Here is a 246,978-nt window from a genome sequence, read left to right as displayed (position 1 = left end):
AAGACGCACTTTTTCTTCCCCAAAACTGGGGGGAAAAAGTTGGTGTGTCTTATATGGCGAATACACACCTATCGTGGCAGTCCCTGCAGCCATCAACGGCCGGGACCCGCGGCTAATACAGGACATCACCGATCGCGATGATGCCCTGTATTAACCCTTCAGACGCGGCGATCAAAGCTGACCGCCGCGTCTGAAGCGAAAGTGACACTAACCCTGCTGCTCAGTCGGGCTGTTCGGGACCGCCGCGGTGAAATCACGGCATCCCGAACAGCTTACAGGACACCGGGAGGGCCCTTACCTGCCTCCTCGGTGTCTGCTCCGTGCTGGGATCCCCTGCATGGCAGGCGCTCTCCTTCGACGTCATCACGTCGTCGCGCACGCCGTCCCGTCATCCAATAGGAGCGGCGTGCGTAGCGACATGATGACGGCAATGTGATGACGGAGAGCGTGGATCCCGGTGAAGAAGACGTTCGGAGCGTCGGGGACACCACGGGGACGCAGTGACAGCGATGGAGCTACATACAGGGAAGCGGTGATGGGTCCGGAGCGGCGGGGACACGTTAGTATTACCTCCTATAGTATAGTGTGAATTCGGGTAGAAAAACAGACATGGTGCACATCTACAATCTTGTATGATGATCTGATTGCTTCTCAGCATAATATCAAAAACTAACAGGTCGTTAGTATACATTTTTGATCAAAAAGTACAAGCCCACTCGTCACGTCAAGGCCACCTATCCAGAGTGGGTCCCTAACGTCCCTAGCATAAAATGGCGCAGCACCGGGCGGCGACCACCACCGCCGCAACGCCAATGCCCACAGAGGGGAACGATCCACCGGCAGAGCGGCCCCAATGCCACTCAAACCAGTCTATGGGCCGCACCCCCGCAGACAAGGCACCACGGCAGCAACGGACACCGCACAGCACCACACCAGTGTGAACAGGGATGTAATAGCTCACTTACCATGCTCTCCCAGTCAGACTGGGAGGCAGCTAGGAAAGAAATGGCCCATGTGCAGCTAACTACTGCTTATATAGGGTTGGGTGGAGGGGGTGGGGAAGAGTGCAGCACATGTTAAAACAAAGAAAAAGGAGGGGATAGAAATCACAGTGTGAATTCGGGTAGAAAAACAGACATGGTGCACATCTACAATCTTGTATAATGATCTGATTGCTTCTCAGCATAATATCAAAAACTAACAGGCAAAAGGGTATTGAAATTTTTTTTTAACAAAATGTACATAACATAAATTATAAAACATAATAACATACTAACCATAGAACAGTAAACATAAACCTGTTCCCCACATTAGGTTGGCAGTATAGTTCCCCTACATTAGGTGCAGTATAGTTCCCCACATTAGGTTGGCAGTATAGTTCCCCACATTAGGTACAGTACAGTTCCCCACATTAGGTGCAGTATAGTTCCCCACATTAGGTTGGCAGTATAGTTCCCCACATTAGGTACAGTACAGTTCCCCACATTAGGTGCAGTATAGTTCCCCACATTAGGTGCAGTATAGTTCCCCACATTAGGTGCAGTATAGTTCCCCACATTAGGTGCAGTACATTTCCCCCACATTAGGTTGGTAGTATAGTTCCCCACATTAGGTTGGCAGTATAGTTCCCCACATTAGGTGCAGTATAGTTTTCCCACATTAGGTGCAGTATAGTTCCCCCACATTAGGTGCAGTACAGTTCCACACATTAGGTGCAGTACAGTTCCCCCACATTAGGTACAGTACAGTTCCCCCACATTATGTGCAGTATAGTTCCCCACATTAGGTGCAGTACAGTTCCCCCACATTAGGTTGGTAGTATAGTTCCCCACATTAGGTTGGCAGTATAGTTCCCCACATTAGGTGCAGTATAGTTTTCCCACATTAGGTGCAGTATAGTTCCCCACATTAGGTGCAGTACAGTTCCACACATTAGGTGCAGTACAGTTCCCCACATTAGGTGCAGTACAGTTCCCCCACATTAGGTGCAGTATAGTTCCCCCACATTAGGTGCAGTATAGTTCCCCCACATTAGGTGCAGTATAGTTCCCCACATTAGGTGCAGTATAGTTCCCCACATTATGTGCAGTATAGTTCCCACATTAGGTGCCGTATAGTTCCCCCACATTAGGTGCAGTATAGTTCCCCCACATTAGGTGCAGTTCCCTACAAAAGCAAAATAGACATGGAGGCCACCAGCATCTGGGGGTGCTACCTTCCTACTGGCAGGAAGAGGGGGTTAATTTGAGGGTACTACCTTCTTACTGGGGGGGGGGGGGTAATCTGGGGGTACTACCATCCTACTGGGGGGAGGGGGTTAATCTGGGGGTACTACCTGCCTATTCGGGGCCCCAGATTAACCCCCCCCCGGTAGGCCGGTAGTACCCAAGATTAACCCCCTCCCCCCAGCAGGCAGGTAGTACCCCCAGATTAACCCTCTCCCCTCAGAGCAGGCAGGTAGTATCCCCAGAGTAATCCCCTCCCTCCAGCAGGCATGTAGTACCCCCAGATTAACCCAGGAGGGGGGTTCATCTGGGTGTGCTACTGTCCTACTGGGGAGGGGGGTAAATCTGGGGGAACTACATGCCTGCTGGAGGGAGAGGGTTAATCTAGGGGTACTACCTGCCTATTGGGGGGGGGGCAAGTTAACCCCCTCCCCCCAGTAGGCAGGTAGTACCCCCAGATTAACCCCCCCAGTAGGATGGTAGTACCCCCAGTTTACCCCCCCTTGTAGGAAGGTAGTACCCCCCCCAGATTAACCCCCTCTCCACCCCTGTAGGAATGCAGTACCCCCAGATTAACCCTATCCCCCGACCCTGTTAGAAGGTAGTACCTCCCTGATTAACCCCCTCACCCCCCCTGTAGGAATGCAGTACCCCCCAGATTAACCCTCTCCCCCCACCCTGTTAGAAGGTTTTACCCCCCTGATTAACCCCCTCCCCCCTGTAGGAAGATAGTACGGTGCCCCAGATTAACCCCCTCCCCCCAGACCCAGTAGGCAGGTTGAAATAACATTCACTCACTCAGCGCGGTAATCCTGCGAGCTGTGTACGGTCACGTGACACGTCACGTCACGCTCTGGGGCCGGCGTCCTTGAATTCAGCGTGACATCCTGATGGTCATGTGATGGCAGTGACGCGCGGAAATACAAATCCCGGACCAACTGAAGGTGAGCCAGAGCAGGGCGGGGCACAAAAAGGAGCAGGAGGCAGCGCTGTGCGGTGCGCCTGACGGACAGGCGCACCGCACAGCGCAGGTGAAGGGGGGGGGTTGGATTGGTGAAGGACGGTCGGGCACAGATGGGGGGTGCTGCGGAGCATCTTGGTGTCACCCCATTAGGTTGGTGTCACCCGGTGCGGGCCGCACCCCCCGCACCCGGGTCGCAACGCCACTGCCCGCAACGCCGCCGAAGATCCACTCACCTGTCGCCACCGTCTCTGCCGCCGGGATCCGGGTCTTCAGGGATGAGGTAAGTACCGGGGCCGGGCCCCAGCACTCCCCCGTCCCCCGCCGCATCCTCCGCCCCCCACCCCCTGCGATTGGTCGGTTAGCTAACCGAAGAGTCGCAGGGGATAGGAGGAGGTGGCAGGCTGTGACAACCGGGATATTGCAAACTTACCTAGCGGTCGGGTCCCAGAGGCCCGATCATCCCGGTATCGCCGCAGGGGTGATTTCCCTCGCGATTTGCGGCGATCGCCGACATAGGGGGCAGACGTGGCCCCCCTCGGTGTTTGCCCTGGATGCCTGCTGAAGCATTTCAGCAGGCATCCGCTTCCGATCTCTACCCGGCGCGCGGCAGGGGCCGGAAAACGCCAGGACATATGGATACGTCCTGGGTCCTTAAGGCCCAGGGTGTGAGGGCGTATCCATGCGCCCTGGGTCCTGAAGAGGTTAAAGGGGTATTCCAGGATTTTTTTTTATTTGACTATGCTACAGGGGCTGTAAAGTTAATGTAATTCATAATATAGTGTCTGTACCTGTGTGTGACGGTTTTCTCACAATTCTTCTGTGATTTTTACCTCACTCACTATTTATTTTTACCAGCATACAAAATGACTGCTGTCTCAGATTTTTCCCAGCTTGCAATGCGGTCGATACCTGACTCGCTAGTCAGCTGATGACAGGGAACCTGTCTGCTTCAATGGGTGGAGAGAGCAATCTGCAAGTAATGCAACAGCTGGAGACCCCCTGATTGAAAACCACAGGTCTGCAGCTCATTTATGTTTCAATGGGTGGGGTAGCTCATGTGTGGGAAGGAGGAAAAGGGAATCATGGGATTTGTAGGCAAACAAGAAAACTGAAAACAGGAAATACAAGTTCACAAAAAGCTAGCCACGGTGTTATGGTAATCTCACAGCATAGCCATTTAGCCCCAAGACAAGCAGATCCTTCCTAGGCATGTCCATTTCTGTCTGCCAGGTACATACTAAAATCACCTTATGCTGGATAACCCCTTTAACTTCATGCTTCCTCAAGGAGATAGTCAGTGTTTAAAGTTTTTTACAATTTCTGTGTTCTTGTTTTTCCATCTGCTTTTTCAGAATTGACCATAGGTTCTTAGATTTGGCCAGTTTTCCTGGCCATGGACCCAAAATTTTTATGTTCTGTTTAGTGAGCCACTTGGTTATCACTTTTGCATTGTAAAATGGTGCTCCATTATGCTGGAATAAGAATTGTTTTTCACCAAATTGTTCTGGGATTGTTTGGATTGTTTGGTTTCTCATTCTTATGAGAAACCAGTGATCAACATAGAAGATCAGTGTGTGCAGTGTTATAGGTCCCTATGGGACCTATAACACTGCAAAAAAAAAGTGAAAAAAAAAAGTGAATAAAGATCATTTAACTCCTCCCCTATTACTATTAAAAGTTTGAATCACCCCCCTTTTCCAATAAAAAAAAAAAAACACAGTGTAAATAAAAATAAAAATAAACATATATGGTATCACCACGTGCGGAAATGTCCGGATTATAAAAATATATAATTAATTAAACCGCTCGGTCAATGGCGTGCGCGCAAAAAAATTCCAAAGTCCAAAATAGTGCATTTTTGGTCACTTTTTATATAATTTAAAAATGAATAAAAAGCGATCAATAAGTCCTATCAATACAAAAATTGTACCGTTAAAAACTTCAGATCACGGCGCAAAAAATGAGCCCTCATACCGCCCCATACACGGAAAAATAAAAAAGTTATAGGGGTCAGAAGATGAAAATTTTAAACGTATAAATTTTCCTGCATGTAGTTATGATTTTTTCCAGAAGTCCGACAAAATCAAACCTATATAAGTAGGGTATCATTTTAATCGTATGGACCTACAGAATACATATCAGGTGTCATTTTTACCGAAAAATTTAGTACGTAGAAACGGAAGCCCCCAAAATTTACAAAACAGCGTTTTTTTTTTCAATTTTGTCGCACAATGATTTTTTTTCCCGCTTCACCGTAGATGTTTGGGCAAAATGACTGACGTCATTACAAATTAGAATTGGTGGCGCAAAAAATAAGCCATCATATGGATTTTTAGGTGCAAATTTGAAAGAGTTATGATTTTTTAAAGGCAAGGAGCAAAAAACGAAAATGCAAAAACGGAAAAAACCCCGGTCCTTAAGGGGTTAAGGAACACAGGACTTTTAGATTTTTTGTGCATTGGTCTCAATTTATTATTGCATAATACATCACAATACTAGTTTTATCCTATAAAGTCTAATCAGAGTGCTAAGATGGGTGCTGGGGGATTCATTCGGTCACTGGCTACCATGGCAAGCCATTGGCGCCCTGCAATTATGTTGCATGTGGACTGAACGATGGGAGCCCTCATTCGTCTGTATCACCCTCTAAATGCTGGGGTCACTAATGATTATGGCATCTAAGGGCTAGATGGCTGAGGGTAGTGTTATCTCAGATCCTGTATTTAGCAGCAGCAGTGTGTCAGTTGTAATGTACAGCTGATACCTCCTGCATATAGAGTGGGCTTAACCCCTGAGCCTGTGCCACACAACCCTCAAGTCATCCAATGTATATATGTGGAGGATGGTATCAAAACTAGACATGTTCTGTATAGATAGGGAACTAAGTGATTATTTGACAATTCACATGGCATCATTTGTTCAATACTTTTATATCAGTGCATGTACGACAGAATTAGGAGTAGGACCAAAACATTGAAAAAGAAAAAATCTCTCTGTTATAGTTATTTTTTGTAAATGTCTACAAATACTGATGAAAAATATGGCCTAACTACTATGCAGCCTTAGCGCATGTGCACATGTGCATATTTTGAGACCTGTGGGCAATGCTGCGCCTTGTCTCTCTATGACAAGCTTCAGCGTGCCTCCTATTGAAGTCAATGGAACAGGGATTTTCAAAGCCCATAATGTGTGGTTTTGGTACAAAAATCAGTGCGGTTGCCATGCTGAAAACCACATTGTTCTTAAATGTGTGAACATGCTCTTTTTTTATAGTGTTAATTACAGTCATCTTTTGTGCCTTTTTGATGGACTAAATGCTGTGGCCAGATGTTAGAAGTCTATAGTAAAATATGTAGCAGTGCAGCTTGCTTTAGGTATATTGATTTTTATTCAGAAATTTCAGTGAAACATTAGTATACAAAAACAAAAACTGATAAACACCATCAGAAACCACATAAACACTGCTCTAATTACATTTTATAGCCATCATTTGTCAATTAAATCCTAAACTGTATCTAGAATCATGAATGTGTTTTATTGTATTTAGTTTGTGAAAAAATGAAGAGCTACCACTAGAGGGCATCAATGTGACAAGTACAAACATTGCAAAAGTATTTGTAAACAGAAAGTTGTTTTTCTTTTTCTCTAAATGAAATATGAAAACATTACACAACAAAACAAAATATTGTGGTGGGTGGATTTTTTGGGTAGAGCCGTCTAAACTGTTTACTACAAAATGCAGACTGTTGTAGGGAGGAGGTTACGTAACTATTAAACAGAGGACCCTTTGAATGTACATCTCGTAGACCCTGAGCCTACCTGACCACAACAACCCTCTTATGACATCCCAAAGAATTCCTGACTAAACCTAGTTGTGATGCCAAAGCAGTTTACCTGAGTAATATACATTTGTGATGTCACAGTATATTACATGTCTAAATCTTATTCACAACCACTTACCTTACTTTAACACACTTGTGATGGAGGTCTACAATCATTTACCTGACTGAAACTCCTTTATGATGTGAGAGCAGATAACATGACTTTCTGAATGAACTGTAAAGGATTATAGGTCTAGTCTCATAAAACAAGGCTCTCAGAGGCTACTTTTAGGTAGTTTTACTCTATTCTGCTCTTTGGAACTCTCAGTGTAACAGAATTTGTGTGTGCTGACCTGCACAAAGCCTCACTTATTGTATGTTTGCTCTATTGCAGATGATATTATCATACCTAATGTGACAAACTGAGCAGGGACCTCTCAATCTCCCCTTCCATCAAGAATGACTTCTCCTTCTAGATGACAATCCCCAGCATACTACAGGCAGAACTAGAGAAAATCCCATCCCAGTACCCAAACAACCAGGCAACACCAGTCTTCAGGTATGAAAACAGATGGTCTGCTGAGGGATGTCCTCCCAGACCTGGACTAAAGCATCTGCCAACTCCGGGACAGTCTGTGGTGCAACGTGACGTTGGTGGATGGAGCGACACATGATGTCCCAGATGTGCTCAATTGGATTTAGGTCTGGGGAATGGGTGGGCCAGTCCATAGCATCAATGCCTTCCTCTTGTAGAAACTGCTGACACACTCCAGCCACATGAGGTCTGCATTGTCTTGCATTAGGAGGAACCCAGGGCCAATTGCACCAGCATATGGTCTCACAAGGGTCTGAGGATCTCATCTCGGTACTAATGGCAGTCAGGCTACCACTGGCAAGCACATGGAGGGCTGTTCGGCCCCCCAAAGAAATGCCACCCAACACCATTACTGACCCACCGCCAAACTGGTCATGCTGGAGGATGTTGCAGGCAGCAGAAAGTTCTCCACAGTGTCTCCAGACTCTCATCAAGACTTTCATCTGAGAAGAGCACAGGGCACCAGTGGTGAATTTGCCAATCTTGGTGTTCTCTGGCAAATGCCAAACGTCCTGCACTGTGTTAGGCTGTAAGCACAACCCCCACTTGTGGATGTCGGGCCCTCATACCACTCTCATGGAGTCTGTTTCTGACAGTTTGAGTGGACACATGCACATTTGTGGCCTGCTGGAGGTCATTTGCAGGGCTCTGGCAGTGCTCCTCCTGCTCTTCCTTGCACAAAGGCAGATGTAGCGGTCCTACTGCTGGGTTGTTGCCCTCTTACGGCCTCCTCCATGTCTCCTGATTTACTGGTCTGTCTCCTGGTAGCGCCTCCATGCTTTGGACACTACGCTGACAGACACAGCAAACCTTCTTGCCAAAGCTCGCATTGATGTGCCATCCTGGATGAGCTTCACTACCTGTGTGTGTTGTAGACTCTGTCTCATGCTACCACTAGAGTGAAAGCCCCGCCAGCATTCAAAAGTGACCAAAACATCAGCTAGGAAGCATAGTAACTGAGAAGTGGTCTGTGGTCACCACCTGCAGAACCACGCCTTTATTGGGGGTGTCTTGTTAATTGCCAATAATTTCTCCCTGTTGTCTGTTCCATTTGCACAACAGCAAGTGGACAGTGTGATTTCCCAGACATGTGATTGACTTGGAGTTACATTGTGCTGTTTTTTTTTGAGCAGTATATATTGGTAAGGGGTCTCCCTGTTCAGGACTGATTCTAGTAGATTAAATTAAAATGGCATTCCCCCTCACTGGAAATTATAGGGCAGGACCTGATGAAGAGCGGTGCTATCCCTTCAAAACATGTCTGGATTTACAGACAAAAAAAAAAGATTTCTTTATTATTTTCTTGTCCTGCACTTGTTTACTTATCCACTGGGTTAACACCACCGCAGCATCTTTTTTTTCCCTTCTGCACAAGGACCGCCTATTCTTTGCATTTGGATAAATGTTTTGATTTTTGGATAAATATAGCACATCCGTAGATTTTATACTGTCACCGTTTTCATTTATCTGCACCAATACTTCCACCCATGGTGCTTCTGTAGACTTTCATATGGTATTTGGTATTCATAGGGTTGCCATTCCACTTCAGGATACTTTTCAAATTTTTTCACATATTTTAATATATTGCAATAAAAACTCTTTGTGATCTAGGCTGGATCCTGTAAATAATTGTCATTTTCTGCCCTTTGCTCTTTTTAACCCCTTAAGGACGCAGCTCATTTTCACCTTAAGGACGCAGCCCATTTTTGCAATTCTGACCACTGTCACTTTATCTTTTATTTTACCTTTCATTCTGATTCCGAAAGTGTTTTTTCGTGACATATTCTACTTTAACATAGTGGTAAATTTTCGTTGTTACCTGCATCCTTTCTTGGAGAAAAATCCCCAAATTTCATGAAAATTTGGAATATTTTGCATTTTTCTAACTTTGAAACTCTCTGCTTGTAAGGAAAATGGATATTCCAATTAAATTATATATTGATTCACATATACAATATGTCTACTTTATGTTTGCATCATAAAGTTGACATGTTTTTACTTTTGGAAGAAATTAGAGGGCTTCAAAGTTCAGCCAATTTTCCAATTTTTCACGAAAATGTCAAAATTGGAGTTTTTCAGGAACCAGTTCAGTTTTGAAGTGAATTTGAGAGTCTTTATGTTAGAAATTCCCCCAAATCACCCCATTATAAAAACTGCACCCCTCAAAGTATTCAAAAATTTGTAACCCCATTTCTCTCGAGTATGGAAATACCTCATATGTGGATGTAAAGTGCTCCGTGGGTGCACTAGAGGGCTCAAAAGGGAAGGAGCGACAATGAGATTTTGGAGAGCGAATTTTGCTGAAATGGTTTTTGGGGGGCATGTGGCATTTAGGAAGCCCTTACGGTGCCAGAACAGCAAAAAATAACAAAAAAATAACACATGGCATACTATTTTGGAAACTACACCCCTCAAAGAACGTAACAAGGGGTACAGTGAGCCTTAACACCCCACAGGTATTTGACAACTTTTTGTTAAAGTCGGATGTGTAAATAAAAATAAAAATTTTCCCAAATTTCACATTTTTACAAAGAGTAATAGGAGAAAATGCCCCCCAAAATTTGTAACCCCATTTCTTCTGAGTATGGAAATACCCTATGTGTGGAAGTCAAGTGCTCTGCTGTCAAACTACACTGCTCAGAAGAGAAGGAGCCACATTGGCTTTTGGAAACCAAATTTTGATGAAATGGTTTTTGGGGGGCATTTAGGAAGTCCCTATGGTGCCAGAACAGCAAAAAAATAAATACATAAATAAAGAAAAAAAACACATGGCACAATATTTTGGAAACTACACCCCTCAAGGAACATAACAAGGGGTACAGTGTGCCTTCACACCCCACAGATGTTTGACGACTTTTCGTTAAAGTTGGATGTGTAAATAAAAGAAAATGCATTTTCACGAAAATGCTGGTTTTTCCACATATTTTACATTTTTACAAGGGGTTATAGGAGAAAATTACCCCCAAAATTTGGAACCCTGTTTCTTCTCAGTATGGCAATACCTCATGTGTGGACGTCAAGTGCTCTGCTGGCGCACTACAATGCTCTGAAGAGAGGGAGCGCCATTGGGCTTTTGGAGAGAGAATTTGTTTGGAATGGAAGTCGGGGGCCATGTGCGTTTACAAAGCCCCCCCATGGTGCCAGAATGGTAGAACCCTCCACATGTGACCCCATTTTGGAAACTACACCCCTCACAGAAATTAATAAGGGGTGCAGTGAGCATTCACACCCCACTGGCTTTTGACAGATCTTTGGAACAGTGGGCTGTGCAAATGAAAAATAAAATTTTTCATTTTCACAGAACACTGTACCAAAAATCTGTCAGACACCTGTGGGGCGTAAATGCTCACTGTGCCCCTTATTACATTACATGAGGGGTGCAGTTTCCAAAATGGGGTCACATGTGGGGGGTTCCATTGTTCTGGCACAATGGGAGCTTTGTAAACACACGTGGCCTTCAATATCAGACACATTTTCTCTCCAAAAGCCCAATGGCTTCTCTTCTGAGCATTGTAGTGTGCAAGCAGAGCACTTTACATCATAGTAACATAGTAACATAGTTCATAAGGTTGAAAAAAGACCAGAGTCCATTAGGTTCAACCTTTAACCCTAATGAGTCCCTACTGAGTTGATCCAGAGGAAGGCAAAAAAAAAAAAAAAAAAAAAAAAAAAAACGTGCTCAAGGTAAAAATTCCTTCCCGACTCCAGATATTCAGAATAAATCCCTGGATCAACGTTCTGTCGCTATAAATCTAGTATACATAACCAGCAATGTTATTATTCTCCAAAAATGAATCCAGACCCTTTTTGAACTCTTTTACAGAGTTCACCATGACCACCTCCTCAGGCAGAGAATTCCACAGTCTCACTGCTCTTACAGTAAAGAACCCCCGTCTGTCCTGGTGTAGAAACCTTTTTTCCTCTAAACGTAGAGGATGTCCCCTTGTTATAGATACAGTCCTGGGTATAAATAGATTATGGGAGAGATCTCTGTACGGTCCCCTGATATATTTATACATAGTTATTAGGTTGCCCCTAAGCCTTCTTTTTTCTAAGCTAAATAACCCTAATTCTGATAATCTTTCTTGGTACTACAGTCCTTCCATTCCCTGTATTACTCTGGTTGCCCATTTTCGAACCCTCTCCAGCTTCACTATATCTTTCTGGTACACTGGTGCCCAGTACTGTACACAGTATTCTATTTGTGGTCTGACTAGTGATTTGTACAGTGGTAGAATTATTTCCTTGTCGTGGGCATCTATACCCCTATTGCTGCACCCCATGATTTTATTTGCCTTGGCAGCAGCTGCCCGACACTGGTCACTACAACTAAATTTACTGTTAACTAAGACTCCCAAGTCCTTTTCCACGTCAGTCGTCCCAAGTGTGCTGCCATTTAATACATAATCCCAGCCCGGATTTTTCTTCTCCATGTGCATTACCTTACATTTATCAGTGTTGAACCTCATCTGCCGCTTCTCAGCCCATACCCCTAAACTATACAGATCCATTTGTAACAGTGCACTGTCCTCTATAGTGTTCACCGCTTTACAGTGTTTAGTATCATCTGTAAAGATTGCTACTTTACTATTCAACCCCTCTACAAGGTCATTAATAAATATATTAAATAGGACAGGACCCAAGACTGACCCCTGTGATACCCCACTAGTAACAGTCACCCAATTAGAATAAATACCATTAATAACCATCCTTTGTTTCCTATCACAGAGCCAGTTACTTACCTACTTACACACATTCTCCCCCAGCCCAGTTCTTCTCATTTTATGCACCAACCTTTTATGTGGAACCCCATCCACAAATGGGGTATGTTCTTACTCAGAAGAAATGGGGTTACAAATTTTCCCTTGTGAAAATGAAAATTTTTGGGTAACACCAGCATTTTAGGGGAAAAAAATGAAATTAATTTCCCCATCCAACTTTAATAAAAATTCTGCAAAAACCTGTGGGGTGTTAAGGCTCACTATACCCCTAGTTATGTTCTGTGAGGGGTGTAGTTTCCAAAATGGAGTCACACGTGGGTATAAATTTTTTAGCTTTTATGTCAGAACCGCTGTAAAATCAGCCACCCCTGTGCAAATCACCAAATTAGGCCTCAAATGTACATAGTGCGCTCTCACTCCTGAGCCTTGTTGTGCGTCCGCAGAGCATTTTACACCCACATATGAGAAATTGCGTTACAAATTTTTTTTTTTTTTTTTTACTTTTACCTCTTGTGAAAAGGAAAAGTATGGGGCAACACCAGCATGCTAGTGTAAAAATGTTTATTTTTTTTACACTAACAGGTTGGTGGAGACCCCAACTTTTCCTTTTAATATGGGGTAAAAAGAGAAAGAACCCCCCAAAATTTGTACAGAAATTGCTCCCAAGTTTAGAAATACCCTATTTGTGGCCCTAAACTGTTTCCATGAAATACGACAGGGCTCCGAAATGAGAGAGCGCCAATGCGCATTTGAGGCCTAAATTGGGAATTTGCATAGGGGTGGACTCGGATGCAAGCGTTACAATTGGCTCTACTATCAAAAATATTCTACGCCAGTGATTCCCAAACAGGGTGCCTCCAGCTGTTGCTAAACTCCCAGCATGCCTGGACAGTCAATGGCTGTACAGAAATGCTGGGTGTTGTTGTTTTGTAACAGCTGGAGTCTCCATTTTGGAAACACTGCTGTACGATATGTTTTTCATTTTTATTGGGGGGGGGGGGGAGACAGTCAGTGTAAGGGGGTGTTTATGTAGTGTTTTACCCTTTATTTTGTGTTAGTGTAGTGTTTTTAGGGTACATTCACACTGGCGGAGGTTCACGGAGTTTGAGCTGCACCGGAAAATTTGCCACAGCTCAAGCGGGAAACCTACTGTAAACCCGCCCGTGTGAATGTACCCTGTACATTCACATGGAGGGGCAATCCTCCTGCTGTTACAAAACTACAACTCCAAGCATGCACTGACAGACCATGCATGCTGGGAGTTGTACTTTTGCAACAGCTGGAGGCACAGTGGTTGGAAAACCTTCAATTAGGTTACATAGTTAGTATGGTTGAAAAAAGACATACGTCCATCAAGTCCAACCAGGGAATTGAAGTGAAGGGTGTAAGGGGATAAGGGGAAGGGATGTAGTTTTATAATTCTGCATAAGCATTAATGTTATTTTGTTCCAGGAATGTATTTGTTCCTGCTGTGACCAGTTCCTGAGGTAGACCGTTCCATAAATTCACAGTCCTCACGGTAAAGAAGGCGTGTCGCCCCTTTAGACTAAACCTTTTCTTCTCCAGACGGAGGGAGTGCCCCCTCGTCCTTTTGGGGGGGGGGGGGGTTAACCTGGAACAGTTTTTCTCCATATTTTTTGTATGGGCCATTTATATACTTATATACGTTCATCATATCCCCCCTTAAACGTCTCTTCTCAAGACTAAACAATTGTAACTCCTTTAATCGCTCCTCATAGCTAAGATGTTCCATGCCCCATAGTAGTTTAGTCGCGCGTCTCTGCACCCTTTCCAGCTCCACAGTGTCCCTTTTATGAACAGGGGACCAAAACTGAACAGCATATTCCGGGTGAGGCTGTACCAATGCTTTATAAAGGGGAGTATTATGTCCCTGTCCCTTGAGTCCATGCCTCTTTTGATACATGACAATATCCTGCTGGCTTTGGAAGCAGCAGCCTGACATTGCATGCTATTCTGTAGTCTGTGATCTACAAGTACACACAGATCCTTCTCTACCCGTGACTCTGCCAGTTTCTGTTACCCTACTCAGTACTTTCCAACCAGTGTGCCTCCAGCTGTTGTAAAACCACAACTCCCAGCATGTACTGATCACCTGATACGATGTAGTTATTCAACAGCTGGAGGTACGCAACTACAACTCCCAGCATAACGAGACAGCCGTTTGCTGTTCGAGCATGCTGGGAGTTGTAGTTTTGCAAGATTTAGAGGGCCACCGTTTAGAGACCACCGCACAGTGATGTCCATACTGTGGCCCTCCAGATGTTGCAAAACTACAAATCCGAGCATGCCCAGACAGCAAACTGCTGTGTGGGCATGCTGGGAGTTGTAGTTTTGCAAGATCTGGAGGGCCACAGTTTAGAGACCACTGCACAGTGATCTCCAAACTGTACCCCTCTAAATCTTACAAAACTGCAAATCCCAGCATGCCCAAACAGCTAACAGCTGTCTGGGCATGCTGGGAGTTGTAGTTTTGCAATATCTGGAGGGCTACAGTTTAGAGACCACTGCATAGTGGTCTCCAAACTGTCCCCCTGCAGATGTTGCTAGGCAACTACTCACCTCCTGCCGCACGCTGTGCTAGCTGGAGGATCACTGCCTGCCGCCAATCGCTGCTTGGTAAGGGATCTCCGCCGCCGCCACTAACGTCTCGGTTCCCCTGCTCTGCCCGGACTACCGTGGGTGGGCAGAGAGGGGGTAACTGAACTTTAAACCCCCCACCCCCGATCTGCTATTGGTTGGTCGCTTCTGACCGACCAATAGCAGTGAGGAGGGGTGGCACCCCTGCCACCTCATCCCTTCAGGATGATCGGGGGTATCTTGGACACCCCCTATCCCCCTTTTTTTCCAAGTCACCAGAGACCTGAATGACCCGGAATCGCCGCAGATAGCCGGTCTCAGGACCCCCCTCGGCCATGTGCCGGGATGCCTGCTGAATGATATTTCAGCAGGCATCTCGGTCCGGTCCCCGACCGGCTAGCGGTGGGAACCGAAATTCCCACGGGCATACATGTACGCCCTGCATCCTTAAGGACTTAGGATCAGCGGCGTAGCGTGGGTTGTCAGCACCCGGGGCTAGGCAAGTAATTTGCGCCCCCTAACCCGTGGATTTTAGCACTCAAGTCTCTTCCACTAGATTAGTTAAAGAAACCCTTACCCCCTAAGCACATGTATTGTTTGTTGAAAATACTGATAAATAAATTAATGGTTGCTAGACCCACTGGCTTACATCAACTTATGTTGAGCTGGAGCAGTTACATATGGATCGAAATCTGTCTCGTCACTGTTGAACCAACCAAACTTCAATCCATCTGGTCAGCTCAACATGCCAGTCTTGACCTGCAGACCGGGAACATCCTAAAGAAACTTCAGTTTTGGAGATGCTCTGCTAGCACTACACAGCCAGCCCACTGAGCCCAGTACTACTCCAGTCAGTCCTGACTCCTGTCACTCGTGACTCCTACCTTTTTTTTCACTGGCTGTCCCGGACCCGATCACAGCAGTCAGCAGGCTAGGTTTTCTCCTCCAGGTCCTCCTAGGTTTTCCTCCTGCAGCGTCTGTCACCACTGGCTCCCTCTCTCCTCTCTGGCCTTTGTTACCTGCCTGCCGCCGCTGCCAGCTTCTTCTTGCTGCTGCCTGGGCTGGTCTGGTGTGCTTCTCTCCCACTCTCAGCGCTGCGCTGGGCGACCGCTGCACTGTCCCTCCCCCAGATAGTCCCTCGCTCTCTCTTCGCACCCACCGCTCACGCCTGGCACCCCCTCCACAGTGGGCGGCGACCCGGCGGCTCGGATCGGATTCGCACAGCCAGCACTGCAGAGAGAGTGAGTGAGCCAGGCAGGGGCAGAGAGCTGCGAGTGCGAGCGCGCCCCCCCCAGATGTTGCGCCCGGTGCGGCCGGCCCCCCCTGCACTCCCCACGCTACACCACTGCTTAGGATGTAGGGTGTATGCATACGCCCTGCGTCCTAAAGAGGTTAAAGCAGTCTGTCATTTGTTTAGATAATGTTTTGTGGATATGTTTATGTATCCCACATGTTACTCTCTTACTCATCAGATACCGTTACATCCCTCAGCTGCTGCAGCTGAGTTTCATGCACTGTACTTCTTACAGGTCTTTTATTTGTTTAACTATTTGTAAATTTCATTTACAGATGACACAAATCCGTAATGAGGATTAGATGCATCAGTGGCAGAGGTGTGATGGTTGCATGATGGTTGCAGGCTTAGCCTCAATACAAATTATGGGCATTATGGGCCAGTGTATTTTCAGTTTTATCATTAAGACATTTTGTGCAGCTGCTTTAAAGGGGTATTCTGCTGCTAGAAATCTTATCCCCTATACAAAGGATAGGGGATAAGATGTCTGATACCGGGGTCCTGCTACCGGGCCCCCATGATTTCCCACAGCACCTGGCGAGCTAAACAAAAGCCGGGCTCCTGTGGCAGTGGTTGTGACATCACGGTCACGCCCCCTCGTGAGGTGACACATGCTCCCTCCATTCATATCTATGGGTGGGGGCATGTCAGCTGACACGCCGCCTCCCATAGACATGAATGGAGGGGGCGTGGTGTCCCGGCACGAGGGGGCATGTTTGTAACATCACGATCATGGCCTCCGGCTCCGAGCGTTCTAAACAAAATGTTCAGAATGCTGGAGCACTGGAGTATCCTGTTACGCCGAGCGCTCTGGGTCCCTGCTCCTCCCCGGAGCGCTCACGGCGTCTCTCTCCCTGCAGCGCCCCGGTCGGCCCCGCTGACCGGGAGCGCTGCACTGACATGGCCGTCGGGGATGCGATTCGCACAGTGGGACGCGCCCGCTCGCGAATCGCATCCCAAGTCACTTACCCGTCCCGGTCCCCTGCTGTCATGTGCTGGCGCGCGTGGCTCCGCTCTCTAGGGCGCGCGCGCGCCAGCTCTCTGAGACTTAAAGGGCCAGTGCACCAATGATTGGTGCCTGGCCCAATTAGCTTAATTGGCTTCCACCTGCTCCCTGGCTATATCTGCTCACTGCCCCTGCACTCCCTTGCCGGATCTTGTTGCCTTGTGCCAGTGAAAGCGTTTAGTGTTGCCTTGTGCCAGTGAAAGCGTTTAGTGTTGTCCAAAGCCTGTGTTACCTGAACTCCTGCTATCCATCTTGACTACGAACCTTGCCGCCTGCCCCGACCTTCTGCTACGTCTGACCTTGCCTCTGCCTAGTCCTTCTGTCCCACGCCTTCTCAGCAGTCAGCGAGGTTGAGCCGTTGCTAGTGGATACGACCTGGTTGCTACTGCCGCAGCAAGACCATCCCGCTTTGCGGCGGGCTCTGGTGAACACCAGTAGCCTCTTAGAACCGGTCCACCAGCACGGTCCACGCCAATCCCTCGCTGACACAGAGGATCCACTACCTGTAAGCCGAATCGTGACAGTAGATCCGGCCATGGATCCCGCTGAGGTGCTGCTGCCAAGTCTCGCTGACCTTACCACGGTGGTCGCTCAGCAATCGCAGCAGATTGCCCAACAAGGACAGCAGCTGTCGCAGTTGACCGCCACGTTACAGCAACTTCTGCCTCTGCTACAGCAGCAACCATCTCCTCCGCAGCTCCTGCACCTCCTCCGCAGCGAGTGGCCGCTCCTAGCCTCCGCTTGTCCCTGCCGGACAAATTTGATGGGGACTCTAGACTCTGCCGTGGATTTCTGTCTCAATGTTCCCTGCATATGGAGATGTTGTCGGACTTGTTTCCTACAGAACGGTCTAAGGTGGCGTTCGTAGTGAGCCTTCTTTCAGGAAAGGCCTTGTCTTGGGCCACACCGCTCTGGGACCGCAATGATCCTGCCACAGCCACAGTCCAGTCCTTCTTCGCTGAAGTCCGTAGTGTCTTCGAGGAACCAGCCCGAGCTTCTTCTGCCGAGACTGCCCTGCTGAACCTGGTCCAGGGTAATTCTTCAGTGGGCGAGTACGCCATCCAATTTCGTACTCTTGCTTCCGAATTATCATGGAATAAAGAGGCTCTCTGCGCGACCTTTAAAAAAGGCCTATCCAGTAGCATCAAGGATGTGCTGGCCGCACGAGAGATTCCTGCCAACCTGCAAGAACTTATCCATTTGGCCACCCGCATTGACATGCGTTTATCTGAGAGACATCATTTACAGATGACACAAATCCGTAATGAGGATTAGATGCATCAGTGGCAGAGGTGTGATGGTTGCATGATGGTTGCAGGATTAGCCTCAATACAAATTATGGGCATTATGGGCCAGTGTATTTTCAGTTTTATCATTAAGACATTTTGTGCAGCTGCTTTAAAGGGGTATTCTGCTGCTAGAAATCTTATCCCCTATACAAAGGATAGGGGATAAGATGTCTGATACCGGGGTCCTGCTACCGGGCCCCCATGATTTCCCACAGCACCTGGCAAGCTAAACAAAAGCCGGGCTCCTGTGGCAGTGGTCGTGACATCACGGTCACGCCCCCTCGTGAGGTGACACCATGCTCCCTCCATTCATATCTATGGGTGGGGGCATGTCAGCTGACACGCCGCCTCCCATAGACATGAATGGAGGGGGCGTGGTGTCCCGGCACGAGGGGGCATGTTTGTAACGTCACGATCATGGCCTCCGGCTCCGAGCGTTCTAAACAAAATGTTCAGAATGCTGGAGCACTGGAGTATCCTGTTACGCCGAGCGCTCCGGGTCCCTGCTCCTCCCCGGAGCGCTCACGGCATCTCTCTCCCTGCAGCGCCCCGGTCGGCCCCGCTGACCGGGAGCGCTGCACTGACATGGCCGTCGGGGATGCGATTCGCACAGTGGGACGCGCCCGCTCGCGAATCGCATCCCAAGTCACTTACCCGTCCCGGTCCCCTGCTGTCATGTGCTGGCGCGCGTGGCTCCGCTCTCTAGGGCGCGCGCGCGCCAGCTCTCTGAGACTTAAAGGGCCAGTGCACCAATGATTGGTGCCTGGCCCAATTAGCTTAATTGGCTTCCACCTGCTCCCTGGCTATATCTGCTCACTGCCCCTGCACTCCCTTGCCGGATCTTGTTGCCTTGTGCCAGTGAAAGCGTTTAGTGTTGCCTTGTGCCAGTGAAAGCGTTTAGTGTTGTCCAAAGCCTGTGTTATCTGAACTCCTGCTATCCATCTTGACTACGAACCTTGCCGCCTGCCCCGACCTTCTGCTACGTCTGACCTTGCCTCTGCCTAGTCCTTCTGTCCCACGCCTTCTCAGCAGTCAGCGAGGTTGAGCCGTTGCTAGTGGATACGACCTGGTTGCTACTGCCGCAGCAAGACCATCCCGCTTTGCGGCGGGCTCTGGTGAACACCAGTAGCCTCTTAGAACCGGTCCACCAGCACGGTCCACGCCAATCCCTCGCTGACACAGAGGATCCACTACCTGTAAGCCGAATCGTGACAGTAGATCCGGCCATGGATCCCGCTGAGGTGCTGCTGCCAAGTCTCGCTGACCTTACCACGGTGGTCGCTCAGCAATCGCAGCAGATTGCCCAACAAGGACAGCAGCTGTCGCAGTTGACCGCCACGTTACAGCAACTTCTGCCTCTGCTACAGCAGCAACCATCTCCTCCGCAGCTCCTGCACCTCCTCCGCAGCGAGTGGCCGCTCCTAGCCTCCGCTTGTCCCTGCCGGACAAATTTGATGGGGACTCTAGACTCTGCCGTGGATTTCTGTCTCAATGTTCCCTGCATATGGAGATGTTGTCGGACTTGTTTCCTACAGAACGGTCTAAGGTGGCGTTCGTAGTGAGCCTTCTTTCAGGAAAGGCCTTGTCTTGGGCCACACCGCTCTGGGACCGCAATGATCCTGCCACAGCCACAGTCCAGTCCTTCTTCGCTGAAGTCCGTAGTGTCTTCGAGGAACCAGCCCGAGCTTCTTCTGCCGAGACTGCCCTGCTGAACCTGGTCCAGGGTAATTCTTCAGTGGGCGAGTACGCCATCCAATTTCGTACTCTTGCTTCCGAATTATCATGGAATAACGAGGCTCTCTGCGCGACCTTTAAAAAAGGCCTATCCAGTAGCATCAAGGATGTGCTGGCCGCACGAGAGATTCCTGCCAACCTGCAAGAACTTATCCATTTGGCCACCCGCATTGACATGCGTTTTTCTGAGAGACATCAGGAGCTCCGCCAGGAAAAAGACTTAGATCTCTGGGCACCTCTCCCACAGCATCCTTTGCAGTCTACGCCTGGGCCTCCCGCCGAGGAGGCCATGCAAGTGGATCGGTCTCGCCTGACCCAGGAAGAGAGGAATCGCCGTAGGGAAGAAAATCTTTGTCTGTACTGTGCCAGTACCGAGCATTTCTTGGTGGATTGCCCTATTCGTCCTCCACGTCTGGGAAACGCACGCACGCACCCAGCTCACGTGGGTGTGGCGTCTCTTGGTTCAAAGTCTGCTTCTCCACGTCTCACGGTGCCCGTGCGGATTTCTCCTTCAGCCAACTCCTCCCTCTCAGCCGTGGCCTGCTTGGACTCTGGTGCCTCTGGGAATTTCATTTTGGAGTCTTTGGTGAATAAATTCTGCATCCCGGTGACCCGTCTCGTCAAGCCGCTCTACATTTCCGCGGTCAACGGAGTCAGATTGGATTGCACCGTGCGTTACCGCACAGAACCCCTCTTGATGTGTATTGGACCCCATCACGAAGTGATTGAGTTCTTCGTCCTTCCCAACTGTACCTCTGAGGTCCTCCTCGGTCTGCCATGGCTCCGGCTTCATTCTCCCACCCTTGACTGGACCACCGGGGAGATCAAGAACTGGGACTCTGCTTGCCATAGGAAGTGCCTCTCCCCCCCTCCCAGTCCCGTCAGGCAAGCCTCAGTGCCTCCTCATGGCCCCCGTCCTGGTGACACACTGCCCCGTGCCAGGCTTCGCCCTCTGCCCTCCCTCCCCATTCCCACTCCTGCTGTACTGCCTGCCTTTGAGGAAACCCTCCATTCTCTCCCGGTGTCCTCGTCCCAGGTAAAGCAGTTGTCGGACAAAAAAAGGGGGAGACCTAAGGGGGGGGGTACTGTTACGCCGAGCGCTCCGGGTCCCAGCTCCTCCCCGGAGCGCTCACGGCGTCTCTCTCCCTGCAGCGCCCCGGTCGGCCCCGCTGACCGGGAGCGCTGCACTGACATGGCCGTCGGGGATGCGATTCGCACAGCGGGACGCGCCCGCTCGCGAATCGCATCCCAAGTCACTTACCCGTCCCGGTCCCCTGCTGTCATGTGCTGGCGCACGCGGCTCCGCTCTCTAGGGCGCGCGCGCGCCAGCTCTCTGAGACTTAAAGGGCCAGTGCACCAATGATTAGTGCCTGGCCCAATTAGCTTAATTGGCTTCCACCTGCTCCCTGGCTATATCTGCTCACTGCCCCTGCACTCCCTTGCCGGATCTTGTTGCCTTGTGCCAGTGAAAGCGTTTAGTGTTGCCTTGTGCCAGTGAAAGCGTTTAGTGTTGTCCAAAGCCTGTGTTACCTGAACTCCTGCTATCCATCTTGACTACGAACTTTGCCGCCTGCCCCGATCTTCTGCTACGTCTGACCTTGCCTCTGCCTAGTCCTTCTGTCCCACGCCTTCTCAGCAGTCAGCGAGGTTGAGCCGTTGCTAGTGGATACGACCTGGTTGCTATTGCCGCAGCAAGACCATCCCGCTTTGCGGCGGGCTCTGGTGAACACCAGTAGCCTCTTAGAACCGGTCCACCAGCACGGTCCACGCCAATCCCTCGCTGACACAGAGGATCCACTACCTGTAAGCCGAATCGTGACATATCCCTTTAATACTGATGCCAATGCAGACATATGGCTTTGGGAAACTGGCCCTTAGGCCACATTCTATTATGAATAGCAGAAATCATGTCCATGTGGAATTCTGCCAGAATATTCTGCATGGACATTCTGCTGCAGCAGAGTCCTATTGATTTAAAAACCATTCTGATGTACTGTGCACACGGCAAAACCTTCACACGAGATGTTTCTGCTGCAGAAATTCCAATTACAACGTCCAAAGAAAGAATAGGCTTGTCTATTCTTTCTGCGGATTCAGACAGGATATTTGTGAGTGGTCCTAATGCCCAATGGATCATTAAAATGTGCAGAATGTCCGCTGTGTTTTCTGGGCAGACATTCCGCACATTTTTGGCCATGCGAACCTGGCCTAAGAATTATGGAGCCTCTGCACACTTGTTAACCTTTATTGACTTTTAGGAGCCTGCTCCTACTCTGCAACCGTGAGTGGCCCTATTGCGGACGACCTTTGCTATACTTACCTTATAGTGCTAGTGTGGAATATCGCAATTATCCACATCCCAGTTCACTTTATGTTTTGTTGTATGTGGTAACTCCCCGTTTACCCTGAGGATACTGTGTGACTCATGCTCCCCTGCGTTGTTCTCCCCTGATGACTTCGGGTCTGTAGCTTTACAAACCGTGCTGACAAAAACGCATTGGGAGGGAGGGAGCAATTGTACATAAGTTTGAGTACTATTTCTATTGTTTTGTAAAGGTAATGTGCCCTGTTGATTTCAGGGATATACTTGATATTGTATTGCCATCTCCTTGGATGAAATTAGGCAGAGATACATTAGTATAGGAGCATTTTAATTGGTGTTGGGTATACACATTTAAAATGTTTTTAGGCCCTTTAAGTTTTTCTTTTTGTTGAACTTTTTTTTTTCTTTTACCCTTCTTCAGATCTGTGTCTCCATCCAATCTCTGATCTCTAAATACAGTTCATTCCCTCTTCTGATATGCAGTGTCAGCTGTGAAACCTTACATAGACAGGTGTGTAGCCTCCCACATCATGTCTGGTCAACTTCATTTACCACAGGTGACTACAATAAAGAAATTGATCAAGAGAAGATCAAGAGAAATTGGAATCACTAGTGCTACATTTCAAGTGTCATAGCAAAGGGTCCTTTTTAATAAATGTGTAAAATAATCTAAAAATATGTTTTAATATTATGGGGTACTAAGTGCAGAATTATAGGAGATTTTTATTTATTTTAGCACAAGTCCAAAACATAACAGAATGTATATAAACTGCACCACAGAATAAAGATAATGCATTAAAAAGTCCTGGAAATAGATAAATAAAGGAAGCCATTCATTTAAATAAAATTCAAAACCAACTCCTCTGGTTACTTTGTACTATTCATCTTTACATTTTAATCTTTTCTACTGTCAGTCTGGGTTATGTTATTTTATGTTACATAATCATAAAATCCCTTTTTAAACTGCACATGTTCATCTATTACCCATCTATCGGAACAACATGATTTTCTTGTGCTGACAATAGCTCATTACAGTCCGTGTGATTAATTCCATATGCAAACTGAGACTCAATTTTTATGGATGAATATGAGGCACTAAATTAATTTAACCCCTTAAGGACCAGGCCATTTTACACCTTAGGACCAGAGCTTTTTTTTGAACATCTGACCACTGTCACTTTAAGCATTAATAACTCTGGAATGCTTTTAGTTATCATTCTGATTCCGAGATTGTTTTTTCGTGACATATTCTACTCTAACATGGTGGAAAATTTTGTGGTAACTTGCATCCTTTCTTGGTGAAAAATCCCAAAATTTGATGAAAAAATTAAATTAAATTTAGCATTTTTCTAACTTTGAAGCTCTCTGCTTGTAAGGAAAATGGATATTCCAAATACATTTTTTTTGATTCACATATACAATATGTCTACTTTATGTTTGCATCATAAAGTTGACATGTTTTTACTTTTGGAAGACATCAGAGAGCTTCAAAGTTCAGCAGCAATTTTCCAATTTTTCACAAAATTTTCAAACTCACTATTTTTCAGGGACCAGTTCAGGTTTGAAGTAAATTTGAAGGGTCTTCATATTAGAAATACCCCATAAAATACCCCATTATAAAAACTTCACCCCCCCAAAGTATTCAAAATGACATTCAGTCAGCGTTTTAACCCTTTAACCCTTTAGGTGTTTCACAGGAATAGCAGCAAAGTGAAGGAAAAAATTCACAATCTTCATTTTTTACACTTGCATGTTCTTGTAGACCCAATTTTTGAATTTTTACAAAAGATAAAAGGAGAAAATTTATACTTCTTTTTGTAGCCCAATTTCTCTCGAGTAAGCACATACCTCATATGTCTATGTAAAGTGTTCGGCGGCACAGTAGAGGGCTCAGAAGCGAAGGAGCGACAAGGGGATTTTGGAGAGTACGTTTTTCTGAAATGGTTTTTGGGGGGCATGTTGCAATTAAGAAGCCCCTATGGTGCCAGAACAGCAAAAAACCCTCACATGGCATACCATTTTGGAAACTAGACCCCTTGAGGAACGTAACAAGGAATAAAGTGAGCCTTAATACCCCACAGGGGTTTCACGACTTTTGCATATGTAAAAAAAAATAAAAAATGTTCACTAAAATGTGTGTTTCCCCCCAAATTTCACATTTTTGCAAGGGTTAATAGCAGAAAATACCCCCCAAAATTTGTAACCCCATTTCTTCTGAGTATGGAAATACCCCATGTGTGGACGTCAAGTGCCCTGCGGTCGAAATACAATGCCCAGAAGAGGAGGAGCACCATTGAGCTTTTGAAGAGTGAATTTGTTTGGAATGGTAGTAAGGGGCCAATGGGCGTTTACAAAGCCCCCCCGTGGAGCCAGAACAGTAAACCCTCCCACATGTGACCCCATTTTGGAAACTACACCCCTCACAGAATTTAATAAGGGGTGCAGTGAGTATTTACACCCCACTGGCATTTGACAGATCTTTGGAACAGTGGGCTGAGCAAATGAAAAATTACATTTTTCATTTTCACGGACCACTGTTCCAAACATCTGTCAGACACCTGTGGGGTGTAAATGCATTACGTGAGGGGTGTAGTTTCCAAAATGGGGTCACATGTTGGGGGGTCCATTGTTCTGGCACTATGGGGGCTTTGTAAACACACGTGGCCTTCAATTCCGGACACATTTTCTCTTCAAAATCCCAATGGCGCTCCCTCTCTTCTGAGCATTGTAGTTCGCCCGCCGAGCACTTTACATCCACATTTGGGGTATTTTCTTACTCAGAAGAAATGGGGTTACAAATTTTGGGGGACTTTTTTCCTATTTTCCCTTGTGAAAATGAAAAATGTAGGGTTACACCAGCATTTTAGTGAAAAAAAATATTTTTTTTCATTTTCCCATCCAACTTTAATGAAAATTTGTCAAACACCTGTGGGGCGTTAAGGCTCATTATACCCCTTGTTACATTCCGTGAGGGGTGCAGTTTCCAAAATGGGGTCGCATGTCGGTATTGATTTTTTTGCGTTTATGTCAGAACCGCTGTAAAATTAGCCACCCCTGTGCAAATCACCAATTTAGGCTTCAAATGTACATGGTGCGCTCTCACTCTTGAGCCTTGTTATGCGCCTGCAGATCATTTTACGCCCACATCTGGGGTATTTCCATACTCAGGAGAAATTGCGTTACAAATTTTGGGGGTCTTTTCTCCCTTTTACCTCTTGTTAAAATAAAAAGTAAAGGGCAACACTAGCATGTTAGTGCAAAAAAATTTTTTTTTTACACTAACAGGCTGGTGTAGACCCCAATGTTTCCTTTTTATAAGGGGTAAAAGGAGAAAAAGCCCCCCAAAATTTGTAGTGTAATTTCTCCTGAGTACGGAGATACCCCATATGTGGCCCTAAACTGTTTCCTTGAAATACGACAGGGCTCCGAAGTGAGAGAGCGTCATGCGCATTTGAGGACTAAATTAGGGATTGCATAGGGGTGGACATAGGGGTATTCTACGCCAGTGATTCCCAAACAGGGTGCCTCCAGCTGTTGCTAAACTCCCAGCATGCCTGGACAGTAAGTGGCTGTCCAGAAATGCTGGGAGTTGTTGTTTTGCAACAGCTGGAGGCTCCATTTTGGGAACACTGCCGTACAATACGTTTTTAGTTTTTATTGGGGGGGGGGGGGGGCAGTGTAAGAGGGTGTATATGTAGTGTTTTACCCTTTATTATGTGTTAGTGTAGTGTAGTGTAGTGTTTTTAGAGTACATTCACACTGGCGGAGGTTTGAGCTGCGGCGAAAAATTTGACGCAGCTCATACTTGAAGCAGGAAACTTACTGTAAGCCTGCACCTGTGTGAATGTACCCTGTACGTTCACATGGGGGGGAAACCTCCAGCTGTTTCAAAACTACAACTCTCAGCATGTACTGACAGACCATGCAGGCTGGGAGTTGTACTTTTGCAACAGCTGGAGGCACACTGGTTGGAAAACCTTCAGTTAGGTTCTGTTATCTAACTCAATATTTTCCAACCAGTGTGCCTCCAGCTGTGGCAAAACTACAACTCCCAGCATGTACTGATTACCGAAGGGCATGCTGGGAGATGTAGTTATGCAACAGCTGGAGGGATCGCAACTACAACTCCCAGCATGCTGGTATTTGCAGTTTTGTAACATCTGGAGAGCTACAGTATAGAGACCACTGCAAACTGTGGCCCTCCAGATGCTGCAAAACTACAAATCCCAGCTTGCCCAGACAGCAAACAGTTGTGTGGGCATGCTAGAAGTTGTAGTTTTGCAAGATCTGGAGGGCTATAGTTCAGAGACTACCATATAGTGATCTCAAACTGTAGCCCTCCAGCTGTTGCAAAACTACAACTCCCAGCATGCCCAAACAGCTGTCTGGGCATGCTGGGAGTTGTAGTTTTGCAACATCTGGAGAGCTACAGTATAGAGACCACTATATAGTGGTCTCGGACTGCAGCCCTCCAGATGTTACTAGGCAACTTACCGGCTTCCGTCGGATCCAGGGAGCCTGCTGCACGACATCGCCGCCCGCCGATCTCCGACGCCGATCATCGCCCGCAGCCTCCGCAGATCGGTAAGTGTACCGCCCGCCTATTGTGGGTGGGCAGAACGGGAAAAACAAAAATTAACCCCCCCCCGCCCCCGATCTGCTATTTGTGGTCACATCTAGACCACCAATAGCATGGATAGGAGGGGTGGCACCCCTGCCACCTCACTCCTATCTCTTCAGGGGGATTGTGGGTGTTTTAGACACCCGCGATCCCCCTTACATTCTGGGTCACCGGGTCACCATAGACCCGTAATTACCCAGAATCGCGCAAATCGCAAGTGTGAATTCACTTGCGATTTGTGCCGATCGCTGACATAGGGGGGGTCTGATGACCCCCCCCCTGGGCATTTGCGCGGGGTGCCAGCTGATAGATATCAGCAGTCACCCCGGTGCCCCGCCCGGCGCACGGCGGGATGCGAAATTCCCATGGACATATGAGTACGTGCCTGGTCCTTAAGACCCAGGGCGCAGGGACGTACTCATACGTGCCTGGTCCTTAAGAGGTTAAACATGACAATAACATTATATAAACAGTGCAATAGCAGTTGTATTTATTTTTATGTGTGGTTTTAAAATGTGAATAATTTCTATATCCATTACACGTTATCTTTATGTTTATTTACTTTATTTACCTTACAACTTATATATCAAAGTGGCCAAATACGTTAGTTGCCATTTTTGCACCCATATTAATGATTAGATGCCATTTGGGAATTGTTCTCATAGAAGCAAAGTAGAAAGTGTACCACTCTATTTTGCCAACATCTTAAATGCTAACCATACAGATTCTGTATCTGAGTATAGTGTTCCAAGTAATAGGGTTTATATCCTCCACATCTACTGGACTCAGTACTACTAGGAGTATTGTACGAGGGCCCTCTCGTACAATGTAATTTTCAACCAGCATCACCAAAATAATTAAGGGTTAGGACCACATGGACATGCTCTGTCCCAATTGATGGTAATGTAGTCCACACAGAATTCCGCCAAAAGAATGTACACGTTAATTCTTTCGGTAAAGCCCATTCTGCTGCAGAATATCTGCAATGTGCATGGTACAGCAAAAACCCATTAAAAACAATGAGATTCTGCTGCATCAGATTTTCCAAGTGGAATTCTGCTTGGAAATTTCATAGTGTGACTAAGTCTTTAGCACCTTTCTAAGCAGATAAAACTGCCTGCGAAGTATAGGAGGTAAGTAAAAAAGGTCAGGATACTATGGGTTAACAGGCACACAACTAAGAAAACAGAAACATAGGGAATGCACAAACAGTTGTCAAATCAGAGTCTAACAGGCCGGGTTAGGGCACAAAGTACCAATATGGAAGACAGGACAATGGTTAGGTCACTATGGCCAAGAATCAAAAGTACACAGAGAAAATAAAGCTAGAAGTATAATAAGAGGAAGTGCAGACACGAACAAACATGAGCAAAAAATGACAGGTTGGCTGGGAATTTATATGAACCTTAAAGGGGTGTGGACGCAGAGAAAAAATAGGCTCTAATTCCAACCCCCTGATAGGACCATATAGCTTTTGTTTAATACCCCTTCAGCAAAATATTAAAAAAATAACTTGTCCCTGGACAACTCTTTATTATTTTTTTTTTTACCATAATTTAGAACTTTCTTTAATAAACATAAGATTCTTTGATAAGTCCTCAAACCAGTCCCTGGGCCACGCCTCCCCACAGACAAAGTGTCGGGGCAGCAATGGGTGCCACACAGCACCTCACCAGTGTGAAGAGATGTAAAAAGCTCACTCACCATGTGCTCCCAGCCAGAGATTGGGAGGTTGCCAGAAAAGAATAGGGCCCTAATGCAGCTTTTTTTGGAATTCCTATGGAATGAAATCCTATTGAAGTCAATGGGGCTTTTTTCCCTCTGCTAAATGAGCATTTTGTGCAAATTTCGTGTGGAATTTGTGCCGTGTGAAATTTAACTTTTGCAATGAATAATGGCACTTTTTTTTTTTATAATAAACACTGTGAATTGATGCAGAATTCATACGGAATGCATGGAAATTCTGCATGTATCAGCAGAAATTTCTCAAAGAACCCGCAAAGATTGAAAGATACAAATTAATGTGAAATCTGTGCAGAATTTTTGCCATGTAAACATCGCCTTAAAAGTAGATAGACAATGTCATAGAGCAGCAGAAAATGTAAACAGAATGCTTGGATGTATAGACAGAGAGAGAGTAGAGAGAGAATTGCTCATGGGTGTATAGGTAGATGTATTAGCAGTAATGAGGGAAGTGCTCATAGGTGTATAGGAAGAGGTATTAGCAGTAGAGAGGGAAGTGCTCATGGGTGTATAGGGAGAGGTATTAGCAGTAAAGAGGGAAGTGCTCATGGGTGTATAGGGAGAGGTATTAGCAGTAGAGAGGGAAGTGCTCATGCCACTGTACAGAGCACTGGTGAGACCTCACTTGAAGTATTGTAGGCAGTACTGGAGACCATATCTCCAGAAGGATATAGATATTTTGGAGAAAGTTCAGAGAAGATCTACTAAACTAGTACATGTAGGATGAAACTTACCTGGAAAGGTTAAAGGACCTTAACATGTATAGCTTGGAAGAAAGAATAGACAGTGGGGATATACTAGAAACTTTTATATACATAAAGGAAATCAGCATGGTAAAGGAGAAGTGATTTACAACAAAAACTACTACAAGAGGACATCATTTTATATTAGAGGGGAAAGGTTTATGCAGTAATATCAGGAAGTATTACTTTAGTGAGAGAGTAGTAGATGCTTGAAATAGCCTTCCTGTAGAAGTGTTAGATACAAGAAAATACAGCACCAAATAAAAATATCCCAGTACTTATGCCTCATTTTTAAAGTATAAGGTGCTGAGGGTCTAGCTAGTGTTCATACAGTATAGCTCTGCACAAGACATTGTATACAATATGAAGGACTAGAGCAATTGCTACTGATAAGAATATATGCTTTATTAATCAATCTATGAAAAACATACATGTGAAAAATAATATTTTTAGTAGTGCAAAAATAAGATAGATATTTAGACTAATGAATTTAAAAAAGAAGATGGGACAGGTCACACTAATGATATTCTATCACCAGACAGTAAGGGATAGAAGATAAAGTGAGCAGCAATAAAGTCTTGCTTATATAATATGCCTATAGGGGGGATCCGGGCTTAAGCCTCCACTAATAAACAGCCTCTAAAGCTGACTAAAGGTACAACACTCCCTATATAATTAGCATAACGTATACCATATGCTGCAATACTTATCCATAGTAAGGCCCTGTCACCACTGCCCCAACGTACGTTTCGTCTGCTTGATGGACTTTCTCAAGGGATGCTCCTGTAGAAGTGGTAGTTGCAAATACAGTGAAGAAGTTTAAGTATGTATGGGATAGGCATAAGGCTATCCTTCATATAAGATAGGGCCAGGGACTATTCCTAGTATTCGGAATGTTGGGCAGACTAGATTGGCCAACGCTTTCTATGTTTTGATGAATGAGAAAACTTAGGGCCTAAACTTCTCATTTCTGCTGGATCCACCTTGTTGATGATAAACTTCCCCAGAAGGCTGCATGTGAAATCACTCTACAGGTTATTTTAATTTATTGATGTACAGAATTAGAAAAGCATGGCTGCGTTTTTCACAAACAGTACCCAGTCTGTCCACAGGGTTTGAGTAATGTTGCAGCTCAGTCACATTCACTCCATTGGAGCTGAGATGCAATACCCATGAGCAGACATAGCTCTGCTTTCAAAATGTTATATATTAATACTTTAGCCTATAATCTGACACACATAGTGTACCTCTGTTATAAAGCCTCAGAGCAAACTGTCCTGCTTTTCCTTAGTGCATAGAGCCCTGCTTGTCCACCCTCACTTCCTGTATTTGGACTCTTCATAGACACACAAAAACAATAACTTTAGGGACAAAAATATACAAATTTTTTAACTATATATATATATATATATATATATATATATATATATATATACACACAATACGTTTTCCTGAGAAGCCTTAGATGACTGTGCATGTTGTAGATGTGCGACCATGTCTGTTTTTTTTTCTCTATTTGAATTCATATCCTAAAAATATGCCATCCCTTCCTGTGTTGGGAAAACTTCTTCTAAATTCATTATAACGATACATATATTAAATAATGTTTTAAAACAAAAGCCTCTTCCCTTATTTAAATTTTAATCAAACCACTTTTCCATTTTACAAATAAAGAAAATGTAAAAAACACAAAACAAAACAAAACAAAAAAAAAAACATTTCTGCATAAAGAATAATACAAAAATACCAAGTCTCAGAATTGATCATTTTTCGCCACACTGCCAGAAACAAAACAAAAGGCATGCTAAAAAAACGCATAATGTGAAAAGACCCATACTCAGCTGGCAGATGTGCCTAGATTAGGCATATTATAGGATCTTATAACTAGCATCTATATGGTGTCAGTCTAGGATTACAAAAATGGAACTTATAAATTGACCCATACTTACCACTGTTGTTCCAAGCTGTAATCTTCTGATGGATCTTTACAGTATACAATCTAAAACCAAGATAGCTGTATACTGTAAACCCCCATCCTCTCCAAAAGTTGACTAGCGCTGCACAGCGCTTGTAAACTCTTCCCTTGCTGGGCCAGCTCATATGGTTCAGCCCAGTAAGATGTCACAGTAAACCATCTTTTTGCTGTTTTACTGTGACAAAAGAGTTAGGTTGCACTGCACAGTTTGCCGCATGTCGAACACTTTCCCAAAGTTCTGACGCGCCCAGTGAGCTGAGCTTTCGCAAAGTTCACTCATCTCTAGTTGGCAGTAAAGTATTTCTCTTCCACTCACCTTTAAAATAACCGATTATTAGATATTTGATCTGCTCATACAGGCTCCGACAAGCTCTGCCAGCTCTCTAGGCCAAACTTCTCCTGGCAGTCAAATGTCCTACACCTTATCAGCAGTAAATTTGGAAGGACTATTGTGTCTTAAGGGATTGTCTAGAGCCTTCTTGTTCTTCCAGTAATAATGACTATAAACCTTCTTCTATGAATGAAAATGTGAAATAAATTCTCTGAAAGTCTTAAATCATCTGCACCTATTAATCTATTACTATTATCTATACATATAAAACAACTGCTCAAAATATTTTGGTGGTTCAGTTTTCATATTCTTTTGCTTTTGTACAGATTGGAAATACTGTATACCTCTAGCCTTAAACATCTAACATTTAAACATCACTTTGAGATAACACACTGGTGTCTTTTAAAAGTTTTAGAAAAATACTTATGGAGTTGTCACATGACAGGTTATTGTGATGCGAGCAGTGGACTCTTGCTCTCTCCCATTCATCACCAAAGGCTCCTGGTCAATGCAGCCATGTGCTTCCTCTGCTCCACTTCCTGGTCTGGCCTGTAGGGTACATGTTAGTGTATTACCTGCTTTTTAAAGGGCCAGTACGCAGTCCTAATCTGTCCTCTGTCTAGAATTATCATATTTAATGCTGTTTACTTGTGCCTGGGAATATTGTAGTTTATCCCTAGCAAAGATATTTTATAAATTCTGATCGCAAATCCTTGTTTAACCCATGCCTGACCTTTCAAGTCCATCTCTGCATGACCCTTTGTAAGATATTGACTCACCTATGCTTGACCTGGACTATTCAACCTTTGCCACCTGCCAAAGCCTGTCTGCTTGTTCCTGACTATGCTTTCTTGTCACCTGCCTATGACCTATGCTTAGAGCCAAAATTACCTTTGCTTAAGCTTATAGTGCTTCACATTGGTGTCTTCTGGTCCATGGGCAAGCCACTATACACACTCTTAAGAATCACTGTTGGAAAGTAAGTGTGGTGGCCACCAGGTGTTAGTAGACATACCTTGTTCACTTTGTGACGCCAGGGCACCGTTTATCCGTTCCACGATCCGAAGGTGGTCTTCCTGGGCCAGACACGATGAGTCAATAAACACAACGACATCAGGTTATGGTTAACTGCTTTTACAGAGCTTGTGAAGTTGGTATAACGCAAACAGCTGGCCTTAGTGTGAGAGTGCAGGGTGCCCCTTGCCAGCCTTGTTGCCGTTCTGAGACTTGTGGTGCTTCTCACTGGACAGAATTATAGAATTTGTGATTCTGGTAGCTAGGGTCCTTCCAAGGCACTGTAGACTCTTCTACAGGGGCATGTAATCCTCCTGCGAGTGACACTTGTAGAATGACAAGTAGTAAACTTGAGACTGAAGTAGGCCTCTGCTTAGGACACACGACTCAGAAGACCTGAGCTTAGCTGTTGCTGTGGAGAACACTGTTGCGGTGGACTAACTGTTTACTGACAAACTCCTCCCCTGTACCTCACTGTAGACCCCCCGCAATCTAACATCTCATCCCTTTTCTTTGGATAGGGGATAAAATGTTTTCATCAGAGTACCCCTTTAAATTTAAATAAGGATAATAGGTTTAACGAGATGTTTTTAAGAGTGAATACACATACACACACATGATCTGTTGCTGATTTGAAGTTGCAAGTGCAAATCCGTTGTGTGTGAATACACCTTTAGGGTAGGGCCACATGTAGCGTATATGCTGCATATTTCACACTTCAGGAAATCCGCTGGACAGCGGGAAATATGCAGCATATTTTGCTACAGGCAGAGACACACAGGGCTTCTCTGCTGCAGCCTTGTGGGTGCATTGAGGTTTGGACCTCACTGTCTCACTGCACACAAACCTCACTGCGCACAAACCTCGCTGCGCACAAACCTCGCTGCGCACAAACCTCGCTGCGCTCAAACCTCGCTGCGCACAAACCTCACTGCGCACAAACCTCACTGCGCACAAACCTCACTGCTCACAAACCTCACTGCGCACAAACCTCACTGCGCACAAACCTCACTGCGCACAAACCTCACTGCGCACAAACCTCACTGCGCACAAACCTCACTGCGCACAAACCTCACTGCGCACAAACCTCGCTGCGCACAAACCTCGCTGCGCACAAACCTCGCTGCGCACAAACCTCGCTGCGCACAAACCTCGCTGCGCACAAACCTCGCTGCGCACAAACCTCACTGCGCACAAACCTCGCTGCGCACAAACCTCGCTGCGCACAAACCTCGCTGCGCACAAACCTCGCTGCGCACAAACCTCGCTGCGCACAAACCTCGCTGCTCACAAACCTCACTGTACACAAACCTCACTGTACACAAACCTCACTGCTCACAAACCTAACTGTACACAAACCTCACTGCGCACAAACCTCACTGCGCACAACCTCACTGCGCACATAGGGCTGCGTTCTGCCTGTAGCAAAATAAGCATCGTATTTCCTGGTGCATGGCAGATTTCCTGCAGCATGATATACACAGCGTATACACTACGTATGACCCTACCCCTATTTAAATAGTTAACAAGGTTGAAAAAAGTCCAGCACTTTGTTATGATATGATTTTACATTATGGGCTCTCATTTTGTGCAAGAAGCTTCAACACAGCTCAGTTGAAGTAAATGTGGCTATCTTGCAGTTTACCTTCTCTCACAGCAGGAACACGTGACATTCTTTCTGCAGAAGCTGCATTGCTGACAGACGGCACATTTTTGAGTGGTCCTAGGTCCCACTGTCTGCGGAGTGTCCATCTGGAAACTTTGTAGGCGGATATTCTGCCCAGTGGACATAGCCTGACCCTGTAACTATGACAGTATCTGCTAGAATCTGTCACATACACAACTGTATATTAGTGTTGCTCGCGAATATTCGCAATTCGAATATTATTCGCGAATATCGCATATTCGCGAATTCGCGAATTTCGCGAATATAGCGCTATATATTCGTAATTACGAATATTCGTTTTTTTTTTTTTTTTTCTTCACAGTACACATCACAGTGATCACCCCTCTCTGCTTCCAGCTTGTGTGGTGTAAAGAAGGCTGTAATACTACCGTGTGAGACTGGTGTGCGAAAATTCGTATATGCGAAAATTCGCATATGCTAATTTTTGCATATGCGAATTTTCGCGTATGCTAATTTTGTATATGCTAATATTCACATATGTTAATTTTCGCATACGCGACTTTTCGCATATGCGAAAATAAAACGAGAATATAACGAATATGCGAATATTCGCGAATATATGACGAATATTCGTCCATATATTCGCAAATATTCGCGAATTCGAATATGGCCTATGCCGCTCAACACTACTGTATATCTAGTGGCTGTCTGGAACTTTTTTCCATTGTAACAAAGAAATAATATGAGTACAAGTGACTCTATACTATCTGCTGACCACGGCTATATGTTTCTTTTAGCTATCATTTTCTAGATCTTGGACATCTGTGTACAGTAGATACAGTTTTTGGAATGAAGACTGGAGGAGTCAGTGTTTCCCAGTGATCACCATGCAGTAAATGAATGACTCCTTTTCTCTGAGAGATAATTAAAAAATGTCATTCCCCATTTCCTGTGGGGAACGTTTCATACCACTCAGCGGTTTTCTTGCACTAACAGTCTGTGTTTGTATATATGCATGGAAAGCAATGAAGTCTGGTGCGAGAATCAAAGGAGAGCCATGTGAATCCATCATACAGACCAGACAGGTAGCCACTCTAGTCATTCTACTCTAATATTTTGTCGTCCACACTCCTTTAGAGTATTTAGAGAGAACGCTGACATTTGATCCTCTCACATTTAATTTAACCCCTCATGGACGGACCCCTATTTTACCTTAATGACCATGCTCTGTTTTTTTTTTATTTGACGTGTCTCTTTAAATGGTAATAACTTTAGAATGCTTTTTCTGAGACAGCCATAACTTTTTTATTTTCCGTCTGACACCATTAAGTGAGGGCTTATTTTTTGCGGGACAAGCTGTACTTTTTATTGGTGTCATTTTTGTGATGCTATCTTTTGATCTTTTTTATTCCGCTATTTGTACCAAAATTGGCAAATTTTGATAATTTTTTATTTTTTTTTACAGTGTAAGGCGTTCACTGTGCGGGATAATTTATATCATAGCTTTATAGTACACGTCATTATGGACATGGCAATACCTAGTATGTATACGATTTATGTTTTTTTATGATACTACAGGGCTTTTATTGGGGAAGGGGCATTTATTTTCTTTTTTTTACACTTCATATTTTAATGGAAGAATCTTTTAATATTTAATTATTCACTTTTTTCAGTTTATACTATGCTGCAATACATTTGTACTGCAGCACAGTATAACCCGATGAACCGCACACTGTACAGCCTGTGCGATCCAGCCCATGGCAGGCTTCAGCTGGCCTCCTGCTACCATAGTTATTGTACCATACCATCTTATCTGGGCCATATTTACAGCTTGTGGTTGTTCCACACACATCAGAATTTTTTCGTGCAGCTCTGTCAAAATACTCAGCAAGTGCAGTTAACTTGTGGATTTTGTTGCAGATTCATTCTGGATCTCTCCCTTATAGGCCGGGTTCACACGGCCCAAAATGTGCCAAATGGCCTCCCGGGCGGACATTCCACACATTTGAATGTTCTGGAAATGCGTCCTCTCATAGAAAGTAATGGGTTTCTGAGCAGAATCTGTAGAAAGAATAGACATGTCTACTCTTTCTCCAGATGCTGGAATCAGATTTCTGTGGCAGAGTGCAACAAAATCCTGTTGAAATTAATGGGACTCTGTTGCAGAAAATCAGCAGGTAAAATTTGCAGTAGTTCTTACCCATGTGGATTCAAAGGAAGCAACTGACTTTTTGTTCTCCAGGCAATAGAATTGCTACTATTTTATTCATTGTGCTTCCCTCATCAACATTACTGCCCTAGGCATGGCCCACAGGTGCCTAATGGCAAACACAGCCCTGCATATATTCCATTTCAGCTTTTAAAGGGAATTCTGATTGGAGCCAGGTACTGAACATGTTCTTTTTTCTAAATAGTTTCTAGCTTCTGATTGTATTTAAAAAAATTGTTTTTGTGCATTACGGGGGGCAGCTGTCATGTATGTTTTGTTAGAGATCTAGAAGCTGCCCTATTTATGAATAGAAAAGGAATCAGGGCATGCTCTGTGACCTTTAAAAAGGCCAGTTTACATGGAGGGGAAGGCTTAGCTCTGAACTTCAGATATTGTGAAGATCCTGTCTTATACAGTATATACACTGGTGTAACCTTGCTAACTCAGATCACTACCAAGAAGCCTCCTCCTTATCATCACAGACAGAACAGGAAATCCCAGCTTAGCATCAGGCCTTGAGGCCTAAATTTAAACTGCAAGATTTCAGGATTATTTTAGAATATAAATAGTAAGCAGGGGCACTGCTAGGGTCCTAAAACAGGACCTAGTGGTTTTTTCAAACTCAAATATAAATTATATGAATTCAATGGCATATACCGTGGATTTTCTCCCTGTAAACTCACCTATGTAAATGTACCCTTAGGCAGGGCCGGTCGGGTACCAAAAAATAGGCCCGGGCATTTTAGAATGACATTTTAGTTGTGGGTGGGTGTTGCTAAGTGGAGGCGGAGCCATAAATGCGAGGATCCAAATGTTAATCATAGTTGGATATAATAGGATACATAGCGGGGAAAAAAACACACACACATATATATATATATATATATATATATATATATATATATATATACGTGCTATGGTCACACAATGTATTTCAGGCATACTTCATAAAAAAAAATAATAATAATGGGTCCGCAAAATTGTGGAAAGATTGTGTTCGTATTTTTATTATAAATGGGCTGAACGTAAGTGTATGGGGAAGTAGATGTCTGTGCACACAATATGTGAAAAAGGACATATTTTTTACTGCTGTGTATGGTCCCTTTCATACTGTGGTTAGTACATGGCAGTGTGACGGCCACTGTGAGAGCCGGCCAGAATAATGGGAGAAAAATTACAGCATGTGTCGTATAATAATAGTAAATGGGAGCCGCCGGGATCCGTTGTTTGGTGTTGCACCCCGTTATAAGAACGGTCATTAAAGTCATGAAAAATTTTGACGCCCATTCTCAACGGAGATCAACGGCAGTGTGAAAAGGGCCTAAATAAGTCACATTTCGGGGATGCTAAAATGTGTTCCTTTACCTTTTTTTAAAGGGCAAATCTCATGTTAAAAAACGTATCCCCACCTGAAGCAGAGACCGCCACACACCCTCCATGAAGCTCTATGGGAGAGCCGAAAATTGCCGAACGGCTCTCCCATAGAACTATATAGAGGGGGTCATGACGCGCTCCTGTGCTACAGCACAGGGGCACCAGAAAGAAGATTGCGGGGGGGCCCCAGCGCTCGGAGTCCCCGCAATCTACTGTAAAACTTATCCCCTATCCTTTGGATAGGGGATACATTCTCTAACATGAGATTTGTCCTTTAATTAACATATTGGGGGACATTTATCAAAGGATTTAGAAAGGTTGCATTGGCTGAAAGTACGCCGAAATGTCAGACCATGTTGGAGCAGGTTTAAATACAGTCTAAAGCATAGATCCTAAAGTCTGTGCGCAGAATTTATCAAGAGCCGTGCACCTTTTGATAAATTAGGCGCACAATAGACTAGCCTAACCCTCTGTAGTTTGGTCTACTGTATATTGATGCGGGACATAGACAACTTTGATAAATCTCCCCCATTGTGTGCAAAACAACTATTTTAAAATAAATTTAAAATACTGCCACAATCGTTCTGTGATTTGATGGATGCATTTTTGATAATGAAATATGCCTGAAAATACATTGTGTGAACCTAGCCTGTTAAGGTAAGTCAATTTCCATTGATAAAAACACATAGCTATAAATAAATCCTATAGTTAACAAATAACACCAGTATATAAGGAAAAAATATTATCACTATACATATTACCGCCATACTGTTACTGACCAAATCCTGTATACTGAGACTAATATTAACAATAATATCAGTATACAAGGATCAATATCATCACCATACATATTACTATCATACTGTTACTGACCAAATCCTGTATACTGAGACCAATATTACCAATAAATAATACCGGTATACAAGGCGGAACATTATCAACATACATATGACCATCATACTGTTATTGAGTTATTGACCAAATCCTGTATCCTGAGACTAATATTACCAATAATACCAGCGTAAAATGATGAATATTATCACCATAAATATTACCATCATACTGTTACTGACCAAATCCTGTATATTGAGACCAACATTACCAATAATACCAGTAGAGAAGGAGGAATATTATCACCATACATATTACTAACATACTGTTATAGTCAGTGAATTCAGTGTATAGCAGCAGTGTACTGAGCTTCACACTATTCTACAACAAAATTACACTTCTATCAAGGCTATGTCCACATGTTGAAATTTCCGTGCAGAATTCCACATTGGAATTCTGCAAGGAGATTCCACAGCAGCAGAGTTCTGTTGTATTCAGTGCCCTCTCACCCTACTTGTGTCAGTGGCAGCTCAGGCAGGCAGCGGTCAGCGGAGCTCACTGGAACGCCACGGCGGACAAAAGTGTAGCGAATGTACACAGTGACTCCTCCAGCAGAATATTGAGTACAGCTCTGAAGGATAATAGAGGATATAACTTAGGATCATTACATTATAAGTAATGTAATTTATGTACACAATGACCCCGCCAGCAGAATATTGAGTACAGCTCTTGAGTATAATACAGGATATAACTCAGGATCAGTACAGGATAAGTAATGTAATGTATGTACACAGTGACTCCTCCAGCAGAATAGTGAGTACAGCTCTAGAGTATAATAGAGGATATAACTCAGGATCAGTACAGGATAAGTAATGTAATTTATGTACACAGTGACCTCACCAGCTGGAGTACAGAGGGTCAGGGATGGACAGAGGGGTCCGGTGAAGTACAGAGGGGTCTGGTGGAGTACAGAGGGGTCTGATGAAGTACAGAGGGGTCAGGGATGGACAGAGGGGTCTGGTGAAATACAGAGGGGTCAGGGATGGACAGAGGGGTCTGGTGGAATACAGAGGCATCAGGGATGGACAGAGGGGTCTGGTGGAGTACAGGGGGATCAGAGATGGACAGAAGGGTCCAGTGGTATACAGAGGGGTCAGGGATGGACAGAGGGGTCTGGTGGAATACAGGGGGGTCAGGGATGGACAGAGGGGTCTGGTGGAATACAGAGGCATCAGGGATGGACAGAAGGGTCCAGTGGTATACAGAGGGGTCAGGGATGGACAGAGGGGTCTGGTGGAATACAGGGGGGGGGGGGGTAGGGATGGACAGAGGGGGTCTGGTGGAATACAGGGGGGGTCAGGGATGGACAGAAGTGTTTGGTGAAGTACAGAGAGGTCTGGGGAGGTACAGAGGGGTCTGGTGGAATACGAAGGGGTCAGAGATGGACAGAGGGGTTTGGTGGAGTACAGGGGGTCAGGGATGGACAGAGGCATCAAAGATGGACAGAGGGGTCCAGTGGAAAACAGGGATTTACAGGGATTTACAGAGGGGTCTGGTGGAGTACAGAGGAATACATGGCTTGGAGAGGTTAACAACATGGTTTAGAATGGACATTCTTCCTATCATATAAATAATACTGTAAAATTCTCTACTCTCTGGCTGCCCCTATTATGCTATGTAAGGGTTAAACCAGCTGAAACAAACCTTCAAGATAAGAACACAGGGGCAGACAGGGAGATCCATATCCTGGACTGACGGGTGAATTTAGCGGCAGGCTCCCTCAGCTTCATGCTCACTGACAAGGGGCCGGCCTCCTCCTTCACTATACAGTGTAGCCATAGCTCTTAAAGCGGTAGTCACAGCATTTAAAGCTGCAGTCACAGCTCTTAAAGTGGCAGTCACAGCTCTAAAAGCTGTGACTGCAAGTGGCTGATCCAGCGTATTAAAAGGGTACTCCCGTGGAAAACTTTTTCTTTTTAAATCAACTGGTGCCAGAAAGTTAAACAGATTTGTAAATCACTTCTATTAAAAAATCTTAATCCTTCCAGTACTTTTTGGGGACTGTATACTAAAGAGAAATCCAAAAAAGAAATTCATTTCCTCTGATGTCATGACCACAGTGCTCTCTGCTGACCTCTGCTGTCCATTTTAGGAACTGTCCAGAGCACCATATATTTGCTATGGGGATTTTCTCCTGCTCTGGACAAATATATGCAATATATGGTGCTCTGAACAGTTCCTAAAATGGACAGCAGAGGTCAGCAGAGAGCACTGTGGTCATGACATCAGAGGAAATGCATTTCTTTTTTGGATTTCTCTCCAGTATACAGTCCCCCAAAAGTACTGGAAGGATTAAGATTTTTAAATAGAAGTGATTTACAAATCTGTTTAACTTACTGGCACCAGTTGATTTAAAAAAAAAAAAGTTTTCCACAGGAGTACCCCTTTAAGTGCAGGCAGGGAGGAGGCCCAGCCCTCCGGGCAAATGCCCGGTTTGCCTGATGGTCAGTCTGTCCCTGCCCTCAGGGTCAGTTCACACGTGCATATTTTTGCTGCAGATCTTCTACGGATTTGCTGCTGCAGATTTTGCTGCCTATTGACTTCTGCTGAAGCAAATCTGCAGCAGATCTGCAGCAGAAAATACGCACGTGTGAACTGACCCTTAGGGTACTTTCACACGTACAGGATCTGCTGCATATTTTTGCTGCATATGTTGTGTTACCCATTACCTTCAAAATATGCAGCAAAAAAATATGCACCAGATCCTGTACTTGTGAACGTAACCTAAGGGTGAATTTTGGTGAATACTTTGTTGTAAATTTCACATTTGCAATGCAACTGTGAAATGTGCAGCAAATATACATCCAACTCTGCATGTACAGTGCAACTTCAGACCTTTATCTGCGACATAAAATTACAGCACATGAGTATCTATATTAATGCTATCTTCACACACTTTTTTTCTGACTTTTTGTAAAGAAAACTTGTGTTTTGGAATTCTGTTTTTGGGTCATTAAAATCTGCTGCAGAAAATCCAACCTAAATCCTGCAGATTTTGGTGCAAATATTCCACTGCAGATTTATCAAAAGTGTCTAAGGGTGCGTTCCCACCTGGCATATATGCTGCACAAAATTTGTGGCAGCAGCAGGAAATATGCTGTGAATTCCTTGCTCACTATACACACAGGGCTTTACGGAGGCAGCCCTATGCGTGTAGTGAGTTTTGGAGGCGGGGCCATGTGCTGGCGTGACTATGATGCGAGTCTCTGCCTCCAAAACTCACTACACGCATAGTGCTGCCGCCAGAAAGCCCTGTGTGTAAAGTGAGCAGGGAATACGCAGCGTATTTCCCGCTGCCGCTTCAAATTTTGTGCCGCGTGAAATACGCTGCGTATACGCCAGGTGAGAACGCACCATTAAAGTAAAAACTGTCTGGTGTTGCCCATAGCAAACACCTTAGCTTTTATATCTTAACAATCTCTGGTAAAGTAAAAGCTGCTCTGATTTGCTATGTTTTTAAATTTTAGTATCCTTTGGTAAACCCGCCTCTACGTGTGTATTTTTCAGCACTTCAAGATTTTGCTGTATTGTTTATGCAGCAAAAAACTCAACACTGTACATTTATTAGTTATTTTGATTTTTCCATTGAAGTCAAACTGGGACTTCAGTGTACTTCTATCAACAAAATAAGCTAAAAAATAGCAAACAAAATTTTGAAATAGTTTTAATCAGCAGCATGTGGGTGAGTTTTTTCCCCCTCAAATCTCCTCTAATAAAAAGATATATATATATATATATATATATATACAGCTACTAGGCTAGATATACAGCAACAGAAGAATGCAGCAGCACACTGCCAGCACAAGGATATAGGTGCAACATGAATATGCAGTTAAAACATGGAGAGCTATACAGCTATGGTGTAATAGATGCAAATGTGAAACTATGAAATAGTGAGGCACTTAGCTCGCAAATTTGTCTCCGCCGGCGGTCAAATAGCTTGGACCGTCCCACCGCGATAAGGTAGCCTCCTGGGACGGACCCTACACTGTGAATATGCCTCTGTGTGAACAGTTCAGTAAGCATGGCAGGATCTGGAACTGCATATTCATGTTGCACCTATATCCTTGTGCTGGCAGTGTGCTGCTGCATTCTTCTGTTGCTGTATATCTAGCCTAGTAGCGTGCACCTGTAGGCCAGGTCCATATAATAGTTTGGTATCAACTAAAGTGCTGGCTGACTTATTCTTTGTCTGTATTGCACATACGGGGGAGTGGCTACCTCCATGTTGGCCTTGCACCCCACCCACCTCTATCAGGTGTGTATATAAGGTGGCTTGGATGTTCCAGATCCTGCCATGCTTACTGAACTGTTCACACAGAGGCATATTCACAGTGTAGGGTCCGTCCCAGGAGGCTACCTTATCGCGGTGGGACGGTCCAAGCTATTTGACCGCCGGCGGAGACAAATTTGCGAGCTAAGTGCCTCACTATTTCATAGTTTCACATTTGCATCTATTACACCATAGCTGTATAGCTCTCCATGTTTTAACTGCATATTCATGTTGCACCTATATCCTTGTGCTGGCAGTGTGCTGCTGCATTCTTCTGTTGCTGTATATCTAGCCTAGTAGCGTGCACCTGTAGGCCAGGTCCATATAATAGTTTGGTATCAACTAAAGTGCTGGCTGACTTATTCTTTGTATAGCATATATATATATATATATATATATATATATATATTATGGTTAAATAGTCTTGTTTGTATAGCTTTTAGTCTGCTCGGTTTTATAGGACATCTATCGGTTTTTAGGATTATGTATGTTCCTTCTGCTTAGTCAGTGGTCCCGTTACCTGCTGCTGCCGGCGGGGCTGGGACTTGCATCGTGGGATGCGCCTGCATGCAAGCCCCAGTCCGTCACTCACCTAGTGCTTCTCCTGCCCCAGCCTCTGCCTCTCTGCTCCGGCGCGCGTGTCCCGTCCCCTAGGGCGCTTGCGCGCCGGAGCTTTAAGATTTAAAGGGCCAGTGTGCTCATTAATGTGATTCACCTGTGGCTTTTTTATATATTCCTCCACCCTCCATTCCCCTACTGGATCTATGTTGCCTTGAGCCAGAGAGAAAGCATTCCTGTTTCTGCCTTGCCGAGTATCTGATCCTTCACTTTGTGACTCGACCTTGCTTCTCTGCAGCCTGCCTATTGACCTCCTGCTACGTCCTGGCTATGCAACCATGCCACCTGCCCTGACCTTCTGCTATCCAGACTATGAGCTGACTTATCCCTCCTTTGCCTCGCATCTCCTTAGCCGCCTGTGTGTTCGAGCTGTGCCAGGAGTAGAGACCTGGGTGCTCCCTGCCGCAGCAAGTCCATCCCACTTTGCGGCAAGCTCTAGTAAAAACCAGCAGCACCTTAGACTCTGCTCCCTGGTACGGTCCAAGTCATCTGCCACACAGGTCCAGTGGATCCACATTCACCGGGGTTCCTGTCTTCTGAAACGTAAGTGTTACAGTCTGTATTCACACTGTGTTAATCTTGCTAGTTACCTGTGCTCTGTATGTTATAATTCCTGTTTGGTATCATGGAGTCTATTCAGACTCATCCGGTTCAGTCTAGTGTTTCCTGGAGTCTGTTCAGACTCATTCGGTTTTGGTCTAGAGTTTCGTGTTTTATAGGTCAACATCCTGATCACACGGTGGTGTGTGCCCGTTGGCCAGTAGTCTATTTGGCTTTATTATGCTGTCTACTCCTTATGTGGATTAGGGTGTCCAGGTTGTTTCTGTTCTGTGTCTCAGTGTGAACAGTGTTCTATGTTCCTGATCGGTTTAGTGTTTTTTCATTCAGTTCTTGCGTTCATCCCCTGCATATCCTGGATTCTGCTGTATACCTGTTCCATACCTAGTCTTGTTCACTTTATCATGTTTGCCGTTTTTCTGAATTCTGGTTTATGAACTGTTTGTTAATACACACTATTCTGCCCTGTTTGTTAGTTTATATTATGTCTGGTATATCTGGTTGTCTGGTAGTTTTCCCGTTCTGTTTCTGACCTGTGAGTGACTATGTTTAGTATTTGTTTTTTACACCACTTCACTAGCGCAGGGAGGGACCAGCTCCAAGTTGTCAATCCACCGTTTAGTGTGGATGGGCAAGTAGGCAGGTAGAGTTTTTCTAGGGTCAGTTTAGCGCTCACTCTCCCTATCCACCCCCAGCCATGACAGATTTGCAGACTGCTCCCAGACTCAGAGCAGATGAGTCATCACAGTGAGGGAGAGAGATGGAAACGCCCCCTCAGATGGAAGAACAAAAAGCAAGTGAACAACATATAAATGCTATTTGTTAGGGATATATAGGTCCTAGACACATACACATGACATGTACATGATCAGGATTAGGTACTGAGTGACATATTACTTTTTTTTTTGCACTATGACAGGTATGCTTGAATAAAACTATATTATAGGATAATGGAGTAGATAATGTCACAGGGACACCTGTTACATCTGTATATCTTTCTTTAAATACAGTTCTTCACATAGATATTGGAAATGTTGTATCTAGATCCCTTGGAATTTGCGGATATTGCTTTACTAACATAAAATCTGGTATTCAACATCATATAAATGCCTTGGTCATTGGCAGTAATGATGTTGAGTAGAGATGAGAGTTTTGAAAAAATTTGATTCGGCCGATTCGCCAAATTTTCCCAAAAAATTCAGTTTGTTCCGAATTTATTTGCAGCTAATCTGTATTGAAAATAGCTAATTATGGCATACAGAGAGCCTTAATAGGGATGTAGAACACTTTGCCTTGCTGTAACATGTATAGGGTGTGTGCTGGGTTAGTGAAATAATGCTGTTATTCAGTATGACATGCAGATTAGAGGTGTCACTATTAAAATCACTGTCACAGAGCGGCACAATGACAAAGCCTGGAGGTGGCATCAGTATGAGGAGACCATATAGTGGCTGAATGACACAGCCTGGAGTTGGCGGCAGCATGAGGAGACCATATAGTGGCTGAATGACACAGCCTGGAGTTGGCAGCAGCATGAGGAGACCATATAGTGGCTGAATGACAGCCTGGAGTTGACGGCAGCAAGAGCAAACCATATAGTGGCTGAATGACACAGCCTGAAGTTGGCGGCAGTATGAGGAGACCATATAGTGGCTGAATGACACAGCCTGGAGTAGGCGGCAGAATGAGGAGATCATAAAGTGGCTGAATAACACATCCTGGAGTTGGCAGAAGCATGAGAAGACCATAAAGAGGCTGAATGACACAGCCAGGAGTTGACGGCAGCGTGAGGAGACCATATTGTGGCTAAATGACACAGCCTGAAGTTGGCGGCAGTATGAGGAGACCACATAATGGCTGAATGACACAGCCTGGAGTTGGCGGCATCATGAAGAGACCATATAGTTGCAGAATGAGACAGCCTGGAGCTGGCATCAGCATTTGGAGAACATATAGTGGCAGTATGAGACAGCCTGGAGGTGGCATCAGAATGAGGAGAACATATGGTGGCAGTATGAGACAGCGTTGAGCTGGCCGCAGCATGAGGAGGACATATTTTGGCAGAATGAGACAGCCTGGAGGTGGCATCAGCAGCATCAGGAGTCCTGAAAGTGACCCGGTGACATAGTGTGGCGGTGGGTGGCAATACCAGTACCCGGTGACGAAGGTGGGTGAAAAAAGTAGAACTTGGCATGATATGTTTGGCATCAGGTGGGTGGCAGGATCAGAATAGTAGCTGAGGCACGTAGGCAAAAGTAAACGGTCTCTTTTGTGAAAGTGTTGAGGATATGTATTACGTAAAACTTAACTTTTAATAATATTCTATAATATATTCGATAAAATATATGTACCCACAAAGTTTTGAAATCAAACAAAAGGAAAGGTGTGCAAAAAACACCACGAGCCACCTACACCACCAAGGATTGATGTGATGCAAAGACCTCTAAAAGGTGGAAGGGGACAACGTATGGTTCATTGTAACTGGTGGGGGTAAAAACTTCCCCTGTAAGGTCCTACTCTCGAATTATTAATTCCCTTTTTGGCAAGTTTTACTCGCCCTAAAAAGAGAGGCCCCACACAGGAACCTCTCCCTATTTCCAAATGCAAACACTGCCATTTCCCAGGGTTTTTAGGTGGAAATAGGGAGAGGTTCCTGTGTGGGGCCGCCCTTTTTAAGACGAATAATACCCAAGAAAATTACACAGAGACAAAAAATAGTGAAAAAGTATATATAGTCTTTATTAGTAGTGACTGATTTTAAAAACAAAATTTAAAAGGAACGACAGTGGACAGACTACTGAGGCGTCTGGATGAGGGATAGAAACAAAACTGGGCTACAGAACATCAATAAGAAATGGGAGATAATAAAGTGACCCCCATCCGGGTGTATATACATGAAAAAGGTATAGGCTGTACAAAAATATACTAGCAATTAAATACCAACATATGTAAACATATACACTCAGAATGGCTATATAGATGTAAATCCCGTATTGCACAATGCCCAGAGACAAAAAGTTTTTTGTGACCGCACCATGGAAAAAGAAAATGAATAAAGTATGCAATTATGAGAGTGATAAGCGGGTGAAAGGATAGAGAGTCCCAGGAACCGGGATAAAAACATACACCAATGTTCAACAATCACCGGAATCCTGGAAAATATGACTCAAGTATAAATCACCCATCTCACATCACAAGAGCATACAGCGGACATCTTACCCTAATACAGAACGCCACCCCTACAACGTTGTTTCGCAACAAGCTTCCTCAGGGAGTATATGGTATGAAAGGGAGGTAGATATTTATATACATGTGTAGCCAATAAGAATACAAAACACATACAAAGCAATCAGGGCACCTGAGAGGAGAATCCAATGTGAACCAGCGTCCGAACGCCATTACAGTCATCACTGCGCATGTTCGGCGTGATGATGATGCAGTGCATCCACTGCGTCACCACGCCGAAAGCTCATAGCGCAGCTCCGTACTCACGAAAAGGTGTGGGATGTGCGGCGAAATCTCGCGCATGCGTATCACGCTGAGACAGCACGTAACGGCCATCTTGGATGTGGGAAACGGAGCTGGCAGCATTATTGCAGACATCCTTAGGAAAACATACAGCAAATAGAGGTGAGGTGTGTGCGAAAACGTGAGAGAAAGCAGTGACATGCAAAAAGTGAGAAGTGCAAAACCAAAGTGCCATGCCGTGATTGTTGTACATAAGTGCAATACATATATTACAGTGACGACCAAATATAACAATATGGAAATATGTAGGAAATATATCTATAAGAAGATATATATATAAAAATAAAAACTATATATATATAGATATAAAGATGTGTGACAAGTGCAAATATGTGTGTGAAATATGCGGATACATAGAAAAAACAAATGTGAATAAATATTAATCGATATGTGCAAACACATTAATGTGAAATACAAAGGGCTCACTATAAAAATATATATGAGGTGATAGAGGGTACATGTAGATGAATATTCACCAATAAATTAATGTGAGCCACAAAGGACTCACTGGAGAATATATAATATTCAAATGATGTGATAAGGGATACGTCTGCTGACATATTTATATGAAATATGAAAAATATACTGTGTGCATGTATCGGTGAATTTTTAGATGTTGGATAAAACCAGCCATTTCCTGGACTGCTGCAAGGATAATTTCATAAGTTCGTATCTTCCATCGGATCCGGTTAGGGTGCCCTGAAGCAAGGAAAGGGGATAAAAAGAAAAGTGGTAGGGAAAAGAAGGGAAAGGGGAAAGCAAAAAGGAGAAAAAAGGAGAAAACAGGGGAGGACAGAGACAAGCAAAAAGAAAAACGAAGAAAGATAAATAAAAACAAGGGAAAAAGAGAGAAAAAAGAGAGAAAAAGGGGGGAGGCCAAGAAAAGTAAATAAGAACAAGAGAAAGAGAAAGAAAGAGGGGGGAACCAAGAAAAAACAACAAAAAACAAAAAACAAAAAACAAAATAAGACATAATGACTACAAAAGAACAAGTTAAAATCAATTAAAACCATATTAAAGTAGAAAAATTAAAACCGGACCAGGTGGCAATACCAAGGGAATAGAAACAAAATAAATCATGTACGTAGAAAGGGCGCAAAACTATTGTGCTCATTAAGCCCATACGGGGTCACAGTTTTCAGGGTAAAAATCCACCTTGATTCCTTCTGTGCGAGAATTTGGCGCCAGTTACCACCCCTAGGGCCAACCAAGACCCTGTCTATGCCTCTTACCTTGAGGAGTTTGCTGTCACACCCATGATGTTCTTGAAAATGACGAGGTATTGTTTTCAAAGTAGATAGATCTTCAGTGTCTCTTGCAGCCTCAATCCCCAGGACATGTTCACGTACCCTTCTCCTCAGTTCTCTAGAGGTGAGACCAACATATATTAGGTGGCAGGGGCAAGTGGCGTAATAAATTACACCAGATGTGCAACAATTGATGGTGTGTGTTATAGTAAACTTCTTTTCCCCAGAGGAATTAAGAAATTCTTCAGCTTTCTCTACATTCGGGCATGCTACGCATCCCCCGCAGGGCCTACAGCCCCATTTGGAACCCTTAGAGCCAAATAGGCCAGTGCTCTGTCTGCTTTTATGGTGACTATGCACCAGTAAATCTCTCAGATTCTTGGCTCGGCGATATGTGATAGAAGGTTGATTGGATAGATATGATTTTAAGACCGGATCCATTGTCAACACCGACCAATGTTTTCTAAGTGCCCGTTGTACTTGTCTCCACCTAGTGTTGTACATAGAAATGTACCTCACCTGTGTGTCTGATTTCTGTTTCTTTCTCTGGGTCAGAAGAGTAGGTCTTAAAGTGGATTTTGCTCTGTTGTATCCCCTTTGGATGTCAGCACTTCTATAGCCACGTTCCTGGAAGCGGTCTTTAAGGTCCTTGGCTTGCTGTTCGAAGAACTCCTCATTAGAACATATTCTCCTCATTCTGAGGAATTGACCTATGGGAATATTGGAAATCAGTGACTTCGGATGGGAGGAGGATGCATGGAGCAACGAGTTAGTTGATGTTTTTTTGCGAAACACATTTGAGTGGATAAATCCACTGTCATCCACGTTCAGGGACACGTCCAGAAAATCAATGTTTTGTCTCCCATATTTATATGTCAATCTAATATTATAGATATTATCATTCAGATTAGACATAAAGATAGACAGCTCATCTGGAGTCCCATGCCACAAAAACAACACGTCATCTATGAAACGTCCCCATAAGGATATCCTCTCAATTAGGGGTACCGGGTCGATCATGAAGATCCTCCTCTCCCACAACCCCAGAAAGAGGTTGGCATATGAGGGCGCACAGGCTGCCCCCATTGCCGTTCCTTGGAGTTGTAGGTAGAGGAGGTCCCTAAATAGAAAGAAGTTATGAGTAAGTGCATACTGTAATAAGTCCAGTATCAACTTACATAGGTCTGGATCCAGGTCCGTCATCGAGAGAAAGATTCGTACCGCTTCCATGCCATCGGTGTGTCGAATGGATGTGTACAGAGATTCAATGTCACATGTGACTATTAGGGTAGACTCATCCAGCTGTATACCATCAAGTCGCTTGAGGACATCTGTCGTATCCTTAAGATGTGAGGGGAGGGATTCCACAATCGGTTTCAAGTAGTAGTCAATATACCTGCAAATCGGTTCAGTTAGAGAGTTATTACCAGACACAATCGGTCTCCCAGGGGGATTAACTAACTGTTTATGAACCTTAGGTAAGAGGTAAAGGGTCGCAATCATGGGATGGGTTGGTAACAAACTTTCCACTTGTTTCCTGCTTAAGACCCCATTCGTACAAGCCTCATCCAGGATACAAAAAAGATCCTCCTTGTATTTGGTTAGTGGATTAAAAGTTAGGCGCTTGTAGCACACACATCTTTTAATTGTCGCAATGCCTCCTTCTCATAAAGGGACCTGGGCCAGAGGACGACATTTCCCCCTTTATCAGAGGGTTTGATGACAATGTTGTCCATTCTGCCCAGGTCCCTTAATGCTTGACGTTGTTTAAACGTCAAATTGTCATGTGCTTTTGTAAAGGGGATTTTTTCAAACTCCGCTGAAACTAATTGTACAAAGATGTCTATATTAGGATACTGAGACAGTTGGGGGAATGATCTGGATGGTAATAGTAAGTTTTTTGGGAACTTACCTGTAGCTGTGTCATCCTGTTCTTCCAAAAGTGAATTAAGTGCATCAATTGCTTCGATCTCATCAGCGGTGTGAAGTTGGGCTCCCATTTGGGATGAATGAAATATCTTTTTAAACATCAGCTTTCTCGCGAACAGGACCTCCTCTACCTACAACTCCAAGGAACGGCAATGGGGGCGGCCTGTGCGCCCTCATATGCCAACCTCTTTCTGGGGTTGTGGGAGAGGAGGATCTTCATGATCGACCCGGTACCCCTAATTGAGAGGATATCCTTATGGGGACGTTTCATAGATGACGTGTTGTTTTTGTGGCTTGGGACTCCAGATGAGCTGTCTATCTTTATGTCTAATCTGAATGATAATATCTATAATATCAGATTGACATATAAATATGGGAGACAAAACATTGATTTTCTGGACGTGTCCCTGAACGTGGATGACAGTGGATTTATCCACTCAAATGTGTTTCGCAAAAAAACATCAACTAACTCGTTGCTCCATGCATCCTCCTCCCATCCGAAGTCACTGATTTCCAATATTCCCATAGGTCAATTCCTCAGAATGAGGAGAATATGTTCTAATGAGGAGTTCTTCGAACAGCAAGCCAAGGACCTTAAAGACCGCTTCCAGGAACGTGGCTATAGAAGTGCTGACATCCAAAGGGGATACAACAGAGCAAAATCCACTTTAAGACCTACTCTTCTGACCCAGAGAAAGAAACAGAAATCAGACACACAGGTGAGGTACATTTCTATGTACAACACTAGGTGGAGACAAGTACAACGGGCACTTAGAAAACATTGGTCGGTGTTGACAATGGATCCGGTCTTAAAATCATATCTATCCAATCAACCTTCTATCACATATCGCCGAGCCAAGAATCTGAGAGATTTACTGGTGCATAGTCACCATAAAAGCAGACAGAGCACTGGCCTATTTGGCTCTAAGGGTTCCAAATGGGGCTGTAGGCCCTGCGGGGGATGCGTAGCATGCCCGAATGTAGAGAAAGCTGAAGAATTTCTTAATTCCTCTGGGGAAAAGAAGTTTACTATAACACACACCATCAATTGTTGCACATCTGGTGTAATTTATTACGCCACTTGCCCCTGCCACCTAATATATGTTGGTCTCACCTCTAGAGAACTGAGGAGAAGGGTACGTGAACATGTCCTGGGGATTGAGGCTGCAAGAGACACTGAAGATCTATCTACTTTGAAAACAATACCTCGTCATTTTCGAGAACATCATGGGTGTGACAGCAAACTCCTCAAGGTAAGAGGCATAGACAGGGTCTTGGTTGGCCCTAGGGGTGGTAACTGGCGCCAAATTCTCGCACAGAAGGAATCAAGGTGGATTTTTACCCTGAAAACTGTGACCCCGTATGGGCTTAATGAGCACAATAGTTTTGCGCCCTTTCTACGTACATGATTTATTTTGTTTCTATTCCCTTGGTATTGCCACCTGGTCCGGTTTTAATTTTTCTACTTTAATATGGTTTTAATTGATTTTAACTTGTTCTTTTGTAGTCATTATGTCTTATTTTGTTTTTTTGTTTTTTGTTGTTTTTTCTTGGTTCCCCCCTCTTTCTTTCTCTTTCTCTTGTTCTTATTTACTTTTCTTGGCCTCCCCCCTTTTTCTCTCTTTTTTCTCTCTTTTTCCCTTGTTTTTATTTATCTTTCTTCATTTTTCTTTTTGCTTGTCTCTGTCCTCCCCTGTTTTCTCCTTTTTTCTCCTTTTTGCTTTCCCCTTTCCCTTCTTTTCCCTACCACTTTTCTTTTTATCCCCTTTCCTTGCTTCAGGGCACCCTAACCGGATCCGATGGAAGATACGAACTTATGAAATTATCCTTGCAGCAGTCCAGGAAATGGCTGGTTTTATCCAACATCTAAAAATTCACCGATACATGCACACAGTATATTTTTCATATTTCATATAAATATGTCAGCAGACGTATCCCTTATCACATCATTTGAATATTATATATTCTCCAGTGAGTCCTTTGTGGCTCACATTAATTTATTGGTGAATATTCATCTACATGTACCCTCTATCACCTCATATATATTTTTATAGTGAGCCCTTTGTATTTCACATTAATGTGTTTGCACATATCGATTAATATTTATTCACATTTGTTTTTTCTATGTATCCGCATATTTCACACACATATTTGCACTTGTCACACATCTTTATATCTATATATATATATATATAGTTTTTATTTTTATATATATATCTTCTTATAGATATATTTCCTACATATTTCCATATTGTTATATTTGGTCGTCACTGTAATATATGTATTGCACTTATGTACAACAATCACGGCATGGCACTTTGGTTTTGCACTTCTCACTTTTTGCATGTCACTGCTTTCTCTCACGTTTTCGCACACACCTCACCTCTATTTGCTGTATGTTTTCCTAAGGATGTCTGCAATAATGCTGCCAGCTCCGTTTCCCACATCCAAGATGGCCGTTACGTGCTGTCTCAGCGTGATACGCATGCGCGAGATTTCGCCGCACATCCCACACCTTTTCGTGAGTACGGAGCTGCGCTATGAGCTTTCGGCGTGGTGACGCAGTGGACGCACTGCATCATCATCACGCCGAATATGCGCAGTGATGACTGTAATGGCGTTCGGACGCTGGTTCACATTGGATTCTCCTCTCAGGTGCCCTGATTGCTTTGTATGTGTTTTGTATTCTTATTGGCTACACATGTATATAAATATCTACCTCCCTTTCATACCATATACTCCCTGAGGAAGCTTGTTGCGAAACAACGTTGTAGGGGTGGCGTTCTGTATTAGGGTAAGATGTCCGCTGTATGCTCTTGTGATGTGAGATGGGTGATTTATACTTGAGTCATATTTTCCAGGATTCCGGTGATTGTTGAACATTGGTGTATGTTTTTATCCCGGTTCCTGGGACTCTCTATCCTTTCACCCGCTTATCACTCTCATAATTGCATACTTTATTCATTTTCTTTTTCCATGGTGCGGTCACAAAAAACTTTTTGTCTCTGGGCATTGTGCAATACGGGATTTACATCTATATAGCCATTCTGAGTGTATATGTTTACATATGTTGGTATTTAATTGCTAGTATATTTTTGTACAGCCTATACCTTTTTCATGTATATACACCCGGATGGGGGTCACTTTATTATCTCCCATTTCTTATTGATGTTCTGTAGCCCAGTTTTGTTTCTATCCCTCCTCCAGACGCCTCAGTAGTCTGTCCACTGTCGTTCCTTTTAAATTTTGTTTTTAAAATCAGTCACTACTAATAAAGACTATATATACTTTTTCACTATTTTTTGTCTCTGTGTAATTTTCTTGGGTATTATTTATTTTTCTCTGTATGCCAGAGACAAGGTTGGACCATAGGTCAGTATTTTGTGCCCCTCTTTTTTGGATATTACCTTTTTAAGACGAGTAACACTTTCCTCGAAAAGGTGGAAGGGAAAGACATATTGTCTATTGTAGCAGGTGGGTTAAAAACTTCTCCTATAAGGACCTACTCTCGCCCTCTTAATTCCCTTATTGGCAAGTGTTACTTGCCCTAAAAATGGTGTCCTACACAGGTAACTCTCCCTATTTCAACCTAAAAACCCCGTTAAATGGCAGTGTTTGTAGGTGGAAAATGGGAGAGGTTTCTGTGTTGGGCCGCCCTTTTTAACACTTGCCAAGAAGGGAATTAATAATGCGAGAGTAGGGGCTTACAGGGGAAGTTTTTACACCCACTGGTTACAGTGGTCCATACGTTGTTCCCTTCCACCTTTTAGAGGTCTTTGCATCACATCAATACTTGATACTATGGGTGGCACATGGTGTTTTTTGCACACCTTTCCTTTTGTTTGATTTCAAAGATTTGGGTACATATATTTTATCCTAATAAAAGTTAAGTTTTAGCTAATGCATATTCTCAATACTTACTTGTGGTCTGATGCAGAGGAAAGTCTGTAACTGGGGAGCAGCACCTTAAATATGTTTTGCATTATCCCTATTTGTGAAGTGTTGGTGTGGCACCATGATCGATCTACTCTGATGCATCAGGCATTGGTGGGTAGAAATCCTGGCTGATCCATGCCTGATTCATCATCAAAAAGGTCAGTTTCAGACGAGTTCTCTTTGGGGTTACCATAGCCCCTGCCGCACTAAACACCTGCTCTGAGGGTACACTACTGGCCGTGCAGGACAGCTTTTCCAGGGAAAACTCTGCCAGTTGCGGCCACAAATCAATTTGGCTGCCCAGAAGGCCAGGGGACTTTAAGGTGTGTTGGCATGGTCATGTCAAGGTATGCCACCACCTGCTGGTTCAAGTCCTGCTCCAGGTCTACCTGCTGCTGTTCAGTTTCTTCACTATGCGGGTGAAGAAAGCTACTCATCAGCGACTGTAGACTCAGGCTGCGGCTGATGGAGCTGATACCGGCAGTGGAAGGTGAGCGCAGAGGGCCCCCCAAGTCAGACCTGCGAGAGAATGAACGATGGCGCAGATAGGAATCGGCCAACTGACTATGTAGGATGTCTCTATATAAGGTCAGTTTGTCCTCCCTCTCATTGGGTGTAAAAAAGGCACCCATTTTGTGTCGGTAGCAAGGGTCCAATAAGGTGGAGAGCCAGAAGTCATTCTGCTGCCCAATGGTGACAATTCGGCGGTCACTACGCAAGCAAGTGAGCATGCATGGTGCCATTTGTGAAAGTGACTCGGAGGGACTCCCTGCCTCCATCTCCACTGCATACTGCCACGGTGTGTCTGGGTTCTATGTCTCACCTTCCTCATAACCCTCTAGCTGCCCCTACTCCTCCTCTCCTGTCAGATGACTGGAAAAACTGCCTATTTCACAAAACCTAAACTGTGCTCCCCCTCATCCTCCTCCTCCTGTTCAGCCCCCACAGGGCTCATGTGGCCGTGAGATGTAGGTGCCATGTCTCCAATGCCCTGACCAGCCATCATTTCCAACACGTGTTGTAGTAAATGAAGCAGTGGAATGACGTTGTTCATCCCGAAATCCTGTCATCTGACTAATAAGGTGGCTTCCTCAAAGGGCCTGAGCATACGGCAGGTGTCACGTATGAGCTGCCACTGGTTGACTTTGAAGTTACACAGGGAGGTCCCCCTATCCACTTGGATCATCAAGAAATCGGTGATGGCTTTTCTCAACATATGGAGGGGGAAATTCCAACAGGTGGAAAGGTTGCAAATCGGACTATGTTGGGGGATACTGTTCTGATGCTGCAGCTCAAGAAGGGTGTGCTTTGCGGTGTACAAGTGGCTGAAGTGCATGCAAAGTTTCCTTCCCATTGTTAGGATGTCTTGCAGATGGGGGGAACACTTCAGGAACCGCTTGTCAACCAGATTGAACACATGTGCCATGCAGGGCGCATGGCTCACGCTTCCTTGTGGCAGCGCAGACAAGATGTTCTTCCCATTGTCAGTCACCATGGTCCCCATTTCCAATTTTAGTGGAGTAAGAAATGATTCGATTTCTTGAGGAATGACTTTAACAGTTTCTCCCCTGTGTAACAAGGCAAACCATGTGAAGAACAGCGGGACACTACTGTGCCCTGCACACATGGTATGCTGGAGGGGCACTGAGACTTGTCCGTGCAGTGGAGGCTGAGGACATGGTGGAGTATGAGGAGACGGAGGTGCACACTGTCACAGGACCAACGGCCTGAGAGCGTAGAGGCGGTAGCGGCTTGACCTGTCCAAGTTGCTGTTTTGGCTATGCAGGAACCACATGTACCCAGTGGGCCATAAAGGACATGTATTGTCCCTGACTGTAGTTACAGCTGTTTGTGTGATGCCACTGGGTGATGCAGCAGGCTGGACCACTACATAGGTGCCACAGTTCTCCCCGGCCGCTTTATGGTTACGCTGCATATGTTAACACAGGGCCGTGGTACCAACATTGGGACCCTGTCCACGCTTGACCTTCTGCCGACACATCTTGCATGTGGCCATGTTATCCTCCTCCGACTGCTTGATGAAAAACTGCCACACTGCAGAGTAGCTGATTTTCCCACCAACAGTCCGCACTGACTGACATCTACAGCCGCTGACTCCAGGAACCCCTGTTCCACTACCTCCCGGGAAGGTAGGCTGCTCCGAAGCAGGTCGTCTACCCCAAGAGTGGCTTGATCATCATTGAGATGTGTCTCCATGTCACTGATGTCCTCCTCAGGTTCCTCAAAAGTGTCTGCTTCAGGAGCCTGAACACTCGCAACACCACCTCCTATGCCACTCTCCTCATCACTAATTGCCCCCCTAGCGGAGGAAGCAGCAGATGTCTCCACCACTTCTTAGCTGGGCAGTAGGGGCTGACTGTCCTCTAGTAGATTATCCTTGTAATGTCTGTTTATTTGTTTTTGCATTTTTCTGTTTAGGTGTGTATTCACACACCAGTTTGTTCAAAGCAGTTTACTATTCTACCTGGATAGGGAATAGTTAATGTGCTGAATGAATGTGAAACTCGGGTGTGTTTATTTAACCTGAGTTCTCCTGCATTCTGGTGCTGGTTATTGTGCTGGCAATACTTCTACGTCTGTTTGTGCTATATTCTGCCCTGTTGGTGTTTGTATTCTGTATGGTGTATCTGGTTTTCTAGTAGTTTTCTGTTTCAGTTCTGGTCTGTGACCGACTATGTATATTATGTTTTTTTACACCATTGCACTTTAGCGCAGGAAGGGACTGGCTCCCAGTTGTCCATCCATCGTTTAGGATGGATGGGCAAGTAGGCAGGGAGAGATTTTTTTAGGGTCAGTTTAGGGCTCACTCTCCCTGTCCCCCCTGCCATCTGACTATGTCTGCTTGAGCATTTACCCTGTATTTATCTTGTCATTTTATCTGGGTTTCTAGCCATGGTTATATAGCATGCTACTTGTATTTTAGTCTGTGTTACATTAGTGAGTTTTAGAATTCATATATCCTTTCTGCTATGTGTCTGTTCACACTGTGTTTTCTCTTGTATCCGTTTATATGAAGTTCTGTGTTTTATATTTCTGTTTTCCTACTTGGTCAGCTTCTGACCACACTGTGGAGTGTGCCACACGCTAGTAGTCTATTTGGCTTTATTATTAATGGCTACTTTGTTAGTGGAGTGGGGAGTCCAGTTTTTCTGTTCTGTGTCCCAGTGTGAATGGTGCCCTATATTTATATCCTGTTTGGTTGATCTGATCTTTGTCCTTTGTACTAGTACCTGCTTGTGATAGTTTTTTAGTAACTTACCTCATCAGTTTAGTGTTTTGGCTCTCAGTTCTTCTGTTTATCCCCTTCATCTCCTGGATGTTGCTGTATACAAATATCATGCCTAGTCTTGTTCATTTTATCATGTCTGCTGTTTATCTGATACCCAGTTTATGAACTGTTTGTTGATTCACTATATTCTGCTCTGTTTGTGAGTTTATATTCTGCCCTGTTAGTATTTGAATTCTGTTTGGTATATCTGGTTTTCTAGTAGTTTTCAGTTTCTGTTCTGGCCTGTGACCGACTATGTATATTATGTGTTTTTACGCCACTACACATTAGCGCAGGAAGGGAACGACGCCCAGTTGTTGATCCATCGTTTAGGATGGATGGGCAAGTAGGCAGGGAGAGATGTTTTACGGTCCGTTTAGGGCTCACTCTCCCTGTCTCCCCGGTCGGTCCCTGACAGTCCTCACTGAATATTGGAGCTTAACCAACAGCATAAGGTACTTCTGTGGGAGAGGGAACAGCATAGGAAAGAGGCAATGGGGGGACAGGGACTTCTCCTGGGCCATGCCAACTGAGGTTTCTGCCTGAGGAACCCACTGACTATTGACTGGGGATGTCAGATATCCCTTGTAATGAAGTAAATGACCATGTTAATCAGTCAATGACGGCAGATGGGTTGCTGGTCGAGACACGACTGCTAGCTGATACCGGGAGCTCAGGCCACTCACTGCGACTCCTGCTGCCACTCGCCCCTTGTCTCCTGCGACCTCTGCCTGATGAATTTAGGCCTCTGCCACTCCTCTGTGCATATCCTGGAACTTCTCTGCCTGACATACTTAGTGCGTATTTGAGGGAAGTACAATATGCTCCACTATGCTTAAAACAGTATTTGTCTACAACACCAGCAGGTATGTACTTTTGCCTGGCCTTTCACAGTATCTAGGCCCTAAAGACTTTAGCAGGAACAAAATGGTACACCACTTAGATGTACGTATGTGGAATGCACTTATGAGGGGAGTACAATGCACTCCACTACGCTTAAAACAGTATTTGTCTGTGTGTACATTTGCCTAGCCTTTCACAGTATCTAGGCCTTTAAAGGGTAGCTCCTACCATCACTTTTTTCTTTTTTCTGTTCCTGCCTATTACCCATCTATCCCTAACCCCCTCCCTGCCTTTAATTTTTTTTTTTACATATTAAAAATGCCTTTTTGTCTGCCTGGTAGTGTGCACACTTCCGCCCGTAGTTCACCTATACAGGGTGCCTCCAGCTGTTTCCCCACTGCAATTCCCAACTTGCCCTGACATCTATTGGCTGTCAGGGCATGCTGGGAATTGTAGTGGGGAAACAACTGGAGGCATACTGTATAGGTGAACACCGTGATGGCCGCACATCCCTCTCCCGACGCGCAGCCTGCAACCCCCCTGGCCCCCGATGTGCCACTAAACCCACTACCCCCCTCCCCCTGCAAAAGCATAAGCATAAGCATTGAGAACAGTAATTTTACCTGTCGCCGGGAGCCGGGGCCGGCGTGCGAGGCCAGGGAGCCTGCGCGCGTCCTCTTCCTTCAAAGCGCTCGCTCCGCAGTGAATGAATCCCAACTCGTTGCCAGGCTTCAACGAGTCGAAATTCATTAGTGACGTCACTGCCGAATGCAATCGGCCACTAGGAGGGCGACCCCTAGTGCCCGAATTTCAAAGTGTTTTAAAATCACTTTTTTTAATTAAAGTATATTAGAGATATATTGTAGTACTTAAGTACTACAACATATCAATTTTTAGATTTCATGACAGTGCCCATTTAAGACTTAAACAGGAACAAAATGGTACACCACTTTGATGTATGCACAGGTCACACTTAATAGAGGACAATATGCTTTTAATCTTTTGCTCACACTTAATGGCTGACTACTATTAGCTTTTCAGTTGTTGTACACACCAGTACTGCAGCACACTGTTTCTGTGTACTAGACTCAAAATTGCACTTTCTCTCTCACTCCCTTCCCTGTCAGTGCTTCTAGGCTGGTTTTGGGCTTGAGGTGAATCACGGCTGAAATACACCGGCAATTGCACTTTCTTAATCTCTCTCCCTTCCTTATCAGTGCTTCTAGGCTGGATTTGGGCTTGAGGTGAATCGCTGCTGTAAAAAAGCTTTTCTGTGGAGCACACTGCTCTCTGTCCCTCTCTCTCTGCAATAGAACGCTGATGTGAGTGGCCGCAAGATGGCTGCCGATTATATAGGGCTGTGACATCACAAGGGTGCTGACTGCTGATAGGCTGCATGCTGCATGTGATTCAGGGTCATCCTGCCGACCCTTGTTCCCGCCTTCCCAGGATTCCTTGCCCCATGTCCTCACATGTGGATCCGAATTTTAGATGCCCTGGAGCCTGGACCGCATTAAATGGAGTTTAATGAAGCGATTTGCACGATCGAATCGTGGCAATATTCACATTCGTTACTAATCAAATTTTTCCTGAAATTCGTAATCAATTAGGATTCGTCAGATTCGATTTGCTCATCCCCAATGTTGAGCATAATGATCCAGATTTCTTATGAATTTTAGGAACTGGGTCACATGGAAGAGTTTAATATAGTGTTTTAATATAATTTATTGACTCATATTTGACCATTTTATGTTTCATTGCATCATGTCCCTTGATTATGAGGACTATGTTGGCAGTTTTAGGCTTACAATTGTACCAATGTTGACATATTAATGTATGACAATTTGGTTACCTATGACTCATGTTTTCCTGTAACCCAGTGTGACATGCCAGACAAAGAGATTAGATTATAATAAAAATAATATAGCACTACATTGCTAAGCCAAAGTTGCAATGTCTTCTAGTTTGTCTCCATAATGGAGACTCCAAATATTAGTACTGTTAAGCAAGCAGTGTCGAAAGGTCAAGGAACAAGCATTCCTTGTATCTACATTAGAACAGTGATTCTCACAACAAGCTTTAACAAATGGATGATGAATTTTCAGGGATAAGAGGCCTTTATAGTAACCATTTATTCATTACCTAATCAGATTATATTTAGTTGCTCTTAATAAGTGTTGCCTGATGTTTATATAGTTTCTGGTAATGCATCTCTGCATCTCATTGTCTTCGCTTTAGAGCTATGCAGGTATGATAAAGTTCTGTACTTTAAGACATAGTGTGGTACCATGGGAGGTGTAAGGAAATACCTTATCACTTCATGACGCCAGGGTCAGAGGTTGGAGACAGCTTTTCCTGGGCTAGAAACAGGAATAAAGGAACACACCGACGTCAGGTTACAGATAACTGTCTTTACTGAGCAGGGTGCAGATGGTATTACACAGACAGTAAGATGGAGAGTGAGAGGATGCAGTGTAACCCCTTGGGAGCTCTGTTGCCTTGCTGGGACTTGTGGTGCTTTCACCCAATAAATTGATACTGACTTGAGAGACTTGAAGATTGATCATGGTAGAGTTCTGTGAAGGTCTTGTAGCTTCCTCCGCCAGGGCATGAATTTCCACCGTGCGGATGATCCTTGAAGAATAACCGGATAGTAGATTTGATCTGGGCCTTCCCTTGAGCACACAACACCCCTTACACCTTTACCACACTGATGCTCAGACCAGACTCAACTCTGAACTTGGACAACTCCTCCCTCCACTACACTATATGGACTAGAATTTTGGGGTTCCCATTGGCAGGTAGAGTAACATGGGGGTACACTGTTCCTTTCACCATAACACATTTAAATAACACATATGAAAATAACATAACAGCATAGGTATAAAAATAAATGAACTCTTAACAAAGTGCTGGGATTTGATAAGCAAGTCTTTCTGTGGGCCCAACACCTGTGCTGCAAGTCTGCCCGAAGCAGTCTGAAGCTACAGGACAGCATTTGGTGCTGGGAAACCACAATAGGCATGACTTGGCATATTTATTATTAGATCACAGAAATAGAGACCTTCTGACTGATTTAAGCCATTCCCAGTAGCATGCAGACAAGCCTTAGGGTCTATTCACATGGCAGAATTTCCGCACATCCACACCAATTCCACTTCCGCATTCATTTGGATGGTTTCTGGCTTGTGCGGATTTTGTGCGGAATTGGTGTGGAATCTGTGCAGAATCTGTGCGGAATCCGCATGTGGAAATGCAAACGTGTGAATGGGAGTGCGGAATCCAATAGTAGTTATTGGGCTTTAATTTGAAGTGGAATCCGCATTCGAAATCTGTGCAGAATTCTGCATGTGGAAATTCTGCTGTGTGAATAGACCCTTATGCAGATGGGTCTTATGGGGAAGACTGGACATAGTATTGGCTGCTTAGTATTAGTATTGTACGGCACATACACTGGAGATAAAAATTAGAGAACAACACACAATTTCCTAAATGTCAAGGTCAGAGTGTAGTCCTAAGTGAATATATACTAACATGAGTAAAATAGCAGTATTTTAAGCTTATTTCATAAATTGTATTTAGTCTAAAGCACAGAATAAATATGTAAATGAGATATTTCAAAAAGTTCAGATACCTGCATGTTATTGGTGCTAATCTGGTAACTGATACTAATTTCCTTAATGATCTGACAAACCCTATTTAACTGGCAGCCTAACTTTCCAGTTTTCGCCGACTTTGCAAAAATGCTGTGCCATTCCAAAGTGACTGAATCCCTCGGCAGCAGGTTGTCCAGATGAAGGCCAAAGGGGTGACCCTATCAGCCATAGCAAGAGAAGTTGGTCATTCAAAGTTTGTGATTTCTAGAATATTGCATTTTTACAACATCACAAACTCAGTCCCCCAAGAAGGCTGGTTGCCCTTGAAAGACAAATACAAAATAGGACAGGATAATGCAGAGAATATCCATGTGTAATCATTTCAACACTGCAGTTAGAAGGTTGTGGAGTTTGGGTAGGTATGTGGCCCAACAGTCTACGTGCACCTATCATGTAAAGAAATGATCTATGATTTATGTAAATCCTAGGTACATGTACAGTTATCTAACTTTCTGATATTTTAAAATAAATAACATTTTGAAATAAAATGGATGCAATAGATTATGGGAGAAAGCACTTTGATATGAGTCACTCTCCATTTGTGGGTATCCCAAATGTGCCCCCCACACAGTAATAATTGCCTTGTGTGCTCCCAGACAGTAATAGGGCCCTCCTTTGTGTGTCCCCATCACAGGTTCTTTATCCACTAGTACTAGTTGTCCTGGAAATCTAGGTAAAGATGGAGAAGAAAAACTTAAATGATTTAAACCTTCTTCATTGTTTTCTAAGGGGTGTGGTGTTTTACCCCAATAGAATGTTGCAGACACTATATGGTGTAAACAGGAAACCTCTATGTTCTTACCTACACGTGTTTGACAGTCACTGTCACTTTAACTGATATACCAGCATAGCGTATACAGTCTCTAGAAGAGGTGCACATCTTGTTGGTTTCTCTAACACTTAGTGGGTAGTCTGTTGAAGAGCAGAACAGTTGTTATAAGGTTTCTCTCTAGACCCTAGGTCAAATCATGCCTCAAGACAGCTGATGGATTTTGTCAGAACCTACTGTGCCATTATGGGTCGCAAGTGACATCCCTTTCTAAAATAAGTTCCATCTAAGTTTGCAGGGATTCAAAAGCCAGTGTCCTATTCAATTCCAGAATCACTTCGACCCCCTCAACTTCATATTTCTGACTTATCTAAGTCACATTTGCAGATATACAGAGGGAGATTTATCAAAACCTGTGCAGAGAAAAACTTGCCTAGTTGCCCACAGACAGCAGCCAATCAGATCCCTTCTTTTTTATTTTTCACAGGCCTTCTTAAAAATGAAAGAAGAAAGCTGATTGGTTGCTATGGGCAACTGGGAACATTTTCCTCTGCACAGGCTTTTATAAATATCCCCTATAGAGAGCAGTGCCTTTTATCACAGTCCAAGGCCACAGTCCCTGAATATGATGCTTTCTCTTCCAGGTAGCACTTAAAAGGAGTAATCCACCATAAGGTGATTTTAGTATGAACCTGCCAGACAGTAATGGACATGCTTAGGAAGGATCTGTACTTGCCTTGGGGCTAAATGGCTATTTTGTAAGATTACCATAATGCTGTGGATATCTTTTGTGAACTGGCTATTTCCTGTTGGAGTTTGTTCCATTAAACTACATGTCCCATGATTTCTTATTTGTAAGTGTGAGGTCACTTTTCCCTCTCCCACACATCAGCCACCCCACCCATTGAAACACACCTGTGATCCCTTCAATGCAACAAACAATCATGGTGCCTCCAGCTGTTGCAAAAATAAAATTCTTGCAGAATGATCTCCCTCTACCAAATGAAGCAAAGACAGTGATATAATGTCGCGGGCAGCACTGCAACCTGGGAAAACCTGAGACGACAGTCATTTTACTTGCTGTTAAAAATAAACATAGGGGCAAAGATCACATACAAATTGCAAGTGGATCACATCCTGGAATGGGTGAGTGCTGTACTCTTTTATTTTTTTTATTATACTTGCAAAGTCAGACAGTTTTTGTCTGTCTCACATTTTAGCAGCACTGGCCTCACATGGTAAATTTATGGGTCCACTTTTTCTAGTCAGTCCTTTGGCCTTGTATGCTTTTTTGGATGCATTTTGTTGTCTGCCAAGGCTCAGACCTTCACCCAGTGGCCTTACTATGGGGGTTCGGGCAGCACCAGATGACATCCCTATGAGGGATGGGGTCACCACCAAGTGCTGCAACACCCTAACACTGTTAGTACATATAACACTTATGTGCTACCTGTGTCTTCTCACTAAGCCTCTCTTTCTGTGCAGGAAAATGAAGGGAAGATTAGAAAAGTGAGGAACAGGGCAGACCATAATGTTATGGGGTGTTTTCTACTGCACCATGTGACACCCTCTCTAGTGATGCCACTGCCTCCACCAAGTCTCACAGCAGGTCTTGCTGTCACTAATGCACTTGCTGCACACGCATTGCCCTGAGGTGCCTATACCTCATGGTTATATAAAAGTACCTCACTGCTACCTATGTGGCATAGCACTTTTAATTCCACAATGTTCATCCCCTAGTCAAGGTGAAAATTGGGGTACAAAGGAAAAGCAATAAAAGTCTCCTAGGCACTTGCCATAATGGCAGCCGGTCCATTAAAATATGTTTTTTTTGTTATGCCGGTTCCATGAACAGAACACAAGGTAGACAAGCACTCATTTCCTTTTCTTGTGTATAGTCCTGTCAGCAGTTCTGAAGGCCTAAAACATATTCCCATAAATATGTCTGCTTTTTATTTATCCATGAATATCTCCTTCTGATCCCATACAGATGTGATTTATTTCTACTTGTTAGTTTACTTGTTTACTATGATTAAAAAATATCATAAAAAATTATTTATCTACTGATATTCCTTTATTTTTCCTTATCAGTCATTTACATTCATTTTTGCAATTTGGTAATTATAACCAAGGGAGTCAAAAAGAATTAGAAAGATACTATTAAATACAAATGGAAAATGGATAATCTTCCTTTCATGGTTTGACAGAATAATACATTTCACTTAGGAGTTGTTGAGTACATGATTGGCAATGTATTTCACAGCCAGCAGAGTTTCTTCACAGGTAGCCTTAATCTGACTTTCGGGGAGAGCAAAGCCATATCTTCCAGTGTCACGAAGCTCAAAGGTGTAGGAGTATTTTACACCGGCATCATAAGCCCAGTCATCGGAGCCTCCAGCAGCCAAGTCTGAAATGAAAGAAATAAAAAATATTATTTAAGCCCATATGCCACGACAGGGGAGGTCACATAAAGGGGTTGTGTGGTTTAGGCCACATATGTTAGATAAAAAAATTCTAAGATAAAAGGAAGTTATTAGATAAAATACCCCATTCAGGAATGTAATAAATAACCAAAAGCGGGTATTGATGAATTTGGAATAAACAAAGTAATAACTTACAGATTGTTTTTCCACCAGGACCATAGGTATATTTGGTTCCATATAAACCAGTCAATGCAGCAACTGCTCCCTTGGCAACATTATTCTGCAATAATAAAAAGCACATGTGTTACACTGATTCATGTAAGAATTTTTTTAGGCTTCAAAACAGAAAGTGAAGTGCTGGCACTGCTATCCCTCTATATGAACTCCCTTTGATGGTCACTGTCGGCAGTCTAGCTAGCAGTGCATCTTCATGCGGTGGTGCTCATGTACTATAACAGTGTCAAGATATGTACTAATCCATTTGATAGAGAAGAAAGTACAGGCAACTCACCACGTTGTTGTAACTTCGTGTTTATTGCTGGGACATGCAGGCAAAGCGGCTCCACGCCAAACAGGGATGCCGAACACTAGTGCGTTAACCGATGACAGCTGTTTCTTTCCATTCAGGAACTTCAACAGTGTTCGGCATCCTGGTGTGGCATGGAGCCGCTTTGCCTGCATGTCCCAGCAATAAACACGAAGTTACAACAATGTGGTGAGTTGCCTGTACTTTCTTCTCTATCAAACACTTAGGCTAGGTTTACACTAGTTTTTTTGCCAGTATTTTTTGACCTCAAAAAGAAAAAAAAAAAAATGACAGAAAAACTGCCACTGCATTTTTGCATTTTTTTCTGCCATTTTTACCTTTTTTTTCTCTTTTAGCAGTTTTTCCTATTCCTGTGTCCACCCCCCCTTTTTTTTAACCCTTTAGTAAAAATAAAAAAGGAAAAAAATGGCAAAAACCAAATGCAAAACTCACATTACATTTTTAAATGGGTATTACAGGCAAAAACATTTTATCCCCTATCCAAAGGATAGAGGATAAGATGTCTGATCGCAGGAGGCCCGCCACTGAGACTCCCCCCGATCTCCCTGCAGCACCCGCATTCTATGCGGGAGCTGCGTCTCCAGTTTCGGAAACCTCCAAGTTTCCGGGACTGGGGATGTGATGTCATGCCATGCCCCCTCAATTCATGTCTATGGGAGGGGGCTTGATGGTCGTCTCGCCCCCTCCCATAGACATGAATGGAGAAGGCGGGGCATGACATAACATCCCCAGTCCCAGAAACCAGGAGGTTTCCGAAACTGGAGACACAGCTCCCGCATAGATAGGGGATAGGGGATAACATGTTTTTGCCCGGAATAGCCCTTTAATGCCATTTTTTTCTCCCACAGACTTCTATGGAAGGAAAACACCAAGGGGGAGATTTTTCAAAACCTGTCCAGAGAACAAGTTGCTGAGTTGCCCATAGCAACTAATCAGATCGCTTCTTTAATTTTTCACAGTTCTCTTTAAAAATGAAAGAAGTGATCTGATTGGTTGCTATGGGCAACTCAGCAACTTTTCCTCTGGACAGGTTTTGATAAATCTCCCCCCAAAAGTTCAGTCAAAAAAAACCACAGTCTCAACATGCTGCAGTTTTTAAAAACGGCTACTGAGCTCAAAACTGCAGAAATACGCCAGAAAGGAGGGAGAAAACACCAAAGTGAAAAGCGCCCAGCGCATATTGCATTTTGCAATTCCCTATTGACTTACAGGTAACATCTGGGCCTTTTGGCATTTTTATTACGGTTTTTGCTATCAAAAAAACAAGTGGAAACCTAGGCTTAAACTGGTACCCTGCCTAGGAGTAAAATGTCTGATAGCAGGGGTTCCCTTTCCATAGACTTGAATTGAGGGGGTGTGACGTCACAAAGGGTCATAGCCGTAACGTCACAACCCCAGCCGCCCGCTCCAAGCACTCGAAACAAAATGTTCCAAATGCTGGGGCAGAGGAGCACCCTTTTAAGAAGCCTACAAAAAAGAATCATGGTAAACATGTGTCAGTTACTGAAGAGTTAAATGTTAACCATATAGAAATACTTGTTGCTTTGCTATGAGAACAATATAGAATATTTGACTTGAGAAGACCGGTAATGATAATTTTCCAGTAACTCAAGTGGAGCGTTAATTTACACAGAGTAAAAGCAAGAGTTTACCATTGCAGCTCATTCATATTTTCCATAGGTTTGAATGGATAGTGAAGTAAAGCATATTTAAATAGCAAAAAGGAAAAACATGTCACAGTGTATGCCGATACTACTTCTGTACACTCCTAATCCCTGAGATAAAGAACATTGAGTCACTATCTTTAGTGGAACTCTATCATATTTATTGTGTCATATCTATTTAAACATTTGCTTTTCTGATATTCTATATCTAACATGATTTTGCTTCTTTCTAGTGAATATTTACGGCTTTTTTTTGCATTTTCCCCCCTTGGCATTCTTTTCAATAAAAAATTATGTTTTACTGATACAAATAGTGCTGAGCACAACATGACCGTGACATGGGTGTATGTATCAATGAAGGCTATATGTAAGAATATACACATAATATAACTTGTCTTCATGGGTTGAATCAAGTAGCTTGTGGAAATACAGATACAAGGACAGCAGTAAAGCTTGCATTTATCCTCTCATTTAACCATTTAGGGATAGACTACCCTGGGCCTATGGAACTAGGTCTAATAACATTAGATGGATCCATGATTTTATGAAAGACAGGCTGGGTTTAGTCTACCAATAAAATAATAATTCATGAAAGGAGGTCAGTGTCTAATCTTGAAATTAAGGCTATGTTCCAACAATCGGGATTTCCGCACAGATTTCCGCCTGGAAATCCGCATGAAATTCTGCATGTGTTTATCACTCATTAAAGGGGTTCTCCGGTGCTTACACATCTTTTCCCCTATCCAAAGGATAGGGGATAAGATGCCTGATCACGGGAGTCCCGCCGTTGGGGACCCCCTGGATCATGCACGCGGCACCCCATTTCTAATCAGTCCCCGGAGCGAACACGCTGATTATAGGCGACCACCGGCCCGGCGGCGTGTGACGTCACGCTCCACCCCTCAATGCAAGCCTATGGGAGGGGGCGTGACAGCTATCATGCGCCCTCCCGTAGGCTTGCATTGAGGGGTGTCACACGCCGCTGGCCCGGTGGTCGCCTGTAATCAGTCCTGGAGCGAACACGCTCCGGGGACTGATTACAAACGGGGTGCATGATCCCGGGGGTCCCCAGTGGCGGAACTCCCGTGATCAGGCATCTTATCCCCTATCCTTTGGATAGGGGAAAAGGTACGTAAGCACCGAAGAACCCCTTTAACTTCAATGGGATTCCACAGTCCCATTCACACTGCAGAATTTCCCCATCGTTCTTTCACATAAAGAAAGATCCTGTTCTAAATGTATGCTGAATTCAGATGCAGATGAGGTTTATTTTTCTCCCCAAAATGCGGAATTGATATGAATTTCGTGCAGAATTTGGGTGGAATTCATACAGATTTCACACGAAATTTAACAAAAGCAATCAAAGAAAAACTTCTATGTGTGTGCACTGAAAATTCATGTGGAATTCATGTAGAATCTGCATATATATATACAGGAAAATGGGGTATTCCGCATCGGCATCATTTGGCCAGAATTCCACATCTTTATGAAGAATTTCTGACGTGTGAATATAGCCTAAGGCCTGTGTGAACCAGAACAAATCCCTTATGACTGTCTTAGCTGTTTTATATATGACTTCAAATTTAACTAAAGATATTCTCCATGAACAAATAAAACAGCCTACTGTATATCTTTAATTCCGGGTTTCATGGGTTTTAAAATAAGGTAAAAGAATGTCCTGCTTACCAGTTCAGTGTGATCCTTGGCAAGAGAGTAGGAGTAGGAATAGGGGAAGAGCAACATCTGGGAATAGGAATGGATGGTCAGGTAGGCCTTGATAGAAGGAATGTTAGCACGGATGAAGTTAGCAACGGCTTTGCTTTCAAGCTCTGATTCAGGAGAACTGCCACAATATGTATCATCACAGGCTCTGGAAGAAGCTCCAACAGCTTAAAAAGAAAATAAATTGTACATTGTAATGACATCACTCATACAAAATCTACAATGGAATAATATCTATATATATATATATATATATATATATATATATATATATATATATATGCAAATCATAAAATGTTGCAGTATCTTGTAATACCTTTTTTATTGGACTAACAGAATTTTGTAGAGAAGCTTTCGGGATTCCTCCCTTTATCAAGTCTAAAGCAAATCTAAGCTCACAAGCAAAAGACACAGGTTACATCTCACAAATATGCAGGGGTTAAGACAATAGATGTGGAGAATTCACACTAAGATGGGCCATAAATTGTCCTGTTATGGGAACATAGACTAAATAGATAAGAATGAGAAAAAGGGGGGAGGGAGGGGGGAGCAGGGGAGAGACTGGTAATTAACCCCTGCATATTTGTGAGATGTAACCTGTGTCTTCTGCTTGTGAGCTTAGATTTGCTTTGGACTTGATAAAGGGAGGAATCCCGAAAGCTTGTCTCTACAAAATTCTGTTAGTCCAATAAAAAAGGTATTACAAGATACTGCAACATTTTTTGATTTGCATCTGCATCACTGGACTAATACGGCTACTCAAATTTACTATATATAAATATATATATATATATATATATATATTTGTATATTTGTATTTTGTTTTGATAGGACTTCTTGATAACTTTTTATTAATTGTTTTCTGATATATGATGTGATCAAAAATACACAATTCTGGACTTTCTTTTAACGTGTAGGCCATTGTAGGTCATGCGGTTTAGCTAATGTTATATTTTAATAGTTCATACACGTATGCAGCGCTACCATATATGTTTATTTATTTTGTAGATAACTTTATAATAAAATCAGAAATGTCTGACATTTCCGTGGTTCCTGGCTGCTCATAGGAACTGGGACCCACCGGATATGAAGCACGCTCAGCTGCTGAGCAGGCTTCATATAATACAAGCAGGACTAGGGCATACAGGCACGTCCGATGATGTCTTTAAAGAAGTACTGTAGTGTAGGTTTATTCCTTATTCAAAGCATAGGGGGTAAGTATCTGATCATGAGGGGTCAGACTAGTGGTAATCCGGCGATCTCCTGAACAGACCTGTGTCAACCACAGCATAAATCGGTGGCTGACATGCCCCCTCCATGCATCTCTATCGTGTATCTCCGGCTCTCCCATAGAGATACATAAAGGGGGGTGTTGACCACTGTTTTGTGCAAGGATCAACAGTCTCCTTGAGCGAAGCTGAGATTGCTCCTTGCACAAGGAGATCTGGGCACCAGGCAGAAGATCATGGGGTCCCAGCAGTAAGACCCCCGTGATTAGACACTTATCCCCTATCCTTTGAATAGGGGATAAATTGTCCTACATCACAGTACTCCTTTAAGGTATTAAAGAAAGAAAGATATACTTTAGATTTTGTTTTGTGGCCACTTTATTCATTATAGAATACCATGATATAATCGGTATGCAGTGTATTTTACATGTGAGGTGAAATAGGTGTTGTGGACAGCCTTTCCTGATACTGATATAGGGTACATTTCTCCTTCAAAAAGACTCCGTCTGTATTCTAAACCAAAGAATCATGGTTATTGTAGCAATTGGTACTGAATCTTACTCTCTACCAACAATGCATAGCATGAATATCCATTGATTTCAATAGTCTCCTTATACCATTTGACCAGTAGATGATACTAAGCAACATGATGCTCCCTGCAACTTCTGGGTATAGAGAGGGCTTTAATATAGTTTGTGTACATAATAATCGAATATTTCACTAGAGGTAGATATGCACTTACTACACCATCCAGCATTGAAGTTTCTATTGGGATCAGTTCCAATGCAGTTGCTATTTTTGTTAGCTGAGCGGGTCTTTCTCCACATACGGTTCTAATGAGAAGAATTCCAAATTTAAAGAAATAACATTCACATTACAGCTCCTCCATCTAACTCCATTCATGTATGTTTAGTTACTTACTGTGTTCCAGCTGTATACATAGCCATCAACATTCATGACTGGAAGAACGTAGAAATCCAGATTGTTGAGGAGGTTGGTGAATTGTGTGTCAGTACCATAAGAGTTAACAGCCTATGGTAAGGAAAATGGTCTGAGTTAGCCTTCTGGAATAACAATTGCCTTTGCTGTTTGATATTATTTCCTTTTTATAGTATAGTGTTATTGTCTTTTATATGCCTCAGAGGTTGCATTTTATATGTGCTTGTATGATATGCGATGTACTCTCAATTAACATTGTGTGTTTGATATCTTATATTGTGATATCGTGATGTGTGATATCTTATATATCGTGATACTTACTTCCTTCACAAACCACTGGCAGAAAGCAGGGGTGATCCATTCTCTTGCATGGAATCCACAGTCAATGAAGACTGCCCTCTTGTTTGCTCCACTTTTTCCAACCTTAAAGAAAAAAAATGCAACAAATATACCAACAAAACTGATAATCCTCAATTTGTTTCAGTTTTAATCTCAGAAAAGAAAACATAAAAAAAAATATGAAAAGGAAATATCAGTTAATAATATTATTTGACATAGACTATTTAACACTTTAGTTTCATATTAAAAAGAACCTGTCACTACCCCTGGTCTGTGTGTTTTAGTAAAAACTAGGCTAAGTTTCCACTTGGTTTTTTTTCTGGCAGTTTTTGAACCAAAGCCAGAAGTGTATTTGAAAGGAATAGGACATATAAAGGAAGGACTTATACTTCTCCTCCCTTATGGGTCCACTTTTGACCTGCAGTGGCAATATTCCAAAAACTGCCAGAAAAAAAAAATCAAGTGGAAACTTAGCCTAAGAAATAAGATTTCTGAAGCATCTTTTCTTAGAACTTGAATGTGTTCCGGTCATTTAGACAAAGTTTTGACATGTCAAAAGTTTTTATCAGTTGGGGTTTTGGTATTGAGACCTTTACCAATCATTACAATGAGAGGTGAGATGCAGGTGATTACACTTATTACAAGTCTATGGGGCTGTCTAGTGAAGCAAAAAGCACTGAGACCCACTGAGACTGACGAAAACTTTTGATATGACAGGAACACTTCAATTAATGGCATTTCTCTCTTTTTCCTAATATACGTTTATGAATTAATTGACAACTAGGTGTTACCAGTTGAAGTGTATATCACTACATATTCATCACTTTTCAGACAGTACTTATAGGCTCAAATTTACAAATCTGTCAGAGGACAGAAACGGTCTGGTTTTCCTACTGTAACCAATCACAGCTTTCATTTTACTAGAGCTTGTTAAGATATGAAAGCTGAGCTGTGATTGGTTACTGTGGGAAAACCACACAGTTTCTGTCCTCTGACATATTGGTAAATCTGGTCCATTGTGTTACACTGTGCAGGCATCCTCACCCTTGACAAGACAATGGTAACACCCAGTTCTTCAGGAAAAACTGAAGAATGGCACAACACATGGACAATATAAGAATTTAAAATCAGGTCAGGAGAGACCACAGGTTCCCTCCCAAACCATTGACGCATGTGTGCAATGAATGTCCTCTATGATCAGGGAGTAAGGATCTAGCTTAGGAGTAGAGTCTGCTTCATAGAGAGCAGCCAACACTCAGTCAGTAACTGGCACGGAAGTTACCCCTATTGACAGTCATTTAAAGGACTTAGGGGTAAAATGTAGGGGTTTCTATCAAGTACTGTACATTGGGTTATTGTATATACAGCAATTTCTTTATCTAATTGTATCACTATGAGGGGACTTTATCAAGCAATTTAGACAGCTTTTCTCATTTAAATTTGTCGCAGGCAGGTTCTGTGCGACTTTTCCTCCAACATTTCATTTAGAACATTTAATTTTTATTACCATGAAGTGATCTGATTTAGATCACTTTGTGCAGTGGTCACTAATTTATCGCTTGTGAGTTTTCTGCGAAAAGTCGCAAAATAGTCGCACAAACTATATTTAGAAGAAATCACAGGGGAAGTCCTATATGTCTCCATGCGACAATTGTATTAAGGTCCGTGCAACTTTTAATACAATTGTCGCACAGCTGCCACTGCTTTGCAACATTTAAACAGAGCAGTTTAGTGGGCATTTGGCGCACGTACGCCACTTTGCCTGCAACTTTTTTTTTATCTAAAGTGAACAAAAACCAAGTTCACTTTTGATAAATGCCCCTCTATGAGTTGTTCCCTTTATAGGACATCTCCAGCATACGGTATGTCATAAATATCTGAGATCTGTGTTGCTCTATGCCTTTTTAGTTCAACATAACCTGGTTGAGGGCAGAGGGCAGAAGTAACACAGCTACAGATATATATATATATATATATATATATATATATATATATATATATATCAGCATAAACTTATATGTATCTGTGTCATAATTCATAGGTTATTATTGTTTGCACAGATATCTCTTATAATACTGTATATGACATTTTAAGGGGTACTATTATTTTTAAATCCACTGGTGCCAGAAAGTTATCCAGATGTGTAAATATTTTTGAAATCCACTGGTGCCAGAAAGTTATACAGATTTGTAAATAATTTAAAAAAAAATATTCTTAACCCTTCCAGTACTTTTCAGCTGCTGTATGTTCCAGAAGAGTGTAGTTCCGTCCACTCTGACCACAGTGCACTCTGCTGCCACCTCTGTCCATGTCGGGAATTGTCAGGAGCAGGAGAGGTTTGCTATGGGGATTTGCTCCTACTATAGACATTTCCTGACATTGACAGAGGTGGCAGCAGAGAGCACTGTGACTGAGACTGAGATAATTACACAACCTCCTCTGGAGCATACAGCAGCCGATAAGTTTTAGAAGGTTAAAAGGGCTATCCGGGAAAAGAAAGCCAGAGCTAATTTCTTTTAAAAACAGCACCACACATATTATTCTTTCTGGCAACAGTTGATTTGAAAACATTTTTTTAATCTGGAGTACCCCTTTAAGTCCTTAGCTGGTTTGTGTCAGGAATGAGGTGAAAAAATTTTATTTGGTAAAATGTGTTGTTTATGCACAACAGTAAAACAAGCTTATTGTTAAAATCAGCAGAATCATGTCTCATGACAGCGGCTCCATGGCCAGTGAAACACATACTGTAAATAAATCTTACTAACCTTGAGCAAGTAAATGGGACGTCCTTCATATGAGTTTCCAATAGCAGAACGGGACACCAGACCTGGGTACTGAGCAGCAAGGTTTGCACCCCAAGCATTGATCTGTAGAAGAAATATCAGTTAGGTTAGTTGTAACCATACTTAGGTCTGTAATTGTAATTTGAGTGTTGGGGTAGGCATTCTTACTGTATCAAGATTATTGTACTTCTCATAGCTGTGAACAGCACGGATATTGCTATCACGTTGCTTATCCAGGGCTTCCTGGAGGTCATCAATCATAATTCTAAGGAAAAAAGAATGTCATTCATTAAAGGAGTATTCCAGGAAAAAACTTTTTTTTATATATCAACTGGCTCCAGAAAGTTAAACAGATTTGTAAATTAAGTCTATAAAAAATCTTAATCCTTCCAATAATTATCAGCTGCTGAAGTTGAGTTGTTCTTTTCTGTCTGGCAACAGTCCTCTCTGCTGACATCTCTCTTGTCTTGGGAACTGCACAGAGTAGAAGAGGTTTGCTATGGGTATTTGTTTCTACTCTGGACAGTTCCCGAGACAGGTGTCATACAGAAATGAACAACCCAACTTCAGCAGCTCATACATACTGAAAGGATTAAGATTTTTTTAATAGAAGTAATTTACAAATCTGTTTAACTTTATGTAGCAAGTTGATACACACACACATATATATAAAATGGAATAAAAAAAGATGGGTTTTCTATCTTCCGTAGACTAAGAAAAATAGTTATGCATGATTGATAAGCTGTGCACTATAGAAACCTGCTGTTATGTTTGGAAGACTCTCACTTAAAATGAAAGTTATCAAAGGTTATCAAAATTTTTCTTTCAGAAAGTTCCAATCTCTAAAGCCTTACTTACTCAAAGGGAATTTCATTTTGTTGAAGAAGAGCCTGAATATCATAGGACACATGGCTTTCAGCACGGAAGTCAACGCGTCTTCCTGGTTCTACAAGATCAACATGGTCTGGCACCCAGAAGTCAAGCTAAAATAGATATAAAGAAAATTTAAGAAATGAAGACTTGTGATAGCAAAGTTCATTTATTACATTGAATCAAACTGTATTTACAATCCAGTAGAGTAGATTGAACAATTTATGGAGGCAATGACAGTTCTGTTTAAATACTGTAGGAGGTAAAACCTTCATTCCATGAAAGAATTTACAAAGGTTCAAACTTGAGATAACTTGTAATTCTCGTGTCCTGATGCAGAATCTGTATTAGGGAAAGGTCACACAGGGCGCATTCACAGGGTATTTTTCGCTGCCGATGCACCAACAGCTGTCACTGAGGGACTGCAGAGTGAGCTCCCTGGCTGCAGCCGCATACCTCTGTGTTTCCTGTTGTAGAAATCTGCCACTACAAGTGGACACACAGAGCTAATGGCTGCAGCCAGTGAGCTCGCTCTGCAGTCCCTCAGGGACTGCTGTTGGTGCATCTGCAGTGTCAAATATATTGTGGATGCGCCACTTGTGACCCTGCCCTTAGGATGTCTCTTATGTATTAGAGGGACTTTTCTGATCTTTCAGGCAGGGGAATTTAAATACAACTGTACCCCATAGCACCCCTATGGTTACTCTCTTCTGTTCATGGGATAGATGTTTGTTCTCAGCACCTCCCATATATTAAAGGGGTACTCTGGTGGAAAACGTTTTTTTGGTCTATTGGTCTGGAAGTCCATTATTCTTTTTCAACTGAACCATTCATCCATCATACACTCGTTTGAGTGATATAGCTGAAGACTGAGTTATCTATTTTTCATATTCACTCCTTCTAGTACTTATCAGCTGCTGTATACTACAGATGAATTTCTTTTCCTTTTGAATTTCCTTTCTGTCTGACCACAATTCTCTCTGCTAACACCTCTGTCAACGTCATGAACTGTCCAGAGCAGGATAGATTAGTTATGGGGATTTGTTCCTGCTCTGGATAGTTCCTGACATTGACAGAGGTATCAGCAGAGAGCACTGTGGTCAGACAGAAAAGAAATTGAAAAAGAAAAGGGCTTCCTCTGTAGCGTACAGCATCTGATAAGTACTGGAAGGATTAAGATTTTTGTATAGAAGTAATTTACAAATCTGTTTAACTTTCTGGCACCAGTTGATTTAAAAAAAAAATTGTTTGCCACCGGAGTACCCCTTTAAATATTCTATGTTTCATATCTTTGAGGGCAGACAGTACAGGAGAGGGTGTTCCTTGCATTCTCTCCTCCCCTCCAGGTCCATGACTCCTACTCTGAGATAATTAAGAATGGTCTTTTTGACTTTATTTACTCTGCTTTCATATCTAAAATTTTTTAACCCTGTGTGGACCATCAGAAAATAAGTCAGGAAGTGTTAATCACATGGGGGTCAATGGAAACATTCAAACCCTGAATTAAAGCTACAACGTATGACTTCAATGTTTCTGGATGAATTGTTTGTAGTTTGTAACATTCAAGGGCAGTGATGCTTGAAGTTTGATTTAGAATATAGATGAAAAGAGAGTTCACCAGACATGAAGATGAAAGCGTAAAGGTTAAAACAATAGAGTTCATTTTTAACAATAACACTGAATTTTACAGTTATAAAAGCCTCCAGGTTTGTAAAAGAAAATACATACGTAGTCCATAGCAGAATACACACAAGAAGATACCAAAAAAAAAAGTCTCAGACGCCCTGTTTGTCACATTTACTTCTTGGTCAGTTAATGAGTCAAATAAAAATTGATGAGTAGGTAGGGTAAACCACCGACTAACGTTCCATTCAGGATTGGGAGTATAATTTATAGACTACACTGCTCCTTTCAAGGTTTTGTGCACATTCCTAGTATGTCTAGATAAAGCAGTCTATAAGCAAACGGTGCTAGAACTCCTGGGTTGTCCTAATTTTGGAATCCCCATACCTTTGCACTGTTAGCCAAGCTTCTGATGAGTTCTACTTGCTTGTAGTTTTGTGGAAATACCCGGAAAACTTTCTCCCTGTAAATGACAATTAGCAAACGTAAACCCCTGCATAGGTTATTATTCACACAGTCCACAATGAACATTGTACTTACCCATGAAAGCCTCTGGGCTCGGCAGATACAGCCGCAATACCCGCAAGGATGAGTATGGTCCACATGGTGATGAAGATAGGGATTGCCAACTTGGTTTCCCATATATATACGCTGTGCAGATTGTTTATCTAGTTTATGATTTGCAGAAGGAGGTTCCACGCCCATTGGTCTGTCTCATGGATGATTGATTTTAGCACTGGCCTTGTTGTATTTACCCAACAGCTTATTTTTGTGCACCTGTGTTTTAATATTTCATGGCCACTGTGTGGAAATCCATGTGCAATCCATTGGACAGAGAATGCACACTCTTTTTATTTTTATTTTTTTTTCATTTGCTTTACTGCCATTGGGAGTGGATGGGTTTCTTTTAGTTATGTTAAGCATTTCCACAGGATTGTTTGAATAAAATGTGTATATTGCTGACATAAATAAAATAATAATATTGCATTTAAATAATATATTTTGAACTAGACATTGCCCGTAAATACTATATGTACTGTTCTAGAGTAGAAGGTATTGTTATAAGTTGAGATATCATTTTCACATAATACACAGCTTTTTAAAACCTCATTGTCTGGTTCAATTTCCATTCTTCAACAAAGGCTCCAGCTATGAATGACTGTTGTGTTCCAGTAAAACAAGACACCAAGTGATCCTAATGGATATCTTAAATGCATGTTCAGAAGTTTCCAAGCTTAAAAAACTTAATGTAAGATGTCTCCTGTGATCAACTGAACTTTGTTGTATACAAAAAATCCTACTTCAACATGGGTTACAATATGATTGTTCCCTCTATGGTATGTAAATGTCAGACAATTGTCAAAATCGGATGCAGACATGTACACTCACTGGCTGCTTTATAAGGCACACCTGCTCAATTGATTGCTAATGCAAATAGCTAATCAGCCAATAACGCCAATCATGGCCACAACTCAATGCATTCAGGCATGTAGACTTGGTCAAGACAACTCGCTGAAGTTCATCACAATGGGGAAGAAAGGGGATTTAAGGTGCCAGATTGTCTGGTCTATGTATTTCAGAAACTGCCAATCTACTATTTTCTCACTGAGCCATTTCTTGGAATTAAAGAGAATGACTGCGGCAGTTGTGTGGATAAAAATGCCATATTGATGTCAGAGGAGAACGGGCAGACTGGTATGAGTTAACAGAAAAGCAACAGCAACTCAAATAACCACTTGTCTCAGCCAAGGTATGCTAAATACCATCTCTGAATATACAACACATGAAGCCTTGAAGCAGATGGTCTACAGCAGCAGAATACCACACACGGTGCCACTCCTGTCAGATAAGGAAACTGAGGTTACAGTTAACACAGGTTCACCAAAATTGGAAAATAGAAAACTGGAAAAACATTGCCTGGCCTGATGAGTCTCAATTCTAGCTACAACACTCGTGGTCAGAATTTGTCATAAACAACATGAAAGCATGCATTAATCCTGTCGTGTATCAGTGGTCTAGGCTGCTGGTAATGGAGTGAGTGACATTTTCTTGGGCCCTTAAGTACCAATCAACTCACTATACATGCAAAATATATATTTATCTTTTTTTATGCTGTATTTGTATGTGTATTTGATGCTATGAGAATTCTGGCAAGCAGCGGAAAATATGCTGTGTACGTGCTAGGAACAGACACAGGGCTTTCCCCGTTTCAGTCCTGTGTCTGCAATAAGGTTCAAAGCTGGCACCAGCATAACTGTGACATGCAGCCAGCTCCTGAACCTTATTGCAGACACAGGGCTGTGGTGGGGTAAGCCCTGTGTCTGTTCATAGCACATACACGGAAAAGAGAAGGAGAACAGCACCGGGCCCCAGCTGTTAGTGCAGGTGATCGTCCGGATAACCAGTCCAGTGTATCGACATCCACGCACCAATAGATCACAGCACAGAAGCAGCAGACTCCAATGTATAAAGCAAGCTGTAGTCTTTTATTAGTTACCAGCAGTGCAACGTTTCGGATATATGTTAGCCTTTGTAGCACATACACATCGTATTTCCTCTGCTTGGCAGATTTCTGACAGTGTCAAATACGCTGCATATTTGCCTAGTGTGACCCTACCCTAAAGGTAGGGTCACACATAGCGCATCAGCTGCATATTTGATACTGGGGATGCGCTACTGCCTGTCCCTAGAGTGTGCCTCCAGCTGTTTTCCCCTGTCTCCTGCTTGCAGCAGAAATCCGCCGCTACGAGCAGATACAGATGGAGCTGAGAGTCTCGTGCGCATGCACAGCATACAGCAGGCATTGTGGCCACTCTCAGCCTAGCTCAGGAAGCAGGGGTGCGGCCGCGATGTCTGGAGAACTGCGTATCACCTGAGACTAGCATCTCCCTCTGTGCTCACAGTGGCGGATTGATGCTGCGAACAGGGGACACGGGGAAAAAAGCTGAAGAATGACTCTAGGGACGGGCAGTGGATGCGATACGTGTGACCCTACCCTAATATTGTTTTCCATGAAAAGTTTATTTTCACAACATCCTGTGGTCTGTTATTTGTGATATACTGATCCACTCTGTTAATATTTATGTAAATTTTTGCAGTTTTATTTGTTCTTGTTTTGGGTTTAAAAATGCCAAAGATCAAGAAATCTATAGTAGTACAGGGGAGGTGCCTAATACTTAACTTTTATTAATGTTGCAATAAAAATACAACTCATATGTGTGTATAAACAACAACCAATAAAAATAAGACAACCATAACCTGGTTGCATCGGACTCAACTATACCAAGTTTATTCTTATATAGGTTAATGGCATAGTTTAGATTCAGCATAAATGGAATCAAAGAATGTATTTACACATGCTATGTTCAGCACTTCTCCTGACACATTTCTTCCACAGATGGAAAGCACAAGAAGCTTGTAGCATCATAGCGTATACTCCCCAGCTTTCATGTTGTACAGAGTCTTAAAGGGACAAATATTAGTGAGTAAAACCTATAAACTATAAAGCAGGGTAGGTGTATAGATTACTTTCCACCCAACCCCCAGAGATTCCCTCGTTGCTGTATAGATATAGTATAAATTATAAACCATATGCTGATTAACTAGGTAACTGTTGATATAGCCGCTATGAGTAAAGTATGGGGGCTTCACTTCAAACGTATACTTCATACAGTAATGAGAAGGTATGATGAAGTCTGTGAACATACAAGGAGTACAGCAGGAGAACCATCTTAAGATATGCAGTCTCTGTAGTCCGGTATGAAAATCACAAGAGCGCTAACCTTGTCGGTTATACACACACATATGAGATGTATTTTTAATTGGAACAGTAATAAAAGTTAAGTATTAAGCAGCTGCCCTGTACTACCCAAGATGTCTTGATATTTGGTATTTTTGATTGTATATAGCTGGGAGCTCTTTTGCTAAGTGAGGTCCACTGCAGGACCATAGACAATTTATATGCAGACTATATCTGGTGTTGTTTTGGGAACACTAAAGTTAGCCATTTAAGGGTGGGGGTCAATAGTTATGTCTGAGGTCAAGAGTTAGTGCTTTTTCAGTGAAAAGGCCTGTCAACCATAATCTGTATTCATGACCATGTCTGTTTTGTGAATAAAGGGATCTTCTATCGTGGGAATGTCATCTGATCCATCTGTTCTTGGATTCCTAACACAAAAACTTAACTGTAACATTGGGATGCAGAAATATCCACTTACTGTATAAAGGTACACCTGCTAAATTGCTTTTTAAGGAAAGTAGCAAAACAGCCAATCACATGACAGCAACTCATACATTTAGGCATATATATAGACTTGGTCAAAACAACTTGCTGAAGTTCAAACTGAACTGGATGGGGAAGAAAGTAAATTTAAAGGACAAGTATCATATCCCCCATCCAAAGGTTGAGGGATGAGTTTTAGATTGCTGCGGGGGGGGGGGGGGGGGGGGGGGGGGGTTGATGGGTTCTGAGCGCTGGGTGGGTATAGATTAATTTGGAATGGCCAAGGAAAGTAATAACTGACAGATTGTTTTTCCACCTGGACCAAAGGTACATTTGGTTCCATGCAGACCAGTCAGTGCAGTAACTGCTCCTGTGGCAACATTATTCTGTGCTGGTAATAAGCACATGAAATGTTTTGGGAAACACGCTAAGAAAACTATAGCAATGAATCACGGTGAACATGTGCTGAGTTAGATGTTACCCATATAGAAATATATGTTCCTTTAAAGCTGGTTAATGCAATATGGAATATTTCATTTGGGAACACCAGCAATGATTATTTTCCCATAAAGTTAGGTACACATTTCCATCAGAGTTCTATTCTGGGAGCATATTTCACAGAATCCATTAAAATAGAGGGGCATGAGTGGAGAAAAAAAACAAGACACAAGCAGTTATTTTTCTCTGCTGAAATCCTGTTAATAAACGGACACCAGGCGGAATCCAGACAGACCCCACTAAATGTAATAACGGAAGTCCCAGCACTCACCGATGCAAGCAAATGGTATTTATTGTGTATCCTAGTAACAGGACGCGTTTCGGCACTTAGCCTTCCTCTGCTGTCAACTGGTTCGCTCGCAGGCGCCAGTTATATGCACGAGGAGGCGCCCTAAAATGACGTCACTTCCACTGGCCGGCACGCCGGGAGTGACGTCACGTAGTCATAGTGATATGTCAACAAGGCATCAAATGTAAACACAAAGCGTTATGTGTACAATGTCTTGCAACAGTGTAATTCATACGTAGTAACAAAAAGAACAAGAAGAAGCAGTGCGCCTCTTCCCCTCGAGAGCCACAACGGGGAAAGAAGCATCAGGTAGTGTAACTGTTCTCTGCTGGACGGATGCGGTGCGCGCTCCCCCTGCAGAGGGGAGTTAGCGCAACTGACTGTCCGAGGACGTAATAACAAGCGCCTGTGGCGGTAGGGTACTGTGGTCCCAAAAGCCGCTCACGTCTGCCAGTGAACAGTATCGCAATGAAGACCTGTCATTTAAGGGGGAAGCGCAGCCGCGCATCCAGCCAAAAGCTGGTCACCCACTGAGTGACAGTCAGGGAGGACCCACCCGAGCCTATTTGCTCATGGGACCTGGTAGCACAAAGTAAATAGTGGTATGATCCCATATCTGAAAAAAGAAGAATTTCAACAGTATAAAGTAGGTATAATGTCAAGATAGCTAATAATAACAGCATAGCGTCCATATAGTATCCATATGTCATCCTAGAATAAAAAATCCAACAATCAACTGGTGGTCACAGGGGAAAAAAATAATAATAATTAATAACGAGGTGACATTTGAGGTACAGTCACCAAGTTATATTGTAGCAAAGCAATATGGTCCAACTAAAGACCCAGCTATATACTGAGAAGGCACACGAACATGAACATAGAAAACATACCCATCAGCCGAGGGGATAGATTAAGCCAACCCACCTCCCCGATTACCAGGATCAGACCGAGCTTGTGATAGCTAAAAGAAAAAAGATCAGAAATCAATGGGGAATTCACAGTAAGCTGGTTATTTCATATTCCCTATTGAGCCCTCTTGGCTCCAAAGTTTGCAGGGTGTGAATCCAAAAAGCTTCCCTAAATAGTAGGCGTTTCTTTATGTCACCCCCTCTTTTTGGTAAAGTGACCTGCTCGATTACCTGAAATTTTAATTGGGAGATGGAGTGACTTTTTTCTTTGAAATGGAATGGGACCGGTAACAGGTAATTACCACAGCGAATGGTTGATTTGTGTTTATTGATTCTATCCCTAATTGTCTGCATGGTTTCCCCTATGTACAGTAGTCCGCACGGGCATTTTATCGCATAGATCACGTTTTTGCTTAGACATGTGTGATATCCCTTAATTGTATATGTTCTGCCCGTGTGGGGGTGAGAAATTTTATCACCCTTTAACACGTTGCTACATTGGGAGCATTGAAGACAGGGGAAGGTACCATTGTGTCTAGATGTAAAGAATCTTTGGGTAGATATGCCTTCATCTTGTTTGGGTAGGGCCCGTACCAGGCTGTTGGATAAGTTCGGTGCTCTTTTGTTACAAATCAGTGGTGGTGAAGTGAACTCAGGGATGTTGGGATATGCCTCCTGTAGTATGTGCCAATGTTTGCGTACGATGTTGTCTATTTTAGGCGTGCACGGGTGAAACTCGCGTACAAATGGTATGCGTTGGGTAGTCGGTTGTATTCTGGTGCGTGGGGTGTCACTTCTGGCTTCTCTAAGGATATATTCGGGGTATCCTCTCTCTCTAAATTTGGACTCCATCTCGTCAAGTCTGATCTGTTGTGTGTCAGGGTCACTAACGATACGCTGTACTCTCTTGAATTGGGATTTGGGAATCGCCTTTTTGATGCTGTGCGGATGCGCACTGCTGAAGTGTAGAAGACTATTCCTGTCTGTTGTTTTCTGATACAGGTCTGTAGTGATGTTACCCGATGTGTCTCTTTGGACTAGAGTGTCCAAGAACGGGATGGATTCCTGGCTGAGTGAGAGGGTAAATTGTAACTCTTCCCATATTGAGTTGAGATAGGTCAAGAAGGACATGATGGTGTCACGTGGCCCCTCCCATATGCAAAAAATATCATCAATATATCTACGCCATATCTTGGCGTGATGTTGAAAAGCCGGATGATTGTAAATAAAGAATTCTTCAAAGAAGGCCATATAGGCATGTGCATATGGGGGGGGCCACGTTTGCGCCCATCGCCGAGCCACGTATCTGTAGATAGAATTTTTCCTTGAACATAAAGTAATTGTCATATAGTACAATTTTAAGTAATGAGATAAAAAAGTCCTTTTGAATGTCATTGTATGTACTTTTTTGTAATAACCATTCAACCGCTCTGATACCTTTTTCATGTGCTATTGAGGTATAGAGACTGACTACGTCAATTGTGACTAACCAGGTGTTGTCGGAAGTGTCCGTAATATTGTTAAGAATGGAAAGAAATTCAGATGTATCCAGCAGGAAGGATTTTGTTTGTCTAACCAAGGGTGTAAGGGTTTTCTCCAGAGTAATGGACAGGGGATTGAGAGCAGAGTCTATAGATGCCACGATGGGGCGCCCCGGAGGGTTAGTTAATGTCTTGTGAATTTTTGGTAGAATATATATCACAGGTGTGATAGGGAACTGTTTAATCAGAAAAGTCCCCAGTTTGGCATCTATAGTTCCAGCTTCCAAAAAGTGTGTGGTGAGGTCATGGATTTCTTTTTGTATTTTGGGCAAGGGGTTACTCGGAAGAAGCTTATACGTGGAGCTGTCAGAGAGCTGGCGTAGAATTTCTTTATCATAGGCTTGGGTATCCATGATAACAATGGAGCCCCCTTTATCAGCCGGTTTTATGGTAAGGTCGCCATCGCTCATCAGTTCCTGTAAAGCTTTCCTCTCTTCCCTAGATAGATTGTTCCTGGCCTCAAGTGTGTCTGACATATGTCTAGTAGTCATATTTTCAACCTCTTGCTGGACTAGTTGGATAAATGTTTCAGTAGGATGGTATGTGTGCGGGGGATTGTATCTGCTCTTATTTCTAAGGCCGAATTGTTGAAGTGTCAGTGTCTCACTCCCCTGACTTGGTGGTGTATCAGGGATGGGATTACTGGAAAAGTGTGTTTTTAGTCTCACATTGCGATACAGTCTATGTAAAGCCAGATCTAATTGTAATGTGTTAAGTTTACCTATCGGGCAGAAGGATAAGCCCCTCTGGAGTAGGTTGAGCTGTGTGGAACTGAGGGGTTTGGATGAGATGTTGATGATAATAGATTTATCCCTACCTGAGCTCGGGTCTGTACTTGGGAGCCTCGTGTGTCTGTGGTGGCGGCCAGACCCCACTAAAGTCACTGGAATCCGTCAGGACCCGTCTGACTCGATTCTTTTCTGTTGCTAACAGAGTCTGTGACGGAGCTCCCAGAGCAATGACGCAGGTATGAACCTGGCCTAGAATAATGCAAGCATTCATTTACACTGAGTGAAAGCAAGCGTGTAATATCATTTCTACTCCTATAAGCTTGAATAGATATTGAAGAAAAGCAAATTTAAGTAGTGTTCACTGATATACACTGATATATTGCTTATGTACACTCCTAATCCCTAAGATATGATAATGGAACTCTATCATATTTTTTTGTGTCATATCTGTTTAAACATTTGCTTTCCTGATATTCAATATCTAACATGATTTTGCTACTTTCTAGTGAATCGTTACTGCTTATCTTTCCTTTTTTACCCCTGGGCATTCATTCCCATTTTTCAACATTCTGTTTTACTGATACAAATAGTGCTGAGCACAACATGATGTGGACATGGTTGTCAGTGAATGCTATATGTAAAAGCGTACACATAATCACTATGGGGGAAATTTGTCATAACATGTAGAGCACTTTTTTGGTATGTAAAAGTGGCAAACAACCTTATCTAAGCAACTTTTAGTTTTCACTTTGTAGTGGTCACAAATTAATGAAGTGCGAATGTTTTCATTTAGAAATAATGAAAGCCACAAACCCCTCCAAAATTTCACAAGTCAAAGCCAGGTCAGACGTGGCTTACAAAAATGCCTTTGGGGAGCTTTAAACTGTGACTTTTTGTGCAGAGGAGAGAACAAATAATACAAAATGGTGTTTTGAAGTAATTTATTGTTTTTCACTTATGTGCTCCAAATTTATCAACCCCCCCCCCCCTTGATAGTATGATAAATGTTTAAAACTCACTTTCCAAAGACACAATGATGAATGTAAATAGCCTTTATGGGTTGAACCAAGTGCCAAGTAACTAAGGAAATACAGATGTAAGGACAGTAATAACATTTGCATTTATTCTCTCATTTAACCAACTAGGGATGGTGTATTCTGTGCCTATGGGACTGGAACTAATATCATTATATGGATCAATGGTTTCACGGGTTTAGTACACCAATGAAATAATAATTCTTGAATGTTGAGGTCTCAAGTCCTCAAACTCGATATTATAAACCAAAACATTTCTCTGGAGCATTTATTTTGATATAAGCAGAAGGTAAAAGATGGATGTCCTGCTTATCAGTTCAGTAGTGTCCTTGGTATAGGAATAGGGGGAGAGCAACATCTTGGAATAAGAATGGGCCATCAGATAAGCCTTGATAGAAGAAAGACTAGTGCGGATGAACAACACCATCAGCTTAAAAATAAATAAAAAACATAAAGATAAAAATGCACTCCACTTGGACAGCATGTCTGCACATGACATCTTATGTCATGTAGCAATGTGGGAAAGAACGTTGCTATTGGTAAATGATATTGTTCGTAAATGTCATAAAGATGTTTGTTTCTCATGAACTTTTTAGATCTTTCATCCTGGTTAGATCATATCATTCAAAGTCAGGACTAGTTCACAGACAGTACTGTGTATTACCAGGAAATAAGGTCCTTTACAACCATTAATTATTTAAAGAAAGGTTTTAAGAAAGCTATACTTCACATTTTCTTCTGTATCCGGTTTATTCATCATGGAATATCATTATATAATGGGTATATACTGTATTTGATATGGTCAAATAAGTGTTGTACACAGACTTTTCTATATTAACATCACTTTCCAGATCCTGCTGTAGATTACATTTCAACAAAAGCCATTGGATCTGATAAGCAACATGATGCTCCTCAGAACTTCTGAATACAGAGTGGGTTTTAATATTTATTAAAACTTTTGCAGAGGAAAAGCCGACCAGTTGCCCATAGCAACCAATCAGATCACTTCTTTGATTTTTAAAAAAGGGCTATGAAAAATAAAAGAAGCTATCTGATTGGTTGCTATGGGCAACTAGTCAACTTTTCCTCTGCACAATTCTAGCTATTAATAGCAGTCTACACACACCTGACCGATCAACAATTTTGGCACTTCTCTACAACATGTCAAAAGTTTGTTCATAGTGACAGTGCCCATTTACCTACAACTCATTACTTGTAGATGCTAAATATGACTTTGTTATTTCAGCCATGAAATAATTTTTACGTTACTATGTTATTAAATGTTACTATTTTATTCAGTAATAAAAGCAAACAACTTCCATATAGATAGTAAAGAAGCAGTAAATATTCTATGTCTCTCATCTTTAAGAGCAGACAGTACAGGAGAGGATGTTCCTTGTATTCTCTCCTCCCCTCCAGGTCCATGACTCCTACTCTAAGATAATTAAGAATGGTCTTTTTGAAACATTTTTTTTTACATGCTTTCATATCTAACATCTATTAACCCTGTGTGGACCATCAGAAAATAAGTCAGAAAGGGATAATCACATGGGGGTCAATGGAAACATTCAAACCCTGAATTAAAGCTACAATGTATGACTTCAGTGTTCCTTGGTAAATTGTTTGTAGTTTCGAACATTCAAGGACAGTGATGCTTGAAGTTTGATTTAGAATATAGATGAAAAGAGAGTTCACCAGACATGAAGATGAAAGCGTAAAGGTTAAAACAATAGAATTAATTCTTAAGCAATAACATTGAACTTAACAGTAATTAATTTCTCCAGGTTTGTTAAAGAGAATACATTAGAAGTACATAATCGAGTACTATTGCCAGTAAAAAACATATGCCAAATAACCTTTTTGACACCTTAAATGCATATTCAGTTGGCAAGCTAAAAAAAAAATCTAAATGTGAGATGTTTCGTGTGATAACCATCGACACAGGCAAAAAATCAGATCCAATCTTGGTCATAGTGAAGAAACATAAGAAATACCATTTGTCAAAGTACACATTGACAACAAAATATATGTGAATGATAAGAGTTGTGGCATGCTTAGACATTGGATCTTGGCATAAGAGAAAATAAAAGTACTACCCCTACTGCAATGGCTCTCATAGGCTTATATTTAGCAGGGTATAACTTTGTGAGAAATCATTGACTGCTTGACATGACTCTGAAGTGCACTCTAAGACATTTTGCCCAGTTGACGGAGTTTGATAGGGGGTGCATAATTACACAAGGAGAACCAGCAACGTTTCAGAGGACTCCTCCTTTTTTGTCCAGCCAGGCTTAACAAAGGAAGAGGAGTCCTCTAAAATGTTGCAGTTATCTATGGAATTAGAAGATCACCAGGTTCAGTCCGTGGTGAATGTAAAGAGATTCGGCTGGGATTGCAAGACTCCATGCGGAGCAGCAAGCAGATGGAAAACCCTTACATGCCGTGAACTATATTGTCTTGCTGAATGCACCTGGGTGAATAATGTTTTGTTTATCATGTTTTTGTAACTAATGAAGAGAATATAAAGTAAACTATAGTAGCAAATTCGTTGACTTCACCAGTCATTTGTATTGGATGCCCAGACAAATCACCATTAGAGAGGATGACAAGCATGAGCAGCAATGACACTTTTCTTGACCATCATTCAAATACAGTGACATTTTCTCTGCCCAGACCATTTCTATGCAGTTATCATAAGGAAATTTGGTGTCACAATGCCCATTATCTGTTCCTACATTGACAGGCAGCCACTGTCAGCTTGGTTTGCAGTGATGTCATGAACAAGAAAACTGGACTGCTATGGACTAGAACTGTGTCATATTTAGCAACAAATTCAGGTTCTCTTTAAAAACAGCTAATGGCTGTGTTTGAGTATAAAGGCCTTGGGTTGAGGGCTTCAATCCTGCATTTGGTTTGAATGGCATACTTACTGTCACATATGGGCAAGGAAGGAGTGCACACCATTCTCACCCACTCCCCTATCCCTGCCTACTTACGTACCTGCCCAAGGTGATAGGTCCGTAACTGCAGTGACAGTCCCTCCCTAGAAAAGTGAGGGGCGTAACTGTCAAAATAATAAAATACAATAATACAGACACAGGTCAAGGTACAGTAGGGAGCAGACAGACTAACAGAAGCAAAACTAACACACTCACAAAATAAGTCAATGTCCACTATCCGCGTTAAAAAACAGGAGTTGTCAAAGTACAAAATCGCTAATACCAGAGAGAAGTCGAGAAGATAAGCTAAAAGTCACAGCTGTCGGGTAAACAAGAATAACACAGGCATTGAATGAGAGCAAACTGCCAAGTTAAATAGGCAACCCGGCAGGTGCTCTTATCAAAAGGTCAGCTGACCAGCCAGACAACTAAGCGTAACCCGGCAAGAAAAACAAACAAAGAACCGGTCAGACCCTTTTAACCCTATGGGTTCTGACACTTACCCCATCGGGCTCCACCAGCGATCTCCTTCTCTTCTGCGGGCACTGATGGCATCACACAGTTGCTGTGGCTACTATCCTCTCTGACAAGGGCTGATTATCCTATCAAGGAGCTAGGATGCCAGCCAATCAGGCTCAGCACTTGCATCTCACTCTGCCTGAGATGCATTGATCTAAACAGATTTAATCTACTGGCCACAGACGCTTGTGATTGGTGATCACTACATGCCTCACTTATGTTACTATTTCTCTAGACCTGACATTGTTCTCAACTCCTGCCTAACTACCTGGTTACTCCTCTTCTTGGTATTGTTATTGACATTCCTTCCTGACTCCGTAACAATTTGGCTTGGCTTCTGACCTTTCTTTGGTACCTGACTCTGTCAATGATGTTACCCCCTCGCTCACTTATTCCTTGGCTTCAGACCTTTCTCTGGTACCTGACTCTGTTAATGATATTACCTGGCTATTGACCTTACTCCAATGTTAACCATGCTTCTGTTTCAAATTCTGTTTCTGATGTACCTTACTGTTATTGACATGCCTAGTTTACCAAGCTTGTCCTTTATCTCCCTAGAAGGCACTTGTGTAGGTTTCATCCCACTGACCTGCACCTACTTCTTTCAAGGGCCCTGCCATGGGTAATGTAGGCTTCTGACAGCCAACATCATCTAATCTTGCCAAAGGCTCTGGTAAAAACACAGGGATCTCCATAAACTCTGTGTCCAAGGGATGGGTTAGTGCACTGGTTGTGCATGGAAGGCTGGACCATTTGGGACTGAAGCAGGTATGTTCATCACAGCTGGTGTGATGATCTGGGGTGATCTGATCTGACAATCAGTCACGCATAGTAGGGACAGTAACAGCTCAGTAATATGTGCAGGACATTTTGCGACCCTGTGTTGCCTCTAATCACAAGGCTTCCAACTGGCATTTTTTAGCAGTATAATGCTCACACATAACAAATGTTTCTCAGGAATGTCTCCACCAGATTGCTACACTTGACATATACCCACCTCAGGAATATTCATGGGACCCCTTCATCCATGTGAGCGTGAGGTGGGCATGCATATCAGTGCAGAGGGGATAGAGGCAGGGTAGCTGGGTATGCCGAGTCCTGCCTCCATTGCAACTGTGTGTGTTATAATTGTAACTTAGAGAAATACTGGTCCACAATATAATAGTACTCAATTCAGAAATATAGGTAAAGTCAAAGCATTCACATAATATACCTTGCAACTGTACATTACAAGTTTCATGCATATAGGCTACATCTTTTTGAATAGTTAGGCCAATTCTGGCCTTCTGTGCTTTGCTGCTGTTAAAAAGGTAGCATGTTTATTAATAGCCACACTGATCAGCTAGTCAGTGAGAGTGCTCGGTGACGGTACCCCACCATTCCAATTTACCATGGATCCCCTTTAACCCCTTAACAACGCAGGACATAAATGTAAGTCCTGGTGAGCTGGTACTTAACGCACCAGGACGTACATTTATGTCCTATGCATAACCGCAAGCATCGGAGCTATGCTCGCGTCATGCGCGGCAGGTCCCGGCTGCTGATAGCAGCCAGGGACCCGCCCATAATGGCGGACATCTGCGATCGCGCAGATGTCCGCCATTAACCCCTCAGATGCCGTGATCAATACAGATCACGGCATCTGCAGCATCTTACTTTAAATGGATGATCGGATCACCCGCAGCGCTGCCGCGGGGATCAGATCGTCCAGCATGGCGGCCTGAGGTCCCCTCACCTTGCACCGGCCGTCTCCCGGGGTCTTCTGCCCTGGTCTGTGATCGAGCAGACCAGAGCAGAAGATGACAGATAATGCTGATCAGTGCTATGTCCTATACATAGCACTGAACAGTATTAGCAATCGAATGATTGCTATAAATTGTCCCCCATGGGACAAAATTAAAGTAAAAAAAGTAAAAAATAAAAGTAATTTTTTTTTGAAAAACCCCCTCCCCCAATTAAAACATAAATTGTCCCATTTTCCCTATTGCACCCCCAAAAAGTGTAAAAAAAATATTTTATACACATATTTGGCATCACCGAGTGTGTAAATATCCCAACTATTAAAATAAAATGTTAATGATACTGTACGGTGAACGGCGTGAACGTAAAAGAAAAAAAAAGTCCAAAATAGCTGCTTTTTTTTAATAACATTTCATTCCCAAAAAAAATTTATAAAAAAAGTATTAAAAAGTTTTATATAAGCAAATATGGTATCAATAAAACTTACAGATCACGTCGCAAAAAATGAGCCCTCATACCGCCGCTTATACGGAAAAATGAAAAAGTTATAGGACTTCAAAATAGGGGGATTTTAAATGTACTAATTTGGTTAAACAGTTTGCGATTTTTTTTAAGCGCAACAGTAATAGAAAAATATATTATCATTGGTATAATTTTAATCGTATTGACCCAAAGAATAAGGAACACATGTCATTTTTGTCGTAAATTGTACGGCGTGAAAACGAAATCTTCCAAAATTTGCTAAATTACGGTTTTCTTTTTAATTTCCCCACACAAATAGTATTTTTCTGCTGGCGCTATACATTTTATGGAAAAGTGAGTGATGGCATTACAACGGACAACTTGTCACACAAAAAAAAAAAAGCCCTCATACTAGTCTGTGGATGAAAATGTAAAAGAGTTATGATTTTTTGAAGGCGAGGAGAAAAAAACGAGTCGGGGTGGGGGTCGTGGCTCGGTGCGCTGGAGATGAGACGTGCGGCGTGAGAGCTCCAACAGGGCAACAGCTTCCACGGCACCTAGCGGACTATAGGAGGACGGAATAAGGGCAGAAACAAGAAGCTTTCCCTCCTAACATCAGCGAAACAGATCAGTAACATCGCCACTTACTTTAGAGCGCCTCCAGCCCCGATTCCAGCAACGCGGCCTGCTCTCCCACAAGCGCGGCCGCCATCTCCTTCACAGGAGGAACCTCCACTTCTGGCCTCAGAGCGCGCGGCTCCTCCGCTGCAGATTATGGCCGCGGCTCCTACACTGACAGACCTGCCGCCCTCTATGCTGCTGGCTGCTGAGCCTACAGTGAAGCCGAAAAGGGACCACCGAAGGGGACCAGATCCAGACTGCAGGTCTTCTCCGGTCATCACTGCAGACAGATACTCTGAAGCCCCAGGATGTGCGGCCTCCTCTCAGTCCTCGCCCTCCCTGTCTGTACGTGGAGATCCCGCAAAGACCAGTGGACTCCCCGAGGGGACGCTCCCCTCCCCCTCACAACTAGCCCTGCAGCACCCCCCTGCACCCCTCTCTGATAACGGGGCTATACTGATGTCTGCCCCTGCTACATACCCACAGGGTCACCACCTGGATCCAGTACTGTCCCCCAACGTGTCCCTTGGACTGCCGTCCAGTGACCCAGGCTGCACTGCTGCTACAATACCGCTGAGTACATCTCTGGTTACCACTGGAACCACTGTCCCCTCTTCAGAAAAACGACCTAGAGATCCTACTGCCTCCTCACATCTCCCAGCACTTGGTCCCCCAGATCAAGATGTGACTGATTGGTCAGTTGAAATGGACTCTGACCCTAATGCTGATTCTCATGACTCTGCAACTGATAGTGACCCTCCAGATTATTGGGGTGCTAGTCCTCCAGCTAAAAAGACACTCTTCAAGACACCGCGGAAACTGCCCCCCACAGGACCTTCCACCTCTGGCCATTCCTCATCTGATGATACCCCTACCAACTATAGACGGCCTGCCCGCCGCTATCAAATACCTGATCGCACCTGAGACTGCTCTCAACCGTGTCCGGTCACCGACCTGCCATCGCCAGAGGCAGCATCAAACACTCTGAAGCGCTTTCCTGAACTACAGGCGCTCTTGGCCTTGCTCTCTACCAAAGCCGACATGCAGAGTCTGGCCTCCAACCTTAAGACAGCATGGAGGAGAGGCCTAAAACCTGTTAAGGAAGATGTCTCCAAACTCAATGATAGAGTTCGCGACCTAGAGGAATTCCGTACATCAGTGTCCTCACAGATCCATGCTCTCAACGACCACGCCAAATCTACTACTATTCAACAAGCTGCGATGATAGACCAATTGGATGATATGGATAATAGAAATAGACGTACAACATTAGACTGAAAGGTCTGCCTGAATCCGTTTTCCCCCAGGACTTATCAGGGACGCTCCCAAAAATTTTCAACGAGATTCTTCAGAAACCTCCGGAAACTCCGCTGGAGCTAGATCGAGCTTGCAGATCCCTTAAAGCTAAGAGTCCTGACACTTCTAAGCCAAGGGACGTGGTTTGCAGAATTCATCATTACAACACCAAAGAAGACATCATGCGCAGGGCCAGGGACCTGAAACACCTGTCTTACAATGGTACCCCAATTTCTCTGTACCCTGACCTGTCCCTTCGGACCCTCCGACTCCGGGCCACCCTTAAGCCACTGCTTCTGATGCTCCATAACGCACAGATTACCTACAGATGGGATTCCCCTTTTCCCTGAGGGCGAGACACGGCCGGACCATAGCGACTCTCCTCAAACCAGAGGACTTGCCTGCTTTCTTGGCCACCTTCAAATTGCCTCCAGTACCTCTACCTGAATGGACTGCCATGTTCCTGCCGTCGACTTGGCCTAGAATGAGGCCCCCTGATTGCAATCAACAACGTAGCGATAGATCTGACCTCCTGCAGCTGACACATCGATTCACTCGCCAGGAACACAAGACTTGATCTCACTGTTATTTGTTTATTGCATGTGTTTCACTTTGCTATGCAGGCGCATCTTGCCTACTTCACCCATACCGTACTTCCTGTACTTCACTGTCTGACTCTGGTTTACTTATGTTTTCCATGTTTATACAGATACTGCTCTACTCCTCCATCATTTTTACATATGACTTCATCATCGTGCCCTTCCACACCTATCTAGTCATAAGGTGCCTAATTTTTCCTCCCATACTTAACTAATCTGTTGAGGGTAGCTTAGCCCTCGACTAATTTAAGTGCCCCTACATTGGATGACCCCTCGTTTCTTTGCCATACCCCAACATAGAAGTAACCTCAGAGGGGCTCCTACTTCTTGATTGTTATACTAGCCCTGTCTCCACCCACAACTGCCTAGTCACTCTTTTGACTGACTTGCTTCACCTTTCACTGTATCGTTCCCATCCCTGGCACGCCTTCCATGTTATCCCCCATTAGTGTACTGTCTGGGCTGGCCCCAGTCTTATTCTTGGCCTCTCTAGCCTCTCTTCTCAGACCTCTTGTACCAGTACTCTTATGGATACTTTTCTGTACTGTTTTCCCCACCCTAACTATCCTGTCACTTTCTCCTTTGTTCAGGTTGACACATCTACTGCTGCTCCTCCCTTGCGGCCTGGAGACCCTGGACCCCGGCACCTCGACTGGTAAGTAGTGTTGCTCACGAATATTCACAATGCGAATTTTATTCGCGAATATCGCATATTCGCGAATTCGCGAATATCCGCGAATATAGCACTATATATTCGTAATTACGAATATTCGTATTTTTTATTTATTTTTTTCACAGTACACATCACAGTGATCATCCCTCTCTGCTTCCAGCTTATGTGGTGTAAAGAAGGCTCTAATACTACTGTGTGAGACTGGGGCGCAAATGTTCGCATATGCGAAAATAAAACGGGGATATTACGAATATGCGAATATTCGCGAATATATGACGAATATTCGTCCATATATTCGCGAATATTCGCGAATTCGAATATGGCCTATGCTGCTCAACACTACTGGTAAGCAGATCTCCTCTCTCTACATCACACATGGCAGCTGACATCAAATTGGCTACCCTGAATGTTCAAGGTTTTAATACTGCTGAAAAGCACGCCCAATTGCTATACGCCTTCCATAGACAGAGAGTACACATCCTTTCACTACAGGAAACCCACTTTAAAACAGACCACCTACCCACCATCCCAATGAAACATTACGCGACATGGCTCCTTAGCGCCAACCCCGAGGCTAGATCCAAAGGGGTATCATTGGCTTTCCACAAATCCCTCCCTGTCACCATTGACTCATCCCTCCTTGACCCTGATGTGAAGTTTGTCTTTGCTAACTGTACCATTGCAAATCAGCCTTTCACCATAGGGTCCATTTATGCCCATAATAGAGAACAAGTGCCATTTTTAATTAGGACCCTATCGACCCTATCACGCTTTTCCAAGAGCCCCATCCTTCTTAGTGGTAACCTTAACCTTCCCCTATTTCCTCAATATGACACGTCCTCTGGCTCCTCTATATTATCATATAATAAATGACGTGCCCTCCGAAAGACCCTACATTCTATGCAATTATGCGATGTATGGAGGGTCTTCCGTCCCCAAGACAAAGACTTTACATTTTACTCTAACCCGAGACACTCATACAGTCGTTTGGACTGCCCTCATTCTTTACTCACGTTTTACTCTAACCCGAGACAATCATACAGTCGTTTGGTCTGCCCTCATTCTTTACTCACGTCTATCTCCTCCACTGAGATTGGCTCCAGGATACTATCAGACCACGCTCCGGTTTATTGCTCACTGACGCTCCCCTCACTGGCCAGACCTCAGGCTTCCTGACAAGACGCCACCATGAGAGAACTAATACAAACCCATAGTGATCTGCTCTCTCTCCTATCCTCTAAACATAAATATTACAAACAGCTAACAGGCCGACTCTTCTATGAGTGGAGCAATAAATCTGGAAGACTTCTAGCTGCTGCAGAAGAAATCTTCTCTGTTCATACCCGCTATTAAACCCCGCACAGGCCCCCCCTGTTCTTTAACCCCCGACATTCTTGAGGCTTTTTTTTCTCAATCACCTTCTGAGCATATGCCGAACCCACTGGCTCACTACATCGAGCACACAGCACTGCCCCGACTAGACCCTGTGATTACACGAGATCTAGAGAGTCCATTCACCCTCATGGAGATGGAGGCCGCGATTCTCTCCATGCACTTGGGAAAAAGTCCCGGTCCAGACAGGTACACTGCACAATTTTATAAAACACTACATCCAACCTTCGCTCTGATCTTGCTCCTGGCCTTCAACTCCATCTCGGTGAACTCGCCTCCCCCACCCTATTTCCTGCGGGCCTACATTACAGTTATTTCTAAGGATGGCAAGGACCCACTACTTTGCTCCAGCTACCGCCCTATCTCTCTATTGAATACCGATACTAAATTATATGCCAAGATGATAGCAAACAGAGTATCAGCACACATGCCTGCCCTAATCCACCCTGACCAGGCCGGTTTCATAAGGGGTAAAGAAGCGAGAGATAACACTCTTTGCACGTTCTCAGTAGCTCATTATGCAACTAAACATGACTCTCCACTCTTTCTTCTCTCCCTAGATGCCGAGAAGGCTTTTGATAGGGTGGATTGGGGCTTCATGTCTGCCTCTTTATCCCAAATTGGTCTGGGTAACACCATGGGGTCACGCATACTGGCTCTCTATACCCATCCACAAGCACAGGTTAGGATCAACGGTCGCCTGTCTGGGTCCTTTGCTATAAGTAACGGGACTCATCAGGGTTGCCCTCTCTCTCCCCTCTTGTACATACTCTGCATGGAACATCTCCTGAACGACATCCGTCAGAGTCCTGACATTATGGGACTGACTGTGGGACCAAACCATTATAAATGCTTAGCCTATGCAGACGACCTTCTACTATACCTCTCCTCCCCTCTGACCTCCCTCCCATCCCTCATGTCCAAGATCAGACTCTTCTCACAACTCAGTAATTACAAACTAAACCAGACCAAATGTAAAGCCCTGAACCTGACCTTACCCACGTCCATGCTCCAACACCTACAATCAATCTACCCCTTCAAATGGCGTACCTCCTCTCTCCAATACTTAGGTATTCAGGTGCTGACCAAACTGTCGGATACGTACAAATTAAACTTCCCCCCGATTCTAACTTCTCTGCAGAGGGATCTGGGCAGATGGGAGAGGAAAGACTTTTCCTGGTTGGGCAGAGTGAACATCATGAAGATGAATGTGCTGCCACGTCTCTTGTACCTCTTCTCCTGTATTCCCCTCCATCTGCCCCGCTCCTTCTTCAGGGAACTGTCATCTCTCCAATCGGACTTTGTATGGGCCCGGAAACACTCTAGACTGTTCTCATCCGAAGGAAGAGGGAAGGTGGTCTGGCTCTCCCGGACTTCCTCACCTACTACATAGCAAATGTCCTCACTAGAGTACTAGACTGCTGCCACCACCGCAATACTAAGCAGTGGGTGGCCCTGGAGAGCCAAGTTGTTGGCAGTGACCTGATGGCCTTCCTCTGGCGCCCTCGACCCCTGCCCAACAATGTCTTGAATCTTCCCCCGGGGTTGTATTCCATACATCGTACCTGTAGACTATATCTGCCCAAACTCACCCTATTCCCTTTTAATGGCCCTCTGACCAGTGCCTGCTTGCCTCTTGATAAAGCTGGTGGTCCAGCGAAACATGTCGAGGGGGGCAGTGTGAAAGATTTTAATATAGGCAGCCATCTGTCCAAGTATCCAGTTTAGTGTTGTTCTGCAGGCACCATTATCTGGTGTAATTTACATCCAATATTGAACCAGTTGGTCATTTCACATTTATTAGGAAAGTGGATTACAGTGGCTCCTAGTATTTTAATATAAATTGCGTGCCTACAATACAATAAAGATTGCACTCTTAACTTACGTCTTTAGGGTGTATGGGAAGAATGGGTATTTTTGGGTTCATCTTCGGATGATCTATAGGAATTTATTGGCCATCAGAAACTGTCACAAATCCTCCCTGTCCTGCAAAGCGCAGGAGACCAATTATAAAATATTGACGCGGTGGTACAGGGTTCCCTCCCTCCTGGCCACCTGTTATACAGGTGTGTCAGATCGATGCTGGCGCTGTAATCTGGATAGGGGCACCATGCTCTATATCTGGTTCACCTGCCCCCTCCTTACAGACTTTTGGGCTGGAGTATCTGATATCATCACACAAATTACTTCGATTCAACTGACTCTAACCCCGGAGATTGTCCTATTGTCTATACTTCCCCGCTCGATACCTTAGCCCACGTATAGATTGATCACCTTTCTCCAACAAGCCACAAGAGCAGTAATACCACGCCTGTGGAAATCAGTGACTCTGCCAACAATAACCTCCTGGCTACAAGAAATCTCTTACATTCAGAGAATGGAGGAGCTCACGGACACCACACATCACTACTTGGCTGCCCTGGACTACTTTCCAATCCTCACCTGCCTTCACTGCTATACACCTTGAGCTCCATACTCCCGATCACCCCAGGACCTGTCCTACATAGAAACCTCTTTGTACTTCTCTACCACACATTTTCAGCTTTGTCCTACCATTCCACTTCCATAGTCAGTTGCCGTGTCGGATCGTTGCCGGGATCCGGGTCTTTGCTGCTTGAGAGGTAAGCTGGTCTTGCCTCTGACGCAGTCTTTCTCCTTTTCTCTTCCTTCCCCCTACCCCTCCCTGCCGCTCTCCAATCCCTACTTTCTCTCTTTCTCTGTGCCCTCTTCCCCCCTTTTTTACACCTCCTCTTTCCCCTCTTTCCCCCCTCTTCCCCTTCCCATGCCCAATTCTTTTCTTTTCCCACTTCATCTTCACTGCCTGACCTGTCTTAACGTTTCCTTATCTTCCTTGCCTTTGTGTTCTCGTATTCTGGAATTGTTTATTCTGAGTTGACTGAGGTCCCCGACTCGGTCTCCTGCCTTCTTTAGGCTCATGCCAGTAGCTTGGCCATATCTGCTAGAGACTGTAGCTCTTATACACTCTTGACCCCGTCTGGTTATATTGTTAATCTGTCTTGCATATGTTCATTTCCATGACTGTTTGTATGAGACAACTTCTCCATTTATATTCTGTTATGTCTGGTTTCAAATTTTTCATTGAAAAATTCAATAAATCTTAAATTTGAAAAAAATAAAATAAAATTCGGAGTCCTTAAAGGGGTATTCCAGGCCAAAACCTTTTTTTTTATATATATCAACTGGCTCCGGAAAGTTAAACAGATTTGTAAATTACTTTGATTAAAAAATCTTAATCCTTGCAATAGTTATTAGCTACTGAAGTTGAGTTGTTTTTTTCTGTCTAACTGCTTTCTGATGACTCACGTCCCGGGAGCTGTACAGTTCATATGGGGATATTCTCCCAGCATGCACAGCTCCCGGGACGTGACATCATCATTGAGCAGTTAGACAGAAAACTTCAGAAGCTAATAACTATTGAAAGGATTAAGATTTATTAATAGAAGTAATTTACAAATCTGTTTAACTTTCCGGAGCCAGCTGATATGTAAAAAAAAAGTTTTTGCCTGGAATACCCCTTTAAGGCCCAAATGGGCTGAGTCCTTAAGGGGTTAAACCATTAAAGGGGTATTCAAGAAATGTTTTTATCTGACTGTGCTACAGTGGCTGTAATGTTAGTGTAGTTCATAATATAGTGTTTGTACCTGTGTGTGATGGTGGTCTCCAGAGATGAGTGAATTTTTTAAAAATTCGATTCGGCTATTTTCAGAAAAAATTTGGTTCGGTCCGAATTTATTTGCTTCAAATTGCTATTAAAAACGGCTGTTTCTGGGCTACAGAGAGCCTCAATCGGTGTGTAGAACACTTTGCCTTGCTGTAACACACATAGGGAGTGTGCTGTGTTAGTGAAATAATACTGTTATTCAGTGTGACATGCAGACTAGAGGCGATGCTATTAGAATCACTGTCGCAAAGTGGCACAATGACAGAGCCTGGAGATGGCATCAGAATGAGGAGACCATATAGTGGCTGCACGACACAGCGTGGATTTGGCGGCCGCATGAGGAGACCGCATAAAGCCTGAAGGACACAGCGTGAAGGTGGCGGTAGCATGAGGAGACCATATAGTGGCTGAATGACCAGGCCTGGAGGTGGCAACGGCCAGACGAGACCATAGGGCCTCACAATTGAAAAGATTAAAGATATTTTTTACATATAAATTGAAGATTTCAAATAGATGAACCTAAAAAGTTTTATTTAATGTGCCAGCAGCATAAGGAGACCACATGGCGGCACAATGACACAGCGTGGAGTTGGGGGAAGCAAGGGGAGACCATATAGTGGCTGAATGACACAGTCTGGAGGTGGCGGCAGCATGAGGAGACCATATAGTGGCTTAATGGCACAGCCTGGAGGTGGCAGCAGCATGAGTAGAACATATAGTGGCTAAATGACACAGCCTGGAGATGGCGGAAGCATGAGGAGACCATATAGTTTCTGATTGACACAGCCTTGAGGTGACGGCAGTATGAGGAGACCATATAGTGGCTGAATGACACAGCCTGGAGGTGGCAGAAGCATGAGAAGACCATTTAGTGGCTGAATGGCACAGTCTGGAGTTGGCGGCAGCAATAAGAGACCATATAGTGGCTTAATGACACAGCCTGGAGGCGGCGGAAGCATGAGGAGACCATATCGTTTCTGATTGACAGCCTGGAGTTGGCGACAGCAAGAGAAGACCATATAGTGGCTGAATGACACAGTCTGGAGCTGGCATCAGCATGAGGAGAACATATGTTGGCAGAATGAGACAGTCTGGAGCTGACATCGGCATGAGGAGAACATATAGTTGCAGAATGAGACAGCCTGGAAGTGTCATCAGCAGCATCAGGAGTCCTGAAAATGACCCGGTGACAGAGTGGGGTGGTGGGTGGCAATACCAGTACCCGGTGATGAAGGTGGGTGAATAAAGAAGAACTTGGCATCAGATGTGTGGTATCAGGCGGGTGGCTGTATCAGAATAGTAGTTGAGGAAGGTAGGCAGAAGAAAACTGTATATTTTGTAAGTGTTAGTGTGCACAAGTAAGAATTGAGTATTTGCATTATGTAAAACTTATCTTTTAATAATATTCTTAGGATAAAATGTATGTACCCCCAAATTTTTTTTATTTTTATTTAACAAATGGAAAGGTGTGCAAAAAAAAACCATGTGCCACCTACACCACGAAGTACTGATGTGATGCACATACCTCTAAAAGGTGGAAGAGAACAATATATGGTCCATTGTAACCAGTGGGGGTAAAAACTTCCCCTGTAAGGCCCTACTCTCACACTATTAATTCAATTCTTGGCAAGTGTTACTCGCCCTTAAAAGGGCAGCCCTACACAGGATCCTCTCCCTATTTCCACCTACAAACACTTATAGACCCACTTCTGGCAACCAATAGGGGTACCAGGACCCACTATAACAATGAGCCCTTGGTGACAGTGTATAAATATATTACCAACCAGAAAATCACCAATAAGGCTGAGATAGAGCTTAAAACTTAACTTTTACTTATATCATAACAACATAAGAGGTACACATAAACCAACAAAAAAATGGGGGAGGGAAAGGGGTACAGATGATACCCTAACCATATGCTCCTAATAAACTGAACACTCTTAATCTCTAAGTGTGGAAAAGGGGAGAGGAATGATATACATTAATGTAACAATAACAATGGCAAGTGGCTAACCTCCCTAGCCCTACAAACACTGCCATTTCCCAGGGTTTTTAGATGGAGATAAGGAGAGGTTCCTGTGTGGGGCTAGCATTTTTAATGCGAGTAACACTTTCCTCAAAAAGGTGGAATGGAACAACATATTGTCCATTGTAGCAGGTGGAGTTAAAAACTTCCCCTGTAAGGCCCTACTCCCGCACTATTAATTGCCTTCTTGGCTAGTGTTACTCGCTAGTGTTTTTACCCCCACAAGTTACAATGGACCATATGTTGTTTCCTTCACCCTTTTAGAGGTCTTTGCATCACATCAATACTTGGTGGTGTAGGTGGCACATGTTTTTTTTTTTTTTTTTGCGCACCTTTCCTTTTCTTAGATATATAAAAAAAAATTGGGGTCCATATATTTTATCATAAGAAAAGTTAGGTTTTAGCTAATGCATATCCTCAATAATTATTTGTGGTCTGATGCAGAGGAATTTCTGTAACTGGGGAGCAGCACCTTAAATATGTTTTGCCCTATCCGTATATGTGAAGTGTTGGTGTGGCACCATGGTCAATCTACTCTGATGCATCAGGCATTGGTGGGTGGAAATCCTGGCTGATCCATGCCTGATTCATCTTGACAAAGTTCAGTCTCTCCACATTTTTCATGGACAGATGAGTTCTCTTTGGGGTTACTATGGCCCCCGCTGCACTAAATACCCGCTCTTATGGCACACTACTGGCCGGGCAGGACAGCTTTTCCAGAGCAAACTCTGCTAGTTGCAGCCACAAATCAAGTTTGGCTGCCCAGAAGTCCAGCGGATCTTCAAGGTGTGTTGGCATGTTCATGTCAAGGTATGCCACCACCTGCTGGTTAAGGTCCTGCTCCAGGTTTACCTGTTGCTAATAAGTCACTTCACTATGCGGGTGAAAAAAGCTACTCATTAGCGACTGTAGACTCAGGCTGCTGCTGATGGAGCTGGTACTGCTCCCGCGACCTCACCCCTCCCAGCAGCCATGGCAGTGGAAGGTGAGTGCAGAGGGCCCCCCGAGTCAGACCTGCGAGAGGATGGACGATGGCGCAGATAGGCATCGGCCAACTGACTACGTAGGATGTCTCTGTAGTAGGTCAGTTTGTCCACCCTCTCAGTGGGTGTAAAAAAGGCCCCCATTTTGTGCCGGTAGCGTGGTTCCAATAAGGTGGAGAGCCAGAAGTCATCCCGCTGCTGAATGATGACAATTCGGCTGTCATTATACATCTCATCTATTGCTTCGTCATCTAGTAGTGCCAGTATATCGCTTTCTTGTACTGCAGTATCACACTTAAAACAGTATTTGTCTAGAACAGCAACAGGTGTGTACTTTTGGCTGGCCTTTCAAAGTAACTTGGCCCTTAATACTTTAACAGGGGCATATGTTTGGAGAGAAGGAAGGGGAGGTGGAATAGTTTACGGATTTATTTCCATGTAATGATTGTATCACGAAGTAGGGTGATCTGGGGGGGTAAGAGAAAATATGAGGTGTGCAGCAGAGCCGCCAGATTCCAAGGGGCAGCCAGCGCCCTTTCTAGAGAGACGGTGGCATAATAAGAAGATGCATGAATCCAGTCTATGACATATCTGAACAAACATACCAAATTATATCCCCTGATGTTAGGGAAATTCAGGCCACCTGCTAACTTGCCCAACATCAGTTTTTTTAGGGCGATACGAGGACGTTTACCTGCCCAGATAAAGGAGGTAAATGCCGAATTAAGGGAGTTAACGTCCACATGCTTTAGCAACAACGGCAAAGTCTGTAAGGGGTAAATAAAGCGCAAGAAGCTCCCCATTTTAATAAGGTGACAGCGACCCATAAATGTTATCGGAAGATTATGCCACCTGTTAAGCTCTGCACGAATTTTAACAAACAAGGGAGGATAGTTTAAAGCGTAAAGAGATTCAGGGGTCTTCCCTATTTTCACTCCCAGGTAAGTCACAGCAGTGTGGGCAACCTTAAGGCCCAGATGGGTGATAGTGGAAAGCCAGCGTGGGGGAGACCAACCAAGAGGTAGTAATTTAGTCTTCTCCACGTTGACCTTGTAACCCGAGATGGAGCCATATGTATGTAACGTGGCTAGCAGGTTGGGCAGTGAATGTGAGGGGTTGCTGAGAAAGAGGAGAACGTCATCAGCAATCATTGCAAGTTTAACTGATTCCGTCGCCACTGAGATACCCTCATAAATGGTAGAGTGCTAGAGATGCTGAGCCAAAGGCTCTATTGCTAAATCAAATAAGAGCGGTGAGAGCGGGCACCCCTGTCTTGTCCCTTTGAAAAGTGGAAAAGGAGAAGATAAGATCCCTGGCGTATGCGAACCTGAGGAGAAGAATATAGACTAGATAAGTAGGTGCCCCTATTATGCCAAATCTGTCCAGCACCAAGTCAAGCCACGCCCAGTGAACGTTATCGAATGCCTTTTCCAAAAGGGCCGGCTGAGCAGTGGGTGCGGATTGGCGCTGCACAGAGTCCAACACAGAGAGGACCTTGCGAATGTTGAGGGTGGCTGAGCGGTGACGGACGAAGCCAACCTGGTGAGGTCCCACAAGTCCCGGCAAATATTGCGCTAGGCGGTTAGCTAGAATTTTCGAGAATAGCTTGATATCTTGATCAATGAGTGATATCGGCCTATAAGAGCTAGGGTTCAAAGGGTCTCTACCCAGCTTCGGTAATACTTTAATATAGGCCATTGATGCCATATTAGGGAGCACTCCCGACTGTAGGAAACCATTAAAGACTTCCGTAAGACAGGGCGAAATCTGGTCTACCAGGGACTTGTAGAACTCCCCAGGGTACCCATCCGGGCCCGGAGCCTTACCGTTGTGAAGAGAACATATAGTGGAGCGAATCTCCTCCTCAGTGACTGCAGCATTCAAGACTGACCTCTGAGCATCGGTCAGAGACGGAATGGACAGGCGATTCAAAAAGTCTGTTCCTGCCGATAAATCAGAGGGAGAGTGAGCATACAAGGATTCGTAAAAGCTATCAAGCAGGTCATTAATACAATGAGGGTCCGTTTGCACCACCCCTGAGCCATCCCGGAGCGCATTGATCGAAGAAGATAGGGAGCGTCCCTTGGCCAAGTGGGCCAGCAACCTCCCCACTTTGTTTCCATGCTGGAAAAGGTCAGCATCAAAATGTGAGCGGTGTTAACGTTCCTTCCTGTCCAGCCATAACTCAAATGTGTCCCTAGCTGTGGTCCAAGCTATCCTATTGGCTTCCGTAGGAGAATCTAAAAAAGCAGCATATGTGGTGCGGAGAGCCGCACTAGCTTGCGCATTATTAGTCTGGGTCACGTGTCTCAGAAAGGCCACGTATGCCATGAGTTTGCCACGGATAACTACCTTAGCCGTGGTCCAATAAAGCGAGGGGTCAGTTCTGTGGGAATGATTATCCACGTCGAATTCCAGCCACCATGCCCGTAACTGTTCAATTAAGGATTCATCTTTGATCAAGAAAGACGGGAAATGCCAGATATAGTCAGAACCTCTAGGGCAGGAGGGCTGGAGCTCGAGGAGGACTGGCGCATGATCCAAAATCACTAAATCTGCAATGTCCACCCGGGTAGTCCTACGAGCCACGGAAGAGCTGAGGAGATAATCTATACGAGACCACGCCTGGTGGACACTGGAGTAATGAGTGAATTCACGAGAATCAGGATTTTTCATGCGCCAAACATCCTGTAAACCTGTCTCTTCAAGAATTGGAGGAAGGATCTCGGGATCCTATTAGTGGTGGAGGAGAGGCGGAGCTTTTCCTATCAACCAACGGGTCAAAGATAGTGTTGAGCGGCATAGGCCATATTCGAATTCGCGAATATTCGCGAATATATGGACGAATATTCGTCATATTCGCACATTCGTAATATTCTCGTTTTATTTTCGCATATGCGAATATTCGCGTGTGCTAAAATTAACATATACCAAAATTTGCATATACAAAAATTTGCATAATCGAAAATGCGCATATGCGAAAAATAGCATATGCTAATTTTCGCATATGCGAAAATTCACACACCAGTCTCACAGAGTAGTATTAGAGCTTTCTTACACCACATAAGCTGGAAACAGAGAGGGATGATCACTGTGATGTGTACTGTGTAAAAAAAAACAAAAAAAAAACGAATATTCGTAATTACGAATATATAGCGCTATATTCGCAAATATTCGCGAATTCGCGAATATGCGATATTCGCGAATAAAATTCGAATTGCGAATATTCGCGAGCAACACTAGTCAAAGACTGTATTGAGATCCCCACCCAGAATCTGGCAGCTCTCCTGAACCCCTGGAGAGATAAAGACAGGGATTGAAAGAATGTATGATTGGCATCATTCGGAGCTTAGATATTGTGTACGCTGTAATGTTCGCCCAAATGATCAAAGAGTAAATGGGACATCCTCCCCTCCCTATCAGTAGTGTGAGAGAGTAGGGTGAAAGGGAAGGATTTGTGTATCAAGGCGAGAACCCCCACCTTACCCTCCAGAGCTGGTGACCTGAACACCTGACCCACCCACTGTTGCTGCATTCTAAAGAAGTCCCCCTGCAGCAAATGGGTTTCTTGGAGAAGTTCAATGTCTGGCTTAAGGCGTTTTAAATGGCACAAGACCAAGCGCCGTTTCTGGGGAGATTTGAGCCCCTTGACATTCCATGTGATTACTGTAACCATGATCTAGGGAATAATAAACAGTACCCCAGGGAGGAAAAATTAGTGATGAGACGGGTGAAAATCAGGTCAGGACTAAAGAACTGTAGAAGCATTGGTAGGACAACATACTCGGACTGAGAAGTGTGCATAAGTGCAGTGTAGAGTCTGGGAAAGTGAATGGAGGGAAGATGGGTGGAATGGCGTCGGCCTAAGACACAAGGCGGAGCAACAACAATGCCATAAAGTACATGTAATGTAATATCAAACAAATAAAATAACCACAACCATACCCACTCGGGTGCTATAAGGAGGCAAGCCTCCCCCGAGACCTGGGAATGAAGCTCCCTTTTTTCGTACATGTAAACCATCTCAAGAATAATGCTCCCCGCCCCCGGCTAGGGACACGACACTTAGCTAGTGGGAAGACAAAATGGCGAAGCAACCAATAACATGAGCTAGAGCAAATGCTACCCTGGATAGAACAAATAAAACATACATAGTTTGAAATGATGAGGGGTCAGTAAACATTAAAGATATTAAAACAAGATGCTAAAACAAATATGATACAACCATGAGGTAATAGTGGGCTTCAGTCCGGTGACGGTGATCGGTCATAGCTGTTCCTCCGCCTATGAGAGCGTTGCCTCTTGCGATGGTCCCTTTGCGGCGATCCAGGGCGATCTTGGGAGAAATTTGGAGAGCGGCGGTCCAGAAGAGGGAACGGGAGCGCACCGCTGTGTTGTCTTGACGGCGTGGGGCGCGTTGAGAAGATTGCTCAATAGATTCCAGAGCGGCAGTGGCAGAAGCAGGGGTAGTGTAAGTGGAGATGGAGCCGTCATCCTCATAAACCTTTAATGTGGCCGGATATTGCAGCTGGAACTTGCGATGAGCTTGATATAAGGAAGTGCAAACTGTACTGATGGCGCGTCGGCGCTTGGCCATGTCCACAGAGAAATCCTCGAACAACAGGAGCTTCATGCCTTGGATCACAAGGGGTTGAGAGCGCCGCCTATAGGCCCTGAGCACATCAACGTTATCGTTGAAGTCCAGTAATTTGAAAATGAGCTGGTGTGGTCGGTCCGCCAAAGCAGGGGAAGCACCGCGCAGTCTTTCAGGAACAGGGCCTATACGATGAGCCCATTCCACTCGGACTGGGTTTGACAAGCCAACAGCCCTAGGAAAGTCCCGCTGACAAAATGATTGCAGATGTGGAGCAGTAACATCTTCCTTTACTCCCACCATGCGCAAATTGTTGCGGCGAGAGGGATTTTCAAGATCCTCCAGTTTCTCGCTCATTCTGATTAAGCCCACCTCCGCAGTGCGCAATTTTGACGCAAGAACATTATCCACCTCCTCCCTGACCAGCACACAGAGTTTCACCTCATCAAGCCTCGCCGAATGAGACGCTACATCAATTTGTAACTGCTGGAGAGAATTGCGCACTATGTCCTCTAAAATCTTCTGCATATTAGGACCTATGCGCTTAGCCACCTCTGCAGCCATATAGTCCGTAGAAGCAGCTGACAGGGAGCAGAGCTGCAGCTGAGACAAGGAGGTATCAGGCTGTGGTGCAGAGGTCTGAGAGGGCTGTGGAGAAGAGATAGGAGCAGACTTGGTGCAGGCAGTACCAGGTACCTTAACTGTCCCTGTGAGCTGAAGGGACTGAGCTGGCTGGAGATCCCTGTTTGTGCTTTCCACACTGCGGCTGTGCTCTGCACCCAATACAGGTGGGCTGTCAGAGGCAGCGATAGCCTCCGGCAGCTCATCCAGATCCTCTGGCGGTGTCACTGCAGGTGAGGGGGAGGAGGAGAGTGTTGCGGGCACCATCTTGGAGCCTGGGGGCAGCGGCACAGACGGAGTCAGCGTGAGGGGACGTGGCTGTGGTGTAGCATGCAGGAGGTTCCAATCCATCCACTGGTCGGTGCCGCAGCTCGGGCAGGTGAAGAGGGCACCGTGGATCATCTCCCAGCAGGTAAAATAGCAGAGAGGCGCCGTCTGCAGGGAGGAGGTCTGCCTCAGTCCTGCTTACATGCCCACGCCAGAACCGGAAGCCTGATTATGGCTTTTAGTGTTCTGCTCACCCTAACTGGCTTGCTACTATTAGCTTTTCAGTTGTTTTACTCACCAATGCTGCAGCACACAGTCGCTGTGTAGTACACCCAAAGTTGCACTTTCTGTATCAATCTCTCTCCCTTCCCTATCAGTGCTTCTAGGCTGGATTTGGGCTTGAGGTGAATCGCTGCTGTAAAAATGCTTTTCTGGGCAACACACTGCTCTCAGTCCCTCTTTCTCTCTCTGCAATAAAACGCTGAAGTGACTGGCCGCAAGCTGGCTGCCGATTATATAGGGCTGTGACATCACTGGGGTTGCTTGCTGCTGATAGGCTGCATGTGATTCAGGGTCATCCCGCCTACCCGCCTTCCCAGAGTAGCTTGCCCCCTGTCCCGACATATGGAGCCGTCATCTTAGATGCCCTGGAGCCTGGACCGTACTACATGGAGTTTAATTAAGTGATTTGTGCGATCAAATCGCAGCCATATTCAGATTCGTTGCAAAGCAGATTTTTTCTGAAATTCATAATGAATTCAGATAAGTCAGATTCGATTCGCTTGTCCCTAGTGGTCTTGCTATTCTTCTGTGATTTTTGGCCCCATGTCGTCTTAGGTTTTCCCAGGTTGCTGTGTGGCCCAAGACATTACATCATTAGTGAGGTGTTCAGAGAGAGTCTGTGTTTGCTTCAATGGGTGGAGCAACCTCTACATGGGAGGGAAATCATTCTGCAGAGAATTGTAGGTTTGCAACAGCTGGATGCACCATGGTTAAAAAACACTGGTCTATAAATATTTAGGAGAGAGTTCAGAATAACTTAAAGAATAAAACTTATCAGGAAAGGTTAAAGGACCTTAACATGTATGGCTTGGAAGAAAAACATGACAGAGGGGATATGATAGAAACTATTATATGCATAAAGGGAATCAGCAAAATAAAGGAGGAGAGTATATTTAAAAGAAAAAAACTACCCCAAAGTGGGCATAGTTTTTAAATTAGAAGGGCAAAGGTTTATGCAGTAACATGAGGAAATATTACTTTACTGAGAGAGTAGTGTATGCATGGAATAGCCTTCCTGCAGAAGTGGCAGCTGCAAATACAGTGAGGGAGTTTAAACGTGTATGGGATAGGCATAAGGCTATCCTTCATATAAGATAAAGGTAGTTATAAGGCTATCCTTCATATAAGATAAAGGTAGGTATAAGGCTACCCTTCATATAAGATAAAGGTAGGTATAAGGCAATCCTTCATATAAGATACAGATAGTTATAAGGCTATCCTTCAAATAAGGTGGGGACATGGACTATTTATAAGTATTCCTAATATTGGGCAGACTAGATGGGCCAAATGTTTCTTTTGCATTGAAGGGAGCACAGGTGTGTTTCAATGGTTGGGGTGGCTGATGTGTGGGAGAAAGAAATGTTACCTGACACTTACAAACATGGAATTATGGAACTTGTAGTTCGAGGAAGGAAACTTCAACAGGAAATAGCCAGTTCACAAAAAGATAGCGACAGTGCTATGGTTGACTCAGAACATAGAAAAAATGGTATGGACAGCGCTCACCTCCCCCGTACATGTGTAGTCAGTCCTCCTTCACCGTATTAAAGATAAAGTATCCAAAGTGGTCGCCCTTTTAATTTTAATCCATTAAAATCCAGGCAATACAAAATAAGGTGCAATCCAACATGTTCAAGGTAAAACCTCCCCCTCTGACACATTTCTGCCCTGCCGGGCCTTAATCATAGATGACTCAGAACATAGCTGTTTAGCTCTAAAACAAGCATGAATCCTTCCTAAGCATGTCCATTACTGTCTGGTGTCTTGCTCTCCTCATGTATTAAAGAGCAACTGTCATGAGGTTTGGGGCATATAACCTGACCACAGTGTGTGCATGGTGTGTAAAATATGTCTGCAGCCTTACTTTTATCCCTCTTATTACGGCTTTTATCAGCTCAAAAACACTTTTATATGCAGCTACTGACAGTTGAATAGGCGTGGCCAGGGGTTCGTTGTGCATCACGGCCGCCACGCCTATCCTCTGTACATTAATGCTGGGACCGCTGTGTGATTGACACACAGGTCCCAGCGCATGCGCCCCTTATCTTTCATATGTAAGCACCAACATTTCTTTACAGAGTACGAGCGCTCACTTCAACTGTCTGATGCCTCTGTGCGCCTTCTCCTCTTACTTCTCCTCTTACTTCTCCCTCCAGCATTGCCCGGGCGCACGGAGGTGTTAGACAGAACACTCGCTCTGTAAAGAAATGTCGGTCGGCGCTTACATATGAACGATAAGGGGCGCAGGCGCTGGGACCTGTGTATAAATCACACAGTGGTCCCAGCGCTTGTGTATGGGGGATAGGCGTGGCGGCTGCAGGGCATAGCGACTGTCAGTGGCTGCATATAAAAGTGTTTTGGAGCTGATAAAAGCCGTAATGAGAGGAATTAGAGATACACACCATACACACACTATGGTTAGGTTATATGCTACAAGCCTCATGACAGTTGCGCTTTAAGCAACAACCGCTTTGTGCACGGTCGACAAGTCCCCTCCATGTATCTCTATGGGAGAGCCAAAGGTACACGAGCGCTGTATCTCCGTCTCCCCTACAGAGATGTATAGGGGGGCGTGTGGTTGCTCTGTGCATGAAGAGAGCCAGGGAGCCAGGCAGAAGTTTGCGCGGGCTCCATTGGTCAGACCTCTCATGATCATACACTTATTCTCTATCCTGCAGATAGAGTATAAGAACTTCAGTACCGAAGTACCACTTTAATCATCCATTGTACTGGAAATTCCCTATATTTACTTTAAATATAATCAACTAAATTAAACTCATTGTGGAAAGAGGAAATATTTCCTCAGGAATGAATAAACTCTACTTAAAATATGATATGTGCATGATGCAAAAACATCACAGAATAACAGTGAAAAAAAAGTGAAGCCATGTAAATAAAAGTTATCACAAAGTAAACTGTCGTTTTTTTTATTATCTATTTACGATAAATAGCTGAAATATTATCTCTTTCAGTAAGTAAATTTGCTTTTCACAATGAATTTTAGCATGTACTGTAGTCTGATGCAATAATCTGTAGATTTGCCATGTGTGAACTCCCACAGCCCTACTGCTCAAGTGCTTTATATTTCTCACTTCTTACCCTAAAATAAATTTCATAAGACTTGATTAATCTCTTAAGGTCTTATTACACAGTGATCAACCAACAAATACATACAAATGTAACATCTGCTCAACGGCCAGACACACTGGCTGTGAGCGCTCTCTTGTCGTGTCCCGCTGCCGACGGGGCTGGGATTCGCATGACAGGATGCGCCTGCATGCGAATCGCAGCCCGTCACTCACCTCCCTAGTCTTCCTGTCCTCGCAGCCCTAGCGCGCGTGCCGGAGGTCTTACATTTAAAGGGCCAGTACTCATTTAATTAGTGTCTACACCTGCACCCTGTCTTTAAAGGGGTACTCCGCCCCTAGACATCTTATCCCCTATCCAAAGGATAGGGGATAAGATGTCAGATCGCCACGGTCCCGCTGCTGGGGAGCCCAGGGATCGCGGCTGCGGCACTGCGTTATCATTACTGCAAAGAGCGAGTTCACTCTGCATGTAATGACGGGCAATACAGGGGCCGGAGCATCGTTATGTCATGGCTCCGCCCCTCATGGCGTCACGGCCCACCCCCCTCAATACAAGTCTATGGGAGGGGAACTCGCTCTGTGCAGCAATAATAGCACAGTGCTGCAGCCGCGATCCCGGGGCTCCCCAGCAGCGGGACCGCGGCGATCTGACATCTTATCCCCTATCCTTTGGATAGGGGATAAGATGTCTAAGGGCGAAGTACCCCTTTAAGTACTTGCTCCTCCCTTGTATCCCTGCCGGATCTTTGTTGCCTTGTGCCCTAGTGAAAGCATACTGTGTTCCTGATATCCGTGTTTCTTATCCTTGTTCCGTTACTTGACCCTGCACCTGTGCCGCCTGCCCTAAACTACTGCTACCTTGACCTCGTCTTGCCTGTTTCCTTTTGTGCCACGCCACACCTGTGTGGACAAGTCGTGCCACGGGTAGTGACCTGGGTGCCGCCTGCCGCAGCAATGCTATCCCGCTTTGTGGGGGGCTCTGGTGAAAACCAGCTTCACCTTAGACTCCGCTCCCTGGCATGGCTAACCTCATCATCCACACAGGCCCAGAGGATCCACCCCCTGCCGTGACCCTAACAGTAAGATCCGGCCATGGATCCCGCTAGGGTGCCATTGCCAGATGTCTTGGATCTTTCCACCGTTATGGCTCAACAGTCACAACAGTTAGCCCGTCAGGCACAACAACTGAATCAACTCTCAGCCATTGTGCAACCGCTTCTTGACGCTCAGCAGCAACAACAGCAACAGCAGCAGCCACCTGTTCCTGAGCCCCCTCCTGTGTCTGCAGCTTCTCCCCGGACCAAGCTTCATTTGTCCTTTTCTTCAACTGATGACGGAGATCCCAAGCTGTGTAGAGGCTTTGTGACACAGTGTTCTATCCTTCTAGAACTCATGGTGGATCTGTTCCCGATGGAGCATGCTAAAGTGGTGTTTGTGATCAGTTTACTGTCTGGAAAAGCTTTATCCTGGGCTACGCCTCTCTGGGATCGTAGAGATCCAGTCTCCTTGAACCTGTCAGCCTTCCTTGCAGAATTCCACAATGCGTTTGAAGAACCCGCGTGAGCTGCAGAGACAGCTCTTCTGAACCCCTGCCAGGGGAACTCCTCCATTGGCGACTACGCAATTCAGTTCCCCACTCTTGCCTCAGAACTTGCTTGGAACGACGAGGCCTTGTATGGTACCTTTAAAAAAGGACTTTCCTCTAGAATCAAGGATGCTCTCGCTGCACGAGATTCTCTGACTAACCTGAGCGAAATTATCCATTTAGCCACTCGAATTGATGTACGTTTTGCCGAGAGGAAGGAAGAATTTCCTTTGGAAAAAGAACCTGCCCGAACATGCCGTTTACCTCTTCTGGCACCAGTGTTTCAATATCTATCCAACTCTACTGTCTTCTTTGCCTCCTGCCGAAGAGGCTATGGAGGTGGACCGTTTTGCTTAAAGGGGTACTCCGCCCCTAGACATCTTATCCCCTATCCAAAGGATAAGGGATAAGATGTCAGATCGCCGCGGTCCCGCTGCTGGGGAGCCCTGGGATCCCCGCTGCGGCACCGCGCTCTCATTACAGCACAGAGCGAGTTCACTCTGCAATTAATGACGGGCAGTACAGGGGCCGGAGCATCCTTACGTCACGGCTCCGCCCCTCGTGACATCACAGCCCGCCCCTTTCAATACAAGTCTATGGAAGGGGGCGTGGTCGTCACGCCTCCTCCCATAGACTTGCATTAAGGGGACAGGCCGTGATGTCACGAGGGGCGGAGCCATGACGTAACGCTGCTCCGTCCCCCATATCGCCCGTCATTATGCATAGAGCGAACTCGCTCTGTGCTGTAATGAGAGCGGGGTGCCGCATCGGGGATCCCAGGGCTCCCCAGCAGCGGGACCACGGCAATCTACCATCTTATCCCCTATCCTTTGCATAGGGGAAAAGATGTCTAGGGGCGGAGTACCCCTTTAACCAAGCAGGAAAGATCCCGTCGAATCAATGTGAATTTGTGCTTATATTGTGCCAGTCCAGAGCACTTTCTCAAAGACTGTTCTGTACGTCCTTCGCTTCCGGGAAAACTACTACAATTTTCAGGCAGCCTCAAAAGTGCCTAGATTTATGAAGAGGTATGAGCCCTTTGATAAATCCAGCATGATCCTACACTGGTGGGGGTTTACATATTAAACACCAGCAATAGTATATCCCCCCCCCCCCCCCGCGTATTCCAACATGTATTCTGCATTGAAAATGGTGTGTTGTACTGTGTGCTATACATGTCCCATTCTCTCATACCCCTATTTAGTGGGAATATGTGCCCTAGTTCACATTGAGAACTGTGTTGAAGAATTTTTGCACCATGGATTTTAAATCGATTTTAAGGAAAATATACATTTAAGGAAAATATACAAAGAAAATATGCTCTATGCATAAAAATGTATCATGTAGGACACAGATTCACCCTATAGAATGAGTCCAATCAGTGTCTAAATCTGCAGCAAAATACTCAGCAGGGGTACGTTCACATGGGCAGGTTACCCAGGAGTTTCCCACCTTGGGTTTCCAGGCTTGAGCTTCCCAGCTGCAGATTTTCCACAGTGGAATCTCCGCTGCCAAAAATCTGCAGAAGGTTACATTGGCCTCGGTGGGGTATGCTACTGATTTTCTGCTGTGGAAATTTTGCTGTGAAAAACATGCCATGCAAAACTCGCAGGGGACCTGATCATGTGAACATACCCCAATAAAGTGTAAAATAATGGCAAAAATTCTCAGACTTCCGGAAATAATCAGATTTTTACAATGAAAAAGTCCTTTGTGTAAACATACCCTAAATGGCTTCCTAGAAGAAAAAACATTCAAAAGTTTTCTGATGCCTTATTGCCATTTATCTGGCATATTTGCCATTTGAAATGCATGCACTGGATCAAAAAACAAGGCATGCAGTTTTTTTTTTGATCTGGTGAATTGAAACCAGAAGATAAATATGCAGGATGGCCCATAGATCCAGGTCTGTGGCCCATTTTAGCCTGTAGGGACATCAGATGCAAAAGTTCCTGGTTGTGGCATCCAGCGTTCCCATCCATTCTCTTTGGAGACAATGTTGGATCACTGGATATACAGTATTCACAGTACATAAGTGAGTACAACACTCACATTTTGTCTACATTTTGTGTCGCCACCATTATTTTCTAGAACTGCCTTAAGCCTCTTGGGCATGGAGTTCACCAAAATGTCACCGGTGTCCACTGGAGTCCTCTTCCACTCCTGCTTGATAACATCACAGAGCTGGTGGATGTTAGAGACCTTTTGCTCCCCACCTTCTATTTGAGGATGCCCCACAAATGCTCCTTAGGGTGAAGGTCTGGAAACATCCTTGGTCAGTCCATCATCTTAACCCTCAGCTTCTTTACCAAGGCAGTGGGCAACTTGGAGGTGTGTTTGGGATCATTATCATGTTGGAATACTGTCCTGCGGCACAGTCTAGGCATGGAGGGGATCATGCCTTGCTTCAGTATGTCACAGTCAGGGACGTAGCTAGAAACCACAGGGCCCCAATGCAAAAAATTGCCTTACAAGTGACTCCAGCAATGATGGGCCATAGTGAGGAAAATACACAATGATATCAGTGACCTGAGTGATGTCTTCTTTGCTGTCTTTTCTTTACTTCTTTATCTGGTCCACCAGGACTTCTTCCGGCTTCGTCTTCTCTGCAGAGTCTGATGTTCATTGGTTCCTTACTTTGTCAGCAGATCCACATCCTCTATGAAGACAATAATCACTATAACCATGCCACATACTGTACCCCCTGAATATAATACTGTTATATACTGTGCCCTGAATATAATACTGCCACACACAGTACTCACTGAATATAACACTGTTACATACTGTACTCACTAATTATAATACTGCCACACACTGTGCCCATAATGATACTGTCACACAGTTTGTTCATTGGCTTAATCCCACCCCTGCACTGTCCTCCCCCAGACCACTGTGTCCTCCTTCTCCTCCAGGCTCCCCTGTCCTCCTCCTCCAGACTCCTCTGTTTTACCTCCCCGAACACTAACTGCTCTCCATGCTTCTCTGCCCCCCCTGCACCCCATCCTTGGTCTCCTCAGTGCCCACCCCCACTGCACCCCATCCTTGGTCTCCTGAGCACCCCCCTGCACCCCATTCTTTGTCTCATCAGCACCCCCCCTGCATCCCATCCTTGGTATTCTCAACACTCCCCACCCCACACACGTTACATACATAATATATCCCCCCTTATCCTTAGTCCCCCCCATCCTTGGTCTCCTCAGCCCCCCCCCCCCCCCGTAGCCCATACATGGTCTCCTCAGCTCCCCCCCTGCACCTCATCCTTTATCTCCTCAGCACCCCCTGCTCCCCATCCTTGGTCTCCTCAGCTCCCCCTGCACCCCATGCTTGGTCTCCTCAGCTATCCCCCCTGCACCCCATCCTTGGTGTCTTCAGCTCGCCTCTGCACCCCATCCTTGGTCTCCTCAGCACCCCCCTGCACCCCATCCTTTGTCTCCTCAGCCCCCCCTGCACCACATTCTTGGTCTCCTCAGAGCCCCCCCCCACTCCCTTTCCTTGGTCTCCTTAGCACCCCTCTGCACCCCATTCTTGGTCTCCTCAGCGCCCCCCCTGCACCCCATCCTTTGTCCCCTCAGCGCCTCCCCTGCACCACATTCTTGGTCTCCTCAGCATCCCCCCCACTCCCTATCCTTGGTCTCCTCAGCGCCCCCCTGCACCCTATCCTTGGTCTCCTCAGCACCCCCTTTGCACCCCATCCTTGGTCTCCTCAGCGCCCCCCTGCACCCCATCCTTTGTCTCCTCAGCCCCCCCCCCTGCACCCCATCCTAGGTCTCCTCAGCACCCCCCTGCACCCCATCCTTGGTCTCCTCAGCTCCCTCTCCCCTCTGCACCCCATCCTTGGTCTCCTCAGCACCCCCCCTGCACCCCATCCTTGGTCTCCTCAGCTTCCCCCCTGCATCCCAGCCTTTGTCTCCTCAGTGCCCCCCCCTGCACCCCATACTTGTGTGGTGTCCCGGTACAGGACATGGTCCTGTCCCTGTCTAAAGTCCCCTCACCCAGAGTCCCTTCATTCCCACAGGGCTCTCCTGCAGGGCATACCCCTGGTCACCTCATATAAATTGTGTATTATTTAATGTATATACATAGGTATTATAAATGTATAGGAACTTAGTAGGTCATGTGATTATAATTATGGTTGTACTATTGTTCAAGGACCTTCCAGGGTCATGTGATGTACCCAGAGTTCACTGGGTTCAGGACTTACAGGTTTGCTGACCAATGAGCTTAGTCCAGACCCTTACTATATAACGGGCTGTAGTCTGTAAATTCTCTCTCTTAGTTCTGGAATATCAAGCAAGCACAAATATCTCAGCACAAATCTCAATTCATCTAGGCCAAAGCCTGAAAGAACCAGCAGCCACTAAACCGTGAGTTACCAAGCTCAATCTATCAAATCCTGTGTGACTACTACCAGCTAGAATATTATAATTAGTAGCATAGTGGGCTGCATCAAAGCTCATTGCTTCAAATTCCCAGCAAAACCTGTGAGGAACCTGCATTCCGGTTACCTCTTAAGAGACTGTTATGTATAGAGACTGTTGCATAAAATCTTCAAGTAAAGTTCTTCAGTTTATTTATAAAGTCTGCTGTGGACATTCCGTTATTTTCCCTGCCGTTTCTGGGATGGTTGGCGGTAGGACCATTAACATTAAGGAAACCGCACCCTGGCATCATGACATCTACACTACATACCACCAGACTCTGCACTTACATCACCGCAACACCCCAGACACCACAACTCTCCTGGTTCACCACACTTGGTCTACTCAGCTCCCCCCCCCCCATTAGTACACTCACCCTGCTGGAGAACGGTGGCTACTCCTGCCCCTGCTGCTGCACAGGGGATATGCTTCTGCCGGGGATTGGTTAGGGACGGAGAGGCAGAGGCACGGACAGATCAAGTGATTGGAGCAGACGTTGCCTGAGCGGCACACGTCTGCTCCCACCAGCCCCTGGCCTGTCCAGCCCTCTTTCAAAGGGCCTGCACCCTTCATAAAAGGTAATAAAATAAATAAATATTTAAAGAAAATGTGCTGGCAGTGAGGGGCCCGAGTACCTGACCTGCTGCAGCAGCACTTTTTGCAGTAGAGTGGCAGGGGGGCCCTACGGGCCCCCCTGGCTGTGAGGCCCGGTCGCCATTGCGACCGTTGCAACTTCTATATTTACGCCACTGGTCACAGTACATATTGGCATTCATAGTTCCCTCAATGATCTGTAGCTCCCCAGTGCCAGCAGCACTCATGCAGGCCCAGACGATGACAGCCCCACACCCATTCTTGACTGTAGACAAGATACACTTGTCTTGTACTCCTTTCCTGGTTGCTGCCATACACGCTTGATATTATCTGAACCAAATACGTTTATAATGGTCTCATCAGACTATAGGACATTGATCCAGTAATCCATGTCCTAAGTCTGCTTGTCTTCAGCAAACTGTTTGCAGGCTTTCTTGTGCACAATCATTATGTGGTGTATGGTCTGAGCACTGGCAGGCTGACCCCCACCTTTTTAACATATGCAGCAATTATGACAACACTCATACATCTATTTCCCAAAGACAACCTTGGATATGACGTTGAGTTTGTGCACTCATCATCTTTGGTCGATCATGGAGAGGCCTGTTCTGAGTGGACCCTGTCCTGTGAAACCACTATATGGTCCTGCCCACTGCTGTGGCTCAGTTTTAGGGTCTTTGTAATCTTCTTATAGCCTAGGCCATCTGTATGTAGAGAAACAATTCTTTTTTTCAGATCCTCAGAGAGTTCTTAGCCATGAGGTGCCATGTTAAATTTCTAGTGACCAGTATTAGAGAGTGTGAGAATGATAACACCCTATTTAAGACACATGCGACATTGTAACACTAACGAGTCACATTACATTTAAGAGGGAAAATGGCTCATTAGGCCCAATTTGGACATTTCCACTTAGGGGTGTATTCTCTTTTGTTGCCAAGTTTTAGACATAATAGGCTGTGTGTTGAGATTTTTTTTAGGGAACAGCAACATAAAACACTGCTATACAGGCAGTGCACTTACTACTCTAAATTGTAGCAGAGGGTCATTTCTTCAGTGTTATCCCAAGAAAAGATATAAAATATTTACTAAAATGTGAGGAATGCACTTACTTCTGTAATAAATTATATGTGCACCCAATTCTGATCTGTGGAAAAGTAGTATGTTTTCATTGAACTTTATAGCTAATCTGAAGAAGGGGTGTATACAGCAGAAATATATTATAATGTTATACAGTATGTCCACCCCTGCTACAACCAACAGATGTCAAACTAATTGTACTATGAGTACTAAGAGACATGTCCCCAGTGAATAGAAAATGGCAAGAAGCCAATAATGTAACTCTCTGTAAACAGCTCATACTTTTATCTATTGTAATACAAAAAGTTTCAGAGAAATTAAACTGTTCTCTGCCTCACTTTGCCTTGAAAAATTGTGTTAAAAAAAGATTACTGTTCTCGGTGACTACATGTTTCAGTGACCACAATATTGATCATTTATAAACTTTCTTTAATCTTCAAAGAGGAATATTTTTGTGTAATATTTTGAGCCACCTAAAAGTGTTGTCCAGAGGTTTCCACTTCCAGCTCCCTCAGAGGGCACGGAAGCAGTGCAGTCATTCACTGGGTGTAGTGGGTCACCACAGTTACCAGTGATCGGTGGCAACAAGCACATGCCCTCTGAATAGGAAGAAGAGACTGGTGGGGACAGTGGCAATCATTGGAATGGTAGGACCAGGGAGGGCTTGTGGCACAATATTAAGGTGAAAAATACTACTGGACAGTAACATATATAGGTTTCCATCAAGTGTCCAACTTCTGTGGTACACCTATTATCACTTTTTGGGTGCCTAAACTACTTGTCATCAGGGCATTCCCAATTGGCTTCTCTCTGTCCATCCTGCTTTCATGATAGATCTCTCTCTCTATACCAAAACAAGGAAAGGACTATCAATAAAGGCTGGTGGGATGGGTAGAAGCCTCAGGGGTCCACTCTGATGACATGTGGTTCAGGCAGCATAAAAGTGATGACAGACTTCCTTTAAAGGGGTACTCCACCCCTGGCATCTTATCCCCTATCCAAAGGATAGGGGATAAGATGTTAGATCGCCGTGGTCCCGCTGCTGGGGACCCCGGGGATCGCTGCTGCGTCACCCCGCCATCATTACTGCACAGAGCGAGTTCGCTCTGTGCATAATGACGGGCGATACTGGGGCTGGAGCAGCGGGACATCATGGCTCCGCCCCTCATGACATCACGGCCTGTCCCCTTAATGCAAGTCTATGTCAGGGGGTGTGACAACCGCCACGCCCACTACCCATAGACTTGTATTGACAGGGGCGGGCCGTGACGTCACGAGGGGCGGAGCCATGATGTAGCGATGTTCCGTCCCCTGTATTGCCCGTCATTACGTGCGACAGCGATCTCACTCTGCGCAGTAATGATAGCGGGGTGATGCAGCAGCGATCCCCGGGGTCCCCAGCAGCGGGACCCCGGCGATCTGACATCTTGTCCCCTATCCTTTGGACCCCTTTAACAGTGGACTAGCTTGACGAGAAATATGAAAGAAATGGAGAGTTTAAGAATACCATTGAATAAATGGATGACTGCACTTGTTTCCCATAACATCATGATAAAGATCACAAGGTTTATGTAACCACTTAAGAAAAATTAAACTTCCCTTGCAATATTTATTTTGGGTCAAGTTACAGCATTTTGCCTATTATGACTACAACAATCTAATAAAAGACTCACAGTGCGTCTTTATTACATGTAAGCAGGCCCCAGACTGGCAAACCGTGACATTTAGAACGTCATTGTTGTATTTTCTTTGTGATATTAGCAGCATGTACATGACTGGATGAATAGTGGCTACCCTAGAGCACTTTGGTTGCTTTAGTGCAGTTCAGTAAAAAAAAAAAAAAAACTGTCCGCTCAGATTTTTCTCACAGGAACAATTCAAAGCACATCATTAAAAGTGAAAGACAAAATTACAAGATTTAAGTTTACTATTATTAGTCTGGAAAATATTGTGCAAAGACTTACATAGACTTGCCGGCATCTAGTATCCAGAACTTGGGATGCTCAGCTATATCTTTAACCCTTAATTAGGTTGTTCAGTGAGAATTTTTATTTGACTTTTGTGCCCAGACTGTATAATAAAATAAAAAAAACAAAAAAGCTTCTACTCACCTCCCTCAATCCCTTATAGCCTCCAGCATCGGAGCCCGGTCTCAACTGCGGCACCACACAGAACTGCAGATGTCATGTTACATGTCTGCTTAACCAAACACTGATTGGAGTAAGACATGGCTTCGGCCATTAAATGACTGAGCAGTGATGTGATGTGGCGTATGCAGCTCCATGAAGTGGCTGAGACTGTGCGCTAACAACGGAGGCTAAAAGGGAGTGAGGGAGGTGAATAGAAGCTTTTTTTGTTTTGTTATGCAGTCTGGGCACATAGTTTAAAGGGAATCAGTCATCAAAATGACCCACACTAGGCTTGCAGTACAGGTGACACTAAAAACAATGGTGTTTATCATGGTCTGATGTGTGCCTCCATTGCTCCGTTATTTCATTTTTCAAATGATGCAAATTAAGTAGCTTTGTGTGCACTGGGATTTCCCAAGTCCCGATGTCCATTCTGAATCTCTCCTCTTCTGTGCTGATCCGTCTCCCCTCACTTCATATTGCCTGTGGCTACGGCTGCGCATGCGCAGTTATCACTGACCGGCAATATTAAGTGTGGGTAGGAGGATCAGCACAGGAGAGAAGGATAAACACAGGGGGAGAGGCCATTTACTCTATAGATCCAGAACAGATATCAAGTTAAACTTGGGGACTGGGAATGCCACGCGTGCATAATTTGAAAACCGGAATAACAGCAATGGAAGCATACATGCGAAAATGGTAAAAACCATTGGCATCAGTGTCACCCGCACTACAAGCCTTGATGCTGATGACAGTTTCCCTTTAAGGGCCCATTCACACGTATAGTATTCTGTGCAGATTTGATGTGTAGATTTCATGCACAGGATTTCAAGCTGTGTTCAGTCATTCAGTTTACATTGAAATCTGCGCAGAATACTGTACTTGTGATTAGACCATGAATAAAAGCTTTCACTTGATAATCCCTCTAAAGGTGTTTTGCCCCATATACATTTATCCCCAATTCACAGCATATGGTTTTCAATTTTTCCTAAAATCTGAATTGCATTTTTTGTCATTGCAGTGAAATACACTGTATTGCCTATTTGTGTAAAACTGATAAACAGCCTATGAAGTGTGTTTTAAAGAGAATATATTGTTTTCAAAATAGAAAAGGATCTGCTTGTTCTGATACTGACAAGAGTAACAATATTCTGTGTCAAAGCCTAATGTACGAATGTATACAAAGTACTAAAAGTGTCCAGCATCATCACAGTGGGTGTAGCAGTGGATACAACATCCTTTTGATGGCCCAGAAGTGTACAGGCTGGAGGACTCAGGAGTGGGGTCTGGCTTAAAGGGGTTCTCCAGTGCTTAGACATCTTATCCCCTATCCAAAGGATACCCCGTTTGTAATCAGTCCCCAGAGCGTGTTCGCTCCGGGTCTGATTACCGGCGACCACATGGCCGGTGGCGTGTGACGTCACGCCTCTGCCCCTGTGTGACGTCATGCTCCGCCCCTCAATGCAAGCCTATGGGAGGGTGCGTGACAGCTTTAACGCCCCCTCCCGTAGGCTTGCATTGAGGGGCGGAGCATGACGTCATACGGGGGGGAGGCGTGACGTCACACGGCGCCGGCCCTGTGGTCGCCGGTAATCAGACCCGGAGCGAACATGCTCCGGGGACTGATTACAAATGGGGTGTCGCGTGCAAGATCCCGCAATCAGGCACCTTATCCCCTAGCCTTTGGATAGGGGATAAGATGTCTCAGCACAGGAGAACCCCTTTAAGATTGGAATCTTTTTGGTCTTGTTTGGATTTATTTAGGCAGCTGAATGAATTTTGCCTCTTGTCTGCAATATAATAGGAGCAATAGGATATATATAGCAAATCATTGTACTATGATTGAGCAAATAGAACCCACTGTATTAGTTGCTTACTGTCCCAGTAAAGTCTTTTAGTAGCAGGTTGTCAAGGTTTCCAGACCTCTGCCTGCAGTCACTCAAAGAGAATCTCTGTCTATCTCCAGGGAATGAAAAGCTTTTCTTGTCACGTAAATAGAATAATGTGCTTGGTTATTGTGCAGTTTTCAGAACTATGTCTTATAAGGACCTAAGAGTCTATGTATTCCTTCAATGGCATATCTAAAAAGATCAGGGCATGAGTCCTAACCATGTATACGAATACTAAAGATATTGTAGCTATAAAACAACTTTTGGAACGCAACAGTCTTAGATACTGCTTCATCAGTACAGTGCCTGGTATATTACATTATCATGAAACCTCTGCTCATACATCCATCATTATTCAAATCATTTGCCCAGTTATAAACTCTTATGTATATAATAGTATATTTTCAAGTAATAAAGTACTGCATTTCAAATAACGACCTCACATATCTATCAGAAAGACCAGTTTAACCAATAATACCATCATTCAGTGCCCATATGAAGGTCACATACCAGTGGTCTGCAAGATATAATCCCACTGTAGACCTGATATTTATAGGTACATTCAGTCATTCTCCATTGATGTCTTCTCTGGTCAGAGTTGTTCACTTTTCCTTATCTTCTCTATTGAGCCCAGACTGCACACAATTGTTGTTTTTTTGTGCTCCCCCAGTTTTGAATGGCACACCTTTAGTGTCTCGACACAAGAACTGGTACTGCCCTTAGTAATGGAACCCATTCTTATCTTCACTTAGTAGTGGTGCCCCTTAGTGTCCCCACTGAGGAATGTTGTCATTTGTATTACTGACCTCTTAGTGTCCTGTAGTCTGTATTGCTGCCCCGATGTTCCTCCCAGTAATGCTTCCCCCTTCAATATTGCTGTCCCCTTAGTACCTGCCAATCTATAATGCTGCTTCCTTCATGTCCCAAGCCTGTAGTGCAGGGGTCTCAAACTGGTGGCCCTCCAGGTGTTGCAAAACTTCAACTCCCAGCATGCCTGGACATGCCCAGACAACCTTTTGCTGCAGCTAACGGCTGTCGGGAATGCTGGGAGTTGAAGTTTTGAAACGTCTGGAGGGCTACCAGTTTGAGACCCCTGCTGTAGTGCTTCCACTTGGTACCCCCAGTCAGTAGTTTCATGATCTTAGTGCCCATAGTAAGTAGTGGTCAACCCCTTAGTGTCCCTTCTTAGTGCCCCAATCTGTAGTGCTGCTCTTTAATGTCCACCAATCTATAGTGCTACACCCTTAGTACTCCCAGTCTTTAGTGCTTTCCCTAAATGTCCTGTTAAAAATGACAGGTTTGACCAGCTTTAAAGGGGTAAGCCGCCCCTATTCATCTTATCCCCTCTCCTGCAGCACTGCAGTCATCTGCTGCATAAAGTGAACTTTGCTTCATACCTGATGATGGGCTATACAGGGGCTGGAGTATCGTGACGTCACAGCCCTGCCCCCTGATGACGTCACAGCCCACCCCCTTAATGCAAGTCTATGGGAGGGGGTGTGGTGAACATCACACCCACTCCCACAGACTTGTATTAAGGGGTAGGGCTGTGACATCATGAGGGGGTGGGGCCATGACATCACAATACTCCGGCCCCTGTATAGCCCATCATTAGGCACGAAGCGAAGTTTGCTCCATGGAGCAGATGACACAGGGTGCTGCAAGAGAGATCGTGGGTTTCCAGCTGCAGGACCCCCGCAATCAGACATTTTCTCCCCCATCCTTTGGATAGGGGATAAGATGTCTAGGGGCGGAGTACCCCTTTAAACTGTCACTCAAAGCTCCATAGAATCATTAAGGCAGCCCTCAAAGAAGGCATTCCAGAACTCCTCTATTTAAGTAATATCTATGAATGATATGAAGTAATATCTATGAACTATGATGTAATAAGTGAAGTAATATCTATGAACTATGAAGTAATATCTATGCATGATATGGGAGTCCTGGTGATACAGTGTAATAATATTTTAATTATGCTATTTATGTACAATACAAACTGTCTCACACGTAGTGTATCCACAGTGTATTTGACGCTGTGGATGCGCTACTCACCGTCTTTAGAATATACCTCCTTCTGTTTCCCATGCGTCCTGTTTTTGTCTGCTTGTAGCAGCAATCCACCACCATGAGCACACATAGGCATTGTACTCACAGACATCTCTATCGCTCCCCCTGCTCCCTAAGCTAGGCCGAGAGCGTCCGCAATGTCTGTGAGTAAATTGTGCATGCACGCGTCGACTCGCAGATCACTCTGTGTCTGCTCGTAGCAATGGATTGCTGCTATGAGCAGACAAAAGCAGGAAGCTCAGGCACAGAAGGAGGCATACTCAAGGGATGGAAAGTAGCATATCCGCAGTGTCAAATGCACTGTGGATGCGATGTTTGTGTCCCTACCCTTAAAGTTTTTTGTTTTTGAACTAGAAAGTCAACTAGAGCAAAGCAGGGGCATCCTGTAGTATAGTATATTTATACTGCTCAGACTAATAATCCACACAGTGTGTCAATATTGAAATGTAGTGATGTTGTCACTTGTCAATAATGTATCAGATAGAGAGGAATTTATCGATAGCACTGCAAAAGAGTTTGGTGCATGCTTAAAGGGACTTTACATTTCTCTAGCAATAATCTACCCTTGCTTACAGTAGGGGTAGTGCCTGTTAATAAATTTGACATATTTTTACTGCAGTAAACATCATTTGGCACATTTGATTTTTTTTTGTGGAATACAGAATACAGTACATTATTTCCACTAAACAAATAAAACATCTCCTGGATACAATATTAATGTTTAGTACTTGCTTTCTTGGACTTGATGAGTATTCAGATGTTTAGAGGAAGGACATGATTCTTAGAATTAATTAAAAAGATGAGAACAATCATTGTGACTTCAGTTCAGTGATATCCTTTTGTCTGCTTACCAGAAAGGAATAAATAAAGCAGAAAAAAAAAACTCTACATGCCTTAGTCTCCATGTTGTAGCAGATCCCAGGAGCCCTATAAATTTATATAAAGCTAAAGGGCCATAAAATGATCTTGTGCATATGTTGCTCCGGGTTCATAACTTGTCTTTTCCAAGTATTTTTTTTATTTTTTTGGATTTGTCATTTATCTTTGCAGGGATAAAGACACATTTAAATGAGAATCCTAACAAACGACTGTGTCATTACTTTCTAAAATGAATTTCTTTGGAATTGTTTCATTTTGGAACTAAAGATGAAACACAACAAACACTGAAAAAGCATGCAAATAATTCACAATACATGGTTATCCAATTTTCAAAACCCATAAATCATTAGAGTCTTATTTTCTCCTCAACACTTTCTCAGAATATATTAAAATACTTAAAATAGTGAAAATGTTCTGCTTCAGTCTGGTTTGTTTATTACTAAATTCTGCCAATCCCAAGTGAATATTACGATTGCAGTGAGAAAATCCAGCCCACTGCAGAGCTTCATGGTTTATGACTTATAATAATTCTTGTTATTATTAATGCAGTAGGAACAATCACTTAAAAGGCCCCAGCACTCTCTGTTTAAAGTTTCATAAACTTTGTACAAATCAATAGTATGAGGGAATATAAGAAACTTTGTAGCATTTTTTTTTTTTAGAAAATGCCTTTTTCACCACTTACCATGCTCCTTTTCTCCTCCCATTCCTCCAAAGTTCACCATGTACTCTGCACATTTAGGTAGGTTTCTGGAATAGTGTCATTTTACAAGAATTTTTTTTTTTTACAGTTTTGAGACACTTGTAACTCTCAAAAGGGAGAATTGTTGATGATTTTTCAACTTTTGAACATTTATATTTCTTTTTGATTATTTTCGGACACCAATCATGTTTCAACTCCAAAAAGGGAGAGTTTTTTTAACGCTTGGAAAAAGCCATTGCATTTTCCTATACCTGTGTGTGCATTTTAACACCGACAGGCATCTGACAACAAAAAGGGATACTTTATGCACCTATGTTAGTGTTAAAAAGCATACACAATCTGCTAGTGCAGTGGTTTTAAACAAGCTGTTAATTACCATTGGTTACGCATATCTCTGTAATTCTAACCTTAAAGGGGTTATCCACCATAAGGTGATTTTAGTACGTACCTGGCAGACAGTAATGGACATGCTTACGAAGGATCTGTGCTTGTCTTGGGGCTAAATGGCTATGTTGTGAGATTACCATAACATTGTGGCTAGCTTTTGTGAACTGGTATTTCCTTTTTGAGTTTTCTTTTTTGCCTACAAATCCCATAATTCCATTTTCCTCCCTCCAACACATCAGACATCCCACCCATTAAAACATAAATGAGCTGCATCCATTCAAAAGACCTGTGTTTTTCAATCAGGGTGCCTACAGCTGTTACATTAGTTGCAGATTGATCTTTCTCCCACCAAGCGATTGCTCCACCCATTGAAGCAGACTGGCTCCCTGTCATCAGCTGACTAGTGAGTCAGGTCTCGGCCACATTGCAACCTGGGAAAAATCTGAGACAACAGTCATTTTGTATGCTGTTAAAAATAAATATTTAGGTGAAAATCACAGAAGAATTGTGAGAAACCATCACACACGGGTACAGACACTATATTAGGAACTACATTAACTTTTCAGCCCCTGTAGCATAGTCAAATAAAAAAAATCCTGGAATACCCCTTTAAAACCACTGTAAAACTGCTTGAATACATTCCTATGTGATCCAACAGTGTTATACAGTGTTTTTAGGTCTTTTGCACTGCTGGTGTGCATACACAGTGAACCTAACCTTTTAAGAAAAACTTGGTGAGCCTGGCGAGCCACACTTTCAGAAAGCTCACTCTCATTTACCGGATCACACACAATAAACTTCCAATTTGTATTTTAAAATTTATTTTTATTTAAACATTGATATTAACATACATTTTCAAAATACATTTTCTTTTCCCACAGATAACACAACATCTGAATCTTTTAGTTGTCAAAAAATAAAATAAAATAATAATAATACTACCAGACATAAAACCATATATATATATATATATATATATATATATATATATATATTCACTATAAAGAACAATAGTGCGATACATGCCATTTGCTATATTCAAAAAATTACAGTATACTAGCAGAAATGTAAGGCAACTTAAACGCTTCACTGGTTGAATAAGCCTATGAGTACCTTTAAAGGTATTTTCTTATTCTTACATAGTACTTGTTTTGGTGTAACAAAATATTTTTTACAATAGGTCTTTTATAAATATTTTGCATACTTTTTCTCGTGCCATCTGTATGTTTTCACATATTACAGGCCGTGCTGTTCCCTCCAAAATAAAACAGCCATATTGGCTATTAACTCAATTAGAAGGAAAACAGTTCATGGCACTTACCCACTGTGTCTTGGTTTAAACAAGGAAAAGGAGAGTAGACAAAAACCGGGGGTTCTAGACGAGCGCTACTGCTGGAATAAAAGGATGCGGAACGCCAATAAAGCACAGAACAGTTTATTGTGGTTTAGAACAATTGGACAACGCGTTTCGGCACCAGCATGTGCCTTCTTCAGGTCCATAAAACAAATGATTTCGGCGTCCTGCGGGCTATGTTGTGCTGTGGGTGGTCCACATGAAACGATCGTTTCACGTGGATGCACTTCATCAGACTCCCAGGAGTGGAGTCTGATGAAGCGCATCCACGTGAAATGATCGTCACTCCTCATGTCTTCTTGAATTTTCTGCACTGCTATTGTCCTTGATTGCACTTTAATGGATTTTAAGCAAGCTGAATAAAACTACTTGGTTTAACCAAGACACAGTGGGTGAGTGCCATGAACTGTTTCTCTTCTCATTTAATTTATCCAAGTATCTACTACCTCATTGAGCAACACCTATGCCATAAACTGTGTCTGCATACACCTGGCTACCTGTCTCCATTCAGAAGCCTTCCTTGGGTTACAAAGAGCACAACTATGTTGTAGTGCCATCATCCCTACCTCTTTGATTTTACATTGGCTATTAACATCTCTGTCTCCAGCCCCTTTCTCTCCTCTCCTGAACAATCTTCTATACTAATTAATTTTTCATTAATTTTTAGAAGTCAGATTGGCTGTTAATGGCTCAGTCTCCAGCTCCTTTCTCTCCTGTCCTGAATAATCTTCTAACCTAATTAATGACTAAATCAAAGTCTAAAACAACCAACTTTTTATGGAGACTTATTGGAAAAAGATTTTCACACCAAAATAAGAACAATTTAATTATTAAAAATTAAAACATTAAAATGTGTCCATAGACTTTAACATTCACTATGAGTATAGTACTGACCATGAAAAATCATCAAATTATGAGTGACATTTGACTTCTATCTGATATACGATAATCTACATTTTACACCTGCTCATCTCCTAAATAGATGTTTAATAATCTTGCACCAATGACATTCAGATCTAACACAGTGATGCAAACCTTTTAACAATACCAAGTTCTAGCACTATGTAAAAACTCACAATCTTTAAACGATGTTTGTAATGTATTTATTTAAAACGTCAGTCATTTGATAAATATATTTATTACACCATCAGTTCTAAACACATTTAACTCCACCTTTGTAAAACTAAATTCTACCATTAGAGATAGATGGACTATGACTAAGGCCAGTGAATGGCTTCATGAACGATTGCTTAAAGGGTACTCCAATAGTGATGAGCGGCAGGGGCCATATTCAAATTTGTGACATTTCGTGAATATATGGATGAATATTTGTCCTATGTTCGTGATATTTGCATATTCGCTATGTTCCTTGTCTTTTTTTCATGTGAAAATTCCTAGTGAAATTCGCATAGTGCGCACGCGCGATTATTAGGGTTAAGCGCGAATATTCAAAATGCTAATTTTTACCATGAATATCGGCATTTCGCGATTTTGCGACTATTTAGAATATAGTGATATACATTCATAATGAGGAATATTCTTTTTTGTTGTTGTAAATATGCAAATATATGGGAATATATGCGAATATGCAAATATTTGCATATTCGCGAATATCGGCACTTCCGGTCAGAGGACACTGATCCCTCCCTTCTTTTAGGTGAAAGATAGAATAGCGCATGCGCACTATGCAAATTTCATTATGAATTTTTGCATAGAAAAACAAAGAGAAAGAACATAGCGAATATGTAAATTTTGCCGAAAAAGGACGAATATTCGTCCATATATTCGCAAAATATTGCAAATTCAAATATGGCCCCTGCCGCTCGTCACTAATTATATCTTTCACCTAAAAGAAGGGAGGCATCAGTGTCCTCTGACTGGAAGTGCCAATATTGTCGAATATTTGTATATTAGCATATTCACAAATATTCGCAAAAAAACCAAAAAAAATGAATATTCGTCATTACAAATATATATCACTATATTTTAAATATTCGCAAAATCACAAAGTAAATATTCACGGTAAAAAATCGTATTTCGGATTCTAGTAAAATTTATTTTTTTCAAATCAACTGGTGCTAGAAAGTTAAACATATTTGTAAATGATTTCTATTTAAAAATCTTATTCCATCCAGTACTTACCAGCTGCTGTATGCTTTACTGGGAGTTGTATTTCTTTCTGGAGTTCTTTCTGTCTGACCACAGTGGTCTCTGCTGACACCTCTGTCTGTATCAGGGACTAAACAGAGTACAAGCAAATCCCCATAGCAAACCACTCCTGGACAGTTCCTGATACGGACAAAGGTGTCAGCAGTGAGCACTGTGGTCAGACTGAAAAGAACTATACAACTTCCTCTGGAGCATACAGCAGCTGATAAGTACTGGAAGGGTTAAGATTTTTAAATAGAAGTAATTTACAAATCTGTTTAACTTTCTGGCACCAGCTGATTTGACTATTTTTTTTTTTCCCACTGGAGTTCCCACTTATAGGTTCTGTACAACAAAGAAACATTTATCACAATCTTTATAGCTATTTATTTCCTTTTTATATACAGTAGTCTAAATACACTCCAGCAAACACATACAACAGTGTAGCAGCCTGCAGCTGTCATCACATGGACAAAGTTAGAGTTCTACAGCAACTGGAAAGCTAGATTGTGGAACACTGTACACATGTAGACTATGCTGTACAATAAATACATGCTGTGATAAACACAGGACCTTTAGAAGGTCCTTTAGAAAGTCACACATGGTTAAAGGGAAACTGACTTTACTCTAACGTCCTATGGGGAGATTTATCAAAACCTGTGCAGAGGAAGAGTGGTGTAGTTGCCCATAGCAACCAATCAGATTGCTTCTTTCATTTTCCACAGGCCTCTTTAGAGGCCTGTGGAAAATGAAAGAAGCAATCTGATTGGTTGCTATGGGCAACTGCACCACTCTTCCTCTGCACAGGCTTTGATAAATCTCCCCCCTAGTTATTTGGGAGCCTCTGGTCACGTGAGCACTATCGCTACCCCCGGAAGATGGGGGCCTGTGCTGTGCTACAATAATAGAGCGCTCATGTGAATGAGAGTGAATAAAATTTCATATTCAAATCAGGGGTGGGCATATCACAACATGATGAGGAGGCAGGGAAGCTCGGCGAATCGGCTCCTCGCCTCCATTGTGCACAGAGGGGCTTTAGTCATAGAACAACGGAAGGGGAATAACCTTGAAAGTACTTGACCGATTCATGTAAGTGACACATCCTTTCACTCCAGTTCACCCGCACTATAACCCAGTATATTGGGTCAGTTTCCCTTTTAAGAGCAAATGATCAGTTGATTTTGTAATTTTTATTAATACATTACCAAATATAATAAAAGTAAAACAACATTCGTGCCCATCCCTATTGCGTAGTCTACATCATATATGCATATATCGCCAATTCAAGGTAACATTTGCAGTAGAAATATATACAGTGCTGGAATTTAATCTTTAGATTACTTTTAGGCTAAGTGCATCTTTTTTTTAATGATGGGAATACATCAACAGAAGTGTATACTGCAAAAAACAATGCAGACATATTGAGCCTATATCTGGCATGGCATGCTCTATGGCATCATTGAAGATAAGCCTGGCCTAGGAGATCTCATTGGGGTGCAGCGTTAAAGGGGTACTCTGCCCCTAGACATCTTATCCCCTATCCAAAGGATAGGGGATAAGATGTCTGATCGCCGGGGTATCGCTCCTGGGGACCCCCGGGATCTCTGCTGCGGCACCTCGCTATCATTACTGTACAGAGCTAACTCGCTCCGTGCGTAATGACGGGCAATACAGGGGCCAGAGCATCGTGACATCCCGGCCCCGCCCCCTCGTGATGTCGCGGCCCGCCTCCTTAATGCAGGTCTATTGGAGGGGGCGTGATGGCCGTCATGCCCCCTCATATAGACTTGTATTGTGGTGGTGGGCCGTGATGTCACGAGGGGGCGGAGCGGTTACATAACGATGCTCTGGCCCCTGTATTGCCCGTGATTACGCACGGAGTGAGTTAGCTCTGTGCAGTAATGATAGCGCGGTGCCGCAGCGGAGATCCCGGAGGTCCCCAGCAGCTGGACCTCAGCGATCTGACATCTTATCCCCTATCCTTTGGATAGGGGATAAGATGCTAGGGGCGGAGTACCCCTTTAATGATCAGTACATATTTCTTTATGTAATGTTTCTAAACATCCAAGGAAGGGCCACAATATTATATAAGGTTCCCAATTGATGACAGCATTTTCTCAAGGCAGCTTTCAAAGTAATCATTAAAATAAAGGAAACAAAACAACTGTACATACCAATACCAATACACAAATAAATGTATTTCCTCTTCTGTTCAATGTGAGCAAATTATAGTCTGAACTTATGATCAGTCATCTATTGCCATGATAACTATAAAGTATTTGCATTGGGGTCTACTCCCCAAATAAAATACCTGAACTGAATGTACCTATTCACACCACTATTGAGGATCGCGGAGCATGCTGGATGTCCACCTATGAAGTTGATCTGTATGAATAATCTACAGTACATTCCCTGATTCAGTACTCCTTGCTTGTTTGATGTTTGCACTATGCTTGCTCTGGTGTTTTACCTTCCTTTATGTATTATATAATATAATAACATATATATCTGCTAAACTGTAATGGGTGATCTGATATGGGTTATTGAATGTTTCAGATGTTAGTTGTATAAATATCCTTTTGCGGTTTTGGATTTGTTGCAGAACCCTCTGTGCATGTTTCATATCTCTTAATGACATTTGAAAAAAATCCATGCACATGCTGAAGCAACAACCTATTCAGATTTATGGAACGGATTATGAACTTTCCAACACATTTTTGCAACAAATTAGCTGCCTGTAAACACATCCTTAGCATTTGGAGCACTACATATAATCTTCTATAAAGCAAATTAAAAGTAAATCATCTCTTTAAAGGGGTACTCCGGTGAAAACCTTTTTTCTTTTAAATCAACTGGTGCCAGAAAGTTAAACGTATTTGTAAATTACTTCTATTAAAAAATCTTAATCCTTCTAGTACTTATTAGCTGCTGAATGCTACAGAGGAAATTCCTTTCTTTTTGGATCACTGATGACATCACGAGCACAGTGCGCTCTGCTGACATCTCTGTCCATTTTAGCAACCATGCATACCAGATGTATGCTAAGGGCAGCATGGTGGCTCTGTGGTTAGCACTGCTGCCTTGCAGTGCTGGGGACTTGGGTTCAGATCCCACTAAGGACAACAATAAATAAAGCATTATTATTATTATAATAACGTCAGCAGACAGAACTGTGCTCGTGATGTCATCAGAGAGCATTCCAAAAAGAAAAGAATTTCCTCTGTAGTATTCAGCAGCTAATAAATACAGGAAGGATTAAGATTTTTTTAATAGAAGTAATTTACAAATATGTTTAACTTTCTGCCACCAGTTGATTTAAAAGAAAAAAGGTTTTCACCGGAGTACCCCTTTAAATATGATATATCACCTAGATAATGAGAGATTTTCTGTTTTTATTCTAATCTTCTATATTCAATTTTTTTTTAAATGTCATTTTTAGCACATTTTTATGGCTACATGGGCACAGGAACAATAGTGTGGAAGGGGGAGGGGACTCTATTAACTTCCATGGAAGAGGTTTTTAGGCATGTTTTGTGCAGAGGTCTGGGGTGGGGGAAGCTGAGCTCTGAGCATAACCTATTATGAATGGTCTGATCCTGTCAATATATCTTGCTCTTTAGATTTGTGTAGCCTTTCACTGTAATCCTACCTGTGATGATAAGAAGAAAACTGAAAGTGATATGTATAGAAGAGGAAGTGTCAGACAAATACTGAGGCTTAGTCAGGGCCGGATTATCATTCTCAGTGGGACCCTACCCTAAAACTGACATGCAAACTTTAGTCTATTAGTACAATTTCAATGATACCAAACTTGGATAATTTTAGTTTCTTTAAAAAAATAAAAAATTTTTAAAAAAAAGTAAATAAATATATTGAAAGCTTGAAAAAAAAAAAACTCTGTTCATTGCCGTGTTCTGACCCTTATAACTTTTTTTTAGTGCCATGACCTATAGTTTTTATTTTAGTTTACATTTACCTTAATACGACTATGATTAATATATTCATACGTGATTCATATGAAACCAGATGCTTCTTTGTCCAGTTTGCAATATTTTTTTTTTCTATGTAATGTTAAAACCAACTGGATACAAAAATGTAATGTTAAATTATAAAATATATACATTGTGGGCCTGAAGTCTAGCTGTGGATGATGAAAATGCATTGTACAGACATATGGATAAAATGATCTCAAATTAAGTATACAGCCAAAATAAAAATGGTTTTTAAACTTCTTCAACTTCCCTCCATTATAGGTTGAAGACATTGGGATGAAGAAATACTATCACAAAAACTCTTCAAAAATACCTATATCGACAGAGTATAAATATTGTTTGCCACAGGGCTGGATACCTCAATCATGCTTACAACTGTACGCTGTAGTGTGCAACCCTATTGGCCTCTTTTATTGTCTTAGCAAACACGTAGCTGCATTTCATTAGCCTGCTTAAGGTACTCTGGCGACACTAGCCCCCCGACATGTTTCACTTAGCCGAGCTACTACAGAGGCCTGGGCTAATGCCAAGCATTAGCCCAGACCTCTGAAGACACTCGGCTGAGTACTTTAAGCAGTTGCTAAAGGTCATGTGATTCCAAAAATTCCATGAATTCAGTAAGGAATTGTTTTCTTTATTTTTGTATACAATGTTCACTTACTATATCTCTTTATTGATAAGGTGTGTGAGATAAGTGTCTGATCACGGAGGGTTCTACCTCATCTAGGAGGCCCCGGCTCTGCTCTGCTAATGCACATTTCTTACCCAGCACGTCAGCTATGGGGGAGGCGGCGACACATGAACGCTGTGTCTCCGCCTCATTCGTTGGGTATATTTACACACAATAGATTTGTTGGAGAAAATGAACTCTATACATCTGAATAGGGATGATACTGCAGCATTTGCATAGATGTCGGCCACATGTGAATATACTTATATATACTCACAGAAAATGATGAGGAAATATGAAAATATTCCATCCGTAAACTGAGAGCTGTAAGAAATGGTAAAATCAATTATAGACACAGTCTACAGAAAGAAAGTTGTAGGTCCATTATTAAAAAATAAATAAATAAATAAATAAATAAACAAAAAAAAAAGGAAGAAGATTTTAGCTGGTAGCAAAGTTGGTCAAATTAGATATGTGTCATGTATATCTATCTATCTATTTATCTATATATCTGAACACAAATGTAATTTATTTTTAGGTAAAATTGCCTACATCTCTGTACTGTTCTTCTCCCCCATGGATCTGATCACATCCAGAGCACACACTTTCCCACAATCCCCCTTTCTTGCATATACAGTAAAGACTAACAAGCAATGTGCAGCTGAACTGAGCATGCTCCACCGTCTCAGTGGATGTCCTAAGATGGTAGTAACATATATTTGTACAATTTGCAGAAATGCTTGTACATTAGAAAGGTAGTTCATTTTACATAATGCATCAAGTTATCCAATGATTCTTTTTACACCATAGACATTGCATTACACTGTAGCACAATAAATAAATGTGTGGTTTCTGGGGAGACATATCTTCTGGCAATGAATGAAAGTTTGACGCTATTAGGTAGTTTATCTTTAGCAACCGTCTGTTTGGAATAGCTCAGCTGTTTAGATCAAAGCTGGATGGTCATAGTGTTGACAGCTATATTTAAAACTGATCTTTTAGATGCCCCTTGACATATTTTAACAATCTTTATTAAATACGGCCATATTTAAAGGTAATCTGTCACCAGTGTCACCTGCATTAACCTGTCTGTACCGACAGGTAGTGCAGGTGACACTGATGACAAGGCTACTTACCTTGTCACGATCCATGGCGGGGATCTCCAGTAATCTTCTCTGTTAGCTCTGCTCTAGGCACCCGGCTTGGGGCACGGGCGAAGCTTAGTGACATCACCGCTGTTTTTTTCCCCCACAGCGGGACCCAGCAGAGAGCAGCCACGGTGACTACACTAAGCTTCGCTCCATGCCCCTCCGCTGCTACTCTCTGCTGGGTCCCGCTGTGAGAGAACAGCAGCGGTGATGTCACTAAGCTTCGCCCATGCCCCAAGCCGGGTGCCCGTAGCTGAGCTAACAGAGAAGATTACTGGAGATTCCCTGCACATAACGGGACAAGGTGAGTACCGTTGTCATCAGTGTCACCTGCACTACCTGACGGTACCGACAGGTTAGTGCAGGTGACACTGGTGACAGATTTCCTTTATGCTATCAGCCAGTTTACTATGAAAAACATCCGTGATCTTATACAGAGAAGTCTGCTTGGTTTTCTAGAAATAGTTTCAGTCTTTTTCATGGCCTGTATGTGATATCGCTGTTCATTACTTTTCAATTAACTTCTTAACAGTTGCATAACAATTGAACTAACCCTCCCGAAAATGTTATTTTTGTTGTTGCTTATTTTAAATGCGTTTCTTTCAAGAGTAACTCTAGATGGTGGACTAGATGTGTTCACTGTGTGTTATAGTCACATAACTAAATTAAGCTTTGCGGTGCGTTCACACAAGCCTATTTTCTGCTGCACACATTGACGTCAATGGGCAGTGAAATCTGCAGTAGCAAATCTGAACAGACTCTAAGGGCTGATTCACACGAGCAGATTCTGCTGCGGATTTTAGTGCGGATTTTGCTGCAGATTTTCAGCTAGCTACCTATTTTCTACAATTTTTTTTCTGCTGCTTATTTTTGGCTGGTAAGTCAATGACAAAATAAGCAACAGAAAATAAGCAGTTGAAAATAAGCAGCAGAAAATAAAAAGCAGCAGATCAGCTGCGGTAAATCCACACATAAATCTGCTCGTGTGAACGAGTCCTTAAGGTACGTTCACATGTCCAGGATCTACTGCATATTTTTGCTGCATATTGAAGTTAATGGATAGCACAATCAGCTGCACAAGTATGCAGCAAAATGTGCAGCAGATCCTGCCTAAGGGTACGTTCAAACTTGCATATTTTCTGCTGCAGATTTGCTGTAGCAGATTTTGCTAACCATTGAAGTCAATGGGCAGTAAGATCTGCAGCAGATCTGCAGCAAAAATATGCATGTGTAAACATACCCTTAAAGGGGAATCAGTATCAGTATCACAGGCACTAACCTATTGGTATAGGTTTGTAGTACAGGCACTGGTCAAAATCATATTGTTCCTAGCTCTGTGACTCCGTTTCTGGGAAAGAAAAAAGAAAACTTGGGTCAACTGATCAACAATGCATCAACCAACAAGAGTCGTCTGTTTGTATTTTCTATCAATACCATATCAAGCTTTTTTAATTAATAATTTTTAGAGGTATAAACAGTTGCAGGGCTGGGCAAAGATTCTCCATAGGAGGTTTCCAGCATAAACAACACATTAAAAAGTAAATTTAAAGGGAATCTGTCGCCTATCCGAGGGCAGCAGAAAACTTGTAACAGAGACCCTGATTCAGGCGCTATCTTCTTTCTTTTGATGCCCCAGGATCGGGTAGTGAGTGTATGCTCTGGAGTCCACAACAATATGAGCTAACACTTTAGACTGACCCCCTGCCAATGACTGGTGGTGTTTTGTCAATACTGTGCATAGACAGAAAGCTGTCAGTCAGTGGCAGCAGCTCATAAAGATAGCTGACTTTAGTCAAGGCAGCACAGACCAACCTGGTGACAGATATCCTTTAAATAAAATAAATAAACACCATACGAAATACACAGCATTTTGTCTTTTAGGAACTTTTATAACGATATAGAAAATTTACATTAAACTATGCAAAGCCCTCAATGGATAAAAAAAAACAATGAATTTGTGACACCGACTATTTACATACTCTCAATATAAACATGGATATGAAATAATATATATTTAATTGTGTAAATTCTTACTACATAAAAATAAAATTGCTGTAATATGAAAACATTCTTTCAGAAAATGAGGTATAGTCATTAATGATCATTAGTTCATTCATTCATTCGTTCATTCAGTCAGTCATATATTTTATTTGATTTCTGCTTATTTGTGAAGTGTTGATATTGTACATACAGTCTTCTTTCCGTATACTACAATACACTAAACTATACATTCTCTTTATACAGCAGAGGTTTTGTGGCCATTGGAATATGTATTGTACTTATAGGACAACACAACTGAACACTCATTTCAAGGCTCAATGGCCAATTGTGCTGACTCTTAATCCTTGAATTGTACAATTTTCCATTCTAAGTATTTGCAATGGGTTGTTCTTCATGTTCACTCAGATGTGATGAGTTTTTGACTGAAGCGCTGTGGTGATCTGATGGACGATATGAAAGCATACTCATCTTTGTGTTGAGACTTGCGTGTGTCGTAAATTTGGGTGGTATGTTTTTAAGAAGTTGTAAGAAGTGTTTCCTGAAATTCTTTCCAAAAAACCCATACAGGAAAGGGTTCAAACAACTGTTAAAGTAGGCAATACAAATAGTGATTGGCATCCCTGTGTCTACAATGTCTTCAAATTGACAGCTTTTTATTATCTCCAGCTGAATCAAAATATCCAAAAAGGTAAAAATCTGATGCGGAAGCCAGCAGAAGAAGAACACCAGAACAATGGCCACAATCATCTTAAAGATGTCATCATTCCTAGTCCTGCCCCTATGACCATGGAAGGTGGCCTTCAATGTCTTGCCAATTAATGTGTAGCTTGTTAAGATGATCAGAAAAGGAACAAAGAATCCAAGAACATTCTTTGTTATGTTCATCCCAGTCAAAAATGTTTGAGAAGAGTTGGCTGGATAGTAGAAAGCGCACACTGTTATATTCTCCTTGAGAGGAACTACTGTACGATAAATAAAAGCAGGCAGGCTTGCCAAGCATGCGATGATCCATATAGAGATGCAAATGATCTTGCCAACCATTATTGTTCGTCGAACACGAGATACCATTGGATGGACAATGGCTATATAGCGGTCAATGCTGAGGCATGTAAGCAAAAATACAGAGGTATATAGATTTAAGGTGATCGCCGCTGCAGACAGTTTGCACAAGAAGGTGCCAAATGGCCAGTTATAGTGCATGGCGGTGTATGCTGCCCACAATGGCAATGTCATCACAAAGCACAAATCAGCAATAGCTAAATTCATTAGGAAAATGCTGGCCACCGTCTTCATCTTTATGTAACAGAAAATGACAATGACAACAAGACTGTTTCCAAAGACTCCTATGATAAATATTGTGCTGTAGATTATTGGAACTGCAATAAATATGTAGTTGTGTCTTCCTGCTTTGGAGCAAGAAAGTTCTACTTGATATGATGAAATATTCTCCATCTTGAGATGTGTATGTGTTATGGCTTGCTTCTCTTCCCTTAAACCTAAAAAATAAGGACAAATATGCAAAATGAATTTATTAACTACATTGCATTTGCAAATATTTGAATTATATGGTGCTTTAAATATATCTATCTTTATAAAGATATACATGTGTGATACAATTTCGTTATGTAGACTCTGCTCCTACTGACAATGAGCAAGGACCCCTAAACAATAGTGTCCCTAGTAATGCCGAGCACAGGCAATCTACCTAGAATACGTGGCACTAGAAATCAAGTTTTTTTTTTCCTTCTGGAGAGCCGCTTTTTATCCTTTTTTTCCCCCAATGAGCATTGCTTGGCCTGTGAACCCTACACTATCTTGGTATCCACTCACCCACACAAAACCAACACCCTGCCCTGTACTGATGAGAAGCATGAACCCCAATCCAGACATCAATGAAGAAGAGGATTTAAACCCCTCTCCTTCCCCGATGTTCCTTTGTGTGTCTTTGTCTTTTAATAAAGCTTCGGGCCTGTGATTTCTTCTCCCTGTCCTGTTTTTCCAACCCCCTTCCCGTATCCTTGTCCCCAATGCTTTGTTGTCTGATGCTGTGGTTTATGATACAGTTTTACAATGTATGTAGAAGTCTTAGTGTAGCATGCAGTATGATGTGTAGCATATGGAAACTGTGCTGTATATTGTACTGTCATGCTAGGTATGGTGAATGTATAATTTATTGTATTTTTGATTGATGATTGATTGCTAATAAAGTTATTTCAATAAAAAATACAACTGTCTACAGGTTGGTACTCTTCCATTTGAAGAAAATTCTGGTTTAGTGGATAATTTCTAGTCATGTATCAGGGTTCTGTTAGACATCAAGTATGTACTTACAGGGCAACTACCTCCAAAAGTTGGCAATAGAACAGCTCCATATTTTGTTATTTTGCAAAAAAATAAAATAAAGCATGGAAGATACATTGTATAGAAACTTAAAGGGAATGAGTCAACTGGATGTCTTCTGATTAGAGATAGATATTAAAGCAAGTTCTTTTTACTGATTTTATATGCATTATTATGGAGGCTGCCATCTTGCTTGAGATGTTTTTAACAGCATCTAGTGATATGCTTTACAGCAGGATCATGGATATAAGGGGAGATTTAGCAAAACCTGTGCTGAGGAAGAGTGGTGCAGTTGCCCATAGCAACCAATCAGATTGCTTCTTTCATTTTTAAAAAGGCCTGGGAAAAATCAGCAACTGCACCACTCTTCTCTAGACATGTTTTGATAAATCTCCCCCATAGTGAACAATGGACAGGACCATTTGGAGACAGCACTGAACATTCTCTTTGACCTTTTCAGTGGTCATTCTACAGTGATGAAGGATATTAAGTTCTGCTATAAATGGTGGTGGGTTTAGTGTAATCTATCTTTGTGTCATCTTTCACTCCTGTCTGTGGTGAGAAGAAAGGCATTACTGGGAAATGATCAGAACAGGAAGTCTCAGCTAGGTTTTAGAACTAGGTGCCAGAATGGAGACTGCAACATTTCAAGATCATTATAAAATATAGGTCATAAAATGAAAAAATTAAAAAATAAAATAAAAAATTATGAAATTATTAAAAAAATATATATATATGGCCAAAATAAAAAAGATAAATCTATAAAGCGTACCTGCTGGATTAAACAAACAAACAAAAAAAAACTATAATATGTTTTTCAGTACTCAATCCTGACAATGTACTTCTTATTTTTATGCCTCCATCACCTATATTTATTATAAAAATACCTCTTTTCATTAGCTCACAGTGTTAGAAATCCTCTCATGGGAAGGGGACGTGTCTCTCCTTGTGGTGGTGGGAGGGGATTGGTGTGTCTGCTCATGCAGCCTTGTCCATGAGTCATTTCTTGTTCATGACTCATGGACAAGCCTGATGCTGCTGCAGGACTAGTTAAAGGAGTAGTCCAGCGCAAACTTTTCCCATTTTATCCCATCCGGGCTGCAAAATATAACAAAACAAACTTTCTCTTACCTGCCAACGAGCCCCCGGAGCTCCGGTACACTCCGGTACAGGTGTTCAGTCCCCGGGCTGTATTCTTCTTACTTCCTGTTAGCCGGGCACATCACACGGAGCTTCAGCCTATCACCGGCCGCAGTGATGTCCCGCCTAGGCTGGTGATAGGCTGAAGCTCCGTGTGACGTGCTGGGCTAACAGGAAGTAAGAAGAATACAGCCCGGGGACCGAAGACCTGTACCGGAGTGTACCGGAGCTCCGGGGGCTCGTTGGCAGGTAAGAGAAAGTTTTTATTTTTTTATTTTGCAGCCCGGACGGGATAAAATGAGAAAAATGCGCTCTGGACTACTCCTTTAATGTCCCAGTAGGAATGGGGACCCCTAGTGGTGGGATTTTCAGGAGCTGTTTTCTTTGTAAAATTTTCAAAATATTTTAAACAACCATATTACAGAACATCTTTAATTTTCATCAGTAACAACATACAGTATAAAAAAGTTTTCTGACAGTGGTCATTTAATACAAACAACAGGTAATTAAATAGGTTCTTAACATTAGACTGGTGGGGGGTGGCACCACCCACCACTCTCTGATCGGCTGCTGAAATGAATACGGGCTGAGCTGAATAAACCTAGAGCTTCCACTTCACCAAGTATGGAGCTGTTTGCTCTGGGCTCTGTTCACAGTGTATTGTGGGTGCTGTTGATCTTAAAAACAGTTCATTGATAAGGGCTACCAGTGACTTGCTTTTGACCCAGCTTGACTCAATTTATGGAGCATATTTACTGGTATTGAGAACAAATGTTTGCTATTTTTTTCCAATTGCGAATAACCTCTAACGTCTTTCAAGAAATGACTCTATTATGAAAATGAATATCTCCTTATAATATTGACTGCAATATTTACACAAATGAATCTTTAATTTCATTTTCATTTAGGCAGACACTTAGATCCAACCCATATTATTGCAAAAATATAATTGTTTATTAAATCAGGAGAAATAGGATACTTTAGTTAAATGTCACCTTGCTGTGATATCAGGGCAAAGATGCAAAACCTTATACTTTATTTGTTTACCCCTAGATGAATCAAGTTGCACTTTTGTATCGCACAATATTTCTTGCTGTACAATCACCAATGCTGTTTAGTTTTATGATTATTGTACCCATCGCTATATTGCTGTGGCCTATGACACATAAAGCATTGCAGAGTTTTTCAGCCTAATCTTATTAAGGTTTGGAGACTAATTATAGATCCGGTCTCTAGTTTCCAAATCTCTCTTGTGAAAAGACTGGTATTGAAACAGCTGGCACAACATATTTTACATTTATCTGGTAAAGGTAGTTTTTGAAGACAACAGCTTCCAAAACATTTCCTATGTCTTCAGGATTTCTACAACAACAGTAAATTCTGGGTGTCCTGGATGGAGCATAATAGATGTTCTTCTTATCCATATTTTATTGACTCAAAGTAAATATTTTTTGTTGAAATAAATGGTAAGCTGCACTTTAACTTTTGCCAGTTGTGTCTAGAGGCACTTGCTGTGCGGTACTTAGGGCAGCAACAGAGAGGGGCAGCTGTTCCTTCTACATATCATCAGTCACCTAACAGTTAGATTTTGTTTTAGTGGCCCCTGAGGGTAAAAAAAAAGTCTTTTTAGGAAAGAAAAAAAAAAACTGAATATAAAACAGAATAGTTTTATGCACATGCAATCTACAGTAATTCATATAAAAATAATTATGTTCACCCACTCAGATCCCCCACAGCTTCCAAACATGATGTCTCCCAGTACCTGCTCATAACATGTAAGATACTGATCTCACCGTGGCGCAGAGGTCCATTGTTATGGCTTCCAGCCCCGCTGACAGCAGAACTGGTTAACCAATCAGACAGCATGGACACACTGGACCAATCAGGCTTGGAACTGGTGTCTCAAGTTGACAGTGCCAGACATAAACAGGCAGCTGCTGGCTGTAGCCTCCTTTGGTTGGCCTTCATAGCCTCACATGTGTTGTTTGCTGTATTGGATTCCCGTAATAATTTGCTTGTTACCTGGACTACCACTTCTGCCTAGCGATTTGGATTCATTTATATTCTCCCGGACTTTGACTCAGAGATTACTTTTAACAATCCTTCTGCAGTATGATTTGGACCTTGATGTGACATCCTGGTACTGAACCTGTTTTGCTGACCTTAAGCCATCAGTCTCCCCTATCCCATTCCCTTGCACTACGTTAGGAAGGGCTCATTGCCCAGTTGAGGGCCTCTATATATGGCAGATCATCCAAATAGACAGGGTCAAGTTGTAGGTAAAGTAACCCCTGTGCTGACATCACCACTACTTCCTGGTTATTGTTGATGGGTTGTTTTTGCATTAAATGCCCTCTCAACCAATTGCTGGCCACAGCCTTGTCTGACATCAGTCAGTGGTTGGCTAAGTGGGGCAGTTCCTGCTTGAGCGAGGCATCAACATAAACCACGAAGTAGGGGTAATAAGCAGGGACAAGGAGACATCAGACCAGGAGATGATAGGGGTAGGTAAGTTTAGATTATTTTTTATGTTTAATGCACCACCAGCGATACATAAAAAAAAAATTTAAAAAAAATTAAAAAAGATTGTGAACAGGGAGCCCTTTATTTCAGCTTTGGGAAATCAGCTTCGGGAACCTGTCATAGGGAAAGGTTTAGTCCATATTCCTTTAAACTTGTTGGATTAGAAATGTTTATACAAGGCTAGAAGATAAGAGCTATCTGGGCGGCATAAGTGATAACTGGCTGATCAGTAAGGGTCTGACTGCTGGGACCCCCACCGATTACAGGGACAGATTTATAGCTGAGCACCAAAGAGAGTAAATGGCCAAGCATGTGGACGAGGGACCTTCATTCTTGATTGGTGGGCATTCCAGTGATCTGACCTAACAATATAGGTGATAAGTACTATGTGTGGAATAAGAGCAAAACTTAGATGTTTCAATGTATATTTGACCAATCAGCTTCCATTTTTTTTGACACAATATAAATTTGCAAAGTTGTGACCTGATCTATAAATATAGTGACCAAATCAGGGTCCTTACATTTCAGAAGTAAATGGAGCTTGGATTTTTAAAACCAAAAAATAAATTCTCATTTTCTTTCTTTTCTTTTTTTTTTTTTAAAGGGGAAAATAGTAATGATTAATGGCTCATGCCCATTTAATAGCCATCTTCTCTATTTATATGTTAACATATTAGGGCCTTGTGACTGGACTTGTAGATCACACACAAATGACATTACCTCTTACAAAGCTCCTGGGCTATAATTAGAATGACATACTGTTTAAAATCCACCTATAAAACAGCTCTGCTACAACCATCAGTGTCACACATACAAGAGGACGTAATGCAGGAAATTCAATTAAGTCTGATAGTTCACCTTTATTCCAATTAAAGGCTTGAAAACAAATGGGAAGTGAGTGTTCCTTGGTTACATCCTAGCTGATCAACCCTTTACAAATGCTTTAATCTCAGACGAGAGCTGGGAACTATAAGCTTTTGTTTCATTCAGTATTCTCCTTAAGATCTGCATTTTATGAGCTATGGTTATAAACACAGAATATAATATACTAGACTATACATGACAAAATCCTATTAGGCTTTAGGCCCACAGCAAGATGAGAGCCTGTATAACATGGGTGTATAATACTGGCCTTGAAGCTGTTGTCTGGACAAAACAAGCATTTGGTTCTGGACTTAAATGTACTTTTATGCAGTATATTCAGGCTCCTTACAGGTTATACAGAACTATAATAATGTGCATAACTTACCCTACAATTTAACTTTCATTTTAAAGAGGCTGCCAGGCAAAGCAGAATTTTGCTCCAGGGCTGGAATAGGTGTAAAAGTAAAGAACAACTATAATCTCCTCCCCTGGTCCCCTGCAGCAACCGCAATGGCACTCTAGGCCCCCGCTCTTCTTCACCCCTTCCAGGTTTTGTTTTGTCCCGACTGTGCAATACTGACCAGCTCAGCTAATCAGTAACTGAGACAAGACACCACTATGGCCACTGACTGGATGAGGGGGAAGATGCTTTTTGGAAGGGACAGTGAAATCCAACAGGGGACCGGAAGCTTCAGTGCCAGCAGTTGTGGGAACTCAGAGGAAGTGAGTATAGCATGTTTATAATTTTTAGATCACCCCCAGCCTACAAATTTTTGCTTTCCAAAGCACACCAACCCCCCCCCCCCGGTCTCCCTGCTGCACCCGGCATTCATTTAGAGCATCGGGTGTAGCACCGGAGGCTCGTGACATCATGGCCATGCCCCACTCATGACGGCCATGCCCACTCTCCCATAGACTTGCATTGAGGGGGTGTGGCCGTGACATCACAAGCCTCCGCCCTGCATCGCCAGTCATCCAGCACAGAGCAAAGCTCGCTCCATGCACCAGATGTCTGGGGTGCTGCAACAGAGATCACAGGGTCCCCAGTGCCAGGACCCCTGCAATCAGATTTCTTATCCCCTATCCTTTGGATAGGGGTTATGATGTCTACGGGCGGAGTACCCCTTTAAAGTGAAGGTTAAGTTGTAGGGCTCAAAAAAGGCCAGGTTCACACTGGGGTTAGGGTCTATTTCTGATTTTTCTTTTCACTGATCTTTGGAGGGGAGAACAGCATACTATGCTACAATATACTTTCCTGTAAATTCAAATGTAAATTTAAGAGACCTAACAGGATCTATCAGGAACCATTGTAATGACTCCTGTAAAGTGCATAATGGCAATGTGAAAAGAGTTATATAGATTACCATTCCTGAACATACCAGCATTCCTTACATAATGGATCTGTAGGACTCACGGCAGTAGGCTGTAGCACTCAAGGTAGTAATGGATCCGCTAGACCTGTGTGGTAGATGATGTGGGCTGTGCCAGGGAGCGGAGTATAAGGTGTCGCTGGTTTTCACCAAAAGGACAGTCCTTTTTCAAATGTAGCACACAAGGCCTCGTCATTCCAAGCGGAGGAGGAGCTCCCTTGACAGAGGTTCAGTAGAGCAGTCTCGGCAGAGGAAGCTCGTGCGGGTTCTTCAAATAAACTGTGGAATTTTGCTTGGAAGGCAGGCAGATTAGAGGAGAGCGGATCATTACGATCCAAGAGAGGAGTTGCAAAAACAAGGCTATTCTGGACAATAAACTGAGCATAAATGCCTTTTTAGCATGTTCCATCAGGAACAGATCTGCCATGAGCTCCAAATGCAGGGAACACTGTGTCACTAAGCCTCTACACAACTTTGGATCACCTTCATACTTCGAGGGTAGGGATAAACGAAGCTTGGATCCGGATAGTGCTGCAGGAACAGGTAGAGAAACAGGAGCAGGTTGCGGCTGCTGTTGCTGTTGTTGCTGCTGGACGGCTAGAAGCTGCTGCATCATGGCAGACAATTGATTCAGTTGTTGTGCCTGGCGGGTTAACTGCTGCGACTGTTGAACCACGAAGGAAGAAAGATCTGAAACATCAGGCAGAGGCTCCCCAGCGGGATCCATGGCCAGATCTTACTGTAAGACTCACGACAGTAGGCTGTAGCACTAAGGGTAGTAGTGGATCCGCTGGACCTGTGTGGTAGATGATGTGGGTCATGCCAGGGAGTGGAGTTTAAGGTGCCGCTGGTTTTCACCAGAGTCCTCCGCAAAGCGGGATGGTCATGCTGCGGCAGGCGGCACCAAGGTCGCTACCCCTGACACAACTTGACCACACAGGTGGCACAGGAGGTATGAGGTACAGGAGGTATATGGCAGGTCGTGGTCAGGAATCAGGATAGCAGTTTGTCAGGGCTGGCGGCACAGGTGCGAGGTCAGGAACGAGGCAGGAGGTCAAAGGGCAGGGGGCACAGGGACAAGGTCAGGTCACGGAATAGAGGGGTCTGGAACACAGCAAGGCAAGACACAGAATAGCTTTCTCTCAGGCACTAGGGCAAACAAAGATCCGGCAGAGGTTTGTGGGAGGTGCTGGTACTTATAACAAAAGTGCAGATGAATGTCATAATTACAGGCACACTGGCCCTTTAAATCAGAGAGCTTTGGTGCATGCCCTAGGAGGCAGGGGTAAGCGCATCAGCACTGAGGGAGGACGGACAGGACAGCAGAGGGCAGAGGTGAGTGACAGGCTGGGATTCACATGAGGGCGCGTCCCGCGATGCAAATCCCAGCTCTGCCAGCTGGGGAGGAAAGCGCTCAGAGCCAGAATGTCTGTCCGGAGAGCTGGACGTTACAGGATCAAAGGTAAATGGAAAATGGTCACAGGGTTATCAAGCCTTATAGGATTGATAACCTACCCTAAGAATAAGACACAAATAGCTTAACTGCAGTTCATCTTTTATCACCAATGCCAAACACTAGGTTGAAGGGGCTATGGTGCTTGTGCAGCCTTTTAATGTTTACCATCCTAGCACTTACTATAATATTAGCAGCAGTGATGCACGGCAATGCAGCATTGTCCCAAGTGTTTTATGCATGGATGGAGCTGCAGCATTAAACACTAAAATGGCGTCAGAACTTACACAAGCACCATGCCCCCTTTGAACAGTTGAGCGACAGTGGCACTGGTTGACAGACCCCACTTCTGGTTTATTCTGAGGATAGGGGAGTTATAAAAAGCCATAATATACCACCCATCAAAATCTACAGGGTAATACTATACCTCTGCATGCCTCTCATTTTCTAAGAAGGCATGATAATTTTTTTTATATTGAATTCTATAACAAACAACAGATAAAATCATATAGCATGTTCCACTGGATGCCATATTACTGAGATATTGGTGACACAAAATGAATGCATAATGCAGCATATAGGGGGAGATTTATCAAAACCTGTGCAAAGGATAAGTTGACAAGTTTCCCATAGCAACCAAACAGATTGGTTGCTATTGGCATATGGGCAACTTTTTCTCTGGGCAGGTTTTGATAAATCTCCCCCATAGAGTGTATATGGCTCCAAAGTCAGTGACCTGAATATTTGCTTAGACTAGCTATGACTCTTCCCTCCTGACATCATTGGGTCCTTCTTCTATCTTACAGGTTTCTGTAGACTTCAAATGACTGATCAATATGCTTATTCTTTATTCTCTTCCAAAATGCGTATTGTATTGTGTCCTGCTTAAATTTAGGTCACATGTCCAAAGATGACAGAAAAATCATGTGTTATGTTAAAGGGGTACTCCGCCCCTAGACATCTTATCTCCTATCCAAAGGATAGGGGAGAAGATGTCTGATTGCTGCTTGACGAGAGGTCCCGCTGCTTGGGACCCCCGTGATCTCAGCTGAGGCACCCCCAGACATCCGGTGCATGGAGCGAACTTTGCTCCATGCCGGATGACTGGCGATGCAGGCCAGAGGCTCGTGACGTCATGGTTTTGTCTCGCACGTGTCATCACGGCCAAACTCCACTCGTGACATGAGGTCACGACATGAGGTCACGAGCAAAGTGCAACCGTGATGTCACGAGCCTCCAGCGCTGCACCAGACGCTCTAAACGAACGCCAGGTGCAGCAGGGTGATCCTATGAATAGGGGATAAGATATCTAGGGGCGGAGTACCCCTTTAAGTCTTAATGCTTCAATCTATATTAACTTTGTAGAAGACACACAAGGCTGGCTCTGCTGCAATTTATGATTAATGAACATGTGGAAAAGACAAAAAAAAAATTCCACTCAGCCAAATTTTTATTATGCAATGTTTCTAGAAATCATTGTATAGCTCGCTCTGTTGCTGACTTTCCTTTCTCTGTTGAGAAACAGCAGATTTCCAATAACCTTTTGTTCTAGTAAAGCCAGCAGTTCATTTCAAAACTCATCAGCAATACATTCTTTGTTCCATATGTAATACAGTGGTCCCTCAAGTTACAATGGTCCCAGGTACACTATTTTCGGTCTACAATGATCTTTCATACACCATAGTTACATGCAACCAACTCAACATACATCATATATCAGAAACAGTCCAGATCCTTGGCTTGTGAGAATAGCTGGAAGAACTGAACAATTACAGTGAAAATGTCACTGGTAAGATTCCTGAATGATTGAAGCACATGCCCTGATTCCCATAAGATAAAAATTGATAGAGCGCACTCACAAATGCACTACAATTCGGACGCTTTATTTCTTGAGGAGCAGCAGGATTATCAGCAGTTACAAGTAAGAAAAGCAAGCAACAATTGTTTCACGCTACATGCGCTTCATCATGGAGCGTGAAACAATTGTTGCTTGCTTTTCTTACTTGTAACTGCTGATAATCCTGCTGCTCCAAAAGAAATAAAGCGTCCGAGTTGTACTGCATTCGTGAGTGCCGTCTATCAATCTTTATCTTATGGGAATTCTACAAACCTTTACAAATGGACTGAGCACCACAGACGAGGTACACTGGGAGCTTCACTGGCTGTGCTGTATGTATTGGAACCTGGAGGCTGTATGTTGATTGTGAGTCAGACTCTTTGGATAAGCGGTGCAAGCATTATTCTCATTGCTATATTACATGCACTGATTTGTTGTCTAGTAGTGCCTCCCTACAGTATAGTGCAGTAGTGCACTGACCTGTGCCAGGACTAGCTGCTCCTTTGGACACCAGATAAGAATGGCTCCATTTTGTATTTCCAGTACACTGTGCTTACTTTACAAGACCCTGAAGAAGCACCTGCCCACTAGGTATAAAGGTTTTAGGGCTTGCTTTATTTATTATATTTATCTTGTCATCTTCAGTTCTATTTTATGTCAACATTTTGGGAACTTTTGAACCATTTGCTAGTTTTCCAACATACATTGGTTTTAATTTACAGTGTTTGTGCTGGAACCAGTTAATAATGTACCATGGGGGATCACAGTATAAGTGTTATTTATGTATCTTGGCCCTTAGACAAAAGGGGCCCAGCCTGAGTCGGCCTGTCCTCTTTGCTACTGGGTGGTAGAAGCATGAGCATGCTCTTCTGCCCTGGGAAGCAAAACTAGACAACATAAATGGGCATATTTTAACTTGTTGACATGAGGTTTATTGTTTATTGCTTCAGGTTTCTACCATAAACATATTCAGGATAACATATACATAAGTATAAGAGGGGCTCACTGGTATGACACAGATATTGTAGTGGAACAGATAATTTAACATGGCACAACCTTTATTATCAATCCTCATACCAGGGTAAGGGCCACGTCTTCATCTGGTGCTGCACTGTGTCAAGACACACCAAAGTGACTGCCAGATCATGCTCCTTCCTACCATGACCATGCTGCTATATGTCTCTTTGAGGCTCTCTACTACAACCTACTCTGCCTTTACACAGCTCACATAACTGCATCAATAACTTAGTATGGGAATTGCCCTAAGCCAGTGGTTCTCAACCCTTGACAGCCCATTCCCAAAAAAGTGTATCCCCATATTAGAGTCATTTTGTAATCATTATAGTATAATTCATATGCTTTACTTTCCTCTATATATTCATCTCCCTATCTCCCCAGTCCCCCGATTTACAGGTGATATCTTCTCTCATCGGAGTTTTTTACTTTTCTTTTCTTCACTATCTGGCCTAGACCACCATTAAGATTTCCCCCATACAAGACTTCTCCACAGAACCAGCCAAACAAACATTTTAGGCTCCTTTCTGCAGTACAATACCCAACAAACTCCCCATGTTTATTGTCACACACAGTAATAGTACCCTCTTTGTGTCCCCATAAAGTTGTTAGGCCCCCTCTGTGCCCCCAAATATAGCTGTATGCCCCCGGTCTGCAGGAGCAGTGGAGCAACAAAGCTGATAATAGTTACTGCCCACAGAAGCCCAATGCCCGCGCTTCCCCTTTACTATCTTCCTGCTCTGCTCCTCGGTGCAGTGACGTCAGCCTACCATTTCTTTCAAAGTGGTCTAGACGAGTAACCAGTGACTATGGCTGCCATTACTGATTTGTTTTCAAGTACCCCCTGGAGAACTGCTAAGTAGTGATATCGCAAACATAAAATTTTCAGTTCGCAAACCGCGAACACGAACGTCCGCAAAAGTTTGCAAACCGGCGAATCGGCCGAAGCGCCATTGACTTCAATGGGCAGGCGAATTTTAAAACCCACAGGGACTCTGTCTGGCCACAATAGGGATTTAAAAGTTGTTTCAAGGGGACTAACACCTGGACTGTGGCGTGTAAAACTCCCATGGAAAATTACATAGTTGGTGCAGAGTCTGCCCAATCCATAAAGGGCATAAATCACCTATTATTCCTAAATGGTTTGGAATAATGTGCTTTAGCTCCCTTTAGGCATCACATAGTTAGATTCCCCCATATTAGGCAGAACATAGTTGGAGCCTCCCTTTAGGCAGCACATAGATTCCCCCATGTTAGGCAGCACATAGTTAGAGCTCCCCTTTAGGCAGCACATAATATTCCCCCATATTAGGCAGCACATAGTTAGAGCCCCCCTTGAGGCAGCACATAGTGGGATTTGAACACAAGGCCCCAGCGCTGCAAGGCAGCAGTGCTAACCTCTGAGCCACCATGCTACCCATAGCATACATCTAATATCCACAGTTGCAAAAATGGACAGAGATGTCAGCAGAGAGTATCTGGAAAATTAGGCATGTACACATGGAAGAAAAATTGGGTATTGTCGCAGCCGCATCTGTAGCAACAGCCAGAAAAATTGCAGCACCAGAAAAAGTGCAGTAGCAGAGGCCAGAAAAATTAGGCATGTACACCTAGCTGGAAAATGTGGTATTGTGGCAGCTGTAGCAGCGGCCATAAAAATTGCAGCACCATAACAAGTGCAGCAGCAGAGGCCAGAAAAATTAGGCATGTAGTACATGTGGTATTGTCGCAGCCTCTGCTGTAGCAGCAGGCTGAAAAATTTCTGCTTGTTTTGCCAGGCAGAAAGTGCCCTAAAACATTGCGGCTTGAACCCTAGTTGGTGGCGGATAAGTCACGCAAGTCACCCGGCATTCAGAGTTCAAATACAGCAGCGTGTGGACCATTTTTAGGCCAAGGCAGCTCATCTGATCAGGCCTTGTTCAGTCAAATGTATCGCCCAGTGTCAGTCCCTTTGGGATGCATCCCTCATTCATCTTAAGAAAGGTGAGGTAATCCAGACTTTTTTGATCAAGGCGACTCCTCTTCTCAGTGACAATACCTCCTGCTGCACTGAAGGTCCTTTCTGACAGGACACTTGAAGCGGGACAGGCCAGAAGTTCGAGCGCAAATTGGGATAGCTCAGGCCACAGGTCAAGCCGGCACACCCAGTAGTCAAGGGGTTCATCGCTCCTCAGAGTGTCGATATCTGCGGTTAAGGCCAGGTAGTCTGCTACCTGTCGGTCAAGTCGTTCTCTGAGGGTGGACCCCGAAGTTCTGTGGCGATGCGTAGGACTTAAAAAGCTCCGCATGTCCTCCATCAACAGCATGTCTGTACAGCTTCCTGTCCTTGCCGGCGTGTTTGTGGGAGGAGGAGGAGGATTGCTTTCACCTCTTCCCCTGTTAGATCCCTGTTGTGCTGTGACATGACCCTTATACGCTGTGTACAGAATACTTCTTAATTTATTTTGGACCTGCTGAATCCTTTCCGCCTTGCTGTAATGCGGTAACATGTCAGGCACTTTATGTTTAAACCGGTGGGTCTAGTAGCGTGGACACCCAGTACAGGTCGTTCTCCTTCATCCTTTTTATACGAGGGTCCTTCAACAGGCACGACAGCATGAAAGACCCCATTTGCACAAAGACGGATGCCGAGCTACTCATGTCCCGTTCCTCGTCCTCAGGGATGTCAGGGAAGGTATAATCTTCTTCCCCCACCAACAACGTACAACCCCACGGGAACTACATAGGTGACAAGGAGCACCCTGGGATGCCTGCTGTGGTTGGTCTTCCTCCTCCTCTTCAAAGCCACATTCCTCCTCTGACTCCTCTTCCTCACAATCCTCTTCCAGCGTTGCCGCAGGTCCAGCAAGCAATGCTGATAAGGCTGTTTCTGGTGGTGATGGTGTACACAACTCTTCCTCTTCACGCTCATCTACTGCCTGATCCAGCACTCTTCGCAGGGCACGCTCCAGGAAGAAAACAAACGGTATGATGTCGCTGATGGTGCCTTTGGTGCGACTGATCAGGTTTGTCACCTCCTCAAAAGGACGCATGAGCCTACAGGCATTGCGCATGAGCCTCCAGTAACGTGGCAAAAAAAATTCCCAGCTCCGCAGATGATGTCCTAGCACCCCGGTCATACAAATATTCGTTGATGGCTTTTTCTTGTTGAAGAAGGCAGTCGAACATTAGGAGTGTTGATTTCCAACGTGTCGGGCTGTCGCAAATCAAGCGCCTCACTGGCATGTTGTTTCGCTGCTGGATATCTGACAAGTGCGCCATGGCCGTGTAGGAAGGCCTGAAATGGCGACACACCTTCCTGGACTGCTTCAGGACATCCTGTAAGCCTGGGTACTTGAGCACAAAGCGTTGTACAATCAGATTACACACATGTGCCATGCACGGCACATGTTTCAACTTGCCCAACCTCAATGTTGCCAACAAATTTGTTCCGTTGTCACAAACCACCTTGCCGATCTCCAGTTGGTGCGGAGTCAGCCACTGCTCCACCTGTGCGTTCAGGGCCGACAGGAGCGCTGGTGCGGTGTGACTCTCCGTTTTGAGGCAAGTCAACCCCAAGATGGATGGCATGGATGTGGAATAACACCTGGGGAGCTGGGGGGTGCCGGTGATGTGGAGCAAGACGCAGCAGTGGAAGAGGACTCGGCCGAGGATGTTATGGAAGAGGATGGAGTAGGAGGAGTAGAGGAGGTGGCAGCAGGCCTGCCTGCAAGTCGTGTTGGTGTCACCAACTCCTCTGCAGTAGTGTTGAGCGGCATAGGTCATATTCGAATTTGAGATATTTCGCGAATATATGGCCGAATATTCGTCAAATATTCGCTAAATTCGCATATGCGTAATATTCGCATTTTATTTTCGCATATGCAAAAAAATTGCATATGCGAAAAGTATCATAGCAGAAAAAGAGAATGGAGATACTTATAATATAAAAATTATATAACTTTATTGAATATACATTAAAAATTTATTAATTTAAAATCACAAATAGGGAGAAGCATCCACAAAGTGGGAAGACAAAGGCGTTGCTCACAGACAGATCCACATTAATAAGTTATATAAGGAAAAGTAACATGGTGCATAGTCACACGTGTGCATTAACAGCACATATATAGGCACAACAATGCTCTTATTATCATACAGTACAATGCACACAGTGAAGACAATAGGCAAACTATAACATCCAGTTCCTAACAGGGTCTGCTGGAGCAACGCCACCCCAACGCACGTTTCGGCGAGTCCTTCGTCCTGGGGGACGAAGGACTCGCCCTTCGTTCCTAACAGGGTTGCTCCAGCAGACCCTGTTAGGAACTGGATGTTACAGTTTGGTATGCCTATTGTCTTCACTGTGTGCATTGTACTGTATGATAGTTAGAGCATTGTTTTGCCTATATATGTGCTGTTAATGCACACATGTGTGACTATGCACCATGTTACTTTTCCTTATATAACTTATTAATGTGGATCTGTCTGTGAGCAACGCCTTTGTCTTCCCACTTTGTGGATGCTTCTCCCTATTTGTGATTTTAAATTAATTAATTTTTAATGTATATTCAATAAAGTTATATCATTTTTATATTATAAGTGTCTCCATTCTCTTTTTCTGCTATGATATTTGTGTGGGAGTACACAATAGGTTGATTGTAATAAGTATTATTCTGATATATTGATACAAACATTTTTTGTTTGCTGTTGTACTTATATGCGAAAAGTAGCATAAACTAAAATTCGCATATGCGAAAATTAACATATGCAAATGTTCACATATGCGAATTTTCGCACGCCAGTCTCACACAGTAGTATTAGAGCCTTCATTACACCACACAAGCTGGAAGCAGAGAGGGATGATCACTGTGATGTGTACTGTGAAAAAAAAAAAAGGAAAAAAAAATGAATATTCGTAATTGCGAATATATAGTGCTATATTCGCGAATATGCAATATTCACGAATAAAATTCGCATTGCGAATATTCGCGAGCAACACTACTCTGCATAGCCACGCATTCCATGCTTGGCAGCCATCACCAGGTTTACCCAATGAGCAGTGTAGGTGATATACCTGCCCTGACCATGCTTTGCAGACCAGGTATCAATGGTCAGATGGACCCTTGCCCCTACATTGCGTGCCAGACATGCCATCATTTCCTTTTGCACAATGGAGTAAAGGTTGGGGATTGCCTTTTATGCAAAAAAAATTTGTCTGTGTACCTTCCACTGCGGTGTCCCAAGTGCTACAAATTTTTTAAAGGCCTCAGACTCCACCAGCTTGCATGGTAAAAGCTGGCGGGCTAGCAGTTCCGACAAGCCAGCTGTCTAGGGGGTGACTTTGAGACATTGTCTTCTTGCGCTCAAACATCTCCTTGACAGACACCTGACTGTGGGCAGATGAGCAGGAACTGCTCAAGGCGAGAGACGGAGAGGCGGATGGTTGAGAGGGGGCAAGGAGGGCAGCAGTGGTTGACCTGGCTGAAGATGCTGGACCAGGAGGAGGATGGCGGCTTTGACTTTGTGTGCTGCTTGTACTGACGTGTTGATCCCATAGGCGTTTGTGATGTGACATCATGAGCCTTCGCAAAACAGTTGTGCCTAGGTGGGTGTTGGACTTCCCACAACTCAGTTTCTTCTGGCACAGGTTGCAAATGGCCTCGCTGTTGTCAGAGGCAGACACACAAAAAAAAAAATTCCACACTGCTGAGCTCTGCAATGACGGCATTCTGGTGGTGGCAACAGCATGCGTTGATTGGCGTCCCGTCTGGCTGACCCCGGGTGCCGATGCATGCTGTCTGACTGTGCCACTAGCTCCTTGCGACGACCTCCCCCTGCTTCTTCTCTTCTAGCGGGCACCCACGTGGCATCCACGGACACATCGTTATCATCAACACCATCAGTGCTATCTGACACCTCAAGAAAGGAAGCAGCAGCGGGTACAACATCATCATCACACCGTACGTCCATGTGTGTAATGCTGCCTGACTGAGACATATCCATGTTAACTACATCCTCTGGCAATAATGGTTGTGCATCACTCATGTCTTCAAACTGATGTGTAAATAACTCCTCTGACGGATCAAGTAAAGCTGCTGTGGTGCTAGTGTTGGTGGTGGTGGCAGGCGGACAAGTGGTAGCACGAGAGGTGCCCGAAGCTAAGCTAGAGGAGGAGAAGGACGGTGCGTCAATGTTCCGAGCGGAAGCTTTAGTAGTAGATTGGGTGTCTTGTGATAGCCAGTCAACTAAGTCCTCAGAACTTTGGGGGTTCAGGGTATGTGGCCTCTGAACACTGGCCATTCTAGGGCCAAAGGGAATCCCAGCACCACGACGGCCCCTGCGGGGTGGCCTTCCTCTGCCTGTCATTTTTTTTGTTAAATTTGCACAAGTGTCACACCTAATGTGATTTGCACTAGGGTGACCCAATTTGCCCTGCAGGCAAGAAAAATGGCAACTGTGACGTGAACTAACAGTGACGACTGATTTTATTTAACAGCCAAAAAAGGTATTTTTTTTTTATTTGCAAAGCTGTCACACCTAATGTGATTTGCACAAGGGTGACACAATATGCCCTGCAGGCAGGAAAAATGGCAACTGTGACGTGAACTAACAGTGACGGCTGATTTTCTTTAACAGCCAAAAAATGTATGTTTTTTTAATTTGCACAACTGTCACACCTAATATGATTTGCACTAGTGTGACAATGAGCAAAAAAACTTGCCAGCGGAGTTCCCCTTTTATGCAGTGGTCCCCAACCAGGGTGCCTCCAGATGTTGCAAAACACACGGACTGATATATTTCAGCCCTTTGAATACTGTAGTAGTTAGTTGCTTTAAAGAAAAAAAGCTTGCCAGCGGAGTTCCCCTTTTAAGCAGTGGTCCTCAACCAGGGTGCCTACAGCTGTTGCAAAACACACAGGCTGATATCTTTCAGCCCTTTGAATGCTGTAGTAGTTAGTTGCTTGAAGGAACTTAAGTTTGATTCTGGAGTACCCCTTTTATCCAGCGGTTCCCTCCCAACCAGGGTGCCTCCAGCTGTTGCAAGACTAACGGACTGATATCTTTCAGCCCTTTGAATACTGTAGTAGATAGTTGCTTGAAGGAACTTAAGTTTGATTCTGGAGTACCCCTTTTAACCAGCGGTTCCCTCCCAACCAGGACTGATATCTTTCAGCCCTAAAAAGGGCTTTTTTGGGTTCTGTCCTTAAAGCAGATATTACACTAGTGCTTTAGGAGTAAACTGGACCCTGAATACACCACCTAGCAGCAACCTAGCTATCGCTTTCCCTATACAGCAGGAGCAGCTTTTCTAACCCTCCACTTCCTAAGCGTGCAGCATGCTGAATGAGGCTAAAATGGCATCCGTGCAAGAGGTAGGAGGGTCTGGAAGGGAAGTACTGCTGCTGATTGGCTGTAAAGTGTCTGCTGACTCTGACTCACAGGGTCAAAGTTTACTACAATGATAAAGTATAGGGGGCGGATCGAACTTCACATATGTTTGCCTGGCGATGCAAACGCGAACATGCGAAATTCGCCGGGAACTGTTCGCCGGCGAACAATTTGCGACATCTCTACTGCTAAGTACCCCTGGGGGTACTTGTACCCCAGGTTGAGAACCACTGCTCTAAGCCATATTCAGGGTAACATATACATAAGTATAAGATGGGCTCACTGGTATGACACAGATATTGTAGTTGAACAGATGATTTCATGTGGCACAACCTTTATTATCAATCCTCATGCCAGGGTCAGGGCTGCGTCTTCATCTGGTGCTGCACTGTGTTGGCACACCAAAGGGACTACTGGCTCATGCTCCTTCCTACCATGACCATTGGAACTAGTGGACGCTATAGTTACTACAAGCTTAAAATGTGCATGTCATGTAACACTCTGCACTTCATTGATCAACTATGGCACCTAAGAGCTAATGGCTGGGACGGATTGTAGAGCATTGCAAATTACCTCCTCTTTTAATGCCATTATATTACTCAATGGTGTGGGCAGTAACCATTGCCTATGCCATACAACTACGCAAAGAGTAGAGGAGGTAGAGAAGAAACTCCACTGACAAATGAAAGATTACGTAATGTTTGTATATGCACATTGTAAAAACATGGGCCCTGATTTACTATTGTAAATCCAAACTTCTTTTGCTGGTCTAAGTGCCACAATGTGCTGCATTGCGCTACAATTTTCTGTATTGAGCCACAAATACTGCCTGTGGCAAAATTTGCAGTGCAATACGCCAAAATAAACCCACCAATCCAAAAAGGCTGTCATGGTCAGCCAGAAATGGGGCATAACCAACACAAAAAAGGGGCATGTTCTTACAACCCAACCTATATGCTGTTGAATTTACACAAAATTATTTGAATGTATGGCTGAAAATTCGCACCAAGAAAAAAACTGGAACCTGTGTCCCCATAATAAATAAGGTAGAATCATGAAAGTCTGAAATAACATTCTACACTAATGAAAATCCAATACTATTAGTAAATCAGGGCCATAGTGTTCCCTATAATTGGCTATTATCTCATGATACAGCCTTTGATAGACAGAGAAGTATGTCAGCTGATTGTTAGCTGCAGCTTGTAGCCGTCCAGAAAAGCTGGGTGAAGATCTCTGCAAGCTGGGGAGTGAGGCGATTAAAGGGGTATTCCGGATAGGTAAAATTTAATATGAATATAATAATTTTTCATGTGGACACCAGTAATGGTAAGGCCCCTTTCATATTATACATTCTTCCGTTTTTAAAGATCCGTTATATGTTCCGTTATGAAAACCCTGAAAATCGTCCATTAAACGGACGTTACAAAATACCACTTTAGTCTATGGGATTTTTACATTATCCATTTTAACCCGTTGTGGTGTTCCGGCACCGGATTGCATCCGTTGCCTTGTGGTGAGGTCCCCAAAGTCAGAGTCCCTAGGTGTAGGTGGGGTCCTCATCCTTAGCCCCTTGTCACCCCTTTTGAAATTAAAATTATTAAAATTTAATGTGTATATATTTGTATGGTAAATGTACTTGCCTAGTTAGTGTCACAGGACCTGCGGGTCACGTGATGCGTTCCAAAGACTCTATGGTTTCTGTGTATAGGACCTTTGGAGGAAGCCAGGTGTTCACCCATCAGGCTATGTAACGATGAGTGACAGCTGACCATGGACCAATCCAAAAAGGCCCCGCCCCTGCCCATATAAGGGTGCAGGATAGAGCCGGCGCACAAAACTCCAAGGGTAAAAACTGTTTTATTTACCCGGCATGCAACGCGTTTCGCTGGATGACCAGCTTCATCAGGCATGTTGAAGCTTGTCATCCAGCGAAAAGCGTTGCATGCCAGGTAAATAAAACAGTTTTTACCCTTGGAGTTTTGTGCGCCAGCTCTATCCTGTGCTGTTCCTTGGAGGGATCCGTCTGAGTGCTTCACTTGTGTTGCCAGGAGCGGCTGCCGAGCTTCGCCCGTTGAGGGTTCATTCTACGTTCACACCATAGTTGTACTTGGTCGTAGTACAACTCTCCTCGGTGAGCATTATTGCTTTTAAATTTCACACCGTACATGTTACGTTGTCACACTAGGAGCACTTTTCCTTTTGTTCATATAAGGGTGTGGCGGCTACTGCTCGCCCTCTTGTTCCTGGGCTGTTGACAGGGAAGGATCTGCGCAGCTGTATTCAGTGAGTTTAGGCCCGAGCCTTGCGGCGACGGCTGATCTTTACTAAACTGTGAGTGTAATCAATCCCTACGCACTCTGCAAGATCACGGACCATATCTAACCCCTAAATCCAGATGGATCTTCACAAATTACCCTAAATTCAGAGACTTATATAAAAAGTCAAAGACCGCAACAACTGTCAGTCACTGAGGTGTACAGAGACTGTATTAATGAGACTGTTACTGTTCATTGGATGTACCCCAAGTAAAGTTTATCCAAGTTCAAGTTCAACTACCTTGTGGACCTTCAGTCATTATATGCATGCACCTATCGTTACTGGGAAGGGCGGCGATAGGCCGGAGAATTACCTCAGCATACTAACCATCAGCCTGGTGTCACGAGTGACAGGGTTAACCTTAACCCCTGATATACTGAAGCAACACCCTGACTACACTACCCCTACCCCAGAGGCCTACCACACCGTCATAGCCCGTTATTAATAACGAACGTTATTTTGTGACGGGAGAAGGTAATGGAAGACATAGTGCATACACCCTTATTCCATTAGGGTGTATTATCACATTTCATTAAAGAATAGAAAAGGTTCTCTGATTAAGTACAGAGGATTATGTAAGTATCATTTTCCAGTCTTAATAGAATTGTTTTATTTATAACTTTATATATTTTATAGCGTTTTGCTTCTGCTTTTTGTGATAATGACATGAGCACTTTTCTTTTGTTAATGTTCTGGATAAATTGGCAATGGAGTTCTCAAATATTTTTTTAGTCTGCCAAATTACTAAGTAAATTATTTCCTGTTTGACCTTGCGGATTGTGGCAAAGTGCAGCAATCCAGAAGGCTCTTTTGGGTCATTTATTTCTCATCCAAGAAGAAGGAAGGATAAATATTTCACATCATGTTTCCTATATTCTTCCCAGTGTTTGCTTTTCTTCCTTCTTTTAACAATTTAACTTCATTATTTATATATTTTTCATTTCCATAGAGGCCCTCAACTTTTCTAGCTTATTAACTATATTCAAGGATAAAAAGGTAAATTGAACAATTTTACATGTAAAAGGAAAAATATAAAATTACAGTACATGCAAAAAGATGGTACATTAGTTATATCATTATCAATAAATAATAAGATAAACTACAAAATAGAATCTTAACAGGGATTTCTTGGAATTTCAAATTGGCTGATCAGCTGTTTGCTGTGTACTCAGATACAAAGTAAAAAGAACCTGTACAGCTCCATAAGCTGTGTAGTGGCTGTGCTAGGTTACTGCAGCTCAGCACCCATTCACTTCAATGGAAGCTAAGCTGCAGTAACCCAGCACAGCCACTAAACAACATATGGAGCTGTTTGCTCCTGGTTTTTGTCTCTTTTAATATAGGGTCAACAGATCTGGCAACAAGGTGATCAGCGGGAAACCAGTTGTCTAACCCAAACAATTATATATTTATGACCTATTGTATCATAATGATAAGTCTTCAATATAAATGTCATGGCCTTTGAAAAATTATGTTCATTGTCATCATGGTTTTTGTTAATAATAGATCCTTTACAGCTATAATGGATCCATTTTAAATGGATCTTAGCAAACCGTGACAATGCCCCTTGAATGGAGTGTACCATTCAGTCAGTATTTTGACAGAAAGAATAGTGGTGCAGACTGTGTTGTTCCTGCCATTAACCCCTTAAATGGGTACTTCGGTGGAAAATTTTTTTTTTAATTTTAAATCAACTGGTGCCAGAAAGTTAAACAGATTTGTAAATTACGTATATTAAAACATCTTTACACTTCCAGTTCTTATTATCAGCTTTATGCTACAGAGGAAATTCTTTTCTTTTTGAATTTCTTTTTTTTCTTGTCCACAGTGCTCTCTACTGACACCTGATGCCCATATCAGGAACTGTCCAGAGTAGGAGAAAATCCCCATAGCAAACCAATGCTGCTCTGGTTCAATACACAGACAGAGGTGTCAGCAGAGAGCACTGTGCTAATAAGTACTGAAAGGATTAAGATTTTTAAATAGAAGTAATTTACAAATCTGTTTAACTTTCTGGCACCAGTTCATTTAAAAAATAAAAATTTCCACCAGAGTACCCCTTTAAGGACACAGCCTATTTTGAAAATGAAGACACAGCTAATTTTGTGTTTTTGTTTTCCCTCCTCCCATTTTAAAGGGGTTCCCCGGTGCTTAGACATCTTATCCCCTATCCAAAGGATAGGGAATAAGATGCCTGATCGTGGGAGTCCCGCCGCTGGGGACCCTTGTGATCTTGCATGTGTCACCCCGTTTATAGTCAGTCCACGGAGCCTGTTCGCTCCGGGTCTGATTACCGGCGACCACAGGGCCGAAGGCGTGTGACTTCACGCCTCTGCCCCTGTGTGACGTCACGCTCTGCCCCTCAATTTCAAGCCTATGATAGGGGGCGTGATAGCTGTCACGTCCCCTCCCTTAGGCTTGCATTGAGGGGCGGAGCGTGATGTCACACGGGGGCGGAGGCGTGACGTCACACGCCGTCGGCCCTGTGGTTGCCGGTAATCAGACTGATTATAAACGGGGTGCCACGTGCAAGATCACGGGGGTCCCCAGTGGCGGGACTCCCGCGATCAGGCATCTTATCCCCTATTCTTTCTAAGCACCGGAGAACCCCTTTAAGAGTCATAACCCTTTTCATTTTCCATCAACAGACCCATATGAGGACTTATACTTTGAAACTAAGAGACTAGTTGCACTTAGTAATGACACCTTTCATTTTAACATAAAATGTTTAGCACAACCAAAAAATTTGGTTGGAAATTAATATGAAAGCTGAAATTTTTGCAACTTTTTTTTCTTCTTTTTATGCAGTGCACTTTATGGTAAAAATGAACTTTTTTTTTTATTATTATTAATCTGTAGGTCAATGCAAATAAAATAATACCAATTTATAAAAAAGTAAAACTTTTTTATTTTTTTTACAAGATCATCATCCCTATAATTGTCCCTTTTTGACCTTTATAACTTTTTTAAATTTTTTCTGTAAAATTTGTCTGTGAGGACAAATTTCTTTTGCCCATGACCTATAGTTTTTATCGGTACCATTTTTTTTCATGACATATGATGTACCCAAATTCAGTCAGTTTTGGCATTTGGTTTACCATGTGGGATCATAAATATTATATTTTAGTAGTTTGGGCAATTACACATGCGAGAAATTTCTATACCAGAAATGCTTATTGTTTTTATGTATCTTTTTTGGGGGGAGTGTTAAATGGGAAGAGAAGGCTGATTACATTTTTTTTTTTTGATAAAGGAGTACTCCGGTGTAAAAAAAAAGTACTTATCATCTTCTGTTTAATACAGAGAAAGTTATTTTCTTTTTTAATTTCTTTTTTCTGTCCACAGTGCTCTCTGCTGACATCTCTGTCCGTGTCAGGAACTGTCCAGAGCAGGAGAGATTTGCTATGGGGATTTTCTCCTACTGTGGACAGTTCCTGACATGGACAGAGATGTCAGCAGAGAGCACTGTGGACAGACAAAAAAGAAATTGAAAAAGAAAAGAACCTTCTCTGTAGTAAACAGCAGCTAATAAGTACTGGAAGTATTAAGATTTTTTAGTAGAAGTAATTTACAAATCTGTTTAACTTTCTGGCACCAGTTGATTTAAAATACTATTTTTTTTTCCCACCGGATTACCCCTTTAAGTACATAGTCCCAGTCTGGATTCCCCCTCCCCCTTATACATAAACTTACATTTATTTGTGTTAAACCTCATCTCTCACTTCCCAGCACAAGCCTCCAAACAATCCAGATCCAAGCTCTTCACTATTTTGCGACACTGTTGCCTATCCTGTCACAACTCCCAAAAAAGGGAGCATTTTTGGAACGTTTGGAAAAATCCCTATAACACCGGCCAAAATTAACTTTGGAATAGTTTGCTCAACAATCCTTAAGAATATACCTTTGAGAAAGAATTAAAGCTGTTAATGTAATATACAGATGAGATAAAATACTGTGGGTTTATGAGATCTACTAAAATAGAGCATGAGAAAGTTAGACAGGATTGAACAAAATAAGAACTATCTGGATAGAAAACATATGTAAGAATAGTGAGATGTAAAACCTTAAGTAAAACAAGACTTTGTCCTTTTGTGGCTGTCCTTAAACTAATGTCCCATGGGGCAATTTTTTTGGCACATCTTAAAAGAAGAAATAGGATTAGAGGTTAAATCCCTGAAGACTCAGTAATGGTCCTTGTGGGATTGATAACAAATGTACAGTATATTGGGAAAGACTAAGCGAATTCAGGTGCCGGGTTATGGGAATATATTGTTTTATCATTACATTTAAAGTGTATTGGTATAGGACAGTTTTATCAATGCATTTCCTCCAGTACACACTATATTTGTGAAGCTCCTGCATCATTTATTCTGAAAATATACATTAAGTGGCAAGAGCTGTAGCATTACACAAAGTGCAACGTATTTATCAACATTTATGACACTATTTAACTTGTAGAGAATGTAGAAAAAAAACTATAGGGCTGGCTGGGCATTGTCTATAGTATGTGCTTTGTTGATAATTTGTGTGCACTGCAGGAAACACTGGAACATCAATTGTACAGTGCTATAGTATAAATGACACTAAACCAATGAGTACAACTCAAAAAGGCCCCTTTGTATTATATCACAGGATAAAAAAGACCTGTATAATCCAGGCGCTGCCAGCTTGGTCATCAGATGGTGGAAATAAGCCAAAGGAATCCTTAGGTAATCTTTAGCAGGAATGTTTATTGGTACACAACAATAACAGAGAGATGATGCATTTCGAGGGGGGACACCTACTTCCTCAGATTAGGTATTATTATATTGTTCATTGTATTATAGTACAAGTTATGTTGAAGAGTACCTGTCATATCCCACAAAAACCCCAAATGCTATATGTTACTCAGTACCTAATCATCCTGATCATAGCACCTATATTTCTCTCACAAATACCTATGTGTTGCTCAATTGATTTGTCATTCTGTGCTTTGGAGTGGGCGTGTCCTTACTCTTCATGACTGCTGTACTGTGATGGGTCTCTTCAACCAAGCACTACAGGCTGCACTTTAATCCCCTCTCTCTGTTTTCATGCTGCAGTCTGATAGACAGGACAGGAGTAAGCACAGAGGAGTGCTAGTCCCTCCCCTACTTAGTGGACTATGTCTCAGCCTGTGCTTCAGCTTGGACAAAGATGATGCTGCAGCTGGACAGGATTATGTTCTGGATGGTATGGGGACCCCTATTGGTGTTTTTTATTTTTATAAGCCACAATTTCTATAAAAAGGAAATAACATTTTCTTACGAATTGTATTAGAAAGGTAAAATATAAAAAGTTTTTGGATGTGACAGTGACCATTTAAGAAGAAAAATACTATGTTAAAGTTCAGCTGCTGATCTTATAGAGAAGTACATGCAGTATATTGTATGTGTAAACCTTTCTGGAGGTTCTCAGAACTGGATATACAGAACGCGAGATGAAGTAGCACTTTTTGTCTATAATGCTTGATAATATCAGTGGCCAAGTGCTTAAGAAGCCAATAACAAGGAACTAAAGTAAATTACAGAGTAAATGCAAGAAATATAGACTTTAGGCTTAAATATATCAATTGGTCTTTGCTCTTGGCGTGGACTGAGTAAAGATAGCACCACTGAACATGAAAACACACAGGGTATTTTTGTAAAAAAAAAAGCTGTGGCCAGATATTAGCTGGGTGTCAATAGAGAAATATGAAATGCCATGCCCACCTGACATTTTTTCACACTTTTCACACTTTAGGCTGAATTTCTATTTTGAAAAAAATTCCACTGCAAAAATCTGCCAAATGGAAATTCAGCCTTAGTGGTGTTTTTAGGCTCAGTGGCAGTTTTTCAAAATTGTAGCATGTTATGGGTATGTTTTTATTTTCAACACTGTGTGGCATTTTTTTCCTTCCTTCCATAAGTAAAAAAAAAATGCTAGACAAAACGCCATGTGTGTATAGATATTGGCAAAAGCTAAAACTAAATAGTTTTTGCTGGGTTATTTTAAGTTATTTTGGCGCATAGTGTCTGCGACCTGTCTGTGCCAGTGTGCGCCAGAAAAATCTGAAAAACCTGACATTGCATTGTAAAAAGCCAAAAAAGGGACCTGGTCTGTCGCAAAGGTGGCGTGGTCGCCCCAAAAAGGGGTGTGGTTTCACAACCTGACCTATTTACTATTGAAGTCACAGAAAATCCTGTGAATAAATGGCTGAAAATTTCCACCTAGAAAAAGAAAATCACCTTAAGGACTCAAAACAAATTTCGTTTTTGCATTTTCGTTTTTTCCTCCTCATCTTCTAAAAATCATAACACGTTCAATTTTGCACCTACAGACCCATATAGGGGCTTGTTTTTTGTGTCACCAATTGTACTTAGTAATTACATTACTTATTTTATAACATAAGCTGTGGTGAAACAAAAAAAAATTTGTGGGGTGAAACGACAATAGAAACCCGCCATTTTGCAACTTTTTAGGGCTTCCGTTTCTACGCAGTGAATTTTTTGGTAAAAATGACACATTGTCTTTGTTCTGTAGCTCCATACGGTTACTGGGATACCCAATTTATGTAGGTTTTATTTATTTTACTGCTTTAAAAAATTTATAACTACATGCACCAAAATTAGTATATTTAAAATTGTCATCTTCTGACACACAACTATACCATGCAATCTTTTGATTGCATACACCGATCACTGCTATGCATAGCATAGCATTGATCAGTGTTATCAGCGCTCTGTTACTCCAGCCTGCTGAGCAGGCTTGGAGCAGTAGATCGCAGATCGGACGACCAGGAGTCAGGTGAGGACCCTCCTGTCGCCCAGTAAGCTGATCGGGACATAGTGATTCTGCCACAATAGTCCTGATCAGCTCCGCTGAGCTGCCGGGATAGTTTTGCTCTCACTTTAGACCTCGCAATCAACTTTGAATGTGGCGTCTATAGTGTTAACGTCGGGCGTCGGCCCGATCCGCCGTGCCATGCATTAAAGGGGTACTCTGCCCCTAGACATCTTATCCCCTATCCAAAGGATAGGGGATAAGATGTCAGATCGCCGCAGTCCCACTGCTGGCGACCCCCGGGATCGCCGCTGTGGCACCGCGCTATCATTACTGCACAGAGCGAGTTCGCTCTGCACGTAATGACAGGCAATACAGGGGCCGGAGCATCGTTACGTCATGGCTCCACCCCTTGTGATGTCACAACCCGCCCCTTTCAATACAAGTCTATGGGAGGGGGCGTGGCGGTTGTCAAGCCCCCTGCCATAGACTTGCATTAAGGGGACAGGCCATGATGTCACGAGGAGCGGAGCTATGATGTCACGCTGCTCCATCCCCTGTATCGCCCGTCATTACGCACAGAGCGAACTCGCTCTGTGCAGTAATGATAGCGCAGTGCCCCAGCGGTGATCTCGGGGGTCGCCAGCAGAGGGACCACGGCGATCTGACATCTTATCCCCTATCCTTTGGATAGGGGATAAGATGTCTAGGGGCAGAGTACCCCTTTAACCCTGGGTCCTGGCTGCTGATAGCAGTTGGGACCCACGGGGTTTAAAGTGTTCTCCACTCATGAGAACGGTTTAAACACAGTTAATAGGACTCAGGACATACAGGAATGCCCTGTGTCCTTAAGAACCTGTACACCCTGTGTCCTTAACTGGTTAACTGTGTCCTCAACATTTCACACTAGTATAAACCCAACACTAAAATGAGGCTCAATATGTTTAAACTGAGGAAATAGCAAGGAAAATTTCCTCACTGAAATTTCCTTGCAAAGATCCTTTTTTGCTACATGCTGAAATGAAGTTAAATTGGTGCTTATTTGACTTAGAATTTAAAGCAGAATTTGGGATTTTGCATATGGATTCTGATGGAAGAATAGACATGCCCTATCTTCCGGTGGAATTCGAATACACATCAGAAATTTCTGTGCTGAAATTACTTTGTCTAAACTGAGTTGTGGAAATCCCTTTAAATGGTTGGTAGGGAGACCCCTAGAGGTCATTTTTTCTAAATGGAAAATGAAATAGAAAGAAGCATATTTTTTAATAACGTGCTATTGGAAAATTATTCTGAAAGTGATTCCGCATACATTAATCTATAACATATCAAAAGTTTTTTTTTTTTGATGAAAGGTACCCTTTAAAATTAATAGATTCAAAGAGGGATTCAATTCAAATTCCTCACAGATTCCGCCTAAATTTCTTTAGTGGGAACTAGTCCATACAATTAAATATGGAAGTCTCTTTCTTTCCAAAAAGTTAGAGCCAGGGGCTTAACTATTGAGGTGCAGGCCCAGGAGCCTAAGGTGGCACACAAGATATCTCTTTCCTTTATGGATAGACCAGTACCATAAATATTATAATTGGGGACCCTGTTATTTTGCTCCAGGAATGCATATCTTTAAAGGGATACTTAAGTGTAATATAAATTATCCCCTAAGTTATAGATCGTGTGGGTGGGGGGGGGGGGGGTTGGGGTCCTACTGCTGGGACCCCCCGCAATCTCCTGGTATACATGGGATACATGGGGGGGGGCGTGTTAGCCACCCATCATGCTGGGGACAGACACACCCCTTCCTGTGGAATGCCGCAGCCCCCTATAGGAGATTGCGGGGGGTCCCAGCGGTCAGACTCCCCCCCACGATCTATAAATTATACCCTATCCTTTGGATAGGGGATAAGTTATATTACACTAAAGTATTCATTTAAGTTATGGTTCTGCCCTAAAACACTGGTCAGAGACTCTGGGCACCATTCACTGGTGCCATGTGGTAGCTAGAATACTGCTATGTAGGACTGTTTATGTCCTACCCATATTGTGATTTATTTGTATTCTGACTCATCACCATCTGGTTCATAGGGATCTATGTGTCTATAGTAATTCACTATGAGGGATGTTTTTTTAAGCAGGCAGCAAATTGCGCAGTAACAGCTGTGAGTGTGAAAATATCTCACAGCAGAAGATTAAAGAGGTACTCCAGTGAAAAAAAATTTTTTTTGTAAATCAACTGGTGCCAGAAAGTTAAACAGATTTGTAAATTACTTCTATAAAAAAAATCTTAAAGGGTACCGTTCATGAAAAAAACTTTTGATATATTATAGATTAATGTATGCAGAATAACTTTCTAATAGCATGTTATTAAAAAAATATGCTTCTTTCTATTTAATTTTCCACTTTGAAAAAATGACCACTAGGGCTCTCCCTACCAGTCCTTTTTTTATAGATTTCAGACTCAAGCTGGTGTCCTAAATCTCAGACTGCAGCCGGAACACAGACAAGCTCAACACTGCTCCCTGGCAGTGAGCAGTGTTGAGCTTGTCTGTGTCCCGGCTGCAGTCTAAGATTTAGGACTCCAGCATGAGTCTGAAATCTATATAAAAGGACTGGTAGGGAGACCCCTAGTGGTCATTTTTTCAAAGTGGAAAATTAAATAGAAAGAAGCATATTTTTTAATAACATGCTTTTACAAAGTTTTTCTGCATACATTAATCTATAATTTATCAAAAGTTTTTTCATGAAAGGTACCCTTTAATCTTTCCAGCATGTATCAGTTGCTATATGTTCTAGAGGAAGTTGTGTAGTTCTTTTCAGTCTGAGCACAGGGCTCTCTGCTGTCACCTCAGTCTGTGTAAGAGCCATGTATAACACTGTGAGGTCACATAGGAGTGTATCTAGATACTTCTGAGCTGTTTTAAGGCAAAATTTATGTAAATGACTGTGTGACATGTATGACCGTGGGTAAAGTGATGGTATCCAGTGGTAACCAACAGCTTAAATACAAACACACTGCACTAGTGGATGTATTTGCTTTTTAAAATTACAAAAGGTTCAAAAAATCCCCTTTGGGTGGAAGTTGTTTATACACACACAAAGGTATCGGAAGAAGCAATTACTTTTTCCAATCAGTCCAAAATTTTCCCTTTTCAGAAGTAGCAACAAGTTTTGGAAAGCAAATAAGCAGTTGCTATTTATATGCTTTCCAAAAGGTATCACATTTTGGGGAGAAGCAACAGGATTGGCATCCTATGCACAAAAGTGACACAAAACCATCAAAACTGCTGCTTTTTCAGAACATTTTGTATACCACTAAAAACTGTCGCATTTAACTTGCAATAAAACAGATTTTTCCCTAACAGAACAGATACAGATGTCTGCATGCTCCTTTAACTACAGTTTTTGTGTTTGGGGGGGGGGGGGGGGCTACTCCTGTCTTGGTTTTTCATTGATCACTGTCCCTCACAGAAATCTTCACCTACCACCTGCTATCTCTAAAATGGCTGCTAAAGCCTCCTTATTGCTGTAGGTTGGGATTACTGTTTATAAGGCATTATAGGCTACTCTGAGGTCATGTTACCTTTCCTCCTTCTCTTTTACGCAGTGTGTATGATGCTATTTCCGCAGGCACACTGAAATGAATAAATAGAATTAAAATGTTTGTGTTTTTAATATGCCAAAGCAATAAAACCTAAAAATAATATGTGAATTTTGTATTTCTGTAATTGTACTGAACCAGACAATAAGGGTAAAGTGACAAAATTACATGTTTTATCTCCAAAAAATGTTAATTGGCATACCCATATTCCATACTAAATGATGCAGAAGTACAAATGGTGCCCCCATATTCTTAAAAAGACAACACAGACAAAGGCTATAAATGCTATGAAGCTGTGAAATTGACACAACTGATCAAATAAGGGTTATTCCCATGTTTAAGAGTTTAAAGGCGTTATCCCAACATGAAAAGTTATCTGCTATCCACAGCTGGGGCCCCCACCAATACTGAGAGCAAAGGTCAAATGTCCTTTGCAATGTTCGGAAAGTGTTGGCTGTGCATGTGCGCATCTGCTCCATTTTGTGGACATTCAAGCTCCCTTTTTCAGGATTGCTGGGGGTCCTAGAAGTTGTAACCCTGCCGATTAAATAGTTATCCCCTATTCTATGGAAAGAAATAACTTTTGATCTTGAGATGACTTCTTTAACCAAGCCCATTTTTTTAAAACCTGCTAAAGAACCTGCTAAAGAAGCAACACAGGGATATAGACTCACGCCGCCATACATAGACAGAATGACAAATAAAAAAGATATATGAAAAAAAGAGCACAAACATTTAACATTCCTTAAACACCTTCTAGTGATTCAGAGTGCAAGATTCTCATGAAACCAAATACTTTGGAACATAGAAGATTTATTTTACTATTGGGGTTATGCTTTGCATACAATATGTGATTTTATAAGAAAGAAAAGGTCTTAGGATTCAGCTTTCCACCACACATGGATCTACTTTTTAAGTGTTGTTTGAAGTTTCTGGCTAGCAGGATCATGTCAAGGATTTATGAGCAGAGACTTATTTATTTGTGATGTTATTTAAACAACTATGTCTATTAGCTTTTCAAAAAATTATTTCAGCCAAAAGTGTGAGGCAGAACTGTGTACATGGGAAAAGGCCTCATTAATAATACAGCAATATTGTTGCAAAATGGTAAAGCATTTCCAAGACATTTTGATATAATTTGTGAGAATTGTGAAATTGGAAGGTGAGGTAAGAGGAAACTGTACAGAGGACCTGAACATGTTATCATAATATACACAGAGCAGCTGGTTTATAGGAGAGCTGGGAATGGAGTGCTGGGGCATATCGGATAAGTGGGGAAGGAATTATTTGATTTATAGGAGTGCTGATGAAAGAGTAGACTGGTCATATAGGAGAGCTGATTAAAGAGTAGATTGGTCATATAAGAGAGCTGATAAAAGAGTAAACTGGTCATATAGGAGAGCTGATGAAAGAGTAGACTGGCCATTTATAGGAGAGCTGATGAAGGAGTAGTCTGGCCATATAGGAGAGCTGATGAAGGAGTAGTCTGGCCATATAGGAGAGCTGATGAAGGAGTAGTCTGGTCATATAGGAGAGATGATGGAAGAGTAGACTGGTCATATAGGAGAGCTGATGAAAGAGTAGACTGGTCATATAGGGGAGCTTATGAAAGAGTAGACTGGTCATATCGGAGACCTGATGAAAGAGTAGACTGGTCATATAGGAGAGCTGATGAAAGAGTAGTCTGGTGATATAGGAGAGCTGATGAAGGAGTAGTCTGGTCATATAGGAGAGCTGATGGAAGAGTAGACTGGTCATATAGGAGAGCTTATGAAAGAGTAGACTGGTCATATAGGGAGCTGAAGAAAGAGTAGATTGGTCATATAGAAGAGCTGATGAAAGAGTAGACTGGTCATATAGGAGAGCTGATGAAAGAGTAGTCTGGCCATATAGGAGTAGTCTGGCCATATAGGAGAGCTGATGAAAGAGTAGTCTGGTCATATAGGAGAGCTGATGAAAAAGTAGACTGGTCGTATATGAGAGCAAATGAAAGAGAAGACTGGCCATACAGAAGAATTGATGAAAGAGTAGTCTGGTCATATAGAAGAACTAAGAGTAGTCTGGAAATAGAGGAGAGCTGATGAAAGAGTAGATTGGCCATATAGAAGAGTTGATGGAAGTGTAGTCTGGCCATATGGGTGAACTGATGCAAGAAGGTAGTGTATTCTGGCCATATAGAAGAGCTGATGGAAGTATAGTCTGGCCATATAAAGGAGCTGATGGAAGATGGAAAGGTAGCCTGGCCATATAGAAGAGCTGATGGAAGATTGAAGTGTAGTCTGGCCATATAGGTGAACTGATGGAAGATGGAAGTATAGTCTGGCCATATAGAAGAGCTGATGGAAGTACAGTCTGGCCATATAAATGAGCTGATGGAAGATGGAAGTGTAGTTTGGCCATATAGATGAACTGATGGAAGATGGTAGTGTAGTCTGGCCATATAGAAGAGCTGATGGAAGTGTAGTCTGGCCATATAGAAGAGCTGATGGAAGATTGAAGTGTAGTCTGGCCATATAGGTGAACTGATGGAAGATGGAAGTATAGTCTGGCCATATAGAAGAGCTGATGGAAGTATAGTCTCGCCATGTAGATGAGCTGATGGAAGATGGAAGTGTAGTCTGGCCATATAGATGAACTGATGGAAGATGGTAGTGTAGTCTGGCCATATAGAAGAGCTGATGGAAGTGTAGTCTGGCCATATAGAAGAGCTGATGGAAGTATAGTCTTGCCAATTAGATGAGCTGATTGGAAGATGGTAGTGTAGTCTGGCCACATAGAAGAGCTGATGGAAGTTCAGTCTGGCCACATAGAAGAGCTGATGGAAGTGTAGTCTGGCCATATAGGAGAGCTAGTGAAATAATTATCTGCCATGTAGGAGAGCTGGTAAAGCAGTGGTGTTGCATACAGAATAAATGGCAAGGATTTGACTGGCATTTAGGAAAGCTGATGAAAACAGTTTGGGATATAGTAGAGTTGATGAAAATATGGACTGGCATATAAGAGTTAGTAAATGAAGGGACTGGAATATAAAGCTTATAAAGGAGTACATAAGAGCACATAAGAATGCTAGTAGAGAGGGGAAAAAGCATATAGAAGAACTAAGAAGGGAAATGCCTGGTTTATAGGAGAGCTAGGAAAGGAGTGATCCACCACACAAAACTTTTGATGAAGCAATTTTCTTGGGAAGGGGTGACCTTATACAACACAGAAGGTAAAGAATTTACCTGACATATTGTACACAAGCTGTCAAGTGAGTAATTTGACAGATAATAAAACTGGGAAAGCAAAGATCTTACATTTAACATAGAATAGTTAGATGGAATAGTTATACATATAGAAATGCTAGTAATGGAAAGGTCTGACATACAGGAATGCTAGGGACAAAGTAATCTGGTATACAGGAGCACTAGGGGCAGAATGGTCTGACATTTAGGAGCAATAGAAACAGAATGGTCTGAAATGTAGGAGCAATAGGAATGGAAAAATCTAATAAAGTATCACTAGAAAATAAGTTGTCTGACATACAGTAGCACTAGGAATGGAAGAGATTGACAAAAAAGGAGTGTGAGGAATGGATTGTTATAAGGAAATGTTTGGAAAGGTGAGTATAACTTCTTTTTTAAGCCAGCCTGATCCTATATCTAAAATTTTGGGGTCTTTGATAAGATAAGATAAATTCAAATTTCTACTTTTCACATGGGAAGTGGAGCTGAAAAATAGGTGGCACCACAATTCAGGACAAAGTGCAATGATATAGTGAAAAACAAAATGGAACTCACCCAGTTTAGGTGGGGGTGGGGGTCACAGAATAAAATTTTCATACCCTCGACTAACACCCCAGAGCCCAGTTGGCATATCAATCTACATGAAACAGGTAGAAGGGGCCACCTACTCTACTGTTCCAGTATCCACCTCTGTGGAGTGCACTCAGGATGTACCTGGATCTCCCAAAGTGGTCCAGTACCATAAGTATAGGGATAAAAAATAGAAAAATTATCCAGTGCTCAGAGGAATGGACACTATAAATAATGGAAGCACCATATATGGAGGGATATATAACCCTTAATTTATTTCACTCAGGGGGATGTGAACGACTATACACTTCCCCCCCTAGAGATATATCATCCTCACAGATTGGTCTGACCAAACCAGCGCTGTAGTAATGGAAGTTCTGGAAGATGTTCCTTAAATGATTTATTTGTATAAAGTGCAATGTGTTTTCGAGGTACATATAAACAACCTCCTTCGTCAGGCATGTATACCATATAAAAGACATAAATTTTATATGACTTACTGGCTTTCTCCCTCAGCGTGTTCCCCCGCTGGCGTCAATCTGGAGACACACCCATATCCGGTCCACGCCGCATCTCATGGTCCATTGATGTCACTTCCCATTATGGGTGGAACGCATCAGTATCTTGGCTCCACACACAATACAGGAAGCGAGGGTCAAGCTGCCAGGTAGTAAAACAATTCCATTAATAAAATGACATATAATTATTAATGTATAATAGTCTCATTGGCTTTAAATAGCCTAACAACCTATAAACTTGATATATATATATATATATATATATATATATATATATATATATATATATGAGAATCATGAAAAGGGAAAATTCTATCTTGTTTCGAAATCTCATTTAGACCCTGGGGAAACAATGTGTCTAATCTAAAAATCCGAAACATTTCTATATTACACAATGTTTTCAAATTCCGGCGATGTACCTTTTCCAAAGGAGTGACCTTCATAAGGGAAAAATCATTGTTGTGATAGCTATTAAAATTGCGTGAAACACTATTTTGCAAATATCCATTGTTTATGTTAGATCTATGTTTATTAATGTGTTCGTAAACATTTTATAGTGCTACCCACATAGCGTAACCTGCAAGGGCATTCTAAATGAGATTTTGGAATTTTATGATTAGTTTTTAGATTATTTATTCAATTGATTGTAGATCTTAATTTGAATTTCCCCTTTTTATGATTCTCATTTTAGAGGTTGTTAGGCTTTTTAAAGCCAATGAGACTACGATACATTAATAGTTATGTATCATTTTATTAAAGGGATTGTTTTAACTTGTTATATATTTACTTCTTGGAAGCTTGACCCTAACTTCTTGTATTGTGTGTGGAGCCAAGATGGCGATGTGTTCCACCCGAAATGGGAAGTGACGTCACTGGAATGCAAGTCGGACCATGTGATGCGGCCCGGACCGGATGTGGGCACGTCTCCAGATTGCTGCCGGTGGGGAAACACACTGAGGGGGCCAGCCAGTAAGTACTATAAAATAGATATCTTTTATATGGTATACATACCTGACGAAAGTGGTTATCTATTTGTACCTTGAAAGCGCGCTGCACTTACAATATATATACAAATAAACCCTTTAAGGAACATCTTCCGGAACTTCCATTACTAGACCGCTGGTTTGGTCAGACCTATCTGTGAGGACGATATATCTACCTGGGGGGGGGGGAGTGTATAGTCGTTCACATCCCCCCCGAGTGAAGTAAGTTAAGGGTGCTACATCCCTCCATATGCGGTGCTTCCATTATTTATAGTGTCCAGGAATGGACACTATAAATAATGGAAGCACCGCATATGGAGGGATATAGCACCCTTAACTTACTTCACTCGGGGGGGATGTGAACGACTATACACTTCCCCCCCTGGATTCTTTTTTCAATTTTTCATCCCTATACTTTTCACATGGAGCTGAGTGTATTTTTGGTACAAACATGATTCCGCTCAACAGTGAAAAAGAAATTGCGGTGTAAGTTTAGTTACGCTCAGAACATCTCTTTCATTAATATGAGAAGTTTACAGGGTAGAGAACTCGACAGCGCAGCTAGAATTTATAAAACATCTGCTGTTATAGTTATCAAGGGGCCTGCCAAAATGGAGGGTCAAGAAGACAAAGGCAAGTACATTTTCACAACATTTAAAACATGCTATTTGTTTTGTATGAGTAATTTTTTTTTTTGGAATTATTTAGGACAAGTACTCTTTTGCCTCTGATCTCATCATCAGAAAAGGAGAGTCTTGAATTGTTGATAGCTGTCTATGCATTTAGAATTCTTCATTGTACAGACTGAACAAATGAAAACCTATTCAAGGATAGCAGAAAACAGTAACAGGCTACCTCTACTGTTAGTTTACCTCATCTCATTGGTAACTGACTACAGCTGTGTATACCTTCAGAATCCCTTCAGCTGTCTGTGATTGGTGAAAGGAGTTGGAGAAGCTGAGGAGATGTTGGAGGAACACTCTTGTCATGAATACATTAAATAAATGACCATGTGGAAAAAAAAAACCTATGCTTGTAAGATATTGATTCACTTTCAAAAGGTTTATGATCTAGCATGGACTGTTGCTGAGCTGTTGTTCCCATTATAATAAGAATTACCACATAATTATTGTTTGTCTAACAGTATAATGTCTAATAAGCGAATTGTGCCCCAAAGTTCAAGTAGATATCTGTGGTGCATGTCGCCTGGAAGATCTGGTCTACCTCCCTCAGAAATCTATTTATTAAAGAAACAAATCATGGAGTATAACACTTATATAGTAGACACAAAACTAGTATTTCACTTTCACTTATGAGTATTTCAAATATGTGACATGTTGGCTTAAGGAAGGTTTTTTAGAAGTTAAAGGGGTACTCCGCCCATAGAAATCTTATCCCCTATTCAAAGGATAGGGGATAAGATGTCAGATCGCCGGGGTCCCGCTGCTGGGGACCCCGGGGATCGCTGCTGCAGCACCCCGCTATCATTACTGCGCAGAGCGAGATCGCTCTGCACGTAATGGCGGGCAATACAGGGGCCGGAGCATTGTTAGGTCACAGCTCCGCTCCTCATGACGTCACGGCCCGCCCCGTCAATACAAGTCTATGGGAGGGGGCGTGGTGGTCGTCACGCCCCCTGCCATAGACTTGCATTAAGGGGACGGCCGTGATGTCATGAGGGGCGGAGCCATGACGTCACGCTGCTCCGGCCCCTGTATCACCCGTCATTACGCACAGAGCGAACTCGCTCTGTGCAGTAATGATGGCGGGGTGCCACAGGGGCGATCCCCGGGGTCCCCAGCAGTGGGACCGTGGCGATCTGACATCTTATCCCCTATCCTTTGGATAGGGGATAAGATGCCAGGGGCGGAGTACCCCTTTAACTTTTTTTAAATGTCTCAGTTCAGCTAAATGATGTATTTCTGGATTAAATGAACCAATACCAATTTTGTGTCAATAGTACTAGTGGGTGATATATTGGATGTTCTGTTTTTCTCCTCGGTTGCCTCTTTTTACGTTGGTCTCTAGTTTCTAGTCTCTGAATGGTGGTGAGAGAATAAGCACATGGAAGGGTTTTTCCATGCATAATTTTGTTCATGATCTATGCTCAGGATAGGTCATCAATATTAGATAGGTGGTGTGTTTACACATTGCACCCACGCCATTCAGCCATTTGCTAGAGCTGCAGCGCTGACATACACAGTGAAAAGGTGCAGGATGCAGATGGCTCTGTACATTGTGTAGTGGTCATTCTACCGTACTGCAGCTTAATTGTCATTCACTTCAACGGGAGCCAGTATTCCAGCTTGGCCACTACACAATGGGGCCATAGTTCAGCTTTCTACACAGCTGTTGGCTGTGGTGCCCCTGTGCAAGGTAAAACATTATAGGGGCTGTAATACCATCCTGAAGGTCTAACCAATAAGAAACCCGGTGATCACAAAGAGATGGATTATCCTTGTGATTGTGGTGTCCCGGTACCGCATCCTATACAGTACCTGTATATAGGTCCCCATAGCCAGAGTCCCTAGGACGTCGGGGTCTTTCTTATCTAGTCCGCCCTTTGTCACCTCTCATCTAGCAATTAGTAGATCCAGCAGTTTATTCAGGATTTATATAAGTATAATTGTACAAATGTATATAATTGGTTAATTACCTGTATGGAGCGTAGTAGGACCTGCGGGTCACGTGATCAGGTAAACTCTATGTTTTTTTGCTTAAGGACCTTTGGAGGTCCCTATGATGTATTGCACCCATCATTCTTTGTAACGGTGAGTGACAGATATTTGGACCAATAGAAACGGCCCTGCCCATATAAGGGAGCGGCGGCCATTGCTCTCTCTCTTTTCCTCGTGGGCTGTTGTGAGAGAAGAATCAGCGCTGCTGTCATCAAGGAGTTAGGCCTGAGCCTTGCGGCGACGGCTGACCATTACGAAACCATGAGTGTATCAATCCCTAAGCACTCTGCAAGATCACCGGACCTTATCTATCCCCAAAAATCCGGATGGATCTTCGCAAATTACTCTGAATTCAGAGACTTATAGCAAAAGTCAAGGTCAGTCACTGAAGTGTATAGAGACTGTATTGATGAGACTGTTACTGTTCATTGGATGTACCGCAAGCCTTTGAGTAAAGTTTATCCAAGTTCAAGTTCAGCTACCTTGTGGACCTTCAGTTATTATTTGCATGCACCTATCGTTACTGGGAAGGGCGGCAATAGGCCGGAGAATTACCTCAGCATCCTAGCCCTCAGCCTGGCCTCACGAACTATAGGGTTAACCTTAACCCCTGATATACTAAAGCAAAACCCTGACTACACTACCCCTACCCAAGAGGCCTACCACAAAGCCTTTTTGGTGTCGCACGAACAGGATTCGTGTGTGTGCCTACAACAGTCGCCACTAGTGAAAGTGTACTCCCCCCCAGAAAACAAACTTTATTCATGTGCTGTAAACCGTGTTGCTGTGTACGGGAGCTGTGCTTGTGGTGCACCATACAAGGGGGCCACGATAAAAGTAAGGGGGAAGGCGAAAATTCATCTACAACTAAGATGTGTAAACTGCACAATAAGTTCATGCTGCGATCCTTTGGTCCGGTCAGCACAGGTGGAGCCGAACTGCTGCCGGAAAAGCGCGCAAAGAAAGCCTGCGCTGTGCCACGCCCCGCCCCTGGGTGTGGCTGCCAAGTTGCTGTGTCACAGCCGAAAGGGAACTTGGAGACACTGGAGTCGTCTCTGGAGGGACCGGAAGTCAGGGCTGCACCGATAGCGTCCTTTCTGCCGGCGGCCATTTTGGGGAAGCCCACTACAAAAGACGCCACGCACAGTGACCTCTTCAGTCTGCACAGAGAGCCGGAGAGAACAGACATGGCGGAGAGCAGCGTTCCATGTGGTGAAGTTAGCAAAATGGCGCCGGAAAAGCGGAAAGTTGTGGCAGTCGCAGCCCGACTTTTCCAAGAACTTGCTGACCGTCTACAGCGGTTGTCATTAGACGAAGAGGGGGCCTGCAATCTTCCCCCACTGCCTTATGATGACGACGATTGGCCAGAGATACCTCCAGCGGAAAGCGCAGGGACACCTGGAGGTGCATCGCCAGTGAGACTGTCCCCTCACCACAGAACTTGGGGCTCGTGGGCCGAGATCCCATCGGAGGAGTCTGCAGTGAGTACCCCGCCAGAGGCGACCTATTCTTCCTCCTCCAGCCCTGAGGTCATACCTCGATCAAGCTTGCCAAGTGCACGACCGTGCTCACCAAAATTGCCGCAATGGGTGTTCAGAGATGAGCCGGAGCTGATCGAGTACATGCACAGAGTACTTCAACCATTACCTGGGAAGCCACTCCCACCAATCCCAACTGCAGAAAGGGAAAGGGCCCGTCAAGAAGCCGAGCTGGCCGAATTGATGGAAAAGCTAAAGGCCCGACACAAAGAACTCTATGCCCCCAAGTATGTGCATTTGCCCCATGAAGAGAAAGTACATTGGCAAGAAAACACCAAAGAAATGGAGACATTGTACATTCGTAAATGGGTTCACCCATGAGAAGGGGAGGAGCCATTAGAAAGAAAAAGAGCAACTGTGGCCAAGTTCGACAAGGTCAGAGGTTATGGGACACTCCTTGACTGCCACACTGGGCAGACCATCCTCGTAAACTGGCGAGCAGTGCAAAGGCCATATCTCCATAAAAAGTTCTACACCTTGCAGGTGGGTGAAATTGTAGAGTACATCCCCGTCCAGAACCTTCGTGGAGAATGGGCTGCAGCGGTCACCAGACCAACAGCACCAACACAGCTTTCCTTCAAATATTTTCCGTCAACGGATTGGGAGTCCGATCCCTTCAACTTGAGGCCGAAAGGATCCGCTCCTAAAGCCTCCCCCAGCGTACCCAAGGAGGAGGAGCCTCAACAGCCAAGTTCATCATCTTCTATGTACAGCAAAGAGTCAAGTTCATCATCTTCTATGTACAGCAAAGAGTCAAGTTCTTCATCTTCTACATATCGTCGAGAGTCAAGTCCTGCTCAAGTTCTGGAAAGTAAGGCCAAATTGCGGGCACCAAAGACCGTACCTAGACCCTCTCGGAGCAATGAGAGTTTGTCTGTTCCAGAGGTACCAACGCACGTACCTAGGCCCTCTCGGAGCAATGAGAGTTTGCCTCCTACAAGGTACCAACTTACGTACCAAGGCCCTCTTCTGACATGGAGTGTTTGCCTGCTTCCAGGGTACCAATGAAAGAGTCATGGGTCCATCCTAGTTTGGAGATGGTACTCAAGCCCTATTCTCCCACTTTGATCCCGGCTAGAAAGCCTGTGTTCCCTTCTAATGCTGCTTTCCACCACTCCATCCTCACCAATGTGGTGTGGCAAAGCTATGTCAATTCCAATCCTGCCCCTGATGTTGGCAGATAAAGATGAACCCAGAGAAGCACTAGAAGAGTGAAGAAGAACATCCTCTAAAGAGACTCTAAAGTAATGTCAGATTGTTTCTTGTGTTAACCACTTTTATTTTGCAGCAACCAAGTTCAAGAATTGTGCCTAGCAGGGCTGTGCTAAGATTGTTCCAGTTCAAAGTTCAGCAACGTAACCACTAAGCTTATGTCTGACTATTAAGTGAAGAGACTCCTAGACTTTAGGAGATTCATTAAGGACTGTACCCGGCTGAGTGGTGGTTAAGGCCGTGTTTACCTTTCCCTTCCATGAACTCTTAGTGTAGGTGGACTGCTGATCCTTACACACCACTTTGTATATTTCCCTTTAATTGGACTCCTAGTGTTGGTGGACTGCTGATCCTTACACGTCTGTTTTATGTATATACCAGCAGCTTCATGAGAACTCTTATGCTAAATGTTGCACTTATCAGGTGAATGCGCCTGAACCATGTTGGAGTGTTGATAATTGTGTAAATTGTGTAGTAGATATGTATGTGGTTCTTGTACACAGGAAGGTATCCTCGTGAAAACATAAATGATTCTTGTACCTACAAATGTATAGAATGCTAAAGGTGTTTAGTAGTTGCTAAATAGGTGACACCTCGGCTCCTCCGAGGGTTGTATTATTGCTGTCGCCAATCGCTAGCACCTGTCTTAACAAAAATAATAGGGAAGATTGCCCTTAAAATAGTACTTGCACACATAGTACCTTAACTAACTGACTTAAATGTACTACTTCAAGTTTCTCTAGTACATAAACCAAAATAAATATCTCACAAAGAAAACTTTAGGGATTGTAGCCTGTTAAAATTCAATTCCTGCCACTGTTGGATACACTCGTACTTCTCCTTCTTTGCGTGTGTGAGATGCTCTGCCTGGCCAGTAGGTGCTTTTGCGAATATAGAATTAAACATGTAATTCTTAAAGTAACCTAGGTAAGTTATGTGAAGTGCTCTAGGGGTAAGTAGCATGTAGTTGATAGACCCTAGCAGCCAAACCTACTGTGACCTAGCTTCCGGCTAGCCAGTATAACTTTCGTGTACTAACAGGTAACTCATTGTTGGCGAATAAAATGTGTGAGATAATAAAAATGTTTAGTCAGCTTGACGCTAAAGGTATATAGAGCTGTACTAATGTTTAGTTAGCCTCGTAAAATGTGTAGAGAGCTAATAAAAATGTCTCAGGAGCTAGAAACTACATGTTAGATAGCTGCCTAATTGTCTAGTAAGCTTTAAAATGTGTAGTAAGCTTAATAAAATATTTTAGAAGCTAGAAAGTAAGGGTTAGATAGCTTATAGCATTAATGTCTAGGTAGTATTAATGTCTAGATAGTACCAATGTCTAGATAGATTTCTATTGTCTAGTTCAGATACTAGTAAGAGTATCATAGAATGTAAATGTGTTCAGTGTGTACTTAGGATGTATAGCCAATTTATAAGCATCATCCTGGTCTAGTCCTAGTCCCTCTGCCTTAGGGGACAGGCGTCGAGGTCGACTTATCGGGGTTTGTGGCATCCCGATACTGCATCCTATTCGGTGCCTGTATATAGGTCCCCATAGCCAAAGTCCCTAGGACGTCGGGGTCCTTCTTATCTAGTCCGCCCCTTGTCACCTCTCATCTAGGAATTAGTAGATCTAGCAGTTTATTCAGGATTTATATAAATATAATTGTACAAATGTATATAATTGGTTAATTACCTGTACGGAGCGTAGCAGGACCTGCGGGTCACGAGATCAGGTAAACTCTATGGTTTTTTGCTTAAGGACCTTTGGAGGTCCCTATGACGCATTGCTTACCCATCATTACTTGTAACGGTGAGTGACAGATATTCGGACCAATAGAAACGGCCCTGCCCCTGCCCATATAAGGGAGCGGCGGCCATTGCTCTCTCTCTTTTCCTCGCGGGCTGTTGTGAGAGAAGGATCTGCGCTGCTGTCATCAGTGAGTTAGGCCTGAGCCTTGCGGCAACGGCTGACCATTACGAAACCGTGAGTGTATCAATCCCTAAGCCCTCTGCAAGATCACCGGACCTTATCTATCCCCTAAATCCAGACGGATCTTCACAAATTACCCTGAATTCAGAGACTTATAGCAAAAGTCAAGGTCTGCAACAACTGTCAGTCACTGAAGTGTATAGAGACTGTATTGACGAAACTGTTACTGTTCATTGGATGTACCGCAAGCCTTTGAGTAAAGTTTATCCAAGTTCAAGTTCAGCTACCTTGTGGACCTTCAGTTAGTATTTGCATACACCTATCATTACTGGGAAGGGCGGCGATAGGCCCGGAGAATTACCTCAGCATCCTAACCCTCAGCCTGGCATCATGAACTATTGGGTTAACCTTAACCCCTGATATACTAAAGCAAAACCCTGACTACACTACCCCTATTCCAGAGGCCTACCACATGATATTCTATCACTTTTTCAGAGAAAAAAAGTGCCATTAAACGGTACCTTTAGAGTGCTGTCATAAATAGTTACACATAAAAATCAATTTATAGTATCAACAACATGTCCTTGTCAGCAACATCATTAGAATGTCTTCAAAAACCAAGAAGTAGACCTATTGTAATTGGGTCTCTTCACAATAGTGTTGGGCGCAAATATTTGCATTTTCAATTTTTATTGCGAATATCACAAATTCGCGCATTTGCGAATATTGCGAATATATTCGCTATATATTCACAATTGCGAATATTCGTTTTCTGCATATGCGCATATTCGCATAGGTGAATATTCACATATTCCTTCCTTTCACTTGTGGGCCAATTAGAATGATGCAAATGCACTTGTCAGAGGTTATCAACAACATCCCTAGCAACCAATAGTAACGTTTCCCACCCCCTCACAGTTTTCTTCCTCGAATACGTGAATATGCAAATATTCGCATATGCGAATATGCGGATATAACAAATACGCGAAATTCGCGAATATAGGACTAATATTCGTCTATATATTCGTGAAATATCGCAAATTCAAATATGGCCAATGCCGCTCATCACTACTTCACAATAAAAGAAAAACAGCAAAATGGAATGCAATGGCTTTCTATAGTCAAATTTAATATTTCAATACATATTCTAGAAGTTGTTTCAATGTATATAGCAGATAACGTAGTTTACTAGTGTAAGTACTTAAACAGGTTTTCCAGGCATACAGTAGTATGATTTTCTTAGCCTATGTTTGTGTTCTTTAACTAAGTGCACTGAATTGCAAGAATGTTCCTACGATATTGTGTCTATAGCTTTTATATGTCTCCACTGTATGCTGTTACATGTCTCCATTTTTTTAGTAATACTCTTTTTCATATTTTCCCTACTTCTTATCAACAAAAATAGCAATTAGATGGACTACACACAATGTGTATTCCGTAACCAGGGGATGCATAGGTCTGCATAAATGCAGAAGACACAAAAGGATAGGATATTTTTTAAGGCTATTTGTAAGGTCTTTTTATTTTTCATTTTAGATGCCCTGGAGAAAACATTGTTGCATACAGTGCATTCTGAATGTTTTCAGACCCTTTCACTTTATATGCATTTTGTTATGCCATCAATCTGCTCTCAGTATCTCATAATGAGAATTATTGAAAAGTAAAACTAAAATATTACATTGACATAAGTATTTAGACCCTTTACTCAGTACTTATTTAAAGGGGTACTCCGGCCCTAATACATCTTATCCCCTATCCAAAGGATAGGGGATAAGATGTCTGATTGCAGGGGTTCCGCCGCTGGGGACCCCCACAATCTGTCATTCAGCACTCACCTTTGTGAGCTCTCCGCAGCGCTGGAGGCTCAGAGTGTGTATCGTGATGTCACGACTCCACCCCCGTGGTCGTCACTCTGCACACTCGGAGCCTCCAGCGCTGCGGAGCTCACAAAGGTGGGTGCTGAATGAAAGGTTGCGGGGGTCCCCAGCGGCAGGACCCCCACGATTAGACATCTTATCCCCTATCCTTTGGATAGGGGATAAGATATATTAGGGCTTGAATACCACTTTAAAGCACCTTTGGTAGTGAACATGTTAGAACCTATAGGGTTAAAAGGTGCTGACAGGTTCTTTGTTTGCTTTTGTTGCTAGATTACACTTTGCTGTCTAGCTGGTCAGCTGACCGCTTGATGAGAGCACCTGTGAGTTGCCCATTTAACCTGGCAGTTGGCTATCAGTCAGCACCTGTGAAAGAGACGTTTTGCTCCAGTAGCTAGCGTGTATTCTCTGTTTCTCCTGTATACTTGGCATCTTTGACTTTTGAATTTCATCTCGACTTCTCTCTGGTAGAAACGACTTGGTACTTTGACTTCTCCTGGCTTTGACGCGGTTAGTTGACTCTGGACTATTGTGTGAGTGTGTAGTCGTATTTTGTTAGTCTGTCTGTTATCCCACTGTCCCCGGACCTAGTCAGTGTCATTGTAGTTTATTATTTTGACTATTATGCCCCCCAGGTATACAGGAAGGGACTGTCTTCGTGGTTACGGACTTGTCGTTTAGGGCCGGTACGTAAGTAGGCAGGGATAGGGGAGCGGGCGAGATTAGTGTGCACTCCTTTCCTGCCCATACGTGACAGATTGCAGCCTCCAGTCTTCTTGGGTATGATGCCACCAGGTTTGCACACCTGAAATTTGGGATTCTCTGCCATTCCTTTTTGTAGACCCTCTCAAGCTCTGTCAGGTTGGATGGGAACTGTCTGTAGAAGAATGGATTCAAGTCAGGGCTCTGGCTGGGCCACTCAAAGACATTAACAGTTGTCATTAAGCCCCCTCTGTGTTATTTTGGCTGTGTGCTTAAGGGTATTTTCTTTTTGGAAGCTGATCCTTCAGCCTAGTCTGAGGTCCTGAACACTCTGGATCAGGTTTTGATTAGGAGCTAGCTGAGTAGCCAGCATTGCCTGGGTGGCACCCAGCTTTCCAAGTCTTCTAAAGCACCAGCAGTAACAGTGATATGCAGCTTGTCCTCCCAGCATTCTTCACTTCAGCACTGCTATGCCCTTTCTCTGTATTCACATTGATGTTTTTTCTGTCCCCCACTCTTCGCTCAGCCTGCAATAAATCTTATTTCCTCCGCATACCCCATCCCTTCTCAGGTTCTATGCTCTATTCAGTTTTCCCTCAACCCTGACATGTGTACCCCCTCCCCCCCCACAGTATAATACTACCACCATCATTGTTCACAGTAGGGATCATATAGGGCAGGTGATGAGCATCGCAAGTTTTTCTCCAGATGTGATGCTTAGAATTAAGGCAAAAAAAAATTACATTTGGTTTAATCAGACTAGAGAATCCCATTTCTCGACATCTGAGAATCCTTTAGATGTTTTTTTTTCTTTTTGCAAACATTGGGAGGCCTTTAAGTTGTCTTTTACTGATGTGAGGCTTCTTTCTGGTCACTCCCAGATTAATAAAGTGATACAGTGCTACCTTATTGAAGTTTCTTCCATCTGGACACAGGACCTTTGGAGCTCAGCCAGATTGACCATTGGTCATCTTGGTGAAACCCCTCTTTGCAAGGCCCTTCTCTCCTGATTACTTAGCTTGGTAGGGTGGCCAGCTCAAGTAAGAATCCTGGACAGTTTGGTCTAAACTTCTTCCATTTAAGAATTATGGAGACCACTGTGTTTTTGGAAAATTTCAATGGAGCAGAATTTTTGGTTGTTTAAATGGTATTATGCATCTTATCTCCTATCCGCTGCCTCCAAGATCAAGACGTGATGTCACAGCCACGCCCCTACCATAAACATGAATGGAGGGGGTTGGGTGGTGATGTTATGAGGGGGCGTGGCTGTCTTGGTCTCAGAGGCAGCATCCGTCACAGAATGCCGGGGGCTGCACGAAGATTGTGGGGGTTCCAGCGGTGGGACCCCTGCAATCAAACATTTTTATCCCCTATCCTTTGGATAAGAGATAAGATGTATAAGGCTGGAATACCCCTTTAATACAATGCTGTCTTTGAGATCTGCATGAAGTTCTTTCTACCTTTTGACTTGTTTTTTTCTCTAAAATACATTGTCAGCTGTAGGGCGTTATACAGCCATGGGGTGTTTCTTTTTAAATCATGCACAAAAATTTTAATTTATAGGTGACTCCAATCAAGGTGTAGGAACATCTCCTGAGAAATAGGAGGACCTATAGCTAAATTTAAAATGCTATTGCAAGGGGTCTGAATACTAAAAACTTAATTTTTTTCTTTAAACCCTTAAGGACCAGGCCATTTTACACCTTAAGGACCGGAGCGTTTTTTGCAATTCTGACCACTGTCACTTTAAACATTAATAACTCTGGAATGCTTTTAGTTATCATTCTGATTCCGAGATTGTTTTTTCGTGACATATTCTACTTTAACTTAGTGGTAAAATTTTATGGTAACTTGCATCCTTTCTTGGTGAAAAATCCCAAAATTTGATGAAAAAAATGAAAATTTTGCATTTTTCTAACTTTGAAGCTCTCTGCTTGTAAGGAAAATGGATATTCAAAATATATTTTTTTGGGGTTCACATATACAATATGTCTACTTTATGTTTGCATCATAAAATTTATGAGTTTTTACTTTTGGAAGACACCAGAGGGCTTCAAAGTTCAGCAGCAATTTTCCGATTTTTCACAAAATTTTCAAACTCGCTATTTTTCAGGGACCAGTTCAGGTTTGAAGTGGATTTGAAGGGTCTTCATATTAGAAATACCCAATAAAAGACCCCATTATAAAAACTACACCCCCCAAAGTATTCAAAATGACATTCAGTAAGTGTATTAACCCTTTAGGTGTTTCACAGGAATAGCAGCAAAGTGAAGGAGAAAATTCAAAATCTTCATTTTTTACACTCGCATGTTCTTGTAGACCCAATTTTTTTATTTTTGCAAGGGATAAAAAGGAGAAAATTTTTACTTGTATTTGAAACCCAATTTCTCTCGAGTAAGCACATACCTCATATGTCTATGTTAATTTTTCAGTGGGCGCAGTAGAGGACTCAGAAGGGAAGGAGCGACAAATGGTTTTTGGGGGGCATGCCGCATTTAGGAAGCCCCTATGGTGCCAGGACAGCAAAAAAAAAAAAACACATGGCATACCATTTTGGAAACAAGACCCCTCAGGGAACGTAACAAGGGGTAAAGTGAACCTTAATACCCTACAGGTGATTCATGACTTTTGCATATGTAAAAAAAATATATATATTTTTTACCGAAAATGCTTGGTTTCCCAAAAATTTTACATTTTTAAAAAGGGTAATAGCAGAAAATACCCCCCAAAATTTGAAGCCCAATTTCTCCCGATACAGAAAACACCTTGCATGGGGGTGAAAAGTGCTCTGCTGGCGCACTACAGGTCTCAGAAGAGAAGGAGTCACATTTGGCTTTTTGAAAGCGAATTTTGCTCTGGGGGCATGCCGCATTTAGGTAGCCCCTATGGTGCCAGGACAGCAAAAAAAAAACACATGGCATACCATTTTGGAAACTAGACCCCTCGGGGAACGTAACAAGGGGTAGTTTGAACCTTAATACCCTACAGGTGTTTCACGACTTTTGCATATGTAAAAAAATATATTTTTTTTTTACCTAAAATGCTTGTTTTCCCAAAAATTTTACATTTTTAAAAAGGGTAATAACAGAAAATACCCCCCAAAATTTGTTATGCAATTTCTGCCGAGTACGGCGATACCCCATATGTGACCCTAAACTGTTGCCTTGAAATACGACAGGGCTCCAAAGTGAGAGCGCCATGCGCATTTGAGGCCTATATTAGGGACTTGCATAGGGGTGGACATAGGGGTATTCTACGCCAGTGATTCCCAAACAGGGTGCCTCCAGCTGTTGTAAAACTCCCAGCATGCCTAGACAGTCAACGGCTATCTGGCAATACTGGGAGTAGTTGTTTTGCAACAGCTGGAGGCTCCGTTTTGGAAACAGTGGCGTACCAGACGTTTTTCATTTTTATTGGGGAGGGGAGGGGGGCTGTGTAGGGGTATGTGTATATGTAGTGTTTTTTACTTTTTATTTTATTTTGTGTTAGTGTAGTGTAGTGTTTTTAGGGTACAGTCGCACAGGCGGGGGTTCACAGTAGTTTCTCGCTGGCAGTTTGAGCTGCGGCAGAAATTTTGCCGCACCTCAAACTTGCAGCCGGATACTTACTGTAATCCTCCGCCCATGTGAGTGTACCCTGTACATTCACATTGGGGGGGGGGGGGAACATCCAGCTGTTGAAAAACTACAACTCCCAGCATGTACGGTCTATCAGTGCATGCTGGGAGTTGTAGTTTTGCAACAGCTGGAGGCACACTGGTTGTGAAACATCGAGTTTGGTAACAAAGCTGTTGCAAAAGCTACAACCCCCAGCATGTACGGACAGCGGAAGGGCATGCTGGGTCTTGTAGTTATGCAACAGCTGGAGGCATACTACTTTGGCTGGGGATGCTGGGGATTGTAGTTATGCAACAGCTGGAGACACACTGGTTTGCTACTTAACTCAGTGTGCCTTCAGCTGTTGCAAAACTACAACTCTCAGCAGTCACCGACAGCCAACGGGCATGCTGGGAGTTGTAGTTATGCAACCACCAGATGCACCACTACTACTCCCAGCATGCACTTTAGCTGATTGTGCAAGCTGGGAGTTGTAGTTACACAACAGCTGAAGGTACACTTTTCCATAGAAAGAATGTGCCTCCAGCTGTTGCAAAACTACAAGTCCCAGCATGCCCATAAGGGAATGCTGGGAGTTGTGGTGGTCTGCCTCCTGCTGTTGCATAACTACAGCTCCCAGCATGCCCTTTTTGCATGCTGGGAGCTGTTGCTAAGCAACAGTAGGAGGCTGTCACTCACCTCCAACGATCCTCGCCGCACAGGTCAGTCCCTCGTCATTTCCGCCGCCGCCGCTGCTCCTGGGGCCCCGATCCCAACAGGGGCGCCGGGGATCGGGGTCCCCAGCACCAGGGGTGCACTTCCCGCACCCGCTCACGTCCTCCGGAAGAGGGGCGGAGCGGGTTGCGGGAGTGACACCCGCAGCATGCGCCCTGATTGGTCGGCCGGTAATCTGGCCGACGAATCAGGGCGATCGTGACCTCACCCCTGCTGGCTCTGGCTGTTCGGGGCCGTCTCTGACGGCCCCGATCAGCCAATAATTCCACTGGGTCACTGGAGACCCGCTTGACCCGGAATCCGCCGCAGATCGCTGGACTGAATTGTCCAGCGATCTGCGGCCATCGCCGACATGGGGGGGTCATCATGACCCCCCTGGGCGATATTCCCCGATGCCTGCTGAACGATTTCAGCAGGCATCGGGCACCGGCTCCGCTCCAGATGGTTGCGGGGGGCCGGTAAAACACATGACGTTCTCATACGTCATGTGTCCTTAAGGACTCGGAAATGGAGACGTATGAGAACGTCATGTGTCCTTAAGGGGTTAAATTAATTTGAAAAAATGTCTAAAATTCTGTTTTTACTTTGTCATTGTGGATTATTGAGTATAGTATAATTTTTTTTTCACACTTGTCAGCAACATAACAAAATGTGGAAAAGTAAAAGGGTCTGTATGCATTGTATGTCTACATATATCTACATATACAGCCATTTTCCATATGCCTTATGGGGGGGGGTAGAGTGCAGAATAGACAGACACTGTATACTAGCAGTTTCTGCTTTTGGGGAAGTTAAGAAATTTATATGTTACATATGTTAAATGGTGAGATATTCTTTAAAATAGTCGTCATGTTCAACTACAATTTACAACACATTTGTTTCATTGCTCTCGGAATAAAGGCTCTGTACAATCATAAACCTAAATTGCTAAAACAACTGCTGCAAAGGTGCAATATAGCGATATATTATACCAAATAAAATTGCGTATAAGGGGCGGAAAACATGTAGACTTTTTATATATCCTCTAGATGCAGTGATATGTTCTAAGCTTTTATTGGGCATTTACCATGTATGGCCTGTATACCTTTGATTTTATAGAGGCTAAAGTGAATGTCTCATCCTTTTATTATGCTAGTCCAGATGCAGTGTATACTTCTGTGCTTCTCATTGCTTTGGGTGACTGGAGATTGTATCCGTTCACAATCTGGAACACTCTTATTTTCATCTTGTACTGACCTAATCATAATCCAAACAAATAGCATTTTGGAAGCCATGTAACATAGCCTCAGGACAAGACGGATCATTGCAATGTATTTTGGGGTTATTTGACAAGTCATATGACATACTATATTGTTGTAGATCTTGACAGTAGTTGTTTTGGTTGTATTTACATGTGGTTTTATAATCTTACAAATAAATTCCTGATACTATTACACAAAAATCAACCACTGGGCAGATTCTACGTTACAAAAAAAAAATGCATCACTGTCTATAAATTACTCTAGAATGTACCACAACAGTGCAGTACTTCATAGAGTAGTTTTTACACCAAACAGATTTCACTTGGTACAATGGCGCACATTTACTATGTCTGATATGCCAGAACATCAAACAGGCCATGTTTAGTTTGCTGTATGCACACAAAAAAAAAAAACTGGAAAATGCACTTTGCTTGAGACATGGGCTTTGTTTACTGGGAAAGAAGCATGGTACTGGTGGAAAGAGGGTATGGCCTAAAAGATCAGGTGTAGCCGGAACACCGGAAGTAGGTTTGAGCAAGATAATGGAGAGCTGCAATACAACAGGTAACTTTACTTTGTTTAGCAATGAATCATCCACATACATACAGGCACAGTTCTTTATTGAGTTACAGTTATATCGTGAACAATACACATACTCTAGGTGATAAAGAAAGGACCCTTGTTAATTGAGTGGTTTGAGCTAGTTCCTGAGTTGTTAATGTCCCTGAGGTGACAAAGATTACACCAAGTTATCTAAATCTGACATGAGATCCACTTAGGTCCCGGACTGCTAAGATGTCCTTGAAAACTGTTACCCTCTCAGGCAAGAAAGAATGCGGTGCTGATCTTCTTTTTGAAGGCCACAGAAAGAAATATGCCCCTTAGGCTGTGGGAAAGCTGGTAAAAAGGGTATTTGTATTAGTTTCTTGCAAGAACCAGAATGGATTCCAATCTACCCCACAAAGGCTCCTCATGCTTGTTCTCTTATTCTACTCTACTTCATAATATTAAACTCAAATCAGATTAATTGAAGTAACTAATCATACTTGACCATAGTATTATTCTGACAGCAGAGCCTGCACTCATACACTAACAAAACGCAAAGTGTAGTACAAAGATACTGCAGCAGAATTAAAGAATTATGCAATTATGGATAGGTAATACATGTGTTTTGTGGTAAACCCCTTAGATATGCAGTGTCCAGTACAGATCCTGCTGTCTGAAAATACACAGATTTTTGTATGGTTACAAAGCTGTAAGTGTTTTATTGCATTTATTCTATACTGTTATTGTCTACGCATTCTGTCAATGATTATATTGAACATAAGTGAGTGTGCTCTAGACTTCCCATTTTGCTGACTTCTAATGTATGCGAAAAAGGCCCATACACAAGCACTGCTAAATAAACTGTGTATGGCGGACCATGCAAGAGTGTGAGTGTGGATCCTCCCTACTTCTTGGCTAGAGGGCAGGAATCTGGTTTGGGCCAGTTAGACAGGCACTGTGGTATCAGAAGGAGTTAGGATTGTTTTATCTCCTCTCCTCCACAAAACATCCCAAACCTTTCCCAGGACCGCACAGAGATATCTACTAAACTCCAACAAGGAGCTTATTCATGTCAATGATTGACCTTAGTCAGGGCTCAAGTCCAGAAGGAACTCATGGGAACGGAGTCCCTGCACTTTTTCCACAGCAGGAACGCAGTTCCCATTAGCAGGAGTCCTGAAGGACCAACCCTTAAAGGGGTACTCTGCCCCTTGACATCTTATCCCCTATCCAAAGTATAGGGGATAAGATGTATGATCGCTGGGGTCCGGCTGCTGGGGACCCCCACGATCTCTGCTGCGGCACCCCAGACATCTGGTGCACGGAGCGAGCTTCGCTCTGTGCCAGATGACTGGTGATGCGGGGCACATGCTCGTGATGTCACAGTAATTCCCCCTCTCTATTCAATTCTATGGAATGGGGCGTGACGGCCGTCACGCCCCCACCCATAGACTTGATGAGGGGCTATGACGTCACGAGCCTCCAGCGCTGCACCCAGCGATCTAAATGAACGCTGGATGCAGCAAGGAGGATGTGGGGGTCCCCAGTGGCGGGACCCACAGGATCAGACATCTTATCCCCTATCCTTTCGATAGGGTATAAGATGTCTAGTACCCCTTTAAGTGGAAATCTTGGGTGAGTTCCCACACTTTTTTCCCCAGGACTTTACCCCTGACCTTAGTCCAATCTAAAGGGATATCAAGCACTGAATGCAAGCACTGTAACTCTCAGCTTACTGCCACAATCCACTGGCCTTAAGGTCACCTCACTATCCGGATTGTACATTGAAGATATCTCTGTGGTGCACTGAATTTCTGGCTGTTGGCCAGGCCCTAGATCCTTATGTGAATCTCGTGAATACCTGTTATAGCAATGAAGAAGAATCCGCTCCATATCAATGCCTAAGCCTTTGGAACAAGCAAACATAGTTTATTGGGAGTTCACATACTGTTGATCCTATAGAACATACTGTATATATGTAAGAAATTGGTATTTCATGCACCAATATACATTAGTCTTCATCTAGAATAAGAACATAATCTAGAACATGAAGGCATTAACATTTACAAAACAGTAGCACATTGTATTCTTCCTCTAGTATTGTAATTATGGAACAAGATCAATAATATATAATTAGCTGTCCATTAATTGTTATTAATGAATGTATATCAGACTAATAGCTTGCAGCTCCAACCTTTGTGCTTTTTATTCACAGGCTGGTGAAACTAGATTCAACCAGAATTTCTGACTGGATGAGACTGGATAGCAATAAAAATGTTATTTTGAATGTGAATGCAGTAGAATGGATGCAAAATACACAACATTATGTACAAATAGAAAACATATGTAATTCTTCTTTGTGGGGAGAACATTCCAATGAAAAATGGCATGGGATTCTCTCAGGGGTGATATCCTTTCCTAATTCCTTAAGGAGGCATATTTATTGTATTTAACATTTTCTGCAAAGAGGGATATATAGGATTTTGTAAAATGTAAAGCAATGCCGTAGGGAATAGAGATTTCCAAACCTGAATGAGAAAGGCACATTTATTCCAGATGCTATTTTATACCTCTCCCATCACCCCTCTGGTTCCCAAACACACCACAGAAATGATTATGTCATGCATGCCTTAAGATCCAGCTTTATCCTGGAATGTCCTCTGAAAACACTGTGAAAAGTAGAAAGGGTTGTATCATCAGTGGATACAGTTCACTTCAATGAAGACAACAGTTGGAAATAAGATATACAATCATTTATGGGACTACCAGGGTGGCAGCCAATATGCATGCCAGGTAGTTTGCCACAAAAAATGGGGCCAAGTGAAGGGTAGTGACCTGTGCTAAATCTATTGAATTGGCATTTAAAATTTCTAAAAGTAACTACATGTTGCATAGCCCAGAAGTAAACAAACTAAAGTAGATGGTCAAACTTTTCAACTGAACAATTCTTCCAATGGATTTAAAGGGGCATTCCAGGCAAAAATATTTTATCCCCTATCCAAAGGATAGGGGATAAGGTGTCTGATCGCAGGGGGCCCGCTGCTGACACCCCCTGCGATCTCCCTGTAGCACCCGCATTCTATGCTGGTGCTGAATCTCCAGTTTCGGAAACCTCCAGGTTTCCGGGACTGGGGACGTGACGTCACGCCCCCTCCATTCATGTCTATGGGAGGAGGTGTCATGCCCCCTCCCATAGAAATGAATGGAGGGGGCGTGGCGTGATGTCACGTCCCCAGTCCCGGAAACCTGGAGGTTTCCGAAACTGGAGATTCAGCACCCGCATAGAATGCGGGTGCTTCAGGGAGATCGCAGGGGGCCTCAGCAGCGAGCCCCCCACGATCAAACACCTTATCCCCTATCCTTTGAATAGGGGATAAAATATTTTGCCCGGAATACCCCTTTAAAGAGAAAATGAAGCTTTAGAAATTGTTTTTATTAAAAATCTCAATACCGTATATTGGTATAATTGCATCTTTTCATTTTCTTATCTTGTTATTGACAAAATGTCTCTAGATTCTCCTCAAGTGAAAAGCCAAGAATGAGCTATTTAATCTATGACTTAGCAGAGGCGCCTAGAAAAGATGTTGTTGTAGAAATTCATATAGGTCATTGAGATAATAGTATATCAAATATACTGGCATATTTCCTTGTATACTTGGAGGGAATGAGAGGGTGAAATAGAAGCTACTAGTAATATCTATTAATCATGTCAAAGTTTGTTGTTCCTCTGTTAAGAGGACTATAAAAAACAAAGTAACAAAGAACATGGTCATCTCCCTTCTGTAATGTTTTGTTAGAGAATATTTTGTAACTAAGTTGTGCACCCTGGTCTGTTGAGCAATGAAATAAATACAATACCATACCCATGAAGCTCTTGCCAGTTTGTGTGAAGTAGTACAGATCAAAAAGGGGCTAGTGATAACTTTGAATTATACAGTATATAACTTTTTACTAACTTTTGTTATTTTAACTATTAACAAAGCCACCTTGTGTAAAAGTAAACACTAAGATATTTTGCATGTTGACCACCAAGAACCACTTCATGAAAAAGATTTGTAAACATGTCTTGTCTGTCTGTCTGTCTGTCTGTCTGTCTGAAAGGGTTAAAGGGGTTGTCAATTATGTCACTGTATAACATAACAGCAGACAGTAAAAAGACAAACATAAAAGAAAGCTAAGATTCCCTCCTAGTAAGGAATACGATTTTGCCCTCCAGGGCAGAGAGGTCTGGGGTCTATTTTGCCTTGCTTTCCATGATACGTAGGCCAATATCCACCATACTTTTATTTGCTGACAATGCAGTTCCATGGGGATAGGAGTTCTGCACAGTTTCCTTCCAGAAGCAAAAAGAATGGGACCAACAAGGGCTGGGACCCCTCACTCCAAAAACTCCATAGAAGCTTCATGTCTCTATATTATGTATGCCCTTGGCACGGTGTGGGAATGGGGAGAGTTGATTTGTTTCTCACTTAGTGCAAAAGGGGTGCTAATAATGAAGGGGGGGGGGGGGTTAAATACAATACAAGGTAAGGGAAAATAGCATAACCAAACAGTGGAGGTACTATTTATGTGTGGGGAACATTATTATGTGGGGCCTAAATGACTATAACTGTGTAAAGCAAAATTTGTCTGTCAAATTCTTAAGAGGCAAGGTGAGACTGGAAGAAGTCATTATGTTGAGTCAGATGGAGAAGTTGGTAAGGTGAACGTCTGTGTAAAGAAGATGGCATCTGTGAGTCATTGGATGTAACAGTTCTATAACCACATATGGTCTGTACAACTGGTATATACCACTTTAGGGTCACTATATACTGGTCTGTGTAAAGTCTAGTAACAGTTTAGTAACAGTATGGTGGTAATGGGGGGTTATAGTATGATGGTATTATCTGGTAACAATATAGTGACAGTTGTTTTTGTAAAGTGATATTATTGGAAATATTAGTCTATTCCTAATATAAACATATAGATAGATAGATATGGGATATATAGATATGCAACAACGGATTGCAGCAGTCATGCCCAGGTGAAAATAAAGTTATTTTATTCCATCCAAAGTGTGATATTTCGGTCGCCACATGTGAAAATGGTCGTATGTGGTGACCGAAACATTGCATTTTGGATGGAATAAAATAACTTTATTTTCACCTGGACACGAGTGCTGCAATCCGTTGTTGTATATATACTGTTTCACCTTGACCCAGGCTGTGTGGACTGCGGGCACCTGCATTTGACATCATCATGGTAGTGCTGCTTCAGTACCTCTTGTGTATGATACTGATACCAAACTATTGCATGAACCCGGCATACAGGTGCATGCTGCTAGGCTAAATATACACAAACAGGAGAATACAGCAGGATCCTGCAGAACTACTACTAATGGGAACTGTATTCCTGCTGGGGAAAAAGTGCAGGAACTCCGTTCCCACATGTTCCTGCAGGACTTGAGCCCTGAGGTAGCCCGTCCATCGTATAAGGTGCTGGATGTTTCAGACCTTACAAGCCTGGTAACTAATTGCACAGAGACATAGTGTAGGGTACATCCCAATGAGGTCACCTTATCGCTGTGGGATGGTCCAAACTATTTGGCCAAATGGTGAGCGAAGCACCTGAGTTTTTCATTTTTCATTGTAGCAATATAGTATTTCATGTTTTATCTGTATCTTTGGGCTATCTGTGTGCTGCTATATTCTCTTGTTTGTGTATATAGACAGATAAATAGATATGTAGCTGCAACAATTTTTTCTGACGTGCACAGTTTTATTGGCAAAGAGCTCCATGTATGTATAGAAGCTGGGGATCTGGCAGTCTGGGTTTAGTGAATGTCAAGAGAACGTTATCTGTCTGTGGCAACAAAGAATCATTTCTAGCGGAAGATTAATTTGCAAAGCTTCTTTTATTTTCATTAATGACCCTTTAATCACTTTGATTAAAATACCCCATTGAAGGGTCACATCATATGACCTAATTTCCAAAGTGAAAAAAAAAAAAAAAACCTTAAAGCAAAAATAAATGGATTTCAATAAACTTAACCCCTATTCGCAGGATAAGAGATAAGGGTCTGATTGCAGGGGATCTGACTGCTGGGACCCCCCCCCCCCATAATCTCCCGTATGGGGCCCCGGCTCAGCCCCGACTCTTCTCCTGTGTGTGATGTTTCGCATACAGCAAGTCAGCTGATCCAAACACGCCCCTCCATTCATCTCTATGCGAGAGGCAGAGACACAGCATTTATGTGTCTCTGCCTCTCCCATTTAGGGGGCATGTTTCAACCAGCTAACGTGCTGGGTATGGAATGCGCTCTAACAGATCATAGCCGGGGCCTAGCCATGGCTCCCTATGTGGTATGGCGGGGGCGCGGATGGGCTGGGCTGGAGTAGGGGTCCGACCACTGCGGATAGGGGATACGTTTATTACCGCCAGACATCTGTTTTCATATATTGGATGATAGCCCAAAGAAACAGATAGACATCTGAACTAAAAACCTTGTCATGATAAAAACAGAGCAGATCTATAACAGAAAAATATTAATTACAACAAGCCCCATAGGTATAAGTGTTGGAAAGATGAGCCTTCTGGTTATATATACTGTACATATACCGTATATATATATATATATATATATATATATATATAAATATATATCCTACACAATTCCTTGATGACCCCGAGTTTGTGCTACAATGGAAAACTGAACACTTGAAACATTCCATGAATTTACAACGCCTTGTATTGGAAAAAAACAACAAAGACTATGTAACCATGCTAATGAGGGCAAAAGCGGAGCTGCGAACAAGGATAGCAGAGGATAAATTCAAACATTTTATGAAAACATTGGAAAATCGGCTAGCCAAACTTCAAGACGAGATTAAAGCGCAGAAGCATGACAAATATATCCGGGACAAAAAGGATTTTGATGGTGATGCCATATTTACATGGGGAAAATTGAAACAACCACAATATCAATGTCACAAGTTTAATTATAAAAAACCTAATTATAAAAAGAAACCCAAAACAGATTATTTAACAACTGAGACTGATACAAGTTCCTCTGATGAGCCGCAAGTACATGGAAACGAGAGTACCACAAAAGGTGAACAAGCTTTCCCTTTAGGAGGAGAACAAGGAGGAGCAAAAGGAAGAAACATGATGGCCACCCGGCAGAAACCGAAAAACGCAAGAGCATCACTTGGTTGAACTGAACAAATACCAGAATGTCATCAACCTCACCAATACCGCTTTGTCTGAACCATGTCTGACAGCACTATCCAAGGGTCTTAATTTTGGCTTGACTGAGGACTTCCGCTATCATCATTTTGAAATTGAACTTTACAAATCACTGCGTAAAATTAATATCCATAAATTTTTCGCTAATATTAAAACTAGCACAGCAATTGAAAAAGAGGGAGAAATCCCCTGTGATCTATCGAGATTTAATTTTCCAGCAGTCCCCGAGTTCACGCGACATGAGCAAGATTGCCTTGACATGTTGTGTGAACTGCAGGGAGGAGAACAGGAGTTACACAAAATTAAAGAGCCGTCGTATTTCTCGGGAGGTAACCCCTCCACATTCAATCCCCAACTAATACCAGGAGGGGCAGTAGACCAGTTTCATCGAGCTGTCTTGAAGGATATGAGAGCCCTAATTTTCCCCCAAAAGGAATTTAATATCACTAAAGAAGAGAAGAGGGCCCTTGATTGGTTAGCTGACCAACCCGAACTAATTGTGTCCAAAGCCGATAAAGGGGGCTGGATAGTCATCTGGGGCAAAGACCAATATGATCTAGAAGTCCAATGCCAATTAGCTGATAGTTCAGTTTACACTAAATCAGAGGATAATCCGACAGGAAGAGTCATGGGCAAACTGAGGAGTTTCCTCAGTAAATATGTCAAACTAGGTCAGATCACTGACAAGACAGCCGAAAGACTTACCCCGATAGCACCCCGAGCTTCTAATTGGTAGCTAGTTCCTAAGGTCCACAAATCATGGACCAAACCCCCAGGACGACCTATCGTCTCAGGGATTGGGTCTGCTACAGAACCCCTCTCGTCTTATCTTGAGTGGTTCCTGTCTCCCCTCCTCCCCTCGATACCCGCTTTCCTCAAAAACACAGATGAGCTGTTGATGGGCACTTCAGGGTTTTCAGTGGGAAGATACATACAGGTTGGCATCAATAGATGTCGATAGCCTATATACCCGCATCCCTCACGATGTGGGTATATTGGCTCTCAGGGCTTTCCTCCAGAGAATTTTATAGCGGAAGGCATGGAATTGATACTGACGCAGAATACCTTCCAACAGTCCATCTTGGTATATTGCACATATGCGAATATATTCTTGGCGATTTTGGAGAGCAGGTACATCTATTCTTTCAGTAACCCTTACATAAAAAACATAAAACTGTACCTGCGATGACGTGTATGTCATCTGGGACGGGACGGCCGAATTGTTCACACAATTTGTACAGTATTTGAATGATACTAATGACCAAAATATGTTTTTCACCCACCAGTTTGGGGGACAGGAACTTGATTTCCTGGATGTCCATTTGTGGGTAGAAGAACATGAAATAAAGTCCACGGGCTACAGAAAAGAGATCCCCCACAACTCCTTACTCCACTATAAAAGCTCACATCCGAAACATGTACAACACAGTATTCCCTACAGCCAGTTCCTCCGCCTGAAGAGGGTTAATACTGACAACACTTTGTACCTAAATCAGGCGGAGGAATTGAAAGTGAGAATAAAAGAGCGAGCTTACCCTAATAGCGTTATCGAAAAAGCTTTTGATGAAGTACAGATAAAAACTAAGGAAGAGATACAGATCCATAAATCCAATAAGAGGCAGAAAATCGAAAAACTATTTGCATTCAGCTTCCATAATTCCCCCCTAAATAACACCATTAATAAAATGATCAGAAACCATTGGCACATATTAGAATCTGACCCGGATATAGCCACAGTAGCCAAAAATCGCCCCATAATAACCTATAAAAGAAATATGACAATAGGAGGTTACATCAATAGGAGAAAAAACAAGGCAAAAAAAACAAAAAAGACACATGGTTGAATAACGTAGCCCCTAGAGGCAATCATGCATGCAAAAGTTGCAATATGACAAATATGTCAGTATAATATGCAAAAAGCTGAGTTTATACTAAGTGGCAAAACCATTCAAGTCAAACAATTTATAACATGCCGCAGTACACACGTAGTCTACGTGCTTGAGTGTACTTGCGGCATGTTTTATGTAGGAAAGCCTAAAAGAAATCTAAATAAAAGGATTAAGGAACACCTCCATAGTCTGAACACGGGCAAAGGGTCACAGAAGTTCATAGCCCACATGAAAGATGTCCATGGAAACAATGTTTCACATCTCAAATTTGCAGGTATCGAGAGAGTAACTGTTGCAGGACAGGGGATAGATCGGGATAAGATCCTGCTAAAAAAGGAAATTAGATGCATAAGTTACCTCAATGCGTTAAGCGCTGCAGGTCTTAATGATAGGAACTATCTTTCCCCTTACCTGCAATAAGTTTGTTGTTAGTTTGTTTTAAAGGTGTACACTCTATTAATATGGTGAACGGTTTTTGTATGTGTTTTATTCACATTGTCCGTTTTTGCTAAAAGCAAATTTACCCCGCCCAGTATTGGAACTTGGGTATTTAATCACCCCACACCTGTTCCTGACCAAGACCGGAAGAAGCATCATTTGAAACTAGCTGGTCGTCTTGGAACATCCCCGCACCGTCCACACGTTCCTCTCTTCCCCCCAGCACAGCCCGATGTCTACATACCGGTTGTAAGATGTCTACATGGTAATTAAGACAAGCAACAAGGTGGTGAGTCGCAGCATTTTCTTTCCACATTGTTTTGCATTTTAGTCACGGATCTTCACGCTTGCACCGCACCTGAGCACCAAGGGACTGTATTATTTCCTGCTCAAGAGCTGAATGCCCAGATAGGGAAACACAGTGCCTAGCTCCCTCTCTGACATTGTTCACATATATATATATATATATATATATATATATATATACTTCAGAAAAAAACGGCACTCCAGAGGCCCAATAGCAAAAGGTGGTATTTATTTACTCATCCAGTATATACAAAAATACCACTGCCACATTTGCTATTGGATCGCTGGGGTGCTGCTTTATGCTTTTTCTGGACTATGAAGTAAGTGGGGACATTTTGGTCAAGTTTCCTAACTAACAATACATTTTTCCAGGAAACCTTTTTAATGCTTCAGCTTACCAATCTATTATGTACAGTTGTATACTTCCAACTTTACTGAAATAGTTTGGAGTAAACCCCTTTCTTGTCAAACATGACTACACCCTTGCTCATCTAACATTAGTGTCTGACCATGCAAAAAGTCCACAGACACCTCCAAAATCTTGTAGAAATTCTTCCCAGAAGAGTGCAAGCTGTTGTAACTGAAGGGGGGGGGGGAAGCATCTCAAAATTAATGCCTATAGATTTAGAATAGGATTTTCTAAAAGCTCCTATAGGTGTAATGTGTAGGTGTCCCAATACTTTTGTCCAAATAAAACTCCTATTTACACGGCAGAATGTCTGCCCAGAAAATCTCCGGGTGGACATTCCACAGGCTACAGGTGTTGGCAGAACATAGCATCGTATTTCCAAATAGAACCCGCAGAAGGAATTGACAACATGTCAATTCTTTCTTAGGAGGACAGAATTTAAACTTCCACACCAGATATTTCCAGCATGAAATTGTGCATGGTGACGCATATTCTCATTAAAAACAATGGGAGTCTGCTGCAACAAAAGTTCTTTGTGGAATTTTTGGACGGATTCCACTCGGAAATTCCGCCTTGTGAATGGGGCCTAAGATACTGCCCTCCTGACACTATTTTACATGTTTATTCAACACTGTGTACTAAGAAAGCTTATTTTAAGAAAATGTACGGTGTATTTAATCGTCTTTACTGTACATGGTCAGAACTAAAAGTGTTAGGCATGCATTGTGCAAATTTCTAGTAATGTTAGTAGCCCAATATAACTTCACAGCATTATTGTTCAACTGTAAAACAAAATCCTCATGTGGTATTAACTGCTTTCACAGCCTTTAACCTACCGTATTTACAGTATGTGACTGGGATAGTATTTGTAAGCTGTAACAATACTCTTGTTCTACAGTAATGGATTTGTTTTTTCATGCTGTAAACTAGACCTACTAACAACATTAAAGTATCATTAAAATTGATTCTGTCATATGCAGGAAAAATTTGACCCTTGGCTTATCAACTGCAGGGGGTGATATTTAATAAGTACTTGATATATTGGTTATAGGATGACTAATGTGTGTATAGTCTACACGTAGAATCATATACACCAGATCACAGGATAATTGCCACTCAGAATACGCCTTTTTATTCAAGTGAAAACCAAACTAATTGTTTCACTAAATACATTATAGCGCCAGAGTTTGCTATTACAGCCCATTATCTATGTACTGCTTTATGTCTCATGGTATAGCTCTCAGGCCCTGATAACATTAAGGCAGCTTTGTGGCTTCATGTTTCTGTTATGGTTTTTCAATTCGTTTTGTCAATTTTTACATTCTTTTTAAATACAGTTAAATGAATTAGCGGTGTGACACTGATAGCTATCATATAGCTTTATTTATTTATTTATATGTTTATTTATTTATTTATGATGAGAATGTGTGCTCTTTTTTCAGTACAGTCTGGTTGGCCTTTAGACTGTGCAAGAGAACTCCCAGTGAGGTGTTATAGTTTGTGTTTTGGAGCTTATTATTGTTTGTAGTTTATTATTGTTTGTCCAGGCCAGTACCAGAAGCCAACAGAATGCCTTTGAATCCTGCTTGGTGTTTGTTTTAATTCAAGAATCTTATGGTCATGTGCCATACAATAGCTTCAGCAACAAAATAATTTAATTCCCAGCACTATTATAAAGAGCGGTTTTTAAACTTTTTATGGAGCATTAAAGTCCTAGGGGGTTATTGAGCTGGCCAAAGTTTTTTTTCTAGTAAATGTCATTTGCTCTTGTTCACAGCCAACATGGAACGTTGATACCATGTTTGGACATATTAAATAACTATACAGAATAACCCCACTTGTGTTTGCTGTATACAGTGTGAAACACAATTACTTTCAAATTCTACTGTTCTGTTCTGTTTTTCTTTTCTTTACTGTTCTGTTCTTTTTTGTAATAATACATGTGAAACCAAAAGCTAAAGTGAACCTACATGTTAAAGTGGTAACAAGTTTCTGATAAATGGATTTCAGCTGTCATAAAATAGAAAACAGCTAAAACAAAGGAAAGAGCTCCATAGTGTGATAATGTAGGTTCCTATAAAGATGAACACAAATTAGAAGAGCTCACCCTCGGTGGTTGTACTGGACCAAGTACAACAATGGAAAAGCATGTAAGTGATCAGTAGATCATGGATCCAGCAGCCTCTCCTGGGATATACAGCAAACACAAAAGGACCTCCAAGACAATCAGGATCAAGCAGGGCGTATGGAACTCTGGTGAGGTAAGAAAGGTTTATTACCCACAATGCAACGCGTTTCACGGAAAACCGCTTCATCAGCAAACACATAAATCTCCTCCATAGAGATAGCAGAGGTAGCAGTCTCACTGGGGCCATGGTGCCTAAGGTGGCCCGTAAGCACATCTGCCCTATACGAGTCTAGTATTATAACGGGCATATTTGGGCCCTGTTGCAGATTTTGCATCAGGGCCCAGAAGCTACAAGCTATGCCTCTGGCCTCATCCTACATTTTCTTAAAGTGATGTTTATTACAAAAATATAATGCACACACACCAAATTATCAATGACAACAGTAATAGATAAGAAGCCCCATCAGTAAAAAGGGATCAGTCCACAAGCAGGTGGGGTACAGAGAGTAGGTGGTGGTGGTGTTATGTAGTAGTGATACGCTGGAGGATGCATCAACAAACCAAAACTAGAAAATCAAAGAAAAACGAACCAGGAGAAAAATACATTTCCAGGTACAAATAATAAAATAAAAAAGGGTGTATTATGAGCACAGCAGCAAGGAGAGAAGAGAAAGAAGGGAAAAAAAGCCATACCTTCCCAACACTGTCCCTAACAATGACTCATTAAAGTTGGGATACTGTATGGTGGTTAGAAATCCAGGTGTCCCAAATTTTGTTGAATTCAACAGGGAATTCTCTTGTCTCTTAAGTGAACTTAAAATAGGGAAGGGCAAAGTTAAAATCCGTAAGCAACCCATACAATGCAGGCATCTTTGGGTGCTTTCAATTTAGAAGAATGGTGTTTTTGACATACAGTAATACAGCTGATACCCTATTTAATACCTCAGCACCACAGATGGCACTAGGTTCTCTACCTCCAAAAGTAAACAGACCATAAACTCCAGAACCTTAGACCAAATGTAAGAAATAATAGAGCAGGACCGGCAGAAATGCAAAGTGCCCAACTCTCCCCTTTAGAATAACACATCTTTAAGGAAACATGGCAGAAATAAGCGATGATATACAGTAGTCAAGCAGAAAACAAATAAGAAATACATCACCTCTTAACAAGTAAATTGAGAAGTGAGACAATTATGCAATACAAGCATGTTAGACAAACAGACTTTTTATTTCAATCCAGGAGACACTTTTACGGGTTGGACAGGTAAGACCACAGTACTGTTATGCACCAGCCTGAGTTTAGCGGACTGACCACAGAATTGTTTTGTAGATGTCTCTTGGCTTCAGGGTATTTTGGTGCTGTTTCTGAACCTCCAGAGAGTAGTGTGGAAAAATGTGTGCCTCCTGAGTAGTGTTGAGCGGCATAGGTCATATTCGAATTCGCGATATTTTGCAAATATATGGACGAATATTTGTCATATATTCGCTAAACTCGCATATTCGTAATATTCGCAATTTATTTTCGCATATGTGAAATTCGCATATGCAGATTTTCGCATATACAAAATTTGCCCGGCGGTCTCACACAGTAGTATTACAGCCTTCTTTAGACCACACAAGCTGGAAGCAGAGAGGGATGATCACTGTGATGTGTACTGTGAAAAAAAAAACAAAAAAACCCCTAATATTCGTAATTGCGAATATATAGTGCTATATTCGCTAATTCGCCAATATGCGATATTCGCGAATAAAATTTGCATTGCGAATATTCGTGAGCAACACTACTCCTGAGAGGGATAGGTTTTTAATACAGTCATTACCTCAGTTTCTGAGGAAAGGGATTCACAGGTCATTATTTTAAAGGACTTAAAGGTAGGCAGACAATGTCATAGAACAGAAGTGAATGCAGGGAGAATGCTAGGTCAGTGATGGCGAACTTATGGCACGTGTGCCACAGGTGGCACGCCGAGCCCCCTCTGTGGGCATGCGGCCATAGTCCGCCATGCGACCCATGCAGACTTGCGATTGCTCCTCCCCTCAGCTCTCCGAAGGTTTCCAAAGCTAGAGTTGGGGGAGCACAGTCAGAGCTGAGGACGCAGGTCTGCACGAAAGAATTAAGCCACGCCCCAAGCCACGTCCCAAGCCACACCCCCTCATCTCCCCCTCCCGGAGGATGTAGGTCTGCATGGCAGACAGAAGGCAGAGCAGGGGAGAGAGGAGGTACACGGCTCCTCATCTCCCTGCCTAATGATTTCTATGTGTGAAGGGGACATACTGCATGGGCTAGGGATAAGGGTGGGGGCATCACAGACTGGGGATTATTTCTATGCGTGAAGGGGGCATACTGCACGGGCTGGGGATAAGGGGGGGGCATCACAGACTGGGGATTATTTCTATGCGTGAAGGGGGCATACTGCACGGGCCGGGGATAAGGGGGGGGCATCACAGACTGGGGATGATTTCTATGTGTTAAGGGGGACATATTGCACAGGCTGGGGATAAGGGGGGGACATCACAGACTGGGGATGATTTCTATGTGTGAACGGGGACATACTGCACAGGCTGGGGATAAGGGGGGACATCACAGACTGGGGAGGATTTCTATGTGTGAAGGGGTACATACTGCACAGGCTAGGGATAAGGGGGGGACATAACAGACTGGGAATGATTTCTATTTGTGAAGGGGACATACTGCACAGGCTGGGGATAAGGGGGGACATCATGTACTGGGGATGATTTCTATGTGTGAGGGGGACATACTGCACGGGCTGGGGATAAGGGGGTGGGGGACATCACAGACTGGGGATGATTTCTATGTGTGAAGGCGATATACTCCACGAGCTTGGGATAGGGGGGGGGGGGGGGGACATCACAGACCGGGGATGATTTCATGGATTGGGAACTTTGCAGTAATGCCACAAAGTTACATCATCTTGTGGGTGATGCTATGAACATTTAATTCAGTAACAAAAACCTAAAAAATATTGCACAAAAATGCCCACATTTTTCCCCCAGCAACCAATCTCATCTAATTTTACCACAGCTGGTGAAGATATGAAAGCTGAGCCATGATTGGTTGTTATGGACAAAACTAGACAGTTGTCTTGGACAGACTGATACATATGGGTCAATGTGTCATCTGAGTTGACAAGACCTCACCACTAAAATGCAGACTAATCTGTGCATCGTGTATGCTGTCAAGCTAGTCAGCAAAGAAGAGGTAATGCTGAAATTCCTGATCTTGGCTTCAATATTATACAAATCGTAAAAGAACATTTAGCTGATTTCTGTTGATAAAACATTTCCTACATTGATAAACAAACATCTAATATCTTCTGTTTTCATGTGACTTATTTTGCTTATTATATATTATGGAATGTGACTTTAAGGGTCATTTATTTTATGGTGTTTATTAACACAGACAGAAATATTTCATATTAAATAAACATGGTGTTCTCTGTATCACTATGCAGGAAACATTCTCAAGCAGTCACTTCATAAAAGCTCTCTGTAATCTCTCTCCAGAGGAGAGCTGCACAAAACTGATCAAACAATGTGTTACTCAACAACTTGTAGTTTAAATTTTACATATTATCTTGTCCATCACTTAAAAATATCACTCCAAATAGATGCGGAGATGTGTATGTGAATTTAAACTTTAGTTTCCGCTTTCAGATACATTTGCAGGCAGGCATGTGAAAATCAGCATTCCACACTCTAATTTGTTATACACCCACTCGCCATTAATATAGATGCTCCGTTTGTTTTGGAAAACTTCCATCTTTCACAAACTCATCTTCAGGAAAAAAAAAGCAATCATTGGCCATACCAGGAATGAATGTGCTACTGTTTATAGAATAAACGTGAAATATCTGATGTTTATTTACTAATCAGAAGGAAGGAAAATGTTTATATACGTTGTGCATAAACAAGTAATGCAGGGTTCCCCAATCTATGACTCTGCAGCTTTTGCTAAACTACCACTGATATCATGCCTGGAACCCGAAGGTGGTAAGAATATGATGGAAGTTGTAGTTTTGCAACAACTTGAGACTGACAAGTTGAAAGCAAAGGAGTACTGTATTTTATACAAAGTTGTATTCCTAAATTAGACATAATTATAGGACTTAGGAACCAAAAGTAGTTGTAAAAGAAGTCAGAGTCCCTTGATAAGAATAAATATAACCCAAAAAATGTACTTCACTGCCCAATCGGGAATTATCTTTTTTTTTTATCAATGGGTGCTGGGAGCGGAAGTGCTAGTGCTATGTTTTACACCGCACAAACCTAAACAGATACAAAGACCTGCTGGGCTAATGGTGGGTGGAATGAAAAACTGCATGAATATCTATATATATATATATATATATATATATATATATATATATATCTATCTATCTATCTATCTATCTATATATATATATATATATATATATATATACACAGTGGGGATCAAAAGTTGTGCATCCCAGGTAAAAAAAAAAATTATTAATATGCATAAAGAAGCCACGGAAAGATGGAAAAATCTCCAAAAGGCATCAAATTACAGATTAGACATTCTTATAATATGTCAACAAAAGTTAGATTTTATAATTTACACTTTGAAAACAAAAAAAAAATTGGGGCACCCTGCAGAATTTATAGCAGTATAAAGTGCTCAGAATATAGTGCATGCTTGACTGCACAACCCTCCAGAAAGATCTGGCAGACACTGGAGTTGTGGTACACTATTGCACTATAAAGAGATACTTGTACAAATATGGTCTTCATGGAAGAGTCAGCAGAAGAAAACCACTTCTACATCCTCACAACAAAAATCTTGATGCATTTTGGAAACAAGTTCTGTGGACCGATGAGGTTAAAGTTAAAGAAGGGGAACAGAATTTAATGAAAAGAACCTCTGTCCAACTGTTAAGCATGGGGGTGGACCAATCATGCTTTGGGGTTGTATTGCAGCCAGTGGCACAGGGAACATTTCACGAGTAGAAGGAAAAATGGAATCAATAACATTTCATCAAATTTTGGATGCTAACTTGATGCCATCTGTGAAAAAGCAGAATTTAAAGAGAGGATGGCTTCTACAAATGGATAATAATCCTGAACACACCTCGAATTCCACGGGGGATTACATCAAGACATGTAAACTGGAGGTTTTGCAATGGCCTTCACAATCTCCTGACCTCAACATAATTGAAAATCTATGGATAGACCTTAAAAGAGCAGTGCGTGACAGACAGCCCAGAAATCTCAAAGAACTGGAAGACTTTTGTAAGGAAGAATGGGCAAAGATACCTCAAACAAAAATTGAAAGACACTTGGCTGGCTACAAAAAGCTGACTCATTCATGAAGACCATATTTGTACAAGTATCTCTTTATAGTGCAATAGTGTACCACAACTCCAGTGTCTACCAGATCTTTCTGGAGGGATTTTGCAGTCAAGCATGCAATATATTCTGAGCACTTTATACTGCTATAAATTCTGCTGGGTGCCCAAATTGTTTTTTATTTTTTTTGGTTTTCCGTTATTTTGAAAGTGTAAATGATGGAAATAAAATCTAACTTTTGTTGACATATAAGAATGTCTAATCTGTAATTTGATGCCTTTTGGAGATTTTTCCATCTTTCCTTGGCTTCTTTATGCACAGTAATACAAATTTTTACCTATGGTGCCCAAACTTTTGATCCCCACTATATATGTATCTGGCTAGGTAGCATTTAGCTCTGTGCCACTTAATCCCAATATATACCTGAATGCTATGATCAATAAACACCAATAGTCCTTTAATTGAATGAGAATGCTTGTCTCCAATGGAGTATTGAGATTGAGCAACATCACCTGCCAGAGTCTGTTACACTTTGTTGGTCCATTGCCTGGCAAACAGCACATGTAGAAAGTGATTCACTAGGGAGTTCTAAAAGATTCCCAAATAAATAATCACATGGTGTAAAGTGTTTTAAACCAGGGTTTCTCTAATAGAAAAGATGAATTAACAATTAACATTATCTATGATTTATAAATATATTTGCACAATCCTCTTCAGTACAGATAAGCCCTCAAGCTGGGGACAGTTAGCAGTGTGAATGTGTATCTAGAATCATTAAGAATGTAATATACAATGTGTTACAATGTTTATTTAAGGGAACATTTAACTCAGCAACTGTGCTGCAACAGATGTTCTCTATTTATGTCAAAGGCGAATTGGGAATATTGTACTTAGAGGAATGCGACTAATAGTGCCCATTTTCTGTTTATTACTGAATAGACAGAAGACTTTGTTGTCAGTCATTTTATTACAAGAAATAAGACCACATACTGTACAGCACATGTAGATGCTAATGTAATGGGAGACTAAGCATACAGTATCTATTGTAAATAATTGCTTTGCATTAGGTATACATAAATGTCAGCTCCCTACTTAATCTCACATACTTCCAGTTTCTTACAAAAAAAATAAAACATTTATATTTTTTGTTAATATTATTAGCAGTCTGTCTTATATACTTTTCTTTTAGAGAATGGCTTGAAGAGATTTGAAGCTCCTTTCAAGAATATAGTAAGGATAATAATCCAGTAATATGTAATATCTACTATTTCAAATGTCAGATTATCATCGCCGGTTTTAAGAAGAACAGGCAGCTCTCCTGACATATCTGTTTATTGCAGAGCGACATTCTCTATGAAATAACATTTATGAACAATTTCCAAGAAACGATATTCCAGAAATGTAATTTCATATGGAATGCAAGTATTTACATACATAATGTACATAATGATAAATATGTTACTCAAGCAACCTAACAGTTGAGTATTGAGATGTGTCAATATTCCAAGCGTTCCATTATTGTACCTGTAAATATTTTATCTTTAACTTTGGAAAAAATGGCTTGGCGAAAGAAAATCACAGACAGTGGTAAGTACAATTGCTCATGGCATTATTCCTTCCTGCTGTAAAAATCACTTTGGATATTATTACTAATGCACCTGGGACTTCAATGTTTTATATGACCCTCACTTAATGCTAATATTTACATGTGGTTAAGAGGAAGAAACTGTGAATAATACTAGATGAGAAATTATTGTTTGATTTATTGCTATCACAGTATAACGGTAAACTGGAACGCTTATCGCTTTATATAAAACAGTGAGCATAAATACAGATGTACAGTGGCAAACTTTAACTTCACATTTTATTTATTGCATCCTGTGTTACAGCAAAGCATAAGCTGAACATTTTTATGGCATCTGATGTGTAAAATGGAATCATTAATGTTTACATTGTGTGTGTTATTAGAGCTTTATCACCAAGATAACTCATCCTCATCTGAACTACTTGTAGAAGTCTTATTGCATAGAATGCAATATTGCGCAAAAGAAGGCAAAGTAAGGCACAGTTCAATTGAAAGAGGAACTATAAACAAGTATCATCTGTGTGCAATGTTAATGAAGGAGAATAAGAAAAGAAGCACTTACTTGTTTAACAGCTTGAGGATACAAGCAGACAACCTATAAGAAAAGTCAGTCAGTATCTAATAAACTCTCATATAGCATGATGTAAAATAGTAAGCAGTCCTCTACTTACCTCAAGAACTGAATCCAGCAGTCATGTATAGAACTACAACTAGAAGGAAGCCCAGGTGACAGAGCCGGGAGAATAGCATGTGTGATGTTCAAGGGAGCGGAATTAATTTTGTGGTCATTCACTCCCAGCTGTAAAGCAGTTAGAGCAGATTTCTGCCTTATCCTTTACATCAGAGGCAAGGCACGCCTCTGCTGATCTCATCTTACACTGTCTAGGAAAACACAGGATGAACAAACATTTAAAGGCATACACATCGTTGTGCCTTCACAGGAAACACAAGACATGTGGCAGATTCTGCTCAGAAACTAAATTGACATAGTATTCTTAGTGCACATTTTTTTAAAATAAAGATTTTAGCAAGTTTTTACCCAAAAAGGAAATAGAAAATTAAAGTTTGCAATATGTTTTGATTTTTTTTTTATTCTTGTCATTAGGGATGAGCGAATCGAATCTAATGAATCCGAATTCGTTACGAATTTCAGGAAAAATTTGATTTGCCACGAATGCAAATATCGCCGTGATTTGATTGCGCAAATCGCTTTATTAAACTTCATTTAGTGTGGTCCAGGCTCCAGGGCATCTAAAATGGCAGATCCACATGTCAGTACATGGGGCAAGGAATCCTTGGGTCGGTGGGATGACCCTGAATCACATGCAGCATGCAGCCTATCAGCAGCCAGTCACCCCTGTGATGTCACAGCCCTATAAAATCAGCAGCCATCTTGCGGCCAGTAACTTCAGCCTTTAATTGTAGAGAGAGAGAGAGAGAGAGAGAGAGAGAGAGAGAGAGAGAGAGAGAGAGAGAGAGATAGACGGTGCTGTGTGTTGCACAGAAATGCATTTTTACAGCAGCGATTCACCTCAAGGTCACATCAGTGTTCTATTGCAGAGAGAGAGAGGGACAGAGAGCAGAGTGTGTTGCACAGAAAAGCAATTTTACAACAGCGATTCACCTCCCATTCACATCAGCGTTCTATTGCAGAGAAGGACAGAGAGCAGTGTGTAGCACAGAAAAGCTTTTTTACAGCAGCAATTCACCTCATGCCCAAATCCAGCCTAGAAGCACTGATAGGGAAGGGAGTGAGATTAAGAGAGAAAGTGCAATTTTGGGTGTAGTACAGAGCGACTGTGTGCTGCAGCACTGGTGTGTACAACAACTGAACAGCTAATAGTAGCCAGCCAGTTAGGGTGAGCAGAGTACTAAAAGTATTTTGTCCTCTATTAAAGGGGTACGCCACTGGAAGATTTTTTTTTTTTTTTTATCAACTGGTGCCAGAAAGTTAAACAGATTTGTAAATTAAATTAAAAAAATTGTAATCCTTCCAGTACTTATCATCTGCTGTTATGATCCACAGGAAGTTCTTTTCTATTTGAATTTCCTTTCTGTCTGACCACAGAGCTCTCTGCTGACACCTCTGTCCATTTTAGGAACTGTCCAGAGTAGGAGCAAATCCTCATAGAAAACCTTTCCTACTCTGGACACTTCCTAAAATGGACAGAGGTGTCAGCAGAGAGCACCGTGGTAAGACAGAAATTAAATTCAAAAAGAAAAGAACTTCCTGAGGATCATGACAGCAGCTGATACGTATTGGGAGAATTACGTTTTTTTAATAGTAGTAATTTACAAACCTGTTTAACTTTCTGGCACCAGTTGATTTAAAAAAAAAAAGGTGATTTTTTTGTAGAGTACCCCTTTAAGTGTAACCTGTGCGTACATCTAAGTGGGGAATCATTTTGTTACTGTTAAAGTCTTAAGGGCCAAGATACTGTGAAAGGCCAGCCAAAAGTACACACCTGCTGCTATTGTTGTAGACAAATACTGTTTTAAGTGTAGTGGAGCGCATTGTCCTCCCCTAATAAGTGCATACCACATACGTACATCTATGTGGTGTACAATTTTTTTTCCTGTTAAAGTCTTAAGAGCCTAGATACTGTGAAAGGCCAGCCAAAAGTACACACCTGCTGATGTTGTAAACAAATACTGTGTTAAGCATATTGAAGCAGATTGTCCTCTCCTCATAAGTGCATACCACATATGTACATCTAAGTGGTGTACTATTTTGTTTCTGTTAAAGTCTTAAGGGCCGAAATACTGTGAAAGGCCAGCCAAAAGTACACACCTGCTGGTGTTGTAGACAAATACTGTTTTAAGAGTAGTGGAGCGTATTTTACTCCCCTCATATGCACACTAAGTATGTCAGGCAGAGAGGTGCCAGGACGTGCAGAGAGGAGTGGCAGAGGCTTAAATTCATCAGGCAGAGGTCACAGCAGAGTCGCAGCAGGACTGATGGAATCACGCAGGGGAAGAACTGCTAAAAGTAATTAATCAAGAAATCGAATCATGGCTTACTCCACGAAAAATGGAAATGGGAACCATGGTGACTGACAATGGGAAGAACATCTTGTCTGCACTGTGATAAGGAAGCCTGAGACATGCGCCCTGCATGGCACACATGTTCAATCTGGTTGTTAAGTGGTTCCTAAGGTGTTTCCACTATCTGCGAAACATCCTAACAATGGGAAGGAAACTTTGCATGCACTTCAGCCACTTGTACACCGCAAAGCACACCCTCCTTGAGCTGGAGCGTCAAAATGGTATCCCCCAACATAGTCTGATTTGCAACATTTCCACACTGAATTCCACCCTCCATATGTTGGATCGACTATACGAACAGAGAAAAGCCATCATTGATTTCTTTATGATTCAAGCGGATAAGGGGACCCCCCTGTGTAACTTCAATGTCAACCAGTGGCAGCTCATACGTGACACCTGCCGTTTGCTCAGGCCATTTGAGGAAGCCACATTATTAGTCAGTCGTCAGGATTATGGGATGAACAACATCATTCCACTGCTTCATCTACTACAACACATGTTTTAAAAAATGGTTGGTCAGGGCACTGGAGATGTGATGCCTACATCTCATGGCCACATAAGCCCTGTGGGGGCTGGACTGGAGGAGTAGAGGGAGGGGCACAGTGGAGCACAGTTTAGGTTTCGTGAGATGGGCAGTTTTTCTAGTCATCTGACAGGAGAGGAGGAGCAGCTAGAGGAGCTAGAGGGTTATGAAGAAGGCAAGACAGAGGACCCAAACACACCGTGGCAATATGCAATGGAGATGGAGGCAGGGAGTCCCTCCGAGTCACTTGCACAAATGGCATGATGCATGCTCAATTGCTTGCGTAGTGACCACCGAATTGTCACCATTCGGCAGCGTGATGACTTCTGGCTCTCCAACTTATTGGACCCTCACTACCACCACAAAATGGGGGCCTTTTTCACACCCACTGAGAGGGAGGACAAACTGACCTACTACAGAGACATCCTACGTGGTCAGTTGGCCAATGACTATCTGCGCCATTGTCCATCCTCTCGCAGGTCTGACTGGAGGGGCCCTCTGCGCTCACCTTCCACTGCCATGGCTGCTGGGGAGGGGTGGGGTGGCAGGAGCAGTACCAGCTCCATCAGCAGCTGCCTGAGTCTATAGTCGCTGATGAGTAGTTTTCGTCACCTGCATAGTGAAGCAACTCATCAGCAGCAGGTAGACCTGGAGCAGGACCTGAACCAGCAGGTGGTGTGAATACTTTGACATGACCCTGCCAACACACCTTGAAGATCTGCTGGACTTCTGGGCAGCCAAACTTGATTTGTGGTCGCAACTAGCAGAGTTTACCCTGAAAAAGCTGTCCTGCCTGGCCATTTGTGTGCCATCAGAGCGGGTGATTAGTGCAGCGGGGGCCATAGTAACCCCAAGGAGAACTTGTCTGTTCACAAAAAATGTGGAGAGACTGACCTTTGTGAGGATAATCCAGGCATGGATCAGCCAGGATTTCCACCCACTAATGACTGATACATGGTGCCACACCAACACTTATGGTGCCACACAAATATGGATAGTGCAAAACATATTTAAGGTGCTGCTCCCCAGTTACAGACAGTCCGCCTCATCAGACCACAAGTAAGTATTGAGGATATGCATTAAACTTAACTTTTAATAATATTCTTAGGATAAAATATATGTACGCAATTTTTTTTTTTATCAAACAAACGGAAAGGTGTGCAAAAAACATCATGTGCTACCTACACCACCAAGTATTGATGTGATGCAAAGACCTCTAAAAGGTGAAAGGGAACAACATATGGTCCATTGTAACCAATGGGGGTAAAAACTTCCCCTGTAAGGCCATACTCTCGCATCATTAATTCCCTTCTTGGCAAGTGTTACCCACCCTTAACCCCTTAAGGACGCAGGGCGTACACATACGCCCCCGTTTCCGAGTTCTTAAGGACTCAGGGCGTACAGGCACACCCTGCATTATTCTGGCCCCTGCCACTCACCGGGTGTAGACGAGGATGCCTGCTGATATTGTTTAGTGGGCATCTTGGCATATCGCCCAGGGGGGGGGGGGGGGGGGGGTCCTGAGTTCCCCCCATATCTGCAAATCGCCAATCAATTCAGATCTCTGATGACCTGATAGCCTGGAAAATAGGGATAATCGGAGATGTCAGAGACATCCCCGATCATATTGAATGATAGGAGCGAGGTGGCATTAATGCCACCTCCTCCTATCCCCTGCCATTGGTCGGTAAGGACTAACCAACCAATGGCAGATGGGGGCAAGGGGGTTGCAGTTGAATTCCCCGCTCTGCCCGCCCCTGGATGTCGGGCAGAGCAGGGGGGGGGGGATGGCGGTGGGGCATTTTCTTAATCGGGAGAAATTGTGCTTCAAATTCCGGGGTCCACTTTCATCTTTACCCCTTGTGAATAATTTTTTTGGGGGTAACACCATCATTTTAGTGTAAAAAATCATATTTTCCATCTTCAACGCAAAGTCGTCAAACACCTGTGAGGTGTTAAGGTTCAATATACCCCTTGTTACGTTCCTTGAAGGGTGTAATTTCCAAAATAGTATGCCTTGTGGTTTTTTGTTTTTTTTTTGCTGTTCAGGCACCCTGAGGACTTTCTAAATGCAACATGCCCCCCAAAAACCTTTTTAGCAAAATTATCTTTCAAAAAGCCAAATTTTGCTCCTTCTCTTCTGAGCATTGTAGTGCGCCAACAGAGCATTTAACGTCCACATATGGGGCAGATTTAGATTTTTCTCCTCCACTCTGCTGCTATTCTTGTGAAACACTGAAAGGGTTAACAAACTTTCTGAATGTCATTTTAAATACTTTGAGGGGTGTAGTTTTGTATAATGGGGTCATTTATGGGGTATTTCTCACAGAAAGGCCCCTCAATTCCACCTCAAACTTAACTGGTCCCTGAAAAATTCAGACTTTGAAATTTTTGTGAACATTTTAAATATTGCTGCTATACTTTGAAACCCTCTAATGTCATCAAAAAGTAAAAACATGTTGACTTACTGATGCCAACATAAAGTAGACGTATTGTATTTGAGAATCAATATAAAATTGAATTGGAATATTCATTTTCCTTACAAGCAGAGAGTTTCAAAGTTAGAAAAATGCAAAATTTTACATTTTCATTACACTTTGGGATTTTTCACCAAGCAAGGATGCAAGTAACGCCGATAATTTACTACTATGTTAAAGTTGAATATGTCATGAAAAAACTATCTCGGAATCAAAATAAATGGTAAAAGCATACCAGGGCTATTAATGCATAAAGTGACAGTGGTCAGAATTGCTAAAAAAGGGCTGAGTCCTTAACGGTTTAAAAGGGCAGCCCCACATAGGAACTTCTTCCTATTTCCCCCTACAAGCACTGCCATTTATGTTTTTTTTTAGGTGGAAATAAATAGACTGTCCTCTTTGGGGCCACCTTTTTTAGGGTGAGTAACACTTGCCAAGAAGGGAATTCATTTTTTTTTTAAATTAAAATAAAGTTTGGGTACATATATTTTATCCTAAGCTTTTTATTATTATTAAAGTTATTAAAGTTAAGTTTTACGTTGTGCATATCCTCAATACTTACTTGTGCACACAAAAACCTTCCTCAGCTACTATTCTGATCCTGCCACCCGCATGATGCCACACATCTGATACCAAGTTCTTCTTTTTTAACCCACCTTCGTCACCGAGTACTGGTAAGGCCACCCACCGCCCCACTATGTCACAGGGTCACTTTCGGGACTCCTGATGCTGCTGCTGCCACCTCCAGGCTGTCTCATTCTGCCACCATATGTTCTCCTCATGCTGATGCCACCTCCAGGCTGCATCATTCAGCCACTCTATGGTCTCCTCATGCTTTCGCCCCCTCCAGACTGTGTCATTGAGTCACTATATGTTCTCCTGATGCTGACACACACTTCAGGCTGTGTCATTCAGCCGCTATATGGTCTCCTCATGCTGTCGCCAACTCCAGGCTGTGTCATTCAGCCACTACATGGTCTCCTCATGCTGATGCCACCTCCATACTGGGTCATTCAGCAACTATATGGTCTCCTCATGCTGCCGCCAACTCCATGCTGTTTCATTCAGCCACTATATGGTCTCCTCATGCTTCCGTTACCTCCAGGCTGTGTCATTCAGCCACTATATGCTGCCGCCAACTCCACACTGTGTCATTCAGACACTATGTGGTCTCCTCATGCTGCCACCACCTCCAAGCTGTGTCATTCAGCCACTATATGGTCTCCTCATGCTGCTGTCACCTCTATGCTGTCATTCAGCCACTCTATGGTCTCCTGATGCTGCCGCCACCTCCATGCTGTGTCATTCAGCCACTATATGGTCTCCTCATGCTGCCGCCACCTCCACGCTTGGTCATTCAGCCACTATATGGTCTCCTCATGCTGCCACCAACTCCAGACAGTGTCATTCAGCCACTATATCGTCTCCTCATGCTGCAGCCACCTTGCGCTGTGTCATTCAGCCACTATATGGTCTCCTCCTGCTGCCGTCACCTCCACGCTGTGTCATTCTGGCACTATATGGTCTCCTCATGCAGCCGCCACTTCCATGCTGGGTCATTCAGGCACTATATGGTCTCCTCATGCTGCTGCCAACTCCAGGCTGCGTCATTCAGCTACTGTATGGTCTCCTCATGTTGCTGCCACCTCCATGCTGTGTCATTCAGCCACTATATGGTCTCCTCATACTGATGCCACCTCCAGGCTCTTTCATTGTGCCAATCTGCGACAGTGATTCTAATAGCAACACCTGTAATCTGCATGTCATACTAAATAACAGTATTATTTCACTAACCCAGCACACATCCTATGCGTGTTACAGCAAGACAACATGTTCCACACCCCTATTGAGGCTCTCTGTAGGCCAGAAATTGTTATTTTTAATAGCAATTCACTGTGAATAAATTCAGACCAAAACACATTTTTGGGGAATATTTGGCAAATCTGCCAAATCAATTCTTTCTCTACTTATCATATATTTTCTTGAATTACTATTCCAAAGGATTAACAGTTTGTAAGAAAAAGGAGTGTGCACACCTGGTGAGGCCCTCAACTGCCAATTGCAAGAAGTGCACTCACCCAATGTTGTTGCGCTAAGAACTCAACATTTCTACAAGCATATAAGCAGACTTGTTAGGTGGCAGCCTCCTGATTTGTACCAGTGGGTACACATAGTTAAGATGGACAAAGTGGGCTCTTCCCCACACACACACAACACCTTTCTGGTCTGGGCAAGAACATTGATCAGGTAAAATGTATAAAGCATAACACAACAAAATAGACTTAAATGGGCACTGTCAGATACAAAAACTTTTGATATGTTGTATAGCATGCAAAACCAATAGGTTTTGCAATTGCTATCATTAGAAAATGTTAAGTGTTTCATACTGAAAAAGCCAGTCAAGGAACTTCCTCCCCTGCTTGCTTGGACACATACTAGTCCTGCTGTGTCCATGTGTCATCACCTACGTCATGGACACACTTACTTGATTGACAGCTGTGAACACAGGGCTCACAGCTGGAGGAAAAATCCTCTCCCTGTCAGCTTGTGTCCCGCTACTGTCAGTGAGGACAAGCTGGGAGTTGTCGTTTTGCTAATGCTAGGGGACATGTGAACAGCATACTGAAGGAGGGGGCGGAGACCTGCACAGTGAGGCCACGACCCCTCCATTTGAGAGGAATTCAGACTAGTGAGCTAAATTAAAAGTGTAATAAAATAAATAAAGGTGCTAGGCACATAAAAATTCGATATACATAGTCAGGATTAGGTACTGAGTGATATATAAAAAAAATATATATATTTTTTGTTGGATCTGACGGGTACGCTTTAAATAGGTGCATGAGACATACATCAGTAAAGGTCACATTAAGTGACATGTAATGCCCAACTTGCTATTTTTGGACATATTGGATGGGTCTCTATGAATCAGACTTTTCAGGCTTTTCCAACTCATAATATAGCTTCTCAGCTGGGTGGAGAAGTGAGAAATGTGATGGCCAAGAACTCTTTGTCATGTTTCTCAAGCCATTCCAGAACAATGTTTACAGTTTAACAGGGCATATTATCTTGCTGGTTTATTTGGTCTGCAAAAATGTATAAACAGCTGGTATGTGTCTAAGTAACATCCGCTTAATTGCCAGGACCACAGGTTTTCCAGAAGAACATTGCCCAGAGCATCACACTTCTTCTGCTAGCTTACCTCCTGTCATTAGTGTTTCCTGGTGCATCTGTTACCCAGGTAAACATGATTGATCAGACCAGCCTAAATTCTTTTATTGCTATATTGTTCAGTTGTGTCTTATGCTTCTATCTTTTTTGGCTAGCTGTTCTGGTACCCTTTACGCCAGTACAGATGAGGACATCTGGGTTTTGAATGTGCACCAATTGGCTTGAAAAAAAATTGCAGGATAAAGGCTGAAATTTAGCGATGGTGTGTGTATGAACGCTTCTTTGATGCAGAACAATGCAATTTTCGGTGTTAATAAATAAAATGCCAAACAATGAGTACATGGTGATATCAGAAGAAAGAGTTAAATGGCCACTAGGACACTGCCAAAAATGTAAGGACACTCTAGGACGAGATGCCATTGTCACTGACTATATTTTCTAGTTGTAGTTGGCAGGAAGATATCCAGTATACAAATTGTGACTTGATATAGGACACATCTGACCCACAGCTTCTCTGTATGGCTTCTCTCACCCAGGCTCATCAGGCGTAAAAGATCATGGCAGCACTTTAGCTTACACTTATGAGAGGAGGTAGGGGGAGAGTTAATTTATTCAGAAGGGGAGAAAAGGAATAGGCACTATGCTGTTGGTACCACAGTAATGGGACAAGGACCTGCTGGACAACCCTAATGGGACATCACTAGACAGTGTAACGGGATACCTGTGGCAGGCTGGGTGTTGTGGTACTACAGCCTTGTCACAGATTATGGGCATGGGGGTCCCCATGATAATCCTTGTCTCTTTAGGACTGGGGCAGGCCTGCTGTGTTTCTCAAAGTCAATTGACAAAATGTTAACAGTCTCTCTTTTACTTCTTTTAAATGAGAGGCAACAACAGATACGTTTTCAAAAGTGATTCCAATTTAGTATATAAAAATAAATAACAACTCTTCTGACTGGGGCAAGTGTACAGTCGGATGTTTTGTGGCAAGTATAGTGGTCCCTAATATGCTATTTTTCTGCTCAGCCACAAGGTAGGGATTACTGGTAGTTACAGTCCAAAAGTTACTCTTCTCCATGGAATGCAGGCTGTGCACTGTCTCCCAGCGTATAATTTTATTACTTGTAGTTCCACAGATTCTGTACAGTTACCAACTGTGAGAGGTAGAAAAACAGTGGGAAATCTTGCACAAATCTTGAATTGCAGCAATGCACTTGTGTAAACTTATCCTTGCTGATTAATACATTTGATTCTTTTGACCAATAGACTTAAAGAAATACATGTAGTTAGGATCCCTTTGGATATGAGATGGGTTATTCCTGGGTTTTAGTTATCTTAGCTTGGGTGTAAGCCCCTGCAGCTTAGGCTTTCTGCAGAATCCATACTTACAGGTCCATACCACCTGTGCTTAGAATGTGTGGTATCTGCCAAGTCCTATTTGAGATATATATATATATATATATATATATATATATATATATATATATATTGAAAGTATGTATATCTATATTATGTATATTAAAAGTATGATTTAGATCTCAAAAGTTTGTCATGCAAATGTCACACTCCTGGCTGGTAGAACAATTCATACCTCTTTGACAGTGTTACCACCATCATTTAGTAACACATTTCCAAACATTTTTAGGCTATGGGACTTACCCTCTGAAACCATAATGAAGCAAGCAGTTCACCACAATTGTCCGTGTGCTTTCCCCAAAAAAGGGATGCCAACATATACTATGGAGTTCTGTAATAGGCTCCATTCATTTCAACGACTAGAACATAGCCATAAAGTGACTTTGATTTGGTAGCTTTCCATTGGTATATGCTAATTTACAGGGACTCAGTAGCACAGCAGATCACACTATTGAGTCCCAATAAATTATCATATACCAGTAGGATACTAGTTGACTTCTTTCGGGCAATTGAAATGAATGAGGCCTGCTGCAGTATGCCACAGTAAATGTCAGCAACTCAGCTTTCATGCTAATGGATAGCTGTGACATACTGTTTTACAGTGTAAGCCTACGCCGAAAGAATGAAGTCACTCTAAATGTAACAACTTAAAGCATAAAGGGTCCAGTGGAACAACATATAAATAATGTACATAAGAGAAAGCAAAACACTAATAAACCATACTAATATCATTGAATTAAGACAAATATAAAAACACAGTCATTCATCTAACACAGGGTATGGGAAAGACAAGGATGGGTACTGGGAAGCACAAAAACTATATGATCTCAGAAATATGACAAAAACAACCAAAAACAGGTAATAGTTGGGTGAATGAATAGGCTATGTTATACTTAAGTTACCAGTAGTAGTACATATAAATAGCTTAACCAGTAGCATCCCTAAATATCAAGAACAATAAACATACAAAGCAAAAGTGCCATGAAGTGCAAACAGGCAAAGAGGTACAAAAACCAAGAGCGACATTTAGGCAAATTGCTCTCTCTGGGCCTAAATAAAATATTTAATCTCTGCCAAAAAATAGAGATTGCCCTGGATTTTTTCCTAGTGGTGGTAAAGGTGGAGGCATTTTACAGATCACATATTTAATAATAAGGGTACATGTATGTATACAATAACGTTTTCATTGCCATTTGGACATAGGCTAAAGTAAAAGGGTGCGGTATAAACACTTGCTTGATTATTATTGATGGCATTAACAATTTGATGCAACATAATTAGTTTAAGTTCCTAAGGTTGACAAGCTGAAGTGTAATGCTGCTCTATAAATGCTTTCTTTGCACAGAAGAATACAAACACACTTCATGGTACTATCTGCACCAGCACTGAAATTGTCACTTGGAGACAGGATAAAGTATAACAGTTCTGTATAAAAGCTTGCTAAACCCTTGAAACATGATAATACAATTTATGGTTCCACTAAAAAGTGTACATTGCTAAATTAAAATTATCACTTGTACACAGGATAAAGCATAATGGTGCTGTATGAACTCTTGCTTGATGCTGAACATTTTTTTTGGCGCTAACTGCACTTCTATCGGCAACAGGACTTAAAGGGTACTCCACTGACCAGCATTCGGAACATTTAGTTCCGAACGCTGTGTGCTCGCTGCAGGGGTTGGTCATGGGTCCCTGTGACATCAGGCCACGCCCCCTCAATCCAAGTCTGTGTTCAAATGTCTAAATGTTCTGAACGCTGGCCAGTGGAGTACCCCTTTAAAGGGAATCTGTCAGGACCCTTGTGCCCCACACACTGGCCCCAGCATTACAAGCAGCATGCTTTGTTTAGGCTATGTTTTGACAGCCATTTGTGCTAACATAGCATTTTGTAGGATTGTACCACACAGCCTAACCTTTGCATCCATGAGTTTTGGCCACCTCTACCCCTTTCGCTGGTTTACCTCAGACAACTTTGAGCAGTACTAACAACTCTTACCTGGAACACCACTCAAGACCTTCTATTTTAGAAATATTCTGACTCATTTTCTGGACAACACAACTTGGCCTTTGTAAAGTTGCTTACATTTTTACGCTTGCTCATTTTTACAAGTTTCAACACATCGACTTCAAGAACTATATATCCCACTCCTTGATGGGTGCTATTGATACAAGACATCGACTTCAAGAACTATATATCCCACTCCTTGATGGGTGCTATTGATACAAGACATCGACTTCAAGAACTATATATCCCACTCCTTGATATGTGCTATTGACATAAGACTCAGTGTTAATGACTGTACCTGTCTGTGTTTTTACTGTTTTTACACAATGGGGGGAATTTATCATAAGGTTGCCTGCTGTTACTTACTAAACATTACTATCTGACTGCTCCTGGGACAATGTCTCATCTCCCCCTGAAATATAACAAGATTAGTCCTCCTTATCCCAGTGAATAAATTGCCAATTTATCGGGTGTCCATATTTTCTTTTGAAAATCCTGCCAAAGTTGATTGGCTGAAAGCTCCATTGTGAACAGGACAGTCTTGTATTCTCCTTTTCTATATTTAACCATAATCAAAGTACTAGTAAACAAATAGTGATCATACACAACATGCTTATACGTGTTCAGGTAACCTGATTTATCATTAATACGTTATTCTGAGGATGACACGTCTTTATTTAAGCATTAAAATTAAAAAATACACATTGCATGGGTAAAAAAGAACATGCTGTCACCTTTTGTAAATACATTTTTCTTTTAGGACAAGCAACATTCAAAAAAAATATCTCTAATTTTGTTTTTCCGCACAGACAAATTATTGCACCCGTCACAAAGTCCTGGATCATCACAATCGGTAAATTGTCTTGATTTTCATATAACATTGGAAGTTTTGTAATGTGCTCATTAAGTCTTCTTCTTCATTTACATGAGGTCACATTATGAATAAGTCATCACACACAGCTGCTGCCTCGTGATCAGGCTATAACTGTGGAGTAATAGTGATAATTACAAACAATGCTACAACTGTGAGAAATCTATTAATTGATCTTCTAACCCCATTGATTCAGTTAGATGACTTTCCTTCTCTTAATTTCTTAATCTTAATTTCAAAATACTTAATGGTGCCATATATACTATATGGACAAAAGTATTGGGATACACCTTTTTAATTTTGAATTCATATGATTCATTTAATTCCATTGCCACATGTGTATAAAATCAAGCACCTATTAAAACAGTCTCCCTTTATACATATTTGTGAAAATTGGGCTATTCTTCTAATTAGCTCACTGAATGCATGCAAGCCTCACGTCACCAAGGATAATGCTCAGCATCAGATGGAGTGGTAATGTTGCCACCGGACTCTAGAGTAATGGAAACATGCTCTGTAGAGTGACAAATCACGCTTTTCTATCTGTCAGTCTGATGGATAAGTCTAGGTTCTGTAAGTGCTAGGAGAACATTACTTGTCTGACTGCATTGTACCAACTTTAAAGTTTGATGGGGGAGGTATAATGCTACAGGGTTGCTTTTCATGGGTTGGCCTAGGTACCTTAGTTCAAGTGAAGGGAAATCTTAACATTTCATACTTAACACTACATTTTGGACATACAGTTCCAACTTTGTGGGAATAGTTTGGGTTCAGCATATTTTTAGGGAAACCTTTCAAGCAAACCTCAATTGAACACTTTGAGATTGAAAAAAAAAGAGTATAAATGTGATGCACATCACAGCTTAACCTCTTTAGGATGCAGAGCGTACCTGTATGCCCTGCGCCCGTTCCCCTTCTATGATGCAGGCTCAGGAACCAGCTCATCAGCCACCGGGACCCGTGTCTAATGTCAGACATCATGGTTCACGGTGATGCCCAGCATTAACCCTTTAGACAAAGGCATCTAAAATAAAAATAAAAAACTATAACATTCCCGGCAGCTCAGCGGAGCTAATTGGGACCACCGTGGTAAAAATGGAAAAATGCTGAGTCCTTAAGAGGTTAAAGGAGTATTCCAGGATTAATTTACTTTCAACTATGTGCTCATGCAAAGTTATGTGGGTAATGCATTTACTTGATTTACTGGTTTGCCACAGATAAATCACCTTTTTATCTTTCCCTGGTTCCGCCTAAGTTCATCATTCGCGGTGATATTGATGACTGTTATCTCAAACCTTTCTGACGATCCTATTCAGCTCAAGACAACAGCTGATAACAGGAGCTTGGCTACTTCTTGTCTTCCCTGACAAGCAAGCCCCCTAATGACATGTGTACTCCATCTTGACCTCCCAGCGTGCCAGTGTCACGTAATTTTGGGACGTCCAGATGGAGCGCACATGCAGATCACAGGCTGTTATTGTCGGCTGCTCATGGCGTGTGCTGTGTATGGAGCGGGCTTCCCCACCGGACTTATAACATACATAAATGTCCAGTGGGAAGCCAGCTCCATACACGTCAGATGCCATGAGCAGCTACCTGGGATTTGTGTGTGTGCTCCATCTGGATGCACATATGTTGGAAAGGGGTTAAAAGGTAGAACATTACATGGTAGATACCTATAAGTAGCAGTAAGGAGACCATTTCTGTTTTCAGTATGTTTTAGTAATATTATATTAAATATATATTTTTTTGTTTTTAAATTCCACTTAAAAAAAAAATAAAACTTGGATCTTCAATGATACATAATAATAAAAATGTTCTTTAATCTGTGCATGTAAAGTCCATCCTGCCAAGTATCCTAAACGATGGACTCATAATTGTGCAATAACTTTAAGCCTTGTTTCATATATGTTTAATTAAAAAGAAGAAAAATAAAACTAATTGGCAGTGTAAGGGTCTTTGTGAAGTAATTATACACAATTAAATGACTGAAATATCCTCACAGGCAGTTCAGGAAATCCACGCTGAACCCTACTGCAGCTCAGAAATACAGATGTGTTAATTTCCCATCAACTCATTTTAAAAACATAGAACCCGGGCCTATTACTTTTAATATGAACATCAGACATAGGAAATTGGCACAGTAGGGCTTATGGTTATTAGTGACCTAGAAGAGTTTACTATCTTATTACAATAGACACAGACTGAGCTGCTGCAGAGGGTGTCTTGCTTTTTCTGGGCTCAGAAGGCAATGTTTCTCTTTTTCAATTATTAACAAGAGACTGACGACAAAACAATCATTATTGAACATCCAGTTCAGGAATTAACAATGGGTCATTAATAACATCTCCAGACAGAAAAGACAAACAGTATGTGTTCTCTGGCATGGCCAATTATTTGTGTTGTTGTCACCGGAAAGGGAACATGTGTTCTAGCGCTTTCTTTAGGATTGGTAACACTGGGAAGAATGTATGATATTCTGCACCATGCAACTTTTTATTGATCTCCACCGTACTCGCCAAATGGAGGGGACATGGATCCACGTGAAGAGGCATGGCTGCATATTTGTGCCCAATTTAATACAATTTGTACCTGCTAACAGACATAAATTGTACTGGAAATCTAAACCAGCTCCGAGTTTACTTAGAAAATTCCACATAATATTATTTTTTCTTTACTTATTTATAAAATTATATTTCGACTCCTACCACGGATAAAGAGTTGCTTTCTTTTAAAATTTATGTTTATTGAAGATTAAAAGCCTAGTACAATAGATGCTAGAACATATCACAGGTTTACCAAATATAAATTTTGTAGCATGAAAACAAACAAACCAAAAGAAACACAAGAAGACATTGGGGCAGATTTATCAAAACCAGATGCCCATAGCAACCAATGAGATTGCTTCTTTTATTCTTAACCAGGCCTCTTAAAAATAAAATATGCAATCTGATTAGTTGCTATGAGCAACTGGTCAATGTTTCCTCTTCATAGTTTTTGATAAATCTCCCCCATAGATATATTTGTAACAGAGACTTGAAAAGGGAAGAGAGCATGTCGGGTGGGAGACAACATATTCTGCATTCTGAAAGTACCTGGATATGAGAGGGGGAGTTGTAAAGTAGTATATTAGATATAATATCTATAATAATATTTAGATCAAAACTTTCTGTACCTTGCCCAAGGAGACCATGAGGGAGATTCATAAGACCTGTGCTGAGAAAAAGTTGACCAGTTACCCATAACAACCAATCAGATTGCTTCTTTTATTTAAAGGGGTACTCCGGTGCTTACACATCTTATCCCCTATCCAAAGGTTAGGGGATAAGATGCCTGATCGCGGGAGTCCCACAGCTGGGGACGCCCGTGATCATTCACGCGGCACCCCGTTTGTAATCAGTCCCCGGAGCGTGTTTGCTCCGGGTCTGAATACGGTCGACCGCAGGGCCAGCGTCGTGTAACGTCACGCCCCCGCCTTGTGACGTCACGCTCTGCCCCTCAATGCAAGCCTACGGGAGGGGGCGTGATAGCTATCACGCCCCCTCCCGTAGGCTTGCATTGAGGGGCGGAGCGTGACGTCACACGGGGGCGTGACGTCACACGCCGCCGGCCCTGCGGTCGACCGTAATCAGACCCAGAGCGAACACGCTCCGGGGACTGATTACAAATGGGGTGCCGCGTGCATGATCACGGGCGTCCCCAGCTGCGGGACTCCCGCGATCAGGCATCTTATCCCCTATCCTTTGGATAGGGGATAAGATGTGTAAGCACCGGAGTACCCCTTTAAAGGCTTTTTTAAAAAGGAAAGACGCGATCTGATTGGTTGCTATATACTGGTAGATTTTTCATCTGCAAAAGTTTTGATAAATCTCCTCCAATATCTTGAAGAATTTAGGATGCAGTCTATATTCTAAGAAGGTACATTCTGGTCCACTTTAATGATCCAGGTTTAATCTAAAGTTAAGTAGGGGATTTAAGTTGGTGGCTAAAAAGGGTCTGGCAGTAACCAGAAAGGCTAGAAACCCTTGGTTGGATGGTTGTAACTATGAGTTAGTAGAAGTAGGAGAAAAGTCTCTGAGAATGAGAGTCTGTTCCACTACTTAGTAGACAATTTAGAGGAGTGCTACCCAAAAGATATTCACTGTGGTACATGTGTCGGGGTTGGGGCTCGGGGTACTCCACGTTAATTGTAAAGTTTAACTAGCGTGATATTCCATTTGGTCACTACTTAAAAGCCGATTTCTGGTGGGCAGACGCATCTAGAGACAGACTTCGGGGGCAGTCACAAAAGTGTTGGTATGGGATTCTGACAAAGTTAGTTATAAAATCTGTCATTAATGCAGACTTGAGTCATTTATGGAACATGGATAAAAACCTAGAGGAGAGTTTTGTTTGCAAGGCTAGAGTTTTACTATAGGAATTTGTTGTAGGATAAAAAAACGTAATTTGTTGGCATTCATTTTTAAATGCTATGGACAACTTTGAATGCACTTTTATTACTGTCTTTTCAGTTCCCAATCACGTTCAGTAAGAAGTGCAGATCATCTACCAAATAGTGAAATTCTTATATCTCAGGCACCAGTTGTCATGACAAGGAAGTTAAAAAAAAAAACATTGTCACTAGCAACATGTCAGACTAAGCTAGCAGATCACTGTGTTTTTTTTTAAATAAATAAAATACATAAATAGGTAAAAAATAACAAAGAAGTGATGCAGTGATCTTGAGCATAGAGGTAAATGGTCAACTAAATTTGGCCATTCATACTATTAACTTATGTTTTTCAACCTACTATTGCCAAAAAATGATGACATTTTCCATTATGAATGATAGTTCATATGTACAGTAGTTTGCAAATATTGGTTGACCAAAATGGACAAAATTGGCCATTACAGCTAACTATTATCTCATGTGCATGGCCATCTTAAAGTGGGGCCCTTCCCTTTTGAGCTCCACAGCAACAGCAAAGGAGACACTGTAGTATTTTTAGTCTTAAAGTGGTACTCCGCTGCTCAGCGTTTGGAACAAAATGTTCCGAACGTTTAGTGCTGGTGATGGAAGCTTGCGACATCATAGCCCCGCCCCATCATGCCATTACACCCCACCCCCTCAATGCAAGTCTATGGAAGGGGGCATGACAGCCATCACGCCCCCTCCCATAGATTTGCATTGAGGGGGCGGGCTGCATTGAGGGGACATGCTGGCTCTAAGCATTCAGAACATTTTGTTCCAAATGCTAAGCAGCGGAGTACCCCTTTAAGTATTTTTAAAGGTATTTTTCTAAACCTAATCATTGTAACATCATAGCTCTGATAAGCTATCATACATTTCTTTTAATCACCAGCAAGGCATGAATGCATATAAGGGAGCCAGATAAGAAAGAATAACTTAGGAATCCCTCTAGGTGCAGCCTAATATTATCACACTAATTTCTAGTCTCTTTTTCTTTTACCTCTTCTCCCCAGGGCCCATGTGCTGCCCTGTGGCCCATCTCTATGTCTGTATTGAGTTGATTGCTCATAAGGGTACAATCACACTGCGGAATCTCCGCTCGCAGAATTTTCACGAGTGGAGAATCCATCTGGCAGCCACAACCAAAATACCGTGCGGTGCTGTTGCGCTGTTACCATTGATGGCTACGCAGAGCTCGCAGACTTACGCGCAAAGAATGAATATGTTCTTTCTTTGCGCTGAACAATTTCAGTATTGGAATTGTCTGCCGCTGAAATTTATATTTCTATTTTTTCTATTTTGATAATGTTCACTGTCCATAATTCCGCTTGCGCAATTTTGCGGAAATTACGCAGTGTGAACATACTCTAGTATGGTATTTATACATATTTTTTGCACCATTTACAATTTGTGCAATTACTCTCATCTTTGGGCAATTACTCATGTAATGGCGCATTGCCCTGCATAAACATTATGGTCTTCTTGTATGATGCAGACTTTTTCCTGTTCCACAGATTGAAGAAAGTGTTTTCTCACAACTGGCATTAGGATGTGGAGTTGATTTTGAGTCAATCTTTAACCTGAAAAGGTCCCCCTAGCTCATCTTTATTTGTTCCCCACCTTCACTTTGCTGGCATCTGAGTCGAAGTGGAGCTCTGTGCCTGTTACTTGTCCAGTTATGGGCCCACCCATCTGAATCGTCAAGAGTCACTCTCATCTAATCAGTCCATAAAACTTGGCTTTATATATTCCTTGTCCCAGTCTTGAGGTTTCTACTAATGTGTCTTGTTCAGCTGTGGTCAGGTTTCAGCCCACCTTACCTTGAACATGTCTGTGAGCACTGAACACCTTGTAACTCTGGACCCTGCAGGTAGGTTGCAGTTCTGGAATATGATAGCACTGGAGGATAATAAGTTCCTGATCTTTTGTAGTTAATTTGTCTCTTTTTATTATTTTTCTATTTCTTTCTGAGAAAAGCGACCCCCATAACACCTACATATCTTGAATACCTTAAATCCAAAAAGCAATCAAGTTATTGTGGTGTCCCAGTACGGGATGTGGTCAGGTTGAGTCCCTATATGTCCCTGGGGCTCCCCTGCAGTGACTCCCCCTGTGTATATAGGTTTAAAAAAGTAAAGGACCTGAATTGTTAGTCACATGATTGTGTAACATGTCTAAGTCATATGATTGTATAGTTACCCAGAGAAAACCAGTGACCAGGTGACCTCGCTAGCAACCTATAGGCTCTTTGCACATCTCCCTTTTATAAGAAAGGGAGGAGCTGCAATCTCTCTTTTTGATCACACTTAATTTACTGCTGAGGACACGTCCAGTCATCTGTCCCAGTGCCTGTGTCCAGCCATTGGAGGCCTCAAGCCTAAAATCTGCAGCCACCTGTCAACTGCAAGTAAGCTCAAGTCTTCTAATAGTCAGTCATCAAGGGAGTCAAGTCATGTCTACTGTCTAGTCACCATGGCCTGCATTATAGTCAGTCTACCTACTGCAAGTCCCAGCAAGTCTGCGAGGTCTCTCTATGTCACTGGCCACCTCTCTGGGATACTGGCTGAACTGTATAGACTGTAACACCTGTATAACCTCAGTAAAACTACCGTTACCCTTACCCTGGCCTTGGACTCTATATTGCCCCTGCCTAACCTAGGACTAGCAGTACTACCTTCTTGTGGTTACATAGGCAAACCACGCCCTGGTGTCACAAACACGAATGAGTTAATATCATCTACCCGTGGGCAACACTATCTGCCACTTACACCTCACCTCACACCCTGTGGCTCACCATATTATATATCAAGTTTATACAGTGTATTCCATCCAAACAAAGTCTAATGCTTTCAACATGCCTTTGAAGAACAGTAATACTCTCACTCGTTTTCTTGTTGAATGATTACTTTCTGTAGACATTTGGGGACACTGAATCAGTCTTTAAAAAGTACATGAAGAATCCTTTAAACAGTAAATTATTACTTATTTAGTCATGGTGTCAAGATCTGAACACAGTTGCATGGTTCCTGTTTGATATACTGATGTAGTGATCACTCAAGCAATTTTATTCATCTGCAGCCAAATTTTGTAATATTAAACTTAGCTGATAACTAATAGGACATTTATCTTTTTGCCTGATGGTCCGCGAGCGTTCTGTGAACTCATCAACAGATGCCATTCTACAGCAACACAGGAGCAGGTGAGAGGTGCCACATTTCTGTATCTTCCTAAGTTCATATCTTACCAAGGAGAACATCTGCAACAAGTTTGTTTATTCTTTTTTTGGTTGTGTGGGTTTCCACTGGGTTCTCAGATTTCCACCCATTCTCCAAGACATACTAAATTTGTAAACCCCAATGGAGACAAAGACTAATTGGGTGTACAGTGTTGCAGAATCTCTATGCGCTGTATAGATAAAGAGTTATTATTATCAATATAATGAAAACAGGAGAAGCAACCTTAGAAACTATTGTCATTAATATTTGCTAAAATATAATACCATCTTTCCGCGAAAATGTAACATCCCCCGAAAATAGGGCCTATTGTGCCTTTTGATTCAAGGCTATATATAAGGCCTCCCCGGAAAATAGGACCCCCCCCCCCCCCCCCGAAATTAAGACCTCCCCTGAAAATAATGCCTCCGCCCTGAAAATAGTGCCTCCCCCTGAAAATTCAGTATCGGTATGCATTGGATTATTCTGTAGTGTAGCGATCAGAGATTATCGGCAGTGATCTTTGGCCGCAGTGAGTTTCATCAGTGAGCTGCCGCCGCAGCGAGTGTCTGCAGGGAGCTGCGGCTGCAGCGAGACTCAGCAGTCAGCTGCAGCCAGCTCTCTCTGGATGACGAGTGACACCCCTGATGTTGCACAGGGGGACATCACTCGTCTTCACAGCTGCTGCTGCCACAAAAGTAAAAGCTGTTGTCTGCTGCTCGCACTGTGACAATGGCCCTTATTTACTAAGAGTGTTGTGTAGGTTTCTTTGTGGGTTTTAACCCCTTGGGGACAGAGCCCATTATGACCCTAAGGACGAGAGCATTTTTTGCAAATCTGACCACTGTCATTTTAAGCATTAATAACTCTGGGATGCTTTTACTTGTAAATTTGATTCCGAGATTGTTTTTTCGTGACATATTCTACTTTATGGTAGTGGTAAATTTTCATCGATACTTGCATAATTTCTTGGTGAAAATTCTAAAATTTTATGAAAAATTAGAAAATTTTGCATTTTTCTAACTTTGAAGCTCTCTGCTTGTAAGGAAAATAGACATTCCAAATAAATTATATATTTATTCACAAATAAAATATGTCTACTTAATATTTGTATCATAAAGTTGACATGTTTTCACTTTTGGAAGACATCAGAGGGCTTCAAAGTTCAGCAGCAATTTTCCGTTTTTTCACAAAATTTTCAAAATCGGAATTTTTAAGGGACCAGTTCAGTTTGAAGTGAATTTGAAGGGCCTTCAAATTAGAAATACCCCACAAATGAACCCATTATAAAAACTGCACCCCTCAAAGTATCCAAAATGACATTCAGTAAGTTTGTTAACCCTTTAGGTGTTTCAGAAGGAATAGCAGCAAAGTGAAGGAGAAAATTCTTAATCTTCATTTTTTTACACTCGCATGTTCTTGTAGACCCAGTTTTTTTATTTTTACAATGGGTAATAGGAGAAAAAGCCCCCCAAAATTTGTAACCCAATTTCTCTCGATTAAGGAAATACCTCACATGTCTATGTAAAGTGTTCGGCGGGCGCAGAAGAGGGCTCAGAAGGGAAGGAGCGACAATGGGATTTTGGAGAGTGAATTTTGCAGAAATGGTTTTTGGGGGGCATGTGACCTTTAGGAAGCCCCTATGGTGCCAGAACAGCACAAAAAACCCCACATGGCATACCATTTTGGAAACTACACCCCCTCAAGGCATGTAACAAGGGGTCCAGTGAGCCTTAACACCTCACAGGTGTTTGACGACTTTTCGTTAAAATCGGATGTGTAAATGAAAAAAAAAAATGTTTTCACTACAGTGCAGTTTTCCCCCCCAAATTTACCATTTTTACAAAAGGTAATGGGAGAAAATGCCCCCAAAATTTGTAACCCCATATGGAAATACCCCATGTTAGGACGTGAAATGCTCTGCTGGTGCACTACATTGCTCAGAAGAGAAGGAGCGCCATTGGGCTTTTGGAAAGCGAATTCGTTTGGAATGGTAGTCAGGGGCCATGTGCGTTTACAAAGCCCCCCGTGGTGCCAGAACAGTGGACCCCCCCCCCCCATACGTGACCCCATCCCATTTTGGAAACTACACCCCTCACAGAATTTAATAAAGGGTGAAGTGAGTATTTACACCCCACTGGCATTTGACAGATCTTTGGAACAGTGGGCTGTGCAAATGAAAAATTTTATTTTTCATTTTCACGGACCACTGTTCCAAAAATCTGTCAGACACCTGTGGGGCATAAATGCTCATTGCACCCCTTAATACATTACATGAGGGGTGTAGTTTCCAAAATGGGGTCACATGTGGGTATTTATGTTTTTGTGCTTATGTCAGAACCGCTGTAAAATCAGCCACCCCTGTGCAAATCACCAATTTAGGCCTCAAATGTACATGGTGCTCTCTCACTCCTGAGCCTTGTTGTGCGCCCGCAGAGCATTTTACGCCCACATATGGGGTATTTACGTACTCAGGAGAAATTGCGTTACAAATTTTGGGGGCCTTTTTTTTCCTTTTACTGCTTGTGAAAATAAAAAGTATGGGGCACCACCAGCATGTTAGTGTAAAATTTTTTTTTTTTTTTTTTTTTTTACACTAACAGGCTGGTGTAGCCCACAACTTTTCCTTTTCATAAGGGTAAAAGGAGAAAAAGCCCCCCAAAATTTGTAGTGCAATTTCTCCAGAGTACGGAAATACCACATATGAGGACTAAATTAGGGATTGCATAGGGGTGGACATAGGGGTATTCTACGCCAGTGATTCCCAAACAAGGTGCCTCCAGCTGTTGCTAAATTCCCAGCATGCCTGGACAGTCAGTGGCTGTCCAGAAATGCTGGGAGATGTTTTTTTGCAACAGCTGTAGGCTCCGTTTTGGAAGCACTGACATACAAGACGTTTTTCATTTTTATTGGGGGGGGGGGACAGTGTAAGGGGGTGTATATGTAGTGTTTTACCTTTTATTATGTGTTAGTGTAGTGTGGTGTTGTGTTTTAGGGTACATTCACACTGGTGGGTTACGGTGAGTTTTCCGCTAGGAGTTTGCGCTGCGGTGAAAAATTTACCGCAGGCCAAACTTGAAGCAGGAAACTTACTGTAAACCTGCCCGTGTGAATGTACCCTGTACGTTCACATGGGGGGCAAACCTCCAGCTGTTTCAAAACTACAACTCCCAGCATGTACTGACTGAGGAGTTGTACTTGTGCAACAGCTGGAGGCACACTGGTTGGAAAACCTTCAGTTAGGTACTGTTACCTAACTAAGTATTTTCCAACCAGTGTGCCTCCAGCTGTTGCAAAACTACAACTCCCAGCATGTACTGACAGACCGTGCATGCTGGGAGTTTTACTTTTGCAAGAGCTGGAGGCACACTGGTTGGAAAACCTTCAGTTAGGTTCTGTTACATAACTCAGTATTTTCCAACCAGTGTTCTTCCAGCTGTTGCAAAACTACAACTCCCAGCATGTACTGATCGCCGATGGGCATCCTGGGAGATGTAGTTATGCAATAGCTGGTGATACGCAACTACAACTCCCAGCATGCCGAGACAGCTGTTTCCATTGGATTCTCTAGACTCCCGAGCCTCGGCCCCCCACCAACCCCCCCCCCCCCAGCCTCACCCCTGTTCTGTGCCAGTGTATTCAATCCACTGGCATGGGGATGATGGGGAGGGGGGTAGGGAGAGACTAAATCCATAGTCCACTGGCACAGGAGTGAGGGTAGGGGGATCACTTAAAATTACACAGGGGGGATCAGAGTGGGAAAATCAATAAAAAATGGCACAGGAGGATTAGACACCCCCTGAAAATAAGACCTAGCGCATCTTTGGGAGCAAAAATTCATATAAGACACTGTATTATTTTCTGGGAAACAGGGTATTATTATATTAATATTAGCTTAAATTTCTGGACAAACTTTAAAAAACAGCTTTTTCAAGAAATTTATGTCTGTTTTAAAATAAAATTCTAAATCTCATGTTTCATTGCATTGTGAAAGACATTGATTTTCAAAGTATATTTACAGAATTTAAGCAGTAATATCATACTAAAATACACAAAAAATCGAGTGGCATAGAATATAAGGCACAGTGGCACACAATCTTAAAAGAAGCAGCTCACTTACAATTAGTGAGTTGTAGCCACAGCTTTTCTTAAAACTGCATATAGACCATATGCAACCACCAGGTGATCCACGCTGTGTTTCTAGGATATAAAAATTCTAAACAATAAAAAACATAAAGAAGTGTAGAGCAGGCACAGCAGGTTCCACAGGACAGATACAGTCATGGCCGTAATTGTTGGCACCTCTGAAAATTTTCAAGAAAATTAAGTATGTCTCACAGAAAAGCATTGAAGTAACACATGTTTTGCTTTATAAATGTTTATTCCCTTTGTGTGTATTGAAACTAAACCAAAAAAAGGGAGGAAAAAAAGCAAATTGGACATAATGTCACACCAAACTCCAAAAATGGGCTGGACAAAATGATTGGCACCCTTTCAAAATTGTGGGAAAATGAGATTGTTTCAATCATGTGATGCTCCTCTAAACTCACCTGGGGCAATATAAAAATCACACCTGAAAGCAGATAAAAGGAGAGAAGTTCACTTAGTCTTTGCATTGTGTGTCTGTGTGTGCCACACTAAGCATGGACAACAGAAAGAGGAGAAGAGAACTGTCTGAGGACTTGAGAACCAAAATTGTGGAAAAATATAAAAAATCTCAAGGTTACAAGTCCATCTCCAGAGGTCTAGATTTGTCTTTGTCCACAGTGCGCAACATTATCAAGAAGTTTGCAACCCATGGCAGTAGCTAATTTCCCTGGGTGTGGACGGAAGAGAAAAATTGATGAAAGGTGTCAATGCAGGATAGTCCAGATGGTGAATAAGCAGCCCCAAACAAGATCCAAATATATTCCAGCTGTCCTGCAGGTTCAGGGAGCATCAGTTCCAGCGCAAACTATCCGTTGACATTTAAATAAAATGAAACGCTATGACAGGAGACCCAGGAGGACCCCACTTCTAACAGAGAGACATAAAAAGCAAGACTTCATTTTGCCAAAATGAACTTGAGTAAGCCAAATTCCTTCTGGAAAATGTCTTGTGGACAGATGAGACCAAGATAGAGGTTTTGGTAAAGCACATCATTCTACTGTTTACTGAAAAAGGAATGAGGCCTACAAAGAAAAGAACACAGTACCTACAGTGAAATATGGTGGAGGTTCAATGATGTTTTGAGGTTGCTTTGCTGCCTCTGGCACTGGGTGCCTTGAATGTGTGCAATGCATCATGAAATCTGAGGATTACCAACAGATTTTGGGTTGCACTGTACAGCCCAGTGTCAGAAAGCTGGGTTTGCATCCGAGATCTTGGGTCTTCCAGCAGGACAATGACCACAAACATATGTCAAAAAGCACCCAGAAATGGATGGCAACAAAGTGCTGGAGAGTTCTGAAGTGGCCAGCAATGAGTCCAGATAAAAATTCCATTGAACATCTGTGGAGAGATCTTAAAATAGCTTTTGGGAAAAGGCGCCCTTCCAATAAGAGAGCCCTGGAGCAGTTTGCAAAGGAAGAGTGGTCTAACATACTGGCTGAGAGGTGTAAGAAGCTTATTGATGGTTATAGGAAGCTACTGATTTCAGTTATTTTTTTCCAAAGGGTGTGCAACTAAATATTAAGCTAAGGGTGCCAATAATGTTGTCCAGCCCATTTTTGGAGTTTGGTGTGACATTATGTCCAATTTACTTTTTTTCCTCCCTTTTTTGGTTTAGTTCCAATACACACAAAAGGAAAAAATGTGTCTAGCAAAACAGTCCTTTTCTGTGAGAAATGCTTCATTTTCTTGAAAAATTTAAAGGGTGCCAACATTTCCGGCCATGACTGTATATGGTCACTTTCCTAAGAGAATCTTACTTCACAGAGGGAAGTATTGGTCCTAACCCTTTTCTATCTGCCAGGATAATTCACACAGGTTGGATACACTTCAAATTCATTTGCGGATTCACCTTCACCTTAGGCACTCCACTGGCACTTGTTAATCACCAAGGCTTGAATTGTAAAGAGCTCTTTAACATATAAAATGCATGCGAGTGCACCTATTCGCTATTAACAATTTATTAGATATATTTTAAACATTAAACATATAAGAGTGGAGTGTCGGTTTGTGTTTCTTTTTTGTGTTTTCAACCTTTTTTTCACTTGGTATTTACTAATCTGTTGCATTTTTCCCAATATGTTTAGTCGCCAGGAAAAATTCAGTTGCAAGGCAAATTCTGTTGCATGGTTCTGTCGCACTGTAAATTCTGTCATTTCTGTTATTTCTGTTGCAGGGTTTCGTCTACAGAAGTACAGATGTGGGAGGTGGGAATTCAAGCAGGGGTTTCCGAGACCTTCCAGTGAATAGTCAACTTCGGCACTGGAGCGCTACACCGACGTGGTGACACAGGACTCAGGTATATATGCGTAATTCCTTTTTATTTAAAATCAGAAAAAGTGGCAATACATAGTAGGACTACACGTTTTTGAGGGGCTCTTTCCTTCCCCAGGTCTGAGTTACAGTGTGTGGATACAGTACTTTATGTATACATATTTCCATGAATGCATTAACCCATTAAACATTTGAAGTTTGCCGGGTCTGAATGCCATTGGAGGCTAAGTATGACATCAGCCTCCAGGGTCTATTGGTGGTGTATAAGAATGAATGGGCTAGATCTATAACATTGTGATTTTTTGCCCCTTGTGGTCTATGAAGATCTTGTGGCAAATGGGGTAGAAAGCTAAGCAGCAAGGTCTTGGTAATAACATGGATGGGAGACACTGGTGCAGGTTCAATTCCCGGGTTGATATACAGTGTTGGGGTTATACTTTATTTAGGATAGACATGATTTTTTAAACCTTGGGAACTAGGTCAATTGAACACCACACATTACCTCCTGTTTTATTTAACCTAGTTGCCCATTTATGGCATTCAATTGACCTAGTTCCCATGGTTCAAACAATTAACTATCAATTGACCCATATATGTCTATCCTAATTAAAGTATAATCCCAACACTGTATATCAACCCAGGAATTGAACCCACACCAGGGTCCCCCATCCACAATGTTATAGATCTAGCCCATTCATTCCTATACACCACCAATAGACCCTGAAGGCTGATGTCATACTTAGCCTGCAATGGCATTCAGACCCGGCAAACTTCAAATGTTTAATGGGTTAATGTATTCATGGAAATATGTATATATAAAGTATCCACACACTGTAACTCGAACCCGAAGAAGGAGGGAGACACATATTGATAGATGTATTAAATGGGTATATATATATATATATATATATATATATATATATATATATATATATATATATATATAATTTTTTTATTTCTTTTGGAATCACCATCATTACTAAAACGATAGGGGAAAAAAGTGTTGAAAATGTGTTAATAAAGCGAAAACCTTGCTTAAAAATTAAATTGTGCAAAAAAATAAAAAATTACAAGTAAGAATTGCTTAAAAAGAAGAGGCAGGCAAAGGAGCAAACAGCCAGAGAAATATGCGTAAAACCCGACAAAAAAGAGTCGGAATCATGTTAGTAAATGAGGGCCATAATCTCGATCTAACAGGGTACAGCCCTTTACCTCAGGAACAGTATCACTACTACCTCCATCCTGTATGATAGCGACACATATTTAAATCACTGTATATGCTGCATAGCCATCTACTTACACTACTTACATTTTTAAAGGTTTAATCAATCCCACAGTATACCTACTGTTTGTAAGGTAACATCTAAATCACCAGTACATATACATTTTCTTGGTTTAATCAAACACACAGTATATCTACAGTACATGGTTGTAACATAATGCAGTTAAATGCATTTATGTACGTAGGGGGAGATTTATAAAAACCTGCCAATAGGAAAAGTTGCTGAGTTGCCCATAGCAACCAATCAGATGTCATCTTTTATTTTTCAGAGAACTTTTTAAAAGTGAAAGAAGCAATCTTATTGGTTGCTATGGGCAACTCAGCAACGTTTCCTCTTGGCAGGTTTTGATAAATCTCCCCCATTGAATACACACTAGCCTTCCAAAGCACCTGTACGTATATATTTTTGGTTTAGTTAAACACACAGTAAACCTACCCGGTTGTAAGGTAACAATGCAGTTTAAAGCATGTACATTGAACACGCATTAGCCTTCTATGAAAATCAGCATGTTCAACAGATATCAATGTACTTTTCTAGGCATACATTTTGGGGCAAAAGTGATATTTTATATTATGTTTAAAAATATGTCATCTTACATATGTTGTCATGCTAAGTAGTGATGATATGCCTAAGAGTTCAACCACAGCGTATAGGAGAAAAAAAAATATAAATAATAATAATAATAATAATAATAATATATATATATATATATATATATATATATATATATGCCTATATATAATATTTATGTATATATCATGTTTTTCCTTAAATAAGCCTAATTTATAGGAAATATACAGTTTGTTTACTAGAATTTTTTACAGTACCGTATTTATCGGCGTATAACACGCACTTTTTAGGCTAAAATTTTTAGCCTAAAGTCTGTGTGCGTGTTATACGCCGATAGCCCCCCAGGAAAGGCAGGGGGAGAGAGGCCGTCGCTGCCCGCTTCTCTCCCCCTGCCTTTCCTGGGGTCTAGAGCGCTGATGTCGGCCCTTTTCACCCCCTGGTTATCGGCGCCGCTGCCCGTTCTGTCCCCCTGACTATCGGTGCCGGCGCCGATAGCCAGGGGTAGAGAAGCGGCGCCGACAGCCAGGAGGAGAGAAGGGGCAGCGGCACCCATTGCCGGTGCCGCTGCCCCTTTGCCTCCCCCGATCCCCGGTGGCATAATTACCTGAGTCGGGTCCGCGCTGCTCCGCTGCTCCAGGCCTCCGTCGTTGCTATGCGCTGAACGGCGCGGCGCATGACGTCAGAGCGCCGCGCCGTGCATAGAAACGACGCCGGTCCCCAGCGTCGTTGCTATGCACGGCGCGGCGCTCTGACGTCATGCGCCTCGCCGTTCAGCGCATAGCAACGACGGAGGCCTGGAGCAGCGGAGCAGCGCGGACCCGAGCAGCGCGGACCCGACTCAGGCCTGGAGCAGCGCGGACCCGACTCAGGTAATTATGCCACCGGGGATGGGGGGAGGCAACGGGGCAGCGGCGCCGGCAATGGGTGCCGCTGCCCCTTCTCTCCCCCTGGCTATCGGCGCCGGCACCGATAGTCAGGGGGACAGAACGGGCAGCGGCGCCGATAACCAGGGGGTGAAAAGGGCCGACAGCAGCGCTCTAGACCCCAGGAAAGGCAGGGGGAGAGAAGCGGGCAGCGACGGCCTCTCTCCCCCTGCCTTTCCTGGGGGTATATCGGGGTATACACGCGCACACATGCACCCTCATTTTTTCATGGATATTTGGGTAAAAAACTTTTTTTACCCAAATATCCTTGGTAAAATGAGGGTGCGTGTTATAGGCCGGTGCGTGGTATACCCCGATAAATACGGTACATATTGTTTGCACATGCTGCCTCTCTGATGTCTATGTAGTGTAAAGCTTTTCATCTTTGCCTGTTATTTTTATTCAGTATTTTTTAATACAATATCCAAAGCATAAAATGTCATGTGCACTTTCCAGAAAGTTAGGGAGGTGATTTATGAGTGAGGACAGCAACATAAATGACTCACTCCTACAAGAAGTTACAGATTCCATGAATAAGCACATGCAAAGTACAATCCATGCAAGCACAAGAAATATTTTGTTTATGTGATTTAATGACTTACTACTTTGCACCAAAAAGCACCATGAAACAGGAATGATTTCTGCTTTGTATATATTCTGAGGTAAATCCCTTAATTCATGCCTAGTTATTTCATTATGCTTATGGTACAAAATAATTTCTTGGGGTGCAGTATATAATATTCATTCTTCTTAAAATGTACATCCTTGATTTGCCTTCAGAATATATATTTTTTTTATAGTTTGAATTGTGTCATGAAAAATTGAACAATTTATACAAGCACTGTCAGATTAAATATCTTTTTAGATGTACATTTTGACAAAACATTAACCTTTCTAATATACTTCATAAACAAAAAGTATTATTTCCATTTTTATATAAACGATGGCTTATTAAATACACCACTAAGGGTCCCCATACCATCCAAAACATAATCCTGTCCGGCTGCAGCAGTGTCTTTTTTCAAACTAAAGCCCAGCCAGGGACAAAGTCCAATAAGTGAGAGTGGGACTAGCACTCATCTGTGCTCACTTCTGTCCTGTCTATCAGGCTCCTGTCTGAAAACAGAGAGGAGGGGGTTATAGAGCAGCCTGGAGTGATTGGATGAAGATACCAAGTACAGCACAGCAGACTCAGGGAGGAAGACGAGTCATGCAGAGTGGGGGCACATCCCCTCCAGAGCACATAATGAAAAATCTATTGAACAACATATAAAATATTCTATATAACATATAAAAGCATTCTACCACGTAAGTTATCTCGGAGATGTTATATTTCCTTTATTTTTATTTATTTTACTTTAGTGTTTTATTTCTGTTTTCCCTTTGGTTTGGCTAAACAACTGCCTATCTTATATGTAAGATTGAATCGACAATCAAGTCTTCCTATATGCAGTAAACAAATGTTCGCTGTTTTTGTTGTTGTAAAATAATAAGTTGACAGCTGCGCCTGTCCTTTATACATGTTTGTTTTTCTATTTTGGTATAATTCAATAAAAAACTATTGAAAGATAAAATATATTTGTGAGAGAAATTTTGGTGCTAGGCACATAAAAATTATACATGCATGATCTGGGTTTGGTACCAAGTAACATGTAACATTTCTTGTGGGATATAACTGGAACATTTTACAACTGGTAAGTACATACTACCCAATGGAATACAGTGGTCCCTCAACATACAATAGTAATTGGTTCCAGACGGAACATCGATTGTTGAAACCATCGTATGTTGAGGGATTTGTACCATGAACCATACTCACAAGTCCCTGCCACGCCAGCCCATCAGTTCACCGCTCCTCTGCTGCCGTATCACAACGTCCTCGCTGCCCTGCACCTTTTCTCTCCGTCACCATGATCACGTCGCTGCTCACTCCGCCCCTATTAGACGACAGGGCAGCGTAAGTGGCAACAATATGACACTGACGGAGAGTGACGGTGCAGGGCAGCAGCAGAGGACTGGGGATATGTAAGTATCATTCAGAGGGACACATGGGGCACATTAAACGGCTATCAGGCGGCAGCTGAAGCAGTCAGCGCTGCTTTTAGCGATGGCCCAGACACACAGTAGCATCGTATGTTAATGCTGCCTTCAACATACGAGAGGCGATCGTATGTGAAATGATCACATGTCGGGGCCATCGTATGTCGGGGGACCACTGTACACTTGAAATTTTTTGAGAAGACCACCACAAATTGCATTGAATAAATTTTTTTATTTTTATGGAGTAGTCTTTTTAAAGAAAATGGTCTTTAATTTATAATGAAAACTACAGATGAGCGAAGTTACAGCAATTTGATTCCTCACGAACCTTGTGGCTCGGCAGTTGCTGACTTTAGCCTGCATAAATTTGTTCAGCTTTCAGGTGCTCCGGCGGGCTAGAAAAGGTGGGAGTCTCCTGGGACTGTATCCACCTTTTCCAGCCCGCCGGAGCACCTGAAAGTTGAGCTAATTTATGCAGGGTAAAGTCAGAAACTATCAAGCTGCGAGGTTCGATACAAATCGAATTACTGTAACTTCGCTCATCTCTACTGAAAACATTAAAACATACATTGATCATGTGCAATATTTATACTTTTGGAGAGTAACCTCTATCTAGAATCCTGTTTTGTTCGTCATGGAAACTTTTACACCAATTAACCACTTTTAGTGCAACAAAGATAGGACATTTGCCTTGGGGGACATTAAAAATGGCCATCTGGACTTCACTGTTTTAACTATGGAGAAGCGCTTTCACTGTAACATATATAACATGCTTACAATTTCTAAAATTCCACATGATAGCTATTTTTCATCTTTAATTTATTTAAAATTCATGTTTTTATTACAATTTGCCATATGTAACTTCATAAACAAGACAGGAATAGGGAAAACACAAAGCAAAGGTAATGAAGGCGACAGGGAAAAAAATACCAGAAAGTAACATAAAATAAATAAAAGGAGAATATTGAATGTAACAATATGTTAAAACATACATGGTGACAGGCCACGTGTCGTGTACCCAAGAAGGGGTCTTTAGAAAAAAAAGTAACAGGGTGATACAACAAAGAGAAAAGTCGGCTTATCAATAAAACATTAAAATCAAATAACAACTGTCCGACTTCCATTAAACTTTCCCATTTCACTGCTTCAAGCTTTTCTCCCCACAGCGGTCCTTGACAGGGATGCCCACTGTCTCCTCTGATCTTTGTTTTGTGTATTGAACCACTAGCTGCTTTGATCTGTGGGGACCCGAACATCTCCAGGGTCAGCTTATGTGACAGGGAATTGAAAATGTGCTTGTTTACTGATGATGTGCTCCTGACCCTCACCCACCCACTGCTTTCCCTCCCTAATTTATATCGACTATAGGACGTTGGAGTTGTCT

General features: G+C 42.7%; 2 protein-coding genes across 5 annotated transcripts; both read right to left on the bottom strand.

Annotated features, from left to right (window-relative positions):
* Positions 1-65,814: 65,814 nt before the first annotated feature.
* CPB1 (carboxypeptidase B1) lies at positions 65,815-138,017 on the bottom strand. 3 transcript variants are annotated; one of them, XM_056564832.1, is made up of 12 exons: positions 137,923-138,017; positions 137,064-137,110; positions 78,271-78,346; positions 76,249-76,373; positions 75,559-75,655; positions 75,373-75,474; positions 72,590-72,691; positions 72,251-72,361; positions 72,072-72,162; positions 70,065-70,267; positions 66,363-66,447; positions 65,815-66,151 (listed from the first exon to the last, which is right to left on the bottom strand). In XM_056564832.1, the coding sequence occupies exons 1-12, from the start codon at positions 137,935-137,937 to the stop codon at positions 65,967-65,969; spliced, it is 1,239 nt and encodes a 412-aa protein (XP_056420807.1). In that variant the 5' UTR covers positions 137,938-138,017; the 3' UTR covers positions 65,815-65,966. The 3 variants fall into 3 exon arrangements, with proteins under 3 accessions (XP_056420807.1, XP_056420808.1, XP_056420806.1); XM_056564833.1 differs by lacking the exons at positions 137,064-137,110; positions 137,923-138,017 and adding an exon at positions 90,549-90,850; XM_056564831.1 differs by lacking the exons at positions 137,064-137,110; positions 137,923-138,017 and adding an exon at positions 78,424-78,517.
* A 1,170-nt stretch (positions 138,018-139,187) lies between these two features.
* Positions 139,188-214,046, bottom strand: AGTR1 (angiotensin II receptor type 1). Of its 2 annotated transcripts, XM_056564836.1 has the most exons (4): positions 213,860-214,046; positions 213,751-213,783; positions 176,832-176,991; positions 139,188-141,431 (listed from the first exon to the last, which is right to left on the bottom strand). In XM_056564836.1, the coding sequence occupies exon 4, from the start codon at positions 141,385-141,387 to the stop codon at positions 140,302-140,304; it is 1,086 nt and encodes a 361-aa protein (XP_056420811.1). In that variant the 5' UTR covers positions 141,388-141,431; positions 176,832-176,991; positions 213,751-213,783; positions 213,860-214,046; the 3' UTR covers positions 139,188-140,301. The 2 variants fall into 2 exon arrangements, with proteins under 2 accessions (XP_056420811.1, XP_056420809.1); XM_056564834.1 differs by lacking the exon at positions 176,832-176,991.
* Positions 214,047-246,978: the final 32,932 nt, after the last annotated feature.

The sequence above is a fragment of the Hyla sarda genome, chromosome 3 (assembly GCF_029499605.1).
Source record: "Hyla sarda isolate aHylSar1 chromosome 3, aHylSar1.hap1, whole genome shotgun sequence".
Taxonomy (NCBI): Eukaryota; Metazoa; Chordata; class Amphibia; order Anura; family Hylidae; genus Hyla; species Hyla sarda.
The sequence above is the reverse complement of the archived record's forward strand: the minus strand, read 5'-3'. Positions and strand labels throughout refer to the sequence as shown.

Coding starts and splice junctions, on each gene's coding strand:
- CPB1 (XM_056564831.1), bottom strand. CDS start 78,488: ATGTGGACCATACTCATCCTTGCGGGTATTGCGGCTGTATCTGCCGAG. Junction 70,268..72,071: donor CTTCAATGCTGGATGGTGTA/GTAAGTGCATAT, acceptor TTTCTTTTTAAG/CTGTTGGAGCTTCTTCCAGA. Junction 66,152..66,362: donor TCCTGGTGGAAAAACAATCT/GTAAGTTATTAC, acceptor CTTTCATTTCAG/ACTTGGCTGCTGGAGGCTCC.
- AGTR1 (XM_056564836.1), bottom strand. CDS start 141,387: ATGGAGAATATTTCATCATATCAAGTAGAACTTTCTTGCTCCAAAGCA.